Genomic DNA, 288358 nt, shown 5'->3' on the forward strand with positions numbered 1-288358 from the left:
TGATTAAAATGTAATATTATTATTTTTTATATTAAATTGAATACGATTATACTATCAACCTCTCACAAGTACGATATACTAGCGATGTAAGACGGTAACTAATATATAAAATACCTCGATTAAAATCCTATATGAACTCTAATATTTTTCTATTTCTATCATGTCAAGGAGATTGAAATAAGTGATTATTATACATTTGTTGTGTAATTCCGATTGACATCACAGATTAGAGTTTCCTAGATTTTACTAAACTCATAGATAAATACCGTGATTTATAATTAAAATAAAATCGATCTAGGTAGTGCATAGTGACATCAATTGCTTGTAAACTCTAATAATAGTTTATAATTAATATTAAATAAATTTACAGACTGATTTCTGGTGTCTCATTACGTGTAGGCGTTGATTGTGTTTATCCCGTTGTAACGTATTCGGCTAACACTAGTTATATTACAACGGAAGATATACAATAAATATATAAAAGTATTTGGAAATGACATGTTATACATAAGTTAGTTAATTTCTGAAAATTATGCTTGGATACGAACCTCAAGAGTCACGTCGAAACGAGCTTGCTTAATATGTGTTTTTGAGTCAAGCAGTAGCAGGAGGGTATATTGAGTGAGAAGGTCGCATTAGTCAGTACGTGAAGCTGACAATAAATTTATTATTTTAATTATTAAGAATTTTTTTATATATTCATGAAATTATACGAATATTAATAATTGCGTTGAAGCGTATAGTAAAAAAGCACCGCTTCAAACTACAAATTTCACCGCTTCAATGTGAATTTTATTAAAACGGTCCAGGGCCGGCTCATGTGGATTTTTGAGTCGCGCGGTAGCAGGAGCGCATATTGAGTGAGTAGGTCGCATTAGTCAGTACGTGAAGCTGACAATTAATTTATTATTTTAATTACCGATAAAGTTGATTTTTTTTCCTAATTCCTGCAAATTATGGTTGGATACGAATCTCAAGAGTTGCGTCAAAGCGTATATGTATGTAGGGGGTTTTAAAATTAACGCAATATTTGAATTTGCCGTCATTTGTGCAGTAAATGTTGGCAACCCTGAAAAAAAAATTGACAGCTGAGAGTTTAGGGTTAGTAAAAATGGAGCGTTACACGATACAACAACGTGTTTTGATTATTGAACAATATCTCAAAAATAATGAAAGTTTGGCGGCCGCAATTCGAAAATTTAATACAAAATATAGTCGGAATAGTGTTTTAAGTTCGTTAATCGCCAAAAGATTAATTGAAAAATTCAGAGAAACTGGATCAGTCAGCAAAACACACTGGTCGTCCAAAAACAAGCCGTTCAAATGTCAATATCGAAGCAGTGCGTGAGAGTGTTGGTGGAAATCCCGGAACATCAATTCGACGTCGTGGACAAGAATTGCAAATTTCAAGAAGCTCTTTACAGCGTATACTCACAAAAGATCTGTGTCTCCATGCTTACAAAATTCAATTAACACAACAACTGAAGCCTAATGACCATGCACACCGAAGAGAGTTCGCTGTTAATTTTGGGACGCCCTTATATACTAAAAAAAGCACCGCTTCAAACTACCATTTTGTGTACAAATTTATTAAAACGGATCAGATTAATGCGGGTTTTTGTGTCAGCTGTAGCAGGAGCTGAAAATTAATTTATTATTTTAACTTATAAAACATTTTATATAAAATAATCATAAAAAAATATATAAATACGAATTTCTCAGGTGACACTTTTATATTTTCTTTCATTCGCGAAATTAAAATAGCACAAAGAGCTACTAATTCACTATCAATGCGTCCCTGAATTGGACATTTAATATAATATTTAAATTTTTGGGGGAAATTCAAATTCAAAATGAGTTATAACAGGAGTAAAAATAATTAACACCCACAATTAAGAAGTGCGGCACCAGATTGAAATCAATGACATATATTTATTTAATTATAAATTATATTGCATTAAGATAATCATCATATTAGAAAAATCTGGGAAAACCTAATCTGTGATGATCTATTGAAATTTTAATTATATAATAATCATTATCCGATTTCCCAGATACTATAGAAATAGAAAAATATCATATGTGATTTATATCATTGGTCTGTGGTTATGAACTGATGACAAGTGCTATATCTAAAAGTATGTTTGTAAATTTTATATTTTTTTAAAATGCTTAAATATTTATCTTGGTCTCAAATTTCTATGATTGTTAATTTTTATCGGTTCTTTCTGAAACATATTCTACCACCTTATCGTCTCATGTTATTAAATAATTTATTTCGTATCACTTTTATTCCTTGAAACACTTCTTTCGTTCATAAATGAGCACATAATAATTTTAAAGACAAGAAATATCATTAATCGATACATTGAAATAATAATGGAATGTATAAAATAGAAATAAACTTTACTACCATATTTAATTAAAATTTTAATGTTTTGGCGCCCGCACGCGTGTATAATATCCGAATGAATGGGTGGTGGATACTGTAAGGATAATATCGTGTTTAGTGCATATTACTTGCCGAGTAGCCATGGGGTGCGGTTGTCTGCACAACCTCCTGTGTTCGTTTACTTTTCGCGTCAGAATCTAATAATAACTTTCACAATAAAGCCCCAAATAGATAATAGAGAAATGTAAAATAATCGTCTACGGTTCTTATAAACATTATAAAATGAAACGAATAAACAGAAAACTGATTTTGTGGCATTTTTTAACAATGTACGCGTGCACAAACTGCATAGATATCGGCGGGATAAAATGGCTGTAAGTATATTTTTTAATCTATGTAAAATTTTATTTACACCTCTTTCAATTTATAATATAATATAAGAAAAAATGCTCATTTTTTTTTTGATTAAGGCCAAAAAAATGTATTTTTTGACATTCGTGTTTCACTGTTATTGTATAAAAGTAATTAATAATTTGAATTGATATATTTGAATTATTTTGATGAAAGACAATTATGAAATTATTCATTTTGTGGTTTTTGGGACCAAATGTGTCATTTAAAAAATATATAATAATATGCATCGCTTGACTTTTTATGGCCAAATGTGCCATTTTTTAAAACTATGTGTTTGACAATTGATATGGGTATGAAAAACGGCAAATGTTTATTTACAGTTAAATATGAGAATATCTAATTTACATACAATATCATATCGTTGTATTGTGTCGTTACTTCTAGATTTATTTAGATCATTTCAATTCTATCTGTGTTCAGTGTACTTAGATAGTAGATAAATATACTTTATTTTTGATAGCTACGCGAACAAAATGTCAAGTTGTATAAAGACGAATTTTTCAACATTTCTTGTTATATTTGAAATGCAAGCTTTAAATAGCGAACAAATTGTAATAGTGATAGGAATCCGCTTCTTACCCAAAAATTAAATTAGCCAAATAAAATCAGGTGAATGTTATTTTCTTTGTTTGATATTTATATATTGTTTTTTTCATTTAATAATTGCATACATATATCAGCTCTTATTCGAAGTAAGCCCAATAAGAATTGATTATCTATTTTTTCCGGTGGTAAAAAATTGTTTGTGAAGTCTGCTGATTATTGTGGGTAAGGCAAAATGTTATACTACAATTTGTTCAACTTTTAGAGGTGCAAACTTGCGACGTGTGTAGGCGCATTGTCGTGCAAGAGAATTGGATTTTTTCTGTTGACCAGTACGGAGACTGGGCGTCGCAGTTCTTTTTCCCTTTTGTCGATTTCCTGGCGAAATTTTTTAGATGAACGGTTTCTTAAGGATTATTTTTACAATTATTGTTTTCGACTATCGTGACGCATTGGGGTAACCTGTTAAGTCTTAATTTAATCTAAATAAATAAATAAATATCGAGCGCATACCATTTTATTTTGGTGTAATTTAGGTTGCGCAAAAATTTTTTTTTTTGTATTATTTATTTTGTCTAATTGTTGAGTTAATGTTACGAATCTACTTTTAATTTTACGCGGCACCCATTTATCAAGTTTTTATTTTATTTTACTAGTTGTATTTAATGGTTCATTACTATTTAATTACTAACATCTGAGTTTTGTATAAGCTATGGTGATTCTAATTCAACTTTCAGTTTGTCATTATCTACTGAAAAAGGACGTCCACGACTTTCTTCATCTTTAAACTCTCGCCTACATCACGATATTTTAAGGACTACCATTGCACTGTACGTTCACTAATAGTATCCACATTAAGCACATTTTTTAATGTGGTTTCTGCTGCTTTACAGCCTATTTTGAACTCATATAAATAATTTTTCTTCTATACTTGGGAATGAATAATAAAAGCGAATTCAATGTAAAACAAAATACAGATGTACAGACATTTTCATTGTTAAAACTATTTTCCTAACAACATAATAATATAGACATATGTATTATATGTAAAAATATTAAATTAGTTTAGAATTTTTTCCTCTGTGTTGTATTGTTCTATTGTTTGAACATTTTCGAACTCTGTAGCCATTTGTCGGGCTGTAACGCTTAATAAACGTTAAATAATTATGCACAAGGGTTTGTGCGGCGCTCATTAAAATGGATAAATGCTCGAATTCCAACAATTACATATAATAACGAAAGGGGCTATCGCATTTCAATTAGTAAGTGTGCCGTACCGTGAGCGGTTTCAGGTGTACCAAACATTTTGTGCAATTGCAAGAATGTTGTACATTTATAGTCATAATAGTATTTTTTAACATACTTCATATAAGAGATATTTAAAAATTCTAATCAAAACTAAATGTAAATTCTAATAATTTATAACAATTTTCTTCTATGCTATCAATAATTTCTTTATGAAATGATTCATGTATTCTATAAACATAGCAAAAGGGTCAAGGTATTTCGCAACACAAATTTTGGATATTGAGCATAAGACATCGTGAAGTTTAGTTTAAGTGTAATAAATATGTACTGAAGTGACTACAATTCAAAATGAAAAATGAACAAAAAAACATATTATACAGTAAAATCTCTTTGTAACGAACACCGATCTCAGTATAACGAAAAATTTTGATCAGAATTTAAGAATGACGTTACAATTTAACACAATATTTCTTTAAATTCAGTTCGTCCTTGACTTGGCGTGTACCGGATGTGTTCACAAGCTACATTCAAGGTGCTTCGCTGACCTTCAAACTTTTTTATAAAACATCTTTTTAACAAATTTTATTGTGTTAATTACAGTATCCTTAAAAATGAACAAACAACGATTTTTCAATATTGTGAGATGTTATTTTGATGCTGTAGTAATCTGCTAATTAAAAATAAAATAAAAATATACCATCTTCCTTACATTCAATATCGGCCCTGTGAGCTTCGCTATACTGAGATTTCCCTGTAATGTTTCTCGAGAAAAAATTGGATTTATCAAAAATATTTTATTTTTACTTTTTATAAGTACTTTGTTTTACAAAGAAACGTTTATATTTATTTTTAAAAATAACTATTACTGTTGTTTATTACATTTCTTCACAAATCAAGTGTTTCTTAAAAATTTATTTTAATGAAAACTAGTAGTTTTTCATTAAAGTGTTTTAAAGTAAATCAAATAAGTATAATTAATGTAATTTTTTTATTTCAAATCGAATGCCCTAATGATTTGAAAAAGTAATATTTCTAAGTGAATTTTGCGATTAATATATAACTTTTAATTTAATTAATGTAATTAATCAGTTTTTGCATAATCTAGTATATATTTTAAACAATTACCAGAACGATAGATTATTGATAAGGTTGGTGACTAATACATAAAAAAAATCTGGTTCGATCCCAAATGGACCTTAGTATTTTTCAATTCCAATTGTCTCTGAGAGATCAGAATTAGTTATTATTATATAGTTATAATTCCGCTCACTCATCATATATTAGGTTTTTCTAGATTTTCCTAATCTCAGGGATGAACGTCGTAATGAATAAATTAAATATAATCGAGCTAGGTGGTGCAAAGCTACTTCTACTGATTGTTAGCTGTAATAATATTTTTTAAAATTAGATGTTTACTAGATGGTTGCTAATCTCACTTGGGAGCTGCACGAATATACGAAGAAGTTCAAAGCACGAAAAGAAATGACTCCCCACAGAAGTATGAATGGCATTAGTATTTGGCTCGCGTACCATTGTTTCGTTAAACCCAACCGACGGCTATTCCCGCTTCGCACGCGAAAGATTAATCAAAAAACACTCAATCACCATCAAAATTGAATCTGTCGAGAGTTTTTGCACCACCAACAGCTGTTGCAGTGTGCGGGATGCAGCCACCGCAGCCCGCGAAGTTTTCCCAACTTCGGCCATTATCCGCGTTCGAATGTTTGAGGGGGTTAGAACCTCGGCGACCCCTCACGCATTTAACGCCAGCTCCGATGCCCGATTAACCCTTGCAGATATGCATCGATCCCTTTGTGCCCCAAACACTTTGGAGTCGTTAGCGGTTTGGCGTCACGTTCGATGAAACGCGTTCCTTTCGTAATATGTAACATCTGTAACTGTAACTAATCATCAACCAGTCATCAATATTCTGAAAGATTGAATTCATATTTAAGAGTGCTGTAAAATATGCTTGTTAATATATAAATATCGAATATTAAAATTTTCGCTTAGAAACGCCACATCTTACCTGTTTACATACATAGAATATGTATAATATATTATACTCAGCTATCTGTATTATATATTATCACGTTGAAAGTTACTCAAATGCATCTCTCTTCAAAGTTTGTGGCGAATCGAATAATTGAAGTTGCTAAAGAGTGACGTCACTATCCGTGATGCTCAGCGATTTTCAGTCGTGAGCTGTAGAGAGATCCAGAAAGTCACAATTGCATCCCTTATTTTTGTCCCTTGCGGCTTGAAATCTTTTCATTTACGCAAGCCATACAGCTTCTCAGAGAGCTTGCCAGACACAAAGATGCTTTCGGCAATAGCTACGGGGAGCTGAACAAATTTATGTGGGATAGTGCACATATATATATTTTAAATGTGCAAAATTAAATTTTGTTAATCCTTTATTTTTACATAATAAATCGTGTGTGTTTGTAATAAAAATAGGTAAGCGTGTTAAGGTGTGTGAAAATATAATCATGTAGTATATGTATGAAAATCATGAATGCCATTATATAATCCGTAAAGTTATGATTTATAATTAGAAAGCGTTATGCTGTATATTGACTATTAAATTTAGGTTTTATACGCAAAGGTAGGAACGCAAAGATTAGTAAAACATTTATTAAAACACATAATTATTATAAAATTAATTTATTAAAAATACTTATATTGGATATGATTATCATGACTGGGCAGGTTTTCCCAATGCGTCATGATGGCCATGATACAAATATTTTTTTTTAATTTAAATAAAAGAACAGTTTAATAGATGAGCACCATCTCACATATTTTTTTCCAGCTCCTCAAAGCTATCGCCGATAACATCTTTGTAATCGGCAAGTTCGTTGAGAAGCTGGATAGCTTATGTAAGAAGAGCGATCTCAAGCGCTGACGTCCATTTGTGTATTTTTTTAAATTCTCCCCAAAAACATGGTGCATGAATTTAATTTGCAACGAAATTCTATATATAATATTATGCTATCGGCTCATTTGTGGACTTTTTCAAGCGGCTCGAACGAAGTTATTTTTATTTTATCTATATTTGCGTTATTTAATTAAAGTTATATTACAATTTTTTGTTGTATTCCATTTTATAACGAAGTAGTTTTCAATTCGTAATTTTGTTGTGGTGTTTTAATGCAGTTTGAAAAATGCATTTGTTGTTTCTGTCGAATATGACGTTAACTTTTATCGTCGCTGCTTTGTATTGGCTATACAATGCGTAAATATTGCGGCATTGTTCTTTGTGGTATCTATTATGGCATAATTTGGGTTGATGTTTAAATTCATTATTTTTGTGGATCGACGTACTATAGGCACCACAAAACGAGATGTATCTCAAATCAAAACAGTGCTTTAAAAACGGTTGATTTGTAAAATATCTTTTGTGGAACTCTTGATTTTTAGTCATTGAGCTGAAAATAAAAAATACACGCAGATTGGAAAGTTTTTGATTTATTTTATAAACCTGGTTTGCTATTTTAAATATGATTTATGAATACTCATTTTTGAAATGTATGATAGTATAAGTTAACATGGTTTTACAGAATTGGTAAATGTACGAAACATACGTATGTATTATACATACATACATATATGTATATAATTATAATTATTTATATATTATAATCATACAGTTCAACTGCACGACACCCACAATATTGTTCTCGAGCTACCACACCACTAAGTATATGATCACTTAATTGTTCCATGAGGCAGTTAAAAGCACAATGAAGGCCTCCCGATTTTCTCAAATTTACATATGTCTCTTGTGATATAGCTCGGGTCGTTATAACGGACAAGCGGGTCGATTGATCGATCGCGTCGCCCACCAATGGGCGTACAACATTCCGAGATATGTCATACGCCACTGACATATTCATCTTTTGTTTCCAGCCTCGCGCCGAGATGAAACATTAATATCGCGGCCGCCGCAGATTTCTCCGTTTCTCCGCGATGAATTTTAGATGATCCCTGAGCGGCCCCTTTCATCCTTGATATTCAAAAGTTATAAGCCCAGAGTCCGGCAGGAACGCAGACGCAAATATTGCTCCGGCTGGGAGCTTTGGTCAGCGACTACCGCTGTAAAATTTGTGATATACATAGGTATATAGTCAGAGTTATATCTACTCCCTTTAGGTAATGCATAGTATATTCAGTTCCAAGGTAATTGTAATTGAGGCACCAGAGATTTTTAAAACTTCGGATGTATGTACATATGTATTGTATATCTACTACAGCTCACTAATTACGGATTCTAATGGAAGAAATATTACTATTATATTTGGCAGGGGTGAGCAAGTTCTTAGATAAGCAGAGTCACAGTCAGAATTTTTTAAATCTTTAAGAACCACTAAAATTTTTTTTTGTTAAAGATTACGGTATACTTATTTTATGAGAGTAGTCGGAAGTTTGGAATATTTTGCTTATTTCGTATTAATGAGAATTTTTATAGTTTTTTTCTGAAATATTTTTGCACGATTTTTAAAACTAAATTATGACATAATTCACTTACAAAAAACTCGAAATTAAGATATTATTATGATATAATTCATAATAAATTAAAATATAATTCACTTACAGAAAACTCGATATTGCTGTAAAAATATTAAATGTTTAGGTAGTCGGGCGATTATTTTTTGCTCGCTAAAAAAACGAGAAATTAGTCCGTATTATCAAACTCCGTCTTTCTAATAAAAAATACCAACTCCCGGGTGGCCCCCTATAAACGAAACCACTTTCGTCGCTTTCTTTTCGCTCAACAAAAATTCTCAAAGAATATGAACTATTTTTTAAGCAAAACAATATCCATTGTTTCAACAATAGCGCAATATATTAAAAAGGTAGTGACAAATGGCTATAAAAGTATTTATATGGTTGATAATATTTATAGTTCTTAAAGTCTGTCGTAATCATTATTTACATCTGGATCTTGTGTGTTCAAATATAAAAAAATACGCTTTCTCATGCAAAAATATATACCTAGTTTTCATAAATTCGCTATTTTTAAAGTTAGTTTATATACTTTAATCCTTGCAGTTAAAATGTTATATTTTTTTAAATAATACCATTTCGGCTAATCAGGCGATTACTTTTTTGAAAACGATAAGCATTGTCTTCTAAATAATATATCATCAACACACGTGTGTGTAAAATATAATAATAAAAACACACGTGAACTTTTCGATTAGTCATAGTTGTATTACACAATACTTATATGTCAACAATAATTTGTTTTGCTAAATCGAGAACAAAATTACCAAGTTAATTGATTTTTTAGAAAGCAGATTGCAATGATATATTAGCGACTCATTGGCTTTCGCATATAACATGTAGGTTCTTGAATTCTTGTGCTTAGTATATTTTAATTTGTTTTTTAGTAAATAAAAAATATTTATTGTGAGCCTGGATATACGATCCTGATTAAAAATAATGCCGTAATAAGATACAAGCAGTAGTGGCAGAGCCCAGGGGATTTCAACTACTAGCTATGTGCAATGTTCCCTGTAATCTGCGCATCAATTGTCAAACAAACTCATCCCACTACCACAGTCACCCTACCGAATCTCTACCGCAACCTATAAAGAAGCGTTTAGTCATTTTATTTTTTAATATCTGAAAAAACGCTGCTTGCCATGCTAAATTATTAGCGGAAAAATTACAGATTAATTATAGCGAGGGGTTTTCGCTTTTTTTAATGACAAAAATCATATTCGAATTAGTGATGTTTCAAAATTGAATTATAAAAAGGGATACGAAGAGAGTAAAAATTATTTATGTTACTGGCACAGGAAAGGCTAATCTAAAAGTTATCGACCGGAATAGTAATACAAAAGTTTTAAAATAAATCGATTGTTTTGTTTTTTTTTAATTTGATTTTCGGAAATTTTTTTTGCTTCGCTATACTGAGATTTCACTGCAGTAAGATTCAATATAAATATACTTGTATCTTATTTAATTCTTTCATATATTGATGAAATAAAATAAAATATTTTTCTCAATTTAGTCACAATTAGGGATTCCAATCCCGGGCCAAAATTTTGATCCCGGGATTTCGGTATTGCAATTAGTCGATCCTGGGATCCCGGGACCAGTCCCGGGATAATTTTCATGTTATTTTATCGATAAAAATAATTTAAAATGAATAATACAATATATTTTTACATCTGTTTTTTATAACGTACAATGTATAAAGTACGTATAATTTTAGTCTTGGACTTAAAATAGAAAATAATATAATAAAAATAAAAAAGGAAAGGTCTTATATATTTATTTGAGAAGAAAAAAATGAACTTTTGACAATGTATGTACATAGGTATGTACATTCATAGACACAGTTAATTGAAAACATTATTTTGAATAATACTCAGGAAGTAACATCAAAGCATCAAGTGTTTTATCATTTAGCCTTGATCTTATTTTGGTTCCTAAGCAGCCTGCAGCTGAAAAAGCACGTTCAGACTCACAGCTTCAAAGATTCACAGATGCCACATGCAACTCGCGCAAGTTTGTACACGAAATATAACGATGTTGTCGATAATAATTCGATTGTGCTTGATAAATCAACCAATCCGAAAAATTCGGGATTATGTTTTATAATCCCGGGACTCATCGGGTATTGAAAATCGTTCGGGATCCCGGGATTGGAATCCCTAGTCACAATAAAAACACTTAAAAAGCTACTTATGTCAAATCATATTTATGGCAAAAATGAGCTCATGATGTATATAAATACATCATCACTGTAAATTATATATAATATTTAGCTATTATTGGTCAATCCAGTTAACATGTAATTGTTTTTGATTAATGTGAAAGCCCATGAAATCTACAACAAAAATGTCAGTTAAGATGTTCTAGCTGGTCTTTTGTTGTTGTTGTATATATGTATATATTTTTGTTTTAGAGCGTTAAAAGAAGAAGACATGGTAGGGCATAGCGAAGAAGACTCCAAAGATATTGCTTCAGATGAAGGAGGAGTTTGTGGAATGGCTGACGAGTTAGGAGTTCATCCTTGTGCAGCTTTGGTGCACGTTGCTCGTGCTGCTTCTTTAACTAAAAGTATATGCAAGCAAGTGCATTCCCATCGTCGTTGGAATTGTTCTTCGGTCGATCTAGCTCCTAATTTTACTCCAGAGCTACTATTAGGTATATATACTGCACGACTCAATTTTAATAACTTCATTAAAGATTTCTTAAGAAGCAAAGAAATTAATTATATTGATAGTATAAGTAATGAGATCAGAAATGGCGAACTTATGATAAACGTGTCACAAAAAGACACAAAAAATATGTACATATATACTAAATGTAAGTTGTAAATGTTTGCAATCATTTAGTTAAGCATTTTATTTAATATTTTTATACAGCCAATCTAGAAACATTATTTACTTATTTCTCTATCATTCTCTTTTCCAAGTATCTTTTGGAACATTTTCCATAAATAAGAGGCAAATTTAATATATTTTTTCTATGAACGCTAACGAAAGCCTGCTTGAAGTCTAAAAATAGGTGATACAGAGTTATATCATATTCTAAGGCTTTTTCAAGTATTTCAGTATTTTATTTGCATATTTTTCAAGCTTTCTATTATATACATATAATGTTTGGGAATATTTTGTATGTGGTGCCCAATGGTGAGATCCCTTTATAGTTATTAAAATTTAGTTTATTCTCTTTTTTCCATATAAGGACTTCTAGTATAATTTCGTTTTTCCAGGCGTACTACTTTATGTATTATTGTAACAAGAGCTTAAATAGCTCTCCAGTGATTTTATCTATCCCTGGTGCTTCATGATTTTCAAGCTTTTCATATCTGATCTTACTTCTTCCATTGTGGGGTAATCGATGTTCATTTCTGCTGAAAAGTAGGCTGCTTCGTGGATACCATCTCCCTATGATTTTATAAGGATTTTCTCTTTCTTATTTTGCAGACATTAAGCCGTGGTATGAAAGTTTTTATTTGATCTCTGAGTGACTTTTACATCTAAATAAAATAATTGTTAAGAAGTTTTATGAGAAAATCATTTAAAATCCATTTTTATTGTCAATCTGTATAAAGCCTTAATGTCACATTAAAAATAAACACGTTCACTTTGATATCTCACAAGAGCGTCCTCGATTCGATTTTATCTCGATCAACATCCAAAGGGTTTCGATTATGCAGGAGTGCCCCTAGGTTTTAACGCTTAATCGAATCTCATTCAAGCCAATCCCCATTGAAAGGACCTCACTGAGCACATTCAAAGAACTTCGTTTAATCAATTAACTCGACCGATTGACTGATACGTGCGAAAAATTGCCAATCGCAGGTACCAAAGAGCAATCCTTCGTCTACGCGTTGAGCTCGGCGAGCTTGACTTACACCATGGCGAGGGCCTGTTCATCCGGAGCACTCTTCTCCTGTACTTGTCAACCCTCTTGGGATAGACCCAATGGGGACTTTAAATGGGGAGGATGCTCCGACAATCTCAGATGGGCGGGGAGATTCGTGAGACGATTCATAGCGGCCACGCAGAAGCAGCTGGAAAATACTGAAAAAGAAGAGAAAATAACCAAAGCTGTTCAGACGACTACTCCGATGTCAGATTTAGAGAATGCGACTCAAGCTTACAATGAATCAGGATCTGGATATACTACTATTGCATTTCAAGATTTGAAGGTGCATGGCGTGACGACTCTGGTTAAGAGGGACGTTAAGCAACCGAAGAAGAAGTATAGAAGTAGAAAGAAAGGTAGACGCAAAATCTTGGATAAGCTGGCTTTGGAAAAAAAGTTAAAGAAGTTGCAGCCTTTCATAGAAGCAGCTAACATGCAAAACACGAGAGCTGGTAGAAAGGTAAGTCAGACAAAGTTTAATATCATTTTATTTTTTTATTTAAAAAATAAATTAAAACAGTCCGTTTTTGCTATTAATTCAGGGATAAATTTAGGGGAGGCATTTTATCCTCCTTGAATTTAGTCAAAAAATGCATGTCAATTAATGAAATACTATGAATTTTAATGAAGTATTAAAAAAATTACCACTAACTGGGTATCTTTTACCCCCCTCCCTGGAAAAAGCTGAAATGACATCCCTGATTCTAAATCAGAAATTCTCGGGTTAGCCATTAAGAAAAATCTAAAAAAAAATCTCGAATCTATCCCGAAAATATTTTTTAAGATATGTCATTTCCGTGAATATATCGGAATATATTTTTACCAGTGAAAATATAATTTTCAAAATTATATGATTGCAACTTTTCCATACGTAGTAATATCTATATTTTCATACTAATCATTATTTATTTATGCAATATATAAATGTTACAGTTAATGTATATTTTTCAGTGAAGTTATATTTTCACTAGTGAATTCCAAATATATTTTCACAAGTAGATATATATTTCTATTAGCGAAAATATCTAGTGAAATTAAATGCCGGTTGTGAAACGTTCATTTGTTGTTCAAACCCAAACCTAACCTACACGAATTAACCAAACCCAACTTGACAAAATGAAAGTTCTAAAACGAATTATAGTTTTAGAAATTTCATTAGTTCAAGTTCAAAATACAAACTAAGCTAACTCAACTCTCAGAAGAAAATAAGCGGAATGATAAATACAGACAGACGTCGCATCTCTCATATTGTTGTATATTCTGTCTGCACTTAGACATTACACTATGTTTTAAAAATATTATAGCTATACCGTATTTGCGTTAACACAGTCAGTTCGAGAGCTATCCATTTCATCATTATTCATAATTGAGAAATAGATGTCAAGTTTGGGTTTACGCCCCTGCTATTAGCTCTAAGTATATCGTACGTATATCCGCATCTTGTACTTAAAAGTAAATTGTCATCTGTTTTTCATTTATAAATAATGACGAAATGGATAGACATCAAAGTGACTCTGTTAAAAGAAACAAAGTATAGGTATACATGACAATATGGTATTCAAATGAATTAAAGCTCATTTAAAAAAACTACCATTAGTTGTTCTTATATAAAACCACAAATATATCGTTGTTTTGCTGTAATAAATGATTCTTCTAATAATCAACTTTTATTAATTTCGTATTCTTACAGCTGAACGATATTTATGATGTAATTAATAATATCTATTCTGAAAAGCTCATCCTATAATTAAATTGCGTGTAGACGAAATCTAGCCGATTCTTAAGATTAGTGTCGATTTTTTTTTCTGAATAATTGTGGATCAACTTATTTTTTTTTTTAACAGTTGATGGAGAGATCCACCTTTGTCCAATGCAAATGTCACGGAGTCTCTGGATCCTGCAGCGTCCGAACCTGCTGGCGCTCATTGAAGCCCTTGGTCCAAGTGGCAGATCGCCTCTGGGGAGCAGTGAGCAGGAGCGTCCGAGCTACGTCTCCCAGGCCGAGACCCTGGAGCTATAGGAAGCCCTACGAGCTCCTGTTCGTTTCGCAGAGTCCAGACTATTGCACCTACGACCCGTCGGTGGGCAGCCTTGGCACCAAAGACAGGTTCTGACTGCTCTTCATTTTTAGATATAATTGCGCTCTATCATTCAACCCTCTGCGCGCGCTGGTCATTAGCCACGGTGGGACGGACGGATCCTATAAATTATGTACAAAAAACCTCATTCCCGACACCTCTTCAAAACACCTCGTAATTTGACGGGGCGTGGCGGATCACAGGGAGCAGTTGTTCGAAACAATTTTTGATAAAGCTTATAGCGTGTCTCAGGAACTTTTAAATCGTACTAAAAATATGTAAACAGTTCGTGTGAAAAGTTAGGTTAAATTAGGTTTCACCAATTTATAGCAAAATATTAAATATATGTATAATATCAAACACAAATAATGAACAAGGCATATAAGTCACACGTACCGCCGTTGAGAAATATTATTATAAAATTTTATGTATTTATCTTTATTTTTAGTAAATCGACCTTTAAATTTAATATTAATCTGAAAATATGTCATACATAATATTTTTTGTATTATAATTATTTTTTTAAGGTTAAAAAGGGACATGCCAGCATTTATATTGAAATATGATATAAAATGTTTAGCTCCACTGCATTTATTAAAGTGTAATAAGTTTTTTTATACACCCAAAGGGTCTTACCTGGCAATCAGGAATCTCTTGTTACGTGCAAGGTCCCAGATCGGGTTTTATATAATAATGGGGGCTGAATTAAGTAATTCTTATATCACCATTAAATATGTATTATATCATGCATTTTTTAAAGGATATGCAACGGGACGACTCGTTCATCGGAGGGCGGCTGCCGGTATATGTGCTGTGGCAGAGGATACAAAACGGCCATCAACGAGACGATAGAGCGTTGCAACTGTCGCTACATCTGGTGCTGCAAAGTCGAGTGTCAAGTGTGCAAGACTACCATAGAAACACACCATTGCAATTAATTTATTGAAATTAATATTGAAAAATTCCCTATGAACGTCAATTTTGAGCAATTTGACCTAAGAAGTATACGACGACGGTCTACTATATTATTTTAGTGATTGTTTAATCTATAGTACTGTTTTTATTTTATTTTTAGGTAAGCAAGATATATATGTAGGTTATTGTTCTAGTCTTATTTTAATTTTATTTGTAGTACTATAGAGACGAACAACAGTTTTGATTCTATACCAATACTAATCAATGTCATAAAATTCAACAGGACGTCTACAAAAGCACATGTATAGTATGCTTTATTCATCTATAAATATTTGAAAATACGTTAATTATCTTAAATAAGTGATGTGATTAAAAAAATTGCATTTGATGTAATAATGAGTCAAATGAAGGTTCAAAATTACATCTTTTATCTAGTCTTCATGACATTCAATACCAGTTTTCCAGCCCTAAAAAACAAATCTACATTGGACCTAAGCTTCCTTAAAGTCCAAAGGTTTTCAATTAATCTTATGACAACAATCTACAAATAGTCATGACTCAATGTAATTCGTTGTTTGAAGTACGTTATATTGCATATTCATGTTTCCTTTTTGAGAGAGATGTGTCGACTTTTTTTCACAAGAGTCTTAGTGTGCAATTGCAATTTTTTTAAAAAGGTCACTATTCAGTATTATACACATTTATATTTTGGCAAGGGTTTTATGACTAAATACGTGAAATTTTAATTGTATAAAAAGCATGGTTGAATTTTAACTAAATTATATGCATGTCTTATGCATTTAGGTATCACTCAGTGTAGATCTTAGATCACTGCAACTATCGAATAAGCAATATGTGATCTAGGATTATCATGTTGCAACAATATACCTATCCTCAAAAGTCCACGTAGTTTTATTTGATTACAAATCAAAGATGATTTTTGAGATTTACTTTAAACTTACTCGTTCATCCCAAAAGAGAATCACCGTAGTCTTTTCCGTCGACATCGTTCTTTCAATTCTCAGATACTAACACATTTGTATGCAACATCGACTGATCAGAAATTTAGTTACGCTATTTTGGAACTTTCTAGTCCACTCATACACTTTCAGGAGTAACAGACATGCTTCACAACACTAAAAATTTATTCTTTGATGAATGTTTTTACCTATATGCTACTCAAAAAACAGAATAACATACTTCTGTCGCACTTTGACGATAGTGCGGCAGCTTCTAAGCTTCTGTTGTAACTTTGTGTTACATGCACGATTCGTACTGCCGTCCACTCTTTTTGAACGTATGTTTTATCATACTTCTAAGGCTTTCATTTGACTCTTCGTTTTTCTTCCCTAAAAGCATTAATTCAACTATTTCATCGTATAGCATATAAACATTTTTACATTAAAATTTTCCAATAATATTACATAGCAATAAAATATTTTCTGAGAATTAGTCTTCCTTATTTTAACACATTGAATACTGCGACTTATTTGGGATAATTAGGGCAAAAACTTATTTTTATAATTGATGTTTTAAAGTCAAAATTAGAATGCACTTTTTTACTGATATGAAATCAGTAAACTTCAAGTTGTGGATCGCATACAAATAAAATAAAAAATAAATTTGTGTTTTAAAAGGTTGGGACCTAACCTACTTAAAACAGATGGAGATCATTTTAGGTCCAAATATTAGCTGCAAAACTTGGGAAGACCTTTAAGATAAGTAAGAGATCGATGAATATGCGTAGGACGGCCGGCAGATGGTGACGGGTTGTAAGTAATAAATAAGGGACTCGAAATGAGTTTATTACCTAGAGACAAAAAGAAGATGGAGAGAAGGATATCAATTTTTTTGAAGTATTTTATTTATATTGAAATTATTGGCTTCTTTAGCAAAAAGGATAGATAAAAGTGTTTCAGTAAATCCAGTGAAGTTAAAATTTCGAAACAAATTAATTTGTTCACACGGTATTCAATGTGTTAAAATATGAATTGTATCAATAATATTTATTTTGATAATAAAAAAGAGTAACGAGGATAATATCGAGCATTCATCTAAAATTTTCATTTCTTTCCTATTAACAATTTCATAAAAAATATGCTTTCATACTGATTTGTCTTTCATATACTTATTATTATAGTTTTTTTGACAGATACGATGCTAGTGGTAATATAATTATGTACATCGATATTAGTAAGTAGAATTAATTATGAATCTGAAAGAATTTTATACTACTTTTCTGAATATTATGTAATGTAACTGAAATAGATGAACTTGTATTATAATTATTTACTATATTAAACTTTTTAATATTAAATGTGTGTAAATATGTATGTGTCTAATCTATAATATTTCTATTTAAAGGAATAGTATTTCTTGTTATATATCAAACATACCCAAGTCGCTAATGCTTCAACATAAAAAACCTGTGATTTTGTACTAATATAAAAATATGATGAAATAATATTGGCTAAATTTATTTAATGATTATTTCAATATATGCATAATGTATGATTTTATAAAAGAAAACAATATTTGAGAAATTTATAATTATATTTATACTTTTCAAATTTAATTACAATTGATTCATTATGTTATAAATTGTTAAATAATTATTATCAATATTATTATGAAAAATTGACTTGGGTAATTCTGATATCTAAGGATATACATATCCAATAATATAAATCAAATAAAACGTAAACTTCTTTCTTTTCCATAAAAAAAAGTTATTAAAATATCGATTTATCAGATTTACATGACTCATTATAATAAAACAAGCATGCGATAAACTATTACGTATAACTATGTAATTCACAAATTTGTGTATTGCATCTTATAGTGTGTATTATATTCCATTATTTATATAATATGTATAAACGTTAGACTGATTTATTTAACACAGTTTTGTGCTTTAAATGTATTTATTGACTAATAAAATATCTTTAGTTTGTAATATTTTTATTACAAATCCTCAAACATTCTAACATCTTTGACAGAAAAAAATATAAAGACATATATAATTAACTATATAATGACTTAGATGTCTTAACAATAAACAAATATCTAAAACAGTCATACGGGTGAAGTTTTTCATTTAAAATTACTTAGAGAATCATAGTGAGCCAGCCGATGATGAAACAAGTGCCGCCAATCGGTGCTATTCTTCGGAGTGTTCGATCGCCGGTGAAAGCTGTGTAGTAGCAAGATCCACAGAATAATACAATTCCGAGCGTCATAAAAGAACCAGTCTGAAATTAATACAAACTAATGTAAATATGTATTTAATTTGAACCTTGACTTTGAGAATCAACAAATATTCGGTTTGAAATTTAGTTTCAGTTTGTTTGAAATTTTTCAACTGGACATCGACATGATTTATTTCTATTGAGTTAGACATATATATATATATATATATATATATATAGATAGCTTTACTATTTGTCAAATTCCGATTAGGTAATACAAGATCTTGTCTTATAAGAATATTTATTACAGCGTTTCTTACGCATCCTATGAGTGAGTTCGTCACTATCAAGTCTTGAAGAAGATCACCATGGATCTTATTTGATAGAGAAGCTTGTTGAATTAATGTATAAATTCAACAATTCAACTCAGAATCCGAGACAAGCTGCTAATATAAGTGCCACTAGATGAATTGCTAACTTCTCTACTATGAGTTGTGTGGCACATTTTGTTAAAGAAAATATTGAGTCCATTATAAAAAATATAAATATAAAGTCAATGTTGTGTATTTTTTACAAAATCTTTATAAGACTCGGTAAACATTTTTTTTTATTACCTCAACTATTTTTGATTCACATTTTAAATGTGAAGGTTAAGATAAAAATTTAAATATGCGATTTATTACTTAAAAAATCATTCATCAATGCCAGAAGAAGTAACTTTACATAATAGTAAACATATTGCATCAGCATCAACTGCCGTTCTTAAATTTAACAATAAACTCAAATTTATCCACTTTTAATGAAACTTATTCAGAGAAAATGTGGAAAAACTATTTTTTAAGTAAATTATAAGACAAGTCTTTTTAATTTGAATTAAGATAACATTAAGATAGTTTGTCAGTCTTTAAAAATTGTGTAAATACAATGAATAAATGGAAAGCATATTTATATACATAAATATTAGTCAATAGTACATTTATATATAGATCAAAATGTGTATATACGTACAAGAACAGGTCGTCTGCACAACGGAGCACTCATCAATGCCAAGGAATGTATGAAGTGGAATCGATTTGCTGTTTCATATATTTTTTTAAGATCAGCTGTGTTCTCTTCTGGATACTTTTTATGCGCACCGTAAGCCCCCAAGATAACAGCTGAAGCTCCGAACAGTCCAGCGATGCGGACGTAAGGACCAGCTTCTTTTACCAATTTGTATAACGGTTCAGAGTTATACACAACCACCGGTGATTCCATTTTTGGTTGTATTAATCCCTAAAAATTGCACCAAATTACATCACAAATGGATTAATTACTAATTACATATAAGTATTTATTTGACACACAGGTGGAATGTTTTTATATACATTTTTGCGAATCATCATTTATAATTGTTACAAAATTGCAACTATATCTATAGGTGTTGTATTACGCATATTGGGAAATCATTTTTTATGTATGTAGTAAATAGTGTATTGTCTTACTGTTTTTTTTATCATTTTTCCGACTTCCGACGATACAGGGTTGGTGAAAACGATGTAGTTAACAGTATCTCCCAAGAAACCCATGGCGATGACAGAACGAACCGCGGAGCTAGAGTTCAATATTGCCAGTACTTAAAATGCTTTTATCGAACTGTCTCAAATGCCAAATGTGGATATGATTAAAAATATTGAATATATATATATTCAATATTTATATATATATTAATATTAACAATGTATTTAATTTTTTTTAATTTATGAGTTTTCGAAAAATTACATTGGTTTATATACAAAAATATCTTTAAAGCATACTGAGGGGTAATACCGAACAATGATATAAAATCAAACATTTTCGCAATATTATTTTTTTTATATTCATAAAATTAAATAATTTTTTTTAGCATGATACAATTATATATAACTCGTAATTCAATGCGGCTCAATTATTATAGCAGTAGTAGAACTGCTATATCTATTAGGCAAATTAGGTACAGGCTTGTACGCCACAGCTTTCACTTTTTATTCAAAAAACACGCACACTTAACTAATACAATAATATAGTAGGAGTTGACAACCAGTTACTGTGATATATTATTTTTATTTATTTATTAGGGCCGAAAAAATATTTTTATATCCAGATCTGACCCAGACGAAAAACCTTCAAATGAGCATTACTGCTTCAACAAGAACAAACGAGACAACGAATATTCTTACGCGCATGCATCGCTTCTCTTTCGCATACATTTGTATATGTAAACAATGCATTCACATAAAGATTGACGATGCACTATTGCAGTACGAATGTATCAGTTAACAGCAAATTGTCTTTGGATTTGGTACTCTTACAATTTTTTAGTTACTTTTTGAAAATTGAAAATGAACTGCCAATATTCTTTTACATCATTAGAAAATTATAGTATTGTTGGAACAAAACCAAAAAAACTGTCCAAATGAGGTTTGTTTGACATTATGTTATTATAATTTGTTTGGATTATTTTCTTTTTATTAGCTAAAATTTGTTTTTTTATTGATTTTAAGATATAATTCTGCTTTTATAAAATATATGTACATTTACCAATATCATATGTGATGGATATCCCTTTCCAAATGTATCAATTGTCATCGAATGTTCTTAAATAATTCGACGAAACCTTCATTATCTTAAAAAAAACACTTGTTAGCATTTCACCATGAATTGCAAATGAAGACAGCGATTTCATTAATCAGACACGAATTTGAGGTACCGCCTTGATCCTTGATCCTGATGTGATACATGGCAGAAAAGGTGAAACGCTTATCCAAATTTGGAAAACAAATAAGAAAAGGGATTTCAGAATGATATCTACTTTTCTTAACAGACAGATGATAGACACTGGGAAAAAACCAGAACGAGCGGCGTAACAATATATGAGCCTCAATGCTTAATGTACTGTAATAAATATATGAGGTGTTGATCACGCCCATAAATACCTAGTTACATTATATTTAAAAAAACAACGGAATAAACAAAAAAGGTTGTTTTTTATTTATTTCAATGCGCGTTGTTTTATTCGTTCAGTGTCTATCAACATTTTAATCGTAACAGCAAATTTAAATTCAGAGATTTTCTTTTGAGTAAGGCTAAAGGATGGATGCAGAATTCAGTGGAATTTATCGATTCTGAAGACATTTCACCAGTTTCTACCACATCTTAGTGTGCCCGTACTGTCGATTCAGCAGAATGGTTTTCGGATAAGCGGAAAAACCATCAACCAATAAAAATAAAAAGTGGGGAGATATATGTGAGAAGAATGTGTCGTGTTTATTCTGCACATGGAATAAGGAAAGTTACACCATACATGTGCAGAAGTTGTGAAATTCTTCTTCATAGTAAAAAGAGTGTTTTTATACGTGTCAAAAAATATTGAAATAGATAAAAAAGTGTAAATAATCAAAATAAATATAAATAAAGATTAAGTGCGGTTTATAAGTGTAATTGTGAAAATAAATGTGTCAGTGACAGTTGTACGCAGAAAATGGACGCCGAAAAATTTGGTGAGTGCAAATTATATTATATTATAAATAGATATTTTTTATGAATCGTAAATACAAAAAATTATTGAAGCATTTTAACATACATATTATTAAATTACAAATAGCTGGTTTGTAACCATTGCAATAATTTTTAATTTACACAAAATATTAGGAATGAAAAAAACATATTTATTCGTTCATGACTTTATTTCTCAGAGATTCTTTTAAGCGTTTAGGGGTGGTGATGATGGCGGGTGGCAATGAGACACAGATTGAGCCGCTGCAGTAATATTTATTTAACGGTTAACGGTGTTTACATGGTTAGAATGGGGCGGACGCGCGACGGCACGCGTCCGAACCCTTACAAGCTTGCCGGAAGAGAGGGCCGTCACAACACCGCTATTTCTGCGCCGACCAGTTTTGGCCATAACAAATCTATATTGGCCCCCATACGGCTCCGGCCCTAGCAATTTACAATTGCGAACTATAACCAGGGGGAGGTATGGGGGCCTTGGCGCTGCTGTTGATTAAATGCTGGCGGCGCAAAAGTAGCAAAGTCGTGACGTATGGTGTGGCGGCGCGGCCTCCAGTGACGCGCGGCGTGCTTCGCTCCAAGCCGAGTGGAACACGCGTAGACCCGGGCGGCGCGTAGGGCTCCAGGGGGCGCGAGAAGAACGGGCATGTCCGGGAGCACCTTTCGGGGCCCTGTGGTGCGTCGGTGCAGCTACACAGGGCGCGCGCGTGACGGGCCCCGAACATGTGGTTCGAGCTCGGAGTCGCGGGGGCGTAGCCCTACGGGTGCGTGACGGGTCACGCGTGGTCCACTCGAGCCTGGTCTACGGCAGCACTTCGGTGGCTTCCCGCTGAAGGCGCGTGGCGGCGCCGGGTGCTTCCTGGGTCACGTGGTCGGTGGCGGCGTCTGTCAGTGGCGACGGTGGCTGACGATGGCGGCACATGGTCGGGGGCGCAGGCCCATCGTCTTGGTGGTCCGCCAGCTCGAGTCCGGGTCCAGGGAAGCACCGGCGGGATGGCAGCAAACAGCTCAGCAGCGGCTCGGCTTTTGTACTGCAGCGGCGTCTGTGTCTGCCATTTTGAATCTGACTCCATGTACGTGCTCAGGATCACGTCGCAGGTTACCAGTTTAGGGGTGGTGATGATGGCGGGTGGCAATGAGACACAGATTGAGCCGCTGCAGTAATATTTATTTGAGGTTACGGTTTACATTACAAAAATGGGGCGGACGCGCGACGGCACGCGTCCGAACCCTTACAAGCTTGCCGGAAGAGAGGGCCGTCACAACACCGCTATTTCTGCGCCGACCAGTTTTGGCCATAACAAATCTATATTGGCCCCCATAAGCGCAATAATTTATTTTTTCAATTATTTTACAATAAGCCAATACGGCGATAATTTATCCGAATTATAGATTTTTACCCTGGTTTCTTAATCTGTGAATGATTGCGGCTTTCCAAGTGGTGAGGAAATTTCAAAATAACAAACACCCGGTAAAAATATTCGAAATTAACGGATGATATTTTCTGGAAGTTCTTTGATTACTGTGTTATCTAATTTATCTGTATATACCGAAACGATTTTACTTTTTAATTTTACAATAACATAGAAAATTATATGTACTATCAACTGGGATGTTTCGATTTATTTTTATTGAATTTGTTTTATGTTTACCTAGCCAGAAAGTTTGCCCCTGAAATTTAGTTCTGTTCAAGAAGTGTAACATAAAATATTATTTTTTATATAAAAAAAAAAATTACGGTTCATACATTAAATTCACGTGCCCCAAAAAGGCGACGTCTCATGGCATTGCGTCGCAATGGGATAATACAACTCTTTTTACAAAAAAATTGAAGGAAAATGTAATATATTTTTTATTTAATAGTATACTACCATATCTGATTATCATATAGAGGCAAACTTGATGGTATCCCAGTATTTTTTAAATAAAAGATAGCATGTACGGTCCTGACTGGTAACCCAGAGGCAGCCGGTTCGAACCACCGCAAAAGACTATTATTATTTTTATTTAGTTGTACTATTATATTGATTACATAGATGTCACCGATAGCTTACCCAATTGGCACAAATTTATCCCGTTGTAACGCATTGGGCCTACGCTGGTCAGGTTAACGAAAGATAAAAAATAATTGTTTATAAAATATTTTTTTTCATACAACGAATAGTCCGATTCCGAATCAGCCCTAATTTCGTTAATATTATGACCAGAATATTAATCGGATGAATCAATTTTCGAATAGACTTTTTTAAAATTTATTTACATTAATCCTTGCTGTATAATAATTTTATAAATGACGGCTTTGGGTTGCTTTTCTGTCTTTGGAGGCAAAAAAATTAGGATGAATTTAACACTTTCTTATTTCTATTTTATTTTTATTAAATCTTCCGTTTTAACCTGTCAGGCGTAAGGCCAATGCGTTACAGCGGGCAAATCTGTACCAACTAAGTAAGTCAATCAGATATAATGAATACCTACAAGTAAATAATAACCACTAGACTGAAAGCCTTGTAATCGGATACATCTATATTATTAATTATAAATTATTATGTGCTGTAACAATTTTTATGCAATAGATGTCACTGAAGCTGGGGTCGTTTTTTTTAATAATAGCGCATTTTTATAAATAAAAATTCGAGTGCCGCTGCCGGGGCTCGAACTCGTAACATCAGAGTTACTATTCTGAGACGTTACGGTCTACGCTATTGCTTATACGTAATAAAAATGTGATAAAAAAATGTTATTAAAGCGGTAAATTGGATTGCTGTTTTAAATAGTAAATATTCACGACAATGGGGGAAGATGAACGAAATTAAAAAATAGCAGTACAAAAAAGTTTCTTCTTTGTCTCCCGCTTTTAACTGACAAGGTTCGCGAAACGTTGATACTCATCTCTCGTATATAAAAATCTGCAAGGAAACATCCAATAGTGCTATACTAGTTTTGATAAAATAAATTTAATTTTATCCCCATTTTGTAAATTATAATAATATAGAAATAATGAAAAAAACATAAACATTAAATATAATTTATTATTATTATAAAAAGTAATTACATCGATTATTAAATATTAAAATAGTTAGATATGTTCACTATTTACAAGTTCAACTTTCTCGAAATTCTCTTAATATCGTTGCTGAGACTTTTATCTAAAATTTCGCAAATATAACTTTGCCTGATTGCACAATCATGTCCCATGTACGCGTATGTCCTTACCGCCGGATTGTACGCCAATTTTAGACACCTTCCGTTTCCTTTTATGTTCATGGGCAAATTTTGTATGTTGGTATTATTGCTCAACAGCTGCGTTTCGCTCATAGTGCCGGTGGCCACAGGTCGTGCTGAATTCGACCATATCCACAATAAACCCGGATTGAGACCACCAGTCCAAAAGTCTTTTCCTGAAATATATAAAAACACTATATATACCTATATTTTTTAGAAAATATGTTATAATTTATGCAAGTGTTTAGATGTGCTTTAATTATCAGTGGTGGTAGGGGGGGGGGTATTAAAAAAGATCTTTTTATTTTTCAGCAACTACTGATTTGTTATGAGTCGGATATATTAACTTACCCTTTAAATGTCCATTGGCTTGAATATGAGTCACGACATCTTGATTTTCTTCTATAGATTCCATTTCAGCTAGGGTTGCTCCCATTTCCTTACACGCAGAACTGGCAGACTTCCAGTCCAGTTCTTTTGTGATGAAATTGTAGCAATTGACGCCAGCTCTTAAAAAGTTCTTGGGACATGGTTCTAAAAAAAACGTATAAACACAAGTGTTTTAGATCTAAAAATAATGTAGAGTAATGCTACAATTTTTATTTAATAAGCAGCTATAAAAACATGACTGACCTGAATTCCTTCTGATTCCGGAAGACAACATATAAACAAGTTCTTCAGTTTTTCTCAGTCTCTTTTCCATGAAGTCGACTCTGTACACGAGTTTTTCTATTGCGCCCAACAAATAGAGATCTGTTTCGGATACTTCTTTTCTAGAACCATTAGGAGGTGGAGATGGAGCTGCAGCAACATATTGAGAATTTTGATTTTGATAGTTGTTATATTGAGGTGGTGGTCTATTAGTTATTTTTCCTGGTTTTGGATATTCCTCCGACCATATATTTCCTGATTTCGGCGGTGGTGGTGGAGTATCAACTCTATTGGATATGTAATACCCATGTGTGTTGGGAATCCTCAAAATTCTGTCTTGTCTATTTGATCATAAATTACAATTACGATTTGATTTGTATGTTAAATACATAATATAAATCAAACTTGCCTATGATCAGCGAAGCCCAAAGTCCAGTCTTCTATCAGTGAACTAAAAGGTCCGGTTGATACGTTTGCTTCTTCTTGTGCACTTCCAGAAGATATGGCATCTTCCAAAGTCATATTGTTGATCTTCTTGACCAGTTGGTTGGAAGGACATATTTTTATGGTGAGGAGCAGTGAGCAAAACAAGAGTTGATACTTCATTCTGTAATCATTTACTATGAATCAGTGTTTCTCAATTTAAAGTATTGTATGTTGCAAGATACAGGGAAAACCAAATACATGTCGTGCTAACAAACAAATGTTTGAGTCGACATTTATGAATATATTAACCTGTCATGGTTCGAAGAATCACTTTCTCCTTCTGCAGATGAACTATTAACACCGGTATGTTATATATAAACAGTTTATTGTATAATTTATTGCACTAATGATCGCTCGAAAATATTGTAATTAAATAAATCACACACGTTTGATTAATTACAAATCATAATTATATATATTAAGTTTTAAGTCATGTAATGTTTAGTTCCGGGTCGATTAAATATTATATTTTTTATGAATATAAAATTAAATATCATTATTAATATGTTTTTAATTGGATATTTATGTATATAACAATAACAATACAAATAAAAATAATAACTATATCTCACCTTTCGAGTTCTATAGAACACAAGCGACTACTTTCACGACTCTCGGCTGACTAATTTCACTTCGATCTTTTGGCTGCTTTATCTGTATAGCTATAATATTATACATTTCAATGTGTAATCATAGTACATTTTTAACTGCACAACGGTAGTTAATCAGTAGGGGCACACTTCACTATGATTTCTACCGGTCTACAAACATATTTTTTACTACTGAATATCGTCCATTGTTAATGGATATGTTACGGTAAATCGCATAGTTATTATTAATCAATATATACAATTAGTAATCATATTTTAAAAACAATTAAAAATAATATTAATTCAGATGCCAAAAAACAGGATTTTGGCGTGAAAGTTACGACCTCGTTCCAGTACCTTTGTTAATCCGGGTCATCTTTTAAAGATTTTTATTTTCTTTATGTGTACATGTAATGTTGCATTTATTTCAACCATTGTATATTAATAAACGCTTATTAAAATTAATGATAAAAATATCTATAGCTTATAAAATACATAGTTAACTATACAATAATATAAAATAAATCATGGACGGATTTCATTTGATTTAGGCCATCTGTGCTTACGGCATATTTTGAACGGCGCCATTTTGAATTGATCGATTGTTTTATAATCGTCGCTAAAACAAATAAAATTGACCATAACATTTCTAATTTTTTGTCACTTAATCCTTTCGCCACATGTTATACTTATTATTGTACCAACAATGATAATACTTAGGACCATTCATACACCGCTTTTAAATTAATTTATTATATTTTTAATTTTAATTTCTATATTTATATCTGCTTTATCTCTTTACTCAGATATCGACGGAGTTTGTTATTCTTTTGAGAGAGTCACTTTCCGTATCCAATGGTAAATTTGTTTTATTTAAAGTTTAATTAGCATATTTATCATCTCCGTCTTTATTGAATATTGATTTAGAATTTTCTCGTTTTTTATGAAGATCTTTTTGCGTAATTAGAGAAATTATTTGCTTGCTTGTATTTTTTACAATTAATTAAACCGAACATCACTCATGTGCGTAGCAAAAAAATCCAACTGGCAAGACTCGTGCGTTTGATCGTATCGGTGAATTACCAGCTGATTTTTTGATAGAATATTTTTTTGCCATTTCTGATAATTACTTTATGGGGGCCAATATAGATTTGTTATGGCCAAAACTGGTCGGCGCAGAAATAGCGGTGTTGTGACGGCTCCCTCTCTTCCGGCAAGCTTGTAAGGGTTCGGACGCGTGCCGTCGCGCGTCCGCCCCATTCTAACCATGTAAACACCGTTAACCGTCAAATAAATATTACTGCAGCGGCTCAATCTGTGTCTCATTGCCACCCGCCATCATCACCACCCCTAAACTGGTGACCCCGACGTGATCTGAAGCACGTACATGGAGTCAGATTCAAAATGGCAGACACAGACGCCGCTGCAGTACAAAAGCCGAGCCGCTGCTGAGCTGTTTGCTGCCATCCCGCCGGTGCTTCCCTGGACCCGGACTCGAGCTGGCGGACCACCAAGACGATGGGCCTGCGCCCCCGACCATGTGCCGCCATCGTCAGCCACCGTCGCCACTGACAGACGCCGCCACCGACCACGTGACCCAGGAAGCACCCGGCGCCGCCACGCGCCTTCAGCGGGAAGCCACCGAAGTGCTGCCGTAGACCAGGCTCGAGTGGACCACGCGTGACCCGTCACGCACCCGTAGGGCTACGCCCCCGCGACTCCGAGCTCGAACCACATGTTCGGGGCCCGTCACGCGCGCGCCCTGTGTAGCTGCACCGACGCACCACAGGGCCCCGAAAGGTGCTCCCGGACATGCCCGTTCTTCTCGCGCCCCCTGGAGCCCTACGCGCCGCCCGGGTCTACGCGTGTTCCACTCGGCTTGGAGCGAAGCACGCCGCGCGTCACTGGAGGCCGCGCCGCCACACCATACGTCACGACTTTGCTACTTTTGCGCCGCCAGCATTTAATCAACAGCAGCGCCAAGGCCCCCATACCTCCCCCTGGTTATAGTTCGCAATTGTAAATTGCTAGGGCCGGAGCCGTATGGGGGCCAATATAGATTTGTTATGGCCAAAACTGGTCGGCGCAGAAATAGCGGTGTTGTGACGGCTCCCTCTCTTCCGGCAAGCTTGTAAGGGTTCGGACGCGTGCCGTCGCGCGTCCGCCCCATTCTAACCATGTAAACACCGTTAACCGTCAAATAAATATTACTGCAGCGGCTCAATCTGTGTCTCATTGCCACCCGCCATCATCACCACCCCTAAAACTTATATATTGTAATTATTTAATTTAATATGTGTACTATTGATAAATACTTGATGTACTTTTTATTCGACAAATTTATAGATTTATTCACATAATAGTACGACATGTAGACTGAGTACAACACAGTGAAGAAAAGGTAACTATTAAAGCTTGATATTCTTTTATATATGTATCGCGTTTATTATTTATTATTCGTTAACAATTCTAAGTTTAACCTTAAAGGGTTTCGCGCAGCTGTTTACTTTTTGCAACGTATCTGCAAAGAATATTTAGCTATGTCAACATTTTCTGCCATTTAAAATACAAATTGTCTTTATTTAAAGATTTTTGTGTACTTTCGTAGGTTATAAAAATGAAATAAAACGCGTTTTATTAAATAATTTGTATCTTTAATAGTGTCGCTTAATGTACATTCGTTGCAATTAACGATAAAAATATTCACAGCTTATAAAGTATATCGGTAACTATACAATAATATAAAAATAAATAAAAAATCATGGACGGATTTCATTTGATTAAGGCCATGTGTGCTTACGGCGCATTTTGAACGGCGCCATTTTGATTCGATCTATCGTTTGTTTTTTTATTTGTCGCGGATTTAACCTAACTAAAATTGACCATGCCTAAACGTTATTTAAAATTACACAATTAAAATAATTGTACATATAAATTATATTTAAATTATTATATTTTTTTTAAATATGCTATTTACATTAATTTTTATTTTTTATGTATTTACATCTTTGGAATCCAAAATCAGAAATAAACAGTCAAATTTAAATTTTCTGCAGAATTGGGATTGTTAGGATCGCTCAGATCGATACCCCCATTTTCACTCTGAAATTATTGTTAAAATATGTTAGAACATTGTTTTCGGATGATATTTTAAAATTATAGCTTTACTTTGGGATCATCATCGTCCCAGCTGAGTTTCTTTACCCTAGCCGGAATTGTGGCCGCAGGCCATGCAACTCCAGATCTTCCTCCGGCAACTGTTGTCAGATGATTGCTCATCAAAGCAGACTGTCCTCCCGAATTTGGCATGATCATTCCTCCACCGGGCGAGTTGGACAATTGAGGGGGAGCAGGAGACACTGCTCCTCTATGTGGAAACCGCTGAGAAGCGCGAGACATTATTCCTGTAATATATTTATATGAGTTTTAAAACCATTTCTTAAAAACGTGCGCCTTAAAAATTAAAATCGCAAGGTATATCAAAGCTAAAAGAGCGATTGTTATACCTCGCGGTACAATATTAGCACCATCACCATTTTGTTCTGTATCCTGACCGTTTACGTTGAGACTGCTGCTGGAGTTGGCTAAGATGGTGCTGGCTCCAGCGCTGACGCTCAGTAAAGAACCGGAAGCTGCACCTAATTAAAAATATATAAAATATAGATAGGGAGCGTCACAAGGTACAGCGTTCTCCCCCATATTTATTAATTTTAATAATAACACACCAAGTGCTCCTGTGATAGCTGCCAAATTGTTAGACGTACTATGGTTCGATCCTGGTGCGTGAAGTCCAGTTCCAGCTCCAGCCACATTATGAGGCGGAGGTAGTTTTTCGTGTTGGACAAATCCAGTACCTACTTTATTTCCATTCGTTGATTTAGGCCGCTTTCTAAAAATGTATTTAATATTTTTTAGAGACATCACACAGATGGCATGTTTATTTATTTAATAATATTCTTACACTTTATAAATATATCCCAAAAGGATAATTATAATGATTCCTAAAAGTCCAAGTATGATACCAAAGACGACAATCAACCAAGAACTGCTTCCAGCGAAAGTTGCTGCGTTCGTGACGGCCATTAGGGCTTCAGAAAAATGTACAATAACAGGAACTGTAGACTGCAACATTGAATTGGATATTAGCTTAGAAAGTCTATTCATTGAATTTGTATTAATAAATTAGTAATTACTTGTCTAGGTGGAGTTCCGGTATCAGTAGCCATCGCAACTATATGTACCAAGGAAGAGTTAACCAAGGATAGTGCGCTTTCCCTTAAAAATATTTCACCTTGATCATTTACGTAGAACAAACTGAAAAAATAACAAATAAATTGATATTTTACATTCTATTTTTTTCAAAAGTCAGTGTACAAAAATATATATTATTAAGTATTCATTTTTTAATTGATTAATTAAAAACAATACACGCAGAGTAAAATAAGGATAAACAATACCGCCCTGTGTACTTACACATACAAGTACTGCCCCTCAGAACGGTCGATCAATCACAGAGCAACAATTTAAGTGCATGTTTCGAATATATTGACTTTTTACGTGGCTTAGTTTCATTTGAATATAATAATTTTGATTCTCAGTGAGAAGAAGAAAATAGCGTACCTCGCATCTGCTCCTCTTAGAGACAGCATTACAGTATCACCTCTATCACCATCAGCTGCTTCTATTTTCCCAATGAAGATTGGCAGTCCGACTGAAGATTCGTCCAGACTTGGATTCACAAAGAATTCATATTGTGGATATCTAAATCTTGGATCCCAGTCGTTCACGTTCAGAACAGTTATGTTAATGGTAGCTGTATCGTTCTAAAATCATATTTTTAATCATTATATTGCAAATTTGTTTTAGTATTATACTGAAAACTCACCGCTTGTCCATCTGTCACCATCACTTGAAACGTATATTTGTCATCTACTTCATAATCCAATGTTTTCCTTAAAACTACTTCACCAGCTGTGTTGATAGCAAATTTTGTTAAGAATTTCCTATCTGATACGAAATACTTTAAATTCTATAAATATACAATAAATTTAGTATCGACAATATAAAAAAAATATAGATATACTAAAACACTTACTCTATCTCTAGGCCGATTTGTGTTTAAAGTCATGAGAACAGAATTGACTGGTAAATTCTCCAAAACTGTAGCGTAATAGTTCTTCTGTAGAAAATGTACAGCTTTTCTAACAACCGATTGCTTACTGATAGTCAAAGTTGCTAAAGCATATCTATCAGGATTGTCGTATTGAGTTGCCTATAAAATAATATTAATTTAATATTTATATAAAAATAAAACATAATAAAATGTACTTACTCTAACAACTAAAGTAACTGGCATCAATAAATCATCTTCAGGAATATCTCTAGCAACTGTTACTCTAGCAGTTTCTTTATTTATAACAAAACTAGGATGATCGATATTAAAAGAATAATATAACGGAGCTTTGATGCCTATGTCTTGATCAATGGCTGAGATATCTCTTGGTGATATCAATACTTGAGAGCCCTACTCAAACAAAATATTAATAAAATCTTTACAATATTTTGAATAAGCTAATCATTTACCTTGCTAACTCTATCAGGCAGAATCGCTGTATATCGATCGTCTAAGAACTTTGGATTTTGATCATCAGAATCAAGCACTTCGACAAATAATACAGTATCGGAAAACTTTGGCGGAGTTCCTTGATCTTGAGCTCTAAGAGCTATAGTGAAGTTTGGTAGAGTTTCATAGTCTAAGGACTTCCTCAAGACTAGTGTGCCTTCCAATGAATTAACGAACGAAAAGTATTCCTTAAATCATTACACATATATAAATATATATTAACATTCAAGTCTATATATTGAAATGAGATACTCACTTGATACGGCCCTGGAAGTACTTTATATTCCACAGTAGAAAAAGGCCCGTGCTGATCTTTATCACTAGCTCTAGCCGCATGCAAAGCTCTAGTTCCGATTCCAGTTTGTTCCGGAACTCTAAGTCTATAAGGAGCTCCCACCCATTCTGGAGCATTATCATTCGCATCTGATACTCTAATTGATACCGGTATTTCAAAACCAGGATCGCTTGTCCTCTTTCTATCACAAATGACGTTCACATAGACAGAAGAAGGTCCCAAAACTCCTTCTTTATCTAAAGGTCTTATCAAAGTAAGGTTTTTTGAACCAGGCGCTATTCTCACAGGACTATCAGCTTCTTTCAAGCTCAAGGCTATATTGCCTAACTGCTCGTGCGGGTCTCCATTAATTCCCAAAACACCTTAAAAATAACATTTATATAAATAAATGGTTAAATATTAATATTAAATTTTGAAGCTTACCAACTATAGAACCAACTGTTAAATCTTCGCTCACAAAGAAGCTCTCTACCGAACCTCCACTCTCCAGATAACATCTGCTGTCTTGGACTGCTGAAAGCGTTTCTAAATCAATTAAGAATTGTCTATGCTATAATATAATGTAATTGTGTATCATTTCAAGGCAATATCTTAAAATAATTGAATTAGATTGCATTTTTTTAGTAATGGACGTCGGATACTGTACGAAGAAATTGATTGTTTCCTCTATTTCAATAACTAAGTGTTATTAATTATTTGCGTCAAATTATAATGCAATATTTTAATATAAATTTAATGTTAGTTTTAGAATTGTGTAAAATATTATGTTAAGTAGTTTGCTTCTTTGGTTAATATTTGCATGTTCTTAAATCAATATTAGATTTTATAGGAAACAGCAAAATCAGATATGAGTTTATACTCTTAGTAAGATTTTTGTATTGCTTTTTAGTCATACAAATAGTAATTATAAAATAAAAGTATTTATACTAATGAGTTATTATAAAAATATATTAAATAATTTTATACTGAAGTTTGTTAAAACGCGATATTTTGATTCGATAAAATATTAATAAAAATGGCTTTTTATATACACCTTCTTTATTTTCTTAATATATTTTTAATTGCTTGTAGTATTTTTTTATATACATATATATTGTAACCAATTAAATCAAAACATCTCAAGCAGAGCTTCCAAAGCGCATTTTTACGCAACTAACTCATCTTGATGACGAATTTCTTAATTGATTTACAACCTTATTGTCATAGGCGTTTTCCTGTCACAATTCTTCGTGACAATCATCATTTCACAACATCCTCGTTCAACGATTTTTTAATTGCTTTCCATACGAGCAAATATCGGTGCCGATTTCGCGTCGCCAAGAAAAAATGTTGCACAGTTAACCATTATATAATAAAAGTATTCTTCTGCCTGTAAATCACTTGGCTAATTATAATATTTTTATATCTAAAGAAATGATGCAAATCTTTTTTTTATACTCTCTACTCGGAATGAAATCTACAGAAGCAGATCAAAATAAAAAAAATAGGATTTTTTCCATATAACATTTTAACAAGCTTGTAAAAATGGAAGCATTTTTTTTTGTCAGCATTTATGCCGATTCCGTTAAGGTACGCACGATGTGGCTGAGTTTACCAGAATGTTATTATGGTCGTGACAAATTCTAATCTAATTATGAATGAGGTTCGTCTAATGCCGTTAATGTTAATCGTCATATTGCTTTTGTTTATGACAATGAATTAAGATCAGGAAAAATAACGTCATAAATTTTAAACAAAAATAAGTGATGTTCATTACGAACAAATAAGTGACATGCCATCACTGTTGTGTTATCACCGATAAACTTATTAAAAATATATAATTTATAATATAATAAATCTTCAATTGAAACATAAGGTGCAGATTTGAATCTACATATAATACTTCTACGTAGTATTATATGTAGATTCACTAACAGTCCACGCAGTACGAAAACCGGTGTTACAAGGACGATCAAATACAAATCATATTATGGCCAAACATCTTTTGGCCATAGTATGATTTGTAATGAGCATGACGAAATTAAATCAGCACAGCTTTCTTATAATATATATTTCTTTTATTTTTATCTCTATTTATTTATATGTTGATACTTTTATTTATTGCTAATCTTTCGTTGAAGCATGCAATACGTTATCCCAATGCAATACAGCGGGGTAAACACAATCAACACTTACAAGTAGATAGTACAATATAAACTAAAATACATTAGTGACATTTATTTTAATAATTATAAAATATTATTACAGTTTACAATCGTTAGATGTCACTATGCACGATCTAGTTCAATTTTATTTATATTATTCATCCGTAAGCTTAGAAAAATCTAAGAAAACCTGATTTGTAATGAACGGTCAAAATTATAAATATATAATTATTATTAAATTGAAAAAAAATCTGGAAATAGTTTAGAATTCAGGTCTTTACATCACTGATATATCATGCTAAATTTTATGGACAATGACAAAAAGTATCCAGAATTTTCTTCATTGAACGGTTATGGAAAAATCAGAAACTGCGCGCGTTGGGTTCTGAGAAAGCGTTTTTGTATGCTCATGATGTGTTTTAAAGCAGTGTTCCTCAAACTAAGGAAGTAAGATTAAGGCTCCAGAATTAATTCGCGAAATATTTTAGTATTAAAAATGTAAATGTGAAGTAAACTTAAAAGTATTCACATTTTATACAATTATATAGGTGGTTTCTGTGTATTAAATTCAACTGTATTATAAGTGTGATGATCTTTAAAGAAATGCAAAAACATAGTTTCTTTCTTTGTGATAAAAACATATCTTTCTTCCCATGGGATTAATATTTATTCTAATATAGTAGATTAGTTGAATGTTTATTTTCAGATATAAGTTGTCTACATTATAATTCTAAAAAACAAACCCTAATTTTTCTCGAGATGGTATTTGATAAGAACACGATTTACTAAAATAGCATTATATTGCGTGAGTAGTTCAATAATGATTGATTGATACTAGACCAGATTAAAGTGTATCTTAATAAACGTCTTGTATATTTTAAATCAGGTAGCAATAAGTATTTCCGGATTTTGCATAAGCAGTAATGGTAGTCATGATTTTCTTTGCGACAGTAAACCTATATGAAACAGCATTTTCATAATTACTAGTGATTTAAATAAACATAGGTCTTGTCTTTTAAACGAAGAACTTGAAGCAAACCATGCGAATAAGCATTTCATTTATTTTTGCAAAGTTGTTAAAAACAATGTTTTAATAATTTAAAAATAACAAAATTTTCTTGAATTCTCTTTACATTCCGAATATCCCTCGCAGTTTGGTCATTTTGACTAGGGAGAGTGTCCGTTCCAGCCCCTCCACGTCCATTCCCGTTATTGATTCGTGAATAAATTATACTGAAATCGATTATGAACACGCTGTATATGCATTTTTTGTGAGCGTGCATTATGCATATGCTTAAAATGTAATCACTCGAAAAATTACCAACCTTGGTGTTGAGCTATGTTTTGGTCTGTTGGTGGTTGAGGCGTGAATCATGTTTAGTAATCAGGAATGAATCATCATTCCCAGCTCAATTTTTTATTACAAAATACTTGAATTTTTTATTGAGATTAGTCACATGCGGTGTTCAATTTTCCTCTCGGTAATTTATGGAACTAGAAGAAAGTCAGAGTTGCAGATCAGGTACGGACGTCACGGATTCTGAGCCAAGACATCACCTGTCCACCTTTGTATAACAATGGACTGCGCAATTTATGTTTCGAACATTTCACTTCCTACTTTTCGTGTACCGTCTCGCTTCTGCATCAGATACCGTAATGGTGTACAAGAAACGCCTATTTCTGTCAACGGAACATCTATCCGCACTTATGGTGTACAAACGGTTTCAGAACAACACTGAAGATCGATACTAATAAATACGAATATTTGTTTTAATGTAACAATCAATGAGTAGCAAAGTAGCAATTTAATTTTTTTTATCATATAGTAGTTATAATATAGGTAGTGCTAGTTATATATTTTTTTCATCGTATAAAAATGTTTAAGCATAGTTCAAGATTTTGGCAGTCTTATTTCGAGACTCGCCTACATAACAACTTATATATAGAATGCGAGTTTTGAAGTAAGGCTTCCAAATATAATAAAATTACAACGAAAAACAAGCTTTTTGTCACGAAAAATGATGTAAATTTCATGTTTATTTAAGCTAAATCAATATTTTTTCTTAATAAAGATTTTTTATTTATTGGAATAAAATTTATGAGCTTTCACTACTTTTATGATTATATTTAATATACTATGGTGCATAGTACTTACTTGAATAAAGTTATATTCTTTGCATTGTAACTATAAAAAATCAATAAAAAAATGTTAAATTTTTGATTTTAAAATCACTACAAAAATCGCAGAACCTTATTTTAAAATTGATAATCTTTATTATTATTTATTATTATTATTATTATAGCTTACTGCTAAAGTTTATTGTCTTAAAAATTGCTACTTTTTCGGCTGTATTGCCCTGGGTTTGTCCTGATCTGAGTGTCAGTGTATTTATTTTTATAGAATACAGTTATTTACATTTTAAACAATTTTATGGCAATCCACGTAGTTTTTATAATTGTTGTTATATATAAGTGAAGTTCTTATTTATTTATTTTAAATATAAAATAAAATTACATATCTGACAATCATAACTTCACAGGTTTCCTTAATGCACCATAAAGGCCACTATATGAACATTTAAAGAAATATATGCTAACACATATGAGCACCATCCTACGTATATGTTTGACAAGCTCGTTGAGCGCTTACATCCTGGCCGTAACGACAAGAGTAAGGGACGCAATCGCGACTCTACGCCACTCCAAAGCTCACAGCCGAGAGAGTTGTCAATACCACAAAAAGTGCTTTATTGAGTAAACGGTACGCCGAGAATAAAATGAATTGTATCCTAACGCTCTTAGTAAAAAGGCACTAGGATACAAATACGGATATGACCCGTATTCCCTCTTGTAGAAATATCTTAGGAATTTAAATAGAATGCTCTCCAAAAATAAGAAGTAAATACTTCACTCAGATTCTAGACAATGAGCCATATTCTAAAACGCTACGAATCAGCGTATTGTACAGAACTCGCATTGCCAATAAATTATTAAAGTGACACGCGCTCCGCATAACGAAACCGAGTATTCTCGACGCCTTATCGCAAACTTAAAAATTAAGCTCCCAAGTCATATACGAAAGTATTTCTGCTTAAAACAACTCCGCATAAATATGAAAGGGACCTGAAAAATGTGACAACGTCACATTTGTCGATGCTGTAAGGTAGTCGATTGTAGATTGACCACCTTTACAGCGGCTCCTGGTCTTTCTGTAAAGAGAGTTAAACCGAATTTATGCGAATACTCTGAAACATTTTCAGGTCATCAGTATTTAATAAATATTCTGAATTATTTATTGCTGCGTGTATATCGTTAGTAAAGAGCAAACAAAGCAAATAACACAGATTTGATCTCTGTGGCTATAGCCTTGTTTGCGTCTTAAAAATCCAGTCTTCTCCGAATATTATTTTTAATATCTATTATTTTATGTCTAATATTTAATATCTATAGATATTTTAATATAGTTTCAATGAATTGTATTAAAGATTGTGTCATTTAATGTTATTAAAATTATTAGTTCCTATATGTAAATCATTTGATAATATATATATATAGCTAAGTTTAATCGAATATAAAAAAAATATTTACAGATGCTAGCAAAACTTTAATACAGCAGTAGATTAGGAACTTAATAAAATATTTTTTGTAGCGTTTTTTATCAAACATATCTAATTTATTAGTTAAAAAATATACTATTTTTAAGGTATTGAAAAATATTTTTTTTAGATTATTTTTATAAATAAAATTTGTGGCTTAAAATTATATATATTTTACTTATACAATACATATAATAATATAACTTTAAGAACACTTTTCGATATAATAACTCTTATTTCTCTCTCCGAATTAGGGTGAAAAATAGGGGTGAAGTGCATACACACGCGTGATAAATTTCAGAGTTAATTTACTTTCTACTTGCCTCAGCTTTTATATAAGGGTAAATTAATAGCAGGTATGTGTGTTATACTTTTAGGGGAGATTCAGATTGAGAACTATAATGTGGAAATATTCGTGACTAAACTATTTTTTTGATAACTTTAACTGTTCGAAAATAACGTTTCTTATTTATAAAATTAAGAAATAAAGTTTCAAATTATCTCAACAATGGTTTTATCGCAGATCAAAATACTATCAAGATCGTTTCACCCATTTCGAGTCATTAATTGAAACATCCAACACGAAGTCTCCTACTAATTGACGTTTTATGCATCAATTGTCATTTTGTTCTGTTGCAAGCATTCTGCTAATGTCACTTTCCATCTCGGAATGCGATTGTTCTCCAATTTAACGAAATATCATCAAACTGTCATATCATCACGCCACATCTCTATATCCAATTACTCCGACGAGTATGCATAAACGGTCGCCTTTCGCCCATTTGTCCCGACTTTTTCAAGTCATTGTTGTGAGAAATCTTCAAGATTCACATACTAGGAGGATGCTAGTACGAAACCGACGTTTCGGCAGGATGAGCACAGCCCACTTTCATGATCGGAGCTGAGAGCAACGACCCGATACTAAACAGCGGCGCTAAAACGAGCGTGGCGTATATAAGCCATGTTTAAATTGGGCTCAAACTGCTCGTAAAGCAATCGGATCATCTTAACTGTTAACATTATTGCTTTTGAATTAAGTGATATAATCTGCATCATCGTTTCATTTAAATGTAGAAAATACAGTTATTTATTGTTATGATTAATTTCTACTGGATTTTAGTAAACTAAGTCAAACTAATTTAAAGCTTAGAGAAGTTTCTTTAATATATTATTATTAAGTAATATAGTGGACTTTCTGTTAATTATTTCATTCATAGAGAGATCTTTGAAGAATGGTTCAAATGAGTTACCGAAGTAAAGGGTTACCACAGAAAGCAGTATTGTTACTAGATAATGTTTATTCTTTTCCGTTTTTTTTTGCTTAACACTTCAATTAAAATACTAGCCATAAACTGTTTACAAATATCTTATTATCTCAAAACATTACTTATGTTAGTTAGCATGTTATTTTTTGGGTCTTCGTGTATTTCTCTTTTGAACCTTAATTAACGATACGAAAACTGTTCATAGAAATAATCATAACATTAAACCAAATGCATTTTTGTACATGACCGCAACGTTTCGTGTTAATTTTATGCACTAAGGGGTCGTTGCCTTCGGGCGAATCCATGAATTAGGTCACCCAAATACAACCAAAAGTATAACCACATCCTGAAAAGTGAACTTCTCGAAAGCCGTGCGCAAAACTATAACGAGCATAGCTGCGTATTTATTATACGTGTGTACATTAACTGTGTCTTCAGCGTGACAAAGCATGCAGCGTGACAAGTCATGGGTCTTTTAATGACCACGACTGAGGTTCGATCTCACTGAACTTCAAATAATCGCATTACTAGATCTCAGTACCTAATCTCTCGGTTGGTGCTCGGTCATCTGGAATGCAAAGATTGCTAGTTGTGCGTTTCGGTTAAACGCTCCGATGGCTCAACCGATGAACACCTGTCATGACACCGTGACCTCACTGATTGAGTGATTTCTAGTGATTTAAATAGCATTTTAAAATGGAAATTTCGATCGGTTTGGAAAGCGGTGCTAAAAATATTGAGGCGTATAAAATGCCGTTTAGTGTTGTACTAGTATTATAATTGTAGTTGTTAACAATAATAAATTGATTAATTAAACTGGCAATTTATTGATTGGTAACTCATGAGAACATTTTAGCATACCATATATGTACCTAGATAAAAATTGTTTTTTTTTTATCGACTATTATAGTATGCAAATTTATTAAACTGATCAGATATATTTTAAGATAATAAATACGTTGATAATGTTACTGTAACTATGTTTTAGATTTATACAACACTATTATTCTCACATATCATAATCGATTTTGAGAATTACTGTAACTATGTTTATGTATTGATAATAAATCTATACTGTTAAATCTTATTCGTACATATTTGCACGATAGATAAGTGGTACAGTCGATGAATAATACCTGGGTTTGAATTTCATATGAACCACAGTATTTTATTTTTTATCTGAATTAGTATTTTAATTTGTCAGGCCTGCCAAGAGAGAGGGGGATGGGACAAATTCTTGTGATTTAATAGTGTATAGACACATAAAAAAGCAGGGCTGTGGAGTCGTTAAAAAAAAACACGACTCCGACTCCGACTCCAATTCCGATTTTCACCAATAACACGACTCCACTCCGACTCCGACTCCGACTCCGACTCCGACTCAAAAAAGTTTAATTTTATCAGGTATTTTTGGTGTTCTTCTACACGTTTTATATGCATACGCTATACACATTCATTATTACGCATTTAAAATTTCATAATTTAAAAAAATGCATTTTATATAAAAAATGGTCGGGGTCGCTCATTTTTCACGACTCCGACTCCGACTCCAACTCCGGCCAAAACACCACGACTCCACGACTCCAACTCCGACTCCGACTCCGACTCCACAGCCCTGTAAAAAAGGCTTGGAAGTGTATGGGTTCCAACTAGGGATTCTGAAGTCTCGGGTTTTTTCGATTCCCGGGACTGGAGACTCAAATTTTTAAAGTCCCGGGAATTCTCGGGACTCGAGTCTTTGATTATTTTTCGTATAATCATGAAAGAAAATTATGTTAAAAAATGAACTTATTATTATTAACTTTAATTAACTTATTATTATTAACTTTAATTAATTTATTATTATTAACTTATATTATTTGTGTTATAGGTACGATAGGTGAAAATTTATTGAAACAATTTTAAAACACTTTATTCGATATTTATCTAAATTTAATTTATTACAATTTTTTTAATCGAAATATTTATATCAATATTAAGTTAAAACCTTTACTTTTGTAAGGAAAAATATGTTTTAAAAAAACCAAGGCGTTTAATGATGAATCACATAACCTGTTCCTGGTTTTTGTGGCAAATATTCCAGATGTAGAAAAAACTCTCGCTTTCTGTAGATGTTGGCTTAATTGTAAGCAATGATTTGAATAAAAGCTCTAGATTCGGAGTTCGCTTGATAGTTGAATCTAATATCTGAAACTCCTTTTTAAAGTTGATTTTTTTATTTCTAGTCGTTGAAATATTTTGATGGTTCGTGCGACAGAGTTGTGTTGATTTCAAATATTTTTTTAAAAGGAAATTAACAATAATTTCGGAAGTTAATAAAGTGGCATCTCGACGACTTAGAGCTTCAACTGCCAGTTTTATAGGAGTGAGTACTTCACAAATATTTTCCAATACGTAAATGTTCGATTCATTCCAAATTTGGCCGATGCCAAGATCAATTAATGATTTTCTAATGCAATTTCGTAACTTTCAAAATCTCGAGATCATGGGTAATAAGAAATTCTACCTTGTCTTCATATCGAGACATAAATTAAGCTCGACATCAAATTCGCTCTTTACATATTTTTGTAAAATTGCACTTCGGAAAGTCTCGAGTCCCGGGTTATTCATTTTTAAATTCCCGGGACTCGAGACAGCAAAAAATCTTTGAATTCTCGGGAATAAATTCCCGGGTTGTCTCGACACAGAATCCCTAGTTCCAACGCATATCCCAAGAGCTTTTGGATCTTGAATCTGGTCGCTCTTTCTTGATCATTTGATAACCGGAAATGTGTCAATGTCTATTTCTAAAAATACATATAAAATACTTGGTTTACTGATAAATGAAGCTAGTACAAAAAAAATATAATTTGTAAATAATTCATTAACCTAAATGACTCACCGGTGAGTCACTGGCGTTTAAGTGGATTTTTAAGGTGATATTTTGTTTGGTTAAAAATCATTAATTTCGAGATTACTTAATATATTAAAAATGTGTAATGCTTATATCAAAAAATCATTGGCTCATTAAAGTGTATCTGTTATTTTACAATATATAAATAAAACTAAAAATCTTCCCATCTCTTAAAATTTCTCATCGCAACTGTTTTTCATTAATAGTTGATAATTACAGTTTATAAAAGTTTTTTGGTATCTCTTACTAATAATAGCAAAAAAACCTCTGGAATCTTGTGAATAAGGTTAAAAGGTAAAAATTATAGTAAATTATTAATGATACAAAAAAATCTAGTCGTTTATGTCTATAATACAATAAATAACAAAAAATATTGATCCTTTAAAAAAGCAGAGTAATTGATTTTTTTTATTATTATTAGTTATTAGTTTTTCTAAAATATTTTTTTCTTCAGTAATTTCTCATTAATAAGTGCATGATATTGCACATTTTTATTTTTACTAAGCAACTTACAATTCTTATGAATCTAAAAATCTTTATAAATTTATCTGAAAATTAGTAATTTAATTGTGTGAATTTAAAAAGTGATACAGTGCTAATTACAGTAATGTAGTGAATTTTTTATACATAAAGAAGGCTTGTCTTTACTTAAAATTATATGAGGTATAATTATTTAATATGGACATATATTAAGCTAGTCTATAAGTCACTCATTATTTATTTAAGATCATGTTGAACCTGAATAATAAATATGTATTCAGAGACCTCGTTAAAATGGCCGGAAATTCTAATAAATTACATTGAGAAAAATTATTTAAACTTGAACTAAATCAATCAAGTAATTACTATTTTACATTTATACACAATATTTCTTAATTTTAGTTGATAATCTGATAGGCTTACTTAACAACTATAATCTCTAGCGTGCGATGTTAATATGCACGTTATTATATTTCTTTGTAGCTTATTACCATAAAAATGTAGCTTAATAGCGGTCCATGCGATTATGTGGCATTCAGAGCGTAATGGCTCCAAAACGGAATCTTTATGAAAATATGATAATTTCGAGGGATTCTACGTGGAAAGACACCATGAGTAATTGGCGTTAATCCACCTGACTGTCGGTTGTTCATAAATCGTGAGAACGGCCAGAAGACGACTTTACCAATGGGTCGTGGGAAAAAAATACACTTAAGAGACTACGGCCAGTGTCTCGGTCAAGGAGATGTCGAAATTCTCAGAAGGTCAATGGTTTTCGATCGCGAAACGACCGGAAAATTAGCAACAAATCAGAGAAATGTACAATCTTTATGGATATAAAAGCGTTTTTTTAACCCTATCCTAACTTATCTATGAGCCCGTTAGAATAACACGCTATTGTACAAGCTGTCTAAATAAATTCTTTTATGTATTGCTTTTTTAATAAAGTCATAATTTTTTTTAAGCACAGATGTTTTAAGTCTATTTTAAAAAATCGGATTATTTGATTATCTATTGATGAACCAGGTGCTTGTTGAGTTAGTGTTAGTATATCACTTTAGTCCTGCACTTGCAAAGAACGGAAGTACGGTCAGTGGTGTCAGAGGCAGCCAACCGTTGAAAAGACAAGTGTCCTATATATGTACGTACGCTCGTATATACACATTCAACTTATTTTTCGTCCTTGTTTAACATAATTTAAAAATACCCGTATCTAACGAATTAATTTCATTTTTCCCACGGAATCAAAGCTTAAACGAGCTGTCTACAGTTTGCGGTTAAATGCTTACAATTAGAAATCTCGCCAAGTGTTTTATGTCCTGTGTAATTCAGTATCATAAACTAACAGCTTTCCATTTTCAACGCATCTGTCGGACTGGCCGTAATAAATCATGGCTCGAAATTGGCCACATTCTCTATGACGTCCAGTGAAAATAGGAAGCTCTGCAGTGTTAGATAATAATCGAGCGTTATTACGCGCGTTTCTTTTGCAATAATCCAACAGGAAACGGATGCGGCGGCCATTCTTTTGAAAAAGGAAAGCGTTCCATTTCGCAAATGTCTGCGGCTATGGAACCGATCTGCTCGTTGGACAGGCCCTCTTGATTGCATTCTTTCAGACCGACAACAAAACGTGAGGTCGGACAAGAAGAAGCGATCTGTTCGAGCTGCTTGAGAAATTGCGATCGTTCTTGAGAATAATTTAATGCAGATTAGCTACAAGAAAAGAAACACTTTCGATTCTTCTTATTCTTAAAAAAAACTGTGGTGTAAATCAATTTTGATTGTTTAACACTACCTTGCAGTATTCATCTGCCACATTAAAACTTTGAAATGAAGACGGTAATGGAAAAAGTATAATATATAATTATAAACATTACTACATATAAAAAAGTACCTGTCAGATAATTTATATTTTCACTGGTAAAAATATATATCTACTGGTGAAAATGTATTCCGATATTATTTTACGGAAATGACATATTTAAAAAAAAATTCGGGATAGATTCTTTTTTGTTTTTTTTAGATTTTCTTTTGCTGCATTAACAATTATATAGTTATATATTTACTTCTTCCATAGGTATTGGATCTGAATTTTCAGATCGAAAACCTAAATTTACTGCTATTAATTTACATTCATTGAATATTTTCTCTCATGTCTAATATTTTTGAAGCGTTTAAAAAGCAATAGTCAACAATAATTTGCAAATAAATTTTACCACAAACGTAGATGCATAAAAAACTGTTTTTGAAGGCAATGTTCCGCTCCTTTTATTTATTGTATACTATGTATAAAAAAAGGTCTAAAGGAACTTTAACTGAAATACATCAGTGTATATAGTTCAGATTCATTATTTGAGGTCGGTTTTTACTTTTTTTATGAAAATATTCTTGCTATGATTTTTCCAGAGCCCCACAAGGAGAGAGTGGCCGGGAATTTTCCCCTTCTCCCCCTCCCTTCTCGGCAGGCCTGGCTATATTCAAATGATAGATTTATAAATTATACAATTTTCATATTCTTTAAACTTTGTGATTTTTTAAAACACGCATAATACAATGCTGTGCGAATTACTGATCAGTGAGGTAGTCAAAAGGAAAATGCTTAAATTATTGATCGATATCTGCGATTAAATTAATTCAGTAAAATTTATGTGACGTTTTAAATACATAATTTTATTGAATTTATTGTATTTATTATACAATAGCTAAGAATGTTTGAAATGGTTTATATGCAGACTTGCATATAAATTAAAAAACTAAAAATAAATTAATCGTGATAGAGTTATTGAATTGTTGGAAAATGAAATATTTGCGTCTTGAAACAGTAAATGCAAAAACGCAGTTGCGACACGCACCTGTTTTTGAGATATGCGTTAAACAATAATAAGCGGTTGGCCTATCTGACATTTTGTTTCGTTAAACGAATTAATTCTGTGAATTTCGATCATAGTTGACACGCCAATAAACATTATATTCACAAATATTTTTCGAAAGTATTTTTTTGTTAAGAAAAATTGTCTCTTTTTCTCGCATTTGAAAACAAAATAAAGAAGCATAATAACTATGGATTTTGGAGAAGCACTAATCACTATTGAGTAAAAACCGGCGCTGACACAATTTTATTGCTTTTGACGTGACAATTGTTTTTGAGCTCTTTTACTGACCAAAATTCGATTATAATATACTTTGACTGTAGTATCTGTAGTAATATAAGTAAAATAGATATCACATTTTTAAAATTTAGTGTAATATCGTAGTGCAGACCAACTATGGAGCAATATGCGTGATGCGACGTCTGTCTATTCTTTTTCTTCCAGCTACTTCTCCCTGAGAGATGAGTAGGCTTAGATTGTATTTTAAAATTGACCTAATGAAAGTTCTAAAATTATAACTGGTTTTTAAACTTTTATAAGGTTCGGCAAACAAACAGCAAACGTACGTTTCGCAACTGTCAAATTTAATTTGTTTCTTTTATTTCTAAATGTCAATTTAGTTTATAGTTAAAATCAGCTAGATCATGAGGTCTGATTGTGTCCATTACGATCGGGAACTAAATATATAAATAATAATTATGAAAAATATATTTTTCATAAATAATAAATATAAATTAATTATCTTTGTGCAGTCTTCGTTGATTTTTTTAGCAAAAAATATTATTAATCAATCTCGTACTTACATTAAAAAAATGGTGATAGATCAAGCGTTTATTTTTTTTTGCATACAGATTCAAGTATAATTGATAGAGGCAACGATAGCAATTAATTGCCAAAAAAATCTATGGCAAATTGAATACAAAATTTAGAAACTCAAATTCATCCGTTCCATCTCAGACACGCACGCTTCAATTTAATGACATTAGATTCGCGAAATCATTGTCGGTTAGGGTATATTAAAAAAATGAGCTGAAGGTTTTTTCTTATAATGACTCAACTAAAAAATATATTACGCGATAATAAAAAAACATGATGCAAATTTAGATTGAATTGTTTGTCCAATATGTAGTGTTGAAGCTACACTTTAATTGAACATAGTATTACATAGTATCAGATATTCAAACATTCTTTCACAAAATTCACATAATATAAAATAGATTGATTAAATGAAATTTGGTCCAGTTGATTATTATCATAATTCCATGTTTTTATAAAAAAGTTTTTTAAAAAAATACTACACTTTACAATAATAACATACTGAGATTACTGATTAAAAAATATTTAAGAACAAAGTAAATTTTAAGCTAAATTATTGGAATCCATATTTTTTACTTTAGATAATCTAACGTCAAAATTATAATGCCAGAAATTAAGCAAAACTGTTAGTTAAATCGCGTCTCTATCGAAAGAAAGTAGATAAAATTACAAAACATGTTCAATTATAGTTACAAACTATTTAAAAAAATTGATAATTAGAGTAAATTAAACAAAACTTTTGTATGATATTTAATTTTAGTTTAAATTGGTTTTAAAAATGCAGTTAAATTAATTTTATTAAAAAATAAAAGTTAAGTTCCTTTTGTATTTAAGACAAATGTGTAAATTTCTTTGAAAATCATTTTTCCAATACAGCTCACAAATGTAATCAGAAAACAAGCAGAAAAAATGCTAAAAATAATGAAGTACCATATAATATCAATATAGTATTTTAAATGTAATTCTGGGCTACTTTTATATGTACAATAGTTAAATACAAATAGTATGTGTACATGTAATGATGTCATAACTGCATTTTTTATTCGTAAAATTGAATAGAAACCAATTTTATTATATCTTCACGATCAGACGCGCAAGACGATGGTATCCAATTTTCCGATTTTCCTCACATTGCGTCAATGTAGAAAGCGAAATAAAAAATAATCTATTATTATGTAATATCACTATGATGCTACTATTATAATATCACCAAATAATCTAGAATATTCACATAATGCGAGATAAAATAAGCACTACTAAATCCGATAAGAATTTAACGCATCGTTTATAATAATAATATCAAAAAAAATTACTAAATGCCTAAATTTATTATAGTCTATTAAGCAAGTGTATTAAGATGTGATGTGTTAATTGCCTACATCTTTGCGGTGGCAAACTTTCTTTTTGCGAAAAATTTGAGTTAATTAAGAAATGAAAATTACCTCTGGCGTTCAAGGCTTTAGTGAAAACCAACAGGACGAAGATCTTGAGGATTCGTGAAGGCCTCCACTCTCTGAAGTCCAAAGCCATCGTCCTGGGTCTATATCTTAGACCAGGTCTGCAAATTTGCGTCGCTATCTTTCAGCCATTTGTTCGTCTGTTGTCTGACTCGTTCGATGACTGTGAAAATAATTATGTAATGAAATAATTGTATAACAATATGTTATGTGAAATATGATTTGATTGTATCATGCTAAATAATTACATACATGTGAATGTGTTATTTTTGAGGGAATGAGAAGCATTTTTTCAATATGGTATATAGTATTGAAATTATCATATATCCCCCTTCGGGGATTTTTAAAGGATTCAATATGGATGTCTGCTATTTACGTTATTTATTAATGACATACATAGGGAACCTACAGATTGAAGTTATATTATATATGCAGATGATTTAGCATAGCTTAAATGTATTCAATCTGTTGCGGATTCCTTCTCTCTTCAGAGTGACTTAGATTATCTACGGAGATGGGGTTTCATTAACCGTCTGCCCTTTATTTTCGGAAAGTGCCATATTGTGTCATTTCCTTGATCTCGTTCGCTATCAGATTATTTCTATGATTTCGGTGAGAATGTATTAAATAGAGAAATTAACACGAAAGATCTCGGAATCATTTTTAAGATCAAGTGTATGTTCTTTGCATGTAAACAACGTTTGGGAAAAATCTTTCACAATGCTCGGTTATGATATGAGTCAGTAATTCATATCTTCTATGACTTTTTATTTCGCAGCATTCTTGAATCAGGATCTATTTTTTAAATCCCCGAATAATCAAATACTCTCTCTTGATTATATATTTTATTATATTTGCATTATATAGTATATTTTTGGTGTATTTTAATAGCACTATTTTTTGACCATTGGGATAAACAATTAGACCACGATGCTCTTAATATAAATTCAATAAATTAATAAATAAACCATTACTTGAATTACATAATTTATTTTATTTTATTTATTTGTCTTTTAGAGAAAGAAAAATGATAAAAAAATATTAAAACTTTTTTTTTTAATAATTAATTATATTGTCAATAGCTATTTGTTCTTAAAATTATTCTGAAATTGATTTTTAATAACTTATTGTAAATCCTTTATTTTATATATATTTGTTAAAAAAAATCTATTTAACTATATGTGTGCTTGCTTAAGTTTAATGATGTTAATATAAAAAAATATTATATTATAAACTATTTATTGGTATCATATTATCATAAATGAGTTTTTTTCCTGCTTATTGAAATTATTTCTTAAACGTAAACTATTCACTGTATTTAATATTAAATGGGGTTTTTATTAGGTTGTAAAAAAATATTTTTAATATCAATCGTTTTAAAAAAATATATTTTATACAAGTGTACTAGTTTGTAAAATTTGGTACAGTGCTTCACTAGTATATTTTATTATAGAAAAAAATAATACATAATTAAATTTATCTGATATATTAATAATTTGATTTGAACAATAGTTCATCTTAAAATTTATAACTGCAAAATATATATGCAGTGGAGTTCCAAATATTTATTAACCTATTGTATAAGGCTAGTTAATTTAATTTTGATACTGTTGTTTAAATGATTCCTAAAAATAATATTTTTAATGACAGCACAATGGTTATAAATTAAAATCTGTATGATGGTTTCTCAAGAATGGGATTATTTAACTAATAACGGTATTTGAGATGGAATCACACATATATTAAAAAAAAGTGCTACATTTACTTTTTGGTAACGTGGCTTAAAAATGTAATTTTTTAATACATATGCTATAAAAATCTCACAATATAGCAAATAAATCTTGAAATAGCATCTTATGTTTTTTTAACTCCAATGTCATTGAGAGCAACATATATATTAAAAATAAAAAAAATTGCAAAGCTCAGAAATAAAAATATTATAAGATAAGCTGATGAACACAAAAATATAGAGAATATATATATATACGTATGTCAGTTTTAATAGGACAATTAAATATTATATAAAATTAAACCTTTGAGTTCTTATTCACATTATATAAAAACTAGTACTTTTGTGTTGAGGACCTGAATTGTACTGTCAACTATATTTCACTATTTAAAAGTATTTGTAGTAGAACACTATAAATTTAATGGCTAATAAAGCAAAGGTTCTTGTTTGACTCTCTTTTTGATAAAGAAACTTAATTTAAAGACTAAAGAAAGATTAGGCTATTCGATTTCAATTTTTTACGATTATTTTTAGGTGTTTTGCTACAAAATAAGAGTAAAATCTTATGTAGCTTAAATTCATGTCATTATTTTTATATTTATTACCAAAAAGATGTTTCCATAATATAACTAAAGCTGATTTAGTTTTAATTTTAAATTAATTTAATATCTATCAATTATAGGTTTGCAATAAAATAACTAATAAAAAAAGTATAACTTATAATAACCCAAATGTAAAATACTTCGAGGGTTAAAAATAAAATAAAGGTGTTAAAATTTAATTTATAGCATTTACTTAAACAATAATATTTTAATTTTCGTATTGTTATTATATTTTTATAATTCATACACAATATAAATATTTATTATGTTTTACGTTCGCTTATTGTTGTTTAATTTACAACTCGTTTAAACCACGAAAAAAACTCCCAGGCTTTTAATTGATTTGTGCGAAAACGTAACACAATACCATATCGAATTAGAACAACAACCTTCCGTGTCAATTTCTTTCTGATCACCCCACACAAATGGAACAATGTGTCAATGTGCCATAATTGCAGCACAACAACAAAACATTTCCATTTATTTTTCCTACGCAGAATAATTCGTATAAAAAGAACTATTAACGTGAGAACTTAGACAAGACTAGCCATAAGAATTGCGACAATTCGCAACAATTATATATATATTGTTATAATTATATATACATATATATGAATTATAAAAATGATACATGTGTATTCTAGGTATGAAATAATGGAATAAAAGCTTATCAACTAACGGATGGTCACTTTCGACGTAATTAAATCCCTACGCTATCTGATTTGCATTTTCGTGGTTATACTAACTTGCACATATGTAGAAAGTAAACGAAAATATCACACAAATTTTTACCGTAGCGAAATTAACTGGGTTGTGACGGCACAACGGTTAACTTTTGATCGCGACGTGTGCGCGATGGTTTCGCGGCAAAATCACATTTTTTCATCAAAATAATGTATGACTACCGAAAAAATACCGTAAATATATAATTTTTCTCACTCTAACATATCATATTTTCATGCGAAAATAATGTGACCTTAAATCTAGAGCGTCTCAAGAGAGTAGGAGATTAACACACAATGTCTCTCGAGTCTCATGTCGACTTAATTGCTATTTATGTTCATCTTTCTCTAATTAAATTTATTATATTTTCTAGAAATAGTATGTGGTTTTTATAAATGTGAGATTGAAATATTTAATATATTCCATTACATATTTTCAATCGTAAAATAGCAATGTTTAATAATACTGTACGTTTCGTTTTCATGAATATTTTCATGGTTTCAAGGCTATATTCTAACATAATGCAATTAACAATAGCTCCTGGTTCTCGGTAGACGTTCCGGTCGTTTCCTGTGAGAATCATCTCTACCATACAAGACACGTTCTTTGCAGTCCAAGGTTATTTCAAATCATAGTTTTTTAAAGCTATTGTTTAATCCAGTCGTAAAAATGTACATATGTACGATGAAGCAAAAAGTAAGCGTATGATAATATCTATGTAATTTTACATCAACGGGTTTGTTGCTTAGTCGCGCGTTGATGTCTTTTTTAACGAATTTCATTAGGTAATCAATTTTTAATTTGTACACTGCCGAACAATATTAAAATGATATCTTGATATCAAAAATTAATTGGGTCAACTGTCACGCTTAGTTGATATATTGATCGATTAAGATTTAGAAAAAAATCCATTGTATTCTTCGGTCAAGGGAAAATTAATTGTGTGATTTATCAAAACTCCATTGTCGTCGTATAAATTACCATATAGATTGCCTTAATGATAAGATCAATAGTGAAGATGCTAGTTTAATTGTCTTCAAATGAATAGCTCAAAAAATATAAGTAAAATACTATGAATTTTTTTAGCTAGCAAGGATTTTACCTTATTAGTGAATATGTACAAATAATTGCACATTAATGTTATTATTGATATTTATATATAATAAAACAATATTAGATATATGCAAAATAGAATAAATATAAAATAAATAGATAAAATTATTTTTTTTATTAAAAAAATTAAAGATTAAAAACTATTTTACGTATAAAAATTAAAGTGGTGAGATTTTATGTTTCCCTAAAAAGATTTTTACTATTTAGAAACATATTTTTAGGAATGCAAAAATTCAGGATTGAATAATTGTACTTGTATTTAATATTTGTATTTTCATTAGATATTTTTTTTGCCATAAAGATAAAATAGTATTATTCGATTAGATTTTATTGATTTTTAATGTGTATTTTCGGCAAAATTCATTGTTTTTAATCAATAACGACCCTTAAAATATCTATAATAAATATAATATTTTTGTTAAAAAGCAATTATGTTAATGATTTTGCTTCGAAAATGTCTTCAGCTTTCAATTTTAAACCTTTTCATATAAATATAAATCACATTAATTTACTTTTGCAAATATATTTGAAATTATCTTTATTTATTAGATTATAAATTTAATAAAATAGTCAGTGGTTTAATTTTTTAGATTAAATAATAAGTGATTATTAAATATTAAATATATACATATATAAATAATTAAAATAGAAAAAAAATATCTCTGCTGATTTTCTTAATATATATGATGATTTAATATAAAAAAATATATAGATATTACCTAAGCTTATATAAATATAATAATAATAAAGAATATGTATAAATTAGGTTTTTATTTACATAAATATTTCTTTAATTCATCAATGAGACCTTTAAATTGGTATATTTTGCAGGTTGTCCTAAAAATATGATAACTTATTCACATTCAATATTATTCCCTTGGTAGTATTAACTTTACTATCTTTATTTGCAGTATTAAATCTATATTAATCTTTATTTATTTATCATTACTATATTGCAAAAATGCAACCATTTTAACATTTTAATCATATTTCTTTAACTAGTACATTTATTTATATTTAAAACTACTCAATTCCCTCATTTACATTTTTCACAACATATTCTTATCTAATTAATAAAGCATGTTGCATATTGTTGCAAAATAATTAAAGTAAGGTAATATATAATACTTGTATTTGCACTTTACATATTTGTCATTCTAAATAATATACTAATTTTTTACTACTGTTTTTGAGTGTGTAACTATATTAACTTCTAAATATATTATATTTTTAATATAACTATCTACAACTATTTTTAAATTGTAATTGATGATCATACATTTAGTATAAGCACTTTATTTTTCAACATATTTACATTAAATCTACTAATGACAACTTTGTAGAAGCGATTATTTTAGTAATTTTCTAATCGTTATAGATAACAATCTTAATCGTTAAATAAATTAAATATTATTTTTGTGTCGTATTAAATGTAAATATATATATATGTATATTTTTTTATGCCTGGTTTTTATTCGTCATGACAGTTTATTATTTGCTTGATACTTAAACAGTTATTTTTTAGATTGAATAAATACTAATTAATTAAAAATATTTTTTTATTAAAAAATCTGACCCTTATGTCTTGAAAAGATGTCCTATGCTATCGTTAAAATACATCCTTGTGCTTAGCAATCTCGTTGAGAAACTAGATAGCTCGTGCAAGAGGAGCGTTTTAAAACGCTGACGACCTAGCCGCAATGGACAGGAATAAGGAATGCGATCGCGACTCTCTAGCTCACAGGCTAAAGTAACCCCACTTTTTAGTAGCTTTAAACATTTATTTATATGGTAAATATTACGCTAAAAATACAATGAATTGTATAGCAGTGCTCAAAATTGTATATAGACTCTTGCTCCCACTTGTAGATATATCGCAAAAATTTTCTTTAAATTTCCTCCAATAACAAGGAGTACTTTGCGAATCGCCAATCAAATATTGAAGTGACACGCGCTCCGCATAACCAAACCGAGCATCTACGATGCCTCATACTGTGCATAGAAAATTTTCATCTCTCCTCGAAGGTCATTAGTATAAAAATAAATATTTTTAGTTACAAATTTTCGCATGTATGTCGTTAATAAAGAGCAAAATGAGTAGAGGACTTAGATTTGATCTCTGAGTTCCATAATGAGCGAAATACTCACCAGAGCGACGATTGCTATGGCTAAAAATGATGTGATCAGTTATATTTTGCCTAAAATATTGCCATTTAAAAATACATAAGATATAAAGCTTGTCTCCAAAATTTATATTTGTATAAAAAAATTGTAGGTTTCTTTATATATTATTTATTAAAAAAATACTTTATTTAACTTATCGCATTGTTGCTATTCTTTATTAAACATGCGTCATTCTTAAATAGTAAACGATAAAATAATTTAATTTTAGAATATATATTCGTTATGAAGAAACGGAACATACAGTTCAAGTAATAAATTCAGGTTTATATATTTAAAAAATACGTTAATAAAATTCATTAAAAAGTATCAAAAATATTTATTTTATTTTAAAAATAAAAGAGCAATAACTTATCTATGCAATATTGTAGACTCAAAACACATTTAAAAGGCTGAACATTTTTGTACACAGAAAACTTTCTGATTTCTCACATTAGCTTTTAATCAGTACGAAGTTTTATTTTAATTATTTCCACATGCTCAAAAAATATTACCATAATTAAAAACTATAGATAGATTAAAAATAGATAAAAAAAATACAGTGCCAATTCGCAATATTAACTCATAAATATGAGATATTTATGAAATTTCGGCAATTAAAAAGTTATTTTTTCTTTGTTATTTTATTTGTCAGGCTTAGTGTTAGGAATATGAAAAGGATAAGAAGATAAATTTTGCAAAACAAAAAGGACATAATTACTCTATAGACACTGCAACTTTGAGACTGCTGCGTTTTAGATAGATTTTTGCGATTTTAATTTTTTTTATTAATTCTTTATTTAATTATTAATAATAAGTATTTTTTTTTAAATTGAAAATAATCTATCAATTATTGCTAATAAGTATTTTTTTAGAAATTAAAAATATTTCATAGCAAATATGAATTAATATTTGTATTTGAGTTTTTAAACGTGTGTAAAAAAGTAACTGACCGTTTTTAAAAAAGTTACTGAGAATTCATAATTGTTTTATATTAAATTACCATTTATTTTTTTGTATGTAATTCACCATATTATTGGATAGTGTAGTTTAAGAGATAAGCGTCCGTATATTTTAACTTTAATTATTTATATTAATTGCACATATTTAAGGGTAAGACGATGTTAGCTGAATGTTTGAACTCCGCCACAGTTTAAAATTTGTACAACAAACTAATAATTTTAATTGTAATTCAAGAAACAATATCTTGTCTAAGCATATAATAACTTCTACACATTCACGCTATTAAATAATTATTTTTAACGTAATTTATACGCCATACACTATATTTATAAAATCTGTTTAAAAAAAAGCACAAAAATGAACATAATACTAGGCGTGTACTGAACCAAGACAGGATGTAGCAACGAATATTAAGGGCGCACCCTATTCCCTCTTCCGTGACCACTACACCTCTATTTCTCAACATTGATCGACACGTATATTTATAATTAAATTATTTTAATGAAAAAATAATACTTACTATATAATATATTTTTCTATTATAATTAATTTCATTCACTTCACTTCACAATTTATATTTTGAGACACTATTATCAGATCACTCTTTCGTGTTATTGTTATGCCGGCTTTTCCGGCCTAACTGCGAACATAACCGCGCGGTTAAACTTTCCACCGATTACTGAACCCGCAAAGCTAAACTCAAAAGTGTGGGGGGAAATATCGCGGTGCACCTGTCTTCACTCTAGTGTGAACACATCCACGAGAGGGGAACGAGTCTACCTGAAACAATCATATTTGTATTGTGTCGGTATGAGTATTTACAAATAATCAGAAGTAAAATAAAAGATTTTTAATATACTAAACCATTTATCGATTGAGTTTAACACTATAGAATTATATTTAATTTTATAATTCAGATTTAAAGTTCAATCACTAAAGCAAATTTATTATTCTTTTATTATAGCTGCTGGTTGAAGTCTTTGCTAAAAATAATTATTTTTTATTCTTAGTGTATATTTATGATATAGAGATGGCAGTATTTACTTTAGGTATTCGCAAGCGAAAATTATTTGAGTCTGTTTATATACCAACAAAATTCATTATACGGTATCGCTTCTCGGCCTGTTGGCTAAGATCAAAGTGTAGTATCTGTTCTTATCAGCTTAATATCTGATAGTTCCCGCATTGCGGGACCAGTATATTAAACTGATTTTTGGAAAGTGACGGGATGTTCGGGGCTTGCTCCACTCCTGTCGCGGGTTGGCCCGGCATTGCAGTGCCGCCGGGATCGGCCCACTTAACATATCACAAATACGGGTTGAGCTCGTTTGTGTCCGATGTTTCATTACATCAGAGACAAACGTTAAACTCACTTTCACGCACAGGTTGGATAACCAGGAGCATGTATGATGCACCCTGGTTATTCCCGCTTATGAATCTCGCGTACGGGATTTCGCGTTTTCTGCGGACCGGCGATTTTTGTACGTTTTTGATCGTATTTTAAGAATCTACTGTTAATTTGTCATATAACAAAATCACCGAAAACAATAGTCATTACTAATACGGAAAAGGTTGAGATACCAGCCAGCGCCTTAATCGACATCCAATGATTAATACAATATTGTATTCATTCATATGCGTGTTATATCTTGTAAAATTGAAATATCAGTGATATAACCAGAAAATTCACGTAATAAGCTCACATAAAATTATTAAACACATATATAATAAAAATACTTTTCGGTTAGTCAGATTAGATAATAAGCATAATTTGGGTATGTATTTCCCTACTCTGGAGACAGCCAAAATTTTTCCTATAAAACCCGGAATAGTATTAGGATTTTAAGCAATTAGGGCCGGCGTTAAGAAACGCGGAAGGCGGGACCCGAGGCAAGTGCGGAGCCCCCTTCTAAAAAAAGTTTGTAAAAATTAGGACAAGATGCACAAATGTGTGTTTTTTATTTAATTTATAATAAAATACGTTTTTTTAAATATTGCATATTTTGCGTAACTCAAAATAAAAAAACAAAAAATTTAAAGTTCATACCAATTTATCCTCAGACGAAATCGAGGTAGAAGTATTTCGTAATATAATATTATACAACAGCAAGTTTTATTTTTTCAAATATTTATAGTACATATATGAACAAATTGAAACAAAAAATATGTATTAGGCGGTGATTAAATATATTAAAACAAATTAACCAGCTACTAAATACATAATTACAATAATCTTCAAAAAGTGGCATTTCAGCTTATGTAAATAACATTAATTTTTATTTTATTATATATTATAATCATATGTGCTAAAAACATAAAGGGTCAGTCTTAAATCGTTAGAAAATTTTGTAAATTTAATAGAATTTCTAAAAACAGTGGATATTTTATGATAAAATTAATTCCAATAAATATTTATAAACATATTATATTATATTCATCATTGCTCGATTTGCACCAAAAAATATTAAAAAATTGTAAATATCTCAAAACAATACGCCATAAATAACATAATTATTACAATCACATTTCTCACAAACAAATTTGACTTCAAGTCAAATTTGTCGCTGCAAGATTGCCATATCAAGAACTTTTGGCGTGGATTTTTGACTTCTGAGAAGGGATAATTGTTTTTTGCGCTCTCCTATTGAGCAAAATTTAGTTGAGATAATCATTATATTGTTATAAAAAGTAGTATTATGAACGCTAGATAACATCATTCATTTATCAATTTTATTTTTATTTTAAGTATTGATCAAACTGAATTTTCGTCAAAATCTAGTATGCATACAAAATATTGATCAAATACATCACCTAGAATATTGGTCAATATCTAATATGAATACTAGATATTGATCAAATACATCACAATAGAATACTATTAAATAGTTTTAAGCTTAATAATTTATTAAAAGAAACTTGTGTATTTTATATTATTTTTATTCTTTACTCTTTGAAAGTTTTTTTCTTTTGTAAGCTTCAAAATGGATATAAACGAGCAACTTGTTATACATTTTTAATTATGTATTGTCTTGTATTCTTAATTGTGTAATATAAAAAAAACACCATCTTACCTACGGCACACGGTTCTCTCCAGGATTTTATGGCAAATAATATATATATATATGTATAAAGTAGGAGATATATCACTCAAGATTTCTCACAAACCTTGCTTTCGGCTTAGATTAACGATAGTTCAGCTGAACTTGCATTTTTTTGAACGAATGGGAACTATAATATCCTTAGAAGCCTAAAAACAGCCGCTTTCACTTCGTCCGTCCAAACTGGTACAGTGGAAAAGTCAAAATAGCAGTTCAAATAAAGGTTAAAAGTAAAGTTTTCTGAAAAATATACCTTATAATTATCTCAACTGAGATTGTTAGTTGATCTGATTCAGATTAGATGATAAAAAAATAATATAAAATACTGTAATTCCGTTAAATAATCTTATGAAAAGTTAGGAAAGAAAAAATGTTCTTAAGCATATTATGAAAAAATAAATAAATAGCCTTACACAATTTTATACACGCATCTTAGATTATGATAACAAGGTTTTAATAATAATTCTTTAGCTGTTTTGTGTCTTTATACACTTTTCTTTATTATAATAGATTGCCTGTAATAAATCCTGTAATATATTGTACATAAATACATATATGATTATTAAATTTTGTTGAGTATAGTTTTATAATATGTACTTTTTTTCTTAAAATATATATATTACATATTATCATTGAGCCATTACAAAAATGAAGGAAAAATTGGTACTAGAAAATAGTTTAAATTCTGTAAATATTATCATTTTACATAGATTAAATCTATAGATTTTTGTAGCCAGTGCCTAAAATAATTTACATTAATTAATATTTTTTTATATAGGTGTTTAAAAAAATAATAGATTTTAGTCAAGTTTCAAACCTTAGGTAAATTTTACCTGTTAATAAAAGGTGATGAAACTCACTAGCACAATAAAAAATACATTAATAAATTATAAAAATCGCCGATAGGGTTGAAAGATTCGCTAAGAAACTATAACTATTGATTAATCGTGGTTAAAAGGTTATTTAAGTTATGCTTTTCAGGCTTTTAAGAAGTTATTGATTTATAGAAATAAATTTATTATATGTATATTGCATTTATTTATAAATAAATATACATAATATTTATTTTTATTTTTATAAAATATGAAAAACCTACTAATTTAAATTGTTTGCAAGTTAAAAATAAATTTATTACTGTATTTCTAGTAATATTTAATAATAATCATATACATACGTATATATTTAAAATAATATTAATTGATAATTTAAATATCAAATAATTTACTAACCTACTTATAACAGGTTTATATATAATATAAAAACTTAATCGACGAAATTACTTATTTATTTACTGTAAATTATTTTTTTAGAAAAATTGTGGTAATTTTATGTGGACGTGGGTTTAATAAGCTAAAAAAACCTTTAGTTTTTACAAATTTACTGTTATTTTGGCAGTTGTTTTGAATACATTATAACTCTTTAGTGCGAGTTTGATTATCATTACAAACAGATAATCATAATATTATTTTTTCCTTATTGATTTTGTCGAACATTTTTATTTTGTAAGTTGCTCTTTACTTATTTTAATATCTGAAATTAAAAATGTATTTTTATGCCAAAATTGATATCATAAATAATATTAGCCATTTTGGTTGACTTCATCTTAAAAAGTTCAAATCAAATACTGATTTAATTTATAACTATATGCATGTAATTTATATTGTGGGTAATAATTAAAATTTTAACGAACCTAAATAACAATTTAATGAGATATTTGTATGATTTCAATTTTGTATTACATGATATTTAAATAAAAAAAAATTACCCATGATTCATTTAGCTGGCGAAAAATATCCACAACAATGACCCAATAATATAATCATTCTTAAGTTAATTATTCTCGCATTCTAATTTTTTAATAGCTCAGCAAATAATCGAAGAAGTCGACAGAAATGTCTGCTAACCGAAATTTTGCAAGAAAAAGAGTGTTAATCGAAAATCTCTTCCCCTTTTTTCACTACCTGCTTTGTATGCATCTGCGAATTTAGCGGATTTTAACTATGTTTTCAATAGTTCAGCGGTTTTAAACCATTTAAAAATATTCGTATGAATTTAATTTGTACAAAAACATTTTATGAACATGCTCAATAATTTAAAAATTTATAAATTTTTATTTTTATTTTTTATTTTTTTTTAAATTTATGAAAATTCTCGAGAATCGTAATACTGATTTTGCCAGAAAAGGAGTGCTTATCAAAAATCCCTGTCCCTTTTTTCACTACCTGCTTTGTATGCATTTGTGAATTTAGCGGATTTTAACAATGTTTCCAAAAGTTAGGCGTTTATATAAAATTAAATCAATAAAATCGTGCCATCGCGGTGAAAACGCTCGATTATCAAGCGTTTAATTTAAGTCTTTTTATAACAATATTACGAGTGAGAATCGAATAAAGCACATCTAAGCCGAATTTTGTCCAATAGGAGAGCGCAAAAACAATTATCCCTTCTCAGAAGTCAAAAATCCACGTAAAAAGCAACGTGACGTGAATTTTTGCTTATATATAGTATCAAAATTAAAATTATTATAGTATTATAATATATTATAGATATTTACTCTATTTATTTTCTATAATTGGTTTTGATTTTATGAGAAGATAAAATTGTGTATCTGCGATTTCGCAGTAACTATTACTTGTCGATTCAGCGAAATGTTAATTTACGCACACATATAAAGAGTTATAACGCATCTAATTTTTCACAGTCACTCATTATAAAATTTGAATATAATAAGTCTAGTAAATTATTACCTGCGTCATCTGAATATTTTTTTGCTGATTTTCAACACTCGTCGAACAAATCATCATTTAATCGTTACATATACTACATAAATTATGGTAATAACGGAAGCCGACTGGCCGTCGTAATTATTAGACACTGCATTGCTATTTGCCATATAATCAACGTTACAATGTCACATATTGAATTAACAAAAGTGGATCGCGTCAAATAATATGTCACGTGTCGGAGACAAACAATAGACACTGATGTGTTTGTATGGAAAAAGTACGAAACGGTGCCAAGTTCATCCATGATACACTTTTATCAAGTTTACGCATTACGATCTAGATAGCGATTTTTGGCACAGGAAGTTCAATTGTCACACACAAAAGGATTTAAGGACGCTTCATGGCATAGACCAGGTAAGGAGAGACTGGCGCCGTTTCAATTATTGAACAACATTATCTTTCGACGCCCGAAATATAATTCCTTTCTTACGTTTTCTAAAAATCCTATTAACAGACATTGTTATTAATAAAACATAAATTTGTAAAATTATAAACACTCGCTTTTTACATCATTCGCATATTGCAACGCAATGGAGAACAATGTATTGTTTTTAATACAATCTTGACGCAATGATAAAATTTACCTCGTTTTCATAACTGCATAGCGGGAAATTTGCATGAAAATTGGTCTTCATTGTGTTCGATTACCCCACGTTGAAACCAATTAATGGCAAACCATCCCACAGATACGATCGTTGCATTTTAAATACGGCAATAAACAACCAAACACCCCACTAGAAGTTTGCACGAAAATTGTACGATTACCTCATGTTCAAATAATTCATGAAAATTCAATTCAAGTCAACAAATATTTATATATAACAATCAGAAATACCCGGCGTTGTTTTGACTCGTTCTATGAAATAAAATACTACAATGATTTTAATTAATACAAATATTGTTTCTATTGTACATCAGTATATTCTAATATTCTACATTCCATATATTACTATTGTAATGCTTTATCATAAACAGCACGCGTCACGATAGTCAAAAATAATACATAGTATGATATAATAATAATAAAAAAGACCGTAAAATATTTAAATAAATTGATATAAATTGGACCAGCTCCTCATATATGATTTTAAATAGATCAATGTGTAATACCAGCGTATTAAGGAGCTGAATGGCGACAGTCATCCAGGGTCTAACGGTATTAGAAGAGGATGCAATCGTGACTCTCAAAGATTTTCGGAATGCAAATTTTTTAATGCCGTTAATTTAATTTTTATAATAAAAAATACAGAAAATTTCTCGAGAAATGTGAATTTTTGATTTGGCATTTTTTGAGAAATTCTCGAGAAAAACACTTGTCAAGATACCATAGCCACAGTATTCACCAGATGTAACCTTCCTAGATTTTTTTATGCTTGTAACTTGGAATGTTTTGCGGATTTGAAGAAAAGGTAGACATGCGTGTAATTTATATAAATCAAGTTACTTTAAAGGGCAAAATATCAACATTGAAAAATAAATAAATGATTTTAATAGTAAGGCAAATTGTCAGTTTTTTTAATACACCTCGTATATCAACAGGATGTTAAATTTAGAGATGGCAACAAATAACCGAACCTAAACTCCTCAGATACAACTGATTATTTTAGTTAAGATTGCATTTCTGAATATGTCTTATTAAGTCAATCCTCACATACGATGGTTCCATTTCAAAATGCCAACAAACGACTGATTTTTATTGAATATAAATCATTTTTGAGATTTTTTATTACCTTTATTGTGTTCATTACCCTTTGTTAAAATTAATAAAGTCACCATGCAGATGACATTTACATTGAAATATGATAATAAATTAATTCCTTAAAGATTTCCAAATAAGATGTGGAAATCAATAAAACAATTAATTAATCCAACTCAGAAAAACGACATAATAAAAATGGAAATGAATGGAAATATATATCAAGATCCTTATATAATAGCAGAAAAAATGAATACATATTACATTGAGAGCATAGAAGAAATTGTGAATTCAATACCAAGGATTAGTAATTTAGTACAATATAATAATAAAGCAATAATTGTAAAATTTAATAAATTTAAATCAGTATCATTAGATGAAATTCATAACATAATATGTAAATTTAAAAAAGGAACTAGTACTGATGAACTAGATATAAATATAATTAAAGAAACATGGGAAATAATAGGAACTAAATTAAATTATTTAATAAATAAAGCACTCTCCTTAGGAGAAATGCCTGAAAATTTAAAGATTGCTACTATTGTACCTATACCTAAAATAAAAAATAGTAAAAAAGTTAAAAAAATGAGACCAATCAACATGCTACCGTGTATAGAAAAAATAATAGAAGAAGTAGTAATCAAACAATTAAAGGAATTTATTACTTCTCAAAACATAATATGTGAACAACAATCGGGATTCAGAGAAAAGCATTCCACTGAAACTGCATTACAAGTAGTGATAAATGATTGGCTGTTGGCTAAGGATACAAACAAAATCATTGGAGCAGTTTTCTTGGATTTCAAGAGAGCCTTCGAAACAATAGACAGAAAAATAATGTTAAAGAAATTGGAGAGTATAGTTATAAGTGATATAGTTTTAAGATGGTTTAATAATTACTTATATAAAAGAAAACAACAAGTTAAAATAAATAATGTATATTCTGAAGAGAAATTAGTGTCTTATGGAGTACCACAAGGGTCTAAATTGGGACCATTGTTATTTGTTTTGTATATTAATGATATAGTTAATAACGTGAAAAAATGTAAAATTCATCTATTTGCGGATGACACATTAATGTATTGCATGGGTGATAACATTAAAGAAATTGTAAATAATTTAAATAATGAATTAAGTATATTAGAAATATGGTTAAAGAATAATGTACTTAAATTAAATGAGAATAAAACTAAATGTATGTTTATTAATTATAAAAATGTGTTAGATAATAGTACCAAAATAGTAATAAATAACTCTAGTATAGAAATAGTGGATAATATAAAATATTTAGGAGTAATTGTTGATACAAAATTAAATTTTAAAGAACATTGTAATTACATATTAAAAAAAATTAGTAGAAAAATAGGTTTATTATCTAGATTAAGAAATATATTAAGTATAAATACAAAAAAAAATATTTACAATAGTATAATATTGTCCCATTTTAATTATTGTGCAACACTGTTAAATATGTTAAATAAATTAGATAAACAAATGTTGCAAAAATTACAAAATAGGGCAATGAGAGTAATCTTAAATAAAAATAGATTAACTAATTGTAAAAGTATGATTGATAGATTAGAATGGTTGAATGTTCAAGAAATATTGAGTATGAATGTTTTAGTATTTATATATAAGTTAGAAAATAATATGTTACCTGAATATTTTAATAAGTATTTAATAAGAAATAAAGATGTACATAAATATAATACTAGAAATAGAGAAAATTTAAAGATAATTAAGTATAAGAAAACGAGTACGGCTAGGGGAATTATGTACGGAGGTTTTGATTTATATAATAGTCTTCCAAGAGAAATCCGAAACAGCAAAAATATAACAGGTTTCATAAATGGAATAAAAAAACACCTTCGTACATATAGAAATAAATTATAATATTAAGACTTTATTATTGTATATTTTTATTTTTTCTTTCTGTTATGTATTTTTTTATATATTTTTATATATGTTTACTAAATTTGTTAGATGTAAAGATTAGCTATTAAGCTAAATAAATTAATAAAATAAAAAAAGAAATAAAAATAAATGACTGATGGATTTGATTAAAACCGTATTAAAACACATAAATTAACATCGCGAATTCTGTAGCATAATTTGATTTAAAATTGCATAAGCATTTCTCTTTATTGTGATCAATTATCGCATCTTCAAACAAATCAAAACCCCACAGATCGACATTCACATTTACATGTTAACAAACCGATTAATTTAAATGACTGCAAAGTGAATTACAGGATTGCAATTTCAATTTTATTATGCTTACTTCAATCTAAAAAGAAATTAACACACCCCACAGATGAATTTTAAGTTCAAAACAAACAACAAAAAATATATAATACAGATACAATATTTTTTTTTCTATAAATCTATGTATGTTAAGTCCTTAATTTGCAACTAATCAAGTCACAACTATATTATGTTTGTTTACTGTATGTTGAATCTTACATTTGCTTTTATGTGCCCATAAATTAATTCGTAAATACGTTCGGTTTCGCATGAACATTTGTCTTCAATATGTTTCATTACGCCAGTGGCGTAGCTAGGGGGGGGGGAGGGGGCGGGCCACCCCGGGCGGCACTTGCTTGGGGGCGGCATATTCGCGATGGCATCTTCTAGTGTGATTCTTAACCCTGAATGCACTAAAGCATATATAAATCCACGAATAACAAGAGCTTAATAATAACCAATTTATTATTTTAAGAAATGTTGATTTTATGACCCTGAAAAAATTGTATGGGGGGAGAGGCGGCAATTTTAAGGATCGCCCTGGGCGGCACATACTCTAGCTACGCCACTGCATTACGCCATTGACTGCATTTCAGCTAACAATAAATGCTCCTAAATATTTTTTTTATAACAACATAATCCCATATTATTAATTAATTATAAAGCTAATCGATTATCATATATTAAGTTTTCTATGTTTTTTTTTATTATATGGATTAATATTTAAAAACAAAACCGAGCTAATATTTAATTGAATTTAAGCTATATTAATAGTTTTTAATTCATTAAATATATGACACTGATTTCAGTCTGGTGTTCCGCCACTTAATTAGTAGTTGTTGATTGTGTTTATCCGTTTTAATGTATTTGGGTAACGACTGTCATTTATTAACGAAAAATTTACAGTAAATAAAATAAATAAAAAACAAAAAAAAAATTATATGCGTATACTAAACGTTAGCCATTGTTCTTAAATAGTATTAGTTTACCTTATTATAGAGATTATACTTTTTATTATTAAAAAAAAAATGCTTGATATTCGCTTTTAATATGTCCAAGCACGTAACATGTTAACATTCTAAATACACCAACCATTGTCGTCTATTATGTAAAATTATATACAATAATTTAAAATATGTTGTCATCGTAGTTTATAAAAAATGATTTATTATAATATAGTTTTAATCTTTAAACACACAATCAAAACGGTGTATAAAGAGTTAAATAATAAATATTTTATACCATAATGTGACATTTTCCGTGAGAATAATCGCTGACAAATATGACGTTATGGATGTTATCTTGCGAACTATTATAATAAAACTCACATGGAAATGTCAAACGGGGAACTGACTTGAATTTAAATTACTCGTTTTATAAATTAAAAAAATAACATTCACGCTTAACTAAAATTCATCCATGACTGTTATACATTAGCATACGGACAAACACTAATTTCACTATATAAGATTGTAAAATATAAAATTTATTATTAATTTCAATACACTGTATTGAATAAAAATGTTTGTGAGAAAGATTTCTTAATAGATTATATAATTATAAATTTCTCTCAATCTTAAATATTTTTCAACAACAGGTTTCTGATTTTAATAATTAAAAACATAGTTTATACGCTGATCGATAGAGCTGTTTTACATTGGTTTTGGAACGGTCCTCTTGAAAGATATGACGTAATCATAACCAAATAATTTAAACACTGCTAGCATCATTCGAAGAAAAAGACATGGTCGACATTTCAGCTTTTTCCAGGAGGGGAGGATAGTTGGGCAGTCAGAATACTTAGTGGTTGTTGATTGTGTTTACTTCGTACTGGACACTGGGCTATCGCGTCATATTGCAACAGAAGATTTGCAATAAATACAATGTTATGAGCAGTAAAATCAAACGTCTATTTGTCCAAGTCTAATCTACGCCCCTTATTGTCGAAAAAGCGCGAGCCATTTGCAATAACCCAAATTATATAATAAAAAACGTTTGATAAAAAAAATATATTTTTTGCCAAGCCGCCGGAAGTGGGTCATTCTTTACTTCCCGTTCCATCGTGTAATTTCTCAAGGGGGCGATTTACATGTATGTACATATATAAATCGAAACTTTGTTAACAAAGACACAGGATACGATGCGGTTGGTGAAAGAGGCCTTGGCTATACATTAGAATTATAAAATAGAAGGAAGAATGTCCGTTTTAGCTTCGCGTTATTGAGATGTAAGGTTTCGAGTGACGTATGAAACATTCCTTTATTCTATGTTTTTTTTTCTATACAAAACAATCATCTGTAAATTAACATATGTGTGATGTGTATAAAATGACCGAAGCTTGGAATTCCATCCGCGTTCCATTTCAGAATTGACAAGTGCTATTGTTCCCGCCGCTGAGCAACAGGTTCCCAATTCAAAGCGACCCTACAGGGCCGTACTTGGTAATCAGATATGTATAGCACTGACATAGAAACTTTAATTCAAAATTTTAGCTGCAATAATGATGTAAATACCAAAATTCAGGACATGTACTGGTCAAGCGTGCGCTAAGAATATGAATTATTAAAAAGCACATGTCCTAAAAAGTGTGTCGATCAAAAAGAGATTAAAAAATATAACGACTTACTGATGACGGTAGTTTGCCGTTGACTTTTCAGTTGAAATTAATACAACATCAAATTTAAAGCAAAATTAAAGAAAAAAAAAGATGAACACGAAAAAAAATACGTAGATAATTTTTTTTTTTAAAATATATATATATATATAAATATATATATAAAAAATTAATAGCAACATCCTATAAGAATGTTGATTTACTTTATTTACAGAATAAATCTGCATATATTATTGAACTATGAGAATAGCTTTCTCCGAAAACTGATGACGGAAAATTCTACATTCCATATATATTGCTGCATCCATGACCGGTCCGTGTGTCTGCAAATTGACAATTCGCCACAATGTCAAATGACTAAATCATCTGTTGACACAGTTGATAAATATATTTCCAGATGGTATTGACTAATTATAAAGTCGTTTTTAAATATGATTATCGTGTACTGATAATACACCATGTAATTTGTAACTTATTATCCATATTAATATTTAGAATTGGAAATGAAATAGTGATATACGTTTCAAAGGTAGCAGCTGAGCTATCAAACTTAGCTAAATAATTTAGAGAGTACTTCAAATAAAAAATAAAATTTGTTTCCAAAAATTACATATCAAATTATCTTTAGGCATTGTATGATTACAATAACAGTAGATAGTTACTAAATAAGAAGCACTCATATTAAAAAAAACACTGGTTCTTATCTACATTTTTGTTTTAAAATCAGGTAATCTTTTTATCAGTTCATAAGCGTCCATATGTTAAGAGTAAAAGAAAACTTTTTATAAATTTAATCCAGATCAGTGATTCATGTTTTTAATCTTATTATTGAAAATATTATAATGCATAATGATGTATGTATGTTACTGAAACAATAAGTATTGCATTAAAAAAACAATAATTTGTACAGATAGTGCGTCCCAAATATGATACAAACCAAATCTGGCTCGAAACTCATAAATGTCAGATTTTTTCGGTGCAGTGGAATTTTTATTATATTATCACGTTTTTTCCAAAACCAACAGTCGTTTCGGAATGCGGGTCTAAAATGAGTTATCGACACCTAAAGTGTTCTAATGTGTGAATTTTGCAACGGTTGCAAAACAATGTTTTTCGAAACCCTTTTTTAAGCCCAACCTAAAAAGGATTTCGAAAGTAACTGATAAGGTTTATCGAACATTTTAAAAACATATTTTTATAATTTCTAATCTGGCCCTGTAAAATAATACACGTGATCCTCTCTCCGGATCGAAAGGGTGCTCGGCCGCCGTGTCCTCTATTTCCATCCCTCTCTTAACGATGGGATTCGTCCCTTTCCCTCCGATTAATATTACTTTTAACAAACCTCTCCCCCCTCACCTACCTAATACAGATGATGTGTCTATCTATCTCTTTTCGGCGTATGGGTCTGCTTTTATATTATTCTCGCCATATCGGAGGTATATGAAAGGTGTGTTGCAAACCGGCGTAAAATGCAAGGCAAAAAAAGCATGCAAAAAGATAACAGAGATATGACTCAGGTGCACGATGCAGATAACTTTCTTTTTTTTTATTATAATTTTTAGTTTTGCAAGGTCATGATTTGATAATTTATATACGTAGTACACAAAAAAAAAATGTTTCAAGTAATCTCATCCATTTTATACATTCTATTCAATTATATAATATACAAAAAAATTATAAAGAACTAGAAAATTATAATATAATAATAATAATCATATAAAATTTAAATCATGTATGTTATCTATAATATTTAAAAAAAATAAGTATGCATATAAAAAATATGTTATTGTTTTTTAAAATTTGGTACGGTTTGTAGACTGACGAAGGGGCACGTTTCTTGCGGTTCTCAACACAAGACTCGCGCACCTAATTGAAAATATTGATTTTTAAAATTATAAATATTTTATTTATTTATTATAATATTATTAATACAACTCGGAGTAAAAGTAAAAATAATTTAAATCTAATAAACGTTAGCTTGTTAGTATAATCTTTTCGAATGGTTACATAATTTAGGTTTATGTATATTTAAGAACGGAATACCGCAGTCCGTAACATCTCAGACTAGTAACTCTGAGGTTGCGGGTTCGAGCCCCAGGAGACCCATTTGCAAAAAATGTGTTATCATTAAAAACTGATAATAATCCACATTCAAACAATATATTCGATTTTGCCAGAAATAACATGACTAAAACATAATCATCCAAGTGGTGGTAACTTTTTTCGGAAAAGTTGAAAAGTTTCCATTCTACTAATCACTGGAAAAAATTAAAAAAAATATATTAAATCGCAATTTGGAATCACACTGGAGCACAACAGAAGCTATCAAAGTTTTTAAAATAGGACTAGACTAAGGTTCTCAATCGAGTATTCGATTATTATAATTATTCGCCCGATTTTCAATTATATGAATATTCGAATATTCGTAAAATATTCGTTTATACTATCTCTACTGAAATTTGAAAACATCTATATAATTGATATTTAACAGGTAATCGTTTTCTCTCTTAATATATCTGAGTGACTAGTGCCGCTCCAAAATCTTTGGTACATTATGCGACTTTATTTTGTTTTGAAATACGAGACAATGAGACGCTTTTTCTCGACAAAAATGATTTTAGGCATTTAAAACACATTTGTGAATATAATGTTTATCGACCGTTTCTACTATGACCGAAATTCTCAGAATTCGTTCGTTGAACGAAACAAAACGTTGAAAAGACCCACCCTTTTTTACAGTTTAACGCTTATCTCAAAAACAGATGTGCGTCACAATATGTTTGTAAAGCTCATGTTACGTTTTTTTTCGTTGTTTCAATTCGCAAAGATTTTAATTCAATCTATTAATAATATATTTATTTTTATTGTTTTTATGTAAATCCGCATAAGACAAATATAAATCTTAATGTATCAAATTTGTTCCACAACATTAATAGCTATTGTGTATATAATAAATTTAATAAAAGTATAAATTAAAATTTTCGATAAATTTTGTTGAATTAACATAGTTTATTTAATATGAAAAAAATAAAATGACGTCTCTAATCAAAAAGTATTTAATAATTGATCAGTAATTCGCAAAGCATTGTGCTATACATATTTTATAAAATTCAAGAAGTAATTAATAATTAATCATTATTATTTTAATTAATTGAAATATTTTTTATTAATCAATAATTATTTTTTAATTATATAATATTTACAGGCATTTAATCGATTTTTTTCAGTGGTTAAATGAATTAATGTTAGTGAAAACATATTCAAATATTGAAATACTTCTTTTGTTGCTTATTCAATATTCGAATAGTTGAAAATTATGAACAAATGAGAACCCTAAATTTGACATGTTAGTCAAACGTTTAGAAAATTTGTTAGGAGATTCTGATATAACGTTGTCTAAAAATAGAAGTGATGCAGCATAATATTGCTATAAAATATTTGTGAGTTGTGAATTGTGAATTTCTACGACACGGGTGCTGATGGAAAGGATTTTTTCACAGAAATCGAAGACTGTAAAATGCTGCTTACAACTCGTAATGAGGTAAATACTTTTTTTTATTTTTATTATCAAAAATTAATTTGTATTTCTCTTACTTTTATTGTGTCATAGTTTACGAATCTTTCCATTTCACTGCAGATTCTTTTAACTATTGTAGTATCGACTGCAAGTTGTGAGCGAGTTTATTTTGACATATTTGCGAGCTTCAGTGGGACATAATCATCTCGATAATTTTACTCTTCTTTGCATTGAAAAATTACCATTAGATTTTTTTAGTTCGTTTTTGTGATTGCTCAGTGTGCATCATCAAAAGCAGAAAAAATAATCTTCAATACAGTTTAAAAAAACTGTTATTTTCTTTAAATTAGTTAATTTTAGCGTATGTTTCGCTATTTTATAAGTTAATAATTTTTCTATAATTTTTAAGTGAATATTTATATAAAGCACTTCTTCCTTCTGCTTAAAAACTTTCTAATGGTTATGGATAATGTTTGGCAACTATATTTGCAATAATTCAATATGTTTGTGTTTTATTTATTTTTATTTATGATTTGCTTTATTATAAATATTGTATTTAGTGTTGAATGTTTTTAACAATACATTTAATTTTTGCTGCCGTGAGCATTTATGTCAATAAAATTTAAGAACACAAAAACATTAAGTCACACAATGGACGTATTCGAAACATGCAAATAAAAAATTTAAATTTTCGCCCTCGGGTGCCAACTACTCTAGCTACGGCACTGCTTGTAGGTATTTATTATATCTGATTGACTTACCCAGTGGGTACAGATTTACCCCGTTGTAACGCATTGGGCTTACACATGTCAGGTTACAACCAAAGATTTAATATTAAATTATAATATTATAAACAAGATTAAATATGACAATAAAGCCGGAGGCTTACAGTTGTCAAAGCAATAAATATCTGGATACAGATCATTAGACTTCTCGAACATATTTTGGGTAATTATACTCGTATCTAAACAATAAGTTGTGCTCAGTAAGATGATCATTTTTACTTACAAAATTCTTACGGGACTTTGTTTGATCGTGTAGCGCAAATTTTTAGTATTTTACTCAATCGTTGTAATTTTACTAAAAAAAATAGTAATGCACTTGTCATATTATAAAAAAAGCATTATTTTATCTTGTTGTGTATGTGGTTAAAAATATATATATTCATTCATTACACTTTTTAATTGATTGTATCAGGAATGTCGTTTGAGGGGGCGGAGTGAAGGGGGGGGGGCAGGTGAACGAATTTCTACGAAAGTCGCATAAATGCATTCCTCAGTGTTTACGATAAAAAAATTAATGACGCACTTATGCGTTTCCCGCTACTAGAGTTATTGTTTATTTATAGACCTGCTTAGAGCAAATGTCTTAACATTTTATTGTACAATAATTTCTAGTGATAAGATGCCGCGTTAAAAAATATTTTTTTATATCGTTATTTATTATTAATAATATGTTAATTTATATCAAATAGGAATAAAAATCATTAGAAAACCCTTATCAATCAGATTTCTTATTAAAAAATACTAGACTATACTCCGTTTCTTTTAACAGAGTCACTTTGAGGTCACTAAAGTACAAGATGCAGATATACGTTCGATATACTTATCATTACTCCTTTCTATATTTTAAACAAATTTAGAGAAATTAGAAATGTTCCTATATTTTTTTTATGTTGAAATACTGAAAGTTATAAGTTTTGAAAATCAATAATTTATCAATCGTTATCCTTTACGTATGTATAGCGATAACAATTTGAAGACGTCCGTGCGCTGCGAGTGTCGGAATAACAATGAACTTTGCTTTGAACTTTGAAATACCGTATAATAATAAGTCTCATAGTGACTCTGTTAAACGAAACGATTTATAGTCCGTTTTTATAAATATTGTACTGACTAGTTGACGATCTTGACAATTTAATTTTCTTGTAATTCTTTTCCTAATTTATTTATTTTATTTACAATTCAATCTACATATATAATATAGGCAAAATTAACAAGTTTCAAAGTATGTTCTTCATTAATTCTCAGTAAATATAGGGAAGAATTTTTTAAGAAAATGGTTACCTTAGATGAGAAATAGATTTTCAACGATTACCATACTCCAAACTCCAAAATATGCTTCGAAGTTGAGTTAGCACCCTAAAATTATGGTGGTATTCTGGAGTAATTATTCATTGATCGTTTTTTAAATAAATCGAGATTATTACATATTGTAGGAAAATTCTGAACAGACTTGTATGATAACGTGAGACCTCATAATTTTGTAAAATTAAACGAATTAGGATTTTAAATGTTGCTTTACCCTCCACATTTCTCTGTCCTTATATATTATATTATCACCTTAATAAAAATTTAGACTTATTTTTTCGAATTACAAAATTCAATAATTAGAGTGATATTATATTATAAAAGTATTATAGATTTCACAACCTTAAAAAATGAAGATATTTATAAACAAAGGATTCATTCTTTGGAAGATCGAAAGATAGTTTTTGCTAGTAGAGAATACTTTGATTGATAAAATTGTGGTTCAATAAAATTATAGCGTTTTATATCACTAAAGTCTAGTTATTATAAAACAACATAATAAATAGTAAACTTATGATATACTAGTAAATTATAATGTCTAGATGTGACTTATAAGTCCACATGTAATTATGGGTTATCTAATTTGCAATAAAAATATCTTCAGCATGGATGACATTTTCATAATAATTAGCTGAGAAAAGTGAATGAATGATCATTGCGGGTCCACAAATATTATCAATTTATTTCGATATACATAAAATATCGTACCTTGATATTTTTTTAGATACAGTTAATATTTAATGATACGACTTTCTAGGCAATGATTATATCTTAAGCACAGTGTACTAATAATATTAGATATGCCATTAAAATTAGGTTTTATTCAAAGTTTTTGAGACAGGGGTTAGTTTTATCTGTTATATTATTATTCTGAATGCTTATTATAATGCTGTTGATTATACTGACACGTTCGAAATCGAAAGTTCGAAGGCTTCGAGGGGCACCGCGCCACAGTTTGAGGACCAGTGGACGTGCGTGGTCGCAGCTCGGGCAGTTCTTCGGCGACAGTGTATCGCGGCGCTTCGACAATCGCGTCCGCGGGAGCATTACAAGCTAAAGCTTCGAAACCAACCGGTGTTGCCAGTGTTTAAACATTTTTATCAAAAAATACGTATCAGCGACAAAGTGTGAGTGTGAGTGACGGGACGCTACCGGGATTATAAACGAATGTCAACAGGTAAACTGCATTCAAATTTTATTTTATTACAGCTTCTTTTTAAATTATCGTTATGATCAAAAAAGTGCTTATCACACTTTGGCATTGTTTTTTTGAAGAATGTAAATTTGCTTTTTTTTTAAATAATGAAAAAAATAATGACGAAAGTTCGTGTGAGTCAATCAAGTTTTCGGTGGCTATAAAATATAAACGAGCGTCCACGTGTGCGCGCGTTTTAATTGAAAGGCGATCAAATTGCGGTGCCGGTTCATTTATGTTATAATTGAACGGAGGCATAAACCGCGATTTAGTGGTCATGTTTTTGTAAACAGTAAAAGGACAAAGATGGATATTCACATTTTGTGTATATAATACTAAGCAAAAGCAAAACTATCTGTGAACTTCTTGATTGATTTGGATCGCATGTTTTTTTCTACATTTTTTGATATGTTTATCAGTGCTTTCACGAAAACTTTCTTTTCTGATAATACATAATAAGCTTGCTGTAGAATTACATAGCTGAAAGAGATTTTTATAGTATTTGTATAAAAATTGTAAGGGCAGAGTGGAATTATTATTTTATGAATACGAGAGGTAGGAATTATGTTGTTTCTCAAAAAAATACACACATCCCAGCTGAAGTTGTTCAGTAAATAATTATTAAGCAGCTTTTTTTTAATTATATAACTAAAAAAAAACACTGTCTATACACACTGAATGTGCTTACGGTCTTAAACAAATATTTTGGGATGTAAAAAATTAAAATTAATCAGAATAAAAACGAGGCAATTATATCTACGAAACATATATAAGTTTTGTCACCACTTCCCGTAGTGTGCAATGTAGAAGTTAAAATTTATTAAACATATTTTTGAAATTTGAGACTGAGAATTTAACAATGCCTTAACAAAACATAAAAATAATTTACAACACACCTTTTTATAATAAGCAACATATTGTTATTTTTATAACAGAAAATACTATTAAAATATTTCACATTACAACACTAAACCATTTATCTCAAGTACTTAAGAATACGATAAAACAACTTTAATTTTAAATATGCACTTATATTGCTTTATAGGATGAAACACAGTTTTATGGCTCTAAATATATAATTAGACTTTATGTATTCTTCTTGCAATTTCCATTCTTAACCCTATTGTTGCCAATATCCGATAGAACGACTTTTCAATTCTTAATCCTATTGTTGACAAAATCCGATAGAGCGAAAATTCCCAATATTGTCGTTATTAAAAAAATGTAAAGTATTTATTTAATTAGTAAATTATATATTTTTTGAACGTTCTCTTTTAATTATGTAATTTATCTATATGTATATAATATGCACAATAATTTTTTCAATGAAAGAGTTAAGTTTGAAAAGTTTCTTAAAAAATTATATTACGATGTTAAAAATACATAAAATGTCATTTTTGTCATGGGGCCCGGAGTCATTGTCCGCGTTCGCTTTCGGCGGCCTTGGTTGTTTTAATATTTGAACAATCTAAAGCTAAAAAATAGTATTTTTGTAGAAAAAGCTATCAAAAATTGTGTTTCTGTATAAAAAAATATTTAATGTAAATAAATTTATGTCTAATTATTTTACAGATTCACAAAATAAATTAGAATTTTCTCCTCTAAATTCATTTCTAGCATACAAACTGTATAGTTTGAAACGTTTTTATAACGTTATTATAACGTTAATGCTATATTTAAACTCTATTGAAAAAACAAGTTTAGATGCTCTATACATTTTAACCATATTTTAGTAATGCAACTCTAGTTTTATATATTTAAAAAAAATTGATTAAAATCTTAATGTATGACTTTTTCACTATTTGATTCAAAGTATTTAAAAATCTGAAATATAGTATTTTGTTGTCGCTTCTTTTTTTTAAATAATTTACCAAAAATGTATTCTTTGATGGTTTTGCTCTTATTAGAGATTTATGCTACCTATAAAAATGGACTAAACAATTAAAATATATAATATATACTATTCTGCTCTAATTTTATAGTTAAGTGTTGATATTTTCAGGATTTATATATTTTTATTAAACGTATCTGATAGTTCATAATAATATTAGTGGCCAAAAATAATAAAAAACATAATCTTTTTTATATGAAAATGAGCTTTTCATACATTATATATTTTTTAATGCAATAATTTGATCTAAATACTCAGCAACCAACAAAAAATCAATGTCAAAAAGATCAGCGTAAAATCCATGTGATAAAACCTTGTTAATATTCACAAACTAGCTCTTTCTTAGAAGCATTTGTTGATGTCCTGATTCTTGCAGTTGGTTGAATAGAAACAACATATTTTTTCACAATGTTGATAAAAACAGCAACTGCCATATAACGAAAACACATACAAATTTTGTTTCCATAAAACATTATACGTGCTTTTAAAATGCAACAAAACCAATTTCTTAACTATCTGTATTTCAAAATATCAGTTAAAAAATACATAAGCAAGTATATGTTATATAAAGGAACGATTTATAAAATATTTGACATTTATAACTTGTATTATATAAACTATATTTATGACGACCTTCGCTTCTGCGGTAGTATACATTTGTATAAATTCTTGGGGCTCATTTCTCGTGAACCAAAATTAAAAATTCTCTACAAATTCTTGTATAATATTATTTTTTAAATCAACTTAAGCTTTGTAAGTTGAAATTTGCTAATAATGAACATTTCATATTTTTTTTATTTAATGAACATATGTGTGATATTTACATCCAAATGAGCAAATAAGGGATAGAATTTAGGGTAGCATTTTATACACCTCTCCACCTGTCGATTCATAAGGCACGCTTATTCTATAGCTCGTTTGATGTATGAATAACACATAACTGTGTATAAGTATTTTATTAATTATTTTCATACCATTTAGTGGGTATTCCATTTTATTTTGAAACGGTCAAAATTTTGTATATGGCTCCGGCCTGTTCGTTTATCTGTCCGTGTATCTGTGTGTCCGTTCGTATGGATATTAAGCTGAAAACTCGTTTTTGAACAACTTTTGCTTTCGTCCATTGTGTTTGTGAATGTTTGCACGTATCCTCGAATCAAACGTGGGAGTATTCGACTTTTGCAATGTTATTGTCCTTGAGTTCAAAGATTCGCGGATGCATCGAGGATATCGATTTATAACCCTATAATTGTCGTAGTAAGGAATCGCAAGCTTTCTGTGTACATGGTTTTGTAAGCATTAAGGGGTTAATAATATACTTTTATTAATGGTAAATTTATTGTTCTTTGAAAAGAACTTGATACATTTAAAGCGACGAAGTATTTTATGTTTATTAAAGTATACTTAATATAATATATATGATTTATAAATAAAAAAGAATCCAAATCCTATAGTTAGAACTTGTCTATGTACTTATGGTATACCATCCATAGTTTTTTTTTATTTTTCATTCTCCACGAGACAAGCTTTTTATGTTATGGTCATTGAATTATGTCAGACACTTGTCAGAGCAAAGTCAATAATATTTTATGTTGTTTTCAGAATTTGGAATATCGATTGCTCATTTATTGACCTCAATGCATTTAAATTATATTTGTTTTTGCCATTTTGCTCGTAGTAGTGTTTTGGTTTTAGGTGAATTAAAATTTAGGGTAAGACTATAAAATTATGTTTTTAATACATACATATTTATATTTAATATACTATAATTGAATATATTTTTAGTTCATAGTCTAAATCGCTATTTAATTAATGTACAAGTTAGGTTACATAAATTTACATATGCATGAAATAAAATATAATTTTAATACTTCATTTATTTACGCATAATTTTACAATTTTATTTTAGTTTCTTTAATATGAAGTGGCTGTTTTCTTAGTAAAATAATTTTAATAATCAAAATATGTGCAATGTACAGAAATGGTCCTTTATAAAGTATAGGGTATTGCATAATTATCCACAAATGATTCACTGTTTAGCAACAGTGGATAATTTTCTATGCATGGTTTTAATTTTTCTACAATCTGATTCAGCTGTAACAGTCTCGTCTGGTTTAAGAAACGATCGGTGAATAGTATATTTAGAATATCATAAAACTGTCAACATCACTTTTATCGGATAAAATCGATTTTGGAGTTTTGTTTTACTTTTGTCCTGATCTTTGCTGGTAGAGATTTTATTTACCATCGCAGGTTTCTTATAGTTTTTGAGAACTCAGACTTTCGGTCAGTTCGTGTATTTAAGGACGGAATAGCGTAGTCGGTAACGTCTGACTAGTAACTCTGAGGTTGCAGGTTCGAGCCCTGGCAGCGGCACTCGAAATTTTATTTTTATAAAAATGCGCTATAATTAAAAAATCTGGCCCCAGCTGCAGTGACATCTATTGATTATAATTAATTAAATTAATAATTACCTTTTTACTTACTCAGTTGGTATAGATTTGTCCGTTGTAACGCATTGGGCTTACGCCTGTTAGGTTACAACGTAAGATTTAATACAAATAAATTTTAATGTTGTGAAACAGTTGAAGGAGAAATCTCCAAGTCCACTGCAAGTATTTAACCCTTGGAGTGCGGATGGAATATATAGATAACATTAAGAAAATCGCCAGAATGCATTGGGCACCTTAGATGCCATGAACTGTTGAGTCTTGTAATATGGTTATTTTATATAAATTAAGGCTGAAAATCACTTTAATTTATTAAACTTAAAATAATTTATGGCATAAATTGATATGTACTCACCACTTATTAGCAATGGTATATAAAAATACCAATCGCGGTCAAAGGGTTAAACAGTTGTTTGTGGATTAGCTGCAATAGTATTTCTCAATTTTTTTCATTAAGAACGAGATTATGGTTTTTCACGGGGATAATCTTCAAGGTTAATATCACTAGTAATATTTTTTTTCCAGATTGGTATTTCTCATTCTTAGAACTAATAAATTGCTAATTTTCCTTTCAATCAGTTTGTACAGTACCTATTTGTTATATTTTTCACCTTTCTTATGGCATCAAGATGTCGTTTAACCATTGTAGAAAAAACATTTAAGTTTGAAAAGTTTTTTGTGATTTAGCTTGAACAGTGTTTTTAAATATTACTTAATAAACAGCGGATGAAGATCTTCCATAAGGCGGTATCATAAAAAGCCTTGATTAATCATCTTAATAATCGGTACGAATTTTTTTACGAAAGCAACGGCTTACAGTTCTCTAACAAACAGTACCTTCGCCAAATCCTATTGTGTTACAGTTTTTACTTTATACATTATGCAGTCTGACTGTAAATAAAAAAATATTTACTGTTGAAAACCAAATAAAAATCGGATATTAAACAATCTTATATTTCCCCTAAAATATTATTTTATATTGATAATAAATTTATATGTGATTATATAAAATATGTATGTTCAACTATAATAATCGTGGTTTATGAACATTAAAAATATTTTATAGATAATCATGCTTAAGGGAATAGTTTCTAAATCGAATTATGCAAAATGCTAAAAATACTGAACTTTCAGTTGATTTGTAATACTTTTAATACATTCTTTTAGCATTCTTAATAAAGAATAGCCTCCAGACGATCAGAAAAAACGCTGTCTAGCAGTATAAAAGAACTACACAAATTATAATAATTTTCTTATAGATATAGATATTTAATTTTTTCAAAGCCAATATAAAAATATTTTTATTAATATCGGATAGATCAATGGAAATTTTTAAAGGCACATCACCAAAAATCATGTGTAATATTAATAATAATTAATTTTCTAATAAATATGGCAGTGTGTCCAGACAACCTGTTTTGCAACTATGCATATTAATCACAACTTAACATTGGTTTAATGTTCAAGGTCTTCGATTTTGGTTTGGAAGGTTTGATGGATCGAATCCTTATAAAAATTTTGGACATACTATATCCGTTTTCCTGTCGCTTGATTCATAAAAATGTATATCATATATTTTTTGAACATTTAACAAGAAATATCCGTCACTCAATATTAAATATATATTAAATCAATCAATTAAACGAAAGTATTTTAGTGTTGCGTATCGTTAAGTGACACACATACGCTTAGCATTTATACATTTTTCTCATTGCGCAAAACGCCCATGGGCGACTTTGCGTATTGGAATTATTTATATGCGATAATAAAAAATAATGCAAGTGTTGATTGTCAGCCATAAGCGTGGTTTATATTGTTTTTTAAGAACAAACAATCGGCAATAAAGTGGCAAACTCGATAGAAAGCACTAGTGCGTCAAGAGTTGATTGTGAGGGGAGAAATGTTTAATGATTGATAGATGAAAGTTTTTCGATTGACTTTTTATCGCCTTAAGCCAAAGTGCATTAAGAAAGATTCTCTCTTCTATTATACTAATATTACATAATAAAGGAACATTCAAATTCTGTCTGTCTCACCTCAAAAGTATATCCATCCGTGCAACTATGCATTATTTGTTATTTAAAATAAATGTTTATTCAGATTGCAACTTAGCTTGTAAAAAGAGAACTTCAGCGCGCCGTTCGATTAATATTCGATTAGTATTGCAAATTGATGTGTTTATGTAAGATGTGTTCAACCATGCATGGTGTAATAATGAATGGTTTATGAGGTAAAAGGGTTTTTCTTATGGGAAAAAGAGTGAACGATAGAAGTGCGTTACTCTGCAGAGATTGTGCGAATTTCGAAAGAAAACAGGAAAACCATTCATTAGCATGCGTCAGTGGACTTGCGTTCACTGACTGGGTGTTTATGTTGCGTCTGATGAATCTCAAGGTGTTTTAACCCTTTGAGAGCCAAGTTTTAATGAATTTCCTGATTGGCAATAACAACATACCGCATTGCTCTCCCATGTTTCTTCTCCACGGCACCAAAAAATAAATCAATAATTATTAAATTGCTGACTTACTGGATAATTTTAATAAGTAAACTCTTTTGAAACAACTCTACTGCAGTATTTTAATTATTATTTTTTCTGGTTTAATTCTTATAAGCGAACCAGGAAATCAGTGAAAACAGTTTGATAAACTGGTCATATAAAAATAAATATGCCTAATTTATTTAGGTAATTACCGACCGGTCATTTTGAAAGGGCAGAACTGGAAACATTAGTCAAACATCGGCAATAATCGTTTGTGTATATGTATATTACATTTATTTTGCCTTGATCGTGTCGAAAGTGTAAAGGTGCACTGTGCGGCCTTGATCCCGATTTTTAAATGTATACATTAGTATAAATTTGTGTATGTATATACACATATAAACGTGCCATAGATACATATTATGTATACATTTTGCGAAATAGTTATATTTGATAGCGGATATTGTCCATTAAAAAACTTTTTTACTGCCAATGCCAATTTTACAAGCAGATTATACCATAAAACATTTACGAAAAATGTTAAAATTGCAAAATATTATATATGTAAAAATATTTTTTTTTGTGTAAAACTAAGCATACTTATAATTTAATATATTATAAGTTTGCAATTCCCATAAAATTATTTTTTAATTAGCGCAAAATCTCTGTGAAATATGTCTATATTAACGAGCAGATCATAGGCAGGAAAAATAGTGTGTCAACATTTATCGAATTTCTGATGATGTCATTAAATAAATATTCCCAGATAAATGTCTACGTAGATATATTCCATTTGGAATGCCGAGTCTGCATTACACAGCATTGGTAACACTGACAAAATCATTTCATTCGTCAACTTTAGCTTTAGGCGTATTATCATATATCAATACGTGTGCGTATGGATGTTTTTGCGTTGCCATTTTGCAATAAATAATATATTTTCTAAGATATGATTCACCACTTTGAAATATTAATTATAGCAATAACATTTATTTTAAGTGTCTATTATATATATTTAAATAATGACACTTAGATTCATATATAATGCATGAAGTTAGTCGAGATTGAAATATTTCAATATTATTATTGGCTTAAAACTTGACTCAAATAATTTTAAATTCATTGTATTTTATTTAGAATTTATTAAAAATCTCTCAATTAAACATTAAAGACATTGCCATTCTTAAGTACAATTAACAGCCACTAAGTAAGTAGTGAGACACCAGGCTGACATCAAATTTTGTAAATCAGTTACATATATTTTAGTAATTATAAACCATTATAATTAATAAATCTCACTATGTTTGACATAGCTCGATATTTATTCGCGAGATTAGTAGAATCGAAAAAAAATCCAATATGTGATGATCGATCGAAATTATATTAGGCAATTCCGAAATGAATGTCATTTTTTATATTTAATTTTTAACAGTCAGTTCTGCTTTGGCCGTTGATACCTAAGTACGTACTTTGTAATATCTGTGTTGAAGCACCCCTGTACTCCATATTATGATATTAAAAAAAATTGAGCCCCATAAATTTTCGTTGGCAGATTTTTTTGCAAGTAAACAATTTGTGGGAGACCACACAGTAGCCCTCATTTATGGGGGATTTTATTCTTGAAACTCGCGTAAAAATCTGTAACCAAAAATAATCATTCATCAATATGGATAATTAGACAAATCCCTTGTTACGACTACAACTAAGGGTTACGCAAAGATTCTCCGGTGCATTGAATGAATATTCTTTGTTCCGAAACGGTCACTGGAAGACCAAGAGCACTCAGAGATATCCACCAAGCAAATGTCACTTTCTAAAGGCGTATACTCATTTCGTTGTTCTAAGAAGCGAGTGCAAAGATTGACCCGATGATCGCTGCATGATTGTGATTAGTCAGAAAGCTTTGCAGGCCTGAATACATAAGGCTGTTCACCAGGCAGTCACCTGGCAGACACTCAAAGAGACTAGCAGACAACATACTGTCATGAACGATCGCATCAGAAAAGGATCAACCTCAACCACATTGTCGCTGCCACGCTACCTACAAGACCTCTGAGGATCTTCCACCGACATTATCTTTTCGCTAGCTTCTCCACCACTGCTCGGAAAAAAACATCTCGTCCATCATAGTCTGTCGCAATATGTAATATAATCTAATAATAATCTCACTTACTGGTAGCGAAGTCACAACACTTATGGTTATCAAACATTAAAAAAATATACAAAATTGCATGTTATATAAATTAAAAAAATGTGTAGCACGACCATTTGTTAAGTGGTAGGTAATTCATTAAACATCCGTAAATGTCAAAGATGGTTTGAAAAATTTCGAACGGGAAATTCCTGGTCGCAGAAATGACAGAAAATCCTACTCCAACTATCTATCAGCTGACCGATAAACTAAATAGACAAATTAAGAAAATTGGAAAGGCTTGGAGATAAGGTGTATGGGTTCTATACACAAGAGCTTTTGAAAATTGAAGTTGATACGCCTCTTTTCGATCATTTGAAAACCAGAGATGGGAAATGGGTGTTGTACGACAACAATCGTCGTAGAAGACAGTGGCTATCTAAAAACCAAGTACCTAGAAAAACCTACATTGAAGCTAGGGCTCACTGTAAAACAAGTTATTTTAAATGTATAATACGATTACAAAAGGATTGTGCAACACGAAACTCTTAAACTGGCTAAACAATACCAGAAAGCTTATATTGTGATTAACTGGATCGATTAAGTAAAAAATGCGTGTCCTTTGTTAAAAAAGATTTTATTTCATCCACTTTGTTCTTCAAACCTTGCTCCTTCCGACTAGCGTTTATTTCAGTCGATGCAACATAAAAATGCAGACGATGTGAAAAAGTTGCTATCGGAATATTGATTTTTTTATTGAAAAAACCTCACTCATTTCGGTATTACCTAATATGTAAAAAGGTTTTATTTAATTAATAAAAAGTCGGTGTTGTCATATACAAAAAATAAAGAACACAATCGCGTTTTCGGTGAATAAACACTGACGTCATCCATTAGCGAAATCTTCTAAATTCACAGACGTTCAGGGACGCCGTTTTTTATTTTCATTAAAAATATAATACTACAAATAAAAAACAGATAACGGTGTGTCTGTCTGTGTGGTGTAGGAAGAAGGAGACTTTGCAACGCTTTTTCGGTGGCGAAGGCGAGACGCCAGAACCGGTTCTATGGCCAGGATGACTGGGTGAACGAGATCGCGAAGAGACCGTCGGAGATTTCATTTTTACGTTTGGCTTCCTCCCCCTCTGCTTCTTTTACTTCTCTTGCATATATACGCGAGTTCCCCTTTTGTGCGCGTTCGCGAATCCGCGCAAACGCGCGCTCTTATGGCCAAAATTTAGGCTATGGATCGTCCGGCGATGAATGAACGATAGTGAGATTTTCGCACGCCGCCATTTTTGAATCATTTCCGCTCGAAGAGTTTTATCATCAATCATACACTTTTTTAATTGAAATAATGATTTAACCCTTTAGTTGCCAAAATTTGATATATTTGAATACAGAATCTAAAATGTTTTAATGGGTTGTAGAATGGACATTTGTTTCAGGAGTAAAATTCATATTATGTAATAAATCGATTTTTAAATTGTACTAATACTTCTAAAAATCTAAGAAACAAAATGATAAGTTTTAAAAATGACGTCTGTCGAATTTAAATAAAAATGAAATTGCATATTTATATAAATCGATTTATTTTATCTTTATGGCAAAAAATTCATACTTGTAATACAGCAGTCTTAACCGTTTATGTGCCAAAGTAAATTTTCGTAATACGTAATTGAAAAGAAGCACATTAATATTAGTCATTGTGGTAATAATTTTAAACGTTTCTTTATATTATAGATAGACGACTTTAATATCTTAATAGTCTTGTAATATTATTTCGTAGCGTATTCGAGAGAGTCCCTTATGTAGTTCTTAGCTATATGGTCGCTAACGCGACTGAGCCACGTAAGTGGCACATGGCATTAGAAAGGTTAACACTGTTAATTTTTCATAGAACTATTTAAAAACAATAAATCTTTATTATGGGTTATTAAATGTTTCAATATATAAATATATCAATATTTTTTATTAAACGTGTTACGCCATATTCATTAAATTTATTAGAGATCATTAATCGTGTCTTTACTTGTTGTTAATTTATATGATAATGTTACTAACTTTAATAAACTTAAAATATTAACTGGATTTAATAAAACTCTTCTAGCAACATTGTATATACATTTTAAATACCATTCACTTATAAAAATATTAAATTGATCCAATTTAGTTATTAAAATAACTATTTTTTAAGGTCGTAAAATACCGTTTATATATAAATACCATTAAAAATTGCCATTTATAAATTTATTTTTTGTAAATATGTATTATTAAAATACTTTCTTATGATCGATCATTATAAGTAGTTAATTCTTAAATAATTTAAGCTTGTATTTACAAGTGCAAACATGTAAAGTGTCAAAAGTAATCATTTAATTATGTTTAGTCGCCTATGGTGCGTTATATGAATATTTAACGAGTCGTTAAGGGCTACTCATTGAAAGCAAAATAAACACACGTATTTATGTACATTTAGGTCATTCAAGAAAAAAAATGTTCCCTTCAAATAGACATGGTGTTCAATAAAAGTTGTTTATATTTTTATTTTTAGGTAGTATTACTGTGAATGTTTTGGCTTAAAAAAATTTATGGATTGATCAACAAAAAATTGAAAACAAATAGTACATAAATATAATCATTGATGAATAGATGTATATTGAAGAAAATGAAGCGTGCATTAGAAAGTATATTTGCAATACTTATTAATTGAAACTTTTCTTCAACGTCGTTTCTTTATTAGTAGGATTGTGATTAAATGTATTTATGATTAGATTTCAACTCTCCCATAGTCCTATATAATTTTATGTCGCTATTCCCTATAACTACAAGCTTTTCCATATTGCTGTTATTAGATATTAAGTCTTTCTATTATGGAGATAATGGTTATATTTTATCTCCAAGAAACACCACATTTCAAATACAGGATTCAAGAATATGTTTATATTATTTGTCCGCTTTGACATTATACTGTTAGTCTGTATTAGCATATATTTATATCTTTTTCTTCATGAGCTATTGATAAATATCTAAATCTGAATTTAGCAAACCATCGTTCGCATTATAAATATTTTTCTTTACCTTCGTTGCATTATGGCTTTTATCAAATTCAAAGTTAATAGTGTCGAATATGGACTCTTTTTCTAGCATTTTATATGATAAGATGTGATAAAAAACCCTACTTTTTATAATACAAACGCAAAATTAAGCACAGTGGCTTCAAAGAAAAGATAATTATGACGATATTTATGCATCAACGTAATATGTAGACTTTTTCACTCTACTGTTCTATGCATCTCTTTTTTATAACCGCAATTTTCCTGTAGCTCTTTTAATCAACAACACAATGACTTTTTAAGACTCACACAACAAATAGTAAAATTAAAAATAAGCACTGAAACTCATTAGTGCGCCAATTATTACCTTAATTATAGGTATCTTTCTGAAAGCACTAATTCGAAAAATGATTATTTAACTTCTAGGTGCTGGCGGTATCTTCAGGCGGACCTGTGGTCCGTGAGGGTTCCGAGGGACCGCGCTCGGGGGGATTTGCGAAAAGTGAGTAGTAATTTTTACGATTTAACTTAACCTTTAACCATTGGCTAGTGGGCAACAGGTTTTCGACTCAGAATTCCGCGAATAGAGCCTTGCGCTGAGAAACGTTGCCAGGGTGACTCACGAGGCCCCAAAGAGAACAATCGTGAATCACACAAGTTTGCTCAAAAGCTGCGCTGAACTTAGTTCGGCGCTCGTCGGTTCATGACTAAGTTTTTGCTTAAGGAAATCGGAATTTGCTTTAGCAAAAAACAAATATAGTTTTTATTGTGCATATATGGCTTGCTGGAATTTCCAGCTCCGTGTTTTTTTAATTTTTTAGTGATGATATTTTAACTTAGTCATTGAGGTAATTTTATCGTAACTAAAATTAATCATACAAAATACGCCTAAATTAGTTGATTATGTTGTTAATTAGTTAGAATATGAACGTTGCGTTATTATTTTAGAGCTCAAAGCCACTATCAGTGAGGTTGGCTATCCATTGTATGTATACATTGAATTTAAAAGTATTTATTTAATACCCAAAAATATTTTTAATTGCAGTTTTATTATTGATTATTGTATAATTTCTTACATAGTACATTTTAAAATTACTTAACTATGAGTTTTCTGCTTTATAATATTAAATATGATTTTTATATAGATATTGTATTCTTTTCGTAAAAACTTTCTGATAAATAGATCTTTGTAAAAAAAATCATTTTTTGAGGACATGTTAATTATTGTAGTTTTCATGAATTTTTTTATATAAAATAGACCTCATAAATATTTTGACCATGATTGAATTGTTTTTATTTAGCTGATATTCAAAAGCTAAAAAATCAGAACTCCGATAAAAATAATCCTAGAGTAACAGATTTTGAGGACAATATAATGACTGTAGTATTAATTTAATGTTTATAAAACTTCTTAAAAAATAGACCTTGTAAATATCATTTAGGTGCTGATTCCCATAATCTATCAAAATAGCAGTTGTTTAAAAATCTAAAAAATTGTAACTGCGTTAAAAAATCCCAGGTTTTTCAGGAAATAAAAAAAAGTAATTATCTCAGCTATGTTTGTTAGCAAGCTTGATTTTTCATCTTAATTTTAAAATCGAGGCTTAAAAAAACTAAACAATAGCAACTCCGTTAAAAAATGTAAAGTAACGGTTTTTTAAAGATATTCCGTATTTAAATATGATACACATGAAACTTTAAAAAAAAATAGATCTTGTAGTTATCTCAGCTAAAATTTTTAACCAAACTGAACTGTCGTTTTGTTTAAAATAAACGGGTATTTAAAAAGTTGTAACGTAAAAAATTAAATATTTATTATTTATTAATAAACATATTCATGATATTTTGCTGAAAGGATTCTTTAAATACAATAAAAAACATGATTTTGATTTGTTTAGTTAGTTTATTTGGTATTCTTTAATTTATTGGTATAATTTTCTATAGAAATCATTTATATTAATACAAATTAAAAAAATATTATATAGTTGTATTTTTATTATTATTATTTCTTCAGTTATATATGTAAATAAATCTAGGGTATCTCAAAACAGTTAAAGATCGACTACCGTACATGTACGGCGATACTCCTCAAAAAGTTAATGTTTATATTTTATAACAACTATACAGACTAGCAAAAAACCAATAAAAAAAAACATAATTTGATAAAGAATGAGATTTTTTTAAACACAATTTTTACCCTTGAGTAATAATTAACCTTTAAATTAATTCGATCCAATAAAAAAAACAAATAACTAACTGTATCTAATACATTCCTTTTCGTTCGCTCGCGTTTTAAGTTACGAGAGTAAGTGAGAAGAAGTGAGCGTGCGGAATACATGTGGAGCACGCTCTTATCTCTCACTCACTCTCGTCACTTAACACGCGAGCGAGCGAAAGGGATCGTATCTCACTGTACGCGCCTGATGTTTACCTAATTGTTATTGATTCAATTTATCTAGAATGATGATATTATCGATAATATACATATTCTAATTAAAAATTTAATGTCGATTCATGTAAGACTAATAAATTCATAATTGCGCCCGAGTTCAATTTGTCACTCTGTGTTTAGTTTTTTCGATACGCGATGATCTCATTCCAAACGTGTGTCAATAATATGTATTTATATAATACATACATACAGCTTTATAGGATTTTAAAGACATTATATGTAAATATATCGCTACAACATTTAAAAAATCTTTTTATATTAATATAATTAATATTTTTGGAACATATAATAAAAAAATCGTAATTAAACCTAGTGTCTTATGATAATGAATCGTAGCATTATGATATAAAAACTACGATTTAATGTTTAAGTTAACCTCACCTATTACTTGTAATAGGTGACTTATTTTTTTACCGTTACATAACAGATAATAATGTAAGTATAAAAATGCTTCAGTGCAATATCATATGATATATTAGTTCAATTGTATAATACAAAGATAAGACAGCTGCAATATTTAATATGTACGAAAGGGTAGGGTCATTATCTATCATATTTTATCAATGTGTGTGTATTGCTAAAATAACCAACGCCATAATTATTAGATGTAACGCCCATAAAAACGAGCAGGTGTAACGTTAACCTAAATTAGATAGTAGACCAACACTTATGCTATCTCCTTTTAATTCATTAAGAATGCTTGAAATAATATCCGGTATGTTACTATATCCATGAGCGTCTCGTTTAAATGATGACCAAATATATAAATGACGAAAACTTCTAGTGATTAGGTGCCCGGGGCAGCTTTCCACTGAATTTGTAATCCGAGTTGCATACAAGTAAAGAATTAGATCATTCATCAAAATCCTATTAAGGCATGAAGGAATTCGCTCCATCTGAGCTTCTCAAACTATCCTCAAATCATCATTAAGCTCTCAAATCACATGATTGATAGTCCTTCGGCGCTTTTATACCCGAGTATAATAAATTTTGTTTCTTCCTGGATTTTGTGATTATGCTTAGATCGTTTAGGAACCGCCGCTCTATTGTCAACGGTTTATATAAAATGCTATGGAAACTTGTCGGTGGTAAGGTCTGCATACCACAACCGGTCGGCCTCTAAGTCCACGTCTCTAAGTCTAGAGAGAGAGAGAGTGGATATGTTAATAACGTCTAATGGGAATAGTGAGACTGATGCTCCAAATGTTTGTCAATTGGACATTGTCTGTTTTTTGTCAAATATGCTATAAAAATACGTGGACGCTTTTGTGGTCACTGTGCTAGAATGCCGTGTGAAAAGTAAAAAGTGTGATTTATATCAATTTTGACATTGCTTCTTTTTTAAAATACGTGTATTTAAAATATTTTTATTTGATTATATTTATATCTGAAATATATACAGTTAGGTACTTTAAATGGCTTTGTAAATATTATTTATTTTTTGCCATTATACGATTGAGCAATAAAATGTTTTAAACCACAAATAATCGTAGTTACTGTGTACAGTTGTACATTCAGGCAAAGTTGTGCATAAACTGGTATTTTGGGTAATCGATTATCAAATGACCGGTTGTGCGTCACTAGTATAAATAAACAGTATAACAGTAATCGTATTTATTAACTGGCATATTTTTATATTAAAAATAGCATTGTGTATAATAATTTATTATTAGTTGTGAGAATATATAGAGCGCATGATAATTTTATTTATTGTGTTACATATTTAAGAATATAATCACAATATGTTTTAATTAATCTGTAAATAGTTTATGTTTCTGTAAAATTTATTAACTTGAAGGTTTTTATAATTATGGTTAAATAATTAAGACCGTGTATTTATGCCTTTGGTTTGTTTGTTTATATTCATATGTGATGATTATTTAATGATTTTTATACCATATGTGGCACGACATCATCACGATATTTATTCATAATATTAGTAAAAGCTAATAAACTATAATCTGTGGTGATCGATCATAATCATAATTACATAATAGTAACTCCCAGTAAAGATAAAAATTAAAAACACTAGGGTTCATATGAGATCGAATACAGGATTTTCATGTGCTTTTACTACTGGTTAATTAATTATATAAAAATATTTCGTCTTTTATCAAAATAAACACATTAGTCCTTCTTTAGTTACAGACACGAATTATTAAAAACATAGTTTTCTATAATCAATCTTTGCTGATAATATGGTAGATTAAAGATAATTGTAGTAATTATTGAAAAGTGTGTCAATTAACATAATTTCGAATACTTCTAAACACCAGACTTAAACAGCTTTAGTCTACAAGGCAAATCATGTATATGTACATAGTTTACTATGAGTAATTTTCAAATCAGGATGAGAAATGACCCGGAAAGACGTACCGGTCCGTCATTAATACGACTGTTTGTTCCGAATTTACTGTTCCGTGTCGTTTATACTGATGTCAGATAGCTCGTGTGAAATGAGTAGGTATAAGAGTGTGTTTATCGCATAGTTTCTCATTACTTTAAGTAAGTCTATTATGCGAAATTAGAACAGCTTCGTCGCAATTATACATAATGAAAATTAGACACACATTTAGCGCTCCTTAGTTTTCAAGAGTGCTTAGTGTAGCAAATTATGCTAAAAAATAATGCATACTGGTTTTTTGTGCAGTGTCGTTATTTGATAATGTAAAGAAATTGGGTCAATTATTATTGAAGATAAGATATTTTATATAATAAAATGTCATGCAATATTATATAATACATTTGCGTTTCTGCCCCCATACATTAATAGATTTTTTGCACTGCCAACATATTTTCGCAACTGCGGCTCGTGCGTCGATTGCCATATCGATCTCATCCTAGATCCAATTGTTGCTCAATAGAATTTTATGGTCTCGCTTTCGTTTATACACATGTTAGTAATAAGCGTGCCTAATTATAGTAAAGGGTGCATTTAAATGTCTCAGATTTTTTTTAATAATGTGTAAAGATTATTACATTTTTTTTATCTACAAAAACTATAGTATATTGCATTTAAACGTTGAATATTTTTGCACGAAGAGTTGTGACATTATTACGATTTTTAGGGCAGTAAAACATTTGGAAAATAAGTTGTCCAATGTTTCTATAATTTAGAGACATGATTCGCTCTGATGAAATTTACAGTATCTGCTCTTTTTCTATCGGCATTAATTTTATTTTAGTATGCTTCGATACACTTTATTTATATCAGTATTTTTTCTCTTGCCTGTTCATATATGTATGTAAGTCTTTAGGATTTAATTACAGGTTCATCTTTAACTCTTTGAAGGTCCAAATCAATTTAAGTCACGCAAAAATCAGTAAAATGATTTTTTACATTTTTTTACAAGAATCAGAGTAATTAAACATAGTAACACAGTCAAATTTGCATTGAAAAAAAATGATATTAATTTCTGATTAATGCGTCTAAAGGGTTAATCATTTTAAATAATAAATCGTCAATGTTGAATATCCATTTTTTATATAGATAAAAATATTGCCTTAATTCTTCGTTTTTATAACTAATTTGGTTTTGCATCTACACAATCTATACTTATTCGAATTTACTGAAATACATATGTTTCGTGTATTAAAAGTCAATGAATAATACCCGAAGGACATGGTTTCGAATCTCATGTGGACTCTAGAGCCTAGAGTTTTTCAATCATATTAGATCAGAATTAGTGATTTTGCTTATCTCACGGATGAGTGTCGTGATGAATAATAAAAAATCTAACTATAACGAAACGCATTGTAATGTCTAATAATAGTGGTTCATTGATTACTTGTGTTAATTGGCCTGTCATGTAAGGTGGCACATAATCTTGGCTGAAGGACCTCGTTTCGCAAAGTCAGCTCAAAAATTTGTTGTCTCAGTGGATGCTTTAAATGAGGCGGAGTCTGTAACGGAAACATCCGGCCAAGGACGAGGGTTTGCAGAATGATAAGCCCAATAAGCCAAGCGTTTAAAGTTTGGTGTTCTTTCTGCTTTACTTGTTGACACAAGATGGCTCAAAATTGTTGCTATCTCTAGTGCCTAGCGAAAAAGAAAAGGTTTTTAAGATGCACTCATAAACACGCTTTTTTATCTCTCTTGTAAGGCTATTTTGAAAAATTGTCTAGCGTAGCGCAAAACTGTTGCTATATCCAGCTCTAGTTTCCCAGGTAAAAACTAAGTTGCTCTCCCATTTTTATTTTGCAAATAATTTTTAAATTTATAACTGCATAGTAGTTGTTCATTGTATTATAATTATTTATTAACGCATTTAAGAAAAATAGCAACGAAAATAGCTGTATACTAACCACAAAACAAAGAATATAAAAGTAATAGTTATTAAAAATGGCTTTTTAGAACCTTGTTGACAATTGACACGTTGTTGTGAGTTCAACATAAAAAAGTATGTGTTTTATAGCATATATAAGCTTAAATCGATAAAGATTATTTTTAAATATCATTCGCTAGTTCCAGAAAATGATTTTAAGTGTTCTTTATTTCTTAGTAGTACCAAGCAATTTTAGATTATAGCAATATTGTTACGCCTTTATTTAAATTTTTGGCGCACTTATAGATCCCCTCAATCCTTGGCGACAAAAGAAAAGTAAAATACCCATAATCGTGTGATATGCTAACGATTTATATTAATTTAGAAATGTATTAACATGCTTTTTATCCCTCTTGAAAAGCTGTTTTATAGTGGTTCTGAAAAACGTTGTCTTCTTTGGGGACGGTCGCCACATTTTTTTTAGTAAAAAGTAAATATTATAGTCTGTTAAAAATATATTATAAAGATATAATTTTTTGTGTTGAAATTAAAATTAATAATAAAACTATCAAGGTGATATTTTAATTAACAGAAAATATTTATTTATTATTATTGTAAAAATACAGCTAAATTATTTCTTTGATTTTATCGTATACGTGTGACAAAAATAGGGCTTTTAAAAGTGGCTCGAAAAATATTATATGCAACAGTAAATATTTTTTATTGGGAAATTTGCTACGTCATTGAAAAAAATATGATTAAATATAATATACTTTTTATTCGCGCCCAATAATATGTATTTGTTAACTGACGTAAACGTAGTTTCAAGATATTTATATATTTGCAAATTGATCCCATTTTTATAATTATTATGATTATAAAAAAAAATATTAAATGAAAATACAAAGTAAATAAAATTATGATAAAGATACAGATGCATATGTAGATGTATGTATATATGTTGTTCTTAATGAATATCAAAATATATATCATTAAACTTGAAAGTATACGTTTATTAGATTATAAATCTTGAGAAAAATACAAGTGGTTTTAAAATATTCAAGTCTTAAATTTAATTGAAATGCATTAGTCGTTTTTAATTGATTTTTTTTCTATACAATGTAAAAAGTCATTCTTATTCAATTTTTTAAGGTAACTGTGTTAGATTAATAACTACATTGAAGCATTTTAAATGTAAGTATTGGCATTTTGTTGATTTATTACAATAATTTCAATTAAAAAAACATATTTAATTACAAATATCTATCGATTTTTTCCATCAAATATCAACATTTCTCACAATACAACTTTTTACACTATATCATTTTCTACGTGTTTTATCCAATTTTGATCAATTTTAATAGTAGACAAAACAGTCATTATAATGTAACTTATTATCGTTAACAATTCTGTTACTTTTGATTAAAGATTTAATATTCAGTAACATTCTTCATTAATTTAATTTGTAACAATTTGTAAAAATAAAGTAAAAATACATTAATAAAAAAAAACGTAATTCTGTACTGAAAGTAAAATAACAGCTTATTAGGATATTTCTTACAATAATGTTAAATTGATTTCGATTTTAGCCAGAAAAACTACAGCTGAATAATTTTATATAAATAATTAAATGCATTAGAACAATATCTTAAATTGTAAATATCACTTTTTATTAAAGAGATCTTGCGTGACATAGCTTAGGTGTAAAACTATTATTATAATATTTTTTAATTAAAATAAACTCATGCTGTCTAAGCAAATTTATTACAAAAACATGTTAAAATGTAGTTTAACATATTTTTGACTCACATTTAATATGTCGATCTTTCTCATTTCAAAGAGCACACGAAACTCAGTCTTGTGTATTTTAAAAATAATTTTCAACAAAGTGTCAGTATAAATAAATATTTTATGAGTGTGAAAGCTTACAGTAAGAACTTTGTTTCGCTATAAATATATTATAATATTATCGCTATAAAATAAACCACAAGGTACTGAAATGGGCTGAATAAATCGTGAAAGAAGATTCAATATATATAATATATGTATATATTATGTTTCTTTTAACTTGTCATGTCGTTCTAGACCAAAGATAGCAATAAACTGTTGATTAGGCTGCACTTGATTCGCCTTAGGCCTAAGCCACCTGTTCTAGTCTTTCAAGTGATTGATTAGACTGCAGCGAAAGTGAGAAGTGTCGCGAGCTTGTTTACAATTTACATCATTACGTGATATCGAAAGTTGGTCGAATATATACACATACATGTGTAGTATATTTGTAATATGTTCACATCGCATTACAAAACGACGACGAAGACGAGACGCCGCGCCGAGAGCGAAAGTGTTAAAAGCGTCCATTTCATGCTTCGCCTGTGGCGGCAGCGATAGGGTTAATTGTCTCGTTTCGGACTAATCCGATTAACAAAGCGATTAATATTTATACCACGAATTGGTTAAATTCATACATATTTTGTTTACGCTCGTTGGAGCCGTGCTTACTATAGCGGAACGAGTTATTTATTATAATTGATGACAGTCATTATGTTTGATAAAAAAATGATAATAAATTTATCACAATGATTTAATTGGGTATTGTAGCGTATGCGCATAGTTTCCGTATTTTATACTTAATTTAGATATGCAACAATTGTTATCGCAATTATTATGACAGTTAATAGTTACTGTGACAATCGCATGTGCCAAAGTAAAAAAAAAAAATAATAAATATAAATAATCTTTAAAGTTAAAATTTAGTTTTAACATCATAATAGCGCATTGGTAGTTATTGACTAAAATAAATAGCATACTTCTCGTGTTTTGCAACTAGTTTATTGCACTAGTTAACATGCTACCTTGAAAGCTCAGATCATATTTAATGAGCCCAAAAAGTACGCAGTGACTAGAGTCTCCAATTACTCGAACCATCAACTACTCGAGTATCGAATATTAAAATTTTAAAATACTCGAGTACTCGAGTACTTTCGAGTATTTACCAAATGTACCAAAATAGCTATTATTCAAATTCGTGCACATATAAATAAATAAATAAAATACTTAGTATGTTTATTTTTACAATTATTTTAACTTCACGAACATACTTTTTAAAAACAATAATGCAAAAAGTGTCTCGAATTTAATATAACTGCTAACCTTTGGTTTTATTATTCCCGTTATGGAAAAAACCCTTTCCGTTGCTGTTGATGTTGGTCTTATTGTCATTAACGCGTTGGATAAGGCTTCTAATTTATATCTGTTCGCTTTTTATAGATATAAAATATTTTGAACTCTCTTTTTATGTTCTCTTCTTTCATTCCCTTCTCTGCTTTTCTCTTATTTCCTTCGACTATTGACAAAATAGTATTTTGTAATTCTTCTTGAATAGTTTTTTTTTCTTAACAATATACAATATTCTACTCCTTCTGATTAATGCGAAGAATTTAAATCTATATCCTTCGAAGATGTATTTGGGTGAATCCCTTTCACTCTATAGCTAAACGGTTCGCAAAGAACTGACTTTACTTTAAATGCCTTTAAAACACACAATTGTTTTGATTTATATTTTAAGCTGAGGGATCAGTATAAACAATTTACAACACTTTACGCTACAACTGCATAGTCATAAAACCTAAAATTTTTTTTTGTTGATATTTCATATTGTTCATTGGCATAAATTAGATAAGTCGGGACTGTCGAACAGAAAACACAAAAGAAATTTCTCCGTCGTACCCACTAACATAGCCGACGACCGGAACTATGCAACTATGGAACTATGAAAAAATTATACCTGATAGTAACCGCTCTAACTCGGGACTTCGGGCATAAACGCCAAATAAAAGCAAGACGTTAACCTTTACCGGACCGAGTTAGTTATTTTTGTTTCTGAAATATTTAAAAAAAATTTAATTTCGAGTATTAATCGAGTAATTTTCAAAATACTCGATTATCAAGTACTTGAAAAATAGACAAAAATACTCGAGTATCGAGTACTCGATTACTCGAATTGGAGACTCTAGCAGTGACGTATGTAATATATAATCAATATCAATAATGTTTCATTTACTTACAATGATTAATAAAAATTATAGTTATTAGTCATTATGTACTTATCGCTTAAATCACTTCTGATATATATTACGACATGTCTTTAAAATCATAGAATAGTATTATAAAATAATTTTTAGTTTTAGTTTTCGATTGATGTCTCACTAAGTTCTATGTAACTTTTTGGTGTATGTACTTCTGCATTTTTTTTCAATATATAGGATTTTAAAATACTAGTCGTTTATATACCCATGTGATGGTATTATATTTGGAATTGATTCTATATACTACATAGCTCAATAGCAGCAAAAGTTGAATCATACTATAAAACAAGACTTACCATGAGGAAATTTTTATAACAAATCCTTCTGCAACACTTTCTAGCAATGATCTAATTCAATCAAGGACTTACCGCAAGAAATTACTTCGAATCCTCATAACGAGTGGGTATTAATTCTGATTCGTCATGACCATGCACATCACATACATGCTCTCGATTGCGGTTGACCTCGCCAATGTCACATTCGATTATGCGAATTGTGGTCGAAAGTGGGTTACTAGGGGTTATGCAAAGACAGCGTGACGTCACTTTGTCTTGGCTTGATTTTTATTTTTTGGCTACCGACAAGCAAAAACACCTCCAGAGAGAGACCTTTAATACGCTAATATGTATAATCCGGTGCGGCGTAATCGTGCGATTATGGCGTGGGTTAAACACACTGGTTTTCTCGGCGGCAAATACCAGTTTCACTTTCCTTGTCGTTCATGGCGATATTTCCTTAATAATGTAACGTTATGCGATACATAGTATAAATATGAGTTTGTCTTTTTATAGAGGAAAACAATAAATAATATATTCATAAGTAGAGAATTAATTCGCAGAATGAGTTTTGTCTATTAACGTATTTCTCAAGAGTATGCTTGGTCAAAATTAAAATAATTGAACGTCAAAGCGTTCCAAGTCTTCCAAATTTATTGGAAACTGCTCTTATATATGCCACACATACACGAGAGACAGCTTGTCATTTTAATGAGTGTCAGCAATACGATTAGATCTTTACTATACATAATATTTTTAGTTGCATCTTAAAAACAAATATTTTAATAATCTAATTATTAAATAAGCTTTTATTTTTAATTTGTAAAGTTAATTTAGTAACATTTTGATGGTGACTCAAATTTTGAGTTCAATCAGAACATTGCATATTTTTTTATTTTTACGTTTGTTATGATTAAAAATCATGTTTTTTCATAATCTGTTTCTAAAGAGTCGATAGATAAATTTATAATCAAATTAATTATATAAAAAAATAAACAGCAAAGCGTTCCAAGTCTTCCAAAATACTTGTATTTTTTTATACGTTAAGGCAATTCAAATTCAACCAGAACATTGTATATTTTTATGGCTGAAAAAAATGTTCTTATTAATATATGTTCCTAAGAATCAATTTGTGAATTTATGTTTAATTTACCTTAATATTTTTTAAAATAAAAAATGAATCGTCGGACCGTTTTAAGTCTTTCAAAATTATTGGAAATTTTTTAATTTAATTTAATAACAAAAATTACATAACAATGAAAATTATAAAAAAAATATATAATATATATGAATCTAGCTGTAGAATATTGTTTCAATCAGATTATTGCTTTGATTAATTAGTCAGATTCTAAATAAGTTTTATATCTGAAAATATTTTATAAAATTAGAATGATTACTTAAATACCATTTTGTACAATTTTTGCAAAATAAAATAATTGATAATCAATCAACCTTAATTGAATATTTCCTTATATTTTTTTTGGAAAACTTTAATGGATAAAGTTTTAGTCATAAACAATGATTAGAATTTTGTTTTTATTTTTTATATCTAATCTTGTGTTTAATCATTAAAATCGTAATTGAAATTTACTCATCTCGCAGTAGTTTGCAAGTCGTATCAATGGTAGGGTTAAGCTCTTGGATAGTAAGAGTGAAGCTGCTGCTTTTGTGAGCTTTTAAGACTCGTCTTGGTTGATTCGGCGTAGTTCCGTTTAGTGCGAGTTTGGCTGAGCTCTAGTTTATTATTAGTTAAAAGCAAAATTATAGTTCTTTTAGATAATATACCATTTAGCAATTAGATAAGTTTAACGTCCTTTATTTACAGTTTTCAATCATCTGTTAATTATTTGTTATTGTTTAATATATAGATTTTTAGACTATATTTGCGTAACGGTGGTTATAAATGCATAAAAGTTTGCCAATTGTTTCACATTTTTTTGCAATTGCTTTGAAACTTTTATATCCACTCAGATGTAAATCGTTTTATGCTGACGAGAAAAAGTCATTAGAAAGTCCAAGGGACACATTAATGTAACAAGCTTTTATTAAACCCTCTTTTTATTAGGAAAATGCCTAAAAATATTTATAAAAATAATTATGATAACAATAGCTTGTTAGTAGCGTGCTTTCAAATAAATAAGAAAGCTTAAAAGACACATGCAAAAATAAAGTCGTTCTCGTCTTTTTGAAAGGAATATTATTATAATAGACAGTAGCTATTTTAATGTTTCTATTTTTCCAGCTAAGAAAGGTACTCTTTGTTGTTGGAGAGGATTAAGAGAAAACTCTCATATAGTTTTACAAGAGGTAGTACGAATCATATTTGTATTTTAATGCATTTTTGCTAGCAACGTTGGGATACAATTTATTACATTTTTGGTGTAGCGTGTTATTAATGAAGATCTTTTTGAAGTTGCTGAAAAGTGGTGTCAAAAGTCTGTTGATTTTCAGTTGTGGTGAGATCAAGAGATCCATTATTCTTACAGAACTGCAGTGCTTAAAAACTTCCTTCTGGTTTGAGTATATTTACTCTCTAGGACACTGTAGCTCGCAGCTGGATTCACATAAAACCTAAGGATTATTAATACCATATCTTAGAATGTTTAAAAATGCTTCATGTACATGCTGTCAAGAATAGAATAAATTAAATTTTGAATACAAAAAAGTTATAAAACAGATATGTTCTTATAGGTATTTTTTTGTATATTTAAATTTATAAAAAAATTAACATAAATATACACAAAAGATTTTGAATCAGCTACCCTTGAAAATGAGTATCAAGTATATATATTTTTTTAAAAACAGGTGCCATCATCATGGAAGCACCTGTTCTTTATGAGCCACTGGCACCGAAACTCCGATCGGGTGTATCCACTTTTCGAGAAAGTCATCCAACTTCTTTCATATACACGCATACGTATATGTAATATATATATAGAGAGCGCATATCTGGAACGTGCCGAAATTAATTTGCGTCACAGGGTCTTCCGTGCGAAATTTCTCCATTTTGTCTCGCTGTCCAAAGACAGATCTTCTAACTGTACAAGTCCATTGTGTCTCGTGACGTATGTATAATCTAACGCATGCAAATTGTGTGTATTTGCGGTGAAATTAAAAAAAAACCTTTTCAATGATGAATATTTTTTTACTGGTTTTACTGTTTAAAAAATCGACCTTCACATTGTCGATTTGAGGTCAGCATTACGTGGAGCTGCGTATACGTTGGCGATTATTATTTTTAGCAATTGAACGTTAGGAGTGTTATTATTTAGAGTGAATGGTAGTAATTTACACGTTTGTTGATATACGATCGTTTGAGTTGTGTCTGAATTATGTATGACGATGAGCAAAATTTATGGTAACTAGTGTAATATGTTTTTTTAAGTATGGCTATATTAAGTTAAACACAGTTTAATTTGACACAGTGTGACCGATATATATTGATTTTTTTTCTTACAAATTTTGAGTTCTTTATATAATATAAGACATGTTTTTAAATATTCATAAGATACCGCAATTTACTATAATTAGATTATTAGTCAGTTTGGATTATAAAAAAAATACTAAAATATGTGACGTCTAGATTTCATATTGATATATCGTATTACCGTTTGAACCAAATACAAATACAGATAGTTATATTTTTTTAATTTTGTAATACATTTTTAGATGATGTGGTAGCAGTAAATTTCTGACTAAAGTATCTAAAATAAATGTTTCAGCACTGGCTTATATACCCTTAAAAGTCCAACGATATCAATGACTCTTTATTTGTTGTCTAATACATATAGTTATCAGTAAAATTAGTAACGTTGTCATTTTATAAAATGCGTAATCTGGAGATGTATTTGCCACATGTTTGGCACATATGTTTCTACTTTGGCCCATGTTCTAGGGCTTTAACTGTTCCTGAATAGCGTTTAATGAATCTATCCATTCGTATGTCGTTTGTTTATGCTGGACCTGGGTCTCATCTCATATGAACCATTGTGTTTTTACATTTCTATCGTATCTAGCAGATAAAATTATTTATAACTATATTATTATAGTTCTGATTCATCACAAATTTTTCTAATCTCATACATAAAATTTCATACATTTTGAGTATAAAAAATCCTCTCATATAGAGCTATTTTAGCTCATAATAAATGTCATATATTAAAACTAGCAATTTATGAGTTTTATGAGTATTCCAAATTTATATAAAAATTCATGATATGACGTGAAATATGCGTTAAAAAAAGTAAAAACACAATTTACTATATAAAATTTGATATTATTTAAGCCATAACATTTAACAATTCAGTACTTTTTTCTGGCGTATTTATTTTGATTTACATTAAATAAATAAAATGATATATTAGTAGCATAATGCTAGTTTTTCTTAAATAAACTTAACAAGTTTTGTGTATACTTTTAACCTTTTGAGTAGTGAGTTAATTTTCCATATTTTTCTATAATATTTCCGTTGTTAATAATTTATTATTATTTTGTATTACATTTGTAGTAAATTCTAGAAAATCTCAACGTTTTATTGCTTTGATTTATTTTACTACTTTTTTGTATTAGTATGTTTTAAAATTTATTTTAAAACTTTTGTGTTATTAAGTTTCGTCAATTTATTTACATACTTACTATATATTGTATAAAAATAATTTTTAATTATTAATTTTTTCGTCAATTTATTTTACATACTTATTATATAAAAATAATTTTTATTACGCTAATTCATTTCGTACTCCTTAATTTATTGATATTATTTTCTATTGAAATCATTTACATATATTCAAATTTTAAAAAATATATATAAAAATGATGATTTTTATTAATTATATAAATAAATAACCATCTGGGGTACTTTAAAATAGTGAAAGATTGATCGCCGTACATCTACGGCCATACTTCTCAAAGAGTCAAAAGTAAAATTTACTAATTTAAATATATTTTAATTTTGTAAATACAGATTTAATTTAATATCCAGATCCGTTTATTATTAACTTTTTATTTTTAATATAAATAGTTATAATTAAATAATCTATAACCACAAAATCATCATATTAACATATTTACCGCAAAGATATTTTTGCACACATTTTTAAATAGTTTTCATGCAGAATTTTACTTTTTGTATGTTTGGCATGTTGACCAATGCTATTTTGTGATTAGTAAATACACTAATCGAAATCAAAAGTGCGAATTGCTATATTATAGCTGCTTAAAATATATGTAAAGTCAATTTAAGTATGCCAAAAATAATAATATACTAATGTATAAAAGTGATGTTGTCATAATAAGCAGTTATGTAGCGAAAAGTGCTTGTTCATACAAAATGTACTGAAATATTATTTTCAGTATTCTTGTATAAAGTTACTATAAAAAGCCTAACAATTTCCAATATTTTAAGACTGTATTTCATTGGAAATGGTTTATGATATTTTCAGAAACTCAAAAAAAAAATTGTGCCTATAAAATATGATTTAAGTCTTCTAAATTATTTCACAAATTCAAGAAACAGAACATATTTTTCTTTCGATATAAAAATACAATGCATGCAAATGCATTTTGGCTCACTTATGCATTTAATATGTTTTTTGGTGGTTCTACATTTTCCAGTACACAAATCCTAATCTAGTTAATATGCTTATGCTATAATATAGTGAATAAGTAATAAAAATGGACATCTCTGATATTGATTCTAGAATCATTTATTTTTTATTTAGGCAAGCATTTATAAAATCTAACGATATGCTTATAATATACTACGTGTGTGTCCGTTAGTTTAACGTTTTCACGTACGCTTAGAAAATTACCATCCAAGCACACACACACTCACGTGTGTTTAATCTCGCGCTTCTAATTCATCCGTTGTGTGTGAAGAACTATTATAAATATCATACATTATACACACAATTTCGACGTTCTTCTTTTTTCTTCTTAGTGCCCATTAGCGCCTTGCACTTTTTCGAAAGTCTCGTGAAAGTCTGCACACGAATTAACACATCAATGGGAGATGCGATGTGCCTCAGCATCATCTTCTTTTTCTCGATTTCTTCTCCTTCTTCTAGCCGAGAAGAAGTTCTCACCCGAAACCCACCTCGCCCATTATTCGCCGACTGTCGAAAAATCGCAATGATTAATTTCAGCCTTTCACTCCCAAAGTTACTCTCGTACGACTGACCCTGATCGGTTATGTGTGTCAGCAGATAATAAATACTGTACAGAATACTCGATAAAATTCAATGTTATCTATAATTTCAAAGTCACACTGAGATAATATTTTAAGGTTTGTGCTTCTATTGCGTATTTATGATGTTATTTATTACAAATTATCATTGATTATTTTTATTCATATATATTATAAGCGTGCTTATACAATAAAACTGTCTACACGATCACTAGACACGCCCATTAATATTATTCGACAATATCTCTAACCGAGATAATCAGACAAATAATTAAGTGATGTGTATAAAAAAATATGAAAGTTTATTGTATTGATTTCGCTTTCAGCTCTACAATATATTAGTCGCTAAAGAGATTGTGTAATAGTGAAAAAATTTTATACGACAGAAAAGTGCAAATTGCTGAAAAAATTTCACAGTGAAAGGCGAACTTTGCGAAAGAAATTTACAATTCTGCGCATATTCGATTCGCGGCTATTTAAATTGATTTAAAAATTATTCGTTTTCGCAATATCCGCATTTATGTAAATCTGAAACACTTTTTAAAGGTTTACTATATATAGTATATAGCAATATTTAACTTCTTAATTATATTTTTTCACATTTTAAATGAAATTTGACTTAAATTAAAATATATAGATAGGTCTGCTATTGATATTAAATTATATAATATTAACATTTTTATTGATTCAGTCAATTAAACGCAATCAATAATTTAATTGCACATGCAGCTTTCTTTGTTACATAGGCAATTTCACCGTTATGATTATTATCTTACGAAACGAGTGCATTTCAGTTTGATGCTAGAAGTTTTCAGATAAATTAAATTCTCTCACGGATGTGCATCAATCAGTAATGTGATTTTTTGCCTTGACCTATGGCGAATTCTTCAGGTTTGCCATTAAGTGATTAACGAGCGTTTTTCTATTCGACGAGTATTAAAAAAACATATAATTTAACTGCTTGTTTCTCTCTTCAAAGTAAAAGTAACCGGTCAAGTGCATCTCTCAATGACATCGATACGTTGTACGCGGATGATTTCTATCACTGTAAAAATTACGACGAAACTCAATACTTTTGATTAATAACTGATATGAAATTACAACCGAAACGTTTCTATATATATGAATGACGAAGAAAGAGTTTTTAATGACCCTTTTCTAAATGTATTTAGATGGAAAAAATGACAAAATATGAATTCAAAGCGACAATTAAAATTGTTTCAAGAAAACATTTTTTTTTGTATTCACAATAATAAATCATATGCTCTTGACGTTTAGGCGCACATTATAGATTATTATCTATAATAGACATGTTGAAATAGTGAAATAGTCATTATTTAATTATAAACGTTGGATTTATTGGTTCAATGATTTTTATCATGCATTTAAATCGATATGTTTTTATTAAAATTATATATAATACATTATACAGAAGGCTAATGTTTATATGTTCATATGAATTAGTTATCCTTGCTTTTTATAGTAATTTATGTGTAAGAGGACAATCAAGTTAGCATTGTATTTATCCTTATGCGGAATTTATTATATATGTTCCAACTTAAAACAAATATGCATCAGACCATTAATTTTAATATACACCAGAAGATAGATGCTTAAACAATACTTGTGTTATTATTGTATGTGATATTAGCATCTAGAATATAATATATTAATCATATGTGCAGGATTGCTTATTAGATATAAACTATTGGCAGAATGATCAATTGAAATTTAAATTTGCTTACGTACTTCACTCAAGTTTCCGATCACGTTGAGCGTTTAGAAAAATGTCATATCGTAGATAATCGCGTCTCGTTTCTTCTCTATGTCAAATATGGTCACACATGTGTGACCGGCCGTGGCAATGGCCTTGTCCATATGTCAAGCCCAAGGCTGCTTGTCTACATGTCGAATGATTGAATATCATTATCGATTTCTTCCATTCATCCCGGTCGCGTAACTAAAGTGTCCGATGATCCCATCAAAGGCGAAAATAACACGGTTAAAATTGCGTTAACCGTAACCGTTCGGATAACATCTAAGAACCTATGGCTTTTCTCACACAGCGGTTCCGCGTAACAAAGATTAATTACGATGCCGCAATAGATGGACCGTTTCCTCGTTTAATGGACATATTTTAATTAATTAAGAGGTTACTGCGTAACGTTGTTTTTCTGTTTTGGCAAATTTTTCGCTCGACCTACATTTTTATTGTATTATGTTAACAATTACTGCAGTTAAAAGTGGAAAATAACGGTCGAAGTGAAAATTTCATTGTGTACTATTGTACTGTTTTTTTATTATTTTATTTCGTATTAGCTTTGAGATGACTTCTATATATGTATGTATAGAAACTAAATTTCACTTTCAACTCTTTCATCGACTTCTATACATCATTGCACTCATATAACTCGATTTTACTTGTTATTTTAATTGATTCTATGAATAATTTATATCACATATAATATTAATGTCTTAGAAAGAAATTATTTCACCATAAAAACATTTAGACAATCAATAATGTGGATTAATAATATGAACTATTTTGTAGAGTATACATATGAGTCGTTTAATTGTGATGTTACAGTGACCTGACATAAATTTCAGGTTCAATTAAATTTCGAAAATCCATCAAAAAGTGAACCAGTTATAAGATAAACGGTTTTATGTTAAACGATGCTTTTATGCCACTGAAATAATAAATATATTTTTTTATATATATTGCTATAAAATATAACTATTAAATAAACTAGAATACATCGAGCATTTATGTATTTTTTAGTATTATTTTTTTATAATAACGTTACTACTTGAAATCATAATAATTTAAGACGTATCCGTTATTATTTTTTTTATCACTTATTTAAGGATATGTCTATATTGTTTTTTGAGTGGTTACTTAGCTAATTGATCTTTAGCTTTTGTGGTAAAAATATGTGATATTATTTTGTACATATACGTCAATTACAATAGATTATTGACAAAATAGTTAAATAAATCGAATAAAGGTAATAAAACTACCCTTAATAAAGATCGAGTATTTATACGAATTTGCTTATGTATTAGGCAATGAGTATTTGGAATATATTTCATAAAAATATATGGCCATCTCTTAAATGTGGTTAAAGGAAATGTGTATGCAACCGTATATCTGCTAAAAACCATCCTTAACCACTTATACGCCAGTGAGTCACTTTTTTTAAACAATTTTTTTTTTTTTAAACAAGTTAATGAATTATTTACAATTTTTTTTTAATAAATAAAGATTGTACACTGAAAAGTGTACAACAAAGAAATGCGCCAATCGACACAAAAACTAAAAAAACATTGGATTAAGGAAGAGCGTCGCTTCCTGATTAGATTAAAATAAATTTATACGGATTAGATCGGTTTACATTTATCGTAAAAGTGGCAAAAGATGCAGCGAAAAATATTTGCATATACAACCGTGTGTAATGCAGAGAGCTTAATTTACTGGGGGTTCTTTTTTTATTTCGGAATGGAAGGTATCCATTTTATTGACTATTTTGCTCTTGATTTGTTTTAACCTTAGCACGTAGGCTTTAATTTGGACTGGAAGTGTAACAATGATTCTTCACCCTGTGTTTTAACGAAAATAGTTTTTTTTTTAATAATTTGAATAATACAGTATGAAATTAAAAAATATATTAAAATATTAAAATAAAATATTAAAATAAACCGATAGAATTAAATTGCAAAATCAAACGAGCAAACAATGAAACATAGAAGTGATCAAAAGGGTTTGCTGAGACGAAATGGACCACGAACTCGATAAATAGGCTCGGAGGGAGGGGGGGGGGAGGTTGAACGAATTTACAATATTTTACATAATTTAGGTTTATTAATTGTATTATACAATTACACAATAATTTTTCATTGCATGATTTTTAGAATTTAATAATGAATTTTAAAGTTTTTATTATAGCCTAAATTTTATCGTTTTATTATTTATTTTAATTTTATTATTTATTATGATGTTAAATTTAATTTTGTTGTGCATTTTACCTCAATAAACATTTAAATATAAATTTATTTAAAATATTACATATTTTAAGTTATGTACGAAATATGGTTATTTCAAAGTTAATGCATTTTTTGCAAGATAGAGAAAAGATAAAGGATATATAGAATATATATAACTCTCTATTTTTCTCTATGTCTATAAGACTAAGCTCTAGCAATATGCTGTTGTATAGGACTCACATATTTTTTTATTATTTAGGCAGTGGCGTAGCTAGGGTATGTGCCGCCCAGGGTGATCCTCAAAGTTGCCGACCCCCTCCCATACATATTTTGCATAAAATCAGCATTTCTTAAAATAAAAAATTGGTTATTATTAAGCTCTTGTTATTCGTGGATTTATATATGTTTTAGTGCATTTAGGGTTAAGAACCACACTAGACGATCCCATCGCGAATATACCGCCCCCAAGCAAGCTCCGCCCGTGGCGGTTCGCCCCCTTCGCCCCCCCCCCATAGCTACGCCACTTTATATAGGTATGAACTTATAACGAGCTCGTGATGAAAGTATTGCAATGGTTTGTCTCAACAATTAACTTAAAAATCTGCAGAGCACCCAAACTGCACAATAACCACGCTTAGGGGACAGATGAAAACAATCAATTAACACAAAAACTCATCTAAATAATTAAAAATATAATTATTATTTTATGTGGTTGCTTTTAATTAAATGTATTAAAATGTTTTAAAATATTTTAATGAATTGAAAAATTTATTTTTAATTATTGGCAAAATTTCAATCCATCATCAATAATTTATAATAATTTATCTATACTAATTATAAGTTTTTAGTTTATCCAAAATGTTGAAAAAAATAATTAAATAATAATATAACATATCTGTAGTTTTATATGAAATATGACGATCTCAAAAAAATGCATTTTTTTGATATTTTTTATAATAAAAACAACAATAGATATTTATTAAATGTGTTTATATTTTTATTTTATATTATATTTTATTTAATAACAAAATATTATTATAAAAAACATATCCTTATAAAAATAATTAAATGATTAAAAATGTCTCTCGCACATGATTTCTAGTTCTTTGATTAGCAACATTTAAACTTATGTTTTTATTTTTACTAAAATAAAATTTAACAGTAGATAATTATTAAAAATCATAAATACATAAAATATATATATTTAATTGTTATTAGTATTAAATATTAGTGACTAAATAATTGTTTAAAATCATAATTCGACATTTGATTGCCCATAGACATAATACGACAGACGATAAAAATAATTGCTAACAATACAGGAAATGACTAATATCTTACGTGCGAGTGAGATTTTCGAGTTGAGCGAAAGTCCAATTCTCAAACCCGAACCTCAATTAATCGCATGTGGGCCGTAAATCTGCATTCTTCGAAAGGAAGACGACATTCTTCCGGCAAAAATTGCACAGCACCTCTTCGGTGTAGCAAAAACGCCATAGGGGAAATAACTGGCCTCGTTTTATCCGTTTTACGATTATTTTTTATATTATTACTACAATATATAGTAGCCTTTGATATTGTATTACGATCAACTTCCGAGTAACTTTCGTGCATTATTCGATTTTAAAAAAAACCTTAACAGTGCACTTTTACTTTGCCAGAGAATGCAAGTGTTCACGCCTTGTGCATTATCTTATCTCGAATTATATAAATGTACAGTGCTATGACAAAACGAGGTGTTTGTAAGAACTTGTTCACACAATGGGGTTTTGTTGTGTTATGTGGTAGTGGATAACATTACTTGAGCTATTCTCTGAGATAACATGATCTTATATAATCTAATTAACGAATTTCTAATTAAGTTTAGGCAACAAAAATGTGGTAAATTTGCTGTGAGGATAACTTTATTTAAAGTATGTTTAAAATAAACTTATATATTTTTAAGATTAAATATATGCACTTATTCTTACATATTTAGTACTTGAAAGTTCTGGGTTTAAATACTATATGCACATTAGTATTATTCAATTCTATCGGTTACTAATATTAATTGTTAGTTGTTATTAAATGTTCCATTACTTACTTATTAGTTGATTGTGTTTAAATAGTTGCAATGCATTGCGCTAATGTCTCTCTTGTTGTAAAATAAGATTTGTAATTAAATAAATAAACCAGTACATATATTAGTTAAGAGATAAATAACTGTGACGTTTAGAATCAATATCAGAGATGTCATATTTACTCACATTTGGGAAAAATGCAAACAATAAATGTATACAATTATTAAATACATCATCATATTTCTCGTTATTTTTCATAGATTATAAATATTAAATTTAATAAAAAAACATGAAATACCATTTTAATGTTATTTTGATTAGTCTTTAACTATTTTTTTTGTATGTTTGATAGTGAAATAACTTTTACTTGATACAATCAAAATATAAAACAATCAGTGACATACGTCATAAAATCAAATTGACTTTTGTATTTAATTTAAGTTTTTAAGTGCTTATAGGTTAATCCAACCCTGTCACTGAGTAAGGTTATTATTTTTTAATAAGTTTGAGATTAGTTTTTGATATTTTTATTCTGAAATCTAACTCTTTAGATTATTTTCAGTATATTAATTCGATAAAGCAAGTATATAAAACTAATCTTTGAATGCTTATGATAAAAAAATTTTATTAGCAGTTTAACACTGTGTCTGGATTTATTTACAGTTATTTATTTTAATTAATAACGCGTTTTAAGCTATACACACGGACCCATACATAAACCATAGTGCATGGGCGTATGTGCAGAATTCCTAAAGAAAAGTTGGGTCATGATTGAATATACAATTTGCTTCCGGCCAAGCGCCTCAGAGAATTGAACGAGCGGCAACAAAGGAAACCTGAGTCACTGCCCCTAGTACATAAAATAAACCTGATCGTTGATAAGTACATATTGGGACTTTCAAAGTTTCTGATAATATATTTTTCATATTAAACATAAGGTATAAGCGTATGCGCACACACGTGGAAATTCTCACGATTGTTCAGCGAGGTCGTTCAAAAAATTAACTATTCTGATATAACATGTATTATGTAAAGGATGGGGTATCGTATAAGATTTTATCCGATGATGAATAGCGACGGAGCCATTGTCCTCAAAAATAATAATGATTGCTTCCACATTGCTAACTGTACCTAAATACGAGGCTGACGATACGAAAACTTAGATGTACACATTTCTGTGCTTGTTTGTGTGTGAATTTATGAGTGTAATAATTATAAAAAAATATACAAATTTAGAGTAATAATAATATTTACATATTAATTAAAAATCAAATCTGTTGGGATCATAAGATCAGTAGATGCTAATTTCAAATGAGCCATTTAATAAAATAACAAAGCTTTTAATATAAAATCAATAGGAATAGCATATATTGGTTAATAAATCTTTATATTCGACCTTTGCCTAAAAGGATGCGATAAATCTCACCGTTCCTAATTTTTGGTCAATCTGAATAGATCCCATTGTGCTGCTTGTTTATTGAGAATCTATACTCACCACATGCTATACCGCAAGTATAATGAAAACTTTTTGCATCTCGTAATAATTTATGTAGACGTTTGGCTGTAAAGATCGAGCGTATGGCTCCGTTGCAAGATTCGATTTGCTAGTCGGTTGTTATAATAGTGAATGGTGTACATAGGTATACGAGAAGAGTGGTGCTTTGGCTCGCCGGGGGTCAGTGTTCAGAGCCCGGCTGGGGTCATTGTGCACAAAAGCGGACCTCGGTACGCCGGACCGAATTGTAACAGCATAAAACGACGGGAACACTCTGTATTAAACTTTATTATAAACTGAAAGATAAAGACGTTAACCTTCATAAGGTATTGACACAATACATTAATACTATTCATACTGTAAGACTTTCAAGCCCCTCAATGTTAATTACAGTCTTAACTTCATTAAAAGTCAATTATTTAACTGCAGTATTAATTTATTGCATATTTTACTTTACATTTATTTTTAATATAGAACCTCTAAAAATACAGAAAAAAAAAAGTATGAGTATATTGCTAATCAAATATATTTTTTTTATATATTATTTTAACATCTTAGGATCTCTTATTTTTTTAATTTTGACATTAGGTTGTTTTATATGAAGTGCCATAATTTTTTAGTAATATATGAAACGCCATATGTTTTTTAACTACAATTTTACTATTCAAAATGTTTTTTTTTGCCATCGATTTACCAGTGAATGAATATCTCTTTTATAAAAATCTTAATTTTTTTCGTTGTGAAGTCATCAAAGGTCTTTATAAAATTACCCTGACTATTGAATTTAGAATTTCGAAGAATTAAGTCTAGGTGTTTGAAACATGTGTTCCCTACAATTTCGCTGTAAAAGTTTCACGTGATTTTAGAAACGATCTATGAATAATTTTACAGAATACCACCATACTGTCACCATATTTTTTTCTTAAATTTAGTCTTCACAATAAGCAAAAGGTTATCGTAGATAATCTATTTCTTATCTAAACTATTGCTTCTCTTTTCAATAGTATCATATTATTTTTTGAGAATTAATGAAGAAAATATTTTTCTTTCGCTTAGTTCGTGCGGTACCCATTTAAATATTTTTCTTCTTTCTTATACATGCTGCAAGTGTCCAAATAGTTTTTTTATTTATTAACAAAACTTAATATTTTTTCATTAATAGCAAATGGAAGTCTTTCAATGAGCTAATTTTTAAGGTCAATATCACTGATAAAATTCTCGAATTAACGCCTAACAGTTCTCTAACAATATTGGATATGTCATAGTTAATTTTCTATGCATGGTTTATATTTCCATATAATATGATTGAACTGTAATAGTCTCGCCTGCTTTAAGAAAAGATTTCTCCAAAATACCATAATTTTTTTAAGTGCAAACTCTTTTTTTTGCTACCTAATTATTGTTCTGATCTCTTTTGGTTATCATAGAAAATCCATTTCTTATATTCAAGAATAGTTATATATTTATTTTGATAACTAATGAAGAACAGACTTTTAAGTCAATTCGTGCGGTACCCATTTGTCCATTTTTTTCAACTCTGTTTGTGGATAAATTCAATATTTTATTTAAAATCTTGTTTATTCAACAGCAAATGAAGGTCTTATATATTCGTTAACTCAAAACGCGATGGCCAATCCTTACTGTCATCGATGAGTTGGAACAACATCAATTTTGAAGGTTCTGAAGAGATTGCAGATGGATTTGCTAGGTATTTTCAAACCGTATACCATAATGATGGGTCACATTTAGAGTTTAATTCTAATTACGATGAGACTCATCGTTCATGGTCATCTTTGTTATCAATCAAAACCTTTAGTTTGGTTGATATGGAATATGGATTTAGCAGACTAAAGTCCATTTTTACCTCGGGACCAGATTTTATTCCAGACTACATTCTGAAAGGATGCAAGTCTGGTATTTTACAGCCTCTAAAATTTATATTTAATTTAATTTTGAAATCCTCTTGTTTTCCAGAATTGTGGAAATGTTCAAAAGTCACTCCGATTCATAAAAAGGGTCCCAAATCTCAGATTGACAATTACAGGCCAATAGCTTTGATCTCATCACCTGCAAAATTATTTGAAATTGTTTTGCATAAATACATTTTTAATCATTGCAGGTGTATGCTTCTCGACCAACAACATGGTTTCCGTAAATCTCGATCCACTGTCACTAATCTAATGGTTTTGTCTAACTATGTTTCAAAATCATTGGACTCTGGTGTACAAGTGGACGTCATATACACAGACTTTGAAAAAGCATTTGATAAAGTTAACCATGCTTTACTTGTAAAAAAGTTATCTAATTTTGGGTTTTCTGAAGATCTCATAAATCTATTCTCAAATTATTTGACCAATAGATATCAATTCGTCAAGTATAATAACTCTTTTTCAGAACGATATAAGACCCCTACTGGAGTACCTCAAGGGTCCAATTTGGGTCCATTGTTGTTTTTATTGTTCATTAATGACATAGAAACAGCAATAGAGCATTCAGATTTTTTATTATATGCAGATGACTTGAAAATTCACAAGAAAATGCATTCGATTTCTGATTCCCTCGACCTACAGGAGGATCTCAACTCTATATGGAAATGGGCTTGCTATAACCAATTGCCTTTCAGTGTAAAGAAATGTCACACAATTTCATTTTCAAGGTCGTTAACGCCGGCAAAATATTCATACCATCTAGGCGGATATTTTCTGGAAAGGTTTTCTTCAACTAAGGATTTAGGAGTGACTTTCGAAGAACGTTGGAAATTTAGCCAGCACATTGCAGAGACTCATAGCAAATCCTTAAAAATGCTCGGTTTTATCTTGAGAAATGCGCGTTACTTCAGGAATACTTTAGTATTGCGCACTCTTTATGATACTCTAGTCCGCAGCATACTAGAAACTAGCTCCATCATTTGGATCCCAGGCGTAATGAATCAATGTAATGAATTGAAGCTGGAAAAAGTACAACGTAAATTTCTTCGATATTTATACTTGAAGGAATACGGGTATTATCCGTTCTTGTTTCCCAGTGCTTTTATTTTGGGAGCCCTGGGATACGTTTCTTTGTCGACTCGCAGAAGTGTTTATGTAATTAAACACTTCTGGAAATTGCTCAAGGGCATCGTAGACAATCCTTCAGTGCTCGAGCAGCTTCAAATGTGGGCTCCTGAAGGTGGATATAGTTCTCGGTCGCGTCCACTATTCTTGCCTGTTAAGTGTAGAACTGGAGCACTTGCCAACTCTTCTCTGGCCAAGGCCATTTATCTGCTCAATTCTGTCCTTGCACTTATGGAGTTTTGGTTCAATTCGTATGGGACAATGCACACCTGTTGAGGTGATTTGTGTCTGTTGTTTTGTCTTGTTTATATTTGTATGTATTATGATGTATTAGTACTTTTGACTATCGTGACGCATTAGGTTTGCCTGTCAGGTCACGATTGTTATAATTTTAATAAATAAATAAATATAATATCACCAGTACAAAATTAGTCGAACCGACGCCTTACAGTACTCTGACTAACAATACCTTCGCCAAATTCAAAATTTATATTTTTGTGACAAGCGCTGCAGTATGTTCCAGTTTAAGCTCATATAAAAAAAGAATATATAAATAAAAAAAATCTTTTTTGGTTCGAAACAATTTTTTTTATATACTATTATTTATAAAATGGCAGATGATTACATTTACTTTTAAATGATAAATTAACTCAATTTTATTTCGAGGATATAAATTAAAAATATTGCGCCACGTAATTTTATTGATAAGTAAAATGTACATTGTACATAATGATAAGTTTAGTAAAAGTATGTAATATGTACATATAACGATAAAATTGATGTACAATTCAAGAAGAAACCATTACATCTAATAAGATTATTAATATAAAATATAATGAGTCTATTATAATCATATTAGTTTATGTCTTCAATAAAAAATGTAGTTATCTTGCTAGTAATATTAAGCTTTATTTATATCCTAATTAAATGCTGCATATTATATAATATGTTATGCCATAATAAATGTATAATAAAATGGAAACCACTATGTAATATGTAAATTAATTCCTGGAAAGATGCATCGCTTGTAATTTAAGTCACTATTTTTTTACTCTTGATATACGACCAAATCTAATGTAAATTAATCTAAGCAATAGACTTGAAAAGAATCTACGTGGGCAGAGCGAATTACACCACCAATACCGTGAAAAAGATTAGGCAACTTTGATTTAAAACGATCTGATAATTAAACATGTTGATTTTTCATTGCATATGGAAAATCGTCAGTAGATTACCATTTCAATGTCTGACTTTTTTGTGAGGCAATTCAATCAAAACAGAATGTTATTGACCATCAAAAATTATTTTATTATACACTCATTGTAGAAAATTAACATTGACCACATGCGGAAGGTCCTCTTATGGTGGTTAAATATATCTACGTGCTCGAAATAATCGATTTTGACCACCGTTCTTTTGAGGTCTGTGGAAGGTCACCAAGGACTATTGAAATGCACGTACATAACTAGTATTTTGCTTAACTATCTAAAACTGCAATGCCGTTATTTTGAATCGATACTTTTAATGATATAATTCAGACGGTAAATCGAATTGCTGATGTGTTTCGGTATAGTTTTTGCTAATTTTCATTCATTGACGATGTGCAATCTTTTCCAATCCGTTATCGCAATAATTTTAAATTTCTGTGGTTCCGTTTGTTAAAAAAGCTTAGGGAAATTTCGATTAACTGATGTTGATCGTCTAAATAATATTTATTATATAAAATAGTGATTTAATAATTCTAATTAGTATATAGTTATATGTTGGTATGTATTTGTATGTTAGTTTGTTAACATGTAATAATTAATCACTTTTAAGTGTATTATTATTTATTTAAATTAAGACTTAATTATAGTTTTTTTGTTATTATTGTTTAGTTTAGCAAATATATTCGTCTATTGTTATATTTTCATTCAAATCGATGTGTTTTCACGTTAAGTAAAATAAGAAAACATAATAACGCCACTCTCTCGTTTAGCTTTTCATGAATATTTAATGAGACGTCGCGTCGTCGTAAGAAATGACAAAATAATCTGTATGTATAATATTTTATTAATATCACGTGTTTACAATATTTTTTATATAATTTAACCGTCAAAGTGTAAAGAAACCGGTTATCGATTTTAATTAAAAGACGACAATAAACCAGTTGGTGAATTTATTTTACGCTTGTTTGTGATTCTCTAATATTTTTTCTACCTTTTTTATTAGATCACTGAATGCGCGTTTTAATTGAACCAGATCATATTGAGCAATTAAATATTACTTTTCAATAATAACATTACAATTTAGTGCGTAATAATCTGTAGTTATTCATGACACAAAAATGTATTATATAAAAATATTTTAATATAGGATAAATATTTGCTTATTCAATCAAGAGGCATTTATATATATTATATTTTAATAAATTTTACGGTGAAAACGAATCGAGCATGAATAATTTACATTCGAATGCTAAACTATTACATTTGCTTACAAAACTCGGATTCATTTATGTAAAGTGTGCTAAGTGATATAGTATGCTACTCTTTATTACGAGGACAGTTTGATTAGTTTTCAATCTAATATACAATAATACTATTGTTTTAAATTTTAACATATGTATATCGCAATGATTACAGACATGAAAAATATTTTATGCAAACATTGGAAACTTTTCTCACTGTTAAAAAGAAAAGCTTCTGTATCGAATAGTATTCAATTGTCACACAGTACAATTGCTTGTCAATACGTAGGAAGCTAGTGAAAGAAAAAAACATGTGTCTAATGTTGTTTTCGCCAAAATCGGACCGTTGTTCATGTGATTAACGTCGTTTTCTCCCTGCTTTGTGAACACGTTAAACGCCTCTAATGAAAGACGTGGGATTGACGCATTTGTGACGAGGTCTTTGGTACACTTTCATACTTTGGTCATTTTGTATTGTCTTTATTTACACTAACTAATTTTTTTAATATTCCACATTAGTCCCAGTTAATCACTGTTAATCACCTAGACGGTACTAGGAATATAAACCTGAATTTGAATATCAAAATATAATATATTGTACAAAGCAGAGATGTCAAATATTGATCATGGAACTTTTGCAGCAGACACCTCTTAATTTATTGCTAGTATCCGAACGTTGTTTGTAGATTAGCTTTAACAACGTCCTTCAATTTTTTATTAACAACAAATGGGTTTTTCTGAGCTTTCAAGGTCAATCGTACGTTATTTATTGAAATAGCTTACCTTCTCCACGTCTCAAATGGATATTGTGGTTTCAGCTACATTGTGTTTTAAATTGCGCCTTATTTAAAAAAAAATAGTTTCCTTCAATGTGTTTTTATTTAGTAGTACATATTTAGAATGCTTTTCTCGTGACATTGCTAAATAATCTCTCAAGTCAATTTCCGTCACATTGCGCGACAGTCCTTGTGATTTATTTATTATCATTGTAAATTAAAACCATTTGAATCAAAATGATTTATTCTGTTAATCTTTCTGTCTTTGCAATAGTTTTAGTATGTAGAAATTCATCAACAACATTATAAGTACATACATGTTAACTGGCAGCTGATTTTTTTATCCATTATTAATATTCTCTTGAATCAAGATTTGTTAATGATATTAAGATAATTATGTTCCAATAAAATATTATAGACAAAAAGTAATGCGCTTGGATCTAAATTGTTGTAATTTAAATAAAATATTTAAGTACATATTACTGATATTTAAAATATCGTTTTTAGTAAGAGTGATTAAGTATGTATTGGATCATAAATCAGTAAATATTGTTGTATCATTAAATACATAAAAGTATGATAAAGAAACGTGAATAGTTTTATAGTGTTATACCTAGCTACTTTAAACATCACTTAGTGTTAACTCAATTTTTTGCATGTTTACGTAGGTACATCAAATGCCTTCTTAGAATCAGTAAAATTAGTAGCTTAGCAATAAAACAAGCAGTATATTCAAAACTGGTTTCGATGCTTTACTTGTTATATATTTCACTATAGTATATTACTGTTTATTTTCATTTTAATATTGTTTTTATTAGCTTTGAATCGATTAGACACAACAGTTAACCCGTTATGTTTAGAAACATGGATAGATCTACTATATATGTATGTATAGATATGTAAATTCCTATTGCAAAAACAATGAGACGCAGATGCGCCATCCAAATCTGCAATGGAATTAATTTCGCAAACGCCGTAACGGTCGCAGTTGAATGAACGAAATATTGCGCAATATTTTCTTTACTTATGTCGAGAGAATCGAACGCGCGGGTAAAGAACAAACCCGAACGACTAGGTTTTTTTAACGTGATTAGATAAATCGATCATTAATTAATTTCGTATGTATATAATTCTTATTTGCTGATTGTTTAAACGTTAATAACAATATAAATCATAAATAATTTAAAATTAAATTAAAAATGGAAGCATGTTTTTTATAGTAAATATCAATAACTATGTGCTAAACTAGGTAGTACCTAGGTAGTTGTCAAAAATGTAGATTTCTTAACTCTGCAAACAGATTTCGTAAAAAGCAGTGTAATATTTTGTTGCGTATTGTATTTATAATTTTTTATTTTATATTTAACATTGCATTTATCAAATAAAAAAATATTTATTTTAGTTTGATATATGTACATATTATTGGGTACGTTATTTAAAAAAAATCATATTTAAGCAATACATTCTATTAAGTAAAGTTAACTTTCGATTAAATATCATTAATTTAAATCAAATAAATTGTGTCAATAATAATTTTGGTGACAAATTAGATCTAATTTATACAAATGTAAATAATTGCATAGTAATTAAGAGCGAATTCGTATTGGTATCGGAAGATAATTATCACCCGGCGCTAATGATAAAATTAAATATAAATAAAAATGGCATAACTACGAATGAGTTGGAATGCGTGAGCGATCGGAATGATCTCGGATGGTCGTTTGGAAATTGTGTAGATTTTGGTTTATTAAATAATTTACTTTTAGGTATGGACTGGAGCCGAGTTGGCGGGTGCGTTGATGTTGAATCTTCCCTGGCGGCCTTCTATGAGGTTCTTTATTGTGCATTCGACCAGCTCTTTATTCGAAAGCGCCCTCGAGTGCTTAACGTGTCATATCCTAGATGGTTTTCTCATGAGATCATCTCATTGCTAAAAAGAAAGCACGCCTTTCATAAGTTATGGAAGAGATCGGGACATCCATCTGCTCTCGAGGAATTTCGTTCATTAAGAGCACGCGTTAAGTGTTTGATAATTTCCTGTCATCGCAATCATTACAAAAATTGCCAAAAACAAATAATTAATGATCCCAAAGCGTTCTGGAAATTCATTAGCACTAAACGCGCTACTCAGTCTACGTTGAAAGTGATGAACCTCGACGATAAAACATTGGACGGTTCACAAAATATTGCTGACGGTTTTGCGCAATATTTTCGTTCTGTTTTCGAGGAATATTTTTCGCCTTCTGCTCAGTCGCTTCCTTCTTCATGTTCTTGGTCTTCAGTACTGACCATCAGAGAAACTGAGCACTCAGATCTTAAATACGGATTTAATAAATTAAAGACAGGGCGTTCTTCTGGACCTGATTTAATTCCCGATTTTATTTTGAAGGGTTGCGAAGTAAGTCTCGCTGCTCCTCTAAAATGTATTTATGATCTGATTCTCAAAACATCATCATTTCCTGATTTATGGAAATGCACAAAAGTCACCCCTATTCATAAAAAGGGTGACAAATTATATATAAAGAATTATAGACCAGTAGCAGTGTTGTCAGCTCCTGCTAAATTATTTGAAATAATTATTCATAAATATCTTTACAATCACTTTCAGCAAGTTTTATTAGACCAACAGCACGGGTTTCGTCCTGCCCGTTCCACTGTTACTAATCTTCTGTCGTTCACCAAAACAGTGACAACTTCTCTCGATGCCGGAATTCAAGTAGACGTCGTGTATACAGATTTTGAGAAAGCCTTTGACAAAGTTTGTCATGCGTTATTATTAAAAAAATTGTCGAACCTCGGTTGCTCAGATAATTTAACTCGGTTATTTTCAAGTTATTTGAGCAATCGTAGACAGTTTGTAACGTATGGTGGCCGATTGTCAAAGGAATATTTTACCCCTTCGGGGGTTCCTCAAGGATCCAATCTGGGACCTCTGCTTTTTGTGTTATTTATTAATGACATAAATACTGCAATTAAACATTCAAGTTTTCTTCTGTACGCAGATGATTTAAAATTATATAAATGCATTCGATCTGTTGCGGACTCCTTCTCTCTACAAAGTGATTTAGACTCTCTGTGGAGATGGGCTTCCGTTAACCGTCTGCCCTTTAGTGTCGGAAAGTGCCATACTGTGTCATTTTCTCGATCCCGTTCGCCATCAGCTTATTTCTACCATCTCGGTGGTAACATTTTGACTAGAGAAACTTCCATTAAAGATCTCGGAATCACTTTCGAGAGCAAATGGAGGTTCTCTCTACACATACACGACGTCTGTGATAAATCTTCCAAGATGCTCGGCTTTGTTATGAGGAATGCCTTTCACTTTGACGATCCGTCAGTTATTCGCATCCTCTATGACACCTTAGTTCGTAGCATTCTTGAATCGGGATCTATAATTTGGAATCCCCGAATAGCCAAATATTCCCTTTTAGTGGAAAAAATTCAAAAAAGGTATTTAAGATACCTTTACAAAAGGACATTTGGTTTTTATCCGTACTTATATCCCAGCGCCTTTCTTTTAGGAGCGTTGGGATATAATTCGCTGAGTTCTCGCAGAAAGCTGTATATCGCTAAGCATTTTTTTAAATTACTAAAAGGTGCTGTCGACAATCCAGCTATTCTCGAGGAATTCCAGTTTTGGTTCCTGAACATTTTCGAGAATCACGATCGAGACCTCTTTTGATGACCGTTAGGGCTAGGACATCCGCACTTGCCGACTCGCCTATGGCTGTGGCCATCCGGCTCCTTAATACGCTGGCATTACATATTGACCTATTTAATGTCAGCTACGAGGAGCTGATCCGGTTTATTTCATTTAATTTTAATATTTTATAATTTTTTTGTTATGTTTAAGTATTTTTATATTTATGTATATATACTTTTTTTTTTTATGTTTTATAAATTTAAAATTTGTTTTCGACCATCGTGGCGCATTGGGGTAACCTGTTAGGCCACGATGGTCTTAATTTAATCTAAAATAAATAAATAAATAAATAAATAAATTAAAAATTTTATTTTTATATGATAGGTTATTTTTCTTCATACAAGCCATAATAGGCATATGTGATTTTAGACATCAAATTGTTGTTGATAAAATAGGAATTTGATGTATTATTTTATACTATCTTTATTGATGTATTGATTGAAATGTCAAAATCTTTTGAACTAATAAATTATATGGTATTACGCATAGCCGGCAGGGTATTAAAATTGGGTTATACCAGAACATAACACACATGAATCATTTCTCAACAGAACATTCAACAATTTCAACGCCCATGACCCTAACACGTTTGCTGCTGTAAGCTGTAACAAAATCACGACTTCTCCATTGCTAAATTTCAACCTAACAACCGTAATTTCTTTTCGTAGAGTGCCAAAAAAGCGTTCTTTGAATCAATGAGCTCACAGCAGGAAATCTCACGTTTGATACACGCAGCAGACGTGGTTAAAATGTTTTTAAAGAAAAAGTAAATAAAGCATTAAGCAGTCCCAAGAAACAAATGTGTAAATACACGTATTTACCGATTTTATGAGTCATGGTCGATTAATATAATGATGTGTATTTTTTCTTATTATGAATGCAATGTTTTGAAAATATCTCGTTTTATCATGGTTTTCAAATTATTAATGTTTATGTGTTTTAATATTCCTAAACATACTCAACGACTATTCAAATATGTGACACAAAAATAACATGTATACAAATAGTGTAATTTAAAACTCTGGCAGGTGTATTTTTGTAGTGTAAAACTATTTAAATTACATACATTTCACTAGTATTACATCAAATGGACAAATGTTTTCTATGAGCAATATATTGAAAAGAGGTAATGAATTAATATGTTATTATTTATGTGTTATGAAGACATAGCAATATTATTTTATAGCGAATAGTGTTCGTTTAATTGGTGAATAACCTTGAAACTGAACTTTTTTCATACTAGGGTTGCTTAGGATAACTTAATTTAAATATAAACACAGCTATGAATACCAAAGACATTGGCAATAAAAATATTTTAATATTAAAATTAAACTTCAGTTAATAATATTTTATCAGAAGTAAAATATACATCACTTTCTAAATTAAATCAATATGTATTATATGTAAGGATGACCTTTATCTATATTTTTGGTGAGCTACAAATCTGAATATACGATACTAATTTTGTGAATTTAATATTATTTAATATAGTTCAATAGCTAATAATATTATGACTATATTTTTTTACACAAAAATTGTAGTGGTAACGCTCAGTAACGAGCGTTTCTATTGCGACGGCACGATTTTATTGCTTTTGACGTGGATTTTTGGCTTCTGAGAAGCGATAATTGTCAAAATTCGGTTTAGATATGCTTTATACGATTCTTACTTAATATTGTTATAAAAAATCTTGATATGAACGCTAGATAATCGAGTGTTTCTGCTGTGACGGCACGATTTGATTGCTTTTGACGTGAATTTTTGACTTCTGAGAAATGACAATTATTTTTTGCGCTCTCCTATTGATTAAATTCGGTTTAGATATGCTTTATACGATTATTACTTAATATTTTTATAAAAAGTCTCGAAATGAACGCTAGATAACCGAGCGTTTTTATTGCGACGGCACAATTTTATTGCTTTTGACGTGAATTTCTGACTTCTGAGAAGTGACAATTGTTTTTTGCGTTCACCTATTGGTCAAAATTTGTTTTAGATATGCTTTATACGATTCTTACTTAATATTGTTATAAAAAGTCTTCATATGAACGCTAGATAATCGAGCGTTTCTGCTGTGACGGCACGATTTTATTGCTTTTGACGTGAATTTTTGACTTCTGAGAAGTGACAATTGTTTTTTGCACTTTCCTTTTGATCAAAATTCGGTTTAAATAAGCTTTATACGATTCTTACTTAATATTGTTATAAAAACTCTTGATATGAACGCTAGATAACCGAGCGTCTCTACTGCGACGGCACTATTTTATTGCTTTTGACGTGGATTCTTAACAGGGACCTTGCTTAAATCTAGTCAGAAAAATGCTTATCATTTAATGAAATACTATGAATCGTAATGAAAGCAAAATATTAAAAAAACAATCACTGACTGACTAATACATGCACTCCCCTGGAAAATGCTAAAATTTAGTTTTTTTTCTTTAAAAACTTGAACTAGTGCATTCATGTAACTTTGCTATAAGCCCATTTATTTATTTAAGCCGTCATTGTGGTGAATGGTGTAACTAAAGTTCTACAAAACAAGACTTATGTCTTCATAAATCAGATATAAAAAAAATATTCCGTGCCTCTGATTTTTATTACAAATAAATATCTTTGTATCATAATTTATTTTTAGTACTTTAAAATAATATTTAGTGTTATTTTTATGTACTTAAGATGATATTGTATTATAGGTAGAGCTTGAATCTTGAACTAAAGTCCAATAAAACCCATTGGTGTGAGCTTTTAAAAAAAGCTTGTACATATTTTTAACTGTACAGTTTTGTAATATTTTATTTAGTAACGTATTCTTATTATTTTTGCAGGCAAGTGAGGTATGGCCGAAGACTACGGATCGTACGGCACCAGCGATTCGAAGGCCCCCTTCTCCTCTTCAGATCATTCTCACCACCATAACACCATGTCGAACGATCACACAACGACAATGAACAACCACGACGGCAAGGAAGACCATTCGGACATGTTCAAAACATCGGCCGTGTACTCGATCCATGACGAAAAGAACAGACACTCCAACGAAGACGACTCCTTGCCGAGCTATAACTCTAACGACATGCAAAGCTACGAAAGCACCCACAACCTGACGGGAGTGGGTAGTCCCAAAAACAACGGAGGCATAGACAACCCAGCGTTCTCCAACGACGATAAGAAGAATCAAGAGGACCATGGAATGAACGGTGGGGGCAACACCACGATAACTTTGGGACTGACCTCTCCGGTCAAGAACTCGCACTATAACGACAAAGTGCCAGAGGCTGTAAATTTGGAGTTGGTCAACATGGCACCGACTGCGACGAAGACCAACGGTCAGGTGAATGACAACAATGGGTCGTTGGCGCAAGGAGCGGGCATGTGCAATATACCTCTGAAGAAGGACACTGAGGTCGATCTTGGAGTGCCATATGATGAATACTTTGTACCAGTCAATGAACACAGAAAATTCATGAGGTGAGTGGAGTCTTGATTTTAGGGTATATATTTGATTATAACAATTAAAATTCCATGATAAATATTTGCTAAAATTACTATGCATATATTATCTAAATTAATACAGAATAAAACTTATATTAGAAATGTTATCGAATTGTATAATATTTATTAGCTTATGTATAAAAATATTATAAAAACACCACAAAAACTGTATAAATAAACATAACATCAACGACCGCAAAAGTTTAAAAAACTAATATCATAGTTCAGGTTATTGTAAAAAATATCAAACGCTATTAATCATCTATAAAAAGCATTGATGACTAATTCTTTATACCTAGTATTTATACAGGATAAATCTATTGATTCAGATTAGGCCAACAATTCCAATAATTAAACAGTTATGAAATTGCGGGTAAGCATTGCTGTAACTATTGTACAAAGCCTTCCGCGTTCCATGACTGTCGCATTTTATGAACGTTTGAGAACTGCTCGAGCGATATGACCATTCACGCAAACATTATTCAGAAACGCCTTGTAATACTATTTAATTGTGTCTATATTTGACTTATTATAATTAAATGAAAGTATTTTCCATGATCATAAACATCATTTTGGTCTGAATGTTGAACTATTGATGTCTTATTTTTATCATCAAAACACTTTCTATATCTAATCGTTAAAATTTTATCTCAGTCTTAATTAAAAATTCTTATTTGGTATATGCTCAATGTACAAAATGCATTTTGCTTTATTAAACCCACGCGCTCTAAACCGCCAACGGTTCGTCGACTTCCTGAATGAAAAATGCATAAGAATGCCTCTTAATCGAAATATACAAACAAACATAAAAGGAACGTCAAATTATAGGTTACGAAACTCACTATGGAGGCTATGCAAATTTTATATATTTTTTTTCATACTTCGATTTCACCGGTTTTCACTCGTCGTTCTTATAGCATTAATGGAGACTGCGCAATAAAATTTAGAGACTTTTATGTATGGGTATTAAAACGGGCTTGTGCTTAGTTCAAGGTTAAACGTAAAAAGTTTAACGCTGCTTTAAACACACAATTTGCTTAAAACTGTTTTAAAAATATTTAACATATTTAGAATTTCTAAAATTATGATGACATAACACTCGATTTGAGCAAAGCTTTCCAATTGTGCAAATTAGAAGATGAAATCGCCAATATGTATATATGATTAAGTAATATATAATTTAGATAAGTATATTGGGTAATTTTAATATTTTTTAAATTTATCTAATGCTTGATTCTGCATTTTTAATTTATTATAGTTTGATATTTTAGTATAAGGAAATTTGCAAAAAAACGAAGCAATTGAATGCCTCGTTCTTTAAATTTTGTTTGTTGACTTTTAAAGCGCTATTCTTATGGTAAATGCCAAATATTTGCATTTTTCATCTCATTGTAAAAATAATTACACATGATAATATTTATTGATATTCTAAGCATCAAAACAAAGTGAGAAATATATTATATATTTATTCGCGTGCCATTTTAAATATATATTAAATTCAATATTTAATATGGTTAAGATTTTTAACCTAATACCTATTTTTATTTGATAATAATCAGCTAAAGATTATTTTTTTAATAATATTTTTAAAATTTCAAATAAATCAACATAAAATCTTAAGCATTATTATATAAGTTATAACTGCAATACTATTATATAATCATATATAATAATACAATTACTGCACTAGAATTAGTTATAAGTGAATTACTTCCAAAGTTTTCCTTTAAAGAATAATATGTATTCAAAGATATAATTTGTACAAAAATGATGTAAAAATTAATCTAGATCTATAATTTATGATTACGCTATGAGAATATTATTTTAAGTCATCTTTTAATTTTTAATATATATTCTTTGATGTCATATGTATAAGAAGTAAATCTGTATAATATAATTTTTAATCTAGTATTTTATTACAATCGTATCTGAGCTATAGCTTGTAATAATGTTTTACTTATTCTAATGAAATTGTGCTTTTAAAAACGTCTTAGAGATATTCCAGGTCTTTATTACACTATCGTAGATCTGTAGTTTATTTAGGTAAGCATTTTTTAATGTTTAATTTTAAGTCTTCTTTCAATTAATAATTTGTATTCTTTGAATATCATATATATATAAAAATGTAAATATCTATTATATAATTGACAATCTAGTTTCATACTACTTTTGATTGGTATCTTTTTTGAGTTAAACTTGTAAGAATGTATTCCTGTTTCTTTTCTACATAATTTCTGTTACGTTTTATTAGAAATAATATTATAGATAAAATGAATTAGGTGTTTAGATAAATTACTTTAATAAGCAATCTTCTCCTTATTAATGAGATACATTCTTGGATATCATATGTATTAAAAAATAATTGATAATATATTTCCATTAGTCACTATGATGCCTTAATGCTTTTGAGAACTTATATATATTTCAGATGATTTTTGACACATACTTATTAACATCATCGAAGATATTTTAATTCAATAATGTTAGCTTATGTTATATGTTTTATTGTACATGCATAATATTATAATAAAAAACATGTTTTTAGTCAATACAGATCTTATAAACAATATTTTATTGTATATTTATATATACTATTATAATACAAAAACATGTTAGTCAATGCAGATTCTATAAACGACATTAAAAACGTTTTTATCTAAAAAAATTGTATGCATGGTTTAAATTGAATTTATCCTTTAATCGTTTAGAATCAATATCTATTTTTACTATATTTTTAATGACTTCTATCAATGATATACAAAAATAATTTTCACCGATATGCTACATAAATGCAAACGTTCCGTAAAATACTGCATTAAGCTAAAATAAATTAAAACATCCAACCAGAACAAAGTGTTTAATCATTTAAGTGATTGATTTCATGAAGACACTAGTTGTTTTCTGTTATGGTTTAATCAAAATAAAACAAGCCTAGAAGAGTTAGTTTTATTCCCAGACTTTTACATTTTTTGTAGCTAAACATGTGTTTTTTGTATATTTTTTTTATAGAGACATACACTCCATAATCGATCATTTATATACCATATAGTAGATAGAGATACCAATAGACATAAAAAATGTAAGCAAAGTATATTTATTTTCAAAATATTTTTATATATGTGTAATTATTATCATAGTAATTCATTCAAATAGAATATCTATTCCTATTAAAAAAATATTAACCCCTTTCTATTTAATTCTCTCGAAGTGTTTTTTTTAATTTATAGAAGAAAAGTATTCCTTGTTGTTAAAGAGTATTTAAATAAAATTATTTCTGAGATATTTCTTCGGGTTGTATCCGTTATTTTATATTAGTGCAGAGTGTTGGGATAAAATTAATTGCATTCTCTGCGTAGCGTATACTCAATGAAAGTTACTAGGGGGCGGTGTCGACAACCCGTCAATGCTCGGTGAATTTCGACTGCAAGCTTAAGTGTGCCCTGGAGTGTCGCGATCGCGTCCTTTCTTCTTACCTGTTGCGGCCAGGACGTCAGCGCTTGAGAACGCTCCTCTTGCGCAAACCATCCAGATTTTTAATGAGCTTGCCAAGCACAAGGATGTTTTCGGCTGTAGCTATGAAGTGCTGGGAAAAATTATGTAAAAAAATCATGGTGCTCATTTATTATATGTGTACACCATAATTGTTTTTTTCTATGTAAAATTTCTATAAAATAAAACCTACGTAATTTGTGATTTTTTAAAAATAATTTGACTACAGCTAAAGCTTTTCTTATTTAACCAGAAAATATTTTTAACGACTATTTATTGAATCATTTTTTAATAATTTTATATCTATTATTATTTTAGAAGCTCGCCAGCGAATAAATCAGTGATATTGCTTTTGTATGCTTTAGTTAGAAAATCACCAGTAAATATTATTAATAGAAAGGGTCCTAAAATTAAACCTTATGGGACACTAGCAGATATGGGTTTGAGATTTGACAAATGATTTTTAATATTATTTTGGCAAATTTTACATTTCAAAAACGAGTTTATTAATTTAATAATTTACTGGAATAGTCACATTTAAAACATATCTAAGCTTCAGTATTACAGTCTATATTAAAATATCGGTATTTCAATATTATTTGGTAACGACAATTTTTTGTTACTAGCTGAGTATAATAGTGATTTTGTGACTATCCTACCACACTGCTTTTATATTATTTGCTATATGAGTCGTAAACATTATTGAATAAAACGCTTTAAAAATAAAGTGGTCAACCAGCCGATTAGTGATCTTTAAATATATCTCACTTACTGATCGATAAGGTAAAATTAAAAAAAATATGTTGTGTGTTGTTTTTAAAATGTTAACGACGCTTATGACAAATTTTATTAAAAACGATAGACACCTAGTGTTTCTTTAAATTTATATCGTGTATGAAAGGTAAAAATTAGTTATTAATGTATAATAATAATTTCGATCAGCTTTTAGGAAGATTAGGTTTTCATAAATTTTGCATTACTTATCGATAAATATCATGATGAATAAATAAAATAGTTATTCTCGCATAAAGCCATTTAATAATAATATATTACTGATTTCCAGACTTTAATTTCAGTCTAGTGTTTCACTATTTATTTAATGGTTATTAATTGTGTTTACACTGTTGCACGCATTGAGCAAATACGTTGCAAAGAAATGTTTGACATAAATAAATATTTTGGTATTTTATTACAATTCGGGGATCAGAAGTCGTAGAGTTTCTAATGCATTCTTCAATTTCTTAACAAAAGCCTTTTTTCAATATATTTTGCGTTTCTATTTACTCACGTTTTTTGTATTTTTTAATAAAAAATATTAAGAAAATATTTTTTAAACGTATTACAATAAAAAGCTCACACTCACATCATAAGAGTATTTTTAATATACTATTTAAATAATAAATATATTTTCTATGTTTAAAATATAAATTTTAAAAATATTAAGAAATAGATCAAATATGTAAAATGAGTCAAGAATATTTAAATAATTAATTGAAATATTATAACACATAAAAAATAGAGCAAACATAGTGACTCATTCCGCACGAGCGAAATATACGCACAACTCTTGGCTTTTTATATATATATATTTATTTATTTATATTTATATAGCTTTTTATATTTATTGCATCAAATGCATTATTTACATTTTATTTATTATTTATATTATGTATATTTGTCTGTAATTATTAATTTTGGTGCAGTGTCTCGTTCGGGGACCGAAACTTCTACCCGTGCCCTTCCGCGGGAGTGACCAAAGAGGGTCACTCGGTGAACACCCCTATCCACGGAGTCCTTTCTTACCAAGAATGGCTAGAGCGTTCTAGGTAACTAGTCCTTTTTGTTTTTGTCTTGCTTTCAACGAGCTATCTCATCCATACATCCAAAAAAACATGCTTTCGGGCGATGGGTTAAGGTTCATCTAAAAACAAGACGGAAGAAGGATTCAGCGGGTACTTATTATATCATATATAATACTATACATATACATCTATCTATACATATAAACATCAAACGGACACTGTACCATTTTTATATATTAAAATATAAAACACATCTGCAATTAATATTAATTCATATCGTGTAGGAGCTCGCTTGGATTATTATATCAGTGGCAAATATTTAACTGTAGACATAGTTGGTGTAGTTGATCGTATTAATATTTGGATTGGCTCTAAGAATGTTGAAAAATAAAGCGAAAATCAACAATGACTGTACGTGTTTATTTTCGTTCTTATTTTGTCGGTATAAGTTTTATTATTTTAATTTTAAGTAAAACATTATCATGTGAAGGTCTTGTGAATGTACACACAAAATCGATAAAAAAAATGCTGTTTAATGTATGTCTGTTAAGATTATGATTCATGCGGCATGTGTCAATAAAATGTTTATTAAATATATGCTTTAATATAAATTTTTCCGTTAATGAATTAAAAATAATATCATAATAACATAATATGATTTAAAATATAGTTTATAACATTACAACTATTTTCATTCATATTTTATTGAAGAAAATAGATTTACTGTCGTATTTATAATCTGTATAAATTCTTGCCAGTATAAAGTTTGTAACTCTTTAAACTAAGAGAGAAATTTATTCTTTAATATTGTTTTACATATCTTGAAAGGCATTAAAATGTTATATATTTTATCCAATAAACAATAAAAAAGCATTAAATCAAATTATCCATAGTGGGATTGAATTATTTTTAAGATTAAATTAAAGCAATATATTTACATAATGCATTCAGAAAGATTTTTTCTGTGTTGAAAATATATATATATAACATTAAAAAACAGCTGTAAAGCGAAAACTTCGCTTTGAGGCTGATTTTGTTTTCAAATATACGTTTCTGTTCAATATTATAATACAAACATATTATATTTTTATTTATGCTCATCTTCTACATAAAACAAATACTAGAAAAATGTATTATATTATATATTATAATGAAAGAAAGCACTGTTGAGTTTGACAATCGCATTTTCCGTGAACTTGTCTCTTTACAAACATTAACATACATTTCTATGCTCTTTGTCTCTTCAATGCGACTCTATTTTTTTCTCTCCTTCTTCTTTTTCAAAAGGCGACTCATCGTTCATTTATCCTCTCTCAAGAACAAGAGAAGAAGTCGCCGTGGCTATTACTATTTTTGTTTTAAATACCCCGGCCAAATCGGCAAAAATTTCGAAACAGCAGAAAAAAACTTGAGGCATTCAAGTTTTTACCGACGTGTGTCAAGTAAAAAATGACCACCGTGTATAATATGCTATAATAATATAACGTTATATCTGACATAACAACACTCTTTCGGCTCGTTTTGCAACACGGCCGCGTTCTAAATCGATGTTGTATTATCGCTAATAATGCGCTCTTTGTTTCAGAGGAGAGAAATTATACGTTACTAAAGACAAAAGGACGGGGAAGAGTTCGAAAAAGTGCGTGTGCTGGTGTGTAGGAGTCGTGGTGCTGGGACTAGTGGTGCTTTTGGCAGTTCTGGCTGGAAGTAAGTAACTTTTGAAATTATTAATAATTTATAAGTGGTACATATATTTAATTAATATACAATTAATATGATGGTAATGCTTAAATATTTACATGATATTCTGATTTATTTGGGACATACCCAGAAAAACTTTTGTATTTATTGTTGATGTCTGTGAAGTACAAATACGATGTTATTAAAAATGTAGCAGACAGAATAAATTATTTTAACAGCAATCTAATGTTTCGCTGGTCCTTCGGAGCCTGATTAAATAAAACACACATCTCCTCGAGGAGAGAAATTAAAAATAGTACAGACTATTCATCAGATTTAAGTGTTATTTTTTGTGACGAATATTGAATTGATTGTTTTATAAGCAACGATTGACGTATTGAGTTTATTTCTAATAATCACTGTATCCACATATCATGTTTTTATAACAACCAAAAACTCACATCTGCAGAAAGAAGCAAAAGCATCAAACAATTAATAAAATGGTCGAAGTAGCTTTCAGGCATTAAACTAAACTCTTGCAAAAATTTAAGAGAGAGACTTGACCATCTGTACTTTAATTCAATCAAACTATTAAATTGCTTAAATTAAAGAATTATTGTCATCACATAAGCTATTGATGTATTCCAAATAATAGACAATTTCTTTCGAAAAGAAAACTGATTTGTCTGAGAGGCAATTGAGTTTAATATCCACTGGTAGTGCACCTTCCATGCTAGAAAGATCAGCAAGGTTTTGGTAGAAGAAGAGGCTCCAAAAGAGTAGCGATAAAACAATTTTTATGCAAAGTCATGCATTGGCATCAACAATTTTTTCTGAAGACTCAAATCATTTTTATCCATCGCTATTAACGTTGTTTATTTCATTGTTCATATGTCTTTGAATTAAAAGAAGTTGGAGCTGAAGAAAAAATATTTGATATATCACAAAAAAACTCTGTTTCTTAATTTGTGTTATAAATTTAAGATATAGCCATATTTATTAAACTATGTATAAAACATGATTTAAAAATGTAAATTCACCCTCAAGTTTTGCCCAAATATATATTAGTATCAAAAACACTTTCTAAATTACATTCGCGTCGGGGTACGCATATGTGTAACTCGACCCAATATACATAAGATACATTCCCTTTCGCTTGCTCGCGTGTTAAGTCACGAGAGTGAGTGAGAGATAAGAGAGAAGCGTCACATGCGTTCCGCACGCTCATATCTCTCTCTTACTCTCGTCACTTAACACGCGAGCGAGCGAAAAGGAATGTATCACACCGTACAGTATACGCATTATTAATGCGCAAAACAGCAGCTTAATACATATAAATATAAAATATGTTTAAAATTGATAAAATTAATATTATTTTGTCAGAAAAAATTATATATAAAAATAGTTACACAGTGTAATTTCATCATGACACCAATTTTTATCTCTGAACAGAATATGACACAGCATTATATTATATTTAATTAAAAATAATATTCCACGTTTGATTTACAGACACAGGCTATAATAATATACATAGTAAAAATTATAAACTATGTTATTTTAATGAAAGCAAATATTATTTAGCATAACTTATATTTTTTAGCGAATTTAGAAAATCCTTTCTAATGAACGAAACATTTTAATGTCTGTCATGTGAATTTTATATGACTTAATTTAATTTTATAATATTTTAAAATCATTAAGATTGAATTAAAAAGCTTTAATAGATCTATAAATGATGTCCTAAGATACGGGCTACTTTTAAAAGCGCGATCCTTTTGCTCCTAATGTTATTTGAAATCGCATAGATGCATACCTTTTGTTAAACATTTATATTGTTAGTTACATGCGGGCTATTCGAAAAATAATGCATTCGGTTTATAAAGATATTGAGAATATTTTCTACAATATAATGGTATATCCTTAAAACTAAAACAATTAAATAAAACATATTTTCTGCGTAATAGACAATTAAATTGCAGGAATTTGTGACATTAAATGAAATACATTTTTTTTATAAACTAGGAAATGTTAAAAATTGTAGTATTACATATTAAACTAATTTTACTTTCAGCTGGCGTTTTCAACGATGAAGCTACTCCTGTGGAACAGGCAAATTATACGGAGAGTTCTGCTAGATCTCTGGACGGTACTAAATCTGCGGGCGTTTTCGGGATTGGAGGAGGAAGCAGTAAAGACAAGGATAAGACTGAAAGTGATCATAAACATCATCATCACGACCATACAGAAGAGCATGATGATCATAAAAATCATATAGAAGAGCATTCAGAAGAACCCAAAGAAGAACCTAAACCTGATATCAACAAAGATGAAGAAGAAGATAGCGGCGAATTTGTCGAATCTATCGAAGATGAAGACATAGAAGAAGAAGCGCCGATAGAAGTTAGTTCTGTTTCTCCACCGCCGCTTATCACCACTCCTGGACCTCCGCCTACTACTGATATGACTATGCTTTACAGTGAGTTAATTAATTTATTTATTTTAGTTATTAATGCCTAGAATGGATCAGACTTTTCTTATCATATAATTTTAATTTACGTTTGAACTATATATACTATTTTTTATGCTTTGAGGTAATAGTGTTTCTTATTGAATTTTTATTTAATTTAATGTGCATATAAGTATTTAATTGTATAATATTTTTTATTATATAACAAAAAATCTACGAGAAAGTAAATTGGTTAATATAAGAAAGCGATTTTAAAAAAAAAATACCAAATGAGCAGAGACAATATTTTTTATTTATATTTTGCTAACACAGGACGAGTCAATATAATGTATAAATAACTTACACATTAAACGCTTTAGTAGTTGATTTTTTTTATAAAAATTACTCAAAGTAGTCGACAAGGTCGTTCATTCTGTTTAAAAATTATTTTCGCATTAAAACGAAATTTTCGCTAGACTCAACATGACATGTCATTAAACCTTCTATGTACATAATTGCTCATTGTTTCTATAACACGTTTTTAAATTTCAACTTCACAACTGTTGTTATGAAATATTATTAATTGCAACTAACACAAACGAAACGAGCAAGACATAAGATTAATTCGATTGATTTAATTATCTGGTGTGCATTTCATCAATACTGAACGGAAAAAAATCGTAAAAAAGTGAAAGTTAGCCGCTTTGAACTCTCAATGGCTCTACAGAATGGCCCAAACATGGGTCGACCCGTCGCGTTGGTGGGTTGACCCTGTCGAAAGCTCGCACAGAGTCCGAGTGGTTCGAATAAGTGCATCGATCGGAGTCTGTGTCGTAGGCAGAAAGTGAATGGCGACTGGGAGCGCGACTTCGATTGTGTAACAACCTGCTCCGAGGTATGCCGACGACAGAATTTCTATCGAAGATCGAGCCGAGCCTAAATACCTCAAATGGTTAATGATTCAAGTTTTAAGGAGAGGAGCAGGCGATGTATTAGGCTAACTATGTCAGACTAGCAATATGTACTTTACATTTTCATTATCGTTTGTCTAATGAGAATGGTGAATGTCTAAGCATATCGATGCCCTTGATGCCAATTAGTTAACTTTACTTTTAAACGAACATGCTATGAAATTCTACTGACTTAGTGATTCAGGTATACATGGATGTTTCATATTAGGTAGTGAAAAAGTTTCATTCGATGTTCGGTGCAAACACTTATAGTAAATTGTTGATATTTGTCAGGGTCATGTGTTTTTATATATCATACTTAGGTGATTTTTTACCTTTTTAAAAGTCGATTGATTCGAGTGCAATATGAGGTAAAATCTAGATAAAATGCTGAATAAGTATGTCTTAAGACATACGCAGCAATTAGAGAGAGAGCAAAAAAAATGTTTTTTTCGTAATTTAAAAAAATATAATTTATTTTTCAGTCTTATGTTAAGCTATAAGACATACTATTAGAATAGTTTAAAAATTTAAATTACAAATTGCATCACAAAAATACTAAAAAATAAAAAACCAACATTGACATCGATCGTTTTTAGCTCAATAGTAGACATATTTAACTAAAATATATTTTAAAGTTAAGTACTGCTTGATATAATACATGTTTACTGTTGTGTTTCATGAATTCTAATTATTATTTCATAATTTTCATAAATGCTTTGGATGTAAAATTTATACACGATAAATGTAATTTTTATTAAAATTCCATAAAAAAATCAAAAGATTACCATTATGTTTAATAATGGCGGCTTTCAATAAAATAGAAAAAATCGTAACTCAGTTTAAAAAATCCACGGAAAAAATGTTTCATAACATATTTTTGAAGTAAAAATAATACTAATGACTTTATTTCTTATTTATATTGTATTTTTTTTTGGAGATGTACAGTTTTGGTTTAAGCAGCGTTTTTTAAAGCCGTTTTTGAAGGAATTTTGGAAAAAAATATTTTATTGTTTCAATCATTGACATGCCAGTTTTTAAAATAAAGTCTTAAATTTAATAATATGTACTTAAAAAACTGCATAGCAAAAATATATAAAAAATATTATTTTACTATTTTTTATTTTTTTGGTAACATCTAAGCGGCATCGCCGTACATGTACGGTGGTCGATCATTCACAGTTTTGAGGTACTCAAACTAGTTATATATGCACATATATAAGTGAAAAAAATAATAATTTATATTGATGAATATTCAATTTAATATACTGTAATTTATTTCTAAAAAAAATAATAATTAATAGAAAAATATATGTAATAAAACATACATAAAAAAATTTGGAGAACCTATGAATTATTTATACTACAAAAAATACCACAAAAGCCAAATAATTAATCAAAATGTGCACAATAAATTAGCAAAATATAATTATAGAAAAATGTTGCAATAATACTTTTTGCTATAATTTACTTATTGTAGTTAACTAACCTATGGATATATGACTAACCAGTGATTTATAACTATTGCATTTTTTTGTACATATATTTAACTGCTATTTTAAATAAATTTTTTTTTTTTTTTTTTGTTATTATGTATGTAATGTAACTGTAAATTTCTTTAAAAAATATGAATAGTTTGCTTATAAAATGCTACTTTACTTAGAGAAAGCTTTAATTTGCATTAATAACTTTACAACATAATACAAATTAATCAATGAAAACATAAAGTGTATAAAATATATATATTAAGAAATGAATTGGTTCTTAAAAAATACCACAAAAGCCAAATAATGAAAAAAAACGTGCACAATCAATTATCAAAATATAATAATAGAAAAATGTGGCGATAAGACTTTGAGGACCACTAATTTTTTGCTATAATTTACTTATTGTAGCTAACTAATCTATGGATAAATGACTATTTAATGATTTATAATAATTGCATTTTTTGTATGTTTTACTGCTATTTTAAATAAAAAAATTGTCAAAATTCGTTTTACAAGACAAAGTGAAATCTAAAGATATTTTTCTCAAAATTTTTGTTGTTGTTATGTGTAGGTAACTGTAACTTTCTTTAAAAATGATGAATAGATTACTTAGAGAAAGCTTAGGTGCATTAATAACATTACAAATTAATCAATGAAAACATAAAGTGTATGAAATATATACATTAAAAAATGAACTGGTTCTTAAAAAAATACCACAAAAGAAAAATAATAATAAAAATGTGTACAATAAATTAAAATTGAGAACCACTGATTTTTTGCTATAATTTGCTTTATATGTTACAATTTATGTGTTTTGCCAGAAAAGTTATATTTTACTTAGTAAAAATACAATTTTACTAACCTAGATAGTTAAAAAGTATCAGAAAATTGATTTACAATTTCACTGCTCAATATCAGTAAAACTGTATTTGTTTACAAACGATGATCTGGTACGCATATTTCCAGATGACCAGAGATTAACAGCATCGTTTGATAAAATACTACAATATTTAAAATAAATTAAAATAAACTTTATGTTATGCTTAAAAAATTAACGTAATGAAAATTTAAAAATATAGTATACTTTAGTTTGGGTTTGAACAGAAAATGAACGTTTCGCAACTGACAAATTGAGTTTCAATAATTGTTTATAGCAGGTTAAATTGTATTTGGATATGATATCACTGAAATGACAGTAAAAACATAATTTCACTGGTATTTCACTGTAACATATATACAGTAAAATTGATAATAATAGAAAAAATTGTGTTAAAAATAATACGTACAATCAAGTTACTTCAGGTGTATGCTAATAAATTAACTCAATACTATTAATAGTTTTATACAACATTTGCCACAAATAAAAGATAAATTGATGTACATATACAATTATAAAAAATAATTTTATATCTGTCAAAATTTTATCATATTTTAAAAGTGGTCGTTTAACAATACTTTGGCTTCAAATTAGCAAATATATTTAATGGTTATAAAAAACTGAGTTTTGGACTTGTTTAATATCGCAATAATAAGTTTTTTGTTGGTATGTATGATTTTTTTTGTTATAGTCGATTATTTAATTTTTTACTATACTAATTAAGACATTATATGTGCAATATTTTTAGAATCGCACTTTAACTAGAAATTTATTTAAATTAAATTAAGAGCATCGTAGGTTACCCCAATGCGTCACGATGGTCCAAAACAATATTCACTCTTCATATGAATTTTTATAATTAAATAAATTTAGTCATCCCCTATCCAAGCATACTTCCATCATTATTTATTAATCATCACTACAGAGGCAATCAAACGCACTATTAGATTCTGTATAAAAAAATCCAATATACATACTTTGTCCTTGTCACTATTTGACAGCATCGTGACGTCATTGCTTGTTCATCCCGTGCGATTCGAATCGACAATTTAAAAAATGTCGATAAAAAGTGAGTCGTGATTCAAACCCGGATATAATTGCTCACCGAGTTAACTCGTTCTTTTATCACCTGTTACGCGGGTTGTTTTGATTTGTAACTAATGTGGTTCGTGTGCAACAGCTGGTCTGACTTCATAAGGATACTTCAGTAATTAATATCTAATCAAACCGGTAGTTTTAAGATATGAATGATACTTATTGATTCTCAATATTTAATTGATTTTAATAAAATATTGTATAATGCACATAATGAATTCTGATATCGCAATGCAATATATAATACAACATATTTGACACATAAAACTCTGCATACAATGCTATTCGAACTAATCGCGTGACCCTCGCGTACGCGTGCAATATAACAACGAATGCACGCACAATTCGATACATACACACAAGTGCTATTGTTGCGGGCGAAATGGTTCGTAACGACCCATTAAAAGCCATGTGAAAATCTGTCTGGGGTTGCTGCTATAGTCAAATTATTCACTATTTTGACGATTGACTTACAATTGTATTATTGTGACAAGTAAGCGCGTGACAGCACTAAGCTGCTGATCACGACGCGCCAAACTCGGTGTTAATGTGTTTAAAATAAAAATGATACACAACATTTTTGCACGTATGAATCGTGACATGTGATGCAAGAAAACATTATCTCGATATATATATATATTAAGCTGTCGTTTTATTTCATTATGTTTATTAAAGATCATTGCACCTGTGACTTGCTATATATATACTTTCAGTCCGGTTGGTAATGCTTACTTGTAGGTATTCATTATATCTAATTAGTACAGATTTACCCTGTTGTAACGCATTGGGCCTACGCCTGTCAGGTTACAATGGAAGATTTAAAAATTAATGAATATGCGGTGTAGTGATACCTTAAATTCTGGGATCGAATCCCATATGAGCCCAATTGTTTCTCAATTATAAATATTTTTTTTAACAATTTAATTGTGACAATTTCAATAATGATTTAATAAAGCCAATGATCCTCACGTTTCCGGTTTTTGTGTTAAAAATAATAAGAAGAGATTGTTAAATTGTAGCAAGACTAGTGTTATACAATGTAGCACTGTATTAAAAAAAAAATACAGCAATAGCTTTGCTTTAAAAATTCATAAATATAATCTAACGTCAAAAACCGAGTTTCTAACTATCTGTATGAAAATATAGATTCGATTTAAGCTTTTTGGTGAAATTGTTATATTTATAGTAGTTATATTAGCTATTGTAAACATGTAACAAACAATATTAGAATAATGGTTACACATTACACTGTGGTTATTTATGACTCGCCAACAATATGGATAAAACCACCGACTGTTTACTGTGTTTGAAGTTCACCGTACCGTTCATCAAATCAACGGATTGCTCGCGGTAGGTTTAAAATTTGCGACTGTCATTAAATCCAGACCATTCATTGTCTGTTGGTGGTCTATAGGCAATGGCAAATGCCATCATTGTGACGCCGCAAGAAATTTTAAACGTCTCCATCTTGCATCTGCATACAATGCATCACACATCCAACTATTCGGAGGTTGGTCCTGGCATGCGAGAAACGTTAATTTCTCGACGAGACTCTCGACGAATATAAAACGGCCGTGAACCCCCCTCGGTGTTTGGAGGTCCGACAATCGAGATTTTATCTCGATGGTGGTCTTTCAACACCACCAATAGTTGTACTTCATATTATTATCGCGGTTGATCTAGGATGGAGTATAAATTAATGTGTATGATGCGCGAGCGTGGGTAAAGGTTGAAAATGAAAGTTCAAATATCGAAAGTCAACACATAGTGTTTATGTTGAGTATGTGCATTATATCTGATATTTTGACGTTGGTTTGAGCTTTGAGAGGCGCTGAAGTGGATGTGTAGAAAGCTGATGGAAATGTAAGTAGCAAACCATCATTAGAAGCTGTTTTATCACAAATATATATAGCTCATCACGATAGATGATCGTTATAATTACAATCGATCATTGAAAAATTAATGTTTCTTAGATTTTCCATATCTCAAGAAATTAGATAGTCACTAATTTACAGATTTTTGCAGATTTCTGCTATCTCACTTCTTAATCAATATTTGTTGATGGTATTTACTTTATTGTAATGCAATGGGTTAATATCTGTCGTGTTTTATAATAAATAAATAAATATCTCGATTTGTTTGTAATTTGATTTAAAATCTATAAGATCTTAAATTTTAGCAATTTTATTTGTTTTATTCTTAAGCAATTATTAAACAATTTTCAATGCTTTTGCTTTATAAAATTAATATCAATTATGAAATATAGTATAAATTAACCGTGTACAGTTTTCTATATTTATTACACATGAAATCAATATTTTATATGAAAATAATATTTTAGCTTAAAAATATTGTTGTATTTTATAAAAACAAACAGGACAGTTTATTATATACATATATAAACATTATATGTATTTAATACAAATTATATCAAACATGAAAATATGTAGTATGTTTATTTTTATACAAAATATGTAATATAATAGCATAATTTAATGATAGTGATGATTTCTCTCAAACTTTTTTCGAATCCCACTATTTTTCATATCACTATAAAATTTGTTCCTGTATATGTATTGATGTACCCCCATGTTTTTAAAGGAACCGAGAACCGGGTAATTTTTATGGAGTACCCAGTTATCTTCATTTCAATATTAAGTTTATTTTTTTTAAATTAAACATCTGTTGTCACACGGTTTTAAGGAAGCAAAATTATTTTTTTTCTATTTTGTAAAATCAATTTAGAGATTAGTTAAACCCTTCAGGGCAATGCTATTCGGTGCTTTAAAATCACAGCTGCATACAGAGTAGGTAGTGATAAACGGGGTATCGAAAAGTTTAAATGAATTATGATTAAAATTCAAGATAATTCAAGGTAAAATTCAAAATATATAATATTCGTAAATTTGAACATCAGGTCAGTTTTTATAAAGGAACCGGGTACCCGGTTCCTAATAAATATTCGAGAACCGGGTAATGAATTTGGGCGGGTATTTGAATGCCCTAGATGTAGCTTGAAAGAAGGTTCACTTGTAAAAAATCAATCCCAATTTTGTATTATTATTTACCATATTATATAATATGCAGTATTTTAACAAAAAAATAATAAAATAATCAATAAATAAATATAATCAGTACTAAAATATTATTTTTTCAATCGCGAATTACTTCATCAAGTTTTATACAGATTCATATTTATTTGGCGCAGTTAAAAGTAGCCCGAATAAGTTTTTTTACTGCTTTTAAATACACAATGTAAACCACTAATATATTTTACATGTATTATGATTAAATTCTAGTTAAAAAAAATGTAATTTACTTCTATTTTATTAGTGAACTTTAGGTGTATTAAAAATTGAAAATATGATCAAATAAAAATCACGATAAGATAAGATTAACCCTTTGAGTAATGAGTTAAATTATACACATTTGTTAATTTTAAGTATTTTTACGTAATTATTATTTTATATTGCATTTATAGTGAATTATAGAAATAATTCAACGCTTGATATATTTTACTACTTTTTTGTGTTAGTATGTTTTAATAATTAATTTAACGCTCTATTACAGACTCAATATTTTTAATAAAATTATTATAAAATATTTTTTGTTAGGTTAATTTATTTCATACTTTTTAATTCACTGATATTATTTTCTATAAAAAATTTAAATCAAATTAAAAAATATACCTTATATTTATAATATTTTTTATTTCTTATTTTTTTATAATGTTTTTTATTTCTTATTTTTCAGTTATATGTGTAAATATAGAACTATATAGTTTTTTTTAGTTTAAATACATTTAAAAGTAGTCAAAATAAATGTTTTTATTACTTTAAGTACACCATTAAGGTATGTAAATGACTTTTAATTGAGAACTATAGAAAATTGCGGAAGACCTTTATCGAAATTAATATTTTTTTTATATAATAATCTATTTTGATTTACACCATTTAACCTTAAGAATATGATTATATTCTTACAATAAGGAAATAAATTATTACAATGCCATTTCACGTTAAAACTGAGCTGAATCAGTTACATATAATGGCATGATAATGAAACTGAACATTTTCACGTGACCCTAAAAAAATATTATTTCATTGTGTATTCATTACGAATGATTCACATTACATTTATAATGCTATAACTGTGTGCGATATATATAATAAAATAATAAAAAAAAAATAAAAAAAAACAGTTCATCATCAAATAACAAATTTTCACACAGTCATCTCGTTCCGCTTTTGACAAGACAATACAAACTAAAAAACACTAAGCTAAAATTATAATATAAATTAAATATGTAGTAATTGCCCGTTTTAGACCTTGATTACGTTGTTTTTTTTCATTTCACGAAATAAAAATCGATTTTTGCTGTTAGAGCGTCGTGTGGTCAAAATGAAACGGATTATATCTGAGCTTAAAAAGCGGAACGGAAAATGGTTTATAAAAAATGGTTTACTCGACCTTCGGTAGTTGAGTCATTGTCTGGTATTTCTGGTAGACATGCCAATGATGATGGTTGGAAAATGTCTCTCGTTTGTTGCTTAACAAATCATATTTTTATGTAAGTGTATGATGTAATGTGATATAATGCAGATACGATTAAAAAGTATTATTATATCTTTAATGATTTCTCATTAAATTTTCATAGACTTGCAAGGTCGCGATTGTAGAAAATTTAAAAGTTTTGGAAACCTTGAGTCAATGAGTAAAACGTGCAAGGTTGAAATTGTAAAATCCCGAATGGAAACATCATGTTATTTTACATTTAAAAATATTTACTGCAATAGCAATAATACTAAATTTTGTAATTAACTTGTTTTATCAGTTTTTATGTAATTATTTATTTCATCATCTAAAAATTTATATTCATAAACTATTATATATAGAAAGAACTAGTTTTATTTGGTTATTTTATAGCATCAATCACGACATAAAACTTCATATTTTTGTTAAATTAGATAATCCCAAAATAAATATAATTTTTTAATGAATCAAAAAATCACAATTTTTATTTTAATGATTCGAAACATAATTTTAATCTATGGATATAACATTCTCCCACGTCTTAGTCAGTTTTTTAAATCCATTAGCATAAAAAATAGGCCTTGATGTAAAATATTCCGATAGCCCTTTTTTCATATCGTCTGCATTTTAAAATATTTTTTCATCTAAAAACTGTTGCATCAACCGAAATAAATGTTAGTCGAAAAGAGGAAGGTCTGGAGAATAAGATGGATGAGAGCCAAGTTCCTTGATTTCGAGAGTCAATTTCGCCACTTGATTACACGAATTGTCAATGTAAGCTTTATGTCATTGTTTGAGTTTCGTAATCTTATGTAATTTTAAGTCAAACCCATACACATTCTTTCCAAGCCTTCCCAATCGTCTTAATGTGTCTATGCACTGTTGAATCGGACTTATTTAGTTTCTCGGTCAGCTGATGGCTAGCTTAAGTAAGATTTACTTTCATTTCTTCAGCCAGGATTTTTGCCATTTATGGATATCTAATGAATCACCTTTCATTTCACAAATATTTTTAATTGCCGTAGTAAGATTTTTTTTTAAATTCATATATACGTATATACAATTTGGTATAAATTGTTCACTTGGTAAAGGTTCTGCAACCATAAATTTTGGGGCCTATTTTTTTCAGTTTTTCTCAAGTTTCAACAACTAAAGCACGACTGAGTTAAAGCTTAAATTGAAAAAAAATACCATTAATTTTGGGATTACCTAATACATAATATATAAAAATAGTTTCTATTTTTTTTCAGCACTGTGCATTTTTTTAAATTTGATTCGACTGCAAGAATCAAACTTAAGACTATACAGCTTCACGAATTAGCAATGCATTATATCAACTCCAATAAACATTTAGCTCAATGTTTTATTTTAGTTTCTATTTAGAAATCAAAAAGAAAAATTGAAAAACAACTTATTAACATATCTGAAAATTGCATTTTTTTATTGTTCTTATTAAATTACCATGTATGCTCAAACTCAATATGTTCACACATCTTTTTGATTATCAAACAATCCTTAAGGTCACATATAATACACCTTTCGATACACACACATTTTTACATCAATACAAATATACAACTACAAACAATCGAGCGTTACAAAACGTCGTAAGGTCGATTTTTTACACTATATCTATCTATACGCCTCAATTTTTTACATATAATTAATTTGTACACCTACTACATTCGACACGGTTTCTATTGCATTGAGCAAGAACACCTTCTTTATATTATACACATTTTTTATTAACCTCTTCACTGACCTATGGTGTTAGATCTCTGACGAAAACCGTAACCGATCGAAAATCGCGTACTAATTGGCGGAAATCGATTTACCGACTCATTACGTGGATCTTCTTCTATTGCATAACTTTTGTGAATATGTAACACACGCAAGTTATTTGTAACGTTACGTGTATAAGAAAATGAGATTATTATGTTGTTAATAATGTAAAACGTACGATGAGTCGGTTGCCAATTGAATGACAGGCGTGAGATTTTTTTCACTTTTCTTCCGATTATTTTGTTGCGAATTAACGATAGATGATTCGTATTCAGATTGGATGGTATTGTGTGATATGTTGCACAATGTGCATTTCAAAACTAAGAAAGTGCAATTTAGTTTTTAGAAAATTAATCATCTACCAGCCACTTATTATTTAATTGAACAACACGGAAGATATTATAAAATCAGTTTTGATTAATTCAATCATTAACAGTATTTTTACTTTAAGAAATATTTTAAAATTTGACAGTTTTGTATACGAAATATAAGTTGCATTAAATTAATATATTTACATACAACTATAGTTAAATAATTGTTCAAATTCCTAACAGCAACCTTGAGTTTTTCATCGGATCATTAACATTAGTTTTAACAATAATTACAAATTGTATACAATATTAAACATTATGTGCAACTGAAGGAAGCAATATAAAAATAATTGTAGTTTTTCCGTTCACATGAATGGGAAGTTGTTGGTAGTATTTTTTATTATTATCTTACATACAAAAGTAACTATTAGGCGCTAACTCGTTGCGTTAACGTAATAATAACTTAAACGTTTCCTATACTTTTAAGATGCTTTGTAAATTCTTGGAATATACATAGTGTTTAATATTATATATAAAAAACACTTTTAAGCAAAGGAAGATGATATTATTCAATTATTAAAGCCGTATTTCCAGTCTAAAATTTTCTCACGATTCAGTCAACTTAGTTGGACATTAATAACGAAACGATTACGATGATTGCGAAGTATTTTTTGCGTGAATGACAGTCAAGACTGACCAGTTTACTGTTTCGTCAAACTGTCATGTTTTATATACTCATCTATATATATATATATATATATATATATATATATATATATATATATATATATATATATTAAACTATGTGTTTTCTCAGTGTAACATGCAATTTGTACGACGTTTTAATAATGTATTTATCAAATTATCGCAGAAAATCAACAACAATATAAATAAAAATTGCTCATAAAAAATATAAATGTATAGGAAAAACGTATGTTTATTTTATATTAATAATTCAATAATTCGTACAGGATGTCGTCAATTTGATTCTACATAAACGAGTTTTCATTTTTTAGATTATGATCTTAAACGAAAAACGATTTATTAAATGCGTATTGATTTTTCTGTACAATGCACGTTTTTCTTTTAATTTTATATAATATTCTACTACTATTTTTTTAAGTTAAGAAAGTTAGGAACTCTAACTTTTAAAAAAACATTTTAAGATATGCGTCAGTAGCCTTTTTAATACATGGACTACATTTGCTTAATAGTTTTGTACAGTAGGCTGTAATAATTTATGTAATGAGGTGATTTTTTACAATCTTAAATAGTCTGTTATGTACGAAAAAATGTCATATCTATTTGGGAAGCCATTTTTTTTAATAAGCACAAGCATTTTTTATTATTTATTTTACTCTAGTTTATTTATTAATGTAAAATATAAAAGCTAATGATGATTATAATAAAAGCTGAATTAATTCCCGATTTTATTTTGAAGGGTTGCGAAGTCAGTCTAAAATGTATTTATGATCTGATTCTCAAAAAATCATCATTTCCTGATCTATGGAAATGCACAAAAGTCACCCCTATTCATAAAAAGGGTGACAAATTATATATAAAGAATTATAGACCAGTCGCAGTGTTGTCAGCTCCTGCTAAATTATTTGAAATAATTATTCATAAATATCTCTATAATCACTTTTGGCAAGTTTTGTTAGACCAACAGCACGGGTTTCGTCCTGCCCGTTTCACTGTTACTAACCTTCTGTCGTTCACCAAAACGGTGATAACTTCTCTCGATGCGGGAATTCAAGTAGACGTCGTGTATACAGATTTTGAGAAAGCCTTTGACAAAGTTTGTCATAGGTTATTATTAAAAAAATTCTCGAGCCTCGGTTGTTCAGATAATTTAACTCGGTTATTCTCGAGTTATTTAAGCAATCGTAGACAGTTTGTAACCTATGGTGGACGATTGTCAAAAGAATATTTTACCCCCTTCGGGGGCTCCTCAAGGATCCAATCTGGGACCTCTGCTTTTTGTGTTATTTATAAATGACATAAATACAGCAATTAAAAATTCAAGTTTTCTTCTGTACGCAGATGCTTTAAAATTATATAAATGCATTCGATCTGTTGTGGTCTCCTTCTCTCTACAAAGTGATTTAGACTCTCTGTGGAGATGGGCTTCCATTAACCGTCTGCCCTTTAGTGTCGGAAAGTGCCATACTGTGTCATTTTCTCGATCCCGTTCGCCATCAGCTTATTTCTACCATCTCGGTGGTAACATTTTGACTAGAGAAACTTCCACTAAAGATCTCGGAATCACTTTCGAGAGCAAATGGAGGTTCTCTCTACACATACACGACGTCTGTGATAAATCTTCCAAGATGCTCGGCTTTGTTATGAGGAATGCCTTTCACTTTGACGATCCGTCAGTTATTCGCATCCTCTATGACACCTTAGTTCGTAGCATTCTTGAATCGGGATCTATAATTTGGAATCCCCGAATAGCCAAATATTCCCTTTTAGTGGAAAAAATTCAAAAAAGGTATTTAAGATACCGTTACAAAAGGACATTTGGTTATTATCCGTACTTATATCCCAGCGCCTTTCTTTTAGGAGCGTTGGGATATGATTCGCTGAGTACTCGCAGAAAGCTGTATGTCGCAAAGCATTTTTATCCAGCTATTCCCGAGGAATTCCAGTTTTGGGTTCCGGAACATTTTCGAGAATCACGATCGAGACCTCTTTTGATAGCCGTTAGGGCTAGCACATCTGCACTTGCCGACTCGCCTATAGCTGTGGCCATCCGGCTCCCTAATACGCTGGCATATTGACTTATTTAATGTTAGCTACGAGATCTGATCCAGTTTGTATCATTTACTTTTGATATTTTATAATTTTTTGTAATGTTCAAGTATTGTTATATTTATGTATATATACGTTTTTTTATGTTTTATAAATTTAAAATTTGTTTTCGACCATCGTGGCGCATTGGGGTAACCTGTTAGGCCACGATGGTCTTAATTTAATCTAAAAAATAAAATAAAAATAATAAAATAAGTCTATTGTGATGATTGAAAACTTTCTCGTATCATTTTATATAATTTGTAAATTTTTATTCAGTTTTTATTAATGCATCTTCTTAATGCTTATTTATATAATTATAATAAACCGAAAAAATAAGGGATGTTTAACTTCCATAACAGAAACGACAAGGTACAGAGAAAATTATGGGTGCTTAATAATCATTAAAATCGTCATGCATGATCTGCTCCATTAAAAGATTCGCGATGATGACCACATTCCCAACGTTTACATTGTAGATACATATGTATTTTTGTTTTCATTGTAGATACATATGTATATCAATATATTGGACAGCAGTTTGTATGTCATATTTGACAGCAATATGCTCTGAAATGCGTCACCTTTAATGTGAAAATGACATAAGTAATGAAAGCCACTAGAAATGCAACTTCTTCATATTTTAAATTTCAGGCAGAAATTTATCTTCCTCTGCTATTTTTCTTACTACCCTAAATATTGAAGCGGTTTCTTACTGTTTTTTACAATTTTCTTGGCTCTGGAAATACTGTGTTTCAATAATAAAAGATATCCCACTGATTTACAGACTTTGATTTCGGTCTGATGTCCCACTACTTACTTAATGGTTGTTGATTGTGTTTACTTCGTTGTTATTCATGGGTCTAACGTCTGTCATGTTGCAACGGAAGATTTACAATAAATAATTATTTTTCTACCACTGAAGTGATGGACATTTGCTTGAAATATCTGAATGGTTTATTTTTATTATAAAGCTTAACTAAATTGCTTTATTTAATGTGATGTGAATATTTCCAATATTACTTTCTAAAGTTTTGAAACTATATTTCATGAATATAATGTAACACATGATTAATTTATACAATAATAAATCATGATCAACTCTTTTCATATCATGTTTTGAACTTTTCTTTCGGTCAAGTGTCAAAGGCTACATCAAAAAAAAGCACATGACGGGAATTATCTAATAAGTGTAATTTTGCAACCATTCCGTGCGAATTCCATTTTTTTACGCTCGTGAGAATTCGTGCGATTGCGCCTAGAAGTGGCGCATTGCGAGACTCAATTTATGTGAACGCTAAATAGTGTTATAACTAACAGTTGTTTGTGTTTCTAATTTCAGTACCAAAGACCCTCGAAGGAGAGTTCAAGATCAGAAACGGACAATACATGGAAGAATTGGCTGATCCGAATTCGCAATTATACAAGAAGCTCTCTGCAGATATTGAGAAAGAACTGAAGGAAGTTCTCTTCGACCACCAGGCCTTAAACTACGGCGCCAACGATATAGTGTTGAAGGTGCTATCGTTCTCGTGAGTACATTTTTTAAATTTATCTTGTAGCTTAGAAAAATATTAAAGATAATAAAATAAATGACAAGCATATGGCATTTAGGACAGAATATGATATACAACGTATACTGCAATCACTTAAATGGAGTGCGACAAGGGGATGTCTTGCGCCACTTTTGCTTTGGAAGGAATAGTGAGAATCCTTCAAGAGATGAATGTAGATTTAATTTCATTAAGAGCAATAGTATTCAATTAAATGACATGCATTTTTTCTGGCCTAATTCAAGGTGAGAGTTAGTTGAGAAATAATTAATAAATATTGTGAAAAGTAAGGGTCCTAAAATTAACCTTGTGGGACTCCAACAGATAAGGGTCTAACTTCCCTGAACGTTGACGCGATTTCTTACTGTTTTTACAATATTTTTGCCTCTGGAAATACCGTGTTCCAATTTATTGAGTAGAGTCTTAAACTATTAACAAATATAATTCATTATGAAATACTGAAAGATCTTTTCTGAAATCCTCTACAGCAAAAAGTTGGACATTGGTCTTAAGACATGGCTTGTAAAATCCAACTGCTCTTGTAAAACATAATACATTTAAGTCATCCATATTTGACTATTGATTTGATTGTTGAACTATGTTTGGTTGATACTGTTGCTTACTGAAATTATTATATATTCTTAATATAAGCGCATTCAGAAAATTCATTCAATTTTATGGCTATTTATATGCAGAATTTTAGGTAGTTTTATTAAGAAATATTATTTTTTCAATGCAAAAAATATTTGTATATTTTCAAGTTGGGTTTGGTTAATTCGTGTAGATTAGGTTTTGGTTTGAACAGCATATGTACGGTTCGCAACTGGCAAATTGAGTTTTCGCAAACATTTTAGGGCAGCACAATAGAAATATGTATCTACAAGTAAAAATATATTTGGACTTCACTAAGGAAAATGTAACTTCACCGAAAAATAGACATTCACATTCACTTCCATAAAGAATTGAGATCCTCCTGCAGGTCGAGGGAATCTGACTGCACTCTCTTGAAAATTTTCAAGTCATCCGCATATAATAAAAAAATTGAACGATTTATTTATATACCGTTAGCTTTGAATAACATTCACGATTCGGGTATTATTTATGACAAGTGATAGCAAGTTATGGAGATAGATGATATGGCTAGATAGTGGCGAGATGGCGGCGTCGACATAACGACAGCAAAACGTCCCATTCCCCTATCTTGACCTATGAAGATTCTCTCTCACGATCTTATCTCGTCAATAGATTCAGATTAGACACTTTCGCGCTCGAGCGCTAACAAAAGCCATCGCATGCCATGATGGCACACGAAGACTGTGCCTTAATAATTTTGAGCAACTATTCAAATCGGCTTCGTTTTGGCTTTGGGCGAAATTCTCAGCCAGATTTCACTGTTGTGACAAAACCGGTTGCATCATTGATAATGTTAATCAGTCACGAAAGTTTCCGAAACGCATTCGCATATATTAAACCGGTGAAATCGTCCATCTGTTAATCCTTTGCCTTTCTTTTGATTTCAGGTCCGGATCCATAATCGTCACGTACAGGATAGGATGGGAGCAGAAGGCCGGAATCCACGATCCTCCAGATCCAATCACTCGCTCCAATGTCAAAAGCAAGCTAGGACGATATATCAAATCGCATCACAACTACCTGGGAGACTACAAGATAGACCCCGAGTCCATCAAGAGCAGCAAGATCGTGGACATGTGCCAATTTGATAGAAACGGATGCGATCACGAATGCACATTCGACAAAGTGACAATGGACTTCTTGTGTACGTGTCCGGAAAACATGAAATTGGACAAAACAAACAAGAAGACATGCATACCTAGTTATGATGATCATTCTCACCACGATGATAATGAAGAACCAGAACCGAGCGCTGAACCTAAAGCTGAACCAGAACCAGAACCTACGAGCGAACCTTCAGCAGAACCGGAACCAACGAGCGAACCAGCTGCGGAGCCAGTACCTGAACCTAAATCAGAACCGGAACCGGTAACAGAGCCAGCGCCTGAGCCTAAATCTGAACCAGAACCAGTCACAGAACCAGCTGCAGAGCCTGAACCTGAACCTAAATCAGAACCGGAACCAACTGCAGAGCCAGAGCCAGAACCTGAACCAAAATCAGAGCCAGAACCAGTAACAGAACCGGCTGCAGAGCCAGAATCTAAGTCTGAACCTGAACCAGTAACAGAACCGGCTGCAGAGCCAGAATCTAAGTCTGAACCTGAACCAGTAACAGAACCGGCTGCAGAGCCAGAATCTAAATCTGAACCTGAACCAGTAACAGAGCCTTCAGCTGAACCTTCTGCAGAGCCTGAACCGGTAAAAGAACCATCAGCAGAACCTGCACCTGAACCTACCACAGAACCATCCGCTGAGCCAACTGCAGTACCCTCATCTTCTGAAGAACCCAAAGCAGAACCTTCCGCTGAGCCTTCTGCAGAACCGACTTCTTCAGAAAAACCTAAAGCAGAACCATCTGCTGAGCCTACTGCAGAACCATCTTCTTCCGAAGAACCCAAAGCAGAACCTTCAACTGAATCAACTCCAGAACCAGTAGCTGAACCTAAAGCTGAAGAATCAACAGAGCCTGCAGCTGAACCATCCGCAGAACCATCAGCTGAACCATCTTCAGAACCTACAACTACTCCTGAACCATCCGCAGAACCTTCTGCAGAACCAACATCAAAAACAACAGAAGAATCAGTACCTGCAGCTGAACCAACTCCAGAACCCACAAAAGAAACAACCACAAACAAACCGGACATTGTTGTAGAACACACATTGGCAGTAGCTCAAAATGCAACTGTAAATGAAGATAAAGGAAGATCACTTGCAGAGAAACATGTAATAAAAACAGATAGTGAACCATCTACAACAGAATCTGGAAAATCAGATGTTGAAATGGGTGGCTTGTCAGTGCTATCGGACAACATTGGGGATATAAGTAATGAAAATGCATCTACAACTGAGACTATAGAAAAGATTGTTGGTAACGCCAATGGTACTGAATCATCTACGCACGAGTCTGAAGGAAGACACTTCAACGAAGATCTAGTGAACCGAAATTACGATTTGGATGATATAAACGGCCCAAGTGAAATTCTACCTGAAGCTGAATTCAATAGTGAAGAAGAAGAAAATGGAATTTTAGAGAAGAAAGAAGAACACTCAAATAAAATTTCGAACATCACTAACAATGAACTTGTGATTAAAGAAGTTTCAAAGGACAATGCAACTATTAGTGTTTCAATATCGTCTGCATCTCCGGCGCCAGTTTGGGAATCGACGGAAGCTGATACCGTGTCTGAGAGTAATAGTATAACACCATCTCAAGATAATAGAGTGGTCTTTTCTAGTGTGTATGTGACGACACCATCGCCGACAACTGAAAGCAAAATTAACGAAACAACAACTTCACAGACAATATTGGTGTTACCGGAGAATACAATGATGGGATCGGACTTGAATGTTGAAGATAATACAGAAGCCAATAAAGAATTAGAAGCAAGATCTGAAGATGTAGATGAAGAATCTGAAGAGGTTTCTAAAGACAAATTTGAAGACGATGATGAGGACGTCTGGTTAGATAGTACAATGACCGTCCCAAAGATAGTAGTAACCGATGAAAATGGAATAGATAAGGAACATGTTGATGATGCCCCAGTTTCTCACATGTATGAAGTCACAGAAATAGTCGAGGACACTGAACCAACAATTACCGAAAAGACGGTGATTTTAGGTATCTCTAAGAATTCAACGATATCAAAATCGTCGGATTCAACCGAAATGCCCGCCGTTGAAACTACAACTGAAACTCAGAATGTTACTGAAGTGTCTATGACAAAAGAGAATGTAACTATTTCAAAAAGTGATAATGTAAGTGAAGCGTTCAACACTGCCGCAGATATGAATCCCTTCCTTCCAGAATTGGAGAATAACGGTACATTAGTTCATAGTTTACAACAAGGACACGATATCGAAAGAATGAATTCTAATGAATCTAAATTATCTGATTCTGAAGAATTGAATGAAAATAGTATCCATGTTTCGAGTGATAATAATGCAACTGAGTTGGAGTCAATGAAGAAAATGGAACCAAAGCTGAGTAATGATGAATTGTATAAATCGAATCCAAATGATAAGAATGAAGATTTCACTCCCTTTTTTGAATCTGAAGATTTAGGCGTAATTCCATTGGATGGAGAAGAAGATAAAAAATATGATGTTAAAGATAAATTAGTATCTGCTGATAATAATAATGTCACTAACAACGAACCTAAGAAAGAAATTGATGTAGATATTTCAAATGATGATGATGATGAATTGATAGCATCTTCGACTGAAAATATCCCTGTATATAATCATAATGCTACTTCAGTTGAAACAACTACTGAAATGTTAAAGAATCTATTAGAAGAAGTAAAAGAGAGCATGTTAAATAATAGTATGGAAGTAAATAAAACTAGCGGTGATTCAGATATGAAAGGCAAAATGAGTTTGATGGATTTAATTAAAATGACAACGTCAAATGAATCTTCTATATCTTCTACTGAGACTCCTCAACCGACTACAATTGCTACGGATCTGACTACTTTAATAAATAAATTGAACGAATCAGATCTGAGTGGTGCTGTGAAGATGATCGAAGCTATGATGAATTCATCGGTTAAATCTAATGAAACAGTGGAAGAAGAGCCTGCCAAGAAAGAAAAGGATCCGAGCTTATCTGAAGAAGACGTTAACGATATTGGAGATGATTTAGGTGTAATACCCCTATCAAAATTGAAGAAAGGTGATACAAAGAAAGATAAAGATAAACTGAACGCATTCAAGAAGAAAGTCAAAAAGGGCGATAGCTCCGAGAGCAACGATATATACAACGACGAAGCTAAAGAATCTGACGAAGTAGTAGATGAAGCCACAGAGTCGAATCATTTTTTATCCCAGGGCCCCCTAGTGAATCACAAACCAGTTGATTCCAAAGAGGGGGCTAACAAGACGATCACACGAGTGGTCGACGCACCGACTTATGTTCCTATAAGCTCAATTTCCTATTCCAAGTGCGCATCTGGACAGTTCCAGTGCAAAAACGGAACGTCAATCAGAGACGGTAGCTACTGTGTAGCCTTGTCCGACAGATGCGACTCAAACAAAGACTGCACGGATGGATCTGACGAGGAGGGATGCGAAGAGGATGGATGTCCGGGCAGTTTCCAATGCTCGAGTGGACAGTGCTTAAAGAGACATTTGGTCTGTAATGGTATCATTGACTGCAATGACGGAAGCGACGAATTACATTGTGGTGAGTGTTAAATATTAGATATAACACAATACAATTTTTTTCATTTTGAGCACTTTTTATACATTCTTTATCTTTTCCTTTTACAAGTATGGTTATTCTGTCAGTTTATGTCTTTATAACACTTTGGTATGTACAAGTTTTAAATCCTCCAACTGTCATTTTTATTTAATTAATAACATTATAGCGTTTAGATAAGTTTATTTTAGTTACAATAATTAAGTTTCGTGACACTCCGATAACATATTAATAGATTTCAGCTCATATTTTAAAAATATAGTGATTCTCTTCTACCTCCTAAATACATTTCTCTAGTTCTTATAAAATGTTAAATGGTATATGACCAAAAGAATAGACATCACTCGTCCACAGGGAGAAAAATAATTTTTCACGCAAAACATCCAATGTTGCACACGATGTGTAACAAGTTCCGCCGTCTTGTTAGAACCACGTGTCTACCACATCAACATCTTTGATTTTGTGCTAAAATAATCGGTTGTCAAGCTCCTATAGCGCACATCGTTGTCTATTACCGTCCAACCTTCATTCCTTTCAAAAAAGTAAGGCCCAATGACGCCCCCTGACCACAATGGCACCAAACAGTCACTTTTTGGGCATGTAATGATCTCTCGTAAATCACATGAAGTTTTCCTCGCCCTATATGTGGCAATTTTGCTTATTAACATACCCAGAGAGGTGAAAATATGCCTCATCAGAAAAAAAGATTTTCTTTGAAAAATCAGCATCAACTTCCTGCTGCTCTAACACCCAATCTGCCTAAATTTATAATATGGTTAACAACCTTCAAGGCTAGTTCGCGCTGTGGTGATCATTTTATTTAATCATCTGTAACATTCTAGATGACTGGAGATGCAGCTTTGATGAAATCCACTGCAACATCGGTTCTCGCTGCATACCTTTAACTTGGAAGTGCGACGGAAAAGAACAATGTCCCGGAGGAACCGACGAATTGAACTGTCCTCAAACTTGCTCAGACGATCAATTCTTATGCACCGAATCTCGCGTTTGCATAAGTCAAGCTTGGAGATGCGATGGCAAGGTAGATTGCTCGGCTGGTGAAGATGAGAAATTATGCGGTTCGTAATATTTACTAAATTATTGTATACATTAGTCTGGTGAGCGTTGATATTTATTTTACCATTTGTTTATTCAGATTGTTCGGTTGATCAATTCAAATGTCAACTCGGCGGCGGCTGCATATCAATGTCGCACGTCTGCGATGGAGAAGCACAATGTCCAGACTCATCCGATGAATGGGAATGCTTTTCGTTACTAAATTCTGAAGAAGCATTCACAAACAGTACAGAAGAAGCAGACATGGAAAGCAATTCTACTTTGAAGAATATATTGAGAGCTAGAAAACACGGCGATAATTGGCTCTCAGTATGCGCTGATCAATGGTTAGAGTCTTACTCGGATACACTCTGCCAACAATTGGGATATCATGGATCAGCTCATACCGAATACATCAGTGAACCGAATAAGCAAAACCAATACTTGAAGTTAGAGCTTAAAAACAATCAAACGATTAACGAAAGCTCTTTGCTATTGAACCTCAATATCGTCGACGATTGTCCTAATAAATCGATATTATCTATTCAATGTCAAGAATTTAGTAAGTTTAATAAAATATGATTCATAAGTCATACTTTTTTATGTATAAAAAGAATTTTCTCATATAGATAAGATACGTTAGTACAGCAATTATTATCGAATAAAAAAGTATTGTTATAACGACTTATAAATCATTTTAGAAATTGATTATTGAATAGTATATTGCCCTTATTTACTAAACACATTTTATATTAGCTTGCAGTACTCATTCTCCATCAAGTGTAGTATCCGGTAGAGTAGTCGGCGGCACTCAATCGAATTCTGCACAATGGCCAAGTGTGGCATTGCTCTACAATCAACACAAACACACAAAGTGTACAGCCAGTATCCTATCGCCAAAATGGTTAGTGGCTAGTTACAGCTGTGTGTTTGAGGCTTTCGCCGGTGACACATCAGCTCATCATATGAAATTCCATGGTGACAATTGGGTGGTATACGCCGGTCACACGTTTGTCGACCTAGGAAATATGAGCCTCGCTGAAACTTATGATGTGAAGAGAATTGTAGCTTATAGTGGTGTAAGTATATTTCAAAATGTTGGCTTTTTTTCTTTAACCGATATATAAAAACATGCAATATTATATTTCAGGTAAAATATAACCAAGTCATGTACAATGGAGATCTAGTAGCCGTAGAACTGAAAGATCCGTTGAATTTCAATCAAGCTGTGGGGGCAGTTTGTTTAGCGAGCGATCCGATAGAACCGCGTCAGTTGTGCGCAACTGCTGGATGGGGCGTAAATCAAGACAGCAGTAAGATAAACATTGATTTTGAGTAATAAATATGTTTTAGTAAAATTTTAACATGTATAAATGATATTCTAGATACATCTGAAGAGCAATACTTACATTATCTACCAGTGCCTACGATAGAACAAGATGAATGCAATTCTACAAGGCATTACAACGGATTGATTAAAGATCAGCATATTTGTGCGGGTTACACAGATGCTGATAAATCACCGTGCTATGTAAGTTATCTATATAAATTTATTTAAGTCACTTTAACATTTAAAACAAGAAAACAGTATGTAAAGAAAAAATGTTACCAGCATAAGTTTTATATGGAAACACTCTGTTTTAACCCATGGGCGAGTAACGTCAGCCAATCAGGTTAGTGTCACCTCTTTTATATATTCCATGTGACATTTATCATCCTATAGGATTAAACTTAAAGTTAAAGTAATAATTTGTGTAAGCTTCAAAACGATGAGAATTCTGTAACAAACTCTCTGTAATTGAATCAGACACACTAAAAGAGGCGATGGAAATACTTTCAGGTCCGATAAAGAGATACAATCAAAAGAACGTTTTCTAAGAATCCATTTTAGCATTGAAGAACTTGTGAATAGAGACTTACCAAAACCAAATGTTAGTTAAATGATCTTATTTAGAAGTTTTACATGCTAAACACTTTCTGTCTTGGTTAATTTGTACTTATTTATTATAAAAAATATATTATTTTTTAGATATTTATGCGGTTTGCAAACTACTCTGTTTTATATACTCCTAATATATTATAAACATAATTTTTTGATTTTTTAGAACGATGAAGGAGCTCCATTGATGTGCTTCGATCATTCAACTAGCTCTTGGGAGCTGCACGGTCTATTGAGCTATCACAGTAACTGCGGTAAGAGTCATCATCCCGCAATCTTCACATCTTTGACCAACAACAATGTTTACAAATGGCTCATAAACACTATAGGGTTGTATCATATGAGTATGACTTCTCCTGAACCCGACAATTGAACAATTTTTGTGAAAGACGTTGAGTAAAAAGTGCTTTTTATTAAATGGAAATCCGTCCATATGTCAATGTGTATTATTTTATACATTTCTTATATAAATATATATACAATGTTGAATGTTTAGTTACCAATGTTGCAATTTGATGGTATAATAACAAAGACGATTATTTTTATATGTGTATTATTATATTATATATACAATGTACTTAATTCTATTGAAAAATGTTGAATGAATATTTTTAGATTATTTATTGTGAACTATGGTGCCTTGTTGACAATAAAAATGTAATAACGTTCTTGTGAATTTGTGTAACAAATATTGTGTGATGTTTTTATTGTTAGTGTATAATGTAATGTAAAATATAGAATTGTATTTAATCATTATATACAGTACTGTAAGTGTAAAAAAATAATTTTCGGTATTGCATAATAGTCAGGGGATGCAAATATTAAAAATGTTTTTTTTAATCAAACTGTGTATTTAATCAATCATTTTTATTATCAACTGATTTTTATATAATTGTTGTGATATTATAAAATTGTTTATAACATATATTTTTAATGAGTTTATTGTACACAAAAAAATTCAGTATACAACTTGCAAGCATTGTTTAATATTTACATTGGAAAAATGTTATGAAAAAAATATATGATTGTAAATAGTCATGTACAGATGTTTTGACCATCTGGTCAAATTACTTTAGTGTATAAACCGAGGAGAGTAATAAGTATTAGCGATTAGTATTACTTTTATATTTACAAAAAATAATAACTTTTTTCCATAATGTTTTTAAATTATTTTACCATACAATATTAAAAACCTCATTTTTATATACAAATATATATATATTCAGAAAAGTTTTACTTATACTACTTATATATTATTGCATATATATTTTTTGCTTTTTTTTTAATGAAAATAAAATCTGTTGTGTTATATATGTCTGTCTTTTTATTAATATTATTTATTTCAAATACGTAAATGTATATAATTACTAGTCACAAAATGAAATTTGTGCCAATGTTTACACATATTTCAAGAGCAAAATGAAATTATACGATTTTAAATATAATTAAATATTGTATAATTATGATCTTAAATATTAATTTTATATTATTATAATATTTAATTTTGTTTATATCCATATTACATTTTATTTTTAGAGATACGTATTTTTTATTATTGTTAAGTGACAAAGCTCAAGTAACACTGGTTGGATTCAAAAACAAATTTTAAATTGTTTATAGTAATTTTTACAATATCAAACTGTTGGACTTTGACTGGATATATTGAATAAACATTTACACAATTGTTTGTATTCTACTTTTTTAGAAGTGTAGGATATTCTACATAGTTCCCCATTAGAAAACGTCATTTAAATAAAGGTACTTTACGAACAAACCCTTGAGAGAAATTATCATATTATAACTTTCAAGAGCCACAAAGACCAATACATTAATCATTTTAACCAAAACTTCAATAACCGTTAGCTACTAATTATCACAAAGTATTGTATAATAATACTATATACTGTGATATCGTCAAAACCACGGCCATTGTTCCGTTCAGCAAATAGTTATCCTTGATCGAATTTTTTTGTGGCCATCAGGAAGCAAATACAATGGTTTCTTTTATAGAAGCGAAGTTAGACAATACGGCCCAATTGTTCTAAATGCATCTAAGCTTTTATGAAAAAAATATGAAGGGGTTGACACTTGCTTGCTTAGACAGAGAGGCAAAGACAGACTCGCACACATCGGCTCTTCGAGGACTTGATACCTACTTATACAACATCACCACCGCAAGGACTACTCTATAACAGACTAAATCAACTTTTGTGATCAGTCTGGATTCTCCGCATTGACACCACTGTCCGATTTACTAGTTTAAAAAGATACATATCAAACAATCTTCCGGTATCTTATTGGCCGATAAAGATACAGCACTCAGCGTCAAAACCTGTAAAAAGCATAGACTCGATTCCCTGATAAACTCTCTTTGTTTGATCAATGAGTTAGAAAAATACATTTATTTGTAGCTCCATGAACTTAGTAACTCGACAAGATGCCGTGACAGATTGTAATCTAGCATTAATTAATTTTATTTTAAAATAAAGTAAATTTTAACATACATTTCTGTATCAACATTCAGCTTACTGAATGTAGATTTTCTAATGGGTACTTTTACTGAAAATGATACAAACACTATCTATAATAAACATAAAAATGGTTAAAAATAATACAATTATATTTTTAATTATTAGTTTACTAGTCCAAAGTCAAAAAGTCACTTATCAATAAATATTTTATTACTACAATCAAAATAAATTCTTAACAATAATTAATCTTCAATATATACAAGGTAATGATGAGAGGTATATATATATAAAGTTCAAGGTCATGTAGTACTGATGTAATCGATAAATAATTACTTATAATATATTTTATATGTGAATATAAATAAATAATAGCTTAATTGTCGATTATAAATTACAATTTATAGTCCATCTTGTTGATTCAACTTTTTACATTGTATTTTTAAATCTTCATTATCAAATACGTTTTCAACACTAGACTCTGGAAATTTAATGACCTTCCCAAAGTCCAATAGAGTGTAAGCCTGCTCAACATTCTTCAAGTTGACTTGTTGAATTTTGAAATTATTATCATGACTTAGATGTAAATTGTCTGGTAGTTGAATTAAATACTTTCCGTCTTGAGATCTGATGGCGTTTTTGATCATGTGCGAATTAGCGATATCATCTTCAGAAATAATAATATTTATATTATCTTTAGGTACAGCATTTACTTCACTGTCTTGCATAATTTGATTAGAATGTAGCGATTGACTAGCGTCAATTAGACTGCTTATTTTGTTATAGTTTTGTATCGACTCCAATATTGTATAATTACTGTTTTCGTTCAACACCAAGATGCTCTTTGAATTATCTTCGGACATTGATTTATAATCAATTTGCAATTCATTATCGACACTCATCACTGAATCTGTATTTTCAATTTCGTTCAAGCCCTTTAAAGTATTAGTTTCATTTTCAATGGAATGAGATTTCGTATGATTCGATAGCGAAGAAGATGATGAGAACGCTTTTGAGCAAATGTTGCATTTAAATGGTTTTTCTCCTGTGTGTATACGATAGTGCGTTGTGAGAGATTGTTTGTTTACAAAGGCTTTGTTGCATGTGTTGCATTTATATGGTTTTTCACCTAAAATGGAATTATATTATTAACTGAAAAATATAAGGATATTACAAGGTTTAAGTAATCTAGTAGTATTGTTCATTACTTAAACATAATCGTTTAAGTAATGAACAATGCAACTCAAGAGTTATTAAAAGAGAGTTGTTATTTATTAATAGGAATTACGTTGAACTTTAAAAATCACAAGAAAATTCCTAAAATATTTGTTTATACTACATAATAATAACCTGTATGTCTACGTATGTGAATTTTCAATTCGCAGTTTTGATGAAATTTCCGAGGACATTGAGGACATGCAAAAGAATGCTTTTGTGAATGAATTCTTTTCATATGTAACCGCAATTGCTCTGGTCTGTTGTATCCCGTTCCGCAATCGTCACAAATATGCTTTCTGTAAATATACAAAATTAAAAAAATGGTTATTTCTTAAAAAGTCAGCTTGGTAATTTTTTTAAAAGGATAATATAAAAATGTTTGGCCCATGAAGTAAATCAAGAGTAAATATAATTATACATATTTTATGTTAATGGTTATCTACATACATATATAAAATACTGTACTGTCTGTTTATATAAACTTAAACAATATTATACTTACGCGTCATAATCTATTTAGTTGTAGCAGTTTATAAATATTTTAAGTTAAATACTTTTAAAATTTAATTATGTATTACGAATAGATTAAATTTTTCATGGGAAAATATGAAACGGTTTCTGTTAATTCATATTACTATTACTTCTTATTGTACATTAAAAAGTGTAAGGCTACCCGGTCAGGAAAAAGTATTTAGTGTGAATATATTTACATTGTTTGTAAGAAAGCACAACAGTAACGCAACAATGCTTATAATAATGATGACGGAAATAAACAAATCATGAGAGTTCAATCTATCCAAAAGGTGTTACACCAAGCGTTGATTAAAAAATTAAGAAGATCGAGAAAGCAGTCGCTTCTCTCTTCACGTCAACCCTGGTTCAGCTACGACATCAGAAATACAGAGTTCAATCTGACCATTGGAGATGACGGGATGCTACTATAAGTAGACAAGGCTACGTTAAAAGTTGTTGAATATTTAATAATAATATATAATATACCTTTGCCTTCAATATAAAAAATAAAATTGCGCCTAAAAATGACTTACGAATCATCCAATATAAAACCAGAACTGTTGACATTGTTTTTTATGGATATATTGATTTGTCAGGACAATCATTGGGAAATAGAGATTCAATAACAAAAAGCTTATTAGGTTATTACTCTATTTAGAAAATTTTTTTTTGTATATTGAAATATGTATTATAAGGAAATTATATTTTTATGGGTAATAAATATAGAAAAACTTATTTTATTTTAATTATTCAAGTACAAATACTTTTATATATCTTGATTATTATTTGTTTGTAATAATCGACAGATAGTTTCCCCATGAAATTTACTTGATCTTTTTATTTTATTACAAGAAAAACTTACGCAACGTTTTTACAATTTTAAGATTGCAAAAAAATTACTTTTAAAATATTTTTTGTTCAATTGTGCAAGTGATTTAGTAAAATTTATGATGAATGTTGAAATAATTACCACAGTTTTTTCTTCATAATTATTACAAATACAAACCTTTCTGTTGTACTGTGTAATTGTACATGTTTTTTAGATTCGAAATGTTTATGAATCTTATCAGAATTTCTATAGTGTATATATTTAGATTGTTTCTGATCTTTTCCCAATTTACATTAAAAATTAATTCAGCAATTGATCATCAAATATTTAAAAAAAAACATACCCTTCATCCTTTTTGCTCATCTTTTGCTTCAAACTCTCATCCGTATTTTCACTGTCAATTTTATGAGATACAATATGCTTCTTTAATCTGTTTTCATCTGTATATTGTTTACCGCACAAGTTACACATGAACGGTTTTTCTCCTTAAAATAAATTATTTATTACTACTTATTATACATATTCCTTACATATAATTTAAGAATCAAACCTGTGTGTGTTAGTAAATGTCTTTTTAATCGATAGGGATGCGCAAATGTTTTTTTGCAAATATCACAAGCAAAGGGTAATACATCATCGTGTTGCCTCTGATGTAGTGTAAGATTATGCGATTGAGCAAAAGCTATAACATTTTTAAACAAAATAATACGACTCAATGTGCATTAAATATTAAAATCAAAAATAATTACATCGTCCACATTTGGTACAGAGAAAAGGTTTAGAACCAGTGTGTATCCTCTCGTGATTTTTTAAATGATGTCCATAGTTAAATTTCTTCGGACAATGTTGACAATGGAAACGTTTATCTATCGTTTTCATATGACATATAAGATGCTTGCGAAGTCTTGTTTTGTGAGTGAAAACCTTCTGACAGTGCGAACATTCATGAATTTCACCTTTAATTTAAATACAAAACAAACAATATTTTTCTGTTTATATATAAAGTTACACTTATGTACCTGTATGAGAGACTTTGATGTGTCGCTTCAATTGATAATTGCCGAGAAAAGTTAAGTTGCACTGCGGACAAGAGAGCTTCTCATTTCTTTGATGGATTTGCAGATGTATATTAAGCGACTGTCTAAATTGGATTAAAAACATTTTAAATATCTTCTATTTAAATTTATTATATTTATAACTCACCTGAAATTAAATGATTTTTCACATAAATGGCAAACATATGAAGAAGTATGCGCTTTTATATGCCTATTAAAATTCCTCTTCTCTATAAACGACTTTGAACATAAATTACATGAATATTTATGTTCAAACGTATGTTTAGATTTAATGTGAAGCTAAAATTGTTAATATAAAATATTAATAAAGCCATATAAATTATATGATATTATTATTAATACACATAACTAACTTCTAATGCATTTTTAGTTGCATATGAAGCACTACAATTATCACATTTATAAGGTTTACTAATTTGATGTGTTATTTTCATATGCCTTAAATACGAAAATTGTGTGTTAAAAGATTCAGAACATATGGGGCAAACTTTATTTGTTTTAAATTCATTTATCTGAAAAATTTAATAGAATATAATATATAATAATTAATTTAATTCATTCTTTAAATACCTTGCAATCTTTTGAATTTTTATTTTCATATAATTTATATAAGCTTGTGTTATCTTCATCGTTACTAATACCATCACTTTCTTCTTTGATAGTATTAAATTTAATATTTTGAGTTCCATTCTGAATAAAATAATGTTTTTTTAAAGTAAATAAATACTATATAATAATAAAATATCAAATCATACCTTAAGATTGTTATGATGCTCTCTAAGCGTTTTATCTGCAGTCTTTATATTTTGTATAAACGCATAAGCTTGATTTGTTTTCGTTATACACATCTCGCATATTTCAGATGGAAGTCCGTCATTATTCAAAAACTAATAACATAACACGTAATATATTACAATGAATACTTTATATTGGTTTTATATGCTAATAAAACATTAATTCATATATTTTACCTGTAATTGTGAAATGACAATTAACATAGACGCTAATTTTTTATCCGTATTGGCGTTAAAGATTGATGTTCTACTTCCATGTTGAGATAAACATGTTCTACATATGTTTTTTAGGTTATCTGATAACTTTGTATCAATTAAAACGCTCATTTTAAGTCATCAAGTGAAAGTCTTAACGGATATCCATTTGACAGCTGTTAGAGAAACGTCAAACTAGTATAAGAAGATCTTAAGCGCACAAATTACGCCCATATATTTAAAAACATTTAAAAGATTCTAAATAGTAAAAATCAAAGAAAAACATTATTTATATTAAATAAAGATATTTAAAATATTGCAACTAATATTAAAAATATATTTTACATATTGTTTGTTTGCATTTAACAATAAATTAATTTAGTATGCAATAATACTTTACGTAATAACGTTTTTATAATATTTTATTATTTATTTTATTGAAATAAACATATAACAACTACATTTATAATTTTTTTTAATTAGGAGGAGAGGTGGAAAATATACACATTAAGAAGTTTACGGGTCAAAATTAAATTATATTGCATTCGTGTCGGTAATAAAGATGATAAAATAATGTTCATACTTTTTTAATAATATATATATGTATATAAATGCGACGTTAATTATGTGTATTATGCATGCGTAATTCTTCCTAACAGATAAATTATTTTAATAACATAATTTGTGTTGGAGGAACACTTTGAAAAAATATAGCGTAAGATATAATATTCATTTGTATAAGATTTGCATAGAGGAAGTCTTTTACACCGTGCAATGTGCTGCTATTTAGGGGACCTTGTTGATATTTATATTACCATTCATTAACAAAATATGCAAGGTGAAACTTTGATAGATTTGGTTTACGAGTTCATTAACATCAATTTTTCCTATAATAATTATGTTTTATATATTTTTTTCAAAAATAAATAACCAAATATATTAACATATATATAAGAAAAATCAAGAGAACAAAATGCTAGCTATTAAATATTAGCATTTTTATATTATTTGTTTGGCTATATTATCTGTAAGATTTCTGTGATCAATTTTAACTAATTTACATTAAGATCAGTCGCGGCTAGTGAAAATTTTTAGTAAAAATAAATAAAATTAAAAATCAACATCTTAATTTATTTATATTTATAGTTACAAAAAATAAAACGATCCATTCATTGATTTTTTCTATCAGGTTTTAATCAGTTTTTAGCTAATTTTAATATTTTAAATATTTCAATTAAAAAAATAATAGATATCCGCTGGCGAGAGTTGAAAACTATGCGCTCAAAATATCTCGCTTTGCGCTCGTAATATCGTACTGTTTTTATTCAATGTAAAACTTTAGGCGTTTTGAGAATTAAAAAATATATATCAGATAGCAATAAACATAAAGAAAACCAAAGATATTATAACATTTGCTAAAATATAATACAATGAAAGACTTAAAAACAATAAAAAAGGTTTAGATGTTTGTTAAAATGTCTCATAAATACAAGGACACATATACATATACGTACAAACAAATATACGTACACATACACATTCTATACAAACAAATTAAAGTTATTTTACTAAAATTATATTTATATTTTTTTCTGAAAAATTGAAAAGAAACAGTCAAATTTTAAAACTAAAATTAGCAATAATGTTTCTAGATTTTATTTTATTATATAATATTTCATAATGAAATATTATATTATGTTTCGTTCTTAAATATTTTTTAAATCGTCGTTAGTTCTTGATTACTACAATTCATCTTAACATTTAATTTGTTTAACTTTTCCTCTCGAGAAGAAGTGGGGTTTTTTGTATTTTAATTGGAAGCGACATTATAGGGTTAGTGCTAGTATTTTAAAAACTTTGATGTTAATTTCAATATTTTATTTCGTGTTTTTAAACGTATATTAACAAATATGTTTACAGTGCGTCCGTGTGTCACGGACGCCAAGGGTATAAAACCGAGCTGGAAACTTGCACTTTGGTTAGTGCAAGCATCTAGGGCATAGCATAATTTTACTGAAATCTCACAGAATCAAAACATTTCTATTAAAAAAAAATTGTTTTAATTTTTTTTAAATTAAAACTCCAACGTGAGCCTATACATTTGAAATATGTACATGTTTATCTAATAATAATAACATATGTAAATATTCAAAGAAAAATTGGTTTTTCATTATTATATAAACAAATGAAGCATTTTGAACCATTTATTATTATTTTATTCTAAACGTCGCGTCGTTTTGGTAAGTGTTCTTTTAATATATTTGAGCTAATACATAATTTATTCCAATAATTACATCGAATTTCGTTAAAGCAAATCTCTTAAGTCGTTCATTTCACGAAATTCTGATCCAAAAATATACTATACTAATTGTATAAATTGTGCTATTATAATTAATAGATGTGACGTTTCATGTATCATTAATCAAATTGCTTTTTAAATTATTATTCAAATCTTAACTCATATTCAAAACTTAGCGATTTGAATGATTTGGGGTGGAAATGTTTTTATCTTATAAATATCATAAAACATTTTCATTCGGGGTTACACAGGATTCTGTTATTAGCGAGCGTTAGTTGCTATCGACTTCGCCGTTTTTCTATTGTCCTTTGTTCCTTTAAACTTGTCGCTAAAACACAGCTTCTTTGGAAGTGCCTGGGTTAAGAATATATTAGTTTTTATGACTCTTTTAACGAATATTATAGTATCTAATCATTAACTAACCATATTATTCAGAATAAGCAGCGGGAAAAAATTGCAGTAAAATTTATTTTTATATTTTTAGGTAGATTTCAAAGAAATAACTACAAATAATAATAATATCTTTAATACCTAAAACCCAATTTAATATAATACCAATGGACTATACCTGGGTACGAATCCTACATTAACTCTAGTGTTTCTTAATTTATTGTGTCTAGAAAATTATAATTAATGATTAATATATCGATCATCACAGATTAGGTTTTCCTACATTTTCATAATCTCACGGATGAATATCGTGATAAGCAAGTAATTTCGCATAGTAACATTTGTTGATTGTAAGCTGTAATAGTTTTTAATTAATTAATCATATGTCGTTGATTAACAGGATTTGATTTCAGTCTGGTGTTTCATTACTTAGTAGTTGTTGATTGTGTTTACTCCATTGTAACACACTGGGCTAACAAATACCAAGTTGCAAAGGAAGTATATTGTTTAAAATGCGATTACTAAACATTTATTAGTGAAAATGTATTTCCATAACTTAAAATATACTAGAAAATTTTAGGTTTAACTTTTTTTAAATTTTCTTTTATAAAATTGTTACATTTTTTCCACTCACATTATTATAGTAATATGTATATTACAAGGTTAATATTTTTTCATTGTGGTAATAGTAAGTCTATTGTGCTCATCTGAAAAAAAGACTTCTTGTGTTTATGTGCAGACAAAAAATATAAGTGTTAAATTTATAATGATGTTTTAATTTAATTTGGTCAAGTTCTAGATATTTGTTTATATAAGTACATATACTGTTTCAGAACAGAATAAAAAGTAAACATACTTTCTTTACAGTATTTAAAGTTTCCGATTCGGGATAAAAATCAATGAAAAATTATATATTTTTTTACATTGGGGTTAATGGAAATTATATTTCAAATATGTACACACACGTGACTCTTGTATGAGATAATGTAATTTGTATTAGTATAGCTTGCATCACACGTAGATATTTCTTTTGGATTTGCAAGGTTAAAAAAGTATTCTCAAATATGTTATGACCATATTTTTACCGATAATTACGTTCATTTTAAAGCTTGAAATTTTTATCTGGATGAAATAATAAAAGACGAAACATGACTCATATATTTAGATGAATATTGTATACAAAGAGTCTGGCCAAATGTAAGTGTTTTTGACTAGTGGTCTGAAGACATAATGACTACTGTAGTTTCATTGAATGTTTCTGCAAATTTACCTTGAAAATATGATCCATCTAATCTGTCATCTATTAACAAAAAATCGTAGCTCAAATAAAAAAAGTTGATTATTTCTTCTATAATATATTTGTTGGAAAAACTTAGGATATTCTTTCACACAGATAAATCTAATTGATTATTGCGGTCAGTACCAGGAAATTATTTTATTTTATTTGTAAATCATGAAAATTCGTATACATACTTTCCAAGCCGCAGGGTGAGAAAATGTTCAACCTTCGACTTGTTCGTTAATTAATATTAAAATAGGACATTGCATGATTTTTTTCTTGCTTATGATATTTTTTTTAGAAACAATAAGCTATATATATTATTATTAATTAAAAATATTTTGAGACTCTTCATGGTCATATATCTATAGTTTTATTTATCTATGTTTATGTTTATTGTGTCTATTTTCCTTATTATATTTTTCAAGGATGTTAAAGTTTTAATTATCATACTAATACAAATGAGTATATTGTATACATATTGTACGTATATATTATTCTTCTAAAACTATATTAATTTTTAATTAGGAATATACTACTGTTTCTTAAGATGTTTCTTAAAATATTTGTTTAATCTATTTTTAATTAAAAATAGGAACTTTGCATATAACCCTCGTCCATTACCAATGCGCGTTCGATTTGTCTTATATAGTGGATTGAGCCTTTAAAAGTTAACTTGGACGAGACGAGTAACTCTAGCATCATTTCAAGTTGGTTCAGTTCACAGACAACATCGAAGACAGATACAGTCTTCGATAAAAATCGTCAAAATAAATTATTATCAATAATAAATACTGACTGAATAAATAAATAAATATTTTAAAAATGTCTCTCGGGATAAAGTTTACGATCATAACTATAATAATAGCCGTGCAAATTAATGCAGAAATACGTAAGTAATTTCTTTGTTGTTAATAATTACTAAATTATTTTTCACCGTTTAGTGTTGCCATTTGTTGACATTTCGAAAAAATTACGCAACACTCTCTCGTCTCTTTCTCGCCCCCCTTTTGTAAAATGCGTATTTTTCACAGCTCAATTGCATCGTGTGTTGCATTATTCGCAATGTTGCAATGTCAGAGCGTGAAATGTTGCATTCGGATTATGATATCGATGACTGACCGAGATATTATTCGACCGGATAGTGGTTAATTGTAATCGGCATTACAATAAAAAATTACTGAGTATTACAAAAAATGTTTAGAATATATTGCATTCTTTATGCATCAATGGTAATGATTCTAAAAATATATAATTATTTTAAGATATTAAGTGTAGTGTTATTTTATCTTGAATATATATGAAACAGGAAATAATACTATTAAATATTTTTAAGATCATTAGCTATTGATAGTACGAGTGCATTTATTCAGATATAAATCTGACGCTAAATATATAATACAGTAAATTTTTCGTGCAATATAATAAATAAAATACAATTAAATTAAAACTTTTTTTATATATTTATAACACACTATTGAATTGCTACAACAATATTTTAAATTTTGTATTGACTTGTACAATATGAAAAATCAATATGGAAATTTTTCGATTTCGAAAATTTATTTATAAAAGGAAAATGCATTAAGCGATTGTTCAAATAAAAACCATTTAAGAAGTATTGATTTATATTACAATATTGTGTGTAATTTGTAAAATTATAGTTTTATTATTTATTAAAACATTATATCAACCACAAATGAATTGTATTACATATGACCTTGATTTTATACTTTCTACGCTATAAAGCAAATTGTCTTCTTTATCAAGATCAATCAAAATTGCAATACTAATAAAATAACAATTAAAAGCAAGATCAGTATCATCAATGTATCAATCTACATACTATTTAGCATTAATCTATTTATATATTGTTTTATAAATATAGCAATTTGAAATCTTAAATAAATTAAATTGAGCTGTTTTAATATATGAAATACATATAATAAATATGCCATTAAAAATAAAAAAGTAAAAAATAATTAGTATTAATAAAATATAATAGAACAACTTACACTTAGTTAAAAAATAAAAAAAGTGAAAAAATTGTATCACATATTTTATATATTTAACTTATTAAATATATAAAATATGTGATAAATTTTTTTAACTTTTTTTATTTTTTTAACCAAGTGTAAGTTGTTCCATTATATTTTATTAATATTAATTATTTTTTGCTTTTTTATTTTATTAGAAACTTATACAAGCAAATGGTACATTAACGATTAAGCAATATAAATATATATATATCTTAAATTTAATGTTTGAAGAAGTTTTTTTATAATTCTTTCCCTATAAATAAAAGTGTTGAAAAACATGAACCATATATTTTTATAAATACTTAATAATACATAACTATCTATCTGCTTCAAAACTGTTTTATCTGATTAATACCAAAATAATAGGATTATAAAATTTATTGTTAGTCAAATAACCATGTTCTAATAAACATTTTATTGGTAAGTAGTGAACTTCATTGTATTTTAGCACCTAATTCATATTCAGCTCAGGAAAAGTTATTTATGTTAGTTACTACATACTTGTTTTTATGTACGTCACAATTGATACGAACATCTTTTCCACTACTTAATAACATATTTGATTGCAAATACTGAATTATACCACAGATTTTTGTGTTTTCAAGTACGTTTCTTCAGTATTTTTTCGGTGATCTATAAATTTTTACCTTTGCTTATTAATTAATTTTAATAAATTTAAGTTATAAAAAAATATATGAACTTGAATCAAAAGTACATTTATTTTTATTGTTATAAATAAAATAGAGAATATAAATCCTTAGGTAAAGGTAGATTTACAATATATTAATACACGTATATGGGTTTAAATTTAATGACTGAACGTGTTTTAGTGAAAATGTATATATATACACAACTTAAAATATATCAACAAACTTATTTAAAGTTTTCTTGTCACATCTTTTAAAAATATTCAAGGTCTAAAAATCAATATATTAAAATACCAGAACGAAAGACCAGTGACATTAGTCGGAGACTGAATGACCTTGGTGCAAATCCTTTAAAAACCTCAGTTTTTTTCAATTTTTATAGCGTTTGCGAGATTTATTAGTGATGAATATATAATTTTAAGCTAGATAGATAATCACAAATACGGTTTTCCTTAAAATAAATCACATTTTAATAATATTTACAGGCTAGAAACATTTTGCATCTAAAAAACGTCTGTCATTTATAAACTTACAAATATTATTTTTTTCCTAATTATCATCATACAAACATCAATAAATTAGATGTATTGGTAAATAAATTCAAGCAATAAAATGCCAGTATTTGTCATGTGAAAGGTAATTACTTACATTTAGTAGTTTCCATAACGCCGTTGGTTGTTATCTTGATTATAATCAATTTTGGTTTTGCTAAATTGCTAGTCCGGAAAAGTAAGTTTTAGTATATATATTGTAGAAACATTAATCAAAGACATGTCAAAAAAAATATAAAATTTATTTAAAAAAATATTTTATATTTAATACTTATCCCTAATTAAATGTCACAAGCATCGTTAAATATTTTTTAGATTTTTTTATGTAAATATAACACATTTACATAAATTCATTGCAAATTGTCCTTTATCCATTGCCCCAAGCTTGATTTCTCAGTTCTATGTTCAAGTTCAAATGAAGGATATATATTACTTAAACATATTATACATTAAAATAGTTCAAATAAAGAATCTATGGTACTTAAATATATTATACATCATAATACAAAAAAATCGATTCAATACATTATTTATTATTTATTTATTAAAAATACAGGCTTAGAATAGTACGCATACCTCCGCTTAAATTTCACTGACCTAGCCATAATTGTATAGTGATAATTGCATATAGCTATTTATTACCGATTGCGCAATTCTTCCGATGATTGTTAATGCTTCCACTAATTATTGCTTGAGAACGGAAGGTGGGGAAGGAAACTCCGAGAGAGGAAAACCTCACAAAACGTCGCTTTGTGAGATTTTTAAAAGCAGATTATAGTCACTTTTTATAACTTTAAATTACTTACTGTGACCAGAATCTGTTTCAAGGCAGACATGGATTTGCCGGTGCATTCCATGAATTAATTCAGCGCGCGTTGACTGATGCACTCGGGTCAATTGCATATGGCAGTCATGTATGTATAGACATTTTACTTTAGTATAGGACCAGATATGACAAATTCGAATGTAGTCTTTCCATTAAAGATATGAGAATTAGGTATAAAAAATTGAGAGTGTGTAATTTTGATTGATCTGATCAATACTCGATTTCGGTTTGAAGCATTTATATTAATTAACTGTAGAAACAATAGGGATACATTAATAATACATATGTACATATGCGGCTCCTATAAATAATAAAATAGTACAGATATTATTGAAAACTTGAGATGTATTAAAATACGCAATAGAACAATTTCATTTTTTTGCACTATACATTAAGTAAAATATTTTTGTTAAAACTTCGTAATGACACAAAAATAAAATTCATTTTAGCCTATTTTTTACTTTATATTTTTTATTTATTTTTAATACATTGAGGATTTATTTTAAGAGGCATACTTTTGTGCTATGTTTTTTTTTAATATTGTTAGTGTAAGCTTTGCCATGGCTTAATGCATAAATATTTTAATTAAGTATCAGTATAACTGGTATTTACAATCAATGAAAAAACTACTTATTTCAAACAAAAAATTATTATTATTGCTTATGTAAGAGGAAAATATATTTTTCAGTATGACCAATCTAATAACAAATTAATATGGTAATTAATAGCATAGTAAATATTTTTTTCCTAACTAGTAAATCATATTGGACAATAAAATGTAATTAAAGCTTATTTATATGCAGACTTTTATGTCCCACAATTATCACTAACAAGGATATTTTTATCATGTATGTATAGATAAATACACGATAAAAATAAAAATAAAAATTTATATAGATATTTTTTTTCTAAAACATCATTTTACAAAACAATAATATATAATTAGATTACATTCTTAAAATTGTTATGTATACAATGATCTTGCATATTTTTACTGATTTTTTCTATAACATAAAAATAAGTAGATCATAGAGTATTATTTTATTTATTTATTAAATAATATTTTTATTACATAATATCAATATATTCTAATAGTTAATTTAGTAATCAACAAACATTTAATCATTGCAGTTTTATTTAAAACTAAGTAAAAAACAGCATATAATTAATTTTATATTATAATATATATTTTTCATAAAATTCCAACCATTTTTCAAACAGGTTTTTCTGACTTTGAAATTCAAGGGCAAGCTCTGTAATAATTCGCACTAACAAGCGCAAAAACTTGGATTAAAGTTAAACGATCTTTTTAATTAAAATATTTTAACTTTTAACATAAATAATAACAAGAAATACATTAAATATATAAAAAATGATTCGCTTCTGAAACTGAAATAAATTTTATTATTATATATACTATAATATATTACAAAACCGTAAGAAATATATCTGCAGTATTTATATCATATATTTATAATAATGATTTGGATCAAGAGTAACAAGATCGTGATTTTAATTAATTGGAACACTATATTGCACATTAATTTAATTTTATGACATCAATCAGTTAATCATTATTTATCTTAAGTTAAATTTATTTATAAATAAATATAAAAATGCAATATATAAATTATATTTTTAATTACTGTTTATAATTTCAGCCGACTACATAAAAATATGCCCTCGTACAAATCCAGATGTCGACAAGTGTATTATAAACTCGATAGATGAATTGAGAACGAAACTCGCTAAGGTAAGCAAAAACTGTAACAAAACTTTTGTGAAATTTTCCCTTAAAAAGAAAATTACTGTCACTAAAATTATTTCTAATTAAACACCAAAATATTTTTTTTATCGATTTCATTTACAAAGCTATATTTAAAATTATATAATAAATAAATATAACAAATATTTCTTAAGCTTGTCCAATTAAAAAAAATAGTTTGCAGCTTGTCCCATTTATAGTATAATTATTATATTATTTTTTAATAATAAAATAGCCTTAAACACTTGTAAGGAGCAAAGCAAATTAAAATCAGAAATAATGTCAATAAATTAAATAATGCAAATGTAATACAATATAATAAATTGAGGCAAACCCAAATATGTTTCACGGTTAAAAAAAATATTTGATCATGTAATTATAGTTACATATTATTTTTACTGTAATTTCTTAAAATACATTTGGGACCATATAAAAAAAATTAAAATATTTTTCAGTTCAATCTTTAAAATACAATGTACTACGTTTTAAATGGTATTGTTTTTTATACATTGGCAAATTTAATTTTAGAAAAAATACGTTTTTTTATTGTATAAAAGATTTTCGGCGTAATTTTTTTTAAATGTTCAAGTCGTGCTAAAAATTATTCAGCATCATCTGGTGATATTATTATTTAAGTAAAACAATATTATATCTTTAACAAGCTAAAAATAAAATATTTTTAATTTCATTTTCATGTAAGTTTAGTTTATTTGAAGCTAATTTTAAATGGAATTTTAAAGAAAAAGTGCTTATAATTTTTGCTATTGTAGTGCTTCACAGTAAAATAAATTTTAAGAATGAATTCGGTAACTTATAAATTAAATGGTATATAATATAAATATTATATGATTAGATTGATATTATAAATTTTCAATAACTTCGTTTATAACTTTCTGATAAAATGTTAGTTAAGCTTTAATTGCTGCTATTAACCGGTCAAAGTGACATTAACAAACATTTTTTTAAAACATTCATACAGAAATGCATAATATTTATCTAAGTATCATATGCAACATTTTTAATTTAATTTAAAATTAAGCCCTTCAATAAATACTAAACATTTTATATACACACTGACTATTTAATAAAAATTGTGATATTTTAATTAAATGAAAAAAATTATGATAAAAATAAAAATAATATTGACCTCTTTTCTGACGTAGATTTTAGTAAATAACAACAATATAAATACAGAACCCTTTTAATTTACTTAAACAAAAAAAACTACACATGAAATTCATAATCACATTATTTATACATGCAAGAAAAAAAACTATAGCATTATAGTCATTACAAAATAATAATTATAGATACTATTGTTAAAGATTTTTTTATTTTTCCATATGATATTTAATAATTTATTACCTTTATTTTTCTTCGTAATTAATGTTTTCTCTTGAAAAATATAATATGCTTATGAATTTATAACTCCATTTCACTAATCATTTCATTAAAAATAAGCAAAAATATTACTTTTTTATATTAAAGAACATATTTGCTGAATATCAGATTTAAATAACTTAAAATATACTTACATATATATTATATTTTATTATTAAAATGATTTTGCAGTATGTTGCAAATGTACAAAATAATCTCTGAGCTCTTAACAAAAAAATATCAAAAATAAAATTGTATATGCGTAAATAAAACAGCATATTATTTGATATAAATATTATCTTCGTGGCAAAGTAAAGTTTTAATAAATACATTTTTTTGTTAGACTTTTTAAAAAGTTTTACACATTTAATTTATTTTATATTATATTTGTTAGGGCATACCAGAACTAAACGTTCCTGGGATAGAGCCCCTGCACATGAAGGAGATCGTTTTGTCCAGAGGTCCGAAAGGTGCCCTCTTGGAAGCGACAATGTCCAACGTCAAGGTCTGGGGCCCCAGTAACTTCGTCATTCAAGAACTCAGGTGAATATCCATAAAAGATTTTTGCAAACACGTATTATTATGGAGTGAGAAACAAACAAAGTCTGGGGTCAAAACAAATACGTTTTTATGATCGTGTTTATGTGTTGTAAAGCTTATTGTACGCTTTTGAAATGTTGTTTACGTATATAATATATTGTGAATGTAATATGTTTTGCATTTTATACATAGGTCTGATCTTAACCGAAATCGCTTCGACTTTCGAGTTCTATTGCCTCATCTGCATTTTGAGGGTAACTATAAAATGGAGATGCAGATTTTGCTGCTTAATATCAGAGGGAAGGGAGACATCATAGGCAATTTTAGTAAGTTTATTTTATACGGGTGTTTATTTTACAATATAAATTTAGTGTTTTTCATTGTATAGTAACTTTTTAATGCAAATCGTCAGGGTTTTGCGTTGTTTTTAGTAAAATAATAATATATTAAATACAATCTTAGAATAATATTTATGGGATAATCGTTCAATGTGCAAATGCATTGTGTAATACATTTTTATAATATTTTTAATTGTACGCGTAAACATGACATCGTGTCTGTTATTTAGTTACTTATTAATAGTTAATATTATAGCGTGACATGTTAATGAAATAAAATCGCGTGATAATTGAATGTTAAATAGGCGTGTAAATAAATAATGGTAGTACACTTTCAGAAATTAGAAATATCCGTATCCTTTTTTATTTTTATTTTTTTTTGAGAAATTGAATAATTTAATATTTACAATGTAGGACAGTTTTTACTTTTGTAATTATATATGACCGTGACTAGAAGTAATGAGAAACGTCAAAACAATAAATACAACGCTTGTAACTATAAAAGTATTTGAATAATTTATGTAACGACTTCATATTATGAAACGTTCCGAAAATCTGAGTTATGGTTGGAATATAAATCAATGCTTCTATTTTAATCAGTTGTGTAATTTTTATTGGCAAATTGTTGAAGATACTGAAAGATTTGTAATATATTTTTTTAAATGTGTCTTATTACAGATGAGATCATTCTTAAAAAATCATACGAATTATTTACTATAATATTTTTTTTAATAATCTTACAGTATGAAAACGATTATACAATTTTATTTGCATTTATTTAAAGTATAATAAAAGCGATTTTAAGAGGTTTTATAATACTTTAAGAGGTTCAATTCACAGATTTTTATCGGTAAGGGATATTTTGATTATATGTTTTTTTCCGTTTCATGTCTCTTTTATAGAAATTTTCGCCAGTACAATAAATTTTATAGAAAATTGATCGGTAGTTTATTAAATGATCAGTAGTTAGTTATTAATGACAACATAATGTGTAGCTTTAAGAATAAATGGTCAGTAACTTTTAAAAAACCGCCAGTATTTTTTTGTATTGTCTATTAATTAATAACACTTTTTTTATTAATTAGTAAACTTATTAACCCATTTTTTTATTATTTACATAATAAAATTCACATTTATAATTTTCATATATTTTTTTTATGTGTAATATTTTTTTTATAACTGACTATTTAATTACTCTATTTATTGATCTGTAATTTAATTAAAAGTCAATAACCTAAATAAATAAGCAGTAATCATCTGGTTAGTATTTTTTACAGGTTTCCCTAATATATCATGATTATAATTATTATATATAGATTATATTATATAAAATTTTATGTTTATAAATTAAAGTAAAATGACATAAAAATTAATAGCTTAATAAAAAATTAATTAATTATATTTGTATACAAAAATCACACATAATCTTCTGTAGCATTAATAGTGTATGCAATGCAAAAAATATGGAGCGTTTGTCACAAAATAATGCCCCCTTATTAAAACTTACTGATCACATATAATAATTACTAACCATTCATTCTTAAAATACTGACTATTTAATTTATCGTTTTTTAAAAAATTGTTTTTAATTCAATATATTTTGGTCAGAAATAGAATTAAATAGTCCGAAAAAAAATATTTCGCCAAATGTTAATTGATATTAAATAGTAAATGTTTTAAGACCAAATTTTTGGTTATACTTAAACCGAATTTTAGTATTTTATATGCTTTGCTAATATGGAATGAAATATTTCCATAAAAACCGTATATATAGTATTTTTAATATAATATAAGTAAATATTATTTTTTGTATTATTGTGATTTTTATTTTATTGCTATATTTATTTAGTAATGGTAACTGATTTATTGAACATATTTTTATTCTTTCGCTACTAACTAACAAGCGTAAGCCCAATGCATTATAACAGTCAATCTGTACCAACTACAAATAAATATTAACTACCAGACATTTTAGTCTGTGAATTGGCGAAATCTATATAAATAATTTATATTTATTTTCAATGAATATTACTTTGCGTCTAGGACCGGTTTTTAATAATTGCGAATTTTTATAAATAAAATATTGAGTCAGCTGTTGTGGCTCGAACCCGCGACCTCTGGGCTTCCAGTCCAGATCTTAAACAGTTAATTTTAGTCATATTTTATTACCTTATATTAAACTTATAAGTTTAATCTTTAAATATGACAATTAAATTGGCTTTACTGACTACTTAACTATTTATTTGGAAGAAACTAACCATTTATTCGTAAAATTAATTCGTTGCCTAAAATCTATCGCTTTCCACAATTATAACTTTAACAAAAAATAATTTATAATTATATTTTTATTATACTAAATTATTTTATATTCATTACATATTAAATTAATTGAAAGCTGATAATTTTTCTTTAGATAATACATTTTTTTAAGTAAAAACTTAATATAAAATAGATCAATAATATTACTTTTGTAATAGTGATGTAAAAATTTAAACGCTGTTATCATTTTTAATAAGCATAAGGTTACATAATATTACATAATATTCAGTTAAGATTTTAATTCACTGAAAAATTGAACAAGTAATAATAATATACCTGTACTGACTTTCTATTTTAATGATTTTTAGTTATTAGTTGTTAGATTATAAATTAATAAAAAAGCAAAATAACGATAAAGCTTTTAAAAATTACATTAATGATAATTTTGTATAAAAAACAACTCAATATTTTTTTGTAGCATTTTTTTTTACATATTCTCGTTATATGTCCTTGATTTAAATATTACCCATAGAACTGTAAAATTAACAATGCCTAAAGAAATATTTTTAAAGTAGAAATATTTTATATAATTATTAATATTGTCATACTACGTTAAAAAGTGAAGAACTTTTTATGGAAAAAAATATAATTGTTACATATAAATGTAGTTATCTCAACATTGTAGCAAACATCTGGTTGGACAGTGTAATTTCCTCACTGCGGAAAAAAAAGTCACCAAGGTTACTTCTCTAAATAAATCTATTTCTCTTTATGTATACAACATATACATACTATATTTAATTTAATAATATAATATTACAAATACAAATAGAAAAGTTGTATTTTCAAATCTTTTTACTATTAAATATATATATATATATATATATATATATATATATATATATATATATATAAAATTACTAGACAACCCTAGATTATTTGAAATGGTATAATACAACCATCTCCATCACCGCAATGTCGTCTAATCTACATATACGTAATAGGCATAGTATGGACATCACGTAAACGGCACAATGGTTAGCTAATTACCCTTGACTCAAATGCAGGCGTTATGAAATTGCGGTTGACTACCCCTGGAAGTTAGATCAGACCGAGCCAAGAACGTTTCATACGACAATGTTACCTGATACAGTCGAAGTTCAATTTCAAGGTTCGCTTTTGTGCACGAGATGTTACGGAAAAAGCCTCACATTCAATTTTACATGTAAAGAAACCGTTTTTTCAAAGAGACATTCAAATATATTTCCGGCATTGAAACACTAAGCATAAATAATGGTAGCTGTCTTAATTTGTTAAAAACACATTTTTTACCGAGCTCGACACCATTGTGGTGAATATTTGCTTTTAATAGTCATGAAAGTGAGTTTCTTGGTACGTCAATATTTAACTTGTACGTGGTGTATTTTAATACACAATACGTATACGTATATGAATAATACGAAAACTATAGTTTACAGCAACTTGCAATTGCACAAAAGTGGAAGCTGGTACTTGTCGGTGCTGGTGTTTGCAAAATCTTACGTCCAATGCTGTGTCCATACTTGCTCAGGTGTATTGCACCAATTATCCATCGCGAATGGATCTACCTCTATAAATTGAATAGAACTTGGAATGTTTTCAATCAACTATTTTTTCTGTATACAACATTCAACCAAAATTTTATTTTACGAAGGTTATTTCCGTTTCATATTTTGTTAAATTGCATACACGATTATATGTACTAAATAGCACAAAATTGTTGGAGTTTATGTATAGTTTTTTATATTAAGGAAATCGTTATTGTGGAAATTAAGGTAATCAAATAGCAACTATAAATAAATGAGTTTATTTATTTATAAGTGACTTTACAAAAAAAGTCAGTACTTATTTGATAAACGGTCACTGAAGTTTCGATTGCGACTATTAATAATAAAACTATGTATATTATTATACTACTAGTATTATAAATAATACTAATTTTTTTATTTATAAAAATATTTTATATGGCAGTGCATTTTATCGTTCCTTGATAAAATAGCAACAATCTGTATAAATATAATTATCATTTAAATGTAAAACATTACTTTTAAATATAAATCAGAATTTAATACCTGACCAATTATTTAAGTTTTATTTAATTAAATTACTGAAAAAATATATAAGCTTGATCATCAAATTTATAAATTAAATTAAAGTTTTTAGTTAGTTTCTTAATAAAAAAAAAATGCTTAATAACTATTTAAAAAACAGGCAATAAAGAAGTATTGTAGTTATTTTTACCAAAGCATTTTTAATTTAATATTACTTACAATAAATACTTTTTTGTATTGAGTGTAAAATTATGTGATCAAATATAAAATGGTTTATTTTTTCATATTATTTTTTTCTGGTTTATTATAATATATAAAAAAAACAATATTTAGATATGTATGTGTTTCTGGTACAAAAATAATTAATATAAAATTATTTTAAAACTATTTCATTCTAGCAACTCATATTATCTTTTAAAATACCAACATTTGCTATAAATAAATTTAAAAACATACCATTTACAATAAAATAAAAAAACCAAGCATTAACCATTTGAGCGGTATGGCCGTACATGTACGGCGGTCGATCTTTCACTGTTTTAAACTTCCCTAGATAGTTACATATTTACATATATAACTAAAGAAATATTAAAAAAATCATTATTATAATGTTAAAATAATGTTAAATTTTATTTGATTCAATGTAAATGATTTTTATAGAAAATAATACTAATAAATTAATATAACATAACAACAAATATATAAAAAATAATATAAAAAAATATTGAGAGCCTCGAAACCACAAAGATCAAAAAATATATAAAAAATATGTAAAATAAATTATTAAAACACACTACTACAAAAAAGTAGTAAAATAAATAAAAGCAATTACATGTTGAGAAGCACTTTTTTTATAATTTACTCTAAATGCAATATAAATAATAATAAATAAATAACAACAAAAATAATTATGGAAAAATACGTAAAATTAACTCACTCCCAGGTGTATACTAATAAATTAATAAATGTGTTTAAATTAAATACTCAAAGGGTTAAAAGAACGTGCGTTTGTATCGTCTTTGACAAAATTCATAGTTTTTAAACAATTTTGCTTTAATAAATTACTCAAAAAGTAGGTCTAAATGTATAATATTTTGCTGGAATTTTAGTAAAATAAAAAATCTCTTCAAAGTACATATATTTTATACATAAAATTTTTTTAAATTTTAATAGTATAAGATTTTTTTTACATTATAATAAAATATTGTTTAGAATTTTAATAAGTCTTAAGCAATTTAAAATTATGGTCTATTAATATAAGAATATTTTTTTGATATACTTTGTACTCAATTTATATTTAATTATTTTATAAAGGGCGTTAAGAACTAGTAATTATTTTGCAACTAAACTGGTCCAGCTCACCTTGCTTGCATAGAAAACCAATTAGGCGTACTTTTACACGTTAAAAACGCTACATATAAACATAACTATATTTTAATAATAAATTGTTTCTATGGAATATAACAATACAAATTATCAAAATCACGCGAATGTCAACAGTTGCTCCTAAACTTCAATCATATCATTTAACTTAATGAATATGCATCGACTATAACAATAGTAATCTAAGCTTTAATAACTATTTTATTATATAAGCACGTGCGTAAGTTGACGTCATTGTTTGTATTGAAAGAGTTGTAAAACACTATCAATTATTAATTGATTGTATATGGTTTGAGTCGATCGTCGTAAAACTAGAATGGATTAACGCGTTTCAATATATAATTTTCTCTGTTATAGCAAACTACATCTGCAACGTGACCATGAAAGGTCACAAGATACAAAGGGACGGCGATGAGTATTTAGAGTTCGACAAAATGAAGATCAAGTTGAACGTTGGAGGCGGAGATATTCGCCTCACAAACTTATTCAATGGGGATCCGGTCCTAGGAGAAGCTACAAACAGGATCCTGAACGACAACTCGAAAGTTTTCTTGAACGAAATATCTCCAGTTCTTGAAAAGTCACTGGCCGATCTGTTCACGGACGTTTCTAATAGAATAACACTCAAGTTTACTTATAAAGAACTGTTCCCTTGATAGTAATAAAATATGACTGCGACGAAGCTCTATTATAGTATTATTTTTTAAACGTGTAATTACATTATTGTGTAATTGTGATATGAAGGTTTAGTTCAATGTTGTTATTATTTTTTTTTAATTTAATTTTTATATTTAGGATAATCGATCACAAACTTTATATTATGTCTTCGATCACTGCTGTTGTCTAAGAAGATTTTTACTGGATTGGTATTAATAAATAATTTAAATTAACACTGTTTTTTTATTTTATTTACTAATCATTAAATGGTAGCATGCTTGAAAATGTATATCAAACTGGTTTATAATTTTAATCCAATGACGAAAGACGAATAAGAATTGCTTTACAAGAGTGAGGAAAATAAGCCTTCTAGTGGCAAAAACCAGAAGAGGAAGTGGCAAAGGTTAATTATATGATATTAAATAAGTCAATCAAATACAAAGTAAGACAGCAGTCCTCAATAGATGCTATTTAATCATCTTAATAAATTTTATCATACATTTATCCTCATAAGTTTAATTTATGCTTGTAATTGTAATATAATAATCCTTTTTTATTATTTTAATTAATATTCATTAAATTAAAAAAGTTAAGTTTAATACTAAATCCACTGAATGTTTTTATCAATGCAGTATTTTTTTTACTGGATACTGTATTATTTTATATAACCTAAGCTATAATACCTTAACTTCTGTTCCCTTAAAAACAAATGTGAATTTTACTTTATAAATTTGGTTTATTTAAAGATATTTTAAGATCTCTCCCTAAAACTATAAAAGTGGTAGAATTGTTAGTAATGCTTTCTTGGCTCCACAGAATAAAATGTTTATTTTTATATTTAGATTAAAGTCATACAAATTTATATTTATTTTAAAGTTTGATATTTATTTTTTAAACATGTTTAATATTTAGATAACTTATAGTAAATACTAATAATTAAAAATCAGAACTTTTATTTAAATTTTTTTATTAAAGTCTTAAATTATATTTTCATCCGAGTCTCGAACCATTTTTATTTTTTATTGAATAAAAAACGAGTTTTTCAAAAGATGGCGTAAAATAAATATATATTATTATATTTTCATCGTGAGCTAGACATATTTACTAGTGAGTTATAAAAAGTATAATTTTGACAGAATGTTTTTAGGGATATGCTAAGCAGCAATTATTAAATAATATATATGAATGTTTTTTAAAACAGCAGTGTTTTCTATATGCAGTAAATTGTAATAAAATATTTGACAGTATTTTAATTTTATAATATAAATAAATTTAAAGCAATATTCACAAGAACCACAACATTTAAAAATCTATAGAATGGTATTAACAAAAGTGCAGTAAACACAAATTTTATTACGTAATTATTTTTTACTTATAAGCCATATTTTATTACAGCTTCAGTTTAAAAAGATTTAATAGTTAACGTTATTATAAAATATCATAATGACTAAATCATTGCATTTTAAGTTTTGGGTCGCGAACCGTGTTTTTAGTTTTTTACAGTGCAGTTTTTTTATTGTTTTAATGCTTATTAAAATAATACTATATTCTGTGGAAATATATGTCATTTTCAGGAACGAGGAATTTATATTTAAAGCTTACGTATTATGCAGACATATTTTGAAAACCTAACCAGCTAAATTATCCAATTAGAAAAATAATTAATTAGGCAATCATATGTGATTTTTACTTAGAAGTAAAATATACGAAAAAAATATAATATAATACGTAACCAATTGAAACTTTTAAAAAAAAGATTTTTAAAATGAAGTTCTTTCTTAAAAATATAAAAATAAAATATTGAGCTACGAGGCCAAATACGTCTTTATGTTTTCTATAAAAGCATTTTAATATATTTTTATTAAAATACATTTATCCTCATGTTTAATTTGTGTTTGTTAAAAACATTAGTTATTGTAATCTTATAATCCCTTTTTATTATTTTAATTAAAATTCATTAAATTATAAAAAGTTAAATTAAGTTTAAAACTTAATCTAATCCCAAGAAATCTTCTTGGGTAAATAGAAAAGTCAGTTTAAAATAAAATACTAAAAAATAACTGTTTTTTATAAAAAAATCCGTTTAAAAGGGTTTTATTACAGGAAGGAATGGGGAAATATTTGTAGATAAAATTATGTAAATCATTGGGTTCTTTTGTTTTTAAAAATCGCTTATTTTAATAAATTTGTAAAAATTTTAATCTGGATTTTAATTGTAAAGATACCGGTTTTTGATACTGGATTAATTCAATGAGTTTTTTATAACATTTGCCCTAATTATCGGAATTTTGAGATAATCGTCTTTAGAAACATTTTATTGATAATAATATTTGTGTATTAATTAAGCATAGGCAAATTCATTTTGACACAAAAAAAAAATATCATAGCTAATAAAAACCGACATTTATATTAGTTTTAACTGATATAATTAATTGTTTAACTTTGGAAAATACATACAAGTCCACAACAAACATCTGCAAATCCATCAGTATACATCAACAATTATAAAACGGACATATTTTAAGAGTTGGGATTGAAATTGACGCACCGACCGTGAGTAAAATATCATAAATTCATCTAGCAACTTAACGATCCGCCGTCATTTTTAGGTCAACCGATGCAGACTGTACGTGACAATAGATGGAGCTAAACATATTACACTATTGTAATTAATCTATTTATTTCTAATATCTATATATCAGAAACTTTCTGTAAGTGCAATATTGTCGCTTCACTTGCAATATTTAACACGGCCATTCCAAATCTGTTTCAACCTATTCAAACGGTCATACACAATACATTTGTATTAAATATATGTACTTCTCAGACAAATCGGCAAGGACTTATTGTTTATTTAGATGAATTTTTAATAACAAAATTAAAAAAAAATTGTTTTACTTGAAATCCCCTTAGACATAAGCGAAATGAAATCTCACAATTTTAAGCATTAAGATCAACAATCAAGATTCTGTAAATAGAGCATATTTTTTCTATATCTCTTATAAACATATTTAAAACAGTACAATATCAAGGTTTTCTTTCTTAAGCGATCTCCATCAAATGATGCAAGACATTCACGTCCGCCGCCACTTCAATTGTATACATTTGACAGAATAATTCTTACAGTACATTACAATAATTCTTTGGTCGACAATTTTACTTCCAAGGTTCAGTATGTTGTATTTTTTTCTTTTCATACTTTTCCGAGAAACTATTGTGTATTATCGTGTATTGGGAACGTGACCATAACTAATTACCGGCAACAAACCGAGAGCCTTACGACAACGACCACACATCCATCCGCGGGATATTAATTGGGTAAAAACGCATAGAAGCCGGTTTTCGCGTGTGCCAAATCGGCTGGATTACCAGAATGTTTTGCAATATTCTAGACACGGCATGGACAGTCTGACAGAACAGTATGGCCTCTGCATACCTATATCCGATCAGATTTTCAGCAAAGTTTAGCGCGGATTATACGCAATCGCGACTCGCAAATGCATTATTAATCAGTGGCGTGGAAAGTAGCTTTTTGTTGAAAATGATGGTAATTTGCTGATTGTTTGAGCCAAGGTTGCCTTAATGTGTTTAATACTGAGATGTTTTTTTTTCTTAATAGAATGCCTTGTTTGTGATGGAGATTAATAATACTTGTATAAATATTTATTAGGCATATTAAAATATTTTTTTCAACATCCTCCGCGTAACATGCAATTATTATATAATACCATAATTGTATTTCACATTAAAAAATATCGTTTAAGAACTGATAGAGTATATATACAATTAGCAATTACCAAACAAAATATTTTTATATTATTTAGCACATATAACAGATTAAAATCTATTTTATTGTTGATATTAATACATTATAAACTTAGACAGTACATATGTTATTACAAATATTAATTTATTCTAGTTTACTTTAAAACCAATGATAAAATATGTGTTAGCACTCAAAATTAACAAAACAACATGTGTTCATTACTTGCACTTGATTTCTGCTGTGTGATTGGTCGATCGCCCTGAGGGGTGGTACCAGTATGTGTAAGTACACAGGGTAGTATTGGTTTTGGTTTGCAATATATTTATCTTACCGTCCTTTTTAATATTGTTATAGTAATATTTGTTTTATTTATTATATTACTTGCCTTGCTTTTCATGTATTTTTTAATTTTATTTATTTAAAATTTGTAGGTTTTGTTTTAATTAAGCAATGCTATTAGCGATCACGTAGTTTCTGCGTGTATTTGTTGCTATGCACTGACTTTTAAGAAAAAATAAAGTTGATCATATTTTGACTAATAATATCAGAAAAGTCAGCCGCGCAAATAAAGTGTAATTATAAACAAAACTTACACTGAAAATACACATGTCAACATATATATTTACAATTTACCCCACATCTATAGATATTGAAATGCTAACTTCTCTTTATTGAGTCAAATTATCTCACGTTGCAAGAAATATTAATTAATAATTAATAAATAAATAAATTTATAATTCAGATAATTACTTATTTTTATAATTATTTTTATAATTTTATCTTATTTAAAACCGGTTTAAATAGGAATGTAAAGTCTGTACTTCCAAAATAATAACTAAAATAAAATGTGTTGTTAAGCTTAGTCTTGCTGATGAACAAAGAATAATTTCGCCTACCTCTTTTTTCTGTCGTCCGAAGAGCCAATAATGTTTTTTTTATTTATTAATACATCAAGTGTCATTTGGACGAGGGATGAAATATGTATTAAACTATTTGGTTTTAAGACAAATTGTTATGGTGCAATGTAATTTAAATAAAAAAGGTATTTCTACTGAAGCTAAGTTCGTACTAATAGAAAAAATAATTATTGAGTATGACCAAGCTTTACATTGAAGATGAATAGTAGTAGTATCACATCTTCAATCTTTAATTGAAGATGTGATACTACTACTAAATATTGTGGCTAAAATAGTTTTATTTTTTGGTAAAATTTTTTTTGGTGAAAACAACAAAGACAAAGGTATAAGATTCTAGAGTAATATATTTTTTAAGAACAGCGGACTGACAGTGGACAGACATATCTGTGTTTTCCACACTACACACGATCGGATCCGTTTTGGACAGATCCGGCGGACCGATCCGTGCGTGCGTGGCCAGCTTATGGAGTCATAACTTTTTATCCTACTCTCGCGACTTTATATTATATACAAAATAACTTTATTTTATACAGAAAAATAAACACCAATATTTATTGAGATAAATAACTTTATTTTATATACAAAAATAAACACCAATAATTATACTCGATACTCAAAGGTTCTGAAGAGTTATTTGGAAAGCTTATTTATTTTTACACATATGCAAGATTAAGTGCATTATGTTTTTTTAAGATAGGTACATTAGATATTCACTTTAATGAAATTTTACGTGATAAATAAATATACACACAGATACGCCTCTGGACCGGATAAAGTGTCTATTGGCAATCGGTTGACAAACGATCAGCTTTATCGCGACCAGTGGCGCACCTTATTGGTTTTTTCTCAAGAAAACTTAATTTAGGACACATAAAATGTTAAAAAGTGACTGCATATAATGACCGCCGAACGGCAGAACGGACCGTCAGTTGTCATCATTCATTCGACACAGAAGGAACTCTCACGAAAATTGGGTACAATATTTTAGATACAATAGTTACCATCTTAGAAGTGTACTTATAAATATATATATATAAACAGTATTAATCAATAAAATGGTGTATGAATAAATAGATTTGCAAAAAAATATACATACAGGAAGGGTTTATTTTTTTTCATTTTTTTATTCATCAAAGACACAAAACTGCTAGAGGGCAATAATGTAAATTAAAACATACTCAAGAACATTATGTTGACCAAGACCTAGTGTGGAATAAATTGTTTTATTTTTCTATAAAAAAGTGTGTCATTATTAGCAACAAGAGCAACGCAGTGTTTCTTAAACGTCTTAAATTTAGATTTTTTATATTCATTAAATATATTTTTATAAAAAATAATAATAGACTATACAATTGCTGCTTTATTTTTCAGAATAATCGTGCAAAAATATAATATATGTCCATTCGCAAAATCTTTAAATATATAAGGAGTATATTTTTAAAGAGAAGGCAAAGAAATAATCTTCAAAAGTTATAAATTAAAATTATTGGTTAAAATGCAAATTTATGTCACTTTGTTGATTGCACTCGTCTGTCAAGTTAGTACGAAAATTTTACGTAAGTATAACGATTTATATAATATTTTAAAGCATTTAGATAAAGAATTTATAAATATTTAATAACTATATTATATTGTTTACTAAATTAAAAACACATACATATATATGTAAATACGTGAAAATAATTTATGTAAAAAAACTGTTATTTTTTATATTTTTGGAAAAATAAAAAAAATGGTAACATATAAATTAAATTTGTTATTAAACATTAAGCATCAATAAATATTCAGAGACTTCTTAAATACAATTTAATTTAATTATTGAATAATACTGGTTATAAAGTATTAAATATAAATAAAAGCTTTAAACAATTTTAAGATGTTTTATAGCTATAAAAAAATATTTTTTTATCCTATTATATATTTTCTTGTCCTATTTTACTGATATTTAAAACTTACATAGTTATATTGTATTATTCTAGATTAATTTTAGATTTAACATCTAATCATATTATTAAAAATAAAATATTATAATTAATTTAAAATTACAGCTGATTACATACCACAATGTAAAAGGAAAGATCCAGATTTGGCAAAATGTATTCTTCAAGGAGTCGACAAGGTCAAACCGTATCTAATGAATGGCATACCTGAATTAAAGGTTCCTTCCTATGAACCTTTAAACATTCCTAATTTGACTGTCGATAGAAAAATGGATGCTATTACTGTAAAAGCGTCATTAAACAATATGAAAACTCATGGAGCTAGTGCCTTTAAAGTCAAGAATTTAAAGTATGTACTTTATTTTTATAAATTAATCCAAGTTCATGTATTAATTAATTAAAATTATTATAGAGTAGACTTGAATAAGTTAACAGCTGAATTGACAGTATCTCTACCAGTCGTCCAAACATCGACAGATTATGACATATCAGGAAGATTACTAGCGATACCTTTAGCAGGAAAAGGATTCATGGAAGGAAATTTCAGTGAGTATGTATTATATATTATTTGCAAAAGCAATATTCATGAAGCGTGATTCCCTATTGCGTGATAGTGACGATAATAAATCGGTCTTTAAACATAGATTATTATTTCTTCAGCCGATATAACAGCAATATCTAAGGGATCGGGAAAGATAATTACGAAGAAAGGTAAAGAGTATTTGCAGTTAGAAAATTTTACATCTAAACTGAAGATCGGAAACGGAAAAGTCAGGTTTATCGATAAAGATGGCACTACTGCTTTGATTGGTATGTAATTATTGCTATGATTTTTTGTTGATATGTTGCTAAAATTAATTTTAATTTTAGCTGAAACTGCTGCAGCTTTCTTCAACGCAAATCCTCGCCTAGTGTTGGATATTATTAATCCAATTATAGAAGATAGTGCAGATGCCATTTTATCAGCCATTATAAAAAGAATTTTGGGCTCAGCGCCACTCGCAGAATTTTTACCTGATGAATAATATGTAATGTTTAAGAAATATTAGAGATTACTTTTGATATATATTTTTGATTTTATAAAAATAAAATTTCTGAAGAAGCTTTATATAATTATAATTATACAGAAATATGCCACCTCCGTAAGTTATTAACACTATGCAAATTTTTTTATTTAGTATGTGCTTGTGATGTAATTATTTGAGTGTAAAATATTTTTCTATGTATTATATATTATAAATAATATAATAAAATCAATTTATTTTATTCACTATATTAATAAATACAATATATACCTAGAAGTATGTATATTAATTTCTATTGTTATTATATTTTTTATTAAGTTTTTAGATTATATACACATCATTATCTAAATATTTAACACATATATAAATATAATACGATGTTAGTATAATTTATATTTTAATCTACTTTGATTGATTTATTTTAACATGTGCACTGATTATTCAGTGTCAACGTTAATGATACAGAAAAATGACAATAATTCCCCCCATATGGTACATCGTCCTCAGTGCGATCCAATGATGGTTAACTAGTTTTCTCGTATTTATATAAATACGAACGATCATATCTCAAGACATCATAGATACTTTAATCTAATAGAAGTTAAATACAAAAAATAAAAATGCTGCTAGCTGCAATTAAATTCTTGTTAATAGTCACAATCACAGTTTCTTGTGATACTACTACTGAAGATGCAAACACTGATTATGGTAAGCTTCATTATTTTAATAATTATAATATAATAATATATATTTAATTTATATATTTTTTCTATAGTTTATCTACCATTCTGTAAAAAAAGCGATCCTGACGTCAACAAATGCATCATCGAAGGCTTTGAAATGGTCAGAGAAAATTTGACTAAAGGAATTCCAGAATTGAAAATACCATCGATCGATCCTTGGTTCATTCCTGTTTTGAAGTTAGAACAGACTAAAGAAAAATCGACTTTTAAAGCTGTGTTAATGGATGTCAAACTGTATGGTCTTGGACAATACAATATATCTGAATTCATGTAAGTTAAAAAGCATTTTAATTCTTTTATCAGACCAATTTGCATTAAATATTTTTATAGGATTAATTTCGATGACTATACAACCACGGGAACCATAAATATACCTCATCTGTATTTAGACGCTGAATATATGCTTTTGGGAAATTTTCAAAATATGCCAGTTGAGAGCAGTGGACGTATAATGGCCAATTTCAGTAATTATTGTATTTTAAATTATTTTATTTTAATTAAAAATTATTTTAATAAATTTATTTTGTATCAATTTAGCTGATAATATTATTAAATTTAACACTCACGGAGGAGTGGTGAAAAAATCAACTGGATTACATTACATGTTAAATGGTCTTAACGTAGATCTTGATATTGATTCAATAGAAACTAAACTAGAGGATTTATACAGTAGTAGTGATGTTAAAGGTGAGTTAAATAACATATTTATGAAGTTTTTAATATTGCAAAATAGTATAATAATAATAATAAAATATTTTTAGGGCAAATCTTCGAGCATTTAGTCAACATGCATTCCAAAGAAATATTACCAGAAATTAAAACAAGTATTGAAACAGTAACATCGATGTTAATAGATGAAATCGCTGGAAAATTCTTCATGAATATACCACTTGAAAAATTATTTGCTGATTAATTGTATTGTGTATTTTATCGATAAGCAATAAACATTTTGTTGAATTAAGCAATGTTTTATTAGAGCACGTATTTTGCATGACTAATGAAATAGTTATTGTTTTGATTTGAGTCATAAGGGAAAAATATAACAATGTCACGTTTTAGCAGTTTTAGCATGTTGAAATTTAGTTCGAAGAACTATTGTTTAGTATTTAATACGTAAGAAATATAAAAACAAATCGCAGGTGGATCATTGCAGTTTCATTCTTCGGACGTTTAATACGTTAAAGAAAAAATGGCTCTGCTTAAAATATTTGTACTGAGCTTCGCCTTTTTCGTGTCATTAGCTACTGCTTCGTGGAATTTACGTAAGTCTCATCTATTATTTAAATTAAATTAATACTTAAAATATTTGGTAAATTCTTATTATAATTAATATGTTTTCATGGTTAGAAGAGTATCAAAAGTTTTTATAGACATTTTTAATAAAGGTTTGATAGTCTTAGTTTTGATCAAACTAAGATTACGTTTGATACAAAAATTTATCAAACAAGCTACTCCATATTTGGGATTAGTTCTTCTTGTAGTAAGTCGTCTTTGTTTAAAAAAACTCGAAGAGATTATGTATGGTCTATTTCATTTTTAATACATAGTTGTCTAAACAATCTACCGTTGAGATTATGGCTTCTAATTTTGTATTAAAATTAACGATGCAGGTGATTTATGTTTTTTTTACAATATAATATTGTCAATGAAATGGAATATTTTTGGCTTTTTTTTTAATTTTTTTATTGCACACTCTTGTTCCTTAACTATATCTTTACTTTTAGCTTCAGTTGCCTCCAGACGTATCTAATCTTTAGAAATACATATCATTGTGAGTAAGCTGTATATATAATAAAACTAATTTTTATTATTACTACTTATTTTCAGCTGATTATATCATGCCTTGTAATCGTAGCGATATTGAATTCAACGAATGCTTAATAGATTCCATTGAAAGTCTTAAACCATATCTTTCCAAAGGTAATGTAATTTTATTAAATTTTCAAAATATCAAAACGTAACATATAAATTATTTTAGGTATACCTGAACTAAGCATTCCAAAATGTGAACCATTCCTGTTGCCAAAAATCGATACCCATGGCGATATGTCAAAATCTTCTATGTGCAATGCATTCTCCAACATTTACATTTGGGGACTTACTAATTTCACCGTAAAGAGCGTTTCGTAAGTATTTTGTTAATAATATTTATGTATAGCGAAAATTTAATCACATTATTTAATTCAGATATGATGAAAAAGAAGATGACATACACCTTAAGATGAAATTTCCTAATCTGTTCTTAAAGATGGAATATTTATTAGATCATTTCGTATTCATTATACCATTGAAAGGACAAGGACAATGCGGTGGAAACTATTGTAAGTAAGAACTTATATATAAATATTTTTTATATATTATCATTAATTATTAAATTAAATTATAGCTAACATAAACCTTGACGTAAATATTGACATGAAAAAAATTTACGTTGAAGATAAAGATTATTTGTACTGCCAAGATGCGATCGTTGATTTTGATGTTGGTGAAGCTCGTGTCAATATTGATAATAAAGCTGGAAATATCAATGTATTGGGTATGTTTTATTTTATTAATTATTGAATATAAGTTATATGTTTTTTTATTTATTAAAAATATTTTTTTTAGGAGTATCATTAAATGATATTATTAACGAGAAATGGCAAGATATTGAAGCTGAAATGAGACCCATCATAAGTTTAGTAATATCTCGTCTCATAAGAGCTTACGTCAACAGCTTCTTCAAAATAATTCCATTGGATGTATTGATGCCGGAATAAAAAAAATGTGTAATTAAATATTTTATTACATAAAAAATAACAATAAAAATCAATAATATTTTTGTTTAAAACTAAGAGATTGTACTATCAATCGATCGAGAAAAATGTCATGATTTATATAATATGTATTGTGAAACTAAATTATATTTATTTTTCAATAAATGTCAATACTAAGTAGCTTATCACAGCGTTATTCTTATTTTTAATTCTATTTTATATTAAATTATACTAAAAATGTAAATCATAATATAATATTAAACATTGGTTCGAGTTTTTGCTAAATCTAATTATTTTAAATACATGTTTCGCCAATAGGTAAAAAAGTATTATTATTAAAATTCATTGTAATTATAATCAAGGCTTCAACCAGCTATCGATTGGAATTTTTGTAAAAGCTCCATTCAAAAAACCCTTGAAGTGTTTGGCGATACTCGTGGAAGCAGCTGGTTTCATCTCGTCAATGATTTCGTTTGCATTGGTGTTGAGGAACTGGTTCATAGCCTCTCCTATGAAGTCAAACAAAAATTTAGCATAATCAAGACGAAACTCACTTCAATTGGCCAAATGAGTGATGAAAAACAGACATACCGATAATGTTTCCGTGATTGATGATATCGCGGACCTTGAACCTAGACTTTTGAAGTTTAAAGTCAACCAACATTTTTTCGATTATCATGTAATTTATTCCGTCTCTAGTTATTTCTTTGCCATATATCCTACCAATGGCGGTAACGTCACCTAAGATGAGTTTAAAATAAATGTTATAGATTTTAATAAAATTATATAAATATAATAAATAGCACAAAAATAAGGGTAATAAAATATTAGTAGATATAAAAAGGTAAAATATAAGTTTTAAAATCATTTTTAATTTAATACGATTTTAATTTTATTTTTAGATTTTTCTTTTTTGGATCGATAACATAATTTGTTAAGTAGGTATTTTTTAGTAATTAATAAATTTCATTTCAATACATTTTACATATTTTCATTTTTTTAATAAGATATAATATTCTTGGAAAATATTAATGTGTAATATTAAACTCTTTTTTAAGCTGAAAATTACTTAATAATTCACTTTGTTATAACTATGTATCTAAAAGTTGACAACTATATATGTAGAAAATTGTGTATAAAAAATATTTGCTAGAAAAGATAAATATAGAAAAAGCCATACATAATGCTATTTTTATAAGTTTTTTATCATAATAAATTTAAAAGAAAATATTAGTGACTACTTAACTTACTTTTTTTTTCGAAAAATCGAACGTTAATATATAATTAAAATTAAAATATTACAAAAATTTTAAAGACTAAGAGATCGACATTTATCATAAGATAGGAGCAATCTCTTTTTAGCATATCTTGTGTCACATTCTTAATCAGTAAATACAATACTTGCACTTACCAAAAGCAGCCCAAAAATCTCCCTTAGATCTGACCGGAAACAGTAAAACGTTTCCTATAACTTCGTACTTTCCATTAATTTCCACCCTGGGCAGCGTGATTCCAATATCGATTCGCAACTTTGAAATGTCGGCTCTGAAGAATGTCAGTTATTAATTTTTGCCACTATAATAATTTGCCATAACCACACGCAATATCACCTGACTTTCGTGATGGTATAATTGCTGGCACCGACTGCTGTCATATTAGTAAATGATGCTTTCACTCTCACAGCTCCGTTACCATTTTCCATACCCATGAACGGTATGAACATCGGATCTATGGTAGGCACGTCCAAATCCTTCAGTCCTCCGACCAAATACGGCCTTAGATGCTGGAAGGAGTTTTTGATGCAGGAATTTATGTCTGGATCTGATCTGCTGCATGGCAGGATGTATTCAGCTGAAATATAAAATTTAATTTTTCAGTTAAAGATATACTTTTTATTTAAGAATGTTTTCGATTAACTTTTCAACAGGTAATAAAATTGTTTTTTAGTTAATAATCGTTAATTAACTATCATAAAATATATTACACGACATGTTATTGTGATAAAATATACAGCCGTATACTACTATTATATTATATAACTCAATTATTTGTTATCAACTTACGGGTTACGTATAGTGGGTGCGTATTTTTTTTATATGTAAGTTTGTATGCTAATTACATCATACTTCAAATAACATTGTTTATTACAATATATTGTTCAAGACTATGTAAGAAAAGATCTATGACAATTTTAATATTTTAAAACAGATTTTTTTAAAATTGTAAATTAAGTCTTTAAAGGCTATTTAAAAATTTAATTTTAATCTATTATAATCACATTAAGAAAATGCATTTTTAAAATGTCGTCAAAACTATAAGACAACATATGTAGACAATATATGTTTATATCTATAAATGACCTTGACACTGACCTTGACATATTTGATATCAATAATAAAGTACTATAACTTTGTTATTCTTCTTTAAAAATATTTATTATTTAGTTTTAAATCGCATTTAAAAAAAATATTTTTTTTATTGAAAATTGAATCAATTGTATTGATTTGATACCATGTATTTATTAATTAATTGTATTTTATTTTTTTATATTTTTCAGTTTGAAACCTTGATTTTAATACATTTTAATTATCATTAATAGATAAGTACATTGCACTGGATATTTATATTTTATTTATGATAGCGACTTGGGTTAGAAATGTTATCACATCATATGGACTTGTCATCTTGTTCGAGTTAACGGAGAAACAGCAAAGCAAATCATAACATAAGAGACACAGATAACCTTATCTATCATCAGAATACGTTTCAGCTTAATTTATTCATAGCGTAACTATAAAATCGTTAACGGGCAACCCATCTTTTCCGTTAATAGTTTCATAGGAACACATAAATTTAAAATAATTTAAAAAATTACAATATTCTACTACTCTAAATATGTCCAAGTGTTCCTTCTATAAATCACCGAAATTATCGCTCATATGACATTAGCCCAAACATGACATGACCCTCATTGGTCGAGCGTGTCAATAAAAAACTGATAAACAAACGTGTCGGAAGTCTTGATCTCTCCAAGGATGTGCAAGAGAATAAAAAAATACATAATACGAAAGAAGTGACGAAAAACGAAATTTCCAAGAAAATTTGCAAATATTTGACTGGACTCGTTTCGGATCGCTTTTGCTGACGATGTAGCAACGCGTCGGAGAAAGACAAGAATGTTACATAAGTTGCGACCCACTTCCTGTGCGACTTTATAGAACTGGTATCGCTGAGAAGTGTTAAGGTCTTCCATTGGAGGTCCAGCGGCTGTGAAACTTTAGAAATTTCATAGAAAATTTATTTAAATGCAATATTTGTGGTTGTTAATAATAATCTAATGTGAAATTCAGCAGAAAACTATATTATCTGTAATTTAAAATACTTTTTTTAAAGATTCATTATTAAGTGAAATATATAAGTATTTTTTTACTTTCTTATTTACATATAATGTATTTTTAAATAAACACATGTTACATATTAAAATTTGTTTAATCGTGTAATTTTTTTTATCATAATTTACTTTTTATAATTAAACATAAAAAGCATTGTATTAAAATTATTTGTATGTAAATAAATATTTAATAACGCGTAATTTGTATTAATTAGGAACTATTGTATTTTATTTTATTAAAAAAAAGATTAAATCTATTTATTTTTTACTGCTAGATTTAATAAAAAAAATATAAAGATGTAATATGACATTAGAAGCAAAATATTTTAAAAATTGTAAATTAAAATACATGTAAGATTTATATAAATTAGTAACTATAATATTTAATTTATGTAAGGACTAAAAGTAAATTAGTATGCTTGTAATTGTTTATTTTTTTTTAATTATATGCAACATTTTTTTACAAAAATACAGTTTGGCATTTGTAGCAAAATATTTCATAAAGCGAAAAAACATATTTAAAATCAATAATTAAAAACCTTAGCTGTAAATGCATTAAAAATGTACTATGTATTATTTTATGACAAAATTTAAATTAAAATTAGTATTATAAAATAATATTTGAGTATTTTAAACCAAGTGTTTAAATATTATCTTTTCAGTTGCCATACAGTGCTATCTATAATAATAGGATTAAGCAAATTATTAAATAATCAGAATTTAATTTAAAATATCAGCCTTTTTAAAATAAAATCAATACATATTATTGTATGTTAAGGTAAATAATATTTTTCGTGGCTTAAACTTTATTTTAAATTAAGATCATTGATATTATTGTGATGTTATATAAAGACATATATATATATTTGTAATTTATATTGTATATAATATAATAAGCTGAAAAAACGCATAAAAACTTATTATAGTTTTTATTGCATTATTTTATAACCCCTAAGACTCGTTTTTTATTAAAAAAAAATAATTAAAAAAAAATTTTAAATGCAAATTAAGCTTTTAAATACTTTTTGCATACGACATTTTTTAGTAAGATTTTATTTTGCAAAGTTATGACACTTTTAATTTTTTCATTGGCCGCCATTTTGTAAAAAAAAATTATATTATTTTTTCATACAGAACGTATAAGGGGTGCTCGGTAGTTTTATACGATACTAAAAATGTAATTTTTAATCTTTAAAACCAAGCAGTTAAGAGCGTTAGCTCTTCCGAAAGTCTCAAAATGGCTCGTATGGGGGTCCGATCGAACTGATACATCGCTTGTTTTGAAGCAAAAAACTATTCTTTTTATATTTTATTTGGATGAAGTTTAGGCTTTTAAACGTTTCATATGTAGCGGTCTTTTCGTTAAAATTTAAACCTACTGAGTTACGAGTGTTTAAGTTTTTATACTTGTCGCCATTTTGCAAAAAATTGACACATTGGATTTTACTAACAAACATATACAGGATGCTCAAGAATTCTATACTGTCACCAAAATTCAACTTTAAATTAGAATAAATAAGCTCACACTGACTTTAACTATATTGCAAGTCTTATAAGCGTATGTATGGGTCAATCGACTCATAACACTAAACGTGTTTTGGAAAAAAAAACTTTTTTTTTTAATTTTCAATTTTTTTAAACAGTACCATAAGTATATTCGAAAGCTGTATTTTGTATCAAAAAGTCAAGTCTATATCTTTAAAAGGAAACAAATACTAGCGTTAACTATAATATATGTCAAGTTGCATAAAAGCTCGTATGGGGTCTGGTCAATTTACCATAAGACTCGTTTTTTATTAAAAAAAATTTTTAAATGCAAATTAAGCTTTTAAACACTTTTTGCATACGTCATTACTAAATACTTAGTTCAATTTTGGCTTTAAGTTGAAAATAGTAATAAATATCAATATTTATTATTATTTATTTTATTAATTTATTTAGCTTAATAGCTAATCTTTACATCTAACAAATTTAGTAAACATATATAAAAATATATAAAAAATACATAACAGAAAGAAAAAATAAGAATATACAATAATAAAGTCTTAATATTATAATTTATTTCTATATGTACGAAGGTGTTTATAAACTAATATGTATTAAAACAGAGTTATACAATTTCTAAAAAATATTATTAGAATAGTAAAATACAACTTTATTTTAAAAGAAAAATTAATATTGTTTAATATAAAAATACCCAAAAATAAAAATCATATAATAGCCCCACTTCGTATCCACCTTATAATTTATATTAAATAGTTTGTTTTTGCCATATTTTTATCATTTTATTTTTAGACATTCGCATGGTCAATTTATATTTAATGTGTGCTTTTTATCTGAATTTAGGTTTATCTCATATACATTTAATAGTATATGTAAATTATTATTATTTAAATTAATAAAAAACATGAAATATAATGTTTAATAATTAAACGCTAAAGATGCACAAGCGCTGACTTTTACTTTTGCAGATCAACCAAGTGTATCGCCTCAATAAGACGAAGTCAACAAACCGACATTGCATAATACCGATGATGATGACCTCCTTTACCATTTCCTTCATATCTTCGCGTAATCGCACGTATCCTATAATTCGTATGTTTGCGGATTGCTCAACGTTTTTTTTTCACCCACACTCTTTTTACTACATCTTTTATGCAAATGTCGCACGTGAAGAGTTATTCTACTTGTATACAAAAAATCAAAGCGTACTGCAAGGCAGAGGTTCAAAGAACTCATGCTGCATGATCCACTATACAATTGCTCAAGTGTTATATAACTGAGTATAATGCATCTAATGGAGCTGTATGTACTAAGATTATTCTTGAAGAGTTATGTAAAAAATGCATTTTTTATTTGACCTAAAATTACATGTTTTTAATTATTATAGTAATAAAATAAATTAAATTAATTAGTAAACTATAAAAAATATACACTTACATAAATTATATCATAATTCATAATACACAAAAAATATCTTTCAGGTTTCTATGACGCTAGTGCGTTGATATCACTCGCTCCTATTTCATTATCTTTTTGTATAATATTATTTTAGATATTATATAATATACAAAATACTTGGATAGAAAGTAAAAAATATTTTTTTAAAACAGTATTTAACTTATACTCAAAATTATAATAACCTTCACATATTCTTTACTTCAAGTAGAAACAGTTATAATTTAAAATAATATATTGAAAAAAATATGAACGATTTTGCTCTGAGCCTGTTTTCGTTATCGACGAACTTGACCTATGACTATTCAGGGTCGTTCAAACTATGGTTAAAGAATCATTTTTATAATATTTCTATATAAAATATAATATGAAATTATATAATTTATTGCTTATCAGTCTATCCTAATTTATTCACATTTACGTAGTCGAATATTAAATAATATACGATCATAGTCATCGTTAAGAAATTTCAGCGTTTCTTAACATATTTCCGTACCAGCATTTTTGTACAAATTAAGCCACTGATTCCTATAACCAATGACGATGCTGAATTGCATAATTATGCCAATAAAATTCCGCTGAAGAAACAACGCATTTCTTCTTTCACAACCGCAGATATTATATCACAGATTTTCCAGTCATGTAACTAGTGACATTTTCCTTGCGATATTTCCTTGGGAACGATGTAATAAACACACATTATGTGTACTCAGTTGCATTTATTAGCAACCTCTAGGTAATGCTTTCCAAGATTGCACATTTCTTCTTGCTGCAATATCAGATTGTAATCTAGAATTTTTGCTCGCTTTTTTTGTAAACGTTCAATGCTTCTAAGCGTTGCCAAACAGAAAATCCCTGATTACTCAAAAGTTACGGTCATTAACCGTGAGCAACATTTAAATATACAAGATGAAAAGATTGGTCAGTTGAGTCATTGTATATTACGATCACGTCCGTAAACACATGCATTGATGCAATGTAAAATGCGAGTATTTGAGATATAACCTTGACGGAAACAGCGGGTTTGGAAACACTGGACGGCTGCCCATTTGGAAAGCGTCCAATTCGATGTCACGGACAATTACTGTTTGAAATTACTAAAACGCCAAAGGTTTGAATTGAAGTAAAAAGTAAAATGTATACATAGACAGATATACATACAGAGTCTAATCATAGTTCAAAGATCTTCCCTTGGCCTGTTGTTGCAACATTGTTTTATAATTCCAAGAAAATCTAACTATCTATCTGACCTTAAAAAGCCTGTCAATCAAAAATTGGTATACGTGTTATTCTGAATTCACATAAAAATATTTGTTAAAGAATTCAATGCTTAACAGAATTTAATATAAGGAACGGAAGGATACTGTATAAAAAACGTATTTTTTGCATAATATATTTAATATTTTGCTGTGTATCTAATTATTTTTTTTAGAAAAATATTTTACAAAATAAATATGATTAATTCCATGTATTTTCTAAAACTTAATTTGATTAAAATATTATTGAGATGGACTTTGGTTTTGATTATTTGCACTGTAAAATCAATAAGGTTTAGTATCCTTCAATATAGAAAAAAATAATAGTAGTTTTAAAATAATACTATTATTTTTCAATTTATTGGAATAATTGCAGAGAACTGAATTAAATTTTAATAAATTAATAGCGGTTTAAAAATAGTACTTATGGTTTTATTGTTGTTATAAAACATGCGATATATGGTTTTAACTAAAGTTATTTTTTAATAATGATTAAGATAAACTTATCGTATTATATGATTATTTTTTTAGATTATTGAAATATAGTTTTAATTAAATTTTATATATTTTTGGGTACAAAACTAATTGCAATTTTAAAATCTCAATTATAGATTTATCGTTGAAGTAAATCAAGTAATATAGTTTTTTATTAATTAGAATTAATATGCATTAGGTATTATAGTTGTATTAATTTTAAAAATACGTATCTCATTTCTGAGTAAATTTAAATAAATTTTATACAATATTTTTAAAATAATTAGTTTTTAGAGAATAGTTATAGTTTTATCGTTGAAATAAATTATGTGCTATTTGATTTAACTATATGTATTTTTATTCAAGATTAAAACTAGATATTACTGCTATTTTTGCTATTGCTTTAACTTATATTTAATCGATTCTCATATTATTATTTTTATACAAAATTATTAAAGCATGTTGGCATATGATTAAATAGTTAAGTTAAATCTATGATATTGTGTTTTAACTTAAGGTATTTTCGAATTACGACTATAATGAATTTGGTATTAATTTAATATATTTTTAAATTATTTTATTTGCAACGTTATTAAAATTTAATTTATTAAATTTATATTATATTATTATCATTGCTCAACCTTCAAAAACAATTTAATTAATTCCATATTTTCTTAAATAAAATGTAAATAAAATTTATAGAAATTTAATTTTAACTTATTAGATATTTTATTGTAATTAAAATAAACTTGATTTACTGTATTAAATGAATATTATTTTAAAATTATGTAAAATAATACATAAGAGTAGTTTTGAAATCTCAGTAACAGTTAAGCTGATAAAGTAAATCATATGATTATATATATATTTTTGTGTATTGAAATAATACAATTATTGTTTTCGACCATAGTGACGCATTGGGCTAACCTGTTAGGTTACGATGGTCTTAATTTAATTTAAATAAATAAATGATTTATAGAATTGGATTGTTTTAATATTAAAATTATAGTTTTATCATAGGAGAAAATCCTATAATAAATTATGATTATTATAAAGATGGATTTGCAATTTTTATATTATTTATTTAATTGCCATAATTGATCCCAAAAAAAATTATATTTTTTGATGTAAGAAATTGACGCAAAAATCGTCATATTGTTATATTTTTAAAGATATTATTAACGTATAAATAATCATAAAGTTTTTTAATTAATGTAATCAATTTAAAATCACAGCAAAAATACAATTTAGTTTAATAATTTTTAATGAAAACGTGAATAAAAATTATAATAGTTTCAGTTATAATAGTATCATTGAGATAAAATGTTTTAATTTTGGGTTATTTATATAAATAAATGCAAGCTACGTAAATTATTATGAACTATATTAATATTTCTTTTTATATATTTCATATATAAAACAGTGTAAATTAAATTTATTCAATATTTTATTTATTTCTTTATAATATATTTTATAATTATTTTTATAACTTTGTAGTTTTATTTACCTAAAAATAATATTTTAATTTAAAGTAATAAAATAATTGTCGGTGAATCAGATTAACGACCTTATTCAACTTAGTAATAAGATTAAACTACATTCCAACCCAGTGGAAGGTTTCTAAAATTATAATTTTACTGAAAGCAGGAATATAACTAAAAATTATTGCCTCTTACAAACCTATATTTATCTTACCAGTTATGTCAAAAATATTAGAAAAATTACTATTAAAAATAATTGATTCTCAATTTTACTTGAGGAATAAACACTCTACAAAAAATCAAGTACATAGGTTAACCAATAATATCAATTTAGACTTTAAAAATAAAAAAAATACTACTAAGATGTATTCTTAAATATAACCCAAGCTTTTCAAATGGCACCCTGGACTACTATATACTCGAAAAGACTGCAAGATCATCCCTTAAAAGTCCAAGCTTGGCTCTTTAAATGTCGAATCAGAGCTACTGAAATTAAATCAATATCCTGTATCTCTTAACAGTAAATGGATTTCACAAGAATCTTCTGAATCTTAATCTTCATTTCACAATACAAAAATAATTTAAATAAATTTTTATCAAGTTTCAGATGATTGATTTATTCACTCAACCACAGAAACTCAATCAGCGATTCTTTGACCTCGATTAACGATCAAATTTGGCGCAACAATACAGCATACACCATTGTCATGACACGCGCCTTTTTCGGCTATGTCATGTCGATAAATAAAAAATGTACATTACTACTTTTGTGATTGATCAACGGGCTTGTTAGAATTGTGCCATTGCAACAAAGTGAAAATAATTATTATTATATTATGCCACGTTTCATCACAATTATATCAAACAATTTTTGTGTTTTCTTAGAAGCGGCAGTAGGTCATCCGGTACGTGGATACACGATTAAAATTATATTGCTAAATATGATAGTATAATCGCAATTCATAACCACATAGCCATAACCGCATTTAAGCTACGAATGCTTAGAAAAATCAGTGAATATTCATGAAACTTTTTCATGTGACATCAATCATGTAACGCTTACTTACATTTAAGTAAAATTATTGCTTATTAAATTTTTGTCCTATTCATTATTTTTTGCTAGATTACGCCATATGTATTAAAGTCATGTCTTTGTTGCAGTTAAGTAATATCAGTCAATGAAATTACATTTACGTAACGAGTGTTAATTTAATTTAACTAATAAAAAATACGCAATATTTTCTATAAAATAAAAGTATGCCTCATAAGTGGCGCACCATTTTTATTTTTCAAAAAAATTTCAGATATATTTCATTTTTAAAGACGCCCATTTTTTCTAAACTTTTACATATAAACCTGAACGATATACTAGTAGTATAAATCTGTAACTAATACACAAAAGACCTGAGCTTAGATCGCATATAAACCTTTGTGTTTTTAATTTTCAATAGTGTCTGAAAAATCGGAGTTAGCGATTAGTATATGATTTTCTCAATTGATGAATAATAAAATATAATAATGATAGTTTATAATTAATAAAATAGATGTCATTAATTGTCTCACTACATATTAAGTAGTTTTTGATTGTGTTTACCCAGTTGTGATACATTGTACTAACGCATGTCATATTCCAATAAAATTATTTGTAATTAATAAAAAAATAAATACAATTGTATGTTTGTATATTTAAAGAAATAATTAAAAAATATGGAAGCACAGTACTTATAATGGATATAGAAATAAAAAACTATATATTGTTGTTTCTGATGTTGTCATTAATGGACAAGAAAAAAATACTGTATACATTTTAGTACTACTGCACCTTAAAACTTAATGGGCTTTAAGATAGTAATTGTATACGATTTATTTAATTTTATTTAAATTAAAAATAAATTAAAAACGAGGTCAAAAAGGATTCGTTTTTCTGATAAAGAAATAATAAATATTTACTTAGTATTTATATTAATATGTAAAAATAATAGGATTTCCGTTAATTAACATACTGCACAACCTTCTATATTGTTATTAAAAAATCACTGCATTTTATGCTAATGTAATAAAAAATACATATTTGTAATTAAGATAACTTTGACGCCAATTTTTTTATTTGACATTGAATATTTATTAAAATAGTTATTCTTTATATAATAACACAATTCACAATGAAAGTATATATGAATATTGAACACAATATTTAAGAATTTGCTATGCTGTAATAAATTATTTAATTGCTTCCTAAATTCGATTTAAATGCAAATAACGTTATAATTATAACGTAATTTAATTTGAAGTCACACATCATTATGTCTTAATAATTAGAATAATATATAAAATTTTACTTACGTGCCGGCAATTGTACGTTATTCTGGCTCTCTACGGCGACCGTCGCAATTATGAAGCAACTGAACAGCACTTTTTTAAAGTTCGACATTATCGCTCTTGCTTTTCAATTTGATAAGGTCCAATTCGCCAAATTTCGTTTTAAAACTTTTAATTAACACTGACTTTCACACTTTTGTAATAAAAAAACATAAATTAATGCATTTACATAAAGAGCTATGGCAAAATTGCGTACGACGCGCTTTGTCCGCAACAAAGTTGTGTCATCGAGATTCTTTATATATATATATTTGTATGTGTATTTTTGTGAATGTGTGATACCAAATTTTTCGGCAAATCAATATTAGCTTACAACGTCGGATTCCATGCATATCAAAGTAATATAAATTATTTTCGAATTAACGCTGAACCATTATCAAATACCGCCGGATGAAATTATGTGTAATTTAGTGGAATTATTTTTTAATCGGAATAAATTGCATAGTATGAACTTCTGTACAATATTTTTTTTTTGACAATTTAACGCGAAAATTGTGTTAATCATGTTTTAAATTTGCATATATGTTATATATATATATTCAGTAAAATTAGTGGTTTTATCTTAAATTTAATAATATATATTTCTAAATATTTCTTAAAATTATCTTTTAACTCTGTACCTCTTTCTAAGCTAAATATATAACATTTAATAAATTAATCTAATTATTATAATATTACGATTTTAAAACAGTTCTTTTTAAAGCACTAAATTGCTCTAAAACGTCTATAATATATAATATAATAAATTACAGCAAGTTTTTAATTAGATAAAAAATATTTAGTAAATCTATGGAATAATTTTAATTTAATATGATATGCAATAATAATTGAAAATTATAAAATTGTTCTAATGCCTTCAATTACCATTTAAAAAGTCATTGCCAAAAAATTCAGTTGTAATTTTAGTATATTTTAAACTGTTTTTTATAATAAAAAACAGATAATTTTTAAATGCCTTGTCTTAAAAAATGGCTATACAATAAATTTTATAAATATTTATTGTAAATCATTTAATCTAATTTAATAATGACGCAATTACTTCGATAAGAAACTTAATTATTTTTAATATACAATATGTCTTTCAGTAATAATATAAGCACATGAAAACTACTAAACATATATTAAGTTTAATTTGTAAATTATATATTCACAAAAAGCAGATTTCCTTCACCTGTTATATTTAGATTAAAAACATTTTAGCGAATTAGCGAATATTTTAATTAAGGAAGCAATTTTAATTAATAAATAAATGTAAATATTTTAAAGCTGATTAAAACACAAAAGCTATTATAATTCAACAAAATATACAATTCAATACATAATTTTTGCTTTTTGCATATATTTAAATTTATAAACTACATAAACATATATAATTTTAAAGAAATACATATTAATAAAATTTAGGTGAATTTAGATAAGATTTTTTAAGTGTATAAATATTAGGAAAAAAAACATTTTGTAAACAACTTTAATTTACTGATGATAATATTATAATATATATTATTTAGAATTTTATTTTTACTATATCACTAGACACACATTTTTTTTGAGGATCAGAATTATTGAATATTAAAATTATAATTTTAAATCGATCGATTAAGACAGATTGGAATTTTATAGCTTTTTTATAATCTCGCAAATTAATATATGATAGTAATTGATAATTAAAATTCAGCTAGTACATTTATTCATAGTATCAAAAAGTCTCAACCGAAGAGCTTATATCACAAAAATATAATATAATATTAAAAATAACACAAATCTATTCGAATTGACTTCAGAGAAAATTAATCTATTATGCTACTTATACGTATAAAAAATAAAAAAAAATAATCATGAATCTAAAAAATGTTGCACTAGTACTTAAAAAAAATGTAAAATCCAATGAAATAAACTTACCAGTGCAACATTTTTCCTCTAATTCACGGGTTTTCACTGAAAATTATTATTTTCACACTAATCTCAATTAACTCCTAAGATCACAGATATAATGATAATGTGTCGATTGTCTGTTTTGTGTGTGTGTTACGTGTGCTATTTAATTACATCACAAGTTCGGGGTAGAGCCGCGTGACGAAAGCCGAGCCGAAGCACTCCGGTTCGAATATCGCGCGCTCAAGTGAAAGCAACACAACGATACCTCTTGTATTTATACCTGTCGACGACGGTGCCCTCTTTACCAATTTTTCAACAACGCAAGAATGAAAAAAAACACGTGAACCTGATCTCATTCGGCGGTGGTGACTTATGGGAAATTTTGCCGCTAAATTGCGACGGATTTCAAACGAAAAGAAAGCGAAATTTCAGGATAACTCATAGATGTTTATTTATAATATGTTTTAATGATACACATAAATTTAACAATTTGAACCAAATTTTATTTGAAAAGATACTCATAAATGTATACGCGAATTTTGCCAAAAACACTTTTATCAAGCCTTGCAAATTATTAAATTAATTCCATAACAATCTAGGTCGGTTGTATTATTTTTTGATATCTTCATATTGTTTCTTTAATCCTGACTAACTAATCACTCTTAAGACACTGGTTGTCAAAACATGATGCATAGTTACTTATTATTCAATTTTTTAATATAAGTTTTAAAACATGTTTTTCTTATATATATATAATACAATGATAAATCAAAAACATTTTAATGACATTTTTTGTCAAAAATCAGTTAGATTATTAACTTGACAATACATTTTCTTTAAAACGTATTTGATCGAAACTGACTTAAGGATGTAGAACTAAAAATGAAAACATGTCAACGGTCCTTCTTAATAAATGTTGACTACTAATTGCTAACGTTTTTATTTATACGTATAGAAAAGTATATCAGGCTATTTTTTTGGATTTAACAAAAAAAATATATTAAAAGAAACGAAAAAATCACTATATTTAGGTACGCAAAATTGAAACGTTTTAAATACTAATATAATAAAACCATAAAAAATATTAATTTATAACTTTAATTTTAAAATAGTATTAATGAAAACTAGCTGCTTTAATAAAACAACCCTTAAAAATAGAAGAGAAATATGCCGGAAATACTAGTTTAATTATTCAAATAATAACTATTTTAATTTATACTTTTTTAAAATGATGCAAACGTTAAGAATGAAACGGAACATTTTAGCCTAAATTTAACAAATTTATTTTTAGAATGGTTTGTTCTATATTATTTTTAACATTGTAATTTCTAGTGAAAATAATAAAATATTTTAGTTTTTATTATGTTTTAAAATGCGTAGTGATACAGTAGTGAAAATGTTCAAACGATTTTTCTTATTTATTTATTGCAGCTAATTTTATTTTTAAAATATGAACTTTATTTTATATTTGCGTTAACGCTTTGAGTAATGAGTTAATTTTCACATAATTATTCCTTATATAGTATACACCTAGATAAGAGTTAATTTGACGTATTTTTCAATATTTATTTCTGTTGTTATTTATTTATTATTATTTTAAATTTCATTTATAGTAAATTGTAGAAAAAATATCAGTGCTTCATTGTTTTGATTTATTTGACCAATTTTGTATTAGTATGTTTTGATAATTTATTTTAACACTTTTTCATTATTCATTAGCTGGCCACACACGGGCGGATCTGCCCGTCGGATTTGTCCGAAATGGATGTCCAACGGACAAATCCGTACGTGTGTGCTTAGCTATTTTCGTTAATATATTTTACACATCTACTACATATTATTTGGCTTTTGTGGATTTTTTTATTTTAATACAGATCTTTCAACATTTTATTAAAATTAATATAAACTATTTTTTTTATTTATTTAAAATTATTATAAACTAATTTGTACTTTTTAATTTATTGGTATTATTTTCTATATTAATCATTTACATTAATTATTTTTTTTATAATTATGTCTTCTTCAACTATCTGGGGTACCTCAAAACAGTGATAGATGTACATGTACTGCGATACTCCCCAAAGGGTTAAGGATTAAAGCCTAAAATGTTTATATCTGATCAATTATTAATGCTACAAAAAAAACGGCATTTCGAACATTAAACACTCATACTTTCTGCATAATATAAACAAATTAACATTAGTAAAAATTGTAAGTTTAACTGAATTTGTACCATAAAATTTAAGTATACAAAATTTAATTTATTCTAAAAAAATAAATAAATAAAATATAAGTTTATGCTTGAATCACTCATAATAATTAACATTTAGGTAAATTATTTTTACTTCAAATTATAACAATAAAATATTCTAAATGAAGCATACACACAAACTAAAGAATTGATAAATATTTTAACTTAAAAAAAGAGTACAAAAATACAAAGTATTTAAATAATGTTTTGATAGTTTTAACATATTTTATAATAAAAAGAACGCCAAAAAATACACATAATAAATTATTAGTAATAGAAAACCAAGCAAATAAATAGGATGTAAAAAGACTTTAAAATAGATACTTAAAATGATTTTTATAAAATAGAACAATAATCATAAAAACAAATTGTAAATTTACTTACAAATGTTACAATTGATTATATAGATATTATAAACCAAGAGTTTTTAATAGGCTAAAATATTTTTTTATAATTATATATAATTTAAAAAAATAATGATAATTGTTAATTATAATTTTTTTCTTACTTTTAATCAACAATTCAATGTCAACTGTCTTTACACCAAACGTGTAAACAAAGCGAACGATCATTTTGAATACACAATCGATTTGTGACTAATAAAATTTACAAGGAAATGATAGTGAAAATTCCATATCTTACTATTCAAGACACGTAATATATTGTTTGTTACTGAAGTAGACGATTTAGAGATAGAGTAATATAATTTATGGATGTGCGAAATCTGTTTTTCAAACAAAATGTTTATATTTTTTTATAAAAATACATATGGGCTTATAAAGAAATATATAAGTGAAAGCATATAGAATTAAATGTGTTATTACATGACGACATATTTTATGACCCTAATCTATTATATTTAGGTCATAAAAAATGCTAATGGGAGTAAAAAAAGTATCACGACTAAATACTGCTAAATAATATTTTATAATATGTAGTATTTTACTAATTTAAATTATAATTACAAAATATAGATAAAACCATTGTATTTTAATGCTTATCTTTGTCATAGTAAAATATATATTTACTTATTTTCGGCAAAAAGAAATTGAAATTTAATTTAAACTGATTTTAGTCTAGTGTTTCGCTACTTACTTTTATATGTTAATTGTGTTAACCCCCATGTAACGCATTGGACTAACGACTATTTTATTGTAAAAAAATAATAAAATAAATAAATATCTTATTTTTGTGTCAAAAATGGTATTATAAAAGATTTCGATTCTTAAATTAATGCACAAATTTAACTTGTTGTTATCTGAGCATCGTTATAATTAAAAATTTTAATAAATTAAAATCATCACATGTATGTACATATGTATATGTAAACTTAAAAGGGAAGCACTTCGGAATAATCTAATGGTATTTACTGTCAGTCATAGAGTATGTTTTATTTATATAATTTCTTTCATTCTGTTTTGCATTGAAGCTAAACATTTTACTTATTTTATACAATAGTTCCTAATAATTAAAATAATTTAATGCTAATCAGATATTTTTAATTTTTGTGCACTTACTTATCAATAAAATATATTTATTCTTCTCTTATTTTATGCAACATATTAACTATCACCATATTTAGTAAAATGTAATAAAATGACAATTGTATACAATGCCGTTTAATATATATGCGAGACACAATTCAGCGCTGTGCACCAAAAAATGCATCCCGAATATTTTAATGCTTCCATTGATATCATTAAGAACTTAAATCGTGCATTGTATGCAAATTTTTAATACAGAGAACAATCAATCAATAATAAAAGTTATTACCCCACACAATTTCCTCAGTGGCGAGTCGCAATTTTCGTCTACAAGAACAACGAACGGTCACTTGCACAACGAGTGTCATTTCACAAACAAGCCAGCTTTTGCAATATGCCGCTACGCCTACGATATTGGAACTATTATATTATATTTTAAAAGTCGGAGAGAGAGTCCCATTTCGTTTAGGCAATTATGCGCAACACGTGCCGGGAATGAGCGAACACGTGGATACCTTTGTGCTCAAGATTGCGCAAATCGGATAACGATCAAAACGTTCTTTGAAAGCGAATCGATAGACATATTTTATAGCTATTTTGACATTGAAATACATGTGCGTAGTTAGTAACGATGTGTGCTCTTTTTCTTTATTATGGCTACAATAAAATAGCCTAAAGGCTATTGAATATATCTAGCGCATCATAATAGTTCAATTTTGATTAATTTGAATGAGTTCATGGATCTTTATCGAGACAATAAACATACGAGAAAATCTCAACAAGTATATGGATTCATTACGTTTATATTTCGACATCATCATTTGGTATTGATTTGGAAGCATAAATGATTTGTCTGACACATTAAAGTACTTGTAATGAGCTTTAGTGGTTTGCAAGATTATTTTAAAAAGGATTATATGACCTTTAGAATATCAATAGCATTTGGAAAGAATTAAAAAGAATTTTTAAATATTTTTTTTAATAGCGATAATATTTTTTAATTGTTTTTTTTCCTCTCTGCATTTGTAAGAGTTGAGAATATACCTTTATATTTTACGAATATTTAATGTTCTTGCTTTTTCTGCGTTTCACCTTGAGTTTTAGTAAAATATAGGCATTCCTATTGGTACATCGTTTTTTACAGTATATTATTGACATTTTTATGTTTACTCAAAGTTAGCAAAAAATCATAAAAAGATACTATTACATTATTGACATTTTTTATGTTTACTCAAAGTTAGCAAAAAAATCATAAAAGGATAAAAATAACAAATATTATAAAAAGTAATTTTTATTATTATATTAGAATTTCTGTATTTATATACACAAAAACAATATAAGCGTATTAAGAATCTTGCAAAAAATATTTTATTTTTTACTATGATAGTCATTAGTGACACACTGGTGCGAGTCTCCGTAGCTAATAGCGGGTGGGGATGCCGTACGTACATATAATACATGATTCAATTAAATAAAAAAATATTTACTTTACATATTGTATCCGTGGGGCAGATAGGGCAATTAAGCATTTCTTTTTTTTCAGACCAGTTTTCTTGAAAGCCAATGTACGTGTGATAGAGAAGAGCTTCATATTATGCTCACGTGTTTTAATAAAATACAATTATTTAGAAGCTGTTCTTGATTTTTTTCTGGATTGTTGTAAGCATCTTTGTTACCAAACTATAAGAAGAATCTATAATAATAGTTTATAATTATTAAAATAATATACCTAATTGATTTACAGACATTGGTTTCAGTCTGGCGTCTTACTACTTACTTGGCTTATGCCTGTCATGTTACATCGAAAGATTAACAATAAATACATTAAAAAATAACTTTCTAAGTAATACAATATCCTATATAATTGAATATTGTGATTATCTTCAATATCAATTAAGTAGCTAAAACACAATACAAATTTAAATATAATACTTTATTACTCACCTTATGAATCAATTTGATTTCACCGAAAATGAATAAATTATTATTCTAATTAATCATCACATATAAGGTTTTTCTGAATTTCCGTAATCTCACGAATAAGTGTCGTGATGATAAATAATTAAAATAATATGGATCTAGGTTGTGTATATTGACATCTAATGATTGTAATCTGTAATTATAGTTCATAGTTAATAAATTAGATGACATTGTTTTACAGATTTTCAATTCAATCAGATGTTTCACTACTTATTTATTGGTTATTGGTTGTGTTACCTCGTTGTATTACATTCGACTGTTATCTGTCTTTATCTTATTGTGCTATATACCTTAATATGGCGATTATCTTAAAATAAAGTTTATGGAGCTTAAGCTAAGAAACATATTCTATATAAAAAGCGAAGCATAAAGCTTTATTACTCAACTCGTTAATCAATTTGTTTTGGCTTAAAATAAATAAATTCTAATTTTCATTAATTATTACATATATTATATGGTTTTCCTGTATTTTTGTAATCTGATTATTTATTATCGTAATAAATAATAAAAATAAAATTGAGCTAAATCGTGCAGTGATATTTTTTTAATATTTAAAATATCTGTTAATTAATTTTGATTTCAGTTTGATGTCCCACTACTTACTTATTAGTTGTTGATTGTGTTTACCCCGTAGCGCTGACTTAACGCTTGTTATGTTGCAATGTATAATTTATAAAAAAATAATTTTGCAATGGCTCGATTATGATGCATGCTATAAAATGCGGTGACTCTGACGCAATGGTTTAAGAAATGTCGATTAATACAATAAATAAATTAACATCATATTTTGTTTATGTTATAATATAAAACATAAAATTGTTTGAAATTGAAATTGATAGATAATCATTGATGTACTAATATCAAAAATATAAATATTTTTTAACATAGCTATAAATCTTGAAAATTATTTTTCGCTTTGCTCGCAAATAAAATCATTTTAATTTAGCAATGATATAAAATTCACCATGGTGTCTGACTTTGTCGATAAAAAATGCCATCAATATTGACATTGGCATTGGCGACGGACAAGACCAAAACATTTCTCAAATATTTACCCAGCATTAGAACGATTTGTATGTGTTCATTTTTTATTCACGATTCTATTATACACAGAATTATCTCTTAATATAATAGTTAGAACGTTCGACAAGTAGCACTACAATATATAATGAATATTATACCATTTTTATCTATAATAAAAAACATTTCCGTCTAATCTGTTTGAACATCAATTAGCATTCCGTCCTCGCATGTATTGATTCAAGAAACATAAGCATTATTTTATTTTTTAATCGCTATTTGCAAGCAAAAATACATATGTTGTATAATAACCTTTGACTGTTATATCACCAAAAAAGAACCGCACGGGTGAAATTATTGTCAAAGATTCTTTTATTGCGCATAAATGTTTTTATTGCTCCTTTAGCACGCTAACCCAGAAAGAATGCATTAAAATTCTGACCATGCAAATCTATCATAATGTATTTATTACATTACACAATATCTATTTACAGATCAATAATAAATAACACTCCATACAGATTTCAAGGGTCAATTATTACAGTACACTTTCTAGTTTTTCTGATTGCTTAGACATCATAAATAATAATGATGTTAAATCTTAAGCTAAATTCAAAGTTGACCGTGATTCATTAATGATGATGATAACATATATGATGAAACACGAAAAGAAAATCTCATCTGATGAAATCTGTTGTTTCTCAAAGTTATTTGTGTAATACAATGTGTGCATTTGATAATATCTAGTATTAGATGAATAATAATTTTAATGAATAACTAAATATACACTAGTACTTAATCTATTGTAAAATAATATATAATTTTATCGTTTGCACCAGGTATGACTAATATTTTAACAGCTTTATAAATGTGATGCATTTTTAAAATTGCATTAATGAATTGACGTTCTGTCCTTCAATATATCTAACTGCCCGCTTAATTGTGGTCTGTATATAATAATACTATTTAAATAATGGATCTTGTAATCGAAGGAACATTATTTTTATATTTTAATTACATAGTCTTTAGACATCCATGCTCTTCGATTAGATTTCCATATGTTTTGGGTATATTCTTTAAAGCTATAGGGTAAATTAAAATTGATTGCTTTAGAATATCTATACTAAGATATTCTAAAGAATGGCAAAGATTTTTGAATTGACATTAATGAGTGACTGATTTTCATCATAAACGATATTAGTTTAATATTTATTTTAAATCTTTCGTTGTAATGTAAGAGGTACAACTAGGTTAGCACAATCAATAGCTAATTTTTTTTTATTAAAAAAATTATATAAAGAATATTCTTGAAAATTCAAAAATATTCAAAAACAACATTGATCGTTAAAAGTATATAAATATGATTTTTTTAATTAGATGCACAGTGTAAACAGTGACTCATTTTCCATTATAAACGTTATTAATTTAATATTTATTGTAAATCTTCCGTTGTAATGTAAGAAGTACAACTGGATTAACACAATCAAGTAGTTAACATCAAAGTATGTAAATCAGTTATATATATATTTTATTAATTATAAATTATTAAGGAGCTTGATTATTTTTTTATTTATTTATTACGATATTTATCCGTCAGATTAGATGAAATTAGGAAAACTTAATTTGTAATGATCGATCAGAATTATTATATATTGCTCATTTCGGAGTACCACAGAGATCCAATCTGAGTCCTTTGCTCACTTATTCAAAATTTTCGCACATATTTAGATTCACTTTCTTTACAGAAAGTCGCTGAGGAGGTGGTCGATTGATAATTGACTACATTTTAGCATCGTCAAGTGTCAAATAGCCACATTTCCCAAACACTCTAGCCTAGTGGAATTTTTAAGAATTTAAGGAAAGATGTTTTAACTCAGGAGTGACTGAGTGTCCAAAAGTTTCGCACACATTTTTGTCGTTTTTTTGTATTTATTTCTAAAATATCTATACATAAAAAATTATGATAACGCTTCAATTGGGTCACAATCTAAGACGATTACATAAATAATATTGTTACGTAACCTAAAGATTACTAGGTGTAATTAGGTCTAGTAGTAGTAGAAGATTAACCAGCGCTTATATTGAATTTCACCGCACAAATCATACTTTGTAATAGCTTCATTGCACAATTAGGAAGCTCTCTATGCACTTTTTAGAATTACACCAATTTTCCCACGCCTCAGTCATTATGTGACCGCATCATTTATGTTATATCTAAAAGTGCACAATGAGATGGCCTATATTTTAATGTTGTATAATAGATAACACATGAAGAACGTATTTTTTATATAAATATGCAAGAACTCTGATGTGCTCATAGTATAATAAAATGGAAATCACTCGGTGAGTGTGCTACTAAATTATAATAAAAAAACTCTAGCAATTTTATAAATAAGATAAATAATTTTATTAATAGTTGAAATATTATATATATATAATATAATAAAGGTATAAAAAATATTTTTTTGCCAATAAAAAATAAAATTTATTTGCTTGAATATTAATGTATTTTATAAATCAGGCAATACTTTGATTATTAGTATATATTATACTATAAATATTCAATTAAATTATCTGTGAGCAAAAATTAGGCCATCAAAATTAGTAAAAGACCAACAAAATGTATGCGTTACACATGGATTTGGGTGTTTATTATAATATAATTATATACTAAGAATCGTAAAATTTAATTAATTTTTGTATATGCACTTTATATAAGTGAAATTTTAAAGTGGCATTAAATCTCCGATTTCCTAAAAAAGACAAAATCCACGACAAAAGAAATAAAATCGTCGCAGTGGGAACGCTCGTTACCGAGCATTCCCATTGTAACCGCGCCAACACGATTTTATTGCTTTTGATGTGAAAGTGTATTTTTATAAATAAAAATTTGAGTCTGCTGTCGTGTCTCGAACCCTCTGGGTTACTAGTCTGAGACCTAAATTTGTGTTTAATTTTCTAATTCTTAACTGACGGATCAAAGAATTTAATTCACTATTTTGTTGAACAATTTAAATGTTATATGTACTTTATTATATAATATGTTATAAGCTTCACATTATTTATTTATTAATTTATATCTGAGACAAAAAATATTGGTTTATCTCTTTGTAATATATTGATACATATATAATAAAATATTAATTATTAGATAATTCGGTCCAAATTGCTTGCGGTTTCGCGTCTATTATAATTTGGTCTAGAGAAAGCAGGAAAAATTGCGTGATGATGCGGCAAGTAGGAATGATTTCCGCAGAGTTTTCAACGCGATGGAAAATTCTATTCAATGCATTCAATATTGTTTTAAAAATACGGAAATCGCTGTCTGTCGTTCATTATGCGTTAACGATAGTATTAAATACTTATGCGTAATCTATTATACAAATACTAACTATATATTGTGTATAAACTATAACACATGAAGTGTGAAACTCTGATGCATTGGATGATGTAGGAAAACTATTATTAGTAATAATTATTCAGGTTTTAATATAACTATGTAAGATAGCTTTTCTCTAGTTGAATATTATATAAAATCATATATAAGCATTTATTAGGACTCAATCGCAGTATCAAATTGACTGTTACAATATGTATTGTAATGATGCTATATATAAACTGGTGACATTTATGATTAGAAAATAATTGGTTAGCTATCTTTTTTCATTGATGAATTGTATCAAGAACCGTTATTTATGAAACGGTTACCGAAAGATACTGCATACGCTTTATATATATAATACATATCTAAGAAATTACCTTTATGATTTTGCTTTAAGAAATTTGTTTCCGGTTTTTATGAGTTGTATAAACATATATTTATTATAATATAAATACTATCTAATTAAATCCTGATAAATAAAATATATAAATATAATAATGTACTCTTTATTTATTGTTAATGGTGCAGTGTATGTAATGATAACCTTGCTTGACAATATTTATTAGTTATTTTAAATAAGGAAAATATGTATTATTGTTTTATTGATATTTAAAAGAGTTCTTTTAAAGCTTAAATCTATGCATATTGATCACGAGTGGCAAACTCTCTAAATAATTTATCAGTTCAATTGCTTCTTCGCTGAAATATTTACATTTGTCATTCCGAGATCGTTTATTTACGATCGACATATAACAAACATAGAGCCGACTCTATGCACATTGCAAATAAAAAATATTTATTGAACATTAAATCAATATGTGCCAAAACATGAACTTTTGCCTCGGCCAAGTTCATTAATTGCTTGTCGCAAATATCGAAATGTAATCAAAGTAATATGGCGCATTTTTAAGGCCAAGAACAATTAAAAATATTAAAGACATTGAAAGATAATAAATTATAACATGAAAATATTTTTTTAAGAATAATAAAATAAGGGTGTAAAAAACTTTTTTTCGCTTTATTTTTGTACATGGTTTTTAAGATTTTTATACATATTATTTTATATCCACTTGCATATAACAAAAAAAGCAGTATTTCATTTTAAAGTATGATATTAATTTATCTGTATTCCTAATTTTGGAACATACGTTTTAAAACTACTATATCATATTTGCGTTAACACAGTCAGTTCCAGAGCTATATATTTAATTAATATTCCAAACTGAGAAATAGATGGAAAGTTTGGGTTTACGATTATTTCGTAATTTTTGGTAATATCTATATTTTCAACATCAGAGTCATATCTGTTCTTTACACATTGATACTCATATTGTGATAAATCATCTTTAGTATCAGTATTATCGTCATCATTATATTCTCACTTCTTTCTTCGTTACGACATAGAGGATTTTTATAAATGCATAATGCATTAGACAGAATTTTTACATAACAGCAGTATAATCACACATAATAATAAACATAGTATACTGTTTTTAATTAAAAGACAAAACTAATTTTATTTTACTTTAACCACATTGCTAGCAGATAGTTGTTGCAACTCTTATTGTTACAAAACGATTTACCGATATGTTATTGTAAGAATAAAATAAACTATAGTTTAAATTTTTAAGAAGAATCCCTTAGAAAAAATAATAGTACAAAATCTGACTACATGTTATCTAAAGATATGCTATTAAATTTTAATAATTTATCGCGATTTATAAATTCGTTATTTTGGACTACGGAAGTCATCGAGTATTTATGTTTCAGAAAGAAGTAGTCCCTTCGAAATTTTAGACACTCGGTTACTTCCGTAATTCAAAATATCAAATATAGTATATTACAAAAAAATGTTTATCTGAATCAAAGTTTCTATAGAAAAACATTTTTGGACGTTTATACAAAAATATGAACTAAAAACATATAGGTAATTCATTATATTATATTATAATGTAATTATTTCTATTGCATCCTTTCCAACACATTAATGAGTCATATTTCTAAATACTATCGACCAAAGTTTAATTTAAATTAATGGTACTTCACAAAATTTCTATATATAATATTACAAATTGATATGTTCGTAACATATAATATAACTATATAAGTATAAATTAAAAAATTCACGTTAATTAATACAAAATAAAAATCTAATTTATTTTATTTAGAAGTAAAATATTTGTATATATCTATATAATAATCGATAAACTAAAAAGTTTGCTATCGACAGATAGTTCTTAAATTCGCCGCATTCTTGACTTTCAAAAGCTAAGTAGATAACATTATCTATCTCCGGCACTCGTATGTGTTTGTGTGTGCGTACGAAAATACCCAAGCTTCCTTATCAATTTATGCAATTGTTTAATTTACATACATATCATAGGTCATATATTTCGAATAATATATCAGTTCATTAATTCGTTTCACGCGAAACGGACGGGTCTCTTTAATTAATTAGCGACGAAAACGTATCTGGGACTGTCGGCACTAAACGTTTAAATCATGGCAACGCGTTATTATAATTATTACAATTATTTCGTACGTCGCCTGTAACGGAATATAGTTTGTGGTTGAAGAAAAATCGACTGCCGAAAGCGCAGACTTAACTATTTTGCAATAGACTCTTAAAAACTTTCGTCCAGTGCTAAATTGACTGAAGATGACGTTCGACTTTACTAGGAGACAATGGATGACACTTGTGGCTATGTCCATTGCAGATTTCTGCAATGCAATCTGCGTGTCTTTACAAGCACCATTTTACCCCCACGAAGTAAGTGAAAAGTGATAAAATTACATACCCAAATGTGTTAATTATAAAATGAAAATAAAAAAAATGTGTAAATTACATTAAAATAAAGTTAACGTGCTATTTTCTTATAATAAAAAAATATTTATAAAATAAAATCAATAAATATTTATAAAAGGGGAGAACTGTTTGCTCTGTTATGTTGGTCATACTGAAAAATATAAGTGTTGCCAGTATAAAAAAATGCCAATATTAAAAATTTCAATTCAATTAAATGAAAATAAATATCATACTAAATCTTTAAATAACTAAAATACTGTTTATAATCAAAAAGTGCTGGCAATAATTTTAAATTATGGATTTTTACAATAATATAATCTTAAATTAAGAATTACACTATAAATAAAACTACTTGAAAAATCAATAATTTCTAAAATATGAAGAAGGCTATTGTGTGATTTGTTTATATTGAATACTGTTCATTGTAACTACATAATAATATAAGCTGAACAGAGCAGCGAGAATTTTTATTATTTTTTTCCAAAGAGTGTCTGTATTTTTTTTAAAACGTAGTTATATATTTATAAAAATATTTACGAAACAGATATGCATTCCAGTTTGCTCCGGTTCATTCTAAATCTTGCTGCTAGAAAATAATACATATTTCAAGACTTTATACATAAAATTGAATATACATATAACACAATTAAAAATAAACTATGATAATTTTAATTGCTTGTACAATCATTAAACAAATTAAAATACTTGTTAAAACAGTGATAAAAATATTGTCATTTAAAATAAAGAATTGTAAATATGACGTCTAAAATCAATATCAGATAAATATATCGTTAACTTATTTTTAAGTAGAATGCAAAAATATTTGTAACACTATATACATATGTCTTTGTATGTATATGATATACTTGAAAATGAAACTAACTTTATTGGACTTTTGTCTACTTTTGATAAAACCAAAAGGGAAATCAATCACGATAATAAATGTTGTCATGAAATCAGCAAAACTCATTAAACTAACGGGCAATAACTGACAAAGTTCTGTATTGTGAATGATTGTATTTATTTGCATGAGTTTGATATTAATTTTATTTTAACATGTCTAAATTTGAGCACCGGTTTATTAAATTTTAGTCTTATATATACAAATCTGCTTCATTTTTTCTTATAATATATATGTACATATATATTAAAGAAATTTTAATATTGATTATTGACGTTTTTAATGTTCCTCTCTCGTTAGTATTAAAAAATAAATGAGATAAATAAACACATCAGAGGTTAATGTTCTATTAACGTAAATCTATCTTCATGTAAGGTCATGTTTATAATTTATACTAATGACCGCTGTGAATCTTAAAGAAAAAATATTTGCAATAAATAAAATAATACATACAGCTATAATATTATACATTATAATTAATTGATCAATATAACATGGCAGAATGTTGATAAACATATATATTTATAAAATCATAATCTTAACAATGAAACTTGACCTTTTATCAGAAATACAATTCAAATGTAATTTGTTTGTAAATATTAAATAAGTAAATATATTTCGTGTGTTGACAGAAAAACTGTGAATGTCACTCTGATAAAGAATAAACTTGTCTATACGATACCATTATTGCATCATGAAATTAGATCGGATCGTTAACGAATATTTCGATTCATCATTATGAAAAGTCTTCGGATACAACACCTAATCATTTATGAAACTAATTTATAACCAGTTTACAACCTCTGACCTCTAGCAATCTTTAAATTATTAGTATTTTTAATCACACCGAACGGCGCCGCAAATTTATACGTCAACCGATACTACGCATTACATTTGCAAAGCTAACTCAGAATTTTATTTTTAACAGGCTGAGAAAAAAGGATGTTCAGCGACAGAGTATGGTTTAGTATTTGGGATATTCGAGTTGGTCGTGTTCTTAATCAGTCCAATTTATGGAGCGCGAATTAACAAAATCGGTCCAAAGATCCTATTCAATGGTGGAATTCTCACGACTGGAACCTGTGCCATACTTTTCGGGTATAAACTTCAATACATCGATACAAATCAACACAAATAATTAATTTTAATTCATTATTTATCTTAAAACAGACTTTTAGATAAAGTAGAAGGACACTATCCGTTCATTATATTAAGTTTTGTGATACGAATCGTAGAAGCGATGGGAAATGCGGCGTTCTTGACAGCCTCCTTTGCTATAATAGCAAAAGAATTCCCCAACAATGTAGCCACTATGTTTGTAAGTATAGTTCATTCATAAAATAACTATAATTGTATATAATCAATATCGATTTAAAATAGGCCTCTTTAGAGACGTGCTTTGGATTGGGATTAATCGTCGGACCGACTGTAGGTGGAGCTTTATATTCGGTTGGTGGTTATACCACACCTTTCGCTGTTATGGGAAGTATTCTATTCATCGCTGCTATCATGACATATTTCGCACTGCCTGTACAAGAAGATGTCGAAGAAGTCTCGGAAGGAGGATGTAAGATGGTTCATCAAATATTACATGTATTGAATTTAATTTAATTTTGATAACCATTTTCAGCATCGATGTGGAGTATCTTGAAGATACCGGGTGTGGCATTAGCTTCTATGAGTCTCATAATCAGTAGCATGAGTTTAGGCTTCTTGCAAGCGACTTTAGAACCTCATTTACGACAGGTAATAATTATTATAATATTTAGTTTTAAGCACGTTGAAATCTTATAGATCTAATTCTCATTTCAAATATGTATATCAATATATTACACTCATAAAATCTACACACTAATCATTATCATTTTGATAATATAACAAAATGTCTACCACAAAGATAAGATAATTTGATTCATATACAAAGTAACAAGATGATTTCAGCTATATTTGTTTTTTACAATAGATACATTTTTAAGACAAGACAACAAATATATTTCCATCAATGTTATAATAAAATTATAAAAAATCTGTGATATTATTGCTCCTTATTACAAAATGCATTTCAACTAATAATCTAGCAACGATTTCCGAAAGATCAGAGATGTAATGTAAGGGGGGGGGGGCAGGTGGAGCACTTCTCCCCCCTTGAATTTGGCTAAAAAATGCATGTAATTTAATGAGATACTATGAATTTAAATGAAATCAAAATATAAAAAAAAAATACCACAAACTGGGCAATTTTGTCCCCCCCCCCCCCTCATATAAAACGCTAAAATGTAGTCCCTGATTCTAAACCAGAAATTCTTAAGTTATCCCTCAAAGAAAATCTAAAAAGAACAGTCTCCAATCCGTCCTAAATTTTTTTTTAAATATCTCATTTCAGTGAAATCATATCGATATACATTTTCACCAGTAAATATATATTTCTACTATCGAAAATATAATTTAAGTGAAAGCGCTAAAAATAAGCACGTGAAATTATATCCCGCTTTAAAATTTCTATGAAACTCAATTTGACAGTTGTGAAACATACATTTGCTGTCAAACCCAAAGCTAACCTACACGTATTAACCAAACCCAACTTACCCTAATGAAAGTTCTAAATCTAATTATAGTTTTAAAACTCTCATTAGGTCAAATCCAAAATACAAACTAAACCAACTCATCTCTCAATGAAAAATAAGCAAAAGAAGAAGTAATTAATTAAAATAACTATGTAAAATCTCGCTTATCATTAAAAACTTCGTTGATAGAGAAACTAATCTAGGATTGTCCCTTTATATCCGTCTTTTGTGGTTCAGACTTGTATTTGTAGCATAATGTTTTATATTTTCGTATTAATTAATTATCAACGATTCATATACATATTAATTTCCTGTTGACACAAAATATTAATCAAAGGTTTATCTTTTATTTATACAGCTGTTCCAAATTCAGTTTTTATTAAATTCGTTTTGAGAACATAATCTCACATCTGAGATTTTAAAAATATTTTTCTGAATTCTAAACTGATAGTTTTTCAGGTTCATAAAATCTTTTTTTAAGAAAATACAGTACAAAATTTTTAATTCATACCTATATATGTATTATTTCGCTGAAAAAACTTTTTTTTTATTAATAAACGAAGACATCTCCTCCCTGAATATTGATCAACTAATGTTTTTTATCTTTAATAAATTAATTTAGGGTCGAGAGTCATTCTTTTCTATAACTTTAGTTTATCTTTGAATCATATTACCTGTTCAGCTAATTCAATATGTATGAATAAAGTTGACGTTGAAAATAATGATATTGTCGAAATAACTTTTTTCCATCAGATACTAACTTTATGGCGAAAAGTGCAAATTTTATGTGGTATAGTATATTTGGAACAAAACTCAAACCGTCACTATTGTATATTACTTATTATTATAAACAAAAATACTTTTACTGTGATTATATTTTGAACGTTTTATAACTTACTTCTATGTTTCAGTTTGATCTATCGCCAGTCATCTTGGGTCTGATGTTTATCATTAACGGTGGAATTTACGCTGTCACTGCTCCTATATGGGGTTTCATATGCGACAAAAGCGATCTCAATCCAAAATGGATCACAATCTTAGGATGCATCTTCATAACGGCGAGCTTCTTGTTTGTGGGTCCAGCGCCGTTCATACCTATACCGACGTAAACATTTCAATATAACACTCATAAAAACGCTCATTTCTAATATACATATGATTATGAATTTACACAGGATGCTCTGGTTGTGTATAGTAGCATTGGTTCTTCACGGATTTGGATTGGCATGTCAGCTCGTGGCATCTTTCACGGACGCTTTAAACACTGCGATGTAACTATATCATAGATAAATCTATATAAATTCACTATGTTTTATTAAACATATAATATTATTATAGTGCAAATGGCTTCCCGAACAACATTGATACGTATGGTATTGTGTCTGGATTATGGACGTCGACTTTTGCTTTGGGAGCTTTTATTGGACCAACAGTTTCCGGACTTCTTTTTGATAAAGTTGGATTTAAGAGTTCGACGATATTCGTTTTCACAGTCCACTCGATTGCTGTAAGTATTAATAATATTTATACACTGAGCTACAAATGTAGTTAAAGTAAGAAAAAAACAAGGTTCATTTTGTTTTTTGGCGCAAACTTACCTTTTTGTGTGACCAAAATCCTTAATCTGTGTGTGTCAATTAAAAAGCAAAACAAAATTCATAAGCCTCTTGTATGTTATATTTTCAATGTGTAGAAAAATTACGATTAATTCATGTACTTAAAGTATATTTTATAATTTTAGGGAGTCGTTATACTACTGTTCATAATATTCTCTAAACCGAAGAAGAGTCTTTATACTCAAATAAATGCCGATAGTGAAAATTTGGTGAAGCCGGATGGAAAATTAGATGCATCGTTTATAAACGGAGCAACTGAATCTACAAGGTAATTTCAGTCAATATAGTATTATGTTTAATACAGCTTTAACAGTATAAATAATAAATTGTATTGTTATTTTCAGCGCAAAATCACAAATTGGAATATCAATAGAGCAATCCAGACCATCAGGAATGAACAGTCTCATCGCTTGCAACAGCTTCAAGAATAAGTACGTTATTTAAAAACTATTTCAATAAATACAATATATAACTATATACAAATAATATCGTTCACTTTACAGGCATGCCAGTTTAAGCCGAAGAGACATGAGCAGATACTGTAGATCGTACGGAAGCTTGGAAGGAAACAGCAGACGAGGCGATCGCAAATTCGGAACTCATTCGAATACTTACGCATTGACCAGGCAAACATAATCAGTGTATTATATACATAATAATATATACATGTTGATAAGTGTATAAATTTTATATTTATTAAAAATTCGCCTCGTCGATAACCTCAAATGAGGTTCTTTATAAGTATTTAACATTCATTGTACGTACTAGCCACTATTGTAACCTATTTTCACCTCAATTATATAATTATTTAATTAAAACGCATTTTTTATTTGACTCAAATCACAACTCCCATATCTTTGATACATTAGCGACGACTTCCTCCATCGTATGATTTTTATGAAACATGAAATACCCTTGAATTTGAGCTGGACTCACAGGTCTTTTAGCTGAAACCACTCTGAAATTATAATAAAAATATTAATAAAAAATTAATATAATAAATAAATAATATTTAATAATACCCTTCTACGAATAATTTTGCTTGCACTTCAGCATTTTCTCCGGTATAAAATCGTAGAAACATGAGATTTAATTGATGCGGTGAGCAATATCCGACGAATTCTTTAAGATCAACTCTACCTGGTCTTATTAACGCAGGATCTAATCTGAAGAATAAATATAATAAGTTATATTTATATTATTCATATAATTAAATATTATATTATTTTATCATACAAACCTTTCTAAATAATTAGTCGTCATGAAAACTATTCTAGCTTCTGTTGAAGCAACACCGTCCAAACAATTTAATAAACCACTAAAAGTAACCCTATTGAGACCTTCATACGCAGCTTTCTGTTGAGTAGTGTCTTCTCGAGACACAAAAGCAGCGTCAATGTCTTCCAACAGTATTATAGATTGCTGTGGAGCTAAACTGTAATATAAAATTTTTGTATTAATCATACATTAATATTGAATTTAACAATTTAAAGTAATACCTCATTAGATAATTAAGTCTGTCGTCTGTTAAACCCCTTTCAGATAGATTAAGTACGCATATAGCAAATTCTAACTCCCCGGCGAGAGCTGTAATGAATGATGACTTTCCACATCCAGGTGGTCCGTGTAATAGATAGCCTTAAAACATATAATTATAATTAAAACTATTTAAGATAACTTTATCGGGACTATTAATGATCGTTGTGACGAAATTAATCATAAAGCTTATGAAATATTTGCTTTATTTGTGTTATCGGACACTGAGAACAAAGTATTTTTCTCGCCAGCATTATTCAAATAATTGCCTATCTAGGAAGACATCCATTAATAATTTAAAAACATGAAAAAAGCCAATAATGCCAAATACAAAGGATACAGTTATGCATATTAGGGTTGAAAGCTTAAGGTCCATTAATTTTTAGCAGAACTAATTTTATGATATTAAATATTATTTTATATTTACTGAAAGCTAAAAATACAATGAAATTGTATAGAATCAAATATTCTAAAAAAAGTTCAGAGAATATTTCCAATAATTAATTATTCTTATATATTAATACATTGATAGTTAGTAACTGTATATACGATTATATTATCATAATAAATTTGTATTAAAAATACCTCTTCTATAAGGAATTCCTCTGTCTGTATACCAAGTAGGATTATTTATAAACTCCCTACAGTCCGATAAAATGCGTTCAGTTACTCCATTGTCTAATACAACACTGTCTATTGGTCTACGTTTACGAGGATGTCCAAACGTTCTCCACTCGCTTCCGGCAGCAGTATACATTATAGTTTTACCTTCATGTTGCTTAAGTGCTATCTGTCTTGCTTAAAATCAAAACATTAATATTGCACAATATTCACAACAAATAAAATACAAAATAATCAAACATACCTTCTTCTAATATATTAAAATAAATAGTTCTATCACGACCAAGTGCAGTGAGAGTGACAGTCTCCCATGGAACGCCCATATGAAGATCTAATGTTTGCTGTTCGCGAATTCTATCCACTTTAATCCAAGTATTACCATATCTATAATATAACAATTTAATAATTATAAAATCACTATCTGAATAATATTTTTTATAAATAGATACCTAAAGAAATGCGTTCCGATGCTAGGGATAAAATCATATCTAGTTTTAACGTAACCAGTATCTTTAACAGTGAACGAAGTTTCAACGCTCAAATGCTGCGTTTTCTTCGCTCCTTTTACCGTCATCCATTGCAGCAGCCACTGATACGACTTGTCTCTACATGGTACCTCTAAAGATATTAAAAAGTGTCGTCGGAATAAAGTGTTACCAGCTTGGAATCCTTTGCGGGCAATAGCTGCCAATGCGCCTACAGAAAACAGACCAAATCCTGCTCCAAAGTATGGATTATCTCCCAAAGTCGACACATATTCCGTAATAGTCATATTGATGGAGTTAAAATATCAACATTTGTACTGAAAATTAGTATAAGATGTATTTTATTATAATTTAAAATGGGTTATTTTGAATAAATCATATTTATTGATTTACTTTTTGTTTTAAAAATCAGTTTTCAAATACGAAACTGGTAAAATTACATCACACTTGTCAAAAGTTGCGCCGCGTAGGTTATACGTCAAAAACATTAGATGGCCATAGCACATCGAATAAAAGCCATATATTAAATATTTTAAAAAAATTGTAAGGATGCAAAAAATAGAATAATACATTTTATAATTTATTAAATCCTTAGAAGGATATTTAATTAAATTTATATATATATATTTTTCTTATTATTTGAATAAAATTAAACAAATATTTTCTGTCTTATTGGGGTAATATCGAACAAAACAAAGCTTTTCATTAAATATAAATAACAAATTTTATTTCTAGAATTATTTTTATTTTTTAGTCTCATTAATGTATCAGAATATTCTTGTTTTAGATTAATATTTTAATATAGATGTGTGCAAAGCTACTAAAAAAAATCGGCTCTTCATGCTGTACCAGGGACGTCATTTTAGCTTTTACCAGGGGATTAAAAATTGGCCAGCCTTTGGTCGTGTTTTTAATATTTCGATTTAATTAAAATATATGGTATTTCTTTAAATGACATGCATTTTTCTGGCCAAATTCAAGAGAGAGGAAATTTATCCACCTGCCCCCCTCCAAATAACATGACCTGTTTAAAATCCACGTCAAAAGCAATAAAATTGTGCCAGCGCCTTCGTAGTGGAAGCACTTGGTTATCTAGCGTTCATATTAAGATTTGTATAACAATATTACGACTTACAAAAAGTGAGAATCAAATAGAGCATATCTAAATTAAATTTTGACCAATGGGAGAACACAAAAACAATTATCTCTTTTCAAAAGTCAAAAATCCACGCCAAAAGCAATAAAATCGTGCCGTCGCAGTGAAAACGCTTGGTACCGAGCGTTTCATAAAGTCATAAAGTAAAATAAATACGTTGAAACACATAGAACAATGCAGAATATTACCTATAGCGCAATAAATTTATCGAAACAAAGTGAAAACAAAGCGTGAAAATTTGCATTTCTTAGCTGTCGAGAATTTGCGTCTAAAGATACGATATATAAGTATGAGAAATTGGTTAAAACATAAAACATTGGTTAAAAAATTATGAAAGATCTAATAATGAAATTAAAAAATCATTACTTATATTTGAACTACACGACTAATGTTTTGAGGTAAATGTATTTTTTTTGTTAATTTTAAGGGAAACTGATTTTGTAACATTTCTTAACTGTTGTGAGACCGCGATGCGTGAAATTCTGAAGAAAATACAATTCGCCACATAAAGGTCTTCCTTTCTATGAGATTAGGCCTTTCGGAATTAATTGGCATATAAAAAATGTTTTTTTTTTATGATTTATGATTTATGTGATAGCAGTGTGAAATGCAAACTTACGATAAATATAATGAAAGTATTACAATGCAAAAATTAATATTATATACGAATTATGTTTTCAATTAATTATTTTATGTCAGATATTGACATGTGTGATATATTTTTTATGCAATTTTATATTTAACAAATTATATTCTTAAGACACGTATTTAATAATTGTCTAAAATATCCTTTTAGTTTACTAATATTTGTCTATGTTTCCCATTACATATAATATTTTATGATTTAAAGTAGACATATCATGGGAACCCCGCATAGTTATCTACACAAAATCACCCCGTTGTTCCTGACCGAGGGTTTCAGAGTGATTTTTGGTGGGGCTCTAAAAAAATCACATGCGGGTCAAGTTCTTTACATTATTACTTCAATATTGTGAAAATACAACTATTTAAGTTCGATTGTTTAGATATTGCTGAACTTTTTCACATCAAGATTTTTATTGTTCAAGATCATACACATTTACTCTCGGTCGTTTTTATCTATCATTTTCGTAATAACTCCCGCATGTTCTCATAACCGGAGGTTGATAGTTGAAACGGTCGTAATATCTTTCGTTTATTGTTCGTGCTTGTGTTTTAATAAGAGGAATCCCGCTGTTAGACAACTGCGCAGCTATTAGGTATTATTAAATGTTTTGACACAAATTGTTGAAAATTCTATATTTTACTGTCATTTCACATTATTGGTCTAATAACTCCAAAACTTTTATCAAAAATACGAATAATAATTACCGATTAATCTCAATAAGTTGTTTTTTGTGTATATTATAACAACTCAATAAATTATAGTAAATATATATATCTCATACCTCCTTAATTGTAAATAAAATTTTGCTTTGCTTTTTCTTAGCTCTGCAATATATAAATAGATTTTTGCGTTATTAACCAATCGACATAAAAATATATTTTTTTTTAAAGCAGTATGTGAAATTATTTTTTTAAGCTTATCTAAAATTATCGCAAACTCTTTTAATATTGATAAAAAGCTTAAATCAGTAGTACGATCATGACTGCTTGTAAATCGCAAATAATTTTTGATTAATTTTAGTTTCTTAAAACTTCTTTTGGTCGTGGCTATTGTCAGAAATATGCTTATACCCGAGTAAAATTATTCTAAATCTTTATTTTCTAATCTTTTTTTCATTTGTTATTTAAAACATTCGTCTATTTTTTTAGTGATGCAATGGAGCCTTTCTCGGTTAAATAAACAACTCTTCCGCAATCTTTCCAATCCGGTTAAAGCGTTTTTCTAATTGTATTATTATAGCATATACACCTGTAACATGACATTTTATTGTAATCTAAGCTCGGCGATTCATCATAGGTAAGTTCATCTGTCATTTTCTTTCTTTTATATTTTATTTTATCTGGCTTGGTGTTAATGTTTAATTCATCACAAAGAACAATAACCTTTGTGAAAATGTAATCTATATTGTTCTTTCAAATTTTTTTAAAATGATCGATAAGCCATTATATTAATTTCGACGATCTATAAATATATTGATCTCTCTTTTGATGTATTATATTGGTAGTAATTAATTTATCTAGGGGTTTCTGGTTTTACGCGAGTTTCTGATTGGTGATTATCTTATTTCAGTCAGTTTTGTAAATAAATCGAATTTTGTTTGTTACTTTGTTCCTTCTTTAACCTCTCTATTCGATACTGGTACCAGCTATTTTTCTTTGATCTCATGGGTATACAAATAAATATTACAATGAATTTATATTATGAAATGTTTTAATATATATTACAATCAATTTTTGTGGATATTTGATTCGAAAGTTAAAATAATATTTCATTATTAAAAAAAAAGATGAATTTCATTCAACAAAATTCAACTTCTTTTACGACACACGAAAATTGAATTGAATAGGAACCAATACGATTTATAAACGAATGATGCACAAAAAAATCTCGTGAAAATAACTTCTGTTAAGGACCTTCGGGCAAGCGATATTAAAAGTTATTTAAATTTAATTAAAATAAATTAAAGAACAAAAATTAAGCAATTGTTTTGATTTGTATAAGTACATATATAAAAAAATATTTTATTAGTGGTTTTTAATCAGTGGGTTGCATAAGATTAAAGATAATTTCTACTTTGTTTTATTGCTAGCTTAAAAAACAAAAACAAAGAAACTGAATATTTTGAGACTCAATATAAATAAAATGCTGGTTTGGAGAATTAATTGACAAACTGCATTAATTTTGATTGGTACTTGTTTATCATCACGGTTCAAATTTAACAGTTGCGAAACGTCCATTTGCTGTTCAAACCTAAACCTAACATAAACAAATATAATAAGGCTATACTGGTTAATTTGTTTAGGTTAGATTTGAATTAGAATAGCAAATATACGTTTTGTTATAATTAAATTTGCACGTGGCGCCGTGATAATAAATAAATACAATATTTTATTAAAATGAAACAATTAATAAGTTAATTTTTAGCTTCTTTCCTGTTACGAGGGTCAAATTCATTTTAAAAAAGTATTTATTTATTTATTTATACATTTTATTTATTTATATACAATTATATATGACATATTTAAAGTAGATTCATTGCACTCATGAGGTGTTCACTGTTCTGACCAGAGTTTATTCGCTCACTCGCACTTAGTCTAAATAAATACATTTTTTAATTTAAATAGACGTTCATTTTTAATAAAAATATAATTGTATATAAATAAATATTTTTTAAATTAATATGACCCCCAATAACATGAAAGTAGCAAAATTTAAATATACATTTTTTCCCTTCAGAATGGAACAAAGTACATATTTATTTCATTACACATATCTACGCTATTTATTATATTTAACCTCAATTTTAATTTATTGTTATTCAAGTTCTTAGAGATTTTATTTTTTGCATCTGGGCCAATGTTTAATAAAAGCTAGCCCTAGGTGAAATGCGAAATTTGCTAAAGTAAAATGTAGACATTTTCTATTTATAACGCATTTCTATAAAAAAAAAACAGTCAAATTTCGGCGCAGTTCTCTTTCAATTGATCCATTTAACTTCAATTGAGTCGGTCAGACATGATGGTCGCGTAGGGGGCTCAGCTAAATTGGTTCAATTAACCGCCACGACAATGACGCACTTCTTATCAACAACACCACGGCAGTTGCCATCATCTTCCAATTTCGTTTCGACAGTTTTCAGAATGCCAACTCTGACAAATTGACTCTAAATCTGATGATACCTTCACTTGATTTTGAAGACCGTTGAGTACATGATGAATAAGACGATCATAGATGCTAATATATAATTCAGCAAAAATATTTATCAATAGAACTGATATAGTTAAGCGGAAGTTATTATGATCATACAATATTAGTATGAATATTCCAGACATATCATATTACTCCAAACAATCTAAACATTCTCTTCAATTCTGTGTTTATTTTTGATACATATGCGTAGACCACTGCTGCGAACCAAAGCTTCTATAAATGTATCATATATAATCAGTATAAAACAGTCAAGGTTATCGAAATAAAAAACGTATAAATTTAATTTTGATTTCGTTTTATTATCACTTAAAAATACATTGCGAATTTTGCATACATGCGCGATACAATACAGTCATCATATTGTCAAATCGCCAATCACTTTTGAGAAGCGCTGAAAAGAATGCGAGTGAATAAGCTCTCGCCGGTAGCTCCGACTACGACTTCCTCATTAAGTTCAATTAAGCGCCAGTCAGCTTCAATTGGATATGATATATTACATGACGGCTATAAAAATCATCGTTCCATCATCCACATATAAACGTTTTATAGCGTCTGAAAGGTAAACACAATGACTGACATTTTGTTTTAAGCTTTTCATGAAGGGAACTATTTTATCAATGGAATATATGTATAATACATAAACTTTCGAGTTTCCATATTAATTTGAAATACTAGATAAACTTAGTTATATAATTATATATGTAGGATATACATATAGTAACAATACAATTTTATAAGTAAGCACAAATTTATACATGGTTTGAAAAGTAAAGTTTATGGCCAAAATTTATGTATTAACGTTGCTAAAAATCGATTAAATCTAGATTTTATAAAAAAATTATTTTCAGGAAACATTTATTTAGCAATATTTATCGCGACGATATTTCTCAAATATTGATTAAGATAGTATTTCACAAAAATTAACGATTTTTTACCACATCTATTTTTTGCAAATTTTTAGGTTAAAAGCGAATAAACCAAATAAATTACAACACATCACAACTTTTCATATTAAAAAATAGCACATCATTTCGAAATAATATTATCACTGCAATGAAATAGCACACAATAAATTTACTTTGCATATAATCTCACAATTTCGCACTACACACGCGAATCCATTAGCGGAATGGCTTTCAGTATGTTTTATTTATTTTTTTAATATCGATTTATAAGTTGTTGCTTGTGTCCAAAACGCAAACACAATGGCAACGGCTGGCGGCGATGCTCTTCTTATAATGAGAGATTTGATTAGTCCTTGTTTAGCTTCATTATAACCATTTAGGGCTGATCACGTAGTATTAGCGATACGGCGACCGGCCGTGATGTGTCGTGTGGGCAATTTCATTGATTATCATTCGCAATAAAAAATAATAATAAACGAATTCATTATATGAAAAAATAATTTCATTACAAAAAATATCATTTAATTGTTCGATTTTATATAAATAATCGGTTAATATTTTGTGTTTTAACAAATTACCTACCTGTTTGATTATGTCCGAACGTATCAATACGACACTCACATTGCATACTATATCCCGAGTAACTAATAATTTGAGCAATTGCTATTAAAACTGCATCGAGCCAAAAATACTATACGGTCCCTTTTGTCAGGGGTCACCTTCGTAGCTATCGTAGTGTCGCTACCCCCACGGGGGCAACCCGAATGTGTCAGTCATTAAGCCACTTAAGCAATTATCGGCAAATCGAAACCCGCTTTTTTATTAATAATAATTCCTACTATTTACAGTTGATTCTAATTAACGTTAGCGTTTGGCTTCTATTGCCTCGATTGTCCTGCATTTGAGTAGTGCCATACAAGTGCGAGACACGTTTGCTTAAAATGCAACTATACAATATCATAGATTGCGATGCAACAGTGGTGATTTGTTGTGATTGTTGTGAACTTGTGCTGAAAATAAAAATGGCGGTTGGGGAAAAAACTTGATTGGAAAACTCATATTTGCTGGTATTTATTGCAATATTATTAGTATTAGGATATATTAAATTAAATATTATTTTAATTTCCCTATTGATATGAATGAAAAAAATGTTGTTATGGCCAAATATGTCAAATTCGCTGAAAAATAAACGGATTTCAAATACCAAATAACATAATTATATATGATTTGTAGAGTATTGTTTCAAACCCAATCGGCAAAACTTGTCAAATTAGCTATTCTACGTACTATTATAAGTGTCTTATCATAAACTGAAATGTGAAGTAGACACTGTAAGCATACCATTAAAAGATCTTATTTTGGATAATGTATTAAATCACATAGTAAAGTATGTATTAATACATGTGAAATCAACAGAATTTTAAGATTATGTTTCATTTATAAATTATATTTAGTTTTTCAGTGTCTAAAACATCCAAAGGTGTGACGCGAAAGTTCTCGCGTGAAAACTTTCAACCCCATTCCGCCCTCATGGCGTTTCCCTACAACAGTATAAATTGCAATTTGAATGTCATTTTCATCCCGCATCTTCAGGCCCTCATCTTCGTCCGCGGCACGCGACCACCCTCATCATGCATCCCCGAAACGAACTTGAAAATTCCCTCCCTTCCTAAAAATTCTCACCGTCCACAAAAACCCCAAAGCTCCGCCCAATGTGGATTTTCATTGGTCGATTTGATCCGTGGTTTCTCAGAATCTAAAAAGTCGTAAGCGGAAGCGACTTTGATTTCAATTATCGTCTCGATTTCGTACAGAATTGTGCTCACAAGGTCTATTTTCTCTTGAATGTAGGCGTTTTCACCCCGAAAGAGCGTCGATATTCTCAAACATACGACAGCAATATAAAATAATTAAATATAAATTAACGGCACGATTGTTGTTAATAGGCGTTATTTGCTTGATGTGACGCTTTTATAATTGGTGGATGATTGATTAAATAATATTTAAAAGCGACGCGTTTGGTAAATAAACGAGTTGATTACGTAAGGGTTGTGCATTATGATTGTATCCTTTCAATTAACCGAATTTTTATTTGTTTATTGTGACATATTTAGGTAGTATTTACTGCAAAGTGCAATAATTTATTTAAGCTATTAGTAAGATATATGAGAATATTTATATATAATATTTATTTTAATGGTGAATTTCTAAACAGGATTATAGTATATATAATATATATATATTTTATTTAAACAAACATAGATCAGTAACTAAACAGTCCATATATTCGGATATATGCTTTAAATTAATGTAAAGAGATAAATAAATAATTGTGTACGAAATAAAAAAATATTTTAAAAAATACAACGAAATAAAAGGAGATTTTAAAAAATACATTGCTTTAAAAATATTTTCTTTATTCTGAATATTATTGTTTTTAATAAAAAGCAACTGATAAATATCCGTTTATCAGACTTTTAGGCACAATATTCAGAAAGTTTGTCATTATATGTATTAAGCAATATATAGATTAAACAATATAACACCTCTGCTTATTGTGGGATTTCAGTTAATAACTTTTATAAGACATTGCTTCTACTTTTAGTCATTTAATATATTTTTTTCAACATTTTATATAAATAACACAATGTTCATACCATAAACATATACATATATATATTTTGGAGATATTATTTTATCATTACATTTGAAATCAAATTTTACAGAAAAAAAGTATAATGAAAATTAGTAATACGTGTATATAGAGTTATAATATATTTGAAATGCAAAAAACCCATAGCATACAACAATGAATGAAAGAAAACGAATGTGATCGATAGTACAATATGCTTATTATTCAAGCACTTCTAAAAATTAATGTTTTCTCATGTTTTGAATACGTAGATGAAATAATGTTAAGTGCATGTTACCTACATAGATAAAAAGCTCCATTGTTAAATTTTTAGATCTCTTGAAAACAGCTTTTAGCAAAAAATGAAACTTATTATCGTTTCAGGAAATCTTATTTTTCGATATTACATAATAAATGTTAGCTTAATTCTATACAAAATAGTAAAATCAACACCTAGTCAGTAAAATAATAAACGGACAAACAAAAAAAATAAAGTCAGATAAATATTATTGTATTATACCTTCAATCAATTACTATCACAAAATTGAAAATGAAATCGAACCCATGGCTCTGATTTATTAGTGCTATACCTTACGGACTACTTGTATTGCTTATTAATAATTATTTATCATATTATTTTTTAATCTGCAAAGTTATGATTTATCATATTTTAGAAAATTTAAAGATTTCTCGAGAATTTTCATTAAATTTATACGAATATTTTAAATGGTTTTAAAAACTGCAATTTTAAAGACAAGTAGTGGTTTAAATTAGCTAAATTTACAGCTATATTCAGAGCAGGTAGTTTGAAAGAAAAAAGTTTTCCGATTAATCATTTGAAAACCTTGTCTGATAACATAAATTTTATGACCAACTCTAGGAATTACAATCAGCAAATATTTCATTTACACTACTTTGAATATTTTCTGTTCAACAAAAAATTAAGAATGTAAGGACCAGTGATAGAAAATGTCATTTGATAGAAAGATATCGCATTACATGTTTTACTCGGTATTAATATAATATCTAATATAAGTTATTCATTTAAATTGCTGTAAATGAATCCAGTTAAATTACTTTCCATATATAAAAGTATACATTGTAATTAATTTCATATTTTTTCTTAGAAATACGCTAAGAACAACGCTATTATGCTATTTAACATACCAGACGAGCTAAATAGCAATAAACATAAAAAAATATCCTAAATTGAAATCGTACTTTAAATTTTGCTACTATGAGATCTTTCGCTTTAAAGTGGAATATAATGGAACAATAACTCGCATTTTGCATCTATATATAGATTTTATAAAATCACACTTATTAATTTTTTATGCCCTTATATTTGTGAATAACTTTAAAAAGTAAAAATGTATATATTTATACATTTTTTTATATCCATAGGTAATACATTTTAATTACTTTTTCAATAATAAATTCATATCAGTAGTGTTACCTGAAAAGACCTGGATTTTTCAATTTATGTCATTTCTAGGAGGTCAGAATTAGTGATTATTGTTTAATAAAAATTCACGAATGAATTAATCGAGCTAGTTCGTGACATCTATTAATTGTAAACTATAGTAACATTTTATAATGAATAAAATATATAGGTGTAACTAAACTTTTATGTAAGTCTGGTGTCTCATTACTTACTTTGTGGTTATTGTGTTTATTCCGTTGTCATGTCATAACGGAAAATTTACAATAAATAAATATACTTAATGCAATAGTTGAAATATTATGGGGTAAAGAAAATGTGTTGGAATAATAGGCTAAGGTATTTTAATAAGTAAAAATAAAAAATGACGTCGACCTACAAAAAGACAATAGTTAGTCTGTTGTAGAAGTCCTTGACTTGAAAATTGGTTTCGAAAGTTCTTTCTTTTTTAAGGTCTAGATTACGCCCAGAATGTTGAACCCAACATCCCAGTTCTTTCTGTAGTTGCTAAACGAACAAATATGCTATTTTGAATGCTTTATTACCAAAACGAATCTAGTAGAAAGAAAATGTTCATAGCTTCCCAGTTCGCTTGCATCTGCGTCATTATCCCTTTTATTCGCTACCCCGCATGTTGAAAGCCAGCGTTTCGCTCTGTGACGCGATTGGTCGGTTCACTCGCGCAGCTCCGACTCGTGCCGACTTCCACTTAAAATATAAATTGACTAACTAAAGGACGAATTTGGTTAGTTGACCGCTGATTAAAGCCATTTAGCCGAGCTGCTCTCGCGCTGTGTTAGTGTGCTCTATCAATCGCGACGCTAAATGAAGCCAAATTGTTTTATATTGAAGTTAATAAATTGGATCTGAGCCCGCCTAGCCGGCCCCGATAGGGTGTTATGGCAATTTTACTCAATCAGCCACAAATTTAATCAACGCCTGTTAACTTATTCGCGCTAATCGACCGCTGAACGAGTTAAAGAAGAAAGAAAATCAATAATGGAGGCGAACGGATTCGACGAACAAATCTTTCAAGACTTTCCCGGACAGAATCTGACAAACTTGCAGTCACCTAATCATATGTTGAGCTCCAAGAATCAGATGCATCACTCGAACGGCGATAGATCCAACCCCGGCAGTATGCATTCGATCCAAGTGATGCTAGGGATGCAGCATCACCAAGATATGATGATGCCGATGGGCAGTAGTCCTCCTCATCAAAAGATGTCAGATCAACAGTGCCATAGTACTTTGCAAAGTTCTGGAATGCAGAATCAGCACGACTTGGGCGTTATGTTTCACAATTCTACCCTGGACAGCCCTGGAAGCGGCGGAGGCGTCAAGAGGAAGACAGACGACGGTATGATGCTGCAGCCGGTGGTGGTGACCAGCGCTAACGAAGGCATGCCGATGACGAACCCTCCGAAGAAGTCCGAATCGAAGAAGAAAAACGACAATAACGGAATTAAAAAGAAAAAGACCAGGTATGTAATACATGTGACTATTATTAGTAATATGTAAAAAATATCGTATATTTTAAATTTACTTCGACTTTGTGATAAAAAACGCCATATGACCGTTCTTCGTGTTTATAATAATACCTATACAAAACTAATTTTACGTGCTTATGTCGAATTAATACGATACGCTTGTCAGTATGTTAACTATAAATAGTTTTTGGACAACAATGTGAAAGTTACACCCGCAAAGTTCCAAGTGCAAATGCCATTTAATTATTATTATTATATTACATGTGGAATTAATTAATAATCCGAGACTTTAAATATTACTTTAAAAAAATAAATATTAAATTAATCAAAAGTTAGTACTAATAAATAAATAGTATTAGTCAAATAGTATTTTTTTATAAAATGTCTTTAAATATTAAATAAACTAATCCTCTACATTATTTTATGTTTAGCTTATAAATAAAAAGTGATGTACAATAATTTATTAGTTTAATAATAAGTACTTTAAATTATATTTATATTATGCAATCTAGAAATGCATATAAACATATGTGTAACGAAACTGGATAAATTATTAAGTATCAATCGTATCTGAAATTTTTATATGAAATGAATTTATAGTTTTAATAAAAAAATGATAAGCTATTAAGTAGTACTTTTCTTCGATTATTTACTAATATTATAAATTGTCACAAAGAGGAAATGGAATTTAGAGTATAAGTCATAACATTATTTATTGATTTTAATGAAAAAACTAAACTTGAACATTAAGCAATAAAAGAGTAATTATTTGTGTTTAATCATTGGTTTTAAAATAAAATTGCCAACATATTTCATTAATTTTATACAATCTAGAAATTTTATGAATTTGATTTTTTACAAATATCTTAATTCTAGAGTTATTCTATTGTAGCTGAAAATTTCGTGAGCGAAAACTATATATAGAAAAAAAGCTGTATTTTTTGTCGATTTAGTATTCATTAATAATTTAGAATAATTTAATGCAATATTTGTAATTGTGTGAGCTTTATTTTTCGGTGTTAAATATTGAAAATATATAGTTTTAATATAATATAATATAATAAAGTATTTTTAGAATTAGGAGTACATATGTCATACACATATTTATTGCCTTTAAATGTTAAAAATCCAACCTTCAAAAATATGTAATAAATTAGATAATATTTTTTTTATTAATCACTTTTATAATAATGTGATCTTTTTAATTTAAATAATTTTATTCAATCAATAAATTATTATTTATATGTGTCCGAAAATATCTAGAGCAAAGAGTAAAAAATATTATTTTTTAACCACAGGTAATATAAAGAAAAAAATATCTTTTCCAGATTTAGTCTCTTAAAATACGTATGAAAAAATATAAATACATTTTTATCTTATTTTAACTATAATTATTTAAAAATAAAATCATATTATAAATAGTTTTGTCATATTTAAAAGTATTTTTTAATAAAAATACATGCAGAGAGATCACGAAGCAATATTTTTCTTAGTATATTCATATAATCAAAAAAATATAATATATTGTCAAAGAATAAAATTGGTTTTAAATAAACCTAAGCTAAATTTAAGTAAACCAAAGTTTCAATACTAACTTGTATTAAAAGTGATTTTATTTTTGTTAATTTAAACGCTCTTCAAAAATATATGAAAAAAATTGTAATATATATTTTAACTTATATTATTACTGTATATAAAAATTCATATTATTTTTTAGCTGTATTCATAAAGTACTTGTTTTATAAATCACATACATTTTTGTATTTACACAAGCATTTCTAAACATAATCTTAAAAATAATACTTTGTCTCAATATATTATTATATATAATATTAGAATATCTATGTATAAGTACTATGAAAAAAATTCTGCATATAACAAAATCGAGAGATAAAAACATGAAAACCATAATAAAATTAAAAAACTTTAAAATTGTACTCACATAATATTTTGAGTAATAAAATATATATGAATATATTTTTAATAGATACAATCTGAAATAAGGTAAAAAATAACACTCTTGTTACAGAAAAATGTAAATAAAACTTGAATTGAGAAGCGCTTTAACGGAAGTTTTATCCGTGAGATTAGGAAACTATAGGAAAATCTAATCTGTGTATTATTAAAATATGTTTTTAAATAAATACCGGTCGTTAAGCTGTTTGGCTCTATAATAGTAATTTAAAAGAAAATCCCAGTATTAGATTATTTAGAGATTATATTATTTTGAATTTTATTGTATTATATATATTCCGTTGCAACATAACAGATGTTACCCCAATGCGTCACAACGGGTTAAACACAATCAACAACTACTTAGTAAGTAGTGAGACGCCAGATTGAAAAATAAGTGCCATATGTTTTATTAGTTATAGACTAATCTTATGCTTACGATCACCATGCACGACCTAGCTCGATTATTTTTCACAATATTCATTGATTATATTAGGAAAATCTAGGAAAACCTAATCTGTGATAATTGATCAAAATTATAATTGTATAATAATCACTACGGTTTCCCAGACACGAAATAAATTGAAAAACACTAGGGTACATACACAATATTATTATATAATATTTAGCTGACCAGAAGTCCTCCTCCTCTGAGGATTATTTTGTTGTCCTATATCTTCTTTTTGCCCTTCTTCGGATAAAAATTTCCGTAATGACCTTTTTTGCTCCCGCAGCAATTTATCCTTCTTGAACAAAAATTTCCAGCATAACCATTTTATTTTTAGTGTCCTCCTTTGATATTTGCAAAGGTCTTTCATGTCTATCATGTTATCGTTATAAAAATATACTCAAATATGATGATTAAAAAATATTTTATTACATAAATACTTTAATGTGAAAAAATTCAGGCAAAAATGGTCCGTTCAATTCTCAACGTTCGCAGCATTTCACGAAAACGTATAAACACATATCAGGTAAAAAAGTCAGTTATGAAGCACAGTATATTTATACTGGATTCTGGGGAGTTTCGGTTTACTTTCACATTTTTTTTCTAAACTCACCTTAATATTCACACAATAAATATTTTTTATGTCAGATTTCATTATCTCTTATTTTGCATACTTATCACACGCTATCCCACACGCTATCACACGCATACTTATCGCGCGTGCCAACCATATGGTTCTCAATTCTGAGCCACCCCGGTGAATAAATTGAAGGGTGGACACGCTTTAAATTCACACAAATGAGATCGTGAATATGTAATATCAAAATAGGTGATAGGATAGGGGTTATTTTCATTGTTGTTATTTTTTGTGCTAAAACATAATTATAAAAAATATAATTTATATGATGCATTGGTAGAAAATTCTATATTTTATTTGTCTATAAAATATAAATTTTACTTAATTACCCTTATACCCCATAACAAAAATCTAAGCATAGTTTATTTTATCGATTCTTCGCAATCGCGAAAAACAAGATGTTAAGATAAAATAGCGATAAAAAGTCCCTCATAACAATATATATATACAGGGGTGTAGAAAGTACCTAAACCTGCATATGCGGTAATATAACATGTGTTGAAATTCATCGTTTTATATCGAGCGTGAAATTAAATGCACATTCCTAATCATCCCTTAGCTGTGCGTACTATAGCGGAATTGTATGTATATTATTAGTTATCTATATAGTATTATTATTTCAATTATAAATTAAATATTGTTGATAATAATACATAGTGTAACACAAATATTTATTCCTAACGCGTTATAATGTGAATGGTCAAAAGTTTTTAATACTCTAAAATATATTAATTGCGTTTTACATCAAAATAAGTAAGTGTATAATTGACTTGAACTTTTAATATAAAACAATCTGAATAAATCAAATTTTATTTGGCATTTGCAAAGTTTAACTAAAACAAGAACATCTTTTATAACGCCCAATACAATAAAATAATACGACCCTGACTCATCACGTTCCAGGTCAGTCAGAACATTAAGTTTATTACTTAAGTGGAATTTGATGACAAATATTCGTGGGGTTGATCCACAGTATCATGATCAAAAATCACATTTGCTTTATTGATAATAGGCACTGACTTGTAGTAGATATAATATATATAATACATATATACGTGCATATACGATTCAGTATTTAATCTCATTTTTTAAGGACCAAAACAACTTACATATACATATATCATCACAGTTAATAAAACTGAATTATAACACTATATTAAATTTCAATATTTATATTTCTTTACATTGCCACAAACTCAAACTGCCATTCGTTCCTACCTACATACGTCGGTAGATCACTTTCTTAAGAAAAATAAGTGTTTTAGAGGCAACTTGCTTGGTTGGGCTTGCAACATTGTAAAATGTCAACACAATAAGCCAAGCGTGCTCTCCGTCACCGCTCTGTCGTTATTCCCGCTTCCATCGTTGCTCTGAATACCTTCGCGTCCTACATACGATTAAATTAAGCATTGAATTATTCATGGGCGTGTACACTATAACCAATATTCGTAGAATTCGTTTGTTGAACGAAACAAAATTCAAATGCTCCCACCTTCCACCTATGCCATCTCTGGGAGGTGGAGGGGGGGGCAAAAATTGGCTAGTCCAGTGGTCGGCAAACTTATTAGTCAAAGAGCCAAATATGTACATTACAACGATTATAAAAAAAATTAAAAGCCAAATTTATTTATTAATTTAGCAAACCTTTATTATAATTTTCCAAATCAACACAAAGACGTTCAAATTTAGAGCTCCATGTTTCCTTGTTTTTTAAATCCGGCGCGTAAATGCCGGTGGATATTTGTGCCAGAGCCGCACTTAAGGGGCCAAAGAGCCGCATGCGGCTCCGGAGCCGCACTTTGCCGACCTCTGGGCTAGTCAATGGTTGTTCTTTTTAATATTTTGTTTTCATTAAAATTCATAATATTTCATTAAATGACACGTATTTTTTGGCTAAATTTAAGGGAGGGGGTAAATCTCCTCACCCAAATGACGTCCCTGGATACGATCCGTACTACTCTTGTAAAGATTCTAATAAATTTTCTCTAAATCTTTCCTAACAACTCTTCGCTGGCGTTCCAGGCAATAGAACCACATTCGAGGACTCATACGAATTAACATATTGTACTGAACGCCAATAAATTGTAAAAGTGACCCGCGCTCTACATAACGAACCCGAGTGTCCTCGACGCTGTATCGGAATTTTTACTGATTTGCATACTAAATATTACTCACAGGTTATCGACGGAAGAATTTCTGATTAAAACACTACCACAACTTATAAGGGATATTTACCAGATAAGGAGATCTGGTAAATATGATACTTGGAAATGCTCGTTATGCTTTTATGTCAGCAACACTCCGCTACAACTTGCAGATTTATTCAGTGCTGCCAATCTACTGTTCATGGAAAAATATCTATATTGCACACGCCTCTTTAACTGCTTGGGTGTGAATTTACAGAGAATTATTTTAAGAGAAATGTGCATTTAAATAAATACTTTGTTCCATAAAACGATTTTTTTGTGCATTTATGTAAGGTAAATCATCGGAATTTTTCTTCACTGTTCTGACTAATGCTTGCTCGCACCTAATCTGTTCAACAATATTACACAAACAATTCGTTTTATGCAACAATTATTTTATATATTGGTCATTTAAATTGTCCTCAAACTGTTTTGCAATTTTCATGATTGCTTTTATCTCATTCGAATGCCATATATGTATAAGTAGTTAATAATTATACGTTTGCTTGTTTCAGAACTACATTTACAGCTTACCAATTAGAAGAATTAGAGAGAGCATTTGAGAGAGCTCCTTATCCAGATGTATTCGCTCGTGAAGAACTTGCTCTAAAATTGAACCTCAGTGAATCAAGAGTACAAGTAAGATAATTTCTATTCATAAAAAAATCTTTATATACATATTTTCTAATAATATAATTTTGATTAATAGGTATGGTTCCAAAACCGCAGAGCTAAGTGGAGGAAAAGAGAGCCGCCGAGGAAGACAGGCTACATCGGCTCAAACTCTCCCAGTTCCACGACTCTCTCCAACAACTTTACAAATCTTAACTCCAACATTGGCTTCACACAGAACAGCGTCATCAACAGTTCAGCTCCGGTGGACACATGGTCATATCAGTCTGCATATGAACTATCGCCACATATCAACCTCATGTCGCCGACTTCCAGTCCATACCCAGGATTCAATTCTTCATCTTCAGGTCCTTACGGATCGTACACAACAATGCTCAACAGTCACGACGCTCAAATGTTCTCAGCTCCAATGAGAGGACACAACTTCTCAGAGTACGGCGTTGTCAACAATAGCCCTCCACAGTTGGGCGTCAGGGATTACCCCATCATGATATCCCATTCTCCGACTCACTTAACCGGAAGCAACGTGAATTCTCTATCAAGCGACGATGCCAGCAAATTGGATTCGTATCAGTCTCACTTAGACGACAAATACGGTCCAATGGGAGACGATAAGTACGTACCTTGCGGATTGGGCGAGGACAAGTACGTTTCAAACTTATCCCCGAAATACCAAGGACACATGAGTCCCGATAAATATGAAAGCGAAGCTTCCATGATGAACGGTGATTGCAACGGTTCGCCTGGTAGAAATCAGGGTAACGTGATTCAACTCTCGGGCAAGGATACTATTAAGATGGAGCCGAACGTCAACCAAACATACGTCACACTACCCCCTTTTTTGAATTGAAAAACTCTTTTCTGAAACACTTCTGATGTGCTTTAGAAAAGAGTTTCAAAGCGGTACATGTACATACATATATAGATTTTTATAAGTCTCGCCTAATAATTTTACGAAAAGGCTGATTTTGTGCCAATTTTTATTGAAGTTAACTCTACTTAATACATGTACATATAAATTTTGCATTCCAACGTGCCTTACATAAACTATATTAATCTTTTTTTTATTAATAAAATCTATTGTTAATTAAATTATGAAACAGTGGTTTTAAGCATACACTGAATTCATAGCAATGGTACTATTAGATTAAATCGTGTGCATTTTATATGGATTTTATTAAAATAATTAAGTTAATTTACATTTTTTTTTATTATTATATGAATATGTACATACAATATATAAGTATATTAAAAATAAATAAATATATTTAAAAACTAAAGATGTTCCAAAAATGTATCTTTACACAGTTGCTCGTTCCAAATACCATCTCCTGTAAAAAAGTGATCTTTTTCAATTAAATAAAGTACAAGTGACAATGCTTGAGAGTTTGTGAGATTCTTAAATTTAATCAATTTCAGATTAATGTTTTGATACGGAAATGATTCATTAAGATTGGTTTCATTTAAATTGGACATTTCTTGAATTTCTTTAGCAATCTTTATATATTCCAGATGTTTGTGTATTAAATCCCTAAAAAATAAAAAAATAATTATAAAAATATTCAATTCACTGTGAAAATACGTTATTTGTTTTTAAATACAATAGTATACATTTACGACGATGGTGATTTATTCATTAAATAATAAAAGTAAAAAAGAACAATATTTCTGTACGTAGTCTGAATGCCCTGTAATAAAACACCGTCGTTTCGATTAGATTGCGGACTGAAGATGTGTCTAAATAAGATCTATGTATGTAAGTATGTTATAATTTATTTATTATAAATCTTCTGTTGCAACATGAAATGCGTTAGCTCAATGCATCAGGGTAAACACAATTAACAACTATATGATAAATAGTGAGATATCAAACTGAAATTATAGTCTGTAAACCAATGTTATCTTTTTTAAAATCAATAAATGTCACTATGCACAACCTAGCTTAATTTAAATTTATTTATTCATCACAATACTTATCCATGAGATTAGGAAAATTTAGGAAAACCTAATCTGTGATGATCGATTGGAAATATAATTATATAATAATCGCTGCTTTGGTATTTTATAGTTCACTCGTACATTCACCAGTGACGGACATGCATCTCGGTATCGAACATTTATTTGTCGATGAATTTAAATGGGTATTTACACTTCACACAAGTTTCAGCAGCCATTTTAAGCTACTGCTATGCTTTTTGTATTGCCACAGCAGAATAGAGCGGTGTTTTTAATTTTTATTGCATTTTAAGGTTTATATTTAACTCATTTTTATATGTATTTCAAAGTTAGTCGACATATTTATTGCAACCAATTAATTTTTAATTAGAAGTGTTAATAGTACATAATCGAAACATCTTACTTTTTATGATTTTTTATATAAGTTACACTGTTCAAAATTTTGCAATTTTTGCCACAAAGATGATATAGCAGAATAAAATTAGACACTGATATAAAATCTATTTAAAAATTATAAAAATAAAACAGATATTAATGTCTCTAATATTACATTACTTCTGAGACCTATCCACAAAAAATAACATTTTTATTGATTATATAATTAAATAACTTTTTTAAAGAAAATATAAAATATGTACTCTGAAAATCTGCACTTGCAAATAAATTGTCTTTTTGTTTTGAAAAAAAAGCACTGAATAGCACGCTGGTTTAAGAACACTATGTCCCAGCTTGTATAGAATGTTGCATTCATACCTATCACATAATAGCAGTAAGATAAAATTTAAAATAATTAAATTCACATCTTAACTAATATTAATACCATAGATTCATACGATTTTATAAAGTTTTTTTATTATAAACAGCAAAACTATTTAAAATAAAGAAATTGTTTAATGAAGTCAATGGATTAATGCTATACACTTATACACAAATAAATTTTGGCATTAAGCCAAAATATTGGCTTTCTGTTGCGTAAGCCAATTATTTGGCTTCTTATCGGTAATGTGTCAATATGTTTTTGCATTGAACTTTGCGTATATGTAGTTTTTAAATTATATTTTTCTTACCATGAATAAAATACAATATGAACATTTTTGCGTATCTCTTCTTTAGTATACTGTTGAAAAAGAGTGTTAATAACACCGATAACTGAAAGCAGTGGCACACATAAGTAAAAGCAATGTCTCTCAATATAAACTTTTAAATACTCATAATCTTCTTTCAATTTAGCTTTTTTTCTAATCGATAGTATCTCATTGATCTTTGAAATTACTTCCTTATCGTAACTCCTGTCACCAAAGCTCTTTGTGTATCTAAAATGTTGAAATCATAATTATAATCTTATGTATAATAATATTTTATAAATATTTACCGTTCAAATATTTCATCAGCTGCTACAAATATTTGTATTCGTGGACATTGTTTATTAATTTTGTTGAGAATATCGAGACGTTTCATAAATTTATTTTTATAAACTACTAATAATAACAGCTATAAATACATAATAAGTTAAAACAATTATTTTATATTTTATTAGTATTTGAAAATCACTCACTCTTTCACTCGCTGAAAGGGAATTAAATACTACGTTTTTTTTCAATTCTTTTAATCGTGACCGTATTGTTTCTGGACTGAATGTATATATATGTAATGCATTCCGGTGATATTTTTCTTGATAACCGTTATTCTAGATAAGAAAATTATCATATTAGTAAATATTATTTTTAAATTAAAAGCAAAAAACAATTTGGCTCACCACTAAAATTTTCTTTATTTCTAATATAGTCTTGTAATCAGTCCTGATTATGCCTGGATAAATTTGAAGAATTTGGAGAATATCGGTCCCGCCAATTTCGCATACTCTGTCGATAATTTTTCTAGTGTTATGTGGATTTGAAGATAAGACGTAAGGGTAAGTTTGAATCTTTTTCTTTGAAAGTTTTATTTCGTTCAATGCTATTGTAATGGACATTTCAATGTCTTTCAGTGGTCTATGCTTAAATTGAAAGTATGTATTATAAAATTTCTGAAACATACTCTCATCTAAGTCTAACTTCCAAGTAACATACTTTTGCATAACCGTTTTTCTTACAGTACCTAAAATTTGAAATAAAGCATAAAAAACGAAATATAATCTATATATTTAATAAAAATTAATGTCTAACATAAATTAGTAGTATTCAGAATGTCATTTTCATACTGATCGAGATAGTCGTCCAATGGGAAGTCAGAAAATTCATTCATAAGCTTTTTATAAATATTATCATATTTCGGTAAATCACCATCTTTTATCAATTTTCCTACAGATATCTTTGATATATATGTATTGTAACTAAAACAAAAACATCGCCTTTAAAACTCAATCATCATAAATAATAATTAAAATGATGCATACTTTATTATATATTTAGGATTTAATTTCATGCCACATTCTAATAAAACATTGCAATGAGCTTTGATCGAGGATGGAGGTATTGAAAGTAATTTAGGATTAGTTAACATTGTCTCCCGGTCAAAACCAAATGAAGAAAGCACTTGGACAGCTTCGGGTACGCGCTCATACTCAATTATTTTTAAACGAGGGCAACTTTTAAACAAATATGCAGCTTCTGCCTCCGAAATATCTGTTAATAATAAAAACATATGTAACAAAATATATTAACAAATATGTTTAGGTTATAATACCGAAAATGTTTCTATAAAAATGTAAGACATCTTGCTTCGGTTCAATTTTTACATTTATGCCTCTAAATGTAATTTTCAGTGTGTTAGATAATGTTAATAGTGTTTGACTTCTTATTAAAAGTATTAAGGTCATTATTATTCGGCCGTGTTAACAGTAATTCGAGAAACGTCACATTGACAGTTGCTGCACATTATTTATAAAAACATAACAATTTAATTTCTGACCATATAATAAAATATAAAATCGATTAACTATACGTAAAAACCAGAAAATAAATAAATAATATACATAGCTCATTTTAACTATATATTTATAGTCATAATAAATATTTTAAATTTATTCTAAGCTATTTTTTTCAAATAAATCACCATTAATTTTGTCAATTATAAAATTTAAAAAAATACTATTTAACACGCGCTCATTATTATAAAATGATTTCATTGTATTAATAATTTTTACTATATTTATATTAATTTTATTATTATAAGAGAAGGGGAAATCAGCGAATAACATGCGATAAACATTTTAAATCCTTCATTTTATTTCTATATTGTCAATTTGTCTATGTGTCATTTTATGTCTATGTTTCAGGCTTTCAGCTGATAACGCGCATGCGCAAATTCATTCACTTTCACATTTAGCTGAAAGCGTATTTATTTATATTCTATGCGATATATATTTATATCCCTAGAATATGTTCAAAGTTCGTTCTAAATACCATTACGATTTCTCGTAAATATTATAATTATATAAAATGTCGCCATATTTTTGACATTCGTTACCATGCTATTGATTTCCGCATCCCGTGTTATTTCGAATATGCTACTGCATCAGAACGCAATGTTATAGTCTTTAATTATTCACATATAATACAAAAAATGAAGTCCGTGGCTCTAAGCGTATGGATTTTCATAAATTTGGTGTGCTTTGGGATGTGTGGATACTTTTACCTGATATGGTCTCAATACTGGATGAATTTGGAGAAGCAGAGACTGTTTTCTAAACCTACTTCGAAGCAAGAGAGAAGTAAATATTCAGATATGTCCAATTATGGTGGTAACGCAATTTTGCACAATCAAAATCTTTATCACATTAGAAACGTTCATAAAAATGTGACTGACTTGTATACGTTGAATTTAAATAAAAAGCACAACAAAACCAGAAGGCACGTTTTCGTCAATGGTATTAAAAAGGCTCCGAACCCAAAGACAAAACCTCCATCGGATAATGTGAAGCGTAACAGTGGACACCCCCGTTTCCCCAATATGGAACGATCGTTCATCGAAATGGACACTAAAAAGTATCAATGTGAAATCGATAAACCTGAAAAGTGTTCTTCTAAAGTCGATGAATATAAATCATTGATATTGAAGGAATTCAAAAGAATATTGATGGACGATGGACACATTTTAAAGACAATATCGTCTATTAATCCTTATAACGTGCAATATAATATAACAAAGCACGGTAACTATAGAGACAAAGACAGCAAAGATCTCTTATGCGAATTGAAGAATAAGCATTTGAGAACCATAACAGCATTAGATGCTCCATTTGGAGCATTAGGTTTTGGTAAAAGAATACCAAAGTTTCCATTGCTAAGACATAACTTTTACAACAGTTGTGCGATCATTAGCAGTGCCGGAGCATTATTAGGTTCAAATCTAGGAGACTTCATAGGTATTAATGTAGATTAAGAATCTCGTTATTAAACATGTATTCATATCATATTTAATTTCAGATTCACATGATTTGGTACTGCGTTTCAATCATGCTCCGACAAAAAACTATACGCAAGACGTCGGAGCAAAGACTAACATAAGGGTGATCAATTCACAAGTTATCACCAAAAAACAATACAAATTCTTAACTTCTAAAATATACAAAAATATATCTATACTAGCATGGGACCCTAGTAATTACACAGCATCATTGTTTCAATGGTATCAAAATCCCGATTTCAATCTATTCCCCGAGTATCGACGCTTTATGAGAAGGAATCCTCATGCTGACTTTCACATATTAAATCCAAAATCGTTATGGGATATATGGGATTTCATACAATCTAATTCTCCTTATAAGCTTAGAAGAAATCCGCCGTCCTCAGGATTTTTAGGTGAGATTCCTTGTTTATTAATTTTTGTATAAAAAAGTACATATTTTTTAAATTATTTCAGGTTTAGCTACGTTATTACCGAGGTGTTCTTTTGTAGATGTCTTTGAATATATACCATCAGCCCGATTAACGAAAAAATGCCATTATTATGATAAACAAGACGATTCGGCATGCACGTTTGGAGTTTGGCATCCGCTAGCGGCTGAAAAATTGGTGGCCTATCGTATGAACAGTGCGACGGATTTCACCATGTTCCAAGCTGGATATCTTAGGATACAAGGATATCAACATTTGGACTGTTAATTTTAATATTTGCTATGTAATTCATATCCTGTTTAATATTTTAAATAATTTTTTAACTTGCCAACGTTTGGACAATAATAACTTAAAAATATTCCTCTATCTAATGTCTGATAAAATGCACTTATAGTATATATTATAATAACAACAATCATTGAAGAATATTAAATAGGATATGATTATATTATTGCTGTTATAAAATGTGAATAGGTTTATGTAAAATTAAACTTTCAAGTTCGGTTGTAACTTTGCCAAAATAATACTTATTACTCAATATTAATTTGTGATAATATATATTAAATAATAATATTTGTAATTAGCTTCTCTCTTTAAATTAGTTTTTTTTAAAACTTAAATACGATGACTACGTTAATAGATCACGAGATCTTTAAGCGTGTTTGACAATATTAATGTTTAGTAAATTTTATAACATTTTCCAATCAAATGTGAACTAATTGTGATAAATTTTGTATGTATTTCTACAATATATATATATTAAAATAAGTATTTAATTTGTATAATTTGAATGTTATTTAATAAAGATATTTTATCAATATATTGAAAATTGGTGATTGCATGAATTTAGTAAAGGATATAAAATATGTTAGGTTTTCAACTATTTATGTGTACGTTGGTATCACCAAACGACAAACTGATCTTTCTATTAGCACAAAAATGTACTGGCTGATATTCAGCACAATTTCAAATAGCATAGTAATATAAACTATTATAAACACGCATTATAATCATTACAAACACTGAAATAATATTGATACCTGTAACCTTATTGAAAAATTGCCAATAAAAATGTATTTTTTTCATAATGGTATTACATTTCAACACTGAATATAAAAATCTAAAATAAAAGATGTTTTTTATTTTTACTTTGCAGTTTAGGCTTTTAAATATATTACTTATTGGAAATAATATGAGGTATTGACTTAATCTATGCTACAACAGACATAATAATTGTTAATGTGTATCGTTAAGTATGATAAAATTGTTATATAATTTATAAAAATACCTAATAATAGAATTAATTAACTAAAATCAAAAGTATTTTGTAAAAATAAATAATTAAAGTCATATTTTATAATTGGCCGACTTAATTTATAGTATTAAATGATAAAGTTTCATTTTTATCTCAGGCACGCTGTCATGTAAATATAAATTTCATTTTTGTCCTTTAACGAAAATCAAAATTTTTGAAGGAAATAATACACAATATCTTGGAAAGTGTCTAAATGAACAACAAAAATGATTTAATGGTCATAAACAATTCAGTGGAAAACTAAACTAAAGTGGTACAATTCTAGTTTCCTATGTTAGCGGCACTATAAATCAGTCAGCCGTCAATAATCACGCGTGTTTAAAGTATCAAATGTTTGTTTGCAACAACACATTTACAAAATAGATCAATTAACCACCGCTCAACACATTAAAATTGTTCAATTGTTCTACAGAAATACCAATTCTGTATGAACTGTGTATTTAAATTTACAGGAAGATTATGATAAATTTCGTAGTCCTACTAAGTAAACAATTCGCAATGTAGTGTAAAAAGTCTAGAAGCGTTGGAGATAGGCTAAGGCCTATGCATTATCATGGCGGCTGTTTAGCCAAAAATATTGCTGCTGTAAGTGAAAGTGTGGCCGAAGACTCAGAATTGACGATTCATCGGCGTTCGCAGCTTTTGGGCTTTCTTGTGGCTCCATTCGCATCTGGACATGCACGTACACTCGTTTAATTTCAGTTAACACAATAATTGAAGCACAGAGACGTAGATTGAGTGTTAGAGCAGCAGAAAGTTGATGCTGATTTTTCAAAGAATTCTTTATGAGGCACATTTTCACCTATCTGAGTATGTTAATAAGCAAAATTGCCACAAATGGGGCAAAGAAAATGGCAAAAAAGTGACTGTTTGGTGCGCATGAAGGTCAGCTGTAACAGTCAATGGTGGACGCTGATGAAATCGAATATATTGCTGTAGAAGACACGTTGTTACAACAAGACGGCGCAACTTGATACACACCGGGAGCAACGTTGGATGTTTTGCATGAAAAGTTTCCAGGGCGCATTATTTCACGTATTAGTGACGTCAACTGGCCGCCAATATCATACGATTCAACACCGTTGGATTTGTTCGTGGCGTTACGCTAAGAGTCTAGTTTACGCCGAAAAGTCCGAATCGTTGGACACCTAAAAACCAACATTCGCCAAGTTATAGCCGAGATACCGCCCAAAATGTACGAAAATATCATCGACAATTACATCAAAAAGATTGGCTGCTGGTCCAGAGTGTGCCATTTAATTAATATTATTTTTCATAGTTAATAAAATACAGCAAATATTCGATTCATAAAAAGATATCTATATAAATTTGTTCTTTTTTAAAAAAAGTTCGGAAACTAAAGTTGGATCACCCCTTACAAAGCAAAAACAAAATAATCATGATAATCATCTTCGGGTTCACATAAACTGAAATCTTATTGATCATCCTAAAGGGATGTAGCGCACCGGTACTTTTTTTACCACTACACCACTGAGAGTATTGATTACAAACAAAATTACAAACCTTTGTGGAAAACAAAATCTAAAGTTTTGTCTTGTCTACATAATTATAAGCTCCGAATAAATTTTGGGCAAAATTATTTTAAAAAAGTAATAAAATAAAATCAACTTCATAAAGTATTTCTCTTTTTTTTTAAATTTTTTAAGTCAATTAAAATAAATTTTAAATTAAACTAATTTTAATTTTCATTCAAGAATTGTTTGGAAGATGACATTTGAAACGTCAAACGAGATGTTTTTTCGTTATGGCAATTCTCCAATTTTATGTTTTGCTCGTGTCGAATTTCCGGCAATATCCGCTAGATGCCTCTACCGACTCGCTCGATGCACGTTCGCCTCCCCGGTCTTGCATCCTTTTCTTTCACACCGCTCGCATACATCTATCTCGCTCGAAAACCACCACAAATGCACCTAGTTTTTCTCTGTCCGATCGCGATGGGTGTACCCGTTTTTCCTACGTGAAAATCTCGTTTCCCCTTCTTTCGCGTTCGAGTCGAACCGAGAAGTCAACGCCAACAGCTGATCGACATCATCGAGAATCAGCACACACACGCACGCAACGAATCAATCGGCTCGATCGATATTGTTTTCAGTCAACAATCACACACCGGCAAGACTTGACAAGACCTTCTCTAACACAAAACAGTGACATAACCTACACTAGTGTCAAAAATCGAAAGTTAAACAAAAGAAATATGAATGGATCGATAGGGCGTTCATACGCAATTTAAATCTCATCGGCGTACATACACGTCGCAGTATTTCATAGAACATAGAACTATTGATTTTGCATTGTCGATTCAAAGGCGCAGTAATTAAACTCGAGCGTCTGACGTTTGTGTCAATACTACTTTAGTTTTATATTTAAATCGATCGAAATTAACAGCTCGATTTTCGGCCATCGATCGTCAACACATAAGCGCCTAATTATCGTCCATGTCATAAAATAAAATAAAACAGATGCATATAAAAACACAACATAAACACTGAAAATCCTTAATAATATGAATTAGTGCTATTCATCGATTTCAAAAGTTAATTTCAACGTTCAATCAGCGATCAGCGCAAAAATGTAAGTAAAATGAATAATATTAGATTTATTTTATATAAACGCATGGCATCTATATGTATAGATATGTTACACATTTTTTATAAAGCAATGCACAAGTCGATTCACGATCGGAGTTTTTACGTGACCTTTATATCAATCGATATTGTCTTACCCGTCAACTTTAATAAGCCACATTGAAGCGTGTTGTATAGAATAAATAGGTGGCTACACACATAATTTAACAAATAAAACAACTACTATCAATAAAAAATATAATAAAAATATAATAAAACCAGTTGCAGCGCACGTGATTGTATTTTAATACCCCTCCCCCCTCTTATTATCATATTTATATGTAAATACATACTGACCGACAGTTTAACGGCAATGCTCCTTGCACATTTTAAAATCTCATATCAATTATAAAATATGATTTACACAAAGTCAGAATATTTTATCTCTGCAGTAATCAGACTTTTCTCGACAAGGGAAAATTAAGAAGTGTTTGTGATTTGGTAATGATGGTTCAAAACAGTACGACATCGTAACGATTAATTACTTAAATATCATAAACATGTCTACGGCGTATACAAAAATGTGTAAAATTGCGGTAAAATACAAAGTTATAAAATAAACAGTTTTAAAATTACCTACAATTTGTGCAATAGTATAGATGCGTGTTGTTCCCATAGCATTGTCTGTCATGTTTTCGTGACGATCTAAAGAAAGGGTTGAATTCTTGAATTCCGGACTAAAGTTTGAAGTTGAAACAAAAACAGCTACTTCATCGGTATTTTTAAGTTAAAAACAGGAAATTTATAATAATTAAAAAAAACATAAAGAAAACCAACATTTATCGATGATACAGTGAATCTAAATCATCTTGTGAAGATGATAGTCCAGTAATATAATCGATTTAAATATTGTATAATCAAATCGCCAGTATGTAATACAAAGTGCTGTATTTGTGTCATATACAAACAGTAAAGGACCAAGATTTGACCATTGCAGCTTTCCAGAGCATGTTAAGTACTCTTTGTATGTGTTTTTTTATCCTTTATTTTTCTGTCCAGGGACAATAAGTAATTATGCTATATTTTTCCCCTTCCTTAGTGGCTATGCACCGGGAAAAGAAAAATAACACGTAGGAATCTTCCTGCTGGAGGTTTCCATTAAATATGCATATATCTTAAAAATATATTTTTATGATAAATTAGTTGTAAGTACTCTTGTTATAGTGATTATATTTATGTTAGAGTTTTATGTATAGCGAATCATAAACGACAAGTTGTTGGCGATTCTCCAAGTAGTTACCAAAAAACCTCGTTAAAGATTAAACAACTTGTTGCTTACGATTAAATGGTTCATTTAATCAAAATCTTTTGATTGTTTTATCACAAGATTAGTCACTAAATCAATTTAATTATGTAGTATAATTAAGCAATTAAATTTAATAAATATATAATGGAAAAATGTGTTTCTTTTTTTAACGATCAATTTCATATTAACGTTTCATTTTCTATTTATTTATTTACCACTATAGGTTAAATATGATTTATGCATTGAACATACTGTGTGCATAGGAATTGCCTAGCCTAGGGCCACACGTGTTGTTCAATTATATGATTGGAGTAGTAAATTTCATCCGGGTTTTCAACACATACAGACATTGTATCATATATGGCGTTGTGTACTGACAATTTACTAAACGAGTCATCTCAGTATCCGTCATGGATCCTCAACGTTTTATATTTCTTATATAATGTTTTTTGTTATATCTCTTATACTGTATATCACATACGTTTTAGTACACATTCGGACGAACATTAACAGGTTTTCCAGGAAAGACATTAAAATAATCGCCACCATTGTTCGGTTTCTTCGTAACGACATCCGACGTGGTTGCTTGAACATCTCCAAGAATTTTTCATTTTTCTTTGAATTTTTCCAGGTCGATATTTTCTCTGAAACTCATAAACTGGCGTTTTAGGTATACGTATGGTTTTCACAGGCGCTTTATTTTAAAACAATTAAGATTTAAATTAAGACAAACATTCGTCTTATTGATATTAAGGAATGTTTGCAAAAATAAAATAAAACATTATTGTGGATGAATTTATTATAAAGTTAATTCTGAATAAACAACCCAAGTAAAGTTCACAAATTGGTGAGTAAAACAGAAAGTATAACTTGTGTTTGTTTTTCATTTCGAGCAAAGAACAACTGCTGATGAAATTGCTCCTTGTAAAATATGAAAACGTTGTTATATTGATATAGAATTGCTTTGTAATGCATTCTCCAGTGGCGATCAACAAGAAGATAAAATGAAAATAAACCACATTTTGATGCTACCATAAATAACAATAAATAATAAGTATATGTATTTCAGAAGAATTGATAACAAATATCTATAATGAAATTTCGTATATAACTAAAGATATGGTATATTTTTAATATATTTTTTTAAACTCTATATATATTTATGGACATAGAAAAATAAACAATAAAAAAATTAAAGTAAAATTAAAATAAACAATAAAATGATTCGTGAATCAATTCTTAAACATCATGTAGTAAAATCTTATTATTTGATTGCATCTCATATAGCCATCAATACGGTAAACACGGAAAAGCATGGAATTAATCAACGATTCAACGAGTTCATGTTTGCTCGTTGAATTGTGCAATCATTTTTTTTTATTTATTACCCAAAAATATTATATTGGTTTAAATAAGGACTATTCAAGATCCATTGCTTTTTCTTATATTCCGAAATATTTTAATATTCTATTAATTTTATTTATTTTTCATTATCTTCTCTTTACAGCATTAATCAAAGTGATAAAAATAATTTACTGAACATTTTCTCCAGATGGCTGGGTGCAGAAATATCCATAGAGTCCAATTTAAACCCACGTGCTTTTCATCAAATGGATGAAAAAAAATACAGGATAGTTTTATGATCCACCGCATTTACTGTTCCATCGATGAAGTGAATACCTTCCATTACGGAATATAAGACACGCCCTTAGATCCTTTGGCTTTCTGAATTTCGTAAGCGCTGTATCTTTCGCCATTTTCTGACGAACGCGGTGCTTTTATATCCTTCCCTAAGTCACATACAAGAGTTGTCTATACTTATTTATTAATCAAATGTTTCGCTTTAATTCTACAGGAATCAAGTACGTACATTATCACTCGACCTTTATCAAGATATTTTTATTTTTAACCTAATTTATTGCACTGATGATTTGGTTAAAATCGACAGATTGTAAAATTTTAATACACAATAATATAATTTTTTTCACTCAATTTAATTAATATTGTTACTACAAAAGCTAGACAGCAACCCAAAAAAATATAGACATACCTTTAAATGAATGATAAAATGTTCCGAAAAATCCAACCAATGGATATGGATATATTCAGTAATAAGTTTTTGTGTAAGCTGTTGTATTATATAATGTATTTTAATATACATATCATGTCTACTTTTTAAATATATTATTAATTTACAAATTTAATTTATTTAAATTATCAAGTAAAACCACTATATAACTAAGTTAGTAATCAAAGAAAGTTCATACTAAGACGTTTATATGTACAACATTTGGCGGTTGAAACACAGTATCAAATAATCACAGACCTTTAGTAATAAAAATATATATACAATATAGTATAAAGAAATGTAACATCTAATTTGATAAAAATTATAAATTAATATTATTGTTGTCCTAAATATTAATCTCTGCTTTTTTCATATAATAGGCAAATATTTGAAGACCCCAAGGTAATAGCATGTTAACTGATATAAACGCAGTTTCGTGATATTTAGTCATTTACATACTGACCTCTATTTTTATAATATATAATAAAAATACAAATAATTTTCAAAGGGGAAGGATAGAAATTAAAAAAAGAGATGTATTATTTTATGAATTTTGAAGTTAAATATATTTTTTCGATTTTTAAAAATAAAAATAAAGAAAAAGCGTATTCATGTACTACAAGGGAAACATTTTGTAATAATTAGGATGTTGTATTTGTAAATTATCAATAACATTAATATTCTTTTTGTGTTTGTTAACAGTAGTCGTACCGGTGATGCTCTTTAATAACAGGGTATTTTTTGTTTAAATATTTCCAACCCTATAGCAACAATGGAAGTGGAAAGAAAAAAGCTATATTATGATTTTCAACTTGGTCATAATGTGACAACTGCAGCTAAAAACATTTTTAATGCAATAGACAGGGATGCATTAAATTTAGAAAGTGTCAAATGTTCAAAACAATTATCCCTTCTCAGAAGAAAAAAAGTCCACGTCAAAAGCAATAAAATCGTGCCGGCGCCGTCGCAGCGACACTGCGACGGCGCTGTGTCGATTTTTCGATGATGAAAATATATTTCAATATGATTTAACTGAAATAGCATATTTTAAAAAATATTTTCGGGATAAATTCGACTTTTTTTCCAGGTGGGGGGGGGGGATTATCATAAGGTAACCAGTCAGTGTTTTTTTTAATATTTCGATTTCATTAAAATTCATAGTATTTCATTAAATAACACACATTTTTCTACCAAAATTTAAGGGGGGGGGGGGCAATATCACCCCCCAAATGACGTTTCTAGTTTTTAAACGAAGTGTCTGAACGGAAGTTCTTAGATCTGGGGTGAAATGATTATTGGTTGCTCACGTTCCCATATTTAAATCCACGGGAGATTTTTTAAGCAATTCCAGAAAGGCGGATAATTTTTTTGAAATAAATTGCCGTTTTGAGGGCAATTCCAAATGCACGCGTCATCTTTTTACAAGGTGACGGATATCTTTAAAATCCTTTCCGGGTTATGGCACGTACTTTGCCACTTAATCTATTAAAATGTTATTCACGGCGGTGTTCCTTTTTAACGAAGAAACCAGTTTTTTTTTATCACAAGCCTGATTGACAAATAGCATGAGTTATTCCCTCCAATAGTGAATAGAGGAGTGGTACAATTAATGAGCCCGACGAAACCTTATTAACCATTCACTAAGTTGTCCGTATATCGAGTGAAGATTTTATGTGTACTTTTAATAACAAGTATTATTAAAATATTCTGGTTTATTAATATAAATTTTCATTTTATGGTTGTTCGATTCTGAGCATAAAGCGGTACACATCCGCCAGAGGCGAAGCAGCAACAGAAGGTAAAAAATAGTAAAAGAGTGTCGTATTCTTCGTAGTCCCGGAGGCTTCCTAGGCGGTCCCTATTTGTCCGAGGGCGGCCGCGGTGTGGGGCCCCCCGAATTACTTTCCGCTACACCTTCTTTCCTTTCGTGTCGCCGAGCCGAGTGCGCCCGTGGAATTCCGCACACAATGGTGGAATTTGCATCTTTATCGCCGAAGAAGGGACAGGCTGGTTTGCATATCGACCCGGGTCAGGAGCGCCCAACCCCGGTCTGTGTTACGTCACTTAACGATCTGGGTCACAGTGGCTTTCGGACGCCATTTGTCTCATGACACAATCGATACAAATGAACGTGTCTTGTCCTGATGAGCAATCGATACCGACTCTCTTTGCCAGATAAGATCTAGTATCTCATCTTGGTTCATAAGCTGGCGAAAACGAGGCATCTCGTTTGGCGCATACCATAATAACAAATGAGCAGCAGAACATGATAAGGAATATAGCATTCGATTAAGATAATAATATAAATAAATTATTACCGTCTTTACTTTACACTCAAATATATTCGCATGTATGTTACAGAGAATATGTATCATCAGTGAAAATATAATTTTATTTCATTTCAGTGAAATTATATGCGAAAACATTTTCACCGGTAGATATACATTTTTACTAGTGAAAGTCCATTTTAAATCCATCTGAACTTTCGATCGAAACGTATCGCGAAAATTACTCTTCTCTCATTCATTTTTTGAGATTGTGATTTTAATTTAAAAAAATATTTTCAATCACCCCAAAATGGACGAAAGACATGAAACCTTTTTGTAAAATTTTGAAGACGCATTGTCCAACGCTCAAGTGATTGTGAACATAGTGATATGTGCAAAAGTGATTGTAATTCAAGTGTACGTGATCATAGACCGCGTGTGATAAACTTACTTTTATTCAGTTATGGTTAGTGTGTTAGTAATAATATCCCGGAAGACTGAAGTGAATTTGATGCAACAAGGGATAATCAAGATTTCGAAGGTATTTCAGTGCTACAAGTTTTTCAAACAAACAGAACGACTAGCTTTACAATATACAACCCTCAATGTATACTATATAATAAATATATGAAAGTTGTTGATTGCGCCGATCTACCTAGTTACCAAATATTGAAAAAAAACAATTGAATGGATAAAAAAGGTCGTTTTTTATTTATTTTCACGCGCATTGTTTAATTCGTTCCGTGTCTAGCAAAATCTGAATCGTATCGGCAAAGATTTTCTTTTGAGTAAGGCTAAAGGATGGATGCAGAATTCAGTTGAATCTATCGAGTCTGAAGACATTTCACCGGTTTCTACCACATCTTGGCGTGCCCGTGGTGTCGATCCATCAGAAAGGCTTTCGGATAAGCTAAAAAACCATCAGCTAATAATAATAAAAAGTGGGGAGATATATGTGAGAAAAAAGTGTCGTGTTTATTCTGCACATGTTGTGAAATTGTTGTGCAGAAGTTGTGAAATTCCTCTTCATAGTAAAAAGAGTGTTTTTATACGTGTCTAAAAATATTGAAATAGATAAAAAAGTGTAAATAATATAAATAAATATAAATAGTGATATAGTGTTGATAAAAAAATGTGTCAGTGACAGTTGTAAGCAGAAAAAGGATGGCGAAAAATTTGGTGAGTGCAAATTATATTATATTATAAACGGATATTTTTTATAAATCGTTTATAAAAAAATTATAGTAGCACTTAAACATTCATATTATTGAAATATATGAAACTGGTTTGTAACCATCGCAACCATTTACAATTTACGTGAAATATTAGAAATGAAAAAAATATATTTATTTAATCATGATTTTAATCCTCAGAGATTCTTTTGAGCGCAATATTATTTTTTCAATTAGCTTACCATAAACTATTACGGAGATAATTTATCCGAATTGTAGCTTTTTTCCCCTGGTTTCTTAATCTGTAAATCATTGCGGTTTTCCAAATGGTGAGGAAATTTCAAATTAACGGTAAAAATGTTCGTAAGTTAACGGATGATATTTTCTGGATGTTCTTTGATTATTGTGTTATCTAATTTATATACATATACCGTAACGAATTTACTTTTTAATTTCACAATAACATACAGAATTTTAGGTTGAAAAACTTTGTTAATTAATGTACTATCAACTGGAATGTTTCGATTTCTTTGATTGAATTAGTTTTATGTTTACCTAGCTAGTTTGTCCCTGAAATTTATTTCTGTTCAAGGAGTGTAACATAAAATATTATTTTTTAGATGAAATATATAATTGCGATCTATACATTTCATAAAAAAATTTACGTGTCCGTAAAAGGCCACGATGAAAATTTAAAGAAAGATATAATTTATTTTTGATTTAATATTATGTAGAAATATTATACTACCATCTTTTAAAATCGTGTAAAGGCAAACTTGATAATAACTTAATATTTTTTTAATAAAATACAGTGTTCTTTTAAGACTCGTACACGAGTTCACTGGCTTTAAATTGTTAAGAAAATTATTGAATAAAATAGTCCGTTAATGAAAATCAAATAGTTTTTAAAATTAATGCTCAAATTAATTATATTATAATGTGATAACAAGCAGTAATTTTCATTAAAAGTAGATATTTATCTATGAAATAAATAGCCCTATATATTTTTCGGATATAAACATATATGTATACTGAAAGTGAAATAATATATTCATAGAAAAATTTACCCCAGTACATAAATCAATAAAAAACGAGTTTCAAATAATTCAGAAAATTTAAGAACATACATAAAAAATGTTTATTATATTTAAAGCTTTTTATTCAAAAGCAAAAAAAATAATATAAGTATATATGTAAAAATTTCCTTGCTATTTTCGCAGTAAAACCTTCAGTAACATTGTCGAAATTCATGGAGTTTGCTATTTCGCTTTCTATGGAAATAATTGCCCAAGAATATAAATCGGTCATGGCCCATCGATGATCGGAGAAAACTTTTAATTAATTTTAGTTTCTACGTTAAAACTACGTTCGGCTAAAGCCACAGTTACGGTGGTTGTTTGGGTAAATTTGGATATAATTCAGAAAAAAATGTTTATAATGATAATTTTTTTCGAATCAAGGCTTAAATTTCTTTCAAAAATTCCGTTCCATTTTTATGAAATACGTTTATTTCAATAATATAAATAATTTTACAGACATACTAATTATATATAATATACATGTTACTGGTTTATAACCATTTTTATGTTTATAATTAGTTATTAGCTTAATTAAATAAAAAAATAAGAATATAGGACGTTTGTGGTTATAATTTAAGAAAAAAGTTAAAAGATAAAAATATATTTAGTGATAGTTTGAGTACATTTTGTTAAAGAACTGTAATCATCGATATGTTGTCTTTAACCTTTAAAGCAATATGTGCTTTGGCATTTTGTGCTTGTATTTAAATTAAATATTCTTTTAATTGCAGTCACTTATACACGAGATTAGTGGGTTAATGTGGTTTCCGGAGATATTTTTATAATATTTTCTAGTATCAAAATGACAGTGTTCTTTAATTGTTGGTATTTAAAAGCTAATATGCAATATTTTTAGATTAGTATAATAATTTGTGTTATATATTATTTTTATAGTTTTAGGGGGGGTAGCCCTAGAGGTGATTGACCTCGCGGCCAATGAGGCCCTTGTGTGAATCTAGATAGATTTTTATTAAGTGATATTTACATGTGACAAATGAACGATTACGAAGTGACGTTTCTCACGATGAAGGTGAAGGTGGCGCAGGTGGTGCTGGCCGTAGATGATGCTCTGGGCTCTTGTGGCTGCGTGCGGCGAGTGTCAGGTGTGACTCTTCAAACGGCTGGTAGTTCGGGAGTTCTAGGAATGATCTTCTGGTCTGTCGGCGAGGGCGCGTGGCTTGTTCCTCCGGATGGCTGCTGGTAGATCGTTTGCGTCGCTGGCTGTCTGCTCGTCTCTGCCCGTCTCTTGCCTCAGGTCGTCTGCCCTCTCCTCATTGGAGTCCAGGCTTATATTCTTTAGGGGTTGCACGCTTGCTGGCCAATCGCGATTGTGTATCGATCTACTAGCCAATCGCTGCAGTCGTTTCGTAGAACTCGATAAATTGGATGTTGCATTTTCGAATTCTTCGGAAAGAGTTCACAGTGTAGGGATTGATTGCGTCCGTACCGTTTTGTCACAAAAGTGATTCTCTTAACGACTCGTGTTGTATGATCAAAAGAAATCCCTCATGTGCCATGATATTTGCCCCATTGTTAATACATGAACGTTTTTGGTCACGGTCATTAACAATGAGACAATTGCTCTTTTTTGTTTGTGGACCTATTTGTGTGGTCGCCACATAGTTTTGTTTTGAACGACTTGCAATTTAGAAAAAATAGTATTACTGGTGTTACTCCACACCGGACAGGCATATGTTAAAATGGGTCTAATTTATTGTTTATATATACAATTTCATTTTTTTATAGTTACCGCGCTTTCTATTTAATATCGGTCTAAGGGCCGCAATGGTGGCAAGTTCTTTAGAGCGAAGTTATAAAATATGTATCTTGATATAATTTCTTGAGTAGAAAAGAAAAGGTACGAATTAATTCTTCTAATGCTACAAATAAATATAAAAATTAGCCACCGTTGCTACATATCTTCTAAAATCATATTTTACACGATTATGAAGCGATTATATTAAAACTTTTTATAACAATATTACGAGTGAAAATCAAATAAAGTGCATTTAAACCGAATTTTGCACAATAGGAGAGCGCAAAAAACAATTATCCCTTCTCAGAAGTCAAAAATACACGTCAAAAGCAATAAAATTGCGTTGGCACCGTCGCAGTGGGAACGCTCGTTGCCGAGCGTTCCCACTGCAACGGTGCCGACACGATTTTATTGCTTTTGACGTGAATTTTTGCCTTCTGAGAAGTGATAATTGTTTTTGCGCTCTCCTATAAACCAAAATTCGGTTTAAATATACTTTGATCAGTCCTATAATATCGGTAAAAATAGCTATCATATTTTTAAAATACAGAGTAATATCGAAATGCAGACAAACTATGGAGCAATGTGTGAGATGCGATGTCTGTCTGTACTTCAGTACATTCATCTCAAAGAATTGTAGTTTAGTTCAGATTCATTATTTGAGATCGGTTTTTACTTTTTTTATACATATATTCTTGCTATAGTTTTTTCCAGAGTCGGGCTTCTCAAGGAGAACGGGCCCCGTGAATTTGTCTCCTTTTGTCTCTAAATCTATGTGTATTTTTTTACTTTGTAAAACTTTGCTTACGCTGTTTACTTTTGGTTATAAATTAAATCAAATTAAAAGATATATAATTAATCAAAATTTATGGACTTTTCGTAATAAAGATGAAATTTTACTCTTTAATATATTGTTAGATAAAATGGTGGCAATTTCGTTTGAAATTAATCATTATCTCTGCCACTCATGATGGGATCTGAAACAATATTTTTTTTAATAATATAGACAATATGATAAACCATTTTTTTAATTATTGTAGATGAACTTTGGCTGTTCTTTAGATAGTCGATAGATATTTTTTGTGAAAACCATTTAAATGAAGGTTTTTTTCATTATTCTTTCTAATCTGTGTAGTTTAGGGAGATATTATATAATGAATGCAATTTAACAGTAGTGAAAGCTTATTTCAACTAAATCATTTACCCAAAAATTTGCACAAAAGCCCCTCATTTTCCAATGCCAAAAGAGATGTGTGCCTCATTTAAGCGCTAACCAAATAGCGAGCGCTCGTTACATCGGTTCTGCGCGAAACTAAGAGTTATCCCATTCACTTTCTCGCCCCTTCTCCAATCGATACGGCTTTTAAATATGTCAGCTGTCTGCTCGTTGATGGGCAGGGTGAAAATGCGCGATCGACCTTGCCCCTCGCGCTTTCCAACACTTTCACCACCCGCCATTATTCGGTTTCGAGTGCTTTTTGACCTGGTTTTGTCGAGCGGCTGTAGCGTCGCACGGGCAGAGATAAGACCACTCGAATTATAAGCCATTCTTGACCTTATCCAAGGCGGCCGCCCGTTATTGAGTGGCGTTCGCTCTGTACGGATTATGGATTGTGGAGATGTCAGTTTTCATCGCTACATAGTATATGTTAGGGAAGGGCGTGTGGTAGCAATACATACATAACAGTGGCGGTGCATGGGTATTGACTTTAACAGCGGTTCTCAATTTATGTTCCGCGAAACTTTACCGTTACGCACAAAGATTGCTTATATGTATCACATTTATTTTCAAACGTATTTTAATTTTCGCTGTGGAGGTGGTCGTTCGACAAATGACTACCTTTCAAGTGTCACATTGTCACATTTTCCAGATTCAGGCAATACTCTTGTGAAAAATCTCATGAATTAATTTAATTAAATTTTATTTGAAAATAAATCCATTGTGGAAATGGAAAAATAGGGCTGTGTTTTAGCGTATGAGAGAACAAGGGCGGAAGGACGAGGCAGCGCTAGAACCAAATGGTCGAATTTTGCGCTTCTGCCTCGGGTCTGTCATTTGTTTCGGTGATGTATGTAAAACTAATCAGCGGCTCGTTTTGCTTCGACCCTTTGGCGCACGGACCCGTAATTTCATTTGACGTGACGACCTCCATCCCCACATTTTCGTCATTTTGCCTCTCTGATGCGAATTTGTGACCCAAACAGCAAAATTTGTAATAATTATTCGCAACTAATGAAATTTAAATAAAAAATCAAATATGTCGTCTAAAATTAACATTAGAAATTAACTCAATAAATATTTATCGCTATATAAATATAACGTCATATTTACTACATATATTAAAAAAAACACATATGCACATAGGTAGAGGTACTTTAAAATTTCTGAACAACCGAGTGAATTTATTATAAACTGCATATTAATTGTAATATTAAAATTATCGTCATTTATTTAAATTGGTTCTTTACTTTGTCTTGATTGTTCCTGCAATTAAAAACACGCGGTTGATGTTGGCGCGTTTTATTTAGTACTATTTTTCAGCTCTTTATGGAAATCGTACAAATATTTTAAAAACAACATTATTTAGACAAACTGCATTTTTGCTCTTCACAAAAGATAAAATCGTACTTTGCAGTTTCAGTTGCGATTTGGAAGTTAATAAATACCGCAAGAATTCTTCCACGGCAGTTTTTAAAATTCCACCCTTAGAAAATGAGTTCGTGTGACTTTTTTTCATAATAAATTTTTACATTCATTGGAACTGGAAACATTCACTCTTTGCAAATAAATTATTTTTTCATATCGCCATTCATTCATTCTCTATTTTTCTGAATATAATATATTTTTTACTTAATAAAATGCTCTGCAAAACGAACTGTTATTGAAATCTTAAGAAATTTAGATTTCTTTATTGCTGTTCATCGAATTTTAACATAATTCACAAAATATTTAATTAAAAATTATTACGAACACTACTTAAATAGTAGTAAAAATATTTTAAATTCGTTTCTTCTGCGTATATAAAAAAACTCGCTTCTGTTTCATACATTTTAAAGGGCCGATGGAGCTACACTATCAATACAGAGGTGGAGCGGCAGTAACATAGTCATAAGCAATAATAGAGCGGAAAGTCGTTTGTTGTCATTGATAAACTTGATAGTTTTGCTATGCTATTTTGTGGACCTTAGCTTTCACAGCTTTATCAAGACTTTGCTAGTGAGTACATCAATTGTTCTAACGTTAAGAGTTATTCTATATTCACCTTCCACAATTGCTACATCAGAGCAATTCACAATGAACATCAATATAAGTATATTTGTCTTATTGTTGCGTGTGATCTTGACCTTCCCTTGTCGTACTTGAAGGACCAGCGAAACACTTTGATTACAATTTGAATAGTTTATTTCGTTTTTCTAAATGATTATTAATAAACAAGCATACCCTCGTGCTCGCTTGGGTTGGTCCAATATATTGCTTACAATACAGATTTTGCTGTACTCATGGGTTTTATAATCACATTGAAATAACAAATAAGAATAGCGAATAACAAAAACTGTACTATTTGTAATTCTATGTATTATTACTTATTATGAATTAATACGTATTAATGTCGCCATAATATCATACATTAAATTTCAGAAATTTTAGTAGTTTTCTCAATTGGTTGGTTGGTAAAAAGTGAAATTATGTAAAAAAGTTAGTTTAGTGGTTTAATAGTAGCTATAATTTTCTGTCGAAAAACTCGATTATATTTAGATTTATCGACTTACTTATTATAAATTCGTATTAATTATGTATTTTGAACATTCGTTAAAAGAATCCTTCTTGGGCTAAAGTTACACAATTAAATTAATGATGGTAGTAATTAATTCCAAAACTCAAAAATATTTAATTAATATATAAATGATCGATATCTGAATAACACTCGTGCCAAACAAATCGACCTGCACATGTAGTAATTAGTCAGGTGAATTTAATTAAACTTTGAACCGAACGTTTTGCTCTCTCAAAGCGCGACTTATTAATTTGTGCGATTCAACAGGACCGGAGCAGGGATTTTAAAGGGCCCCTGGGCGTCATTGAATTCACGGATATTTCGAAATCCCGAGGCAATTTTTACATTCGCATTAAAGCACACGGGTATAATATTACTTGGGAGTCGAATATGAAATATAATACAACAAATTCGCATTATACATTATTCATGTGCCTCGACGCCTATCAACACGCCTTAATACTCTAACACTCTTCGGAGTCGAATATTAAATTCAAAATGGAGTCACATCGAATTGTTAACTCAAAGTTCGATCAATTATTAAGCTTTGCCTCCGCCCGAGAATTGATTGCGGCAATTAGCATTTTATTAATTAATTCCGTAAATATTTACTCAAATCCGGGACGGTTCATCGATTCAATTAGCCGGACTTAAATATATATTTGCGAATAGGTTCATAAATTATATAAACATTAGATATTCATATCTACAGAGTGAACATGGAAGCGATGACTATGATTAAATATTTTTTTAATGTCAAATTTAATACATGCAACGTTTGGTGGTAAAAATATGCGAACGTCCGGAGTCCGGAAATGTTGCCTATTTTTTCTGACCTTGTTGCCGCACCCTTGGATGATACTAAAATGTATTATCCAAAAATATGCATAAGATTACGCCTCGTAAAATTTTGCATGAATATGTAAAACCTAGTGAAAGTTCTAATTTGGAACGTTTCCAAATTGCTGTTAAATATATTTCTTTAAAATTTGAAAAAAAACTTCAGATCGTCAATATGTATGTACTTCTGTATACAGTTTAATCGACTTTATAAATACTACTTAGATTTAGTCTTTTTTTTAGCAAAAGAACCATTAATTAAAACAGCAATAAATAAAAAAAGGCTGAATTTTAATGAAAAAAATAGTTTTGTTTGAAAAATAAAACACTAGAGCAAGGCGGTTCTGCTCGCTCTAAAATCAACTCGGAAGTTGTCCGAGGTTACCGTGAATGGGAGGTAAAGTGGGGGTAATTCAGTCGACTTGGCCATCTTCGAGCGCCTATGAACATTGTCGGCAAACGGGCCGAAGTCAAAGAAACCGAAGTCGGAGCTGATCTTTCGAGCGCGAGTGGTGAGATACTTCCTCTTTCGCTCTCTCGCGTGTTAAGTGACGAGAGTGAGAGAAATAATGATATGGTTTTTCTCAAACTGAGATAGAACGAGTAACTCGGTTCAATTTCAGTATGCGCGTAGGCGTCCTATGGTCAACACGCATGACGAGCGCTGCATCGTGGTCACGTGGTCAATTTATAATACATACTTTGAATATTTTAGGGCACCAAAAGGGACTAATTATATTTTTGATAGTATATTCTTCTAACAAATATCGTTATTATATTTTTTTCATATAAAATTAAATAATTAAAAAATAATTAGTGGTACTTGATTTTGATAAAATAAATCGTTTCGAATATCCTTATGTATTTTCTTAGATCGGTTTATATAAATATCACACCATAACGAATTCTTATATAGAATCGATGGCGACAAATTCTAGGATAGTCACAGATGTGGTGTTCGTATTCTGAAGTATCATTTTTATGCTCTATGGCATTTTGAAAAAGCTGACAAAGATTTTGCGTAAATTGAATATTTACGACCGAAAAGTTTTCACTGATATTGTATTGGTGAGTGCCCACACAAACTTCTATAATTATCAGTAGCGTAATTTTAATAATATGACAATTTAAAAATTGCGATTATTTGGCACATTTTTGATCACGCGTAAATATGCCAGCTGTACATGACAGCAGTCGCCGTGCGGACGTCATTTACGCCCGCCGTCTGGACGGCATATGAAATTTGTGGCAGTGTGGCCGCTACTCGGAAGTCTGCGACCTCGGCCGACTTCAGTTGAACTTCGGTTCGTACAACTTTCAGAGAGTGTAGTGCAAGCATTACAATAACCGAATTATCATCTAACTTCGGTAAAACGTTTAAAAACCAGTGTCCAAAACTTATTTTCGTTGTTTGGATGAGTTATTTTTTATTTTTAAAATAATATAAAATTTGGCGATAAGATGATTATCTCGACAACCGTATTTCGAGAATAACAAACCAACACTGTCCTATGTACTAACACGTATCGAAAGATCCCGCACGGCGAACGACCAATCACAGTGTATACATTTTTGAGTATTTTCTGATCACGCGTTGAACGATTTTACGTTGAACAAACAATAATTTATATGTTTATTGACTTATAAATGAATGATATAGAGTTATAAAAAATAAAAGTTCACTTAAATTGTAACGCTGATTTGTTAAGACTTTTAATTTTATATTAGGATCTTAAGTGTAATATATTAGATCGCAGATATAAATACTGAAAATTAAACTAATTTTTAATGTAAACCTAAAAAATCTAGATATTCCTGAACACTCATATCATATAGAATAAAATATATATAGAACTTTATACTACAAAAGGAAGCATTTTAGTTTCTAATGCAAATACACAGTTTATAATATATTCTCTAAATTATTGTAAGGTATACCATTAATATATTGAATATAAATAATAAGTTTTAATGAGTTTAGTTTAATATTTGACAGATTTCTTTTTGTTATTTATTAAAATAAGAGAAACATATATTTAAAATATGCATTTAAAATATTTCAAAAAATAATATGTCAGGTGAAATCGCTTCTTTTCCATAACTCAGCAACTCGTAAACGTAAAGTGGAGAGTGCAACGCAGAATATATACTGAATTTTCTTTGAAAAATCTCCCAAAGATAAAGTAAATGTATCTTTGCTCGTGTACGTTGAGAAATCATAAATTTAAGACAAATTGACGTATGTCTTCCAGATTGTTCGTTCGTAGTATTGTGTGTTAGTCCCTTAGGATTCATTCGCCCTTCAAATAAAAGTTCGACATCCCACTATTTGTGAAAATATCGTGTTTGCTATCGATTTTCCAAAACAAATATACAGTACGTTGTATACGAAGCATATATTTATGGTTACTTGAGGTAAAATTTTAAATTACTTTTTGTATGTTTGACGTGCCAAAAAACGTTTTTTTGCAAATACATAAATTGACGGTAAATCAGTTTGCTAACACAAAAGTAGACTAACTTAAAAATAATAAAATTATTTATACTGAATCAATACCGTTATTGTTGTATAAATACGGAATACCTAGATAACGGTATCGCTTTTAAATACGTCAAACGATCGATTGTTTTATGAACAAATTGAGTATATACAAAATAACTTTAAAAAAATGACATTTTTTGTGATATTGACGAGTGGTATTAGTCGCTGACTATTAACCTAAAAGACCTGGATTTGAATCCATATGGAGCATGGTATTTTTCACTTTTTATCGTACCCAGGAGATCAGAATGAGTGATTATTATATAGTTTAAATTCTTGTCGATAATCACAAATTAGGTTAAAATCGATTTTCTTAATCTCACAAATGAATATTGTGATTTGCAATTACAATTGAGATAGGCAGTACTTTCGAAATTTGAGGATATGATCACTGCCATAGTTTTAATTGCGCCGGATCTCTCGCCAACGTAAAAAAATCGAATCAAATTGTCTCTGTGTGAAATGCTTATTTGTATTCGATAAAACCGTATACGTGAAAAAATCGAATCGAATTGTTGCTGTGTGAATCCAGTTTTCATTCTGTATTAATTTCCGTCACAATTAAGACTTTAGCGCTTGAAAACGCTCCATCCAGAAATTATGCAGCATCTCAACTTGTTAAGTAATGATGGCTATATTTATATTAAAAAAATTTGAAGAATATAATACTTGTATCTGTTTGTATCTAGCTTATTATGATACATAACTATATAGTTGATATTTATGATACATATGTATACAGTGTAACATATATTGTACAATACTACAGCATCCACACAATGTCACCAATATTTCATACGTGTTTTACAATAAGAAAGACAGCATCGGCGGTCGTAAATCTCGCGCGGTAGCTTCCACCGCAATGGCCGACGTCGGCCATATTACTCAATTTCGCCCATAATTTTATTTATCACGCCGACCACCCGTCGATTAATGAGCATTATACACATATATCGTTCATATATGTAGGTCTTTTCCGTCGTAACGATGTTTGCACGCGAAATTGCCGTAGTAATAATAACGGCGGCGACCGCGAAATTTACGGCCGGCTCATTGGCCCCAATATGTCGCCGGCAAACTAGAAGAATATTGAGGGAGATTAACGACCTTGAAACGCGATACGGTGGTTACGAATTCGTTACGATAATTAATGGCGGCACCGGGGAGCTTTTGACGCTTCCGCTCCGATTGGCGGCCCGGGGGTTGCCATGTGCGAAAATTCGCGACCATTTTCCGGAGCGTTTCACGCGGATGAATTGTCTTTTTAAAATTTGGTTGAAAATTTAGTCGTGCGGTAGTTAATTAGTTTCTGTAAAATCTGTCTTTATAGAAACACATAGAAAAATGCGAAAGAAACAAGCGTGATCACAACTTATTTTAAAATGATTAAAAAATATTTTGACAAAGCTTACGATCAAATGGGATCACTAAATCATTATTTAACTCGGTTATTCTCGAGTTATTTAAGCAACCGTAGACAAATTGTAACCTATGGTGGACGATTGTCAAAAGAATATTTTACCCCTTCGGGGATTCCCCAAGGATCCGATCTGGGACATCTGCTTTTTGTGCTATTTATTAATGACATAAATACAGCAATTACAAATTCAAGTTTTCTTCTGTACGCAGATGATTTAAAATTATATAAATGTTGTGGACTCCTTCTCTCTACAAAGTGATTTAGACTCTCTATGGAGATGGGCTTCCATTAACCGTCTGCCCTTTAGTGTCGGAAAGTGCCATACTGTCTCATTTTCTCGATCCCGTTCGCCATCAGCTTATTTCTACCATCTCGGTGGTAACATTTTTACTAGAGAAACTTCCACTAAAGATCCCGAAATCACTTTCGAGAGCAAATGGAGGTTCTCTCTACACATACACGACGTCTGTGATAAATTTTCCAAGATACTCGGCTTTGTTATGAGTAATGCCTTTCACTTTGACGATCCGTCAGTTATTCGCATCCTCTATGACACCTTAGTTCGTAGCATTCTTGAATCGGGATCTATAATTTGGAATCTCCGAATAGCCAAATATTCCCTTTTAGTAAAAAAATTCAAAAAAGGTATTTAAGATACCTTTACAAGAGGACATTTGGTTATTATCCGTACTTATATCCCAGCGCCGTTCTTTTAGGAGCGTTGGGATATGATTCGCTGATTTCTCGCAGAAAGCTGTATGTCGCTAAGCATTTTTTCAAATTACTAAAAGGTGCTGTCGACAATCCAGCTATTCTCGAGGAATTCCAGTTTTGGGTTCCGGAACATTTTCGAGAATCACGATCGAGACCTCTATTGATGGCCGTTAGGGCTAGGACATCCGCACTTGCCGACTCGCCTATAGCTGTGGCCATCCGGCTCCTTAATACGCTGGCATTACATATTGACTTATTTAATGTTATCTACGAGGATCTGATCCAGTTTGTATCATTTAATTTTAATATTTAATATTTTTTTTTACGTTTAAGTGTTGTTATATTTATGTACATATATTGTATATACGTTTTTTATGTTTTATAAATTTAAAATTTGTTTTCGATCATCGTGGCGCATTGGGGTAATCTGTTAGGCCACGATGGTCTTAATTTAATCTAAGAAATAAAATAAATAAATAAAATAAAATTTACATTTAAGGTAAAAATAATTATCTAAATTTAAATTTAAAATCGTATTAAAATGTTGTAATATGAGAGTCAACGTTATTTTATTAAACCCTCATATCCATTTTATATTTCTGAGAGTAATGAAGAAACCCGTCGGTTATTCAATCCTCAAAAACGTATAGAATTTATTATTTTTATGACTTTGGAACACATTACACTATCTGAAATATAAGTTAAGATACACTGAATAATGTAAACTTTGCTTTTGGAAAAAAATTCATTCTTAGCTAATAATTTATCAACAAACCCATTTGTCTTTCCTGTCATTGATTTTACTTCGTATTTTTCTACACCCACTAGTTTTGTTGAAGAAAGATTGTATTTTCTTGAAAGCTGATAGACATGCTTAATACCTTTGCCTGTGGTAGAATCATTAAGAGAGACAATATTAAGCAGTTTTCTAGTGACAGTAAGATTTTTATCGTAAGCAGGAATAAATATAACTACTTGCGCCTATCCAATAATATTTGTAGTTTCATCAACTTTTTTAATTATGAAAAGTCAAATAACTTTCACTTAGTTTAGCTACAATTTAGTTGATTCTTACTGCAATACAATTTATTAACATAGTTTAGCGTTATATTTTGAAGCTTTCACGATGCATTCGATATTTTTTTTTAAATATGTTTCTGAAGTATAAAAACTTATTTAAAAAAAATACTCTTAGTTTTCTTGTATTTGTGTAATATTCAAATCGATGTATTTAATAATTACGTTAAAAGATACTGAGAATATGTTTTAATTATTAATTAATTTTAATACATATAAGGTATCATATTTGAGCCAAAGTTGCTCATTATTAAAGAATATTTAATACCTAATAGGTGCGACCTAGCTCGATTTTAATTAACCATGACGATACTCACCCGTGAGATTATGAAAATCTATGTAAACCTAATTTGTGATTATTGATTGAAATTATAACTATATAATATTCACTAATTTTGATTTCCCAGACACAAGAACATTAAAGTCTATATGGTATTTTGCACCAATGTGCTGGTTATTAAACAAATAATTTAATTTCTATAAAAAATAAATCCAATTCTCGTATTTTCTTATTATTATTAAGAAATTAAGATTCGACATGTTTTGAATAGTTTTTAATCCTATATTTATTTTATTTTATTAAAATTTTTAAATACTGTCTTATTTATGAATTAAAATTATCAAAACTTAATATTAATTTTCTAATGCATTTCTATTATAATAACACTTTCACATATTCTGCAAAACTTTTAATTATTATAGATTATAAAGGTTTGTCAAAATAATTGGATTCGATTGTCACATAACAGCACAGTTATTAACGTCCTCGTTTATCCCGATTAACCGCTACCTTTTCAAAATCCTCGCCAAAGGACCAATTATGTGCCTCGTGAGCGATATTTAAACCTAGCGTGAATACTCCTGATGGCTTTACGTAAGCCTCGGATCACCGTGATTTTTAAGCTTTCACAACCTTTCAAATATTATAAAAACAGATTGTTGCAATTTTATCTCGAATGATTTTTTTTTGCGTTGTGTGTACTTTCCATTAAGTACTCAATTTTAATCGTGAACAAGCAGGCTTTATGACGTAAAACATGGCTTTGTAAAATTAATTTTGATAAAACGCCGCCAAGTTTTCGCTAATACGTTACGTATACGTTTTACCTACGTATTAGTGTGTACCCTTTTTCTAGATTAGAAAAAGCGTCGCGTCAGAATATGGCGTATACAGTATCATATAGCCATGTTGACCGAACGTTCCCTAGGCACGCCACAGCGATATTAAAATTCACCAGCCGGCCATGTTGCTTTGCTGTACAAACACGAATCAACAGACACGAATGCTTAACGACGGTAACTTTTCTTTGTTTTTCCGGAGGTCTGGAATTGGGTCGGAAAACTTCGCTAATCGCCGATAGCCGAGTGACTGATAATTGGATGACCCTAGCAGCGTAATCGGAAAAGTTTTCGGCACAAGGTTTTTGTTAATAACCTAATTAATGATTACGTTTGTCATATATACAGTTAAGGCTTTGAATATCAGTATTTCTATAATTAAATAACAGAATATCAGTATTGATGTTTTTATATTACAACTAATACAACTCTCTCCTGGTTCATAATATAATTTTTAGTCACTCTTCTTAACTCAATTAAAATATATTTTCAAAATTTACTTTATTATTCTAATCAATAGTCATACGCACTTACTACATATTTTTTTATATTAGACTTGCAAGACGATGAAGACGATGGCAATTTGAGGCCAAAAGTATTTTTTTCTATATGAATTTAAAAGTTTAGTAGAGAAAGTTTCAAAGATTTTTTTGGTATTGCTAGCATTCGAATGTATGCGTGGCTATTGTGCAACTATGAGTGTTCTGCCGATTCCTGATATTTATTATTCTAATTATTGTAGTTTGCAAATTACAAATGTTATTGGTAAAATCTCCACACTAGTACATATCAAAATACAGCTAGAAATAAAATATTCAAAAGATTTTTATTTTTACTTTTCTGAAGGCATATTAAATTCTAAAGAAAGTAATAACTTACAATATAATAAATTAATGATATGCATTTTTAAACCCATTTATTCTCTATTGAGCTACTCTGTATTGTTAACTGCATGTTATTTTTATTAAATAAATTCGCATTGCAACAACTAATAGACTTTATTATAATTAATATTTTACATGTGTTGCTCATTAATATCGTATTAAATATAATATTTAGTAAAAATATGAAGCGATTAAAATAAATAAAGGTCATTAACCATTCGTCACTACGACACACCGTCGTATTATTACTGAAGCATCTACGACTCACCACTTCCTGGCTTCTTGTGGTAGTCCACAGCGCGCCCCTCAAGGGCGGACGCTAAAGTGGTGAGCTCCCGACGTAATCAAGGAAGACCAGGATGGCACGATAATATAGTAATTTATTTTATAAAAATACTTTTCTTTCTGTGTTTATTTAAAGTAATGACGCAGATGTGTCTTTCTAAACTCAAAAATTCTGATCCGATTTTGATTTTTCTATGCGTGTATAATTTTTTTGAATATGAAAAAAATATTTACCTAATAAAACTAAAATACAGAGAATACTAAATGTAATACTAAAATACAGATAAATTTGAAAATAAAATATAGATATTCTTCACATACGTCAAAATTCTTGTAAGCTCTTTTATACGTTTCCTGCGAGCAGTTCTGATAAAAAAATAGGATTTCGACTAATTAGGTTGTATTAATAATATTTTCACTCTCAATAAACACCTTAGTATGGTGTTTGTATATTTTTCCATGGAGGCCATCATGAGTAATGTATTTGTCTTGAACGTTAAAATACCATAGAATATCTTAATCGTGCGTTTCAATCAGTAAAATTATATTGTTCAGTAGTAGCAAAAGAGTACAGAAAATTTTATCACGTCGATTATTGTTTTCAGTTGTGTATTTTATAACGTCTTGTTTACGTCCTTTGCTTATGTTTTTAAAAGTCTTGTGGCAATTCATATTTTTTTGAGTTCAAATATAGCGATTTTTATGAATGGTTTATTCATAAAGCGTATTTTTTTAAATTAAGTTTTGTATCGCGGAGTTTTATACAAAAATAAAGCAATTTAAAAATTTAATTGTAAAAAATATCAACTTTAAATTTTATTTAATTAAAAATCAAATTTATGTTTAAAAATGTTTTTTTATCCTCCGTTCTTATAATATTAAATTTAAGTATTCCAGGCTAATTCATAAAAAACAATACTAAAAATTATGATTTTTTGCTTTTTTTCTTAACAGCTTATCAACAAATTATTACATTAACTAGTATCATTATTAAAATACTGTTATTCCAATTGAATCAATATCGGTATTTTGCTTATGAAAAATTATTTTACCGGTATTGAAAGTAAATTATTTAGTAGGTTATAAATAAGGTATCTGAATTTATTTTGATAATTAAAATGCACTATATAAAACTTAATTTTAATAATTAAAATATTATTTATTTTCTTTAAAACGGGATAACAATTAATTTGTCTTATTTATAAAAAAATATTTTTTTAGGACAAGACGTCAATATTGTAATACTAAAATAGTAATAATTTGTAGATAATGTTTCCAAAGCTGCGACAGTAAGTTGTGAATTATGACTTTCAGACGTTGCAGTTCTTGCTTTAATTTAAATATTTTTGTTATGGTATTAGATTCAATAATGACTTATAATCATTGTTCACTAAAATCAGATGGATGTATTTCTCAGTATGTAATTTTAACTAGTATTGCAGTCTCTATAGATAAATTTTATATATTATACAATATATTGTGCATCTTAATTAAATTCTTTTCTCTAAAAAATTTAATGCTACCGTTTTAATAAAATGCTTAGTTTCACTCTAGGACCCTGAAAAAAAAATGGATACGTTACACACCCTTCTTTTATCATCATGTAACTCTCAACCTGTCTGGATCAAATTTGGCATACGTAATTACTTTTTAAAGCATGGGAAAAAATAAGCATTTTCTACTAATTAATAGTATACTTTGATTACGTATTTTTTATGCATATTATGTTTTGACTATTTTATCATTTCTTGTTCACACTGAAGTTGAAAAAAGATATATACTTTTTCTTAATATCTGGCTTTTGATGTATGTTTTTAACATTGAATGGGTAATATGAAAAATGGTAAATAAGGTTAATTAATAAAAATACTTTTCGTTAAATGTTTAATTATTACTGTGCTAGAATTGTAATAAAATAGTATGAGTTGATATTTGGTCATTTTCGAATAACACACATTGTGAAAATCAATTAAATAAAACGTGTCCAAAATTAATTAGCGCATTACTAATATTTGATTAGTTTTATAGCAACTAGCTTTTTGTTTATAGTCTTTTGAATAATATTGACATTTTAATATTTATATAAATTCATAATGAAATTTAAAGCTAAGTTTTCAAGTTGCAAACTTTTCATAGCAATAGAAAAAAATTTAATAAATAAATATAATATTCTTGGATCAGCAATATACGTATTTTTGTATGTAACAAACATACTAAAAATCGTTAATATTTAATAGAATAAAATAAACATATTACATTTTCAATGGCATTGGAAATACATTGGCGACAGTCAGGCTACAGTCTCAAACTTTTCACGAAACATCTGTAATCTCGCTGCAAAGTTTCGCAAAGATCATGAACAACGAGGAAAACAGCACCACATCCAGAAAGTTTGTGAACCTGTGGCTCCACATTATGTATGTATAATACATCGCGTAACTCGCGGGCGCGGTTGATGAATTAATTTGCTTAAGTTTTTCGCAGGCAGGCAGGTCCACCGCCGCCGGGGCATTAATAATTTATTGACATTTTTGCCTCTCCCTCTTTACCCGATGATGAATTATTAAATTGGAAGAAAACGAGAGTCGAGGGCTAACTTCTGTGAAAGGACTCGACGAGGAGTAAAGTCCTTACACGCAAAATCCCGGCGTCAGAGGGGTTTGCTTATTGCCCTATTGTTAAGAAGTTTTGGGATATTTTTTTCAGTTGGAAAAATTGTGACGGAGCTACAAAGTTCAGGTGAATTCATAAATTGAATTTAAGGAAAAGCATATATTCAAACCAGCGATTCCCAAAGATACAAAAGTACAATTTGACACTTTGTAGATTCAATACACCGATATTGAAAATCCCCGTATTATTGCAATCATTAATTAGGGAAAAAAAAAATTATTTGGTAGGAAAAAGCTCTCTGCATTTTTACTGGCTTTAAAGTTGATGAGCTGTTCTATCACGGCAATGACTTAAGCAGATGCCCAAGTCTGAACACAGATATGTTCTTATTTTTTGGCACCCAACGCACGCAAAATTTCTGAAATATATTAGCCGTTTCAATAATAGTATTACTAAATATTGTTCATAAAGTTTATCGATCGTTTTAAAATGATTTTTGCAATTAGTTGAATGACTGCTTTAAATTAAAATCATTGTCATAAGCATTGCAGTGCAATTATAAAGTTTGTTTTATTTTATAAATTATTTTTATATAACAAAATTTCCAAATATGGTTGTACGTTTCTGCTATGATATGTAGCTTTTCACGTTGTAGTTATCAAGTCTTATCGAATAGCAAGTTCAACTATTGTACACAGATTCAACGTAAATACGAATAATGTGAGTTCTCGTTATTCCTGTGTCAAGTTCAGATTTATGAAAAAATTAATTGTAGTGCCATTATTTCAGATCGTAGATATTATAAACCGAGAATTAATTCGGACGGTTAAGTGAGAAACGACTGTTTTTCTCGATTTTTTCAGGATCGTGTCGATCGTTTCAGCATAGTTTCACTTGATTCAAGTTCGGCTGAACTGTTTTTATTTCAAGTCGGTAGCGGAATGCAAGTGATTTAATGAGGTAGTGTTATTGCGTTCTCTCCAGTCTTTGATTATTTGTCCAATATCGATGATTCCGGGCAGAACCAGACTCTTTGGCATACGATTGCACTAGCTATAAAGATTATTGGTGATAGTGACAGTTGAACTTTTTCAACATTTCCTCCTTTCACTGAATTATTTTAAATTAAAATTATTTAGCGGTAAACTAACTCAACAATACGACAATTTGTTTTATAAAATTCATGAAAGGAAAATTTAAATAAATTATAATTATATAAAGAAAAATAAAAGAAAATATTATATTTAACTTAAGAAATTACTGATTCTAATTAAAGAGAAATGAAAATATACATATTTATTTTTATGAAAAAACGTCACGAAAATGTATTAAATGCTTTTTAAGAACTTTTGATAAATAAAAAAATAATTTTCATTAAAATCATTCACATTTTTCCTTAAGTGAAGCTTGAAAATGACATCGGACATTTAAATTAAAATTATATTATCAAAAAGGGTTTTAATTAAAATTATAATAAAGTACTTGACATTAATGCCAATCTTAAACGAGTGTTTTTTTTCATTAATTAGTTTTACTGTAATTATAAATGAAAACTAAAATATATACCAATATCTAAAATACAAATTTCAATAAAATATAAGTAGCGTAAAGAAGCAATTATATATACTTTAATAAGTTTATTTTTAAGTTAAGACACAGTCTCATCATAATTGACGAGTTAACGTGGGCGTATAAATTTTAGTTTTACGTCATACGAAAGAAAAATACAAAAATTCCTTCTAGGAGAGAGATAAAAAAACTCCGCCTTTAAAAGATGCAAATTCAGAGGAACAATTTAATATCATTTTGTCAGTTTTGACCTTTATTGCTTGTCAGGAGCGTTTTTACGCTGTTGTTGTTAACTTTACTTCTTTGTTACATCGAGCCATGCTTCTATTATGACACCACGCTGGAAAATTAAAATTTATGCTATGTAAACTTTTCAATTTTCCGCTAGCATCAAAGTCAAAGATGCCTTGTTGCAAAAATATACATTTAATTATGTAACTTTATCGGTGAGAAAATAGGTCATCTTTATGGATGCACATTGAAAATGTGATGTAGCACATTTGACAGCTCAGACAGTTTTCATGTTAGCGAAATTTAATATTAATAGCTACTGACATTTTATTTTATATTTTTTAAATAGTATTCGTATTGCGATATATTTACGTAACTACTCTTATGTATTATCATGGAATTTATAAATAAGTTCATATTTATATATGCTTCATAAGCTTATGGTTCAATGGTTAACATACATATTATATATGTTCATATTTTCATGAAGAAAGTTGCAGCAAAAATATTGTAATATGCTGTGTTTTCTGTGTCAAATTTAGATCCTCAAATGTAGCTCTATATATTGTAGCTACATTTCTACATATGTTTTGTTATACAAGTCTAGTATATTTGTATAAAATTTCCATCTGGGCCAATGTTGACATCGGAGATTATCCCTCGAGACTGTTTGAAAGTCTTTATCTCAAAATGAGAAAATAATAATTCGTTGTGTATGTGAAACCTATAAAATATGTACTATACCAACTAAACTGAATATGAACATTTAAAATTGAGTTAGAAAAAATCTTCTGCGAAATTTACATTTCAGTAAGCACAATCAAAGTGCTTATATACGCGGAAGAAGTAACTCGGTAAATTAATTGTGAATAACGTATGGGTTTCATATTAAATTATGATTTATATATCATTTCACGGAACTCGTTTTGTATTATTAATTAATAAATAAATTATATTATATCACTATGTTTTCGATGTGAATTATATAATTTGTTTAATCCAAAATTTATATAGTGAATGTGTCATGATTTTAAAGCAAAAATAAGTGATTTTATCACTGATGAATAAGATTAAGTCTGTAGAACTGTTCTTATTGAAAGATTTAGTAAAAGATTCCGAAGTCTACCTTTGTGTTGAGTGCCGATAAAAAGAGCAAGGCGATCCTAAGTTTGCTAAATGAAAAATAAATAATGGAGTGTTCTAAATGTATTATAAGTCAATCCTAAAATAAAATGCTTTCTTGATTTGATACCTTTGCTACCCGAATATCTTTCATATATACTTTTGAATTATTAAAGCAGCATCTCGCAACTGTAACAATGAATCAATACGAATGTGCGAATATGTAGGTGAAAAAACACCATAGAGACTATTTCACCTCTCACGTCACTCGTATCTGTCAATGTCATTTGGTTGTCATGTGAATAAAGGAAATCCTGAAATGTTCTTCACGGAAAATCATTTTTTTTAATATCAAACGTGATAATGAAATAACACGTGTATAGATATTATATTTGTGTTTTTCAAAAATATATAAATCTTTATTGTGTGTACATTTTATCGTTTGATAATTATCTAGTTTATTATTATTTTTATAAAAGGTGCAATATAGTTTAAAAAATGTACTCTTAAAATAATAAAAATAAATGTATGTTTATACGATTAACTCCACATACAATCAATTTCCTATGATGAAAGTCCATCCATCCAAAAACGCCCTTCAACGATTCGACACTTGACATTGACGTGGCCCAAGTGGTTCTTCGTCTTCTTCCTTAGCTCCATATTTTGGCTGACTATGCCGATTTACTCTTCGAATCTACTCAAATTATGGCCCAGGAGCACCGAAAGAGTGGACGAAGAGGATCCGAAGAAATCGAAGGTCGAGGGCTTCTGAGATTTATCTTGACATCACAAGGTTTTCTTAAAAGTCCATAGTTTGGATCACTCAGATCGTCGAACGCATGTCATTAACACGCTTTAAATCGGATAACGTATTCCAGCTTTCAAACCTTCAACTTATAAGTAGCTTATCGGATTATCCGCGCTCGAGCATGCGAATGCTCCGGCTATTTGTGAAATCCGACTAGATTAGACAATTAAACTGAGGAAAATCTTTCGCTGTGTATATGCTTCAATATATTTATATATATATATAGTAAACAGAAAGACTTTGGAGCAACTTAAAAAAAAAGATAATAATACTTTTTATATCTAGAAATGTTATGTTTATAGTTTGAGAGTCATAATGTTTTTTTTTTCTGTCTGTCTGTTTTTGAAAGGTCACTTATTAATCCATTTTCTTCAGAACGATAAATTAAACGTCAAATATTACAATATTATTGTTAGATTTTACCCACTTTGTACGACTAAGGATTAACTTGAAATTATATCAAAGTTGGATTTAAAAATGTATAGTATTGTATTGGTATTGACATAATAATTTCAGTGTTCTCTTTTTTCTTGTATTAAAATCTACGTTATTTCTAAAAATATATTTCGGTAGTTTCAGTGAATACAATTGTGGAATCTCGGGATCATATTTAATTGCTCAGTAGAAAGCGACAATCGAACAAATAAAAACACAAGAGAAATTGTCAGACGCAAACTTTAGAGTTCAACACTGTTACCTTTTCTTAAATACCCACGTGTTGTATTGTTCTTATTGTAGTAGTTTTTAGTTCTTCAAAATAACTCACGAATAAAAATATTTATGAAACAATGCATGTTGTTCATATGAATGCATATATTGTTTAGTGGTGACAAACGGTTATAGAAGTTATGCTTTTATAAAATCATTTTTACATCTAGCTCTTAAGTTATCTAATATAATCAATTTAAATATTTTAATAATGCTTTCTAATGAGAAAGTATGTAGGATCCTCTAGAAAAATTAAATTCGTAATGCAAAAAATACTTTATTTTAATACATTTAGAGTGTGAAAATTCATAAACATAATAAACAATCTTTTAATGAAAGCCAAACGTAACTTAATTATATTTTTAGCAATTTTAAAGCAGTGATTATCAAATAAAAAATAAAAAAAACGCACCAGTTAAGTACCATATAACCTGGCTAGATTTTAAATCTTGGCTAGTTTTAGTCTTGCCTTTTAATGTTTTATTATTTAATAAATTATAATTAAAACTTAAAAATTGTATGTCTTATTACTTAATAATAATTTTTTTATTAAAGTTTACATTTTATTTACTTTATTAACCTGTCTACATGAATAGTTAGTTGTTTTTCGATGTTTTTGATTTCATGGTTTAGACTTGTATACTTATAAACAGAAGTAAATCAGGTGTCAGTATCGGGCGGTGGTGTCGAATATGGAAAAATTCAAGATAATCGAAAGGTTGTTGCAAACTGAAATAGTATTGTCGTGGAAGTAGCAAATAAATGCGCAAATGTGTATTAAAATTAGTAACTG

General features: G+C 29.0%; 15 protein-coding genes, 1 long non-coding RNA gene and 1 other non-coding gene across 31 annotated transcripts in view; 9 read left to right on the plus strand and 8 right to left on the minus strand.

Moving 5' to 3' along the window:
• Window positions 1–2555: 2555 nt before the first annotated feature.
• On the plus strand, window positions 2556–16336 carry LOC148233185 (protein Wnt-11b-like). The gene is made up of 5 exons (XM_088190552.1): window positions 2556–2766; window positions 11520–11761; window positions 12925–13451; window positions 14836–15098; window positions 15830–16336. Exons 1-5 carry the CDS (start codon window positions 2675–2677, stop codon window positions 16005–16007), a joined length of 1302 nt encoding a protein of 433 aa, XP_088046678.1. The 5' UTR covers window positions 2556–2674; the 3' UTR covers window positions 16008–16336.
• Window positions 16337–18889: 2553 nt separating this feature from the next.
• Window positions 18890–20809, minus strand: LOC148233186 (transmembrane protein 256 homolog). The gene is made up of 3 exons (XM_088190554.1): window positions 20657–20809; window positions 20181–20447; window positions 18890–19235 (listed from the first exon to the last, which is right to left on the minus strand). The coding sequence occupies exons 1-3, from the start codon at window positions 20738–20740 to the stop codon at window positions 19092–19094; spliced, it is 495 nt and encodes a 164-aa protein (XP_088046680.1). The 5' UTR covers window positions 20741–20809; the 3' UTR covers window positions 18890–19091.
• Window positions 20810–25715: 4906 nt separating this feature from the next.
• On the minus strand, window positions 25716–27705 carry LOC148233187 (uncharacterized). The gene is made up of 5 exons (XM_088189874.1): window positions 27635–27705; window positions 26986–27183; window positions 26559–26917; window positions 26277–26459; window positions 25716–26101 (listed from the first exon to the last, which is right to left on the minus strand). The coding sequence occupies exons 2-5, from the start codon at window positions 27180–27182 to the stop codon at window positions 25797–25799; spliced, it is 1044 nt and encodes a 347-aa protein (XP_088046000.1). The 5' UTR covers window position 27183; window positions 27635–27705; the 3' UTR covers window positions 25716–25796.
• A 2929-nt stretch (window positions 27706–30634) lies between these two features.
• On the minus strand, window positions 30635–57071 carry Cad96Cb (protocadherin Fat 4-like Cad96Ca). Of its 7 annotated transcripts, none has more exons than XM_088189737.1 (15): window positions 56905–57071; window positions 49080–49257; window positions 33994–34083; window positions 33532–33932; window positions 33236–33463; window positions 32985–33176; window positions 32748–32924; window positions 32538–32681; window positions 32273–32475; window positions 31846–31966; window positions 31614–31774; window positions 31378–31541; window positions 31186–31290; window positions 30821–31056; window positions 30635–30754 (listed from the first exon to the last, which is right to left on the minus strand). In XM_088189737.1, the coding sequence occupies exons 2-15, from the start codon at window positions 49165–49167 to the stop codon at window positions 30674–30676; spliced, it is 2391 nt and encodes a 796-aa protein (XP_088045863.1). In that variant the 5' UTR covers window positions 49168–49257; window positions 56905–57071; the 3' UTR covers window positions 30635–30673. The 7 variants fall into 7 exon arrangements, with proteins under 7 accessions (XP_088045863.1, XP_088045865.1, XP_088045869.1 ...); XM_088189739.1 differs by having other exon boundaries at window positions 31207–31290; window positions 33994–34095; XM_088189743.1 differs by having other exon boundaries at window positions 31207–31290; window positions 31417–31541; window positions 33994–34095; window positions 56905–57043.
• Window positions 57072–57493: 422 nt separating this feature from the next.
• On the plus strand, window positions 57494–57686 carry LOC148233189 (U2 spliceosomal RNA). The gene has a single exon (XR_015810562.1). It is a non-coding gene; the product is annotated as a U2 spliceosomal RNA (small nuclear RNA).
• A 17755-nt stretch (window positions 57687–75441) lies between these two features.
• On the plus strand, window positions 75442–160345 carry LOC148233190 (uncharacterized). Of its 4 annotated transcripts, XM_088190782.1 has the most exons (14): window positions 75442–75612; window positions 88064–88139; window positions 125244–125886; window positions 131103–131225; window positions 132787–132908; window positions 134956–135360; window positions 150498–150687; window positions 152229–156022; window positions 156880–157116; window positions 157194–157655; window positions 157850–158172; window positions 158244–158406; window positions 158479–158624; window positions 159199–160345. In XM_088190782.1, exons 3-14 carry the CDS (start codon window positions 125255–125257, stop codon window positions 159403–159405), a joined length of 6804 nt encoding a protein of 2267 aa, XP_088046908.1. In that variant the 5' UTR covers window positions 75442–75612; window positions 88064–88139; window positions 125244–125254; the 3' UTR covers window positions 159406–160345. The 4 variants fall into 4 exon arrangements, with proteins under 4 accessions (XP_088046908.1, XP_088046910.1, XP_088046909.1 ...); XM_088190784.1 differs by lacking the exon at window positions 131103–131225; XM_088190783.1 differs by lacking the exon at window positions 88064–88139.
• A 1540-nt stretch (window positions 160346–161885) lies between these two features.
• LOC148233191 (uncharacterized) lies at window positions 161886–166333 on the minus strand. Its single transcript, XM_088190786.1, has 11 exons — window positions 166108–166333; window positions 165892–166023; window positions 165707–165826; window positions 165490–165648; window positions 165264–165415; window positions 165080–165201; window positions 164810–165016; window positions 164611–164742; window positions 164404–164545; window positions 162851–163014; window positions 161886–162629 (listed from the first exon to the last, which is right to left on the minus strand). Exons 1-11 carry the CDS (start codon window positions 166255–166257, stop codon window positions 161902–161904), a joined length of 2208 nt encoding a protein of 735 aa, XP_088046912.1. The 5' UTR covers window positions 166258–166333; the 3' UTR covers window positions 161886–161901.
• Window positions 166334–170766: 4433 nt separating this feature from the next.
• Window positions 170767–184798, plus strand: LOC148233192 (protein takeout-like). The gene is made up of 5 exons (XM_088189641.1): window positions 170767–170985; window positions 175818–175909; window positions 177696–177844; window positions 178034–178167; window positions 184269–184798. Exons 1-5 carry the CDS (start codon window positions 170919–170921, stop codon window positions 184565–184567), a joined length of 741 nt encoding a protein of 246 aa, XP_088045767.1. The 5' UTR covers window positions 170767–170918; the 3' UTR covers window positions 184568–184798.
• Window positions 184799–190187: 5389 nt separating this feature from the next.
• LOC148233193 (uncharacterized) lies at window positions 190188–195900 on the plus strand. The gene is made up of 16 exons (XM_088190707.1): window positions 190188–190225; window positions 190623–190807; window positions 191300–191540; window positions 191604–191737; window positions 191852–192001; window positions 192062–192214; window positions 192992–193229; window positions 193290–193423; window positions 193533–193646; window positions 193721–193783; window positions 194132–194221; window positions 194787–194879; window positions 194938–195085; window positions 195147–195280; window positions 195346–195495; window positions 195567–195900. The coding sequence occupies exons 2-16, from the start codon at window positions 190747–190749 to the stop codon at window positions 195716–195718; spliced, it is 2055 nt and encodes a 684-aa protein (XP_088046833.1). The 5' UTR covers window positions 190188–190225; window positions 190623–190746; the 3' UTR covers window positions 195719–195900.
• Window positions 195595–209775, minus strand: LOC148233194 (protein takeout-like). The gene is made up of 6 exons (XM_088190055.1): window positions 209701–209775; window positions 207619–207787; window positions 197326–197566; window positions 197127–197260; window positions 196307–196456; window positions 195595–196224 (listed from the first exon to the last, which is right to left on the minus strand). The coding sequence occupies exons 2-6, from the start codon at window positions 207704–207706 to the stop codon at window positions 196073–196075; spliced, it is 765 nt and encodes a 254-aa protein (XP_088046181.1). The 5' UTR covers window positions 207707–207787; window positions 209701–209775; the 3' UTR covers window positions 195595–196072.
• Window positions 209776–222046: 12271 nt separating this feature from the next.
• On the plus strand, window positions 222047–228351 carry LOC148233195 (MFS-type transporter SLC18B1-like). Of its 2 annotated transcripts, none has more exons than XM_088189732.1 (11): window positions 222047–222416; window positions 224282–224451; window positions 224524–224671; window positions 224734–224920; window positions 224984–225099; window positions 226829–227022; window positions 227093–227188; window positions 227256–227424; window positions 227659–227801; window positions 227878–227964; window positions 228037–228351. In XM_088189732.1, exons 1-11 carry the CDS (start codon window positions 222306–222308, stop codon window positions 228167–228169), a joined length of 1554 nt encoding a protein of 517 aa, XP_088045858.1. In that variant the 5' UTR covers window positions 222047–222305; the 3' UTR covers window positions 228170–228351. The 2 variants fall into 2 exon arrangements, with proteins under 2 accessions (XP_088045858.1, XP_088045859.1); XM_088189733.1 differs by having other exon boundaries at window positions 222054–222416; window positions 228046–228351.
• Window positions 228207–230682, minus strand: Bcs1 (mitochondrial chaperone BCS1). 2 transcript variants are annotated; one of them, XM_088189734.1, is made up of 8 exons: window positions 230569–230682; window positions 230140–230492; window positions 229935–230074; window positions 229655–229867; window positions 229033–229171; window positions 228774–228968; window positions 228556–228699; window positions 228207–228491 (listed from the first exon to the last, which is right to left on the minus strand). In XM_088189734.1, exons 2-8 carry the CDS (start codon window positions 230460–230462, stop codon window positions 228374–228376), a joined length of 1272 nt encoding a protein of 423 aa, XP_088045860.1. In that variant the 5' UTR covers window positions 230463–230492; window positions 230569–230682; the 3' UTR covers window positions 228207–228373. The 2 variants fall into 2 exon arrangements, with proteins under 2 accessions (XP_088045860.1, XP_088045861.1); XM_088189735.1 differs by lacking the exons at window positions 230140–230492; window positions 230569–230682 and having other exon boundaries at window positions 229655–229863.
• Window positions 230683–235465: 4783 nt separating this feature from the next.
• Window positions 235466–236397, minus strand: LOC148233197 (uncharacterized). The gene is made up of 2 exons (XR_015810401.1): window positions 236283–236397; window positions 235466–235739 (listed from the first exon to the last, which is right to left on the minus strand). It is a non-coding gene; the product is annotated as an uncharacterized LOC148233197 (long non-coding RNA).
• Window positions 236398–240872: 4475 nt separating this feature from the next.
• repo (homeobox domain-containing protein reversed polarity) lies at window positions 240873–248707 on the plus strand. The gene is made up of 3 exons (XM_088190354.1): window positions 240873–241649; window positions 247395–247518; window positions 247589–248707. The coding sequence occupies exons 1-3, from the start codon at window positions 241165–241167 to the stop codon at window positions 248360–248362; spliced, it is 1383 nt and encodes a 460-aa protein (XP_088046480.1). The 5' UTR covers window positions 240873–241164; the 3' UTR covers window positions 248363–248707.
• On the minus strand, window positions 248704–252352 carry LOC148233199 (transcription termination factor 5, mitochondrial-like). Of its 2 annotated transcripts, XM_088190353.1 has the most exons (9): window positions 252154–252352; window positions 251864–252092; window positions 251634–251800; window positions 251538–251565; window positions 251225–251464; window positions 251024–251155; window positions 250841–250959; window positions 250536–250781; window positions 248704–249043 (listed from the first exon to the last, which is right to left on the minus strand). In XM_088190353.1, coding segments are annotated over exons 3-9 (1023 nt in total). In that variant the 5' UTR covers window positions 251636–251800; window positions 251864–252092; window positions 252154–252352; the 3' UTR covers window positions 248704–248787. The 2 variants fall into 2 exon arrangements, with proteins under 2 accessions (XP_088046479.1, XP_088046478.1); XM_088190352.1 differs by having other exon boundaries at window positions 251225–251565.
• A 447-nt stretch (window positions 252353–252799) lies between these two features.
• SiaT (beta-galactoside-a-2,6-sialyltransferase) lies at window positions 252800–255343 on the plus strand. The gene is made up of 3 exons (XM_088189830.1): window positions 252800–253834; window positions 253896–254270; window positions 254332–255343. The coding sequence occupies exons 1-3, from the start codon at window positions 253033–253035 to the stop codon at window positions 254571–254573; spliced, it is 1419 nt and encodes a 472-aa protein (XP_088045956.1). The 5' UTR covers window positions 252800–253032; the 3' UTR covers window positions 254574–255343.
• Window positions 255344–257554: 2211 nt separating this feature from the next.
• The window catches only part of mtd (TLD domain-containing protein mustard), a 244750-nt gene continuing 213946 nt past the window's right edge, over window positions 257555–288358 (plus strand). For 2 of the 3 annotated variants that reach the window (XM_088190997.1, XM_088190999.1), the window contains exon 1: window positions 257555–258213. In XM_088190997.1, the coding sequence (XP_088047123.1) occupies window positions 258212–258213 (2 nt within the window). In that variant the 5' untranslated portion in view covers window positions 257555–258211. The remainder of the gene's footprint in view (window positions 258214–288358) is intronic. The other variant, XM_088190993.1, reaches the window with a different exon arrangement.

Source organism: Plectrocnemia conspersa, unplaced genomic scaffold, assembly GCF_051122295.1.
Source record: "Plectrocnemia conspersa isolate PC_06_02 unplaced genomic scaffold, ASM5112229v1 ptg000008l, whole genome shotgun sequence".
NCBI lineage: Eukaryota > Metazoa > Arthropoda > Insecta > Trichoptera > Polycentropodidae > Plectrocnemia > Plectrocnemia conspersa.

Bases quoted from the DNA above. Each gene is read 5' to 3' on its own strand.
- LOC148233185 (XM_088190552.1), top strand. From the start codon at position 2,675: ATGAAACGAATAAACAGAAAACTGATTTTGTGGCATTTTTTAACAATG. The intron at 2,767-11,519 runs GTAAGTATATTT...TTTTTGTTTTAG, and splicing joins ATCGGCGGGATAAAATGGCT to AGCGTTAAAAGAAGAAGACA. The intron at 15,099-15,829 runs GTTCTGACTGCT...CATTTTTTAAAG, and splicing joins AGCCTTGGCACCAAAGACAG to GATATGCAACGGGACGACTC.
- LOC148233186 (XM_088190554.1), bottom strand. From the start codon at position 20,740: ATGGGTTTCTTGGGAGATACTGTTAACTACATCGTTTTCACCAACCCT. The intron at 20,448-20,656 runs GTAAGACAATAC...TGCAATTTTTAG, and splicing joins GAAAAATGATAAAAAAAACA to GGATTAATACAACCAAAAAT. The intron at 19,236-20,180 runs GTACGTATATAC...TATTAATTTCAG, and splicing joins TGTGCAGACGACCTGTTCTT to ACTGGTTCTTTTATGACGCT.
- LOC148233187 (XM_088189874.1), bottom strand. From the start codon at position 27,182: ATGAAGTATCAACTCTTGTTTTGCTCACTGCTCCTCACCATAAAAATA. The intron at 26,918-26,985 runs GCAAGTTTGATT...ATGATCAAATAG, and splicing joins TTGGGCTTCGCTGATCATAG to ACAAGACAGAATTTTGAGGA. The intron at 26,102-26,276 runs GTAAGTTAATAT...TATATATTTCAG, and splicing joins AGCCAATGGACATTTAAAGG to GAAAAGACTTTTGGACTGGT.
- Cad96Cb (XM_088189736.1), bottom strand. From the start codon at position 49,167: ATGGCTTTGGACTTCAGAGAGTGGAGGCCTTCACGAATCCTCAAGATC. The intron at 33,177-33,235 runs GTAAATGATTAG...TTGTTTGAGTAG, and splicing joins TGCCTGATAGAGTTAGCAAG to GGCTCTCAAGTATTGATATC. The intron at 31,775-31,845 runs GTAATTACTAAT...TCAATGTTGCAG, and splicing joins CCGGAACTCCACCTAGACAA to TCTACAGTTCCTGTTATTGT.
- LOC148233190 (XM_088190782.1), top strand. From the start codon at position 125,255: ATGGCCGAAGACTACGGATCGTACGGCACCAGCGATTCGAAGGCCCCC. The intron at 125,887-131,102 runs GTGAGTGGAGTC...ATTTTGGTGCAG, and splicing joins GAACACAGAAAATTCATGAG to TGTCTCGTTCGGGGACCGAA. The intron at 158,173-158,243 runs GTAAGTATATTT...ATTATATTTCAG, and splicing joins GAATTGTAGCTTATAGTGGT to GTAAAATATAACCAAGTCAT.
- LOC148233191 (XM_088190786.1), bottom strand. From the start codon at position 166,257: ATGAGCGTTTTAATTGATACAAAGTTATCAGATAACCTAAAAAACATA. The intron at 165,017-165,079 runs GTACATAAGTGT...TTTAAATTAAAG, and splicing joins CATCAAAGTCTCTCATACAG to GTGAAATTCATGAATGTTCG. The intron at 164,743-164,809 runs GTAATTATTTTT...AAAATGTTATAG, and splicing joins CTGTACCAAATGTGGACGAT to CTTTTGCTCAATCGCATAAT.
- LOC148233192 (XM_088189641.1), top strand. From the start codon at position 170,919: ATGTCTCTCGGGATAAAGTTTACGATCATAACTATAATAATAGCCGTG. The intron at 175,910-177,695 runs GTAAGCAAAAAC...TATATTTGTTAG, and splicing joins TGAGAACGAAACTCGCTAAG to GGCATACCAGAACTAAACGT. The intron at 177,845-178,033 runs GTGAATATCCAT...TTTTATACATAG, and splicing joins TTCGTCATTCAAGAACTCAG to GTCTGATCTTAACCGAAATC.
- LOC148233193 (XM_088190707.1), top strand. From the start codon at position 190,747: ATGCAAATTTATGTCACTTTGTTGATTGCACTCGTCTGTCAAGTTAGT. The intron at 193,424-193,532 runs GTAATTATTGTA...CTCACGGAGGAG, and splicing joins ACGTATAATGGCCAATTTCA to TGGTGAAAAAATCAACTGGA. The intron at 193,784-194,131 runs GTATTGAAACAG...CTTCGGACGTTT, and splicing joins ATTACCAGAAATTAAAACAA to AATACGTTAAAGAAAAAATG.
- LOC148233194 (XM_088190055.1), bottom strand. From the start codon at position 207,706: ATGTCGAACTTTAAAAAAGTGCTGTTCAGTTGCTTCATAATTGCGACG. The intron at 197,567-207,618 runs GTAAGTAAAATT...TTTATATTTCAG, and splicing joins TAACGTACAATTGCCGGCAC to CTGAATACATCCTGCCATGC. The intron at 197,261-197,325 runs GTGATATTGCGT...GACATTCTTCAG, and splicing joins TATACCATCACGAAAGTCAG to AGCCGACATTTCAAAGTTGC.
- LOC148233195 (XM_088189732.1), top strand. From the start codon at position 222,306: ATGACGTTCGACTTTACTAGGAGACAATGGATGACACTTGTGGCTATG. The intron at 227,023-227,092 runs GTAAACATTTCA...GAATTTACACAG, and splicing joins CCGTTCATACCTATACCGAC to GATGCTCTGGTTGTGTATAG. The intron at 227,425-227,658 runs GTAAGTATTAAT...TTATAATTTTAG, and splicing joins TCACAGTCCACTCGATTGCT to GGAGTCGTTATACTACTGTT.
- Bcs1 (XM_088189734.1), bottom strand. From the start codon at position 230,462: ATGACTATTACGGAATATGTGTCGACTTTGGGAGATAATCCATACTTT. The intron at 230,075-230,139 runs GTATCTATTTAT...GTTATATTATAG, and splicing joins ATCGGAACGCATTTCTTTAG to ATATGGTAATACTTGGATTA. The intron at 229,172-229,654 runs GTATTTTTAATA...ATATGTTTTAAG, and splicing joins AGGAATTCCTTATAGAAGAG to GCTATCTATTACACGGACCA.
- repo (XM_088190354.1), top strand. From the start codon at position 241,165: ATGGAGGCGAACGGATTCGACGAACAAATCTTTCAAGACTTTCCCGGA. The intron at 241,650-247,394 runs GTATGTAATACA...TGCTTGTTTCAG, and splicing joins ATTAAAAAGAAAAAGACCAG to AACTACATTTACAGCTTACC. The intron at 247,519-247,588 runs GTAAGATAATTT...TTTGATTAATAG, and splicing joins TCAGTGAATCAAGAGTACAA to GTATGGTTCCAAAACCGCAG.
- LOC148233199 (XM_088190352.1), bottom strand. From the start codon at position 252,286: ATGACCTTAATACTTTTAATAAGAAGTCAAACACTATTAACATTATCT. The intron at 252,093-252,153 runs GTATTATAACCT...TATTATTAACAG, and splicing joins TTTTTATAGAAACATTTTCG to ATATTTCGGAGGCAGAAGCT. The intron at 251,566-251,633 runs GTTAGACATTAA...TTCAAATTTTAG, and splicing joins TCTGAATACTACTAATTTAT to GTACTGTAAGAAAAACGGTT.
- SiaT (XM_088189830.1), top strand. From the start codon at position 253,033: ATGAAGTCCGTGGCTCTAAGCGTATGGATTTTCATAAATTTGGTGTGC. The intron at 253,835-253,895 runs GTATTAATGTAG...ATTTAATTTCAG, and splicing joins AAATCTAGGAGACTTCATAG to ATTCACATGATTTGGTACTG. The intron at 254,271-254,331 runs GTGAGATTCCTT...AAATTATTTCAG, and splicing joins GCCGTCCTCAGGATTTTTAG to GTTTAGCTACGTTATTACCG.